General features: G+C 42.5%; 2 protein-coding genes across 3 annotated transcripts; one reads left to right on the top strand and one right to left on the bottom strand.

Annotated features, from left to right (window-relative positions):
• Positions 1-824: 824 nt before the first annotated feature.
• On the top strand, positions 825-36,604 carry PHYHIP (phytanoyl-CoA 2-hydroxylase interacting protein). Its single transcript, XM_063310906.1, has 5 exons — positions 825-937; positions 26,294-26,477; positions 31,938-32,112; positions 33,817-33,934; positions 35,052-36,604. The coding sequence occupies exons 2-5, from the start codon at positions 26,313-26,315 to the stop codon at positions 35,584-35,586; spliced, it is 993 nt and encodes a 330-aa protein (XP_063166976.1). The 5' UTR covers positions 825-937; positions 26,294-26,312; the 3' UTR covers positions 35,587-36,604.
• A 19,981-nt stretch (positions 36,605-56,585) lies between these two features.
• BMP1 (bone morphogenetic protein 1) lies at positions 56,586-204,590 on the bottom strand. Of its 2 annotated transcripts, XM_063311214.1 has the most exons (20): positions 204,305-204,555; positions 126,435-126,548; positions 119,849-120,010; positions 118,652-118,769; positions 109,177-109,355; positions 108,505-108,610; positions 93,167-93,291; positions 85,695-85,810; positions 83,760-83,862; positions 82,513-82,629; positions 80,530-80,675; positions 79,480-79,675; positions 77,436-77,561; positions 76,072-76,232; positions 74,958-75,138; positions 62,463-62,588; positions 60,853-60,980; positions 59,952-60,165; positions 59,045-59,295; positions 56,586-57,755 (listed from the first exon to the last, which is right to left on the bottom strand). In XM_063311214.1, the coding sequence occupies exons 1-20, from the start codon at positions 204,447-204,449 to the stop codon at positions 57,621-57,623; spliced, it is 2,949 nt and encodes a 982-aa protein (XP_063167284.1). In that variant the 5' UTR covers positions 204,450-204,555; the 3' UTR covers positions 56,586-57,620. The 2 variants fall into 2 exon arrangements, with proteins under 2 accessions (XP_063167284.1, XP_063167285.1); XM_063311215.1 differs by lacking the exons at positions 56,586-57,755; positions 59,045-59,295; positions 59,952-60,165; positions 60,853-60,980; positions 62,463-62,588 and adding an exon at positions 63,365-63,802 and having other exon boundaries at positions 204,305-204,590.
• Positions 204,591-216,000: the final 11,410 nt, after the last annotated feature.

Raw genomic sequence — 216,000 nt, 5'->3', positions numbered from 1 at the left:
ATGAGTCCCCGAAACACTCTTTTCTCTCCCGCGCCCGGCTGCTGAACCCTGAAGAAGAGTTCCGACGAGCCAGAAGGGCTGCCCTCCCGTAATAGCGCCCCCCACTCTTTTTTCATTAGGATCTGCGCCTTGCCGCGCAGCCCCGCAGCGCCTTGGCCGATCCCTCCGTGCTCCCGCAGAGGCCGCGATCTGCCCCCGGCGCCTCCCAGGGACTTGCTCGCTCGCTCGCTCGCTCCGCTCCTGCTGGGGGCCTGCAGCAGCAGCAGCAGCAGCAGCAGCAGGCGCGCTGCGGTTCGGCCCTCTCTGGCGCAGCAGGCGCGCTCCACGAGGGGCGGATCGTCTTCCGGGCCGCGCGATCCCCGCCACGGGGAGCAGCAGAGGCGCTGCGGCTGCACCCCGGCGCGCAAGGGGGCGGGCGCGGGGTGGGGCGGAGAGGAGGACGGGGTTGGCCCGTGGCTCCGCCCGACGCGCGCGATTGGCCGAGGGGAGCCGAGAGTCCCCTCCGCCCGCCCTCCCCTCCGCATGCCGCGCCGGAGGCTGAGTCCGGCTCTGCTCTCGGCACGGCGCAGCGCATCGCCTCCCGTCGCAGGTGCCGGCAGGTTGCGCGACGTTCCGGACCGGGTGCGGAGCAGCGCGGCAGCGGGCGGCCCAGGCAGAGCCGGCGCGCTCAGGCCCAGCCTTCCCCTCTCCTCCCTGCGGGCTTTGGCATGGGCAGCAGCAGCAGCGGCCGCCGTCGCAAGGTCTCGCCGGCGTCGTGACTGCTTTGGCGGCCGAGCGCCTCTCCTGGGAACGCCGCGCGCGTTTGGGCGAGTGCTGCTCTTCGTCCCACCGGGACGTGCCTGCCTGCCTGCCTGCCCCTTTCTGGCTCCGTCGCGCTCCCCCGCGCCGCCGCCACCACGTTAGCTTCCCAGCGGCCCGGCGTCTCCTGCGGAGCCAGGTAAGGCGGCGTAGCAGGTGGCGGAGTGGGGGCAAGGAGGAGCGAGCCAAGGCTCCGGCCCCCAGATGTGGTCTTTTGGTAGCTCAATCGCAGCGCGGTACGCACAGCAGTTAGAGCAGCCTTCCGCCCCGGTGTCTTCCTGACACCAACCTCCATCATCCTCCGCCAGGTAGTGGTCGCTAATAGCCCAGGATACCCGGAGGGCAGCTGGTTGGGCGACCGCCGCTCCTTCGGTGACCTTGGGCCGATGCCTTCAAGAGGAGATGGGGGACCTGTAATCCCACAGAGGATTTCAAGTTCGTCCCGTGGATGGTGGTGCTGCAGTCAGTGATCTATGAGGACCCTCGAGCTCCCCATCTATAGGTCAACCCCCAATCCATAGGTCAAGGTTACTGTGTGAGGTGGGAGAAGACAGGGGCGAGGGGAGAGGAAATAAGCTGTTCGGGTCTTTGAATTGTCTGGAAAAAAGCCAGGGTGTCAATGTAATAGATAGAAATAAACTACAAGACATGCATGTTGAAATGAACATTAAATGAACAACTTTCAATGCCGCAAGAAGGGACAGCCAAGGGTAAATGTCTTTCTCCTGGTGAACGGGGGCCAAGTCCCCCCCCCCATTCCTTCAACACCCCCTCCCCAACTTCTTTCTTTTGAGGAGGACCAAGGGGCCACATGGTATCCCGTGCAGGCAACCTGGCTGTTGTGCCTTTCTGGGCAGAAGATGAGCTTGGAGGGGACACATTTCCTGAGGGCAGTTGGCAAACAGGGGCTACTGTGGGGTGGAGGTTGCCGAAGGCGGGAACTGTTTGCTACACAGCACAGAAGCCCTCCTTCTTGCCTGCCAGGCAGAAGGAATTTGGTCTCAACAGATTTAGACCCAACTTGGGGGTCCTATTTACCCAGTGTTTTTCACGCTTGGCCTCTTGAAGATGGGTGGACTTCAACTCCCAGAATTCCCCAGCCAGCATGGCTGGCTGGGGAATTCTGGGAGTTGAAGTCCACCCACCTTCAAGTGGCCAAGCGTGAAAAACACTATTAGTGGATTCCTGCTCCATTCCTGCTCACTTTGCCAGCTGCTTAATGATGGCTATTAAACCTGTCAGGTTGAATTCCATGAGGCCCCAGGGCAGGGACTCCTCCTGGCTTCTAGCAGGAAGAAAAGCCTGAAGAACTGCATCAGGGCTTTGGCAAATGTATTTATTTATTTAATTCAATTTCGAATGCAGGCAGGAGTCCTAAAATCAAGCCCTTAACAGTTGTGTGTGTGCCCTTTTACAAACTTGGAAGTGCATACCTGTGCCCGTACACAATTTTTGGTATGTGCAGATGATGGGCACGTGAGCACATGTCTGTGGTATACGATGAGAGATTTGTGAGCAGGAGTGCACATCTTTGCACCCAGGCAAAGCATGTGTCATCACGAGAAGGTGAGATAAAATTATTCTGTGTGCAGTCAGATAACTATGCATGACAAATCGATGTAGCTGTTTTATAACTGCGTGTTTACTTGCGCAGTGGATTGACAAGTCAAGACATTGTGGTTAGGAGAAACATTTTGGAAGACCTGGTATCATATCCTGGCTTGGCCAAGAAGCTTTCTGAGTGACCTTTTTCTCATTCCTTACATTGAAGTAAGTTTTAGGAAGGTTTGTTTGGATTGTGGCTTAGCCCGTTACGTGAAATCATTCCATTGTAGTTTATTCAATAAACCTTGATGTAGAAGACATGGTTCTACCCAATGTGCCTCTTTTCAGCTAAGCTAAGTCCACTGGGGTGTTGAGCAAGGAAGTGGGAGAAGAGGCAGACTTGGTTTGCTACTCTTAGCAACTTGAGTAAAGGTAGGGTAATGTGATAATGGAATAAGAAGCTAGGGTTTGGACACAGTGAAGGGGCATTGCAGGCAATCTTTCAAAATGATGGAAAATAGTAAGAACTTGGACTATTCATTCAGTCACAAACCTCAAGCTGGTATAACTGAATTCCAGATGAAAGATTTCTCAAATCTATATACTATGTATTGATAAGTGATGCTATTGATCTAAGAAGATTGCTAGGTTGTATTTGGGTACTGGGTTATTTCTAATATATGTCCTGGGCTTCAGAAGTCTGTGTGAGTGATCCTAGGGAGTGCCTATTAATTTGTTTACCCATTTCTGAGACTTAGAGGCTACCCAACCTCAAAATGATTCTGGGTGGCTCACACCAGGTAAAAGCAGTAAAGAAAACAATGAAAAACAGCAAGAAAATCCTGTGTGTCTGGACAAACTCACTTTCTTTAATAACAAACACATCACCTACAGAGCTCTACGAACACTCCACCCCAAGGCCTGGGAGAACAGCTAGCTCTTAAAGGCCTTCCAGAACATCATCAGGGTTGGGGTGACACAGATCTCTGGGGGTATAATTCCAGAGGGCAGAGGCTATGACTCAGGAAGCACGCTTCCTAGCTCCTGATAGTTGGTATTGTTTGACTAAAGGGACACGCAGTGCACTGACTCCACCTGATCTTACTGGATGGGCAGAAACTATCAGAGATAGACAGAGGGTGGAATTCAAAATCACAGACTATTGAAGGTGTACAAGTTCAGCTAAGAGGAGAAGGGTCTAAATGTAGCTGTGAAGGTATGCATGCGTTATGTACATATATCCATATGCCCTTCCAAGTGGGTGATTACAAGCAGGTATGCTAATATGAGATGTCCAGAACTGGTAATCTGAAGATAGGTAAAGTCTCTTCTGAATTTAGCTGGACCCTACATCAATTCTATCTACTTCATCAGTAGATCTCTTTAGTTCTATTGGCAATGGAATGGAGGTGTTTTACTATTGCCTTCTTAAGATCTGAAAAAGTAGAGAGATGGTCCATAGAATTGCCAAGAATTGGACACAATTGAATGGCTAGCGTCATCTTCATCATCTTCCAGAATGATGGGGAGGGCGATTTGACCTATCAGGTCTATCCTACAGCTTTGGTGTTTTCTGGTGGTCTCCCATCCCAAATTCTAACTACAGTAGGCCCAACCCTGTTTAGGTAGTGGACATCAGCCACCACTGGCTAGGTGCTGCCATCTAGCTAAACACCGGTGAGGTGCAGATGTTTATTTAGGACTGCAGCGCATAAGCTAGCTCAGGAAGGCAGGGTGTATATTTCTTGGGCTGAAGGAGATTTGTCAACATACATTTTATTATGTAAAGATGAGGGCAGCAGTAAGACGTTTGAACAGCCTCACCTAGTGAAAAATGGTATGATGGGCAAATCAGCACTGGACACTTTCCCCCTTCTCTAATTGGGACTGTGGGCGAAGGATTATAGTCAATGTCCTTGTGCCGCAATCCCAGGCCAGCTCCTTTTCTTCCTGCACAGTTATTCAGAATAGTCACATTTTAACCATTTAATCAAGTCGTACACTACACTAACAATCAGTCGTGCAGGAGTGAATTAAGTGAAAAACCCAGATTGGCTGTGATGTTTGTATGATCTCAGGCAAAGAACCTATACGGGTGTGTATGTGTACGCGCATAGGTCCAACAGTGTCTAAATGTTCGCTTTTGAATGCATTTAAGATTTATTTATGGAGGGGTATTTCAAGAGCATCTGTTGGGCTCACTGTTGTATTTTTGAGCATACGTATGATAGCGTTGTGAAGACGGTGCCAGAAGAGATGATGATGAAGATAATTTAGTGCAGCCACTTGTGTGCGGCTTTGCTCCAGGGTGTATAATGCAAATTTGTTTAAGGAGAAAGGAGAGAGAGAAAGAGACAGGGCTAACCTACTCCTGTCCCAGCCTTTTGCATCTGGAACAGGAAATGCATCCACCCTCTTTCTTTGCATGCACTCATGCCTCCTCTTTAAAACATCATCACCACCTTTCTCTGTTTTTTCTTTCTTGCTCTATAATACATCATTACCCCTCCACCTCTTTTCTCCTTTCACACGTACACTCCACCAACAAATAAATACATGCTCCATCCATCCACTGCGGTACGCAAGCAGATATAATTGCTCATAATCACAGTATTGACGGGCTGGCCAAAACTAACACATTTTCAGAGCAAAAGCACACATTTGGGCAGAGGGGATCTCACTGCAAGCTCTCCCAAGCCCATAGGATTCCTGAAATATTTCCGGAATAGAGATCAGCAACCCAGATTCAAATCTTTACATTGGCCTTCTCCAACCAGCCAGCTTGGAGATGTGTTAGACTCAGTGCGTACACATTCCTGCCATAGCCATGTTGTCTGGGAATCCTAGAAGGGGAAGTCAAAATTGGGGAAGTCCTCATCTTCAGTCACTCTGGAGCTGCTTCTTTCCAAACCCCTATCTTTTTGCTGAAGTCTTTGAGGATGAGATCAGAATGTTCAAAGTGCACTATGCAGGTGGAAATGAGAAAGCAGATATTATGTAAACCATGTTCTCTCCAGAAAGGAACAGAGCAATCTGTCTTCTGCCGAACCAGCTCTGCCCAAATTGGCCGTTACTGTTCCGGGTTTGGGGAGAGGCCTTCTCAATCTACCTAGATCTGCTACAGATTGCTTCTGGGATCTTGTGCATGCTAAACGGGGCATTGCCTTTGAACCTGTTCCTCCATGTGCTGGTCTGCTTAGCTGGCATCCTGTTTTTCAGATACAATACAGTAAATGTCTTCTGGAGTGAATGGCATTTTGCTCCCAAATGATAAGGCCACCAGCAGGCTCCTGCTTCCCTTTTTGTCCTTTTAATAGGAAAAAGCGGGCAGAGTAGACGGAGTTGCCATCAGCAAGAACAGCAGCTTTTCCAGGTGGGACAGGCTGCCAATATGGCAGCAAAGGGTGGGGGGACAGGAAGAAGGAAGAGGGGTGGGTCATTTGGAGAGAGGTGTTGTGCTAGAACACTCTCTGAATTTTGATTATGGACCTTGGGGGAGGCATGTAGTTTTCTGTCCTGCAAGAAATTTCAGCGCTGCAGTAGTTCCCCTTCCCCACCCCCACGCTGCAGCTTCAGTCCTGTGTGTGCCTGTGGGACTCTTGCTCAACTCTGGAGGCAGTTAGTTTCAAGTGACAGTGACTCCAAAAGTGCAGTGGATCCCTTGGGGGGAAGAATCTGCTCAGAGAAAGAGACCATGCTGAAGTAGCACGGCTATGCAGGAATTAGAGCCCAGATCTCCGTGACCCAAGCATGCTTCCAGACAAGCTGTAATTTAATCATTCCCCTGGAAAGGTGCCTTGTCACCTTCCATTTGCAATCCTCCTGTGTTTCCCCACTATTTTGTAGCAGAAAAATGGAGGGGAGAAAGCTGAATGGAGGTGTTGAAGGTTCTGGTTTTTGTTTAACTAGCTGCCCTGGCTAGGAATGGTCATTCTAGGAACACACTCTCCATCTCCTCCCCTTTGAACAAATGAAGCCCCAAAAGCAGGCTTCCTCTAGTTGTGTGAGACTCCAGCTTCCATCATCCTCAGCTAGTAGGCTTTGTGAAGAGCTTGTCTCAGAAGGGCCTAGGGGTATTGATGTCCTGTCGGTGCACTCTGGTCTGGCACAGAGCACTGGCAAAGGGGACTTCCTAGAAGGCAGCATATGGGGGGACCCCCTTGGGGGCAGTTGGAGATCCAAATGCCTCTCTCTGCGTCTTGGAAAACCACCTTGAGGACATCTGGGTGAAGGTGCCCACGTGCCTGGGCACGCACGCCTGGTTTTGATATCCAAAGGGAGGCCTGCCTGCCGGGGGTGGGGGGAGCTGTGCATTTCCACGTGACAGTCAGGGATGTCGGTGTTTGGGGACACGTGAGCGAATGGCAAGCAGGCGGCTGCGTGGGTTTGCCAGTGGGCTGTGTGCTGCTGAGGATCTGAATCAGACTGTTTTTTTGGCACCGTCTCTTGGCAAGGACATTTCAGCCTGATTTTCCTGACCATCCAGGGAGGTGGTATGAATACAACAGCTTGCTGTGGCAGAAGCTTGCTTCTTTCGCTTCTCCCCCTCTACCTCTCTGGCTTGGCTCAGTGCCCTGACCTGCCCGGGCAAGGGAGCGGTTCCCCTGCTGTGCAGGCACGTTGGAGGGGAAGGGCTGGAATGTCACTTGGGAGGGGCTGTGGGCAGGACTCCAGTGACATGTGCAATCCCCCTTCCAAATGAAATGAAGAAGAAAAGTTGGTCCATCAGCAAGATGGCATCCGCTTTCTTATCTTCTCGCCTCAAGCTCCCTTCTTTGCAGTAGAGCATTTTTGATTTCCATTTCACAGCCTTCCCCGTGATGATCCTGCTGATCTGCACACTGGCCTGTTAATTTGGGTCACCACCCTAGAATCTGATGCTCCTCTGAGAACAGAGGGATGCCTCCGAGCTTGTTTGTCAAGCCACCAAACATGCACAGGAGGCCCCGGAAACTGGAGTAGCATTGCTTTGCAAAACTTCTGTTCTGGCCCAAGGTTTCCTTCACCTGTGTCGAAGCAGAAACTGCCATTGTTCCTAGGCAGCATGGGTTGGGACGAGGAGAGATGGAGTTTGAAACATCTGGAAGGCACCAAATTGGGAAGGTTTCCTGGTTGAGAAAGAGATGATGAAGAGTGGGGCGTGATAAGAGGTCGCAGCAAAATGTAAACAGCAGAGAGGATCAAAGGTATGAACCCTCCTCTCTGATAAAAATGAGTTTTGGAATTAGGAGGTTTGGGACCCTGAAAGGACTACATAAATATTTGATAGTATTTGCTGCTACAAGTTCTGTGTGGCATCGGAAAAAGTATCTTATACTGAAAAAGATACAAATTCTAATTTAAATCAATTTGGACTAACCATTAGGAAAGATTTTTCAAGTGCACACATCAGCTGTTTGATAGTGGGATGGTAAAGGTGTCTGGTGTAGCAGAAGTCAAAACATTCAGAACATCAGAACCCAGAAATATTCCAGCTGTGGAATGAGGTCAGCTGAGGTTCTTACCCCAGAGGTTCCCGATTTCCTACTCAAGTTCAGCTGATGTCCCTCAGGCTGGGTTACATTGCTGTCTATTGGGAAGCAAGAATCTACTCTGCAGACCACTCTTCTTAAGGTGCTTCGCCAAACAAATTGGAAGCCTCCACCTCTCCACCTTCTGATGCTCAGTTCAGAGATGGTTGTACTTTTGTGGCCGTGGCAGTCACATCTGTGTTTCAGGAGCTAACTCCAAAGGTGTCCGGCCAGGAGCAGCAGAAGACAACTCTGCCAAGATCTCAGAGCTGGTCCCTGGTGCCTCAGGATTGGCTTTGCTAGATCTTTAAAGTTCTCATTCAGCCTAATTACTGCTTCTGAGGAACAGTCATCGTCTTCTGAAGCAGAGTCTTTGAGGGCCCTCGCAAGCTGAAGACTGTAGCTCTGACGTTAAAAGAGGAATGGTAAGATCGTTGTTGCCACTTGTGTACATCCATTTTTCTCTTGTCCACTCTCCCCATCACATACTGAGTTACTTCAAGTGTTCGACATGAACTGGCCTGTCATAAACTGTGCCAAAGTCTAACATTGCATTCAGGTGCTGTCTATTACCCGGGGAGGAAGACATCTTGGTCACTATAATGGTGCCCAGAATGGAGAACTCTTGTCCCCCAAAGGCCCAATTAGCTTTTTCACTGTTGGCTTTCAGTCAGACTGTTAAGAACTTTTCATTCTTGTTGCACCAGAATAATCCATCTATTGTTTATGTCTCTGTGCTGTTTATTTATTTATTTACTGTATTAATTTACATTGTAGAGAGTTTTTCCATCTAGGCCAGCATTGGACTGGACAACTTTCTGTAATCTCCTGGGATGACAAGCGTTCATAGGACGCTGCCTTATACTGAATGAGAACCTTTGATTCATCTATATAGCTATTGTTAACCCAGGCTGGCAGTGATTTTCTAGGAATTCAGGCAGATGACACAAAATTAGATGGAGAATCAATACCCCAGAATACAGAATTACAATTCAAAGTGACCTTGAAAAGGTTGAAGAGAAGAGCTGAAACTAACTCAATGAAATTGTACAGAGACAAATTCAAAATTCTTCAGTTAGGTAGTGAAAAGAAAATGCATGGGTACAGGAGAGGAATACCCATCTTGGTTAGGGTTGTGTGAGAAAGAACTTGGAATAAATGTTTATTTATTTATTTATTCAATTTCTATTACCGCCCATCTCCCCCAAAAAGGGGAGATGATTTGATTTCAAAGTGAATATGAGCCAGCATATGTGATGCGGCTGCAAAAAACACAAGTACAATTTTGGGCTGCATGAACAGAAATCTAATTTTCAAACCACAGGAAGTAATGATGATTCATTCCTCTTTATTCTACTTTGTGAGATCCCAGCTCAAGTGGTGTTTCCAATTCTGGGCACCAAACTTTAAGGAAGATTCTGAGAACCTGGAGCAGGTTGGGAAAGAACAACAAAAATCCAAGGACTAGAAATTAAGTCCTGTGATTAAAGGAGCTGGGAATGCTTAACCTTGAGAAAAGACTGGGGTGATTTGATAGCTCTTTTTAAATCCTTGAGAGGTTCTCTATCATTTTTTTTAGCACAGGTCCAGAATAATGGATTTAAGTGACAGGAAGGCAGATTACAACTGAATGTTAGAAGAAACTTCCTAACATCAGAGCGGTTTAACAGTGGAATTAGTAGCCCAGAGAAGGGATGAAAACCCTTTCACTTGATGAGTTCAGGTGGAAGGTAGACAGCCATCTGTTTGAGATGTTATTTTTGGAAAATTTCCTGCAAATGAGCAGGTGGTTGGACTCAATGGCCTTGACCGCCACTTGCAATTCTAGGATTCAAAAATAATTCTGATCTCACCTGAAGAGGCCAGGCAATAATGTTGGAACCTTCTGGATGTAAAGCAGTTATTCTCTCGTAAGCCAGAACCTCAGATGTGGTCTATCATATTTAGGGGCATCAGGTTATGGAAGACTACATCCCATAAGGAGCAATGCTTCCATCCTCTCCTGGTATAATGCCATGAAGATGTGTTGGACTTCAATTCCCATAATTCTCCAGTCAGCATGGCCAACAACCGGAGATTATGGGAGTTCATCCCATTCATCTGGCGAAACCAGACCAGGGAAGAGGTACCTGAAAAATCCATCCCCAATACATTGTCCTCTGTGCATACATCCTTTCATCTAAGTGTGGGATTTGCAAGCACTTACTAACTTGTCACATGTCCATAGTCATTACCCGCTGAATTGTCAGCTGCCTATTCCCCAAGTCATGCTCATTAATGGGGCCTCAAGGTATCAGGATGACTTAGCCATTGCTGCTGGAAGAGAGCAGCTTATCCTCATTTTTAGGATCTTCTCAGCACCATTGAGTGAATGCCAGAAACTGCAGCAACATTCCCTCTGCAGCCAAGCTTCAGGACATTGCAAGCTGTTCTGTGGTATACTCCGCTTGAGGGATAGAAGACCTGAAGCCTGCCCGAGAAGGCAGTGGTGGAGTGTAAATGCTTTTGTGCTTTTGATATCAGGGATGTCCGGGTTCATGCTTGCCCAGAATTTCTTTGGGAGATTAGAAGCAGTTGAGTCAAGATTCCCATCACTGGGTCCTGCACCCTATGAACTATTACAAGACGGCTGCTTGCTTGGCATTGAGTTGGATGGATCCAGAGAATGTGATACCATGCACTGAAAATGCAGTATTGGGATAGATCTGTTTTTCCTCCAGCTGTACTTTGTGCTCCAACAGAGGTGAGAACTCTTTGGCTTCCTGAAGCATTTCTGACCGAAGTCTCTTCCTGGCTTAAAGGAGATTACATTATAGAACGTCCCTACAATGTGGCTTGGAAAAAAAGCCAGCTGATTGTTCTTGCCAGTGTTCACGCTTTGCTGAGCAGGTTTCCTCCATGTCAAGAATCCCTCCCAGGTTACTGAGCTCTGTCAGCCTTCAGCAATGGCACATTTAACACCCACATGCTCACCCAACCATGCACTTGCTTCGCTCCTTTGAGTCAGACTGGAATCTGAAACATCTCTTGTACGTGAGCACCAGCTACCTGCCTGCAACTGTCATTCTTGGAATGGGGAGTGCTGCAGGGCAAGAACTTGATCAGGGTGGAATTTGGGGAGGGAGGTCACCAAAATTCCTCACCTAGTCCTCTGGCCATTGCCTCAGAAAGCACTTCCTTTCTTCTCTTATTGAGATTGTGCTTGCAGCTCCCAGCAGCCTGGTAGCATTCCCTCCTAAGCATGGAAGAACTGGACAATTTTTGCAGCCTATGAAAATGTGCATTGATGTGCTGAGTTAATACATATTTTGAAATGCATTTTGTAGCATCATGCTTATTCATTATCCACAGGGGTATTACTGCTACACATATCAGATCTGAAAGAGATTCCTAGGTAATGCTTATGCATTTGAAACCAGCTGCTATGCAGTATTTAAATTCACTCAAAAACTGTGTGGTAGAAAAACAATTAAATGCCACCTCTACAACGAAGCAAAGTAGTGATCTGACTTCCATAAGGAAAGCATTCCACAGTTGCAGTGTTGCCGTAAGGAAGGTCCTATCCCAGATCTCCATCAGCTTAAGTTCTATGACTTACAAAAGGGTTTCTCAAGCAGCCCTGGTGTTCTGGGGAGGTTCATATGGAGAAGATAATCCTTTTAGGTATCCTAACTCCTAGAACAGAGGTGGAGAACCTGGTGCCCTCTGATGTTGATGAAGTGCAAACTCTCAGCAGCAGCTGCTGCCACCATCCTGGCCATGGGTGAGATGTGTCGGTAATCACTTGCCTATAGTTCAGGGCAGAATGCATAAGGACACATGCCTTGTATTGCAGCCTAGAAACAAATGAGAGTCCATACAATTGATGCAACACCAGCGAAATACAGTCGACAAAGGGGTTGCCTGAAATCGCTAATTCATTAGCTAGATCAAGATAAGCCCCAAAACAAGCCCAGCTGTGTGGCAGCATCTAGCTAACTTGGCTGATCTTGAAACGCTTCATGGAATTGGACCTGTTGGACTTAGAGTGGAGACCGCTAACAAATCCCAGGATGGTAGGCTAGACCAAGAAGTTGCAAAACATCCCAGAAGGTGCAGCAGTGGCAAATCGCTTCCATACTGCTGCTAAGAAGGCAAGGTGGATGTGGTGGGCTACCAACTTGGCTAGCTTCGAAAAGGGGAAGTCATGGCAGTGGGACTGTCTCTGAAGGCATCTGCTGGGAGACTTGTGGGCTCCCTGGTACGCTTGGTTGGTCACTGTGAGAACAGGCTGCTGGACTAGATGGGGCAGGGGTCTGCTCCAGCCTAAGAATATAACATAAACTTGACTCTAAGTCTGGAAATAATTATGTGGCAGAAGGGATAAGAAGCAGAGAGGTATAAAGTAAACTCATCCTCTACCAAAAAGGGATGTATTGTGGAGGGGAGAGAAGGTGTGGTTGTGAACATCTATTGCAGTGTTTCCCAACCTTGGCAACTTGAAGATGTGTGGACTTCAACTCCCAGAACTCCCCAGCCAGCAATTGCTGGCTGGGGAATTCTGGGAGTTTAAGTCCACACATCTTCAAGTTGCCAAGGTTGAGAAACACTGATCTATTGGCTTACCTTCCAAAGATCAATGGACAAAAAGCTTGGCAGGTTCAGGTAGGGGACCAAGATCCTTAAGTCCCAGTCTGCTTAAAGCTTTCAGGGCTGAGACAGCATGCCTTAAAGTTATCCAATGAGTCCATGGCAGAGGAAGAACAAGGTGGACAAACCACTTTTTGCTCACAAGGCTACAAGTCTTTTTAATAGTAGCCATTCAGTTCTGGAATATCCTTCTGGAACATGAAAGCTCTTTTCACACTTCCTTTCTTTTAATCCTCTGCACGTTACTGCCGCAGCACTGTGTACATAAGTCACTTAACCTCCGTAATATTTTTAGATCATCTTTACATCTGTTGCTTTATTATGTAGCATTTTTTTTTGAGTTAGATGAATTTTAGATAGTTTTTTTTTTTTAATTCTCTGGGCATTCATTAGCTACAGATTGTCTAACAAGGCTTAGAAATAATGAGTAAATGCCATTTTGCTAATAGATAAACAAGAAACCATATACCTTGTTGCTGCTTAAACAAGTCTAAGGGTTATGAGATGGCAAGCATTTTTCAACAAAACGTTGCAAGTAGCATGCTTGTGTTGGCATTCTGGCCGGCCAGCCATGTCCCTTTTCCAGATATTTGGTTCCTCCTGTTTTTCTGCTTCCCCCTCAACAGATACTCAGGATTCTGCAGCCAGGAACACTCAGTTTAATGAGAACACTGGGTTTTTCTTCTCTCTTACAATGACTTTTTCCCCCTAAAGGTATGAGATTTGTTTTGTCTGTTTTGGCAGAGGTACTTTTGCACACTTAGGATAACCTGCAAAGCTGCCAAAGTTCTTTGGACTTATGCAGTTCAGACCTTTTCCAAACTGTTCTGAGGTACTAGGAGGAAAAGAAGAGAAAAAAATGTGCAAGAGGGGAGGAGAGAGAAAAATTGGTGGACCCATCGCTTGTTTTGGCTCTGGCTCCATCCAGCGAAAGCAACGTGATCCCGGGTAGAAGACTCCCTTGAGTATTTTTCCCCCAGTGGACAAACCGCTGTCAATCTCTGATTTAGGCAGGACCCCTGGGCATGAAAGCCAACAATGGTGACAAATCCAGCATCAGCAGTCTCCTTGTGATGTCCTGTTTCATTTTGCTTAGCATTCAGCGTGAGGCATTTTGTCACGCGCAGTAATTGTATGGAATTTTGCTTTCTCCGACTGCCATTTCCTTCCCTCCTGCCATAGGCTATAAGCAATGAAATGGGTACATATGGAGGAGGAACATTCTCCTGCTAAGTTGCCCTTTTCATGCCACTCTATCAGCTAAGACAGAGGAGAACCCAGCTCTAAGCTTTTGCTGAACCTGCTTTGGTTTCTTAGGATATTGCCTTGGATAACTTGTCAACAAATGTTATGTAACTCACTCTGAGTGAAACATGCAGAGGTGGGCACTGAAGCTTGTAGTCAACAAAGCTTAAAGAATTAAAGCTGATTGTTACTTTAAAAAGAAAAATCTTTCCGATGATTACATGAACCCATGGTATTGTTTTCTTGGCAACAGTGCTGTATGGAGATAGCTTGCCATTGTCTTCTCCAGGATGTTCTCTCAACTTCCCAGCTCTAGTCTACAGCCTGGGATTTTGTGGTGGTCTCCCACTGAAATACTAACGTGGCCTAATTCAGATTTTTCAGTATCAGCCAATGTTGGCTAGGTTCTCCCACAACCAGCTATGCTATTGTTGCTTTCCTGAACAGAGAAATACCCTGAATTTTGAGGTTGTTTGCCAAAGGTGGATTGGCAGTTGTGGCAGTTCAGAAACTGTTGGACTACAAATTTCATCAATCCCAGCCAGCATGGTTGACCATAAGGGATGGGAGCCATAATCTATCCCTAGCGCACTATGCTTATGGTGGCAGTGTGGAGATTAGCCCATGAGAAGTGCTTCTAGAACGAAAGACTCAAATGGTGAAGTGGTGAAGGCACTAGGCTAGAAACTGGGAAACTGTGAGTTCTAGTCCTGCCTTAGGCATGATAGTCAGCCAGGTGACCTTGGGCCAGTCACTCTCTCTCAGCCCTAGGAAGGAGGCAATGGCAAACCACTTCTGAAAAACCTTGCGGGGACTTGTCCAGGCAGTCTCTCAGAATCAGACATGATTGAACGGATTAAAAAAAAAAGGAGGTGGTTAAATTATGCATGCCTTTTTGTGCATCAAAGCCTCAGAATGCACTACAATTGCAATACAAATGGTTACATTTAATTTGTTAACAAGGCAATCCTGGGCTTACTGAAATGAGCATTGGTAGCTGATAGCTGATAGCTATTGACCACAGCCTGTACACTTGGAGAAGATGTGTGGGATAAGACAAAACCATTGAGAAGATGGAATGTAAAAGATGCAGGACATAGAACCTGGTTTGAGAAGGGGTCTTGCAGGATGCAAGGACGTGATACTGCTTGGGAAGCTAATGGAGACCACCATGGTGAATCTAGATGTTCACTAAAGGTTAATATAAAATCTTCTACTGCTCAAGGAAGTGAGGAATGAAAAATTGAGCAAGACACGTTTTTCAGATTCTGCCAACTTGTGGCCAGGTGTGACAGCAACTGATTTGTAAAGGGCAACCACTACAAATACCAGCATGGATTGTACTTGAAAGAAGTAGCAGCCCCTGGTGACTTGAGACCCTGCTTAACTTGAGTGGGTGGCAATCATGCCAATATGCATACGTAGCTTTCCGGCCAACACCCAAAGTGAAATGTATGGCGTGGAGACAGCAGTTCATACACACAAATGGTTCTGCTGGGTTTTCTGCAGCTATGAATTATGCTTACTTCTAGAGCATTGTTTGATCATTGGACTTCTGCTTTCTCTGAGACAGAAGCAGTGAATAAGTGTCAGAAATGGGCCAGATGAGTGTAGGCTTCAAATCTCTGCTCGATGAAGAAGCCCATGTGGAGACCTTGCTGTATCTTCCTCAGTCTAGTCTTCAGATGTGTTGAGGTCCATCAAAGAAGTGCCTTTGTGTTGCATTTTTCTTCTAACTATAGAACCTTAAGTGACTTCCTTCAGGTTCTAGAGCAGAGTTTCTCAACCTTGGCAGCTTGAAGATGTGTAGACTTCAACTCCCGGAATTCCCCATCCAGCAAGTTGGCTGGGGAATTCTGGGAGTTGAAGTCCACACATCTTCAAGCTGCCAGGGTTGAGAAACACTGTTCTAGAGGATGGAAGGGGAGGGGTGTCCAGAATCACTTAGCATTAGCAAGGTCCTAAAACAACTTTATTTTTTAAAACTGGTTTTCAGATAAATAACCCTTCTGCATTTGCTTTTATATCCCTGATTTTGAATATGTGGATTTTTATCCTCCCTATGTTTCAGCAGCTTCAAGGCTTGTTACAGCTGGAAGGCTGTTATTATGGAAGTTGCTGACAGATTATTATTATTATTGTTTTGCTCCTCAAGCAATCAGTTTCTTGCTGAAGATCTGATACATCCAATTGTTCTTTTCATGAAACACACGGAGCTCTGGAATTTTTTTGTTTAAAGATGGGCCTGTGAGAGCACAGATAAGACTTTGTTTAGCTCTCTGCTAAGGCTGATGTTTTTCCTCTCGTGGCTTAGCTGCTACCCCAGAGAGATAAATCCTCTGATGGGTTTATTAGGCCAGCAGAGAGTTAAGTTCCAGTCAGCTGAATTCTGTCAGAAAAAAGCAAGCATGGGGCTGCCCAGTAAGATAACTATAAATACAGGGCCTTTCTTTTCTGAGCACAAAAGGGCCCATCACAAGAGGAAGCCATTTGACAGGAATAAGCTGTAATCCTGCTGCAGGAGCATCTATTCTTGAGAAGAAAGGAGAGGAGAGGAAAGGAGGAGAAAGTTGAAGGAGGAAAGATGAATCTTTAATGAAACAAGAGGCAATGGGTGACGTTTTGACTCAGGAACATGGGAGACAAACACAATGAAGTTACAGGATCATGGATGTAATTAGAGCCAAGGTAGTAGCAGAACAGGTATCCAGTGGGTAAGGTGATGGTGGCCCATATCACCTTTTGGGATAGTCCTGTCCGTGACTGGTTTTAGAAAGGTATGATGGGGTGTGATTTGGGGTTCAAGCAGGATCAGCTCTGGATTGGTGGACTTGGGTGATAATAGTCAGGAGCTGGAGGGGAATGTGGAGATGGTCTTGAAGGAGGAGTTCAACAGCCCTTAGGTAATCACCAGCTTAGGGAGAGTGAGAAAGAAACTCAAGACTGCCCTGCCTTGATTTTCTTTGGTATAAAAGGTGGGGAGGCAACCATGCAACAATAAAGATGATTTCCAGTGGTCCATGTGGAGTCTTTTTCCTGACCTGGGCTATCTTGAAGGACTTTCCAGGAGCAGAAGTAGTGTTGTAAGCAGTGCCCATGACTGCAGGAGGCCATCCTAATTTTCCCGTGAAAGTTCATTGCAGGCAATGTGGGGAATACAATAAAGCTGTGTCCATTGGTTTCAGAATTTCAGAATTGCTGTGGTCACACAAAACACTGGGTCACCAACTAGCCAGTGTTTTCCTAGCGTGTTGTACAAGCTCAGCTCATGAGGTCATGTTATGGCTCAGTGTATGGTACAAACCCAGGTAACTAGGCGAATTGAAAAATTGAACTTCAGCAAAACATGCCAGGTAAACAAAGCCAATATGCATTTCCTTGCTTCCAAAAGTGTGAAATCTTGCTATATGCTGTGTATGTGAAATGCCCCAGCAGGTATACTGTTATTAATTTCCATGGTCTAATCTCTTGTTCAAATGAAGCATCGCGCTGATCTTGTCACAACGTCCCCTATGCAAAAGCCAAGGATCAGTCTTTAATATGGCTGGAAACTTTTAAATGCTAGCCCAAAATGAAGACGACCATCTTTAACTGGTTTTATTGTGATTTCATCTCCCCAGGAAAACATGGGTATTGTAGTTGGGTGAGCAGGCTAGGACTCTTTAAACAACAGTGCTCAACATCTCCATCCAATTATAATTTCCAGGATTCCTTTAGTGATGCCAGACCAATTATACCCATAACAAATTCACAGGAATAATGAAAATACAATCAGTTATCAGGCTTCAGGTGCCTCATTGCAATTTTCCTCTCCCACTCTCATCAAGTAAATTGTTTGGGATGGAAAGATGCCAGGAATGTGGTCCAAGCTGTAATCTGTAACTGCACAGTTAAGCTAGAAAAGCAAAGCAAAGGAGAAGGAACTTCCCCCTGGGAAATTACTCATCCAAAGCCCTCTTCCCTAGAGGCAAGGGGTGGACAGGCTTATCTACTCCAAATAGAAGCCTCGCCCCATCAAATCAGTTCCTCTTGCTGAAATAATGTCATGTATAAAACCAGAGTGATCAAACGGCAATCTGCCTGTTGGGGGTGAATGGTGGCTGGATGCTTTCCCTTCATTGCTCTGATTTTAATTCTGAAGTCGCTTCCCTGAACCAGATTTTCATCTCTCTTTTCCCCAGCCCATGCCCTGGCCCACGGCCTTAGTCACATTCAGTTGGAATGGAAAGTGCCTGTCTCTGCATTAATTTTTGCTAAGAAACAGGGGCACAATATTGAGTTTAAGTTTCCATCTCATTAAGGTCTCTACTAAACAGAAGAAGCTGTTCTGGGTTTCATAAGACTGTTATTCATCTACTCCAGCATTGTCAGTTCTGACCAGCAGCCATTCTCCAGGTTCTTGGGTAGAAAGAAGCTTTTCCAATAATTGGCTATCTGGGCTTCTTAATTGGAAATGCAACCGACTGAACTAGGGACCCACTGGTGAAAAACCTGTGCTGTACCACCGAGCTGTGGTTCTCTTCCCGAGTTGAATGCTTGGCCAGGGAAGCCCATAAAGGTGTCAACAGGACTGGCCGTACATTAAAATAACGATCTTCTTGCAAAGACAGGTCAGTGTAATTAAATGTAAACTAATCCACATTGATATATAAATCCTAATTTTTCATATATACTCATTTGCTCTCAACTGGCAGTGGGTAGTTTAGTTTGCCCTAACTAGAAGAGACATCGTGAAGTCATGATGCTCAGTTGAAATGTCAACCCTGTATGAAAAAAGACTGACAGGGTTATTAGGCAAATTAATGGAGGAACTGCCACTGTCATGATAGCCATATGCAGTCTCCAGATTCCATGGTAGCATGCCATACAAGTAGTCCTCATTTAGTGATCACAGTTGGGACCGGCAACTTGGTCATTAATGAAGCCATCGCTAAGTGAAACTTAGGAGAGCAGCCAAGCTGATACAGGGACTTGAGGATGTGCTTTATGAGGACAAGCTAAAGGAACTTGGATGTCAGTCTGGAGAACCGACTAAAGGAAAACATGATAGCTGTGTTCAGAGACATAAAACTATGCCCTAGGGAAGATGACCAGGTATTATTTCCCATTGCCTCTGAAACTACGATCAGGAAAAATAACTTTAAGTCTGAGCTACCTAGATTTTTCTTAAACATAAGGAAGAACCTCCTGACAATAAGTTCTATACAACTGTGGAACAATCTGCCTATAGAGGCTTTGGGTTCTCCATCCTTTGAGAGTTTAAAGAAGCATCTGGACAGCTGCCTCCTATGGATGGTTTAATTGATATTCTCGCAGACACTTCTACTAGATAATCCTTGTGATCCCTCCCAACTCCATAATTCTACACTTTTCTGATTTATTCTGGTTAATTCTCAATAAATATAATTTCGTTTCTGCCTTTGCATAAAACAAGCCCTCTGGATCCTATAATCAAGATATTTCTGACATACCTCAAGAATGACAGTGTTGCTTAGCTCCCCAGTAAAAATCTTGACACAATTCCACCATCTTGGTAGTCTGTCAGTTAGACGTTTCCTATTCTATTTCCACTTCATTCTTAGACCCAGACAATGTATATGTGGGAAATGAAGCTGAATTAGCAACGTCAAAAGCCACCTATGAAGCTGAATTAGCAATGTCAACAGCCAGGGCCTAGAATATCTTTCCCCAACTTAAGTCATGGGCATTGAGATTTCTAAATGGTGGGCACCCAAGTTAGGAAAGTCTCTCCCAGAGGGACAGCTGAAGAAAAGAACCTTAATTATTGGATCTGACCCTACCACTATTTCCAATACAGATGTTTAAAGAAATCTGACTCAGCCAGAAAGTTGCAATGTGACTTTATCACTAGCCATGGAGCCCACTTTGTCTTCTACACTTGGGTGCGGAGTCCTGTTACAAAGCATTTACAGCACTGCTCTGTTTGGTTCTCCTGAGCTTAACTGCTTCATTCTACTTCAAACGGGAAAAGAGCTTCATTGCATTGGCCTTGTTCATTGCATTGGTACTCCTCGGCTCTTGTTTCTGAAGAGCAAATAGCAGGCTTCTTTTGTTTACTTCTCTTTGGGAGCTTTTCACCTTTTAAAGCCTTGCCTCCGGACTAATGAGATTACGTCATTTATCATCTACAGTATATAGTACTCTGCAAGCCAACAGGATTCCTGTGCCATTATCAACAGTCTGACAAGCAGAAATTAGCTACAGAAACCAATTAATCCTGGCATGAAAATTCAGTGACTGACAAAATGCTATTACTTTGTTGGTTCCTGTCTGTTTAGGGTCTGTTAAAGACACAAGTTTGCAAGAACATAACAGTGGCTTTATAAAAGTATTATTTATCCTTGCAACACCTGGAGAGGGAAGCCTTGATTATTCACATTATATAGCTCAACTTACTGTATTTGAGAGAAGGATATTTCCCTAAGGCTGCTCTGTGAACTTGTCTGAACCCCAAGTTCATACATACATACATACATAAATATAAAAAATGTCCAGAGCTCACAAGCATTGCTTTATGTTCCCCATAACTGGCTCTGCCATATCCATCCATCTGGCAGGAACCCCTTCTAAAAAGTTGCTGGTTTGCCACGTTGCAGCACAGAAATTGAGATCATAGCAAACAGCCTGTCAGAATGTCATCCAAGGCATAGAAAAATATTTCTAGGAACTCAGACCTATGCTCAAGAGCTAGCCCTGAAGCATCAAGGACAAAATGTGGATAGATAAGTTGCTGTTATTGCAAAGAAGTCTTTATGATGAAGTTCTGCTTACTGCAGGATCTAGGAATCAAGTCTGTTTATATCAGACACAGTATACAAGAAAATGTGGTGGTGGTGGTTAGGATAAATGAAATAAAACAGGGACTCAGGGACTTGAAAAAAAAAACCCTGTCAGCTCAGCCATAAATCATTTAGAGGACCAAGGCAAGTTGATAAAGCAGGCGAAGATACTAGGAGGTGAGCACAGGCTAGTTTTTATAACTCTGAATGCCAGGGTTGCATCCCCGTCCCTTTTAGGGTAGCCTTGCTGCCTCCGGTACTGAAAATAAACCATCTGTGCATCAACAAAATCGAGTGCCGGTCTCTGATTTTAAACAAACTCTTGGGGAAATCTGCAAGAGACGTAAGGTTCAAATTTTATATCGCTTACTTGATAACAGGCTGCTTGCCGATATTAGATATGTATTAAATGGCATTTTGATAATAGTCAGTATCTCATTTTGGTTTCTCTGCTTCTGGCCTCGCCAGGCTTCACACCACTGATTCAGGAGACTTTGCTTCTGCAGTCCTATCAGCCCTTCGAGACCAGACTTGGAAACCAAAGTTATGAATACTAAAACTCGTTTTATTATAGGGTTACAGTAACAGAATCTTGCAAGTCTGAAAGCCCCTAGCACCCCCACCCTGTGTTTATATACGGGAGAACTAGGGAGGGTCAAGTCTGAGTCGTTTTCTCCAATTACATTTCTGCTTTGGACTCTGATTTCTCTTATCTGACCATTGTCTTGGCTGTGGCTCTCCCTCCTGTTCCTCAAGGTTATCCTCACAACCCATTACAAGTCCTAAGACTTGTGTCTCTATTCCATCTCCCCCATCTGTTACAAAAAAACAATCAACCAGGCAAATCCAAAGTACGGGTATGTTTGTGGGAAAGAGTTACAGATGGCACCATTAAGAAGCAATTTGTTGTTTATTCGTTTAGTCGCTTCCGACTCTTCGTGACTTCATGGACCAGCCCACGCCAGAGCTTCCTGTCGGTCAACACCCCCAGCTCCCCCAGGGGCGAGTCCATCACCTCTAGAATATCATCCATCCACCTTGCCCTTGGTCGGCCCCTCTTCCTTTTGCCCTCCACTCTCCCTAGCATCAGCATCTTCTCCAGGGTGTCCTGTCTTCTCATTATGTGGCCAAAGTATTTCAGTTTTGCCTTTAATATCATTCCCTCAAGTGAGCAGTCTGGCTTGATTTCCTGGAGGATGGACTGGTCTGATCTTGCAGTCCAAGGCACTCCCAGAATTTTCCTCCAACACCACCGTTCAAAAGCATCTATCTTCCTTCTCTCAGCCTTCTTATGGTCCAGCTCTCGCAGCCATATGTTACTACGGGGAACACCATTGCTTTAACTATGCGGACCTTTGTTGTCAGTGTGATGTCTCTGCTCTTAACTATTTTATCGAGATTTGTCATTGCTCTTCTCCCAAGGATTAAGCATCTTCTGATATCCTGACTGCAGTCAGCATCTGCAGTAATCTTCACACCTAGAAATACAAAGTCTTTCACTGCTTCTACATTTTCTCCCTCTATTTGCCAGTTATCAATCAAGCTGGTTGCCATAATCTTGGCTTTTTTGAGGTTTAGCTGCAAGCCAGCTTTTGCACTTTCTTCTTTCATCTTCATCATAAGGCTCCTCAGTTCCTCTTCGCTTTCAGCCATCAATGTGGTATCATCTGCATATCTGAGATCGTTAATGTTTCTTCCAGCGATTTTAAATCCAGCCTTGGATTCCTCAAGCCCAGCTTGTCACATGATGTGTTCTGTGTACAAGTTGAATAGGTAGGGTGAGAGTATACAGCCCTGCCGTACTCCTTTCCCAATCTTAAACCAGTCCGTTGTTCCGTGGTCTGTTCTTACTGTTGTTACTATACAGATTCTTCAGGAGGTAGACAAGATGACTTGGTATCCCCGCACCACTAAGAACTTGCCACAATTTGTTATGGTCCACACAGTCAAAAGCTTTAGAATAGTCAATAAAACAGAAATAGATGTTTTTCTGAAACTCCCTGGCTTTTTCCATTATCCATCAGATATCGGGAATTTGGTCCTTAGTTCCTCTGCCTTTTCTAAACCCAGCTTGTACATCTGGCAATTCTCGCTCCATGAATTGCTGCAGTCTACCTTGCAGGATCTTGAGCATTACCTTACTGGCATGTGAAATGAGTGCCACTGTTCGATAGTTTGAACATTCTTTAGTGTTTCCCTTTTTTGGTATGGGGATATAAGTTGATTTTTAAGAAGCAATACTCTCTGCATTTTCCTGCCTGCTTGGCAGTTGTGACAGTCGATGTTACAGAATCAAATCTCCAGGTTAAAACCTAGTCTTTTGCTCCTTCCCCCACCCCGAAAACGGCCTTACTAAGGCTCCATTGCATTTGGCAATGCTGGGAATGTGGGTGGATACACACACAGTTAGATTCATACATGTTGCTAATCAAGTTCCACCCTTGGCAAGTTATTAAAACAAATTATAAGCAATCCATTTGTAAGCACATAGAAGACAATTGGATAATTACAAGCAGCCAACATAGATTACTTCAGGACAAATCATGTTGAACTTGATTTCCTTCTTTAAGAAGGCAACTGGTTTAGTTTGTAATTAAATTGCAGGAGTAGGGTACTACTTCTTTTTATTTAGAAGCATTTGTTACCTCTTTTTTTGTTATAAAATAATCACACAGCAGGGATTAAAAATAGAATATAAGCCATAAAGCCATGTGGAGTTACAGCTGTTTAAAACCGTAAGACAGAACACAGAAAACAAGTAGCAACAACAAAAGCAGAGATTCTGCTAAAGACCTGATATGGAAGTAGACCTCCTCTTGATGACAAAAATTTACAGGCCAAGTATAATTGTGCTTAGAGGGAATAATTCCAGAATGGGAATGCCTGTATGAAGAACGTCCTCTTTTAAATTGCTGCTTTGAGGATTTCTCTCAAACCCATCCTTGCCAAGAAGATATTCTTACCAAGTTCTCAAGATATCCAAGAGGGAGGAGGTCCTCAGCCAAAAACGATTCAAGAGGATCAATATATAGTAGCGGCCTGTGTGATACACAATTGGTATTAAACTAAGTATTTAATCTAACAGTTATAAATCACTGCAACAGCCAAACGTACAAAGAGGTAAAGGCTAGAACTCCTAACAACTGAAGAAGATATCTGTAGATGTAGTGATCATTCTGATACTCCCTTTTTTGTTGCCTTGGCTGAAAACAACCTTCTAGGTCAACCGAGGCTTAGATATTTCATTCTCAAGCTCTATGGGCTTCAGATATCAGGACAAACACTGGGAGGCACTACTCACTGTCACTCATGCCCTCCCATCTGGATTACTGCAACGTGCTCTACATGGGGCTGCCCTTGAAGAGCATTCGGAAGCTTCAGCTGGTGCAAAATGCAGCTGCCCGGGTAATAAGTGGAGTTGGATATTCGACACATCGCTGCTACAGGAGCTACACAGGTTGCCGGTGTGCTTCCGGGTGCAATTCAGGGTGCTGGTTGTCACCTTTAAAGCCCTTCATGGCTTGGGACCAGGTTACCTAAGGGACCGCCTTCTCCCAGTTGTCTCTACCCATCCAATTCGATCTGGTAGATTGGGCATGCTACGGATCCCATCAGCCAAAGAATGTCAGTTGGCGGGAACTAGAAGGTGTGCCTTTTCAGCCATAGCGCTTGCCCTCTGGAATATTCTCCCCTCAGAGATCAGGATGTCCCCAACCCTGTTGGCCTTTCGTAAGGCCACGAAGACCTGGTTATGTGCCCGGGCCTGGGGCCCCAAGTGTGGTAATGGTCCCGTTTCTTGGTTGTATTAACATCTTACATTGCTTCCTTGGCAGCCATAAATATTTATTTTGTGTTGTAACTGTTTTAATTGTAATTGTTTTACCATTTCATGGCTTTTATCGTTGTAAGCCGCCCAGAGTCACTTGCTGAGATGGGCGGCTATAGAAATTGAATAAATAAATAAATAACTCTTGGCTTGGCATTTCCCTGGCAGCCTATGTAGCTCCTGTAGTATGTTCTTGGCTGGCTATTCTAATAATGTAACTAAGGCATTTTGCACCAATGGCAAGTTCCATCCTTGGCTTGAACACTCCTAGTACACTGATCACCATTGTCAAGTTATCCCTGTCCAACCTCAGCTGGAATGGTTATCCAGACAGAGTTGGAAAGCATTTGAGACTGCACAGACCCCTTCTATCTGTGATGGATCTAGAAACATTTCCCTTTCCCACCATCTATGCATCTACTCACTTAGAGGGAGTGAAACTTTCTAGAGCTGACAACCCTTCCTATCAGCAGCAGCAGCAGCAGGAACAACAACAACAGGACTTCCTACCAATTGTGTTTTAGTTTTGCATTTTTCCATATTGCATTCGGACATAGGTCTAGAGCCTGGGTAGCTTCTCCTAATTCCGATGATAGAGACAAACTCAAATGATGATACGTTATCCTAAATGGCTTTTCCTGTTAAATAGCAGGGAGCCCCATGGATGAGTAGCTGTGGGTCTGCTGCAGACTATGCACTGTGACTCGATTTCAAATTAGTTAATTAAATATGGGTATGGGCCATACGAGAGCCAGTTTGGTGTAGTGGTTAAGGCATCAGGCTAGAAACCGGAAGTTCTTGTCCCACCTTAGGTACGAAGCCAGCTCGGTGACCTTGGGCCAGTCCCTCTCTCTCAGCCCTAGGGAGGAGGCAATTCCAAACTCGTCCAGGCAGTCACCGAGAATTGGATGCAATTGAATGGCAGAAAAAAAAAGGGCCATCCAGTACAATACTAAATGGATTTACTCAGAATGGTCTCAAGGTGATGACTGAATAGGATCTCTGGTGTGCAATCGGAGGAACCACCTGGTTTCAAGCAGCTATATAATTGTGAAGTTAGATGTGCTTAGGAGCTGAGGGAAATGACAAAATACTTTAAGTGAAAGTTGGTCCTTTATAGGTCAGCATGGTCAATACTACGTGGCAGGGGCTATCTAGGATTCTACCTTCTAACAGAGTTCTGGGAGTTGAAGACCACACATCTTCAAGCTGCCAAGGCTGAGAAACACTGCGCTAGCCACTAATTCTTCTAGGCTTCCAGTTGAAAGCACATAACCCCAAAAGAAAACAGATTGGGAAGGAGGAAGGAGAAAATTATGAATATGAGGGAGCTTTGTTTTGTTTACTTTAGAGGAGACATACATGATTCATACCTGGACCAGAACCACCACACATGGACTTTCCCTTTCCCAACCTTTTGATTTCAGAGTCTCCCCAAGAACGAAAAAGAAAAAGATTCTCCATTGGTGCCAGGAGCATTCTGTGTTCTTCACACACAAATGTGTGAGAAACTTTGGCATCCACTGTCCAAGGAGGGAAGGTTTAACCACTGCATGCATTAGCCCTTCCTATCCTGCAGAAGCTACCTGTGATGGAATGTGAGGGTGGCCTTGGAAGACAAGGGGAAGGTATGCTGCCTAGGGAGCGATCAGGTAAAAGTGGGGGGGAGCCCACAACAGAGTAAAGGTCAGAGGAAAAAACTTAGGAAGGTCCCACTCTAACTACTCAGATGGTAAATGGGGACGGCAAGAGGTTTGTACCTTGACTTGCAAGATTCTGTTAATGTAGCCTTACAATAAAGTAGAATTAGCTTATCTTGTTGTGTCGTGTCTAGTTTACCTGGGAGGGCTGACACCACCTAACCCAACAACTGTTGCTTTCCTGATCTGTCTTAAGTCCTGGTGGCTGCAAAGCTCTTCTCTTCACTCTCTCAACCGCAGGAGCCAAACTGGTTGGATCATGGAGCTGTTATCCACCCCACACAGCATTGAGATCAACAATATCACGTGTGACTCCTTCCGAATTTCGTGGTCAATGGAAGTTGGAGACTTGGATAGAGTGACCCACTATTTCATTGATTTGAACAAGAAGGAAAACAAAAGCTCCAACAAGTTCAAACACCGGGTGAGTCTCTAGAGTGGTAAATGGTGGTGTGGAGGGTGGGGCAGAATTTGTCAAGACATCTTTCCTCTCCTTGATAATTCCTTCACCTCATAACTATTTTTACTCCTGTTGGATCATGCTGCCATAAGTCCATCTTAGAAGCAGCCCTTGCCAGTTGGGAACCTTCCAACCTGGTCTATGTTGGACTGCAGCTCTGGTGGAAAAGGCTATTCTCATTCTTCCTAAAATGGTTGTTGCTGCATTTTCAGCTCCACAGGCATACAGCCTTCTACTGCACAGTCCCATGCAGATGTGTTGAATCATAAGTGTCATTATTCCTAACTAGCAGGGCCACTCTGGTTTGATAATGGCAAATGATAAAAGTTTATGTATTACTGAGATTTATATGCTCTTGGTTCCAAAAAGGCTCTGAATTGTAGCTCCAAATATCTGAATCAGTGTTTCTTAACCTTGGCTACTTTAAGATATGTGGACTTCAACTCCTAGAATTCCCCAGCCAGCATGGCTGGCTGGGGAATTCTGGGAGTTGAAGTCCACACATCTTAAAGTGGTGTTTCTCAACCTTGGCCAATCTAAATAATATTTGGATGAAGAATACACAATATAACCTAATTCTTCCTTGGAAGCCTCCATCGGCATTTCTGTACTACAGCCTTAACGTGGTTATCAGCGATTCTTCCAGGCCAGGGAACTATGGGAATTGTAGTTTTCTAAACCGAAGCCACAGATTTTTGAGATGGTATTCTTTCATCATCAGGGCTGATGGCAGCGGGAATTTCACGTTTGTATTGCAGAGCTGCTTTTCTCTTCTAGAGGAGAAATCCTTGAAAATAAATCTGGTAAAGAATCAGTAATAGTTCATGATGTTCTCCGTGGAAATTTACCAGCAACCATTAAAGGAAAAGGGGCGGGGGGGCAGTAGAGAGAAAAACAAGATCTGTTAAACTGACATATCAGATAAATTGTGCTTGAAATCTCCTTCTCATGGTCAAGGCCATTATCTAATTTCCAGTATGGTTAGTCCAGGAATGATAAGATTCAGTGCTTCAGCTCAACTGCACGTCCCAGGGCCCACGTTAGTAGGAATTACAGTTCAACACCATTTAGATATTCACAGATTTCTCACTCCTGATTGATCTCATGCATAAAAGAAATTAAAATTCCTGTCCCCAAATGGAGTTGGCTGATCCTGGACGGTAACTTTGGTCCCAAATGAACCCAAAGAGTGCCACAGTACGTGCTGGGAAAGGAGATCTGCACTTTCTCTAATCCTGAGCAAGGACAGGTAACTCTAAAAGCAGTTTCAGGATGTATCTGTCCTCAGCCGAAGGATCAGTAAAATAGCATCATTCTGAACAACTGCAGATAATTGCTCACGTCTTCTCCTTCTGAAACAGAGTCACTAACTTTGATGCTTTAGTTGCTATGGAGATGCAATTTCATGTTTAACTATTTTTTTCCTCCCTGCAGTTAGATGGGCACTTGGTTCTTCTGTGTTTGCTGTTGCCACAGAAACAATACTGCACTGCAGAGGAACATTGAAACCCGTTGGGGTGGCCATGTTCTCTCTTAAAAGCAGCACTTACTCAACTGTTCTTTCTCGTGTTGGATCAGTCCACCCACTTCAGAAAAGTTCTTTAAAAAAAAAAGAATTCACAGTGTAGGCTACTTTTTTTCTGAAGCAGTCAACCTGTACTTGGCATGTGCATAAATGCACACGTTACATGCGCACCGCCTTAAAAATAGTATGTTGAAAAGACCTCTAAGCTGAAGCTTTCCCTTTGATACTCTAGTTTTCTATTTGTAGGAATTAGTTTTATTTTTTATTTTGTATGGATGTGTATTTGAACGGCTGCACTCCAGGTGGAAGTTTACCTCCTCAACAGAAAGTATGTTATTCAGGATAGATCTTGGGAAGAGGTGAGGAATAATGCATTAGTGAGAATTTTGGGAGCTTTTGGGGACTAGTGATTTTAAACCCTGAATATACCACTCATCATATGATATCAAATGATCATGATATTTTCTAATATGATAGAATAAAAAATGAGTTTATGACTCATTTTTTTTTAACCTAATGCAAACTGGGGTCAGGCTGGCAAGTGGGGTGCAGAAAATACAAAGCCATTAAAGTATTTCCATTATTTTACAGGACCATGTGATTTTATTCATGAAAAATGACCGATAGCAATAAAAATGCAGTGATTTGCAGTAACAAAGGTCACTTAATGAGTGTGATAGCGCTCCATTCTTTTAATTTCCCTGGTGCTTTCAGTCTGTGAGCATGTCAAGCAAAAGTTCCTGCCAACGATTCTCAAACAAAAAATAAAAATGGACATGGGACTTAATAAACATTGTCCTGAAATTCTTCCCCTTTTGGGTGAGACAGGAAGAAAAACACCCTGTTTAGGATGGTCCTCCTGAAAACACTGTATTAGTACCGCATCCTTTCTTAATAGATGATTTTGACTGGTTAAGTGTCTTCACTGGTCTTCTCCAATCTGGCATCTACAGCCAATACAATTCCCAGTAAGCATAACATCTGGTCCAACATATCTGTTTACATCATGTGAGAGAGTCATTCTTCAGTACAATGAAGAAGTACAGTACAGAGGATCAAGCAGTGTTGTTCCAAAAGATTTTGGAAAAAGTTTTCTGTTAAATTTTTGCACCACCAAATAACTAGACATTTTTAATGCAATATCTAATTTAACTGGTTCCCTATCTTAATGAGGGGGGAAGTACTCAGGACCAATAAGGACTTTCTTGGAAGTGTCTGTATTGGCAAGATTTTTATCTTGCTTCTCTACCAGAAATGGCACCCAAGACCATTCGTAACAGATTATTTAGAAAGAACACAGACCATCCTCAGAGGAAGACATTTATTATTATTTATTATTAAACAAATGCCCTTAAAGATGGGCTGGTACAAATTCTCTAGCACTGAAATAAATATATAAGTAGGTACCTGATAAAGTCACAGAGGACATGAGCACTTGCTAAATATAGGAAAGTGTCTTATACCAGATCAAAGTCATTTATTTATTGTATTTGCTAGATGCATATCCTCCTTTTCCTTCAAGCACTCAAGTGATAGGCCTCCTTCCTATTTTTCTGTGACAACCTCATTGGGTAGGTTGGAGGAAGAGAGGGACTGGCCCAAAGTCACCCAGGAAGTTTCTGTAGCTAAGGACGGACCTGAACTGGGGCCTTCCTGGAGCCAGCCCAACACTTTAGCCACTACACCATATTGGCAGCATCTTGGACAGTAAATAAAAGTGCTGAGGGGCCACAAAGCCTAACTCTAACCTGAGAGCTTATTGTGATATATGCGCTTGATCATATCTGGTAAAGAACCCATAGAGATGCTCTCAAAATTCAGGTGTTCTTTTTTTTTAAATAGTAATTTTATTAAAAATTACAAATGCAACAATAAAACTAAACTAAAAGAAATAAAAAAGAAGATGCAGAATGGAAAAGAAAAAAATAATATAGTAAAGAAAAAAATATATAAAGAAATGACTTCCCCCTCCATCACAACAAGTTTAAAGGGTATTGTTGAACAATGGACCCAGAAGTTAATTTTAAGAGTGTCTGCCTCTATAGATGGACTGGATGTTATGGAAGAGGAACAAGTTTTACCAGGCAAGATTGAGACTGATTTGAAAGTGGGTTTAAAAATGGCAAGCTACAAGAATGACATGGCAAAAATGTTACACTGAGCATACAAAAGAAACTGGCTGATGTCTTAATAATTAAAAGAGATATACAAATAACAAACCAAGAGAGTGACCTGGATAATTTTCCTATATTGGATTTACAAAAGAGGCTTGTTAAAGCTTTGAAGAATTTTGTGAGAAGGAAAAAATGAAAAGAAATCAAGTTCTAGGATATTATTTGAAGGGACTAAAGACCAAGATTGTTAAAAATAAAAGGAAGGAATATAAAGTTGGTTTATTTGCTCAAGATTAAAATAGGTATGTTATCTTTGGTAATCCTTAATGAACTTTTGCTGACATCACGACTGAAATGATGAGACTTTAAGGATTTGTTTATAGATAAGAGATGGGATATGGGAAGAAGAGATTATTTGTTGTATTTTAAGAGAAGGTGATTAGTTATTAAAATTCAGGTGTTCTCATCCAGGAGCAGAATATCCTTTGACAAAGCTGCTACTGGACAATTTATGGCTTTAAAAATTAGCAGCGCTTTTGCACTGTATTCGGAATGAAAATGGAAGCCTATCTAGATTTTTCAACAGGGGTAAGAATCAATCAGTTCTACAAATCCTCCCAACAAATAACCTGTGCCTCACTGATTCAGGACCAGGATAAATTTCCAAATGCTCTTTAATTGATTGCATGGATATAAAGGTGGTTAAATCAATCACATGAATATGTGCAAGAGCCAAAGATTTATAACAGAGGCTGAGTTTCTCTGAATGATAAGACATTACTCATCTTCATCTAATGCACAGGCCCCAGGGACAAGAGATAGAGTGTGTAGGATAGTTTTTCTCAATTAGTCAAGCCTATCTCATCAGTTGTTTGGGGGGCACAAGGTAAGTCATAAAACTTTACATCTTTAGATTTTACAGTAAATTGTAATGATTCCCGAATGCCTATTAACAAATAAGTATCCTTTGAAGAAGTGGGCTTTTTGTTTCTACCACGGGATCCAGGTCACTTAACAAAGCGATAGATGGGATATAAACCATAAGAGGTTGAAAACTGCTGTTTTAAGTGACACTGTCAGTTCCCATGGCAGTCTTTCTCAACTTTGGCAACTTCAAGATGTGTGGCTGGGGAATTCTAGGCGTTCTAAGAAGCCCACACATCTTAAAAGTTGCCAAGGATAAGAAATACTGTCCTACAGAATGCCGAGGAGACCTATCAGGAATGCTCTAAAATGGCCAGTTGTTCAGTTGCATTGCACAGGGTTTTCTTGGGAGAGAACCAGATGTGGAGAGGATCAAATGTTAGGAAATGGAATGATTCCATTATGGACAATGTTGGACTGAGATCAATTAGTACAAGCTTCCTTTAGGTTCGCAGTCCCAAAGATTCAGCACAGCCTTTTTAAAGTTTGGGACAGGAGGATGACCCACTTCCGCTTTCAACCATTCCAGTGTTGGAGAGAGATGTCCTAATGTGCCCTGGTCCCACAGACATCTGCTTGGGGGGAAGAGGGAGCAACTGAATGTCAGAAGATCATTGTGCAAATGATACAAATTATATAATTCACATGATGCAAATTATTTCATTCTTGGTACTTGTGTGATGGTGTCATGACACTTGTGATGACATTGGGGCTTGTCATAGATGTCCATGGGTGGTTCCTCTAGAACCTCTTCCCCTTCTCTGTCAATGATCTGGTGATGTTCTAACAGTCTTGGTCTAGCCAAGTCCATGTCCCAAATAGTTGGGTTCCTTACAAGGCTTGGCTCTTTCCTTTGCACAGGATGTCCCCACCAAGCTGGTAGCTAAGGCAGTGGCCCTGCCAATGACCGTGAGGGGTCACTGGTTTCTGAGTCCCAGGACAGAGTACAGTGTGGCAGTGCAGACTGCAGTGAAGCAAAGCGATGGAGAATACCTTGTCTCTGGATGGAGCGAGACTGTCGAATTCTGCACAGGGGGTGAGTGTGCAACAGAAGACCTCCAGTGCCAACACGAAAGGAGATTTGCCTGCCTATCCTGGCAGTTTTTTCACATCATGTCAGGTGGTAACACCATTCTACCCAACCAAGATAATCCACCGTAAAATTTTCTGATAAAAACATCAGCAGTCCCATATAGCCATCACTGCCAGATAAGTTCCATAGCACGTCTCAAATTGTTGAGTTTTGTTTTTACTTATTTTTAAAAGTACAGGTAGTCTCACTTAACCGTTTATTTAGTGATGGTTTGGACTTACAGCAGTGCTGGAAAAATGACTTATAACCTGTCCTCATACTTACTACCACCACTGCATTTCAACCCCCGCCCGCCCAGTTACGTGATCATGATTTGGTGCTTGGCAACCAGTTCACATTTTTATTTTTATTTTCTATCCCGCCTTTATTATTTTTATAAATAACTCAAGGCGGCAAACATACCTAATACTCCTTCCTCCTATTTTCCCCACAACAACCACCCTGTGAGGTGAGTTGGGCTGAGAGAGGGGGACTGACCCAAGGTCACCCAGCCAGCTTTCATGCCTAAGGCGGGACTACAACTCAGAGTCTCCTGGTTTCTAGCCCATTGCCTTAACCACTAGACCAAACTGGCTCTCTGGGGTGGCTGGCTGGCTGGGGAATTCTTGGAGTTGAAATCCAGACATCTTAAAGTTCCCAAGGCTGAGAAACACTGCTCTATGGTTACAACATAACTCTCTTCTTTCTATATTCTCCTGTCTAATCATCAAAACCATAAATCATAAGTTCATTTTTTTCTGTTTTCTGCAAAAAGTCCCTAAGGGGTTTCCAGTCAGTAATAAAATAGATACTGTCTTTTCTCTGATCAAAGAAGTCAATTTAGCCATCTCAGCAAGTTCCATCATCTTCACCAGCCATTCCTCCATTGTGGGTAGCGCCAGATCTTTCCATCTGTGTGTGTACAATAAACTCATTGCCGTTACCATGTCCAAAAACAAAATTTCTTTGACTTTTTTCCAACTGTTTTGTTTGTCCATCAATCCCAAAAGAAAAACCTCTGGTCTCAATTGTATATCAGTCTTTAAAATTCTCTGAATCAGTGTGTGTATCTGAATCCAGAATTTTCTAGCTTTTTTACACGCCCACCAAACATGATCAAATGCCCTTTCTTGTTGTTCACATTTCCAACATGACTGGAAGTGCCTTTACCCCTCACTGTTCTCCCAGGGTTTTCATTCATTCCCTGGGACAGGGTGTGCATTTCCCCCCGCATATCTGCCAGCAGGTGCCTTGCCTGTAATTTCGTACGCAATCAACTTCGGAATGCCCTTGCTGCACACAAAAGCCAGTCATCTATGCAACTGTTGGACGTTTTCAAAGTCAAGGAATTGCGAAGAGAAAAACCACTTGTTTGGGCTGGCTGAAAGACAAGGCCCAAGCCGATGGGAACTGAAGCAGGCTGAGGGGTGCTGAAAAGTGGTAAATCCAGATTTCAGGATGCAGCCAGCATTGCTGCGTAGGAGGGAAAGGGTGTGCCATTCCAACACACCCAGAAGGGAGAAGTGATAGGGAGGGTGGAAAACCAGCTTGAGGCCCAAAGAGGCAATGAGAAGGGGACACGTGGAAGAAGGGGGAATAAATTTGCCATGGAAGAGTCGGATGAAAAACTGGCTTTAAAACATCTGAACCTCTTAATGTCCCATGCAGACTATGCTAAAGAACATTTGGCTCAGCTGCAAGAGAAAGCAGAGCTCATCTCAGGGCGGATGCTCCGGTTCTCTGTTTTCTATCGGAATCACACTAAAGAATATTTCCAGCATGTCAGGTGAGGAACTGCAAAGCACCAATAGCCATGAATGCGTGGGAGAACCAAGGTGTGTGTGTGGGGGGGATCAATTGCAATGGCATCTACCACCCATGTTACTATCCTGTTATCATAGTTGATAATGCTAATCCAAATTCCTCTCCTCCTGATAGTTACGATTAAAACATGTCTGGGAGGTGGAGACAGAGTAGTGACATCACTCTGAGAGCTAGACTTGGCCCAGAAGCTTTCAGTTGCCAATTCTGTATTCTTAGATCTAGCCCCCAGATTGTACCCTTCTGATCTGATGTTACGGCTTGGAGCAAGAAGAAATGCTCATAGAAAGCACTAAAAGATCCATTCATAGCATACAATTTCCCCTATTTTTATTTATATATTTATATTTATATATATATATGAAGTTTTTTTGCATTTACTGTATCTTATCTTTTACAGTTGAAGCTTGTTTCAAATTCTCCCTGAGAAATAATATAAAATGGCTTTCATATTCCTCATTATTCCCATACTTGTTCACAGACGTTAAAGATGATCCCATCCTTCCAATGAATTGAGAGTGTTCATCTCCTTTCACCTTCCCCGTGCTTTACAACAAATCACTGCAGATGTTGTTTTGAGGTTCAGAGTGGACTGGGTATCCACCCTTTCCTGTTCCTAGCCTAAAACTCACAACTACCACATAGCGTGACCTCTCATAATCCCTATACAACATGACCTTGGTTTATCTTTCCTCCAAGGCTTAAGATATGATACAAAGGGCATTCCCGTTTATCCTGGCAGCAAAGGTAGGCTATGACAAAGCTACATAGCTGAGATAGGATTTAGATCTTGATCTTCTAAATTTAAATTTTAATTCTTTAATTACCATACTGACTGGGACTTCTCCTCCGAGATTGGCAAACGGAGGATATCTGAGGCCATAAATCCATAATCTGCTCCTAGCCGCTGTTTGTTAATTCCTACTTTCTAGTATTCACATCCTGAAAATCCTGGGTGGAAGTATAGCTATGAAGGCCTACCATCCTACCATCATCCCTACCTGGTTCCCTCCCAAATTTAAGGCTGACCTGAATCCTAACCTCATCCTTTTCCTAACTATCTGTGTCTCCCTTCTGGCCAGAATGCACAGCGGAAATGTCATGAAGCCATATTTGAAGGACAACAGTGGCAGCCACGGCTCACCCACTAGTGGCATGCTGCATGGCATCTTTTTCAGCTGTAATACTGAGTTCAACACTGGCCAGCCTCCCCAGGACTCCCCTTATGGCCGCTATCGTTTCCAGGTGCCCGTGCAGCGCCTTTTTGGCCCCAATACCAACCTCTATTTTGCGGACTTCTACTGCATGTACACGGCCTACCATTACGTCATTCTGGTGCTGGCACCTAAAGGTTCTGCTGGAGACCACTTTTGTCGGGAGCGTCTGCCCCAGTTGGACATTTCCTGCAACAAGTTCCTCACCTGCTGCATGGAGGATGGCGAGCTCACCTACCGTCATGCCCAGGATGTCATCCTGGAGATCATTTATACAGAACCGGTTGACCTCAGCCTAGGAGTTCTGGGGGAGATCAGCGGCCATCAGCTCATGAGCCTCTCGACTGCTGATGCCAAGAAGGATCCTAGTTGCAAGACATGCAACATCAGCGTGGGGCGCTAGAGACAGGGAAGGGTGGGGAGGAAGATGGAACAAACAGGAATGTGAGAGATCTTGGAGAATCCCATGGCCCTTGAAAGTAGGGGTGGCTATCTGATAATTGGGTCCACCGGCTGGAGAAGTTCCCCTTCCCACTGTCCTTGCCCCCATTCTCTCTCTCTCTCTCTTGCATGTTTCCTTGCCATTGTAAATAAGATTTTGACTTGGGAAGAGAGAGAAAGAGTGTGCAATCAGAGCAACTTTGAAGGACCTGCATTTCCAGGTCTACTGACTACGAAAAGGGCAGCCCTCAATTTTCTGAGGTCTCTCTAGGAAAAAAGTCCACTTATCTTCTCTTCTGTGACCCAGCCCAACCTCAAATGGGCATTTCACATTGCACACACAGCAGGTAGTCTGGCCAGTCTGCTGAACAAGCAGCTTCCTAAACAAAATGTTCCAACTAGAATTTCTTCTCAATCTCCTGCCTTATTTCTTTTGGCCTCATTTCTCCCCACAATGTATCTTTTTCACAGGTTCTCTTCATCCATAGCATGATTCGCTTTTTTAAGTTGTATGTTGAAGGTTGGAAGGAGAAGTTTCCCCACCCCATTCTGGGAGGGTCCTGGGCTAAAGGCCCAGCTGGCCCAAAGACCACCTCAACTAGGTTTAGCAATGGGTAGAATGGGTTTGTGATCTGCTTAAATAAACCTGGGATGGGCATACAGGCTAGGGAAGGGAGGTGAAGGGATTACACAGAGATTCTTTTTTCGCTCATTTCCACAGGGTGTGACATCTTATTCTTTACGTCCTTTATTTCGATTGAGGAAGAACAAGGGAGAGGGAACAACAGGTTCCAACAGGTGTGCTGGCAGCTGGAATGTTGATGGGTGATGTTGCTGTGTAAACATACGCAGCCTGGTTCCCCTGTTTTCCATGATAACTGATTACAGATCTGGGCTGGCAAAACCCTCATCTGCATCCCATTCTGGGATTGTGCTCTGAAGATGGAGGAGAAAGAAGCTGGAGCCTCATCCATGGTGCAGAGAGGAGAATAAGACAGAAAGACAAATCACTTGCAGTTTTCCCTCTACTGTGGTGATTCAGTTTTTCTTTACCACAATGCAGAAGCACTCACAGGCTGCTAAGTTCCAGCTGCTCATGTCTAGGTTTACAACTCCCATCCAACTGGAATGTGATATGGGACTTCATGTGACGTGTGAACCTAGCTGTCGTGATTTGCAACCAATAATTTATGACCTAATATGGTTTATGGACCTAGGAACTAGGATTAACACCAACAATGGCTTAGTGCAGAACAGCTGGCTTAGCACAATGCCTTAAATAAGCCACGAACACAAGAGAGTTTCCTTCTATTACAGGCTTACTTAGCCCTATCTCTTTCCATTCAGTTTCCTCCTCCTTCCTATGATAAGGAGACCACAGACTGAAAGCTTCCCCCATCTTTGCTCCCAACTTCAGATTTTGATCGCGGCAGCCAGGAGGTGCTGCAAACGTTGGTTGGGACTCCCAAGTACAATGACATGACTGAAGCCAGCAGCACAGGTAGACCCCAAAGACCCCAAATTTAAGCCTTTCTGAATAGAGACCTCATGTGCCATTCAGTGGGCCAGTTTTAGACCGCGGCACAGCAGCTGTGGGCATCCAGCAGCAGAGAAACCAGAAGGGTCCAAGGGAGCTTCCCTTGGCCTGGAAGGAGAGAGATGCATTCGCAGCCACTCCCCAGCTCTGCACAGTCTCAGCGTTCCCAGGTCTTCAGTCCGTCACCCAGAACCTGCTCCCTGGGACAGGCCAGACCTGCTCTTGGCAGCTGCTTCTCACATCTGCCAGCCGCCCTCTTTAAGCTGAAGGTGTGGCCTTCTCTTCCTCCTCCATTATGGGTAGTTTTATTTCTATGGGTTTCCTTGAGCTGCATGAGCGAATGTTCCCTTTATCAGGGCAAAACTGCAGATTGTGCCTTTTCTTTCTGCAGGGAACTTTGAGAAGGCTGTAGAACCTGAACGGCAAGAAATTCTATGCCTCCCTTCTGTATCCCCACTGGGTACTTAAGATGTGGCTCGAGATCTTAAAGAAAATTCATTTTGCAGCAGGTTAGACACCTGAGGTTTGGAAGGGAGCAAGCAAGCACATTGAGAAGCCCTTTTCCATTCCAGAGGTGACTTAAAGGGAAAACACACATACACCACCACCACCACCACCCTTCAGAAGATACTCTTGTACCTTGTGAAGATTGGTGACTGAGCCCCCAAAGAGAAATAAAAAAGTTTCAGAGGCAATGAGTCAGAACATTTTTGCAGTTCTTTGGAATCTGCAACAAAACCAACCCCCAAGTATCAAGCCAAACACAGTCCAAGAGCATGCATACTAGTGCGCCAGATATGCAAAAACCCAACCATTCCTACTCTATTTTTGCAGTCTAGCAAGCAGCACACCAGGGGCTTTATCAAGCCTCATGTGAGCTGCCATACATGACTGGCAGGGACCATTCAACTCTGTGAGTTTAGCATTCCTAGATGCCAATCTGCAACGTGTGCGTCACAATTATGGCTGGTTTTCAGACTATATCCCTAGTAAGCTTGGGAGGTTTTGACTGTAAACTGATGGATCACAGTGGAAAAGCTTTCACTGATAGGCTGCTTGTCTGCAATTACCATATTTCCCTGCAATTCAGCTTTCTGCAGGAGAAACTCGGCTGCGTTGATGGGGAGCAGAGATGAGGACCAGGAGGACTGTAGACTACCAGCTTCAAAGCTTCTGCAGCATGAAGAGATGCTGGAGCAAAAAATGCAGCTGTGGTTCTGCAGGCAGATCAGGGTGGAATGGGATTCTGATAAAGTTCTTCTGAACCTCTCACAGAAGGAACAAGAATTCCGCTGACAAGCTCAGTAACAGAGCTTGGTGGTTGTATTATGAGGCTGGCTCCCTTGACCCTTTGTTAAATTACTGGCAGACTCCAAGGAACCAACCCCAGCCCCCAATTTTAAGTATATAAGAACCAATAAAGTCAGGTCTTAAGGTGAAGAAGCATCTCCATGGAGGTGGTGGGGATGCTTCAGGACCTTAGACGTGTCTTTATTCTTGACACAGCATTTTGAACTTCCCACGTGTCCAGCTGTTCAGTGAGGCCAAGTGCGTAGTGTTTGCTGTGTGCTGTAGCAGTACTGTGCCATGCATGCTGCTAGCATTAATAAGAACCTGCCTTTTTCTCTACTAGCTTTTTATTTTCCCCTTCCCCCCGTTGCACTGCATATTGCAACTTTTTGCCAATTAAGTGTCACTTGCTCCAGGAAATGCTGTCGGTATTTAGAGGCTGTCCTTGATGCCTCCCAGCTTTGTACGTGTATGCTAAGAAACCCCTAATGCCATTTGATGCTGGATTTGTGTCATGCGTTCTCCAGCTGAAATGCGAGCAAACAGCAAGAGGAAGAGCTGTGAGATTGTCATCGTCTTATTTCAGTGAGGAAGTTGTTTCTCCATTTCATTTCCAAAGTAAAAAGAGAGGGTTTGGCTACTAAAAAGCACAGACAATGTGACAAGCAGGTCGAAGTTACTACTGCCATAAAGATGCAAAAGCGTGGAAACACATTGCTTTTCCTGAACAGAGGCTGTGAAGTATACCCAAATCAAATGGCTCATAACATACTAAAGTATTAGATTGTGCTACATTGGATAATGGAAATCTTCCACCAGCCAGGCCTCACCCCATTCAGAAAGTCTGCTCATAGTGCAGTTTTGTAATACTTATTCAGAACTAAGACTTAGTTCAAGTGATTAGTCTCAGATCAAAGGATATCGGGCTGCGTCCCAACTTAAGAGAAAAGAACAATTCATTATTAACTGCCTAAAATTAATCTATTTAATTTTATACAGCAAAGCTAGAGAGAAGCAGAGAATTTTGTTTTAATTTTTTTTTTCAGTACTGGAAATGTAATACAGAGGTCTTGTATAATTGGGCCAAGGCGTTTCATTTGATGAGGCTATTCGGTTGATGGGTGAAAATTGGCCAACTTTTATGAAAAACGGGAGAAAAAACAACTCAGGGAGGTTTTCTAGCGTCTGGGGGCACATTCCAACAGAGAGACATGTTATGTCATCTCCTGTGACTGGCAGCTGTTCTCCAGAATTTCCAACAGCCATCTCAATTCAGATGGACCCTCCACACAGTCTCAGATAGGAGTAGAACAATTTTATTATGTGCTAAACTGCTAGAATAGCTTCTAAACTTCAGTGTAACTCGACCATTGTGAAAAATGATGAGTGGAGACATGTAATATTTCTTAAAAGGATAAAATTGGAAAATGTGTCCCAGCAAAGATCCAGAATACAAGCATATAGCTAGAATTGGCAACCAAACAGGGATGTTCTTTAGAATAAGTTAAGCTGGAGTGGAGATTGCCCATGGTCCCCTGAGGTACCAAAGGTCTCCAAATGTTAGCAAATTGTAATTTTTTAACGTGATGGTAGGGGAAACCAGTTAAGTCTTTGATGGGAAAGTAAACGTATTAACTATATTTAACTTACACTAAGTATACATGTGAGCCAGTTTGGTGTAGTTGTTAAGTCAACAGATTAGAAACCAGGAGACCATGAGTTCTAGTCCCACCTGAGGCACAAAGCCAGCTGGGTGACCTTGGGCCAGTCACTCTCTCTCAGCCCTAGGAAGGAGGCAATGACAAGCCACTTCTGAAAAACCTTGCCAAGAAAACTGCAGGGATTTGTCCAGGCAGTCTCCAAGAATTGAACGTGATTGAACAGATTAAAAAAAGTATACATGTAGATGAAGTTATATTGAGTATCCTAAGGTAAAGGTTTCCCTTGACATTAAGTCCAGTCATGTCCGACTCTAGGGGGTGGTGCTCATCTCTGTTTCAAAGTCAAAGAGACCATTTGTCCGTAGACACTTCCATGGTCATGTGGCCGGCATGACTACACGGAACGCCGTTACCTGCCCGCCGAAGCGGTACCTATTAATCTACTCACATTGGCATGTTTTTGAACTGCTAGGTTGGCAGGAGCTGGGACAAGCAATGGGAGCTCACCCCGTCACACGGATTTGAACCGCTGACCTTCCGATCTGCAAGCTCAGCAGCTCAGTGGTTTAACCCGCAGTGCCACCGTGTCCCTGGCTGAGTATCCTAAAAGCACATATTTAAGGGAAGATGACATTTGCAGTTGGTGAAGATCCTGGTTTGATTCTTGGCATCCCAGGGAGGGCTGCAAGAGATGCTGCTTTCATCTTAGAGAACCGCTGCTAAGCAGGGAAGACTGTTCTTATCTGGATGGAACAATAATCTGACTCAACACCAAGTTCCCCTACAGCGCTAACTCATACTGATTACAAATCCAGAACTATAGGATGGCCTTCACTAAGTGAAAGCTATTAAATAGGGATCTCAAAATTATAGCATTGATCTATCTCTTTCATGGTTTTCAAACTGAATGATCAGAGATCCCTCAAAGGGATCAGTCCTGGAAAGCAAGTCTTTCTGATGTACATCTGCCCTAGTACCATAGCTTTTCCTACCATGGAAAGAAGTGGAAGAACGAACCCATATGAAATAAAAAGTATGCCTTAAAACCACTCAAGTTTTCAAGGCATGTTTTGATTTCAGATGGGATCATCTGAAAACATGTGATCAGTTTCATATATGAGCTAAGTATGTGTCATAAAATATGCTCCAGAAAGTTTGCCAACATGCTGGAGGTTTTTTGGCCTCATAGCCTGAGACTCCCCTGTGTAGGAACTTTCCCCAAAGGTAAACATCTTGGAAACAACTTTTTTCCCCTCTGGTGTTAACAAATTGTTTCCTTCTTTCTAAAGCAATTTGGGGAGGTAGAATTTTAATTAAGACTGCAAAACAGCAAAAAGAGGTGAGCCCTTCTCCTCAAATACCAAGGCCCTACTCTAGTGTCCTTCAGACTAAAAATCTCTTGTTGGCTATGTTGGGTGAGGATGATGGGAGTAGAAGACCCAATCATCTACAAGGAATGGAGCATCTGCTCCTGTCCTAATGACTTCAGAAATGTATTCAGGCATTTCAGGAATTGTCTGAGTCTTCAGCAGAAGTCTTTGGTGGTTGTTTTTTTTGGTGGGACCTGTCTTAAGAATCAGGATCCTTCCTCTCTGGCAGTGTTCGAGTTAGAAAGCGTCAAGTCTTAGAATGAGGAAATGTTTACCTTGACTCCCCAGTTGCAGTATCCGCGAAGCAACCTAACAGGTTGGCCATTTGATGATCACAGCCTCTTCCCCATCACCCTCAAAACCCTTGCATGTGGCTGAGAAAATTTCAGCATGGCAGTCACGCAACAGCCCAAACAGCATCTCTGGTCTCAAGTGGTGCTTTTCCAGACTGTATGTATGATGCACGCTGTAAAACAATACCTGAAGCAAAAACTGTGCTGTGCTTACAGTGTGTATCAATAAACAAGAACTTGTGTCAAACTACCTCCTCTATGTTATTGTCCTTACTAGCCTTTAAAAAACCCAGAATACACAACTGCCTTCACAACTGGCAGATTCAGAGCTCAGCAGGAATGCGTAATTACACCAATCAGGAAGATGCACAGCAGTGAGCCTTTTTACTTTTTTCTACCCCCACTTGTGCCATTATTGAGAGAAAAGGCAGAATCAAACCTGGTTAACCCTTGTATGGGAGGCCTGCAAGGCTGTAGATGACAGTGGAAGTAAAAATAAATCCTGGAAGAAGAAAATAGCAAACCATTTCCATAAGGTTGCCAGTAAGAACATGTAGTTGGGTCAGTGAAGTCACAAGGCTGTAAAAATCGCATAAAGAAAAGATAAAGTCTCCTTTAGGAGGTCCAGCCCAGTTTGGGCAACCGGTCTTCTTTCATCTCATCACCTTTCATGGATCCAAAAACAGAACCTTGGGCAACTTTTCAAGTTCTCAAGTGCAGCTCTCTTGTCCCACCTGGCAGAATCCAGCATGCAGTTCCATTTCAGAAGTTAGTGGTTCATCTTTGCCTTAAACAGGAAACCCCCCACCACCTTAGCTTGCACTGAGGTCAAACTATATCCCTGCTATTACATGAACTCTGCCACGGGATAGTAAGCTTGCTATTTTCAAACAATCCCTTACCCTGAGACCAAACGCATGAAAGAAACCATAATTCTTTTAGCACTAACTACTGTGTGGATTATGTTAAGAAGCTGTCCCAGATGCCTTACAGTATTATTAATAATAGTTCTGGACTGTTACTGCAGGTCATGCATTCTTAAACTATACCCAGTTTGATTGACTCAAGCTCAAAAGATCCATCAAAAGCACTGGACCCTAGACAATTGGATTTTTATATCTATAAGGGTTGGGGAGATGTTTTATTCTGAAAAAATATCCAAGGTACGAAAGTGAAAAGTTCTATGTCTGTTGCCTTACACTATCCTCTATTACTATTGATAGTATACAACATTTTCTATACTATATTCTACTACTACTTCTGCTATATCATACTATTTCTATTACTAGTATACTACTGCTCTTATACTATTACTAGTCTACAACAGTGTTTTACTCTTACAGAACCTGGTCTGTCTTTAAATTCTCTCTCTGGGTTTTCTTCTATTGTTTTTCTTCTTTATTAATGGGCAGCTTGTAAGGTACTTGCACCTTCTCAACGTTGTGCTTGGCTTTGCTGTGCCTCTTTGTTTTTCCTCTGGATGCTCCAGTCTTGGGGAAGACAAAACTCCTTCTTTTATTCGGCTGCTTTCTGTCTGTTGCTGCTACGGAGCTTCAAAACACGTGCATCTCATCCGTTCTCCTCCCCCACCTGTTTCAGGGTTGCAGCTTTTATAAGCCACTCTGCCATGCTGCCGCTGGGGAGGAGGCTGAAATAGGAGGGGAAGGAGGCAGGACAGGTGCCTGCACTTGTACCTCGACAGCCTGCTCTTCCATGCTGCAGTAAAACTTAACTGAAAAACAGTCCCAGAAGAACTTTTGCTTCAGGGATGTCTAGTTACTAATCAGTTGCGCCAACTTTGAAATCTGGATGATAAGTTATCCATTTTCACCTAGCTGTACCGCCAATTTCTTCTTCTTCTTCCTGAAATTTCATGCAGAATATGTCTCTTCAGTGATGTTCTTTATTTAAAGGGTTGTCCTATCTAAATCCAGTTTCAAGAACCATAATGTAGATCAGGGTTCTTCAAGTTGTCCATTATCATTTTGCACCCTGACACCTAATCCGGGGAATGTATTCTGTTTAAAACACAAATTTCCATTTATGCAATTTATGCAAACACAATCTTCTTTTGTCCTTGATTCTTTGACTATGCATGTCCTCAATTGGGGGGATGCATAAGTAGCCACTAAAGGCAAAACTGAAATACTTTGGCCACATCATGAGAAGACAGGACACCCTGGAGAAGATGCTGATGCTAGGGAGAGTGGAAGGCAAAAGGAAGAGGGGCCGACCAAGGGCAAGGTGGACGGATGATATTCTAGAGGGGACGGACTCGTCCCTGGGGGAGCTGGGGGTGTTGACGACCGACAGGAAGCTCTGGCATGGGCTGGTCCATGAAGTCACGAAGAGTCGGAAGCGACTAAACGAATAAACAATAAGTAGCCACATATATATGCTGGAAAAAAAAGATTATGGTGGTAGATGTATAATGGATGTTTACACGCCAATCCCACAAATTCTGAAGACATCGGATAGGAAGAAAACAGCAAAACAGTATGCTAAGATACCCTCTTTCAAGAAAAATCAAGAAAGAGAAGTGTGCCAGCAAAATCAAGTCTACATACCTTGAGAAAGTAAAATAACATCAACTGATGTTATTATTACTATTATTTTATTACCTGCCTTTCTACGCCAGGGTATCCAATCTATAATAAAATATAAACAAAACCCAGTACAATAGCTAAAGTTATTATTAATTCAGAAACTTAAGACCTTCCCTAAAGTGGAAAAAAGTAGGAGTGAAACGTAACTCCCAAATTCATGCATTCCATAGTTTGGCAGGAACAGTCATAAAAGATGACACAGGGAACCACCTCTCTGGAGACACCATCTGCCCATTGGCATACCAACACTAGCCCTAACCCTATACTCACAAAAAGAAAATGTTGAGAATCAGGATCTAGAGATAATATACCCAGATGATTACCTTTGTTCTACACCATGAAATGTTTTAAAAGAATCAGCTGCTGCTTTTCAAATGCACTGGGAGAGCAATTCCAGTAGTCCCAAACAACTTGGTTCTACCACATCAGGAGGACACCAGGAGAGGTGAAGCGGAATGATCCTAGCAATTCCTTCCTTGGTCCTGAAAGCATGCATTCATTCGTTCATGAAAAAAAAGGAAAGGAAGCCTAGAGGAAATAGAAAACTCAAGAAACAGACTTGAATTAGAACTCGTCTTAAATATTCATGTCATGTTCTGGAATTACATTATTGGTATTACAGTAAAGGCAAGTTGTTTAACAATTGGAAAAAAACAGGGAACAGAATATATAAATATGCAGTCCAGACTGCTAAAGAGTCCTGCAGTTGGGACTTCTGGTGGTAAAAGGCTTATTCAGATAGAGAAAAAGTACTCTGTTTTTCAGCCCATAGTACAATTGACCTACTACTGTTTTTACTACCATAAAAGCATGAAATGCCCATTTCCACTGGTCACCTATTAATTTAGAAAAAAATGGCAGACAATTCTAAAGAACCTAAGATGGTAAAGTTAATTACAGTGGGGCACACATAGGAGAACATCCAAGTGAACTAGGATTTGAATTATCAAGAAAAGGAAGAACAGCTATTTTTTACACTCTTCATCAGATTTTGTAACATCCACACTTATCGTAGCAGAAGCTGAAGAACCGAAAAACTCACATGACAAACGAAAGGGTCTATTTAGTAGGCCCATATCTATTGGAACACAGGAGCAGATGAGGATTCTTTTGTTTCAAGGTGGTTGTTTTTTGGTAATCTCTGGCTTTTTCAAGCTGTTAGAATTTAAATGATCACGAAGCTAGCCATGAAACGAGAGAGACCTTTTTAAATTCACCATCTGAAATGCTACATTTCAGTGTTACCCAAAGAACAATTATCCCATCAAAGCTTGGCATCTGTTTGGACGTATCTCTGGTGAACTGTGTGAAAGGCTGGGCAAGGATGGGGGAGGATTGTTCCAAAGCTTCTGCAAAGTTGCAATTGGAAATGTGGGCAATTGAAATCTCTGGCCTTTTCCACCTCCAAGATATACATCAACCACCCACCCCCTCTATCCTTATTTGTCAGCGGTGGTTGCTATGTGCTACACACATGCACTTTACAAATCAGTTGGAACAAAATCCTGGCAAAACGGCAATGGGTTTGCAATTACCCCAAACGCTTTGTGCCAGTAATATCCCAATAGAAATATTAAGCATGACATATTTTTTAAAAAATAGGTGAAGAACTGGCTAGACTGCTTGTCCCCCCTCCCTTCTGGAGGGACTGGAGAACACGTCAGGTGGTGGCTGCCCACACGTTCTCTGGCTGCCGTTCTTAGGGGCAGAACATGTGCCACCAGTCAAAACATGAACCTTCTCCCAACACCCAAAAAAAGACAGGACAATTATATATTAACTGCTGTATGAACAACTTTGGACACATTGCACAAAGACCCAGCTCTCTGGAGAAGGCTCTAATGCTGGGAAAGGTGGAAAGAAAGAAGACTTGGATGACCAGCAGCAAGGTGGATGGACTCAGTTACAATGGCGATGAGTGCACAGTTGGAAGACTTGAAAGAAAAGGTTATGGACAGATCTTCCTGGAGAAAATCTGTGTGGTCTCTAAGAGTTGACAATGACTTGATGGCACACAATCAATCAAAATGAAGACCTAGCTCTCTTGAAAAGTGTATAATGCTGGGAAAGATGGAAGGAAAGAGAAGAGGACGATGATCAGCAGCAAGGTGGATGGACTCAGTTATAGTCCCTATTAGTACACCGGTGGAAGACCTGAAAGATCATGTTAGGGACAGATCGTCATGGAGAAAATCTGTCTGTGTGGTTTCTAGGAATCAACAGTGACTTGATCAGACATAACCAAATGAACAACTGTGCCATAATGATTGTACCTATTACACAAGAAACCACTGAGTAATTGCTTGAAACTCTTGCAAGAGTATCTGGGTAAGGATGGACCTATTCTTAAAGAGGACCATGTGGACGTACGGTCAGCCCAGCCTTAATTGTATGTACTGTGTGATACATTTACTCATGAATTTAACCACAGCTCCAACTGAATTAATTTCCTGGGTTTACATGACATACTGCACCAAAACCTACCCATGGAAGTTGGGTTCACACCATGCGCTAAGCTAAAACGTGGTATGCCAGCTCAGAGTGCGGTATGAACAGGAGCCAATCTTTAAGCCTGTTTTGTGATGGGGAAACGCTTTGCCATACTGACAAGAATTCTAACTCTGAAGTTATTCTAACTCCTTTAGTCTCTGTAATAGAATAACTCAGATATTCTAAAGAGAAATCAAGTTCTTTTAGCTACTACCAGGCAGACCTCAGTTTTTTCCACCAGTAGGAAACCTACTCAGAATCCTGGCTGGTTGGGAAAGTGCTAGGTACAGCTTGGCTTAATTTTGGACTTGCTAGTTCTAGGGACATGTCTGAAGATGTTTTGTGGTTTCTGAAGATTTTTTGTGGGTCAGGTTGCTTACAGGCTTCTCAGTGTGTATCGTCAGTTTGTTTATACCACCACCCTCTACCACCTTTTCGCAATCCTTCACCCTCTAGATGCAGTTGTCAAGATGGATTTCTTTGATTTGTGGTCCTCAAGCATCTGGAGAAGCCAGATTGACAAAGCCAGCCCTGCCACGCTGGGAGCATTTCTGGTTTTCAGTTTGCCTTTCAGGAAAGCACCGGCTTTCTCTAACTGAGCCTTCAGTGCCCCTAAGAATTTGCCTGGTAGCTAAGGACACAGAGCAACTCCCCACCCTCCCCAAATGTCAAAACCCGTAATTGCCCTTGACCTGTGAAACGGACCACCAGCTGCTTTTTAAAAACTAGGTTTTCCTAGACTGGTTTTCATTCAGCAAGCCTCAAAGCTGTAGCCTGGCTCAAGCTATGAATGGTACCCAGACTGGCCTAAGGAAAGGCAAACAGCCATCTGCTTCTCCAGAGGTGGTTTCAGGTGATTTTGGCCTGACAAGTATAAATTCAACTTGTGCGGCTACTTTACAATAACGTTTCAGACAATGTAATCATAGACTAGGTTCACACGTCACGCTAAACCAAAACCAAGTAACCACGTATTTATTGCATAGCATATTATAGTTTGAATACATTCCTTTGAAATGTCCCAATTTTTAATGATGCATCATCTGTTCACTCTAGTATCTCAAACCAAGCAACAGTAACCAATATAGGTAGCCAGTACTCAAATTAAAGCTAGTTTCCTTTCTGGTCAACACAGCCAAGAGCAAAACAAATACTCTAGCACTCAACATGTCCCCTCAGTGGAAACAGGCCATGTGCAGAAAAATCAGCAGCAAAGTCTTCTGTGAAACCACATTGCTGATGATCTGCAGGATGTTATAGATCAGTGTTCCTCAACCCTGACAATGTGAAGATGTGTGGAGTTCAACTCCCAGAATTCCCCAGCCAGCATGGGAGTTGAAGTCCACACATCAAGTTGCCACAGTTGAGAGACCCTATTATAGATGGATATAGTTCAATTCAATTCATTTATTGTTTTGACCACTGGTCATAACCAACAAGGTAAAACCTGCACAAAAGAGGCCCAACATCAATAGATTAAAATGTACAAAAATCAGTAAAAAGCAGTGTTATCACAGCAAATATTATTAGAAAACATGCAACCCACACAAAGCTTGCCAATTTCCATAAAGGTGTCTCCTTATCTAAATTCATTAGATATTCAATTTTATATGAATCAGGCCAAACATCTTAGACGAAATACCACCCTGCACAGATCCAACAGCTAACTCTACCCCGAGACACAAAATTACCGGCAGTCAAAGAATAAAAAAAAAAACACCTGCCTACGGGTTAAATCAAACGGATACTAATAATGCACAAGTTCTAAGTGAGGCATGTCCTTCCGGTTTTGTAAACAGCAAGAGGACTGAATGTAAAATATGACAACTCACTCAGGAATCTCTAAGTAGCTTATCCATCCTAGTGTGGAATATAGCAGGATGGAAGGCTCAGACTACTGACAAGGATATAGTTCTCGTCCCCACAAGCAGGTTTATCTCTTTTTTAAAAAAAAAGGACATTCAACTATGCTATCTTTCTCAAAACTGGTTAAGCACAATCCTCACACCCCTAACAACATTCTTTGCTCTCCCATTGCTCCCCCAATCTCAAGCAGCCTGATATAAGAAAATGGAAAGTTAATCTCACTAAATTTGAACACTGGAAGTGGTGTTCACACATAACATCTCTGCTGCTTCTTGTTCCAGTATGGATGGAACCCAACTAAGGAAAAGCACATGTCTCCAACCCTGGACCAAGCCAGTCACACAACTCTAGGTTACCAAATTGTCTCTCTCTGTTTGTGAACTCACACAAGGACTTCTGCGGATTCGGATTCAAGAGCTTGAATGACCTGAAGGGTCTCATAGCTATGCCCTTTTTATGCCATGGTACATGCAAAACAGGAGTGGTGCTTCAGTTGCACAGTTGAGGCCACCATCTTGACTTTTCGACCTCCTGGGCAGACACCCCTAAATGTGGTAACAACCCAGAACTAACAAACATGCTCTGCAGATTTTTTTATAAAGCTTCTAAGCAAAAAGCATTCCTTTTAAACCTGTGGTGCAGATCCTCAGGTTTTGGGTAACAATGGGGGCAAATGTCCTGGCATCCATCCAAAGTATGGTGGAGTACATAGATTTCACTGGACTAAAAATAACAGAAAAATTTCATTAACCCTGGAAATGGAGAACAAAATGCAATTTTCTTTAAAAGCATCCATTTGGATAACTAACCTCCTCTTACATGGTTTGCAGCTCAGGGCAGTTATAAAAATGAAGAATCTTAAGAAGAGAACAGTCAAGCTGCAGAGTATGAATCATCTGCTCACAGCCTTCCCTGGGAGCTGAGCAGCATTGTCTAAATTACAATAATTATTTTCAAATATGCACCCAGAAATACAAACAAGCCCTTGCAAATATTACACAATTCAGCAACCTCTCTCTCAGCCCTGGGAAGGAGGCCATGGCAAACCACTTCTGAAAAACCTTGCCAAGAAAACTGCAGGGACTTGTCCAGGCAGTCTCTGAGAACTGGACACAATTGAAGAAGAAGAAAAGAATCTTGGTGATGCATGTTCTCTTTTTTGGTGAAGACAAAGTGATGCCTAAATGACTCATGGTTTTATACAGGCTAAGTTCCTTTGAAAGGAACTATCTCTCCTTCTGCCAGCTAACTACAACGGCTATGCTGAAATACAGTAGGGTAATTTCTGGCTTAACTCTTTAAACACAGCATTAACATTCTTTAATGGTGATTTGCTGGATGAACAACCCACCTGCAGGTGTGGGGTCTTTGCTAAATACAGTTTTTGACATTCTACACAATTTTTTTCTGCTTTGTATTCAGATAGCTTTTTATCAAGGAGAGTTGCAAACCATACGTGGCAAGTACTATCTTTTTCAACTTTAATAATCTTTAACAAAAATGAAATTTAGGCACCATTTGTAACCACCCTATTAGCACTATACCAATGATGGAAAGCAATCAAAAGCATTATTAAAACACACCAGGTAGCCTACCTCTATAATGTTAAACACCAACCCCACATCTATTTTTCTGGAAGGGATCTCTGTGTTTCAGCCTCCTGCTGATCTTAAAAGCTCTCTCCTATTCCCAGTTGTTTTTGTTTAAGCTAATTGAACTTTCCCATACAGAAGGCAATCCTGCAAATACTATTTAGCAAACAATAACTTTCAGCAGGGCTTTAGAACAGATATAAATTTGACTACTGTTTATGTAATAAGTGTGACAATGCATGTAGGTATGACAGCCCAGAAGCTGAACATAAGAACAGGAGAATATGGTAACAATATAAAAGAAAGAAGAAGAATGGAAACTTTACCATTTAGTACATATGATATGGTTACAAAGCAAAGAATACAAAATTCTGGGCTGTAGAACAAATAATGTAGGAATATAGCCTTTGTAAAGAAAAAGGTGCATAAAATCCTGGCAACTTTGAATGATAGTACAGATTATATGCATCTAATTCATTTGGGAACATTTTGCTGTTTGCGGGTAATTTATTGATTTAAACCAAGTTAAAAGTCTCTGAAAGTCTTAATGAATTGAATGGTACTTGTAGGTTTCTCGTACTTGTTATTCAGGATAATACAGCCTGGGCTCCCCATGGTAAAACTTTCAGGATGAGAAAAGCCAAATGGGTGAACAACAACATCTATTTATGGGTTTCATTTTTCAGTTGCCAAGTTATCAAGCCCTGATGTACTTTAAGTGGGACCACTTTTGAAAAATGAGCATCTCTGCTGAAAATATAATGGGAGAACATCACAGTTCCATATAAAGCTGTGGGATACTGAATCTGAAGTCTTGCCACGCTTCCCATTGGCATGGGTTATGGAACTGGTATCAGCTTTCTCTCAGAGGACTTCTCCCAACGTTAGGTTCAACTGTGGATGCCGCAGATTGAACCTGAGACCTTTTGCATTCGAAGCATTTGCTCTACCACTAAAAAGTCTTTGCCAGCAATACTTAAACTTGCATACAAACCATTGACTACATCTCCAAATCTGGGGCTCCCATCTTCCCTCCCCATTTCTGCAAAATAAAATTATCTGTAAAAGGAGAGCTAACATCCCAGAACAATATTCTAAGGCAGCTAACATTTATTTATGATAGAGGACAGAAGAGACTCAAAAAAAATCATGGCTTCTTGGATCCTTTCCCACCATGAACTTTGGCACCTGTCTGTGGCTGGCATCTTCTCACAGTAATCATTCTTTTCTTCAGAACTGTTGTCCTCACAAGGGTTACATTCTTCCATCTCAACTTCTTCTTGATCTTCAGTTTCTTCTCCACATTGACCTGGTGGATGTTCTGGTCTTTGGCCTTGGTCACCTTTGGGACCACATTTGCCTCCATCATCTTGGGAAGACGCCTGAACAGCTATACTCTTGTTCTTCCATTTCTTGCACACCTGGACTTCCTTCCCTTCTATTTCTATCCCATCCTCATCATCCAGAAATATGTTTAATGGCACATCCAGATGGATACCTAAAGGAAACATTCTTTTCATTCGGCAAGGTTGCGTTGTACAGCAGCATTTAAGTGGCTCGTGCTTAGCCTTTGCTTTCTTGGTTTTCCTACACTTTTGTTTTTTCTGTCCTCTTGAGCATTTTGCAGTTTGGGAGGAAGTGGGTGTGCCAACCCTTGGCCTAGAGGAGCTGCTGCACGTTGAAGTTTTACTATGAGAGTGGTTCTCATTGCTTGCGTTACTGCTTGGAAAGGAGCAGGAGGAATTCTTGGATTTGTACACTTGCTTTGTTTCGGTCCAAGCACAGGCTGGAGAAGGATGTTCGTCATCACTCATCCCCTCCTTACATCTTTTTCTCTTTCTGCCACAAGAGGTTGGTGGAGTGGCAGAACCAGGTGCTCGTTTACATCCACTTCTGTTGCATGCACGCTGGTTCTTCTTAGGGCATTTCCACCCACATGGAGGTGAATGAATGCAAGCTAGGCATGGGCCTTGTATTTGAACAGGCTTGCGGTAGCTCTGGGTAATGAACTCAGCCATAGAATAAGTAACCCCAATCTTCTTGGAGAGCTGCCTTGGGGTCAGACCTAATTCCCGCCACCTGGTTTTGTCAATTTCCATTTTCCTACTCCTCACCAGCTACCCCATCTTCTTGTCCTCTTTTGCTCCCTTTGGCTTGCAATGATCTACAAGGGCCAGAGGTTTTGTGACATCAGTAGCTGCAGAGCTGATGTCATAAGCATTACTACATTTAAGCTAGCCTCCTACATATCACATATGTGGGTCACTTTTGTTGAAACCAGGTTCATGCTGGAAAAATAAGCCCTTTAACAGGGTAATCCCTGGATTCTTGTTCTAGGAGATCCATCCACAAGGCCCTCACATTTGCAAGAATGGGTACATCTAGCAGGTATATTCTAGCAGCCTCAGAAGGCCTTGCAATTGTAGCAACCCATTAAATCAAATGTAATTATTCTCCTAAATGTTGGAGATTGCAAAGAGAGTTCATTAGGAGGCCCTAAGGCCTGCCATCCCCCAGAAGAACATAAATAGCAAAGGGAAAGTTTTTCCGGCCCTGTCCATCAGTTAGAGGAGGGGCTTTCTTCTGCCTCTGAACTAATTGTTTGACTCCAGCCACCTCTTATTCCAGCCCTTCGGAACCAAGGGGAAGCTTAGTGTGACCCACTGGTTGGCTGAAGAGCTTATGGCAACTGGCATGAAGGAATTTGCACATGTGTGTGTTTGCATTAATCCAAGTCACATTGAAGAACTCTCAAAACTAACAAATATTTAATCTCCCAATTTTAAAACTCCCCCCCTTTGAACTTTTGTAATAACGTTTAGGTACTACCTTCTGACCACGCAGTAGTGGTGGCTATGTTGTACTGTAGTTTTAGTACAAGGCACAAAAAGGTCCGCATAGTTAAAGCAATGGTGTTCCCCGTAGTAACATATGGCTGCGAGAGCTGGACCATAAGGAAGGCTGAGAGAAGGAAGATCAATGCTTTTGAACGGTGGTGTTGGAGGAAAATTCTGAGAGTGCCTTGGACTGCAAGAAGATCCAACCAGTCCATCCTCCAGGAAATAAAGCCAGACTGCTCACTTGAGGGAATGATATTAAAGGCCAAACTGAAATACTTTGGCCACATAATGAGAAGACAGGACACCCTGGAGAAGATGCTGATGCTAGGGAGAGTGGAGGGCAAAAGGAAGAGGGGCCAACCAAGGGCAAGGTGGAAGGATGATATTCTAGAGGTGACGGACTCGTCCCTGGGGGAGCTGGGGGTGTTGACGACCGACAGGAAGCTCTGGCGTGGGCTGGTCCATGAAGTCACGAAGAGTCGGAAGCGACTGAATGAATAAACAACAACAACAAAACTGCTTTGGCTTTCAGGCTACGTAAGAACAACTACACTGGCATTTCTCTTCACTTAGAAGTGGGTTTTATTTACTTCATTTTACTCTGTCTTTTAAATAGAACAGCAATTTACTACCGTATGTTGCTTTGTATGCGTTGTGGTTCTTTCTTTTTATTGTACTATTATTTCTTAGCTATCTTGTTAGTTGGCCTGGAAACAAATTAATGCTAATGGTGCATCACATAAAAGCAGTTCAACAGCAGTTCAAAATGATACAATCCACTGTTCGGCAGATTGCAAAATATTCTGCTGATATCGATAAGATTTAAGGATGTCTTAACTATTTCCATTCACAGCATATAAAGGGACTAGTGTTCTAAATCAGAATGCATTTAGCAGTCTCAATCATTGTATGTTAAATGAATTTTACTGGATCGTGCCCATTACAATTAGCCTGTAAGAGTAGATTCCCAGACAGATAAAGGTTCTGGAGACCATTATGTAAACAGCTAACTGCAAGCTTCTCCATTATCAGTGAAAATGCCTCCTCCCCAGATCATAAGTTTTTAGGAAAAAACTCTTGAATATACACAAAGACAAATTGGTTCAAAATGGGAAACAGTTAAATTGTTGCATTCCTGCATCCTTATTCCATTCATCTGAATAAATCTTGCTATAGAGTATTAGAATTACACTCATCCTTGAAAAAGAATCAACTTTTGATGTTAGGCTAAAGAGTCTCGCCATGGTTATTGGCTGCAAACCACTGGACATTTTCTTGGGGAAGCCCATTAAAATTAACGGGAGCCATCCCAAAGCACACTGAAGTTCCTGTTCCTGAGACTTGAAGGAGGTAACATTCCAGCAGATTGTGCCATGCTGTGCCCTAGGAGTTGGCGATGCAACCTTCCACGTTCTGCATATTTGAGATATCAGTTTGATAGTAGTGATATGGAGGTTACAGGAAATATTTCCCAGCATAGTGATTTGAAATGAATGTTATTGTGCAGGTTTGATAGGTTCTTTCCATGAAGCAACATCCATTGGTGGTAATCTTATATGAAAACATTTCCATGTTTTTAGTCCTCTTTGAAATGGCCCTTTTATTGTCTCCACGGGATATTGGAAGCAACCTACATGATGCTTTGATGCACCCTTCTCATTTCACTCCATTGGCAATCCCCACATACATAACTTACGTTGTTTATAGAATGCAACCACTATAGTTTGGTTATATGTAAGCCTTCTGTCCAAATAAGCAGCCAAGGTTACAAGCAGGGGCAGTTAAAAAAGCCAAGATGTTGGTGGCTGTATCTGCATAGTTGACATCCAACACTTTTTAAACGTGTGCTGGGCATGTGTTACGTGTAAAAAAGCGAGGCTTCAATTATGCAGTCAGGGCCACCATGCAGGGATTATGCAGGGATTTTTTTGACCCTCACTTGCAGATAATCCTAGTTGTATGTAGCTCTATGAGCACTAGTAGAAAAGACGTGCAGTACAGTCTTAATTTGCAGCCCAAATCTGGGAGCCCTACTATAGCATTTCTTAAACTTCCTGCAACTGTGGATCATTAGAAGTTTGAGAAATGCTATAGTAGGCCTAGACAGTGGGCCTGGTACTGTCTCCTAAAGAATTTGCTAACTATCACCAATGAACTAACTGGAATCACACTAAGGCAGTGATTCTCATCATCTGACCACTCCTGGTTTGTAGAAGTCCACTAGTGTAATGGTATGTGGGAACGTGACCTTGAGAGATGGAGCGAAAAGATGCTGCCTAGGGAATGGTCAGATAAGAGAGGGCATAGCCCACAGCAGGAATGTGGATGGAGCAAGAGGCTCAGAAGGTACCCTCCCTAGCTTCTTGGATTGTAAAGGAGGCAGTGGGAGATTTGTACTTCAGACATGCAAAATTCTGTTAATGTAGCCTTACGATAAAGCAGAATTAGTTCATCTGGTCATGTTTCCTGTCTGGTCTTCCTGGGAAGGCTGACTACTAGATAATTTACCACAGCTTAAAATTAAATGGAACAGGATTGGTTATTCACTGAAAAACTATGAGTTCTTACGGCCTTAAAAATTGTAAGAAGGAGAGGCATTGTTTAATTGGGTGTCCCTTACATTTTCCAGTTAGTTCATTGGTGATAGTTAGCAAATTCTTTAGGAGACTGTACCAGGCCCCTTCTGCCTAGACAATGGTTCATGCATATTTCATGAAGCTCCCATCTCTTATTTTCTACACTTACTCAGAGCATAGCTTATCTCACGGGTTGGGCCAAGTCTAGTATGTCTGCGTTTAACCTGGAAAGGGCATGCAAATTGAGCATTTCCTCAGTCAGTCTCTGATCTGTTTGTGCAAAAGTTAGGACAGAAGTCATCCTGCTTATGCTGTCCCATGACTGGGCTGTCAAAACTCAACAGTGTAATGTTAAGCTGGTTGAGCATGTGTGCGAATTAAAAGCAAAGGGGGTTGCCTTCCAGAAACCATCTCTTATTTTCTCCCTAAACTTTCCCATTCTCCAAATGGACTGAAAAAATCCAGCCCAATCTCATACAGTAACTTCACAGGGATACTTCGTGCAGCCCTCCAGAAAATTGGGAGGGCACATTGTGGCTATCAACTGCCAAGCACCCTTGACCTATGCATAGAAAGTATGGCAATGCTGTAGGTGCTGTGAGCCTTTTTTGACCAACCTTCATTTCCCAGCAAACTCCCAGCCTGATTGCATATGTTGACTCAGCACTTGTTTCTCAGACACATCTAGGAAAAAGGGGCAAAACTCATGGTATCCATACATGTTGAAATTTAGATTAAAATTTCTGCTAGTCCCTGTATGTGATCTCTTTTGGTGGTCTCGAAAAGGATCCTTTCTTGGACTTCATAAGATGAACATAATATTTGATTCATAAAAATCTAGATCAAGAATTTATTTAGGTGGGGACAAGTTAAAAAGAATGGTTGTTGTTTTGTATATAAACCCACAATTACAACCAAAATTGATAATGACTGATGACCATGGCAGATATGTGGGGGTTGAAATGAAGTTGAATGAAACCAAGACCCTGGAATATATTAGGAATATATGCTGCAAATGAAATCAACACTATTGTTTTCCTATCATTTATTTGATCTTCCCCCTCCCTGAAGACCCATGAAGGATAAAATGTACTGATTGCTAGTCCTAAGAATGTGAAAGCACCCCAGAAAAGGAAGATTCTACCCACAGAAATAACAAGATTTGGATTCTCTGCCTGTGGCCCTTATTCTGTTTTTAGATTGGACTCTACAAGCGGGAAATGCACATTTTGCTTTTGTTTCAATTCAAATTTTAATTTAAAAAAAGTTAATGAAGGAGCAAGAACTTTTTCAAGTTACATTTTGTTTTCTTGGAGATGGAAGAATTAAAAAAATCACAAATGGTAAAGATTGAAAGAGGCTGATGGGCATCTCATTAGACGTACATGGAAGTGTGTTTATTACATCATTACAACAGACAGCTTCCGCACACACGGTAGCTGCTCCATTATGTTTGGTTCTGCGTTTTCAGACATCTCTGCTGGTAAACTTGCTTTATGGAGTCTGTAGAGGAAAATGCCTGCCTTTATTTTAAACCATAACCACAAGGATTGGGGGAGACAAAACTCAGAAGAAAGCTGCAAAGTGGTTAGTCCTGGAGATGTTTTGCTCAAGAAAGAAAAGAGGCACAGAAATGGACGTATTCTTTTTAAATGAAAGGATTCCCCCACTTCCCCAAATCTAGTCCACATGAGCAGCTGACAGCACCTTTATTTTTGTGTGAGTGTTTCACACTCTGAGGTGTACTGTGTATTTCTCCTTCCAGTTTATGTGAATTTTCTCCATAGATGTCTTTTTTTTCCCAAACAGTGGAAACCTGTCCCTCAAGTAATGGAAGGCTTGTTCTCACTTGAAGGGGTTTGGGTGGCTGGGATATCACTTCCGGGTGTGCAGCGTGTCCTGGAATTTGGTGCTGGTGTACCTTAGATGGAAACCCTTCTTGTTGATGGTGTCGTCTGAGTGAAATCTTACCATCATGGAGTCACCAGCAGAGTAGACCTCTTCTGGAGGCTAGCAGAAAGGGAAGATGGAGAGAAATGTTAAGGTGCGATAACTTGTGGTCCCAGGACTACACACAGTCTTTACAATCTTTTTTTTTTTTAGTGGCCTCCAGACTTCCTTCATTACATCTCCAACATTTGGTACCATAATTGCTCAAAACTGGCAGCGTTCTTTCCTTCATTTTGAGACCAGAAACACATGAAACCAGGAGGTAAAAATAAAAATGGGCTTAAGTAAAATAACCCCTGGACCACTAATCCCCAAGCAAGCAAAAAATCCCCACCACTGGCCACATGTGTGACATACAGCCCTGATAATTTTGCTTTATAGCCCCATTCCCTGTAATTTGTACCAAATGAGGTAACACCTAGAGCCTTAAATTAACACTGATCATCATAAAGAAAGCCAAGAAACAAAATGCTGTTGACATGGATATAAATCAGGTCACTCTTACAACAGGGTAAGTATTAAGTCTCCAGAACATCATGTTATAGGCTGATTTCATAGGTAAAAAAAAGAATTATACAGTCCATTGAAAGAATTTCCTCAAGAAGTACAAGACCAAATCTACATAGACAGACCTTACAAATTGCATCCAGGTATCTTCTGTCTCCTAGCCAAAAGACACATACTTTGATGCTCCATTTTTCCATAAAGAAATGGATTCCATAACAATGGAAGTATCTGAATATATTGCCTCTGTTTTCATACCACATGGTACCAATGCTCCTAGCTACCTATGAGATTCCAGATTTTTAAAAGAACACTGCAAACCATCAACAATTTTGCAGAAAACATAATTCTGATCACCAAGGGATACTGGTGTGTCACCAATTCATCACAGTGAATTATACCAAGGCCTGAGAGCCAGTTTGGTCTCATGGTTAAGGTGCCGGGCTAGAAACCAGGAGACTGTGAGTTCTAGTCCCACCTTAGGCATGAAAGCCGGCTGGGTGACCTTGGGCCAGTCCCTCCCTCTCAGCCCAACTCCCTGCAATGGAGACTAGCCTCCTCGTGGTGCACCCCGGACAACGTGACTTGTCATGGCTGAATAGTCTACGCAGCTGGCTGCTGGACCTCACAAGGATTTCCCAGCAAGAAAAAGCAGCATGAACACCGAACTGCTATGCCATACGATTAAAAACAAAATCCCAAGGCCTAAGATTTTCATATATTCTGCACCCATTTTTTCAAAGGCCAGGATGAACTCTGCCATCACATTTTTGTGCCATGTTTGTGCAGTAATGTTTTCCATGCAAAGTAATAGGGAGAGAAACATGCAATATAAAATATCTTACCCCAGAGCCACAGTAACGTCCCAGACGTGGAGCTGTTCCATCGTAGCCATCAAACAGTTCCATGTAGTCATAGCCACAGTCAGCCTCTTCCTCAATCTCAAATGTTTGAAAGATGAGCTCAACTCCATAGCCTTCCTCAGCCACAATCACCCATTCACAGTCTGAGCCCCCAGGATAGTTGTTGTCTCCAAACTGCGCATGGGAATAGAGGTCCTTGGTTTTCACTTCAGCTTGCATCTGGCCCCCACATTCTGGAAATAACAAAACAGACATACATACCTTACCAACCTTGGTACATCCAAAGTTGGGTTAGGGGGCAGGGACAGAAGCCTACAAGCTAAGAAAGAGGAAGGTCCCTTCCTGGTGGGCATGCAGTGCAACAGCTGAGCCTTGCTAGCTTCAGGAACACAAGTTCTAGGATTTTCTTAGTGGAGAAAAACTACTAGAAGTAATAGAACCTGGCTTATATTGGAGCAAGCTATTCTACAACTGTTTTCTGCTCTGACTGGCAGTGGAGGTGTCAGCAAGAAACCCTTCCCAACCTCTGCACCTTTGTTTTTAAAGCATTTTGTCAATTAACTATATTCTCATAGTATATGCTCAATATCCAGCTAGTCAAATTAATATATTTCATTATTCTTAACGTTATGAAGGGAAAGTGAAGAATGCAATGTCTTTAGCATCTACTTAAAATGTAATGTATAAAATACCACAAAGATGCTCCCCCAAACACATATGTATTTATTGTGGGGAACAATGAAGGGTGACGGTCCTGATCTACTAACAGCTTGAGCTGTGACGATGGGAACGTTAGAGGCATCTATCAGTTTTATTTATAAGGCCTTCCTCACTACTGTTCTGGTTTAGGTCTGCCAAAATTTAATACTGACCTAGCCTTGAGGGTTACCTGATGTATATGTTGCCTCAAAGCCTTTCTTTTGAATGGAGCTGTCTGAAAAGAATCTGAGGAACATCCTGTTGCTAGTAGAGTTGATAGGGTCCGGTTTTTTAGATCCACAGAATCGCCCCAGAACAGGAGATTTAGCATCTTTTCCATTGTAAACCTCTAGGTGATCATAGGTGCATTCTTGGTGGAGTTCAATATCCAGCTCCCTGAAGGTCTGAAAAAGAATTTCTGATTACAAAAAAACAAAACAAAAAAACCTCCACCAAAACCCAAAGGAAGACAGTGCATGTACAATACTTTTGTCAGCAACTAATTTTACTGGAGAATTACTTTGAGTTGGGGATAGAGCATTGCAGGACAGAACTTGTGAAATGAAATAGCTGGCCATCCTGTGGTTATAGTCATCATTCCCCAGAGATGCCAGATGTGACTAACAACACCAGTTGTGGAATCTCAGTACATTTCAGATGCTTTGGACTTCAGCTCCATAATGCCTACCTAGCTATGGTTCTATGTTGTTGTGGGAATTGAAATGTGACACTTCTGGTTGATATAATTTTGGGGAATGCTGTTGAACTGTACTAAAATGCTTGCAAATTTGGATGTCACTATCATATTTAAAATCACGTAATCCACAAAAGCCATGTGGGCAGAAGTTTTCTGTATTAATGAAGTGATGTAGGAGGACTATAGATAGTAACAAGTAGTCACATTGTTCAGATAATGCTTAAATTAGGACTTCGCTTCCCTAATAATTTTATTTTGTTCTTCTATAGTCAATAGAATGACTTTCTTTCCTTTGATGCACAGCATGGAATCATAGTCCATTATGGCAATAAGACTGGAATCTATTAATATCTGCATTTATTGTTATCTTACTATCTTCTTCCTGGTACTTTACCAGTTTGATATGGTGTCCTGGTGTAGTTGTTATTGCCCAGGTACATTCCTTCTTACTTGGGTATTTATTAGGCCAGTTTGGGCTGGTGATGGTTGCACTGATATATGTCATCTTGTGATCACAGCCAGCTATAAGAAAAATAAATTTGTAAGTAGACAAGTTTCAAAAGATTTCCTTTCTAAATCAATCCTGTTTGCATTTTTCCTTCAAATGCAGTGTCACTATATTGAGCTGTTACCAAATTTGACTTCAAAGAAAGATAGTGTCCTTGAACCAGGTTTAATTATACTTACTGAACCATATCTATCCACCTGAACCATATTTATTTACCTGAACCATATGTATCTATCAGGTCGGTATTGGCTTTATTTTATAGCATCTCAGCGAGAGATTTTCTCAAGACCTGCAACCTTGAAACTTTTAAACTGAAACTGGAATCTTCTGCATGGAAAGCATATCCTCTACCATTAATTGTCTGATATTTCCTGACAAGAAAATATCATGGGATGAATTGTCCAACAGACAGTATTTCCTTCAATATTCTGTAGAACTTTTAATGAAGACACTTTAGCATTTATGTTGTTCCCTCCTAGAACAATTTTTAAAATTTTACTTGCCCTCTATTAATTTTAAGATGAGCTCTAATAAGGTTAAGAACGTTGAATATTGGTTTTGTTTTGAAATTGTATCAGGCAGCCATTGTGATTTCTGCAGCACAGCATACTCCAGTGCTTTGTGGAATGCAAACTCCCAAATTTCCAGAATAGTCATCTGGTAAGAGAATTCTGGTCCCAGCACAACTGAAGGATGCCAGACTGGGGAAACCTCTGAGGCTTCAGGAGACGTAAATGATAAATATTACAAACAAATGCTTTCCAAAATAAGTGAAAACTCATACTATTTATTTCCACGGATAATCTACTCCAGTGTTTCTCAACCATAGCAATTTTAAGATGTGTGGACTTCAACTCCCAGAATTCCTCAGCCAGCCATGAAGTCCACACATCTTAAAACTGCTAAGGTTGAGAAACACTACCATAGAGTATAGAAACAAGAAAGATCATGATAATCCTCTGCCAAAATATATGGAAAAAAAACGGCACGGCCATATAGCTAACATTTAGTGGATGATGGAAAGAGCAAGCTAGTATCAAAAAGAACTCCGATTCTGTTTTACGCTGCTCCAAAGCTTTTGCTGTGTTGATCATTCAAGACCCTGGACGTCTTTCAAAGCAATGGGTATAGCCTGGCATCTGATTCTTCGGATAAGGAATCTGGACAATAACCAAGAAGCCACAGAATTTGGTAATACCAAGAGGTTTACTATTGGAAGAGGAGTCAGACAGGGCTGCGCTCTATCACTGTACCTGTCCAATCTACGAGGTCCATACGTCTTCATGACGCCATATTTGAAAAACACTGATCTAGATTGTAGGAGCGTCTCTTGCAAAGATACGTGATGCAAATGTATTGCCATGGATATGGAGAGTATCCATAGAGCAGACAGCTTGACCCAAATAGTTTTCTTTGCATATGGATTTTAGAAAAGGCAGCAGTCTTTGGAGACTCACAATGGGAGCCCTTTTCATTAAGAAAATAAGGTGAAATACCTTCTTTACAGTCATGCTTGTTGTCATGCAGCACAAAGCCACTGCGGCATTGGCACTCATAGCTGCCAAAAGTGTTGAGACATTCATGTTGGCATCCCCCATTATCCTTCGAACATTCATCTTTGTCTAGGAGAGAAGTGTCAATTGCTTAGCAGACTGCCCCATACTGACTGACATGATCACTGCAGGCAACTGGACTACATTCACATAAGCTCAGTTATTAAAAAAAAAAAGACAGTATCTTCCTGTATTTGAACTTCTTTCTTAAAATCTATGTCTTACCACATTCCTTGCAGCCTCTTCTTCAGTGGGAGAGTAAAACTCAGTGAAATGTGGAGCCAGTTTATTCAATAAGCAGAATAGAATAGTCACTTTTCTGTTTTATTAGTCCATAGACGTTACACACTCAAATTTCCCCACGCCTCTACAAATTATCTGCAGATAATAATGGAGTGTCAAGAGGACTTCAGCCTGACTTCCTCCCTGGCACTTGACTCTGATAATGCTATAAACTGGGCTTCTCCTACCACTGTTTGCCTCTTCATCTTATTCTTGGTCATACCCAAAATAAACGGTGGTTGCTGTTCTTAGGCCATGTCTCAATAACTGCTGCTACACTGCTCCAAGCTTTTCGTAGAATTTGCCTTTTCCACGTAAAAGCAAGCTATAAAGCCACAGGCTGCTCGTACGCTTAGCCACACCTAGCTGATCTAGAAATAAATCTATAACCAGCAAAATCAGCATTCAACCGAAAGGTGGCAAGTAAGAGAAAGCCAAACCATGCCCACAATTCTAGCCAACGAACAGCCGAAGTCACATTTACATCTAGAATGGGCATAACCATTACCTGCTTACTGAACAGATGACTGAGTTTAAAAACAGACACAGTGACAACAAGGAGATGCAGAAAAGAGAACAGGACAAAGCGTCCCTCTTTACTTATCAACAGTAAATGTCACAGACACAATAAAAATGCAATACAAAATCAGCTGGTCCATGACAAACCAGAGGAATTAAACATTTCAGGGCATTAATTATTATTATTATTATTATTATTTTTTAAAAAAACAGCTATCAGTTCAGTCAAGTAAGACTTTGGGGAGCATTGTCAGGGAATGAATGTGGCCATTCTCTTGATAGTAAACACTCCAAGCTTAACACAGAACCAAGGAAAGGAAGTTCTCCCTGTCCCTGGGGAAAGAGGAACATTGGCGATTTGGGTCCTTTGGAGTTCCTGAGAAACAAACAGAATGGCAGCCAAGTTCATTATTAGGCTTTTGTGCGCTTCTTCAGGCGATATTTCAAGCCAGGAGGACGCATTTTGGGTGGCTGAATCCTTCCTGAAATGAGACAGGGAAAAAAGATGAAAAAACTGTAAGAGAGAATGTCCACATGATAGTGTAAAGGGATGATGGATGGGGGAATAAAGTTGTTCTTAAATAATCAGTTGGAGGGGCATGCAGGAGAGAGGCCATACTTTTACAGTAGATACCAGAAACAGCCAAATTAAGAAGAAGCTAAGGCACAGGTTGGCATACAGTTATAGAAAAGAGACTGCACAACGGAGCAGCATTAAAATCTAGTAGAAGCCAGAAAGGAACTTAACAGCTGATTCAAGATAAACCACAGTTCTAACACTTCTGGATAATCTTCAAAAGTGATGGCTAGTTGAGGAAGGCAACTTCGGTATGGGTGATCCAACTGTTTAGAATAGAGAGAGTGTTGGGATCCAGGAAGAATGTGGTCCAAATGCCAAGAATTCTGGGAAGATGAAAAGACTACTCCATCTCATCAGACCAGCAGATTTATCTGTCCAGAAGCTTTGGGATGCAATGCAAGGGTTGACTCTGGGAGTGATCCCAAGGATACAGACTTGAGATTTCCAACTAAGGCCTCAGAGCAAGTCCTCCTAGCAAAACTCTAGATTCTAGGAAGCAGCAGCAGGAGACAACAAAGGGACAAGAACTACGTTGGAAGCCCTTTTTTAACTAAAAGTTGAATTACCATGGTGATCCAAACTGGCAGGCAGGACTAAGGCTATACCTGAGCCCAGGAGAGGCAGGCCTGTTCACCACATTAACATTTCAGCAGCTGTTTTGAAACTGGTCATGGTTAGAGTAGCAACTCAATTACTGGAGGTCCCAATGACCTGACCTGCCTTTCTATTTTGTCTGTAACTGCACAACTTTCACTAAAATTCTGGAACAGCAAGTCTTTTCTTGCCAGCTGACATTTTCAGAGTGAGTTTTCCCCCCTCCACTCCAGAAGACTCTGTGACTCTGCATCTGCTGGGCTGAATGTGGGCTTTTATTGCTGGAACATCAGGTGCAAATCAGACAAATAAAGTGCAATTGCCTTCCATACTCTATACAATTTCAAAGTAACCCTCAGGGGCTGCCAGACAAGGCTTTTATCATAAAATCGTCCTGGGTTTCTTCACAGCATTTTATACAAGCAATCTAGACATTACCGTTCATCATTTGTAATTCTCTTGGCCCTTCCCATCGCTCCCATCATTTTCTCCATCTTTAGTGGGAAAATTGTAATGGCTGCACAATGCCCATGGATTGGCACTCCCAGAGTTCTCCATCCCCATGGGTGAGCAGTCTGCATGCATCCCAATGCAGCTGATGGGTTATTCCCAAGTAAATCTGCGGTCAAGGCTCTTCTCACCCTGAACGTTGGAAGTTCCTCATTTAAAGAACTCACTTTTTCACAAATAAACCCAGAAGTGGCAATGTTCATTGAGGAAGTGGCTCACATTCTGCCAGCTTTTCTCTGCACATATCTCAGAAAAATAGCTTATGCAAACATGTGCTCTTCACTACTACTAATCAAGCATCATATCCCATTATGAGACACTTTGATCTTGAAATGACACTAACCAAGTACCATTTCAGCCTCTGATATAGTATCTTAATTACACACCCACAGCATAAGGGAAACACATATGGTACACACTTCCACTGCGTGTGCCGCTCAAAGCACAGAAACACACAAATGGAAGGAAACCTAAAGAGGGTACGTATCGGAATTGCAGACAGGGATAAACACTGGCAGGCAAATCAAATGAATTACAGGAAATATAAACATAACCAAAAGATAAACAAACAGGCAAATCCCATTTTAAGCAGTATTGTACAATGCTAACCTGGAACAATCTTTGATCCCCAAGTGTGTTGGGGAACCTGCTGATAAATACCATAGTTTTACAACTATCTAAATTGTATTCCAGAATGTAACAGTCACGTAAAGAGGGATCTTACCTGGAAGCTGAATTTGTGAGCCAGCATGTTGACAAGTTTTCCTGATGAATCATCAGAGAAGCACCAGGTTCCTGCAGCACTTTCAGTCTTATTTTTCATTTAGCAGAAATGATATAGAGTGACTTGCTTACCATCTCCTCCTATCTTTTGGTCGCTTCCTGCTTTGCTCAGTGGGATTTTCATATTACCCAATACTTCCACAAGTGGGCTTAGCTTCCCTTCATCACGCAACAACACCCTTCATATTATTTTGTTCCCATTGTGTTAAGAAAAATAACTTCTCTGCAAATATGTGCACAAATCTGTCCTCGCTGGGATAAAGCACTAACTTATTCTTCCTCCTTCTACTGTGGCTTTAAATGTACCTGGAGCCCAGAGAATCTGGGGATGGTTACAAGAGAGTCTAAGGGCACTTTCACATGGCACTGTTTCTATTCCCCAATTCCTCAAATGCAGTTTCAAGCTGCTGATTGTCCTCAAAACATGGAGCACGTGTTAAGAACCCAGTCAAACCACCAGTGCTCTGTGTCTCTCTAACTGAATAATCAAAGCCTGGGAAAAGGCCTCATGCTATCAGGGTCTTGCCAAGTGAATTTCACACAAAAAGGACATGAAATAAATTATTTTTAGTTCATGTGTTGTTGTGGTCACTTGCAAAACAAACAACAAACAACCCTAAGTGTTTGTCATGGGATTAAATGGCTGGGTTACTAAACTATCATTCCTCCTTTATTAAAAATTCCATCAAGCTATGAACGTGGCAGAATATTATGTCATTTACTTTGTAACCAAGCTATTCCTCAATACTTCTAACCATGGTTATAGGCTATAGTGGCAGCTGACGTGGGAAAGAGCAAGTGACAAGTTCTGAATACAGGTAGTCCCCGCTTAACGACCATTCATTTAGCAGCTGTTCGAAGTTACAATGATGCTGGAAAAGGTGACTTACGACCGATCCTCACACTTATGATAATCACAGCATCTCCACAGTTATGAGATTGCCATTTGCGACCTTCCCAGCCAGCTTCCAACAAGCAAACTCAATGGGGAACCCAGCGGAAGTCACAAATCACAGTCACATGATGTCACACTTAATGACCACGGGTCATTCGTTTAATGACTGCAACTAGGACTGCTGGAAGTGCCGTCACTAAGTGGGGTGGTCACGTTTTTTGCTTAACAACTGCTTTACTTAGTAACAGAGTTGCCAGTCCCAATTAGGGTTGTTAAGCGAGGATTACCTGTAAAGGTTGCTCTTTTAGTCTGCAAGAACTGGAACTCTTTGCAAAAATACTTCTCAATTGTTATATTTTCCTCTCAACTAGAGTAACAAAACCTGAAAATTCATGGAGGAACTATTTGAGTCGCTGAAGCTCAGAAGTTGGGAACAAAGTTGAGGCAACCCATCTGAGTGGAACATGAACCACCTGCAGAGCTGCAGAGTTGCAAAAACAAGGATAACGCTCCCCACTGCCTCCAATCTGGGCTACATTGCAGGTTAGCCAAAAATAAATTAAGCCAGTTTTCAAACTCAGCAACACTGTGAGATCACAGGGGTCTGGAGTTGCTTTTTTAAACTGGCTCAGAGCCCTTGTGTCAACGTGCATTTAGAATTACTTTTCAGTTACTGAGCTACTTAGTAAAAGAAATGAACTCTGAAACTGGAGTGACAAACATCTTTGGACAAGGAATCCAATTTTGGCTTCATCTTTTCAGTGGAGGTCAAAAATGTGATACCACAACTGGATGAAAAGAGACAAAAGGGAAGGAAATGGTTTGTGGGTTCATGTTTTCAATACCTGCCAACACAAATTAAATTTTACTGATTTACGTCATCCAATCTTCCTGAACCCAATACCCTCTAGATGTGTTGGACTACAATTCCCATTACCCTCAGCCGGCATTGTCCACCAGATGGGGAAAGCTGATATGATCCTGCATAGTCACCATGACAGACTACCACTGGCAGATACCGGCATAATGGTATACAGAGATATAAATAGTAATACAAAATATAACACACCCAGGGGCTTCTTATCAACCTCTCGTGCCTGACGGATATCCTATCTTTAGCAAAATTTAAGTCTGATGTGTGACAAAAGGATTTTGTTGTTTTTCTCCTCCTTTTAAAAATGAAAGAAAAAGGGGATGGGGCCACCAGCTCCATCCATTATGAGTCTGTTGGAGTTGACCACATTGGTGTTCTTCACAAAGGACGAGACAAACGACAGTCCCCTTTGCTAGTTCACAAGTAAATCGAGCTCCAGATGAAAGAGGCCACATGAGGAACCCCCATTGATCTGCCATTAGAAACAGTAGCAAATGATGGGGCAACTGTTCTCGTGGGCACGAAACAGACTCCCTTTTCCCCATTGCTACGGATAGGATGCAAGAAAAAAAAAAGTCCTGCTGCTCTTTCCTGTAGCACACTGAATTTTTTTTAGATGTAAGAATATGCAAGCTTTTGAGTTGCGGAGAACTGAAAGGTGGTGACTACATTACCAATACAAATAGTTATTTCCCCCTTTAAATAGGTAAAAGTACTTTTTTAATGGCATTTGTCGGAAATGGGCTTCTCATCCCATGGAAGGACCCACATCTACAAACACGGGGGTTAAAAACAACGCTACGTGGAAGTGGATCTGCACGTATTCCTACTGGAAATAATTTTCTGCCCTGCCATAGCTCTGACATCCACTTATCTTCCATTTTTGATGTGGATCGCTTGGGAGTCCCATCCACTGGATATACTGAGTAGTGAGCTGTTTGCAGGGATTGTAGGGCGGGAGAGGTGATCTGTGCAGATATATCTTAAAACATTTCACCCCGCAGGGACCCTAATTCCCAAATGTTTCTATAGATAGTCCTCACTTAATGACCATTCATTTAGAGATGGTTTGGACTTACAATGGTGCTGAAAAATCTGACTTGTGACAGGTCCTCACACTTATGACCATTGCAGCATCCCTGTGGTCACATGATCTCAATTTGGGCACTTGGCAACCAGTTCACGTTTACGACTGTCACAGAGTCTTGCAGTCATGTGATTGCCATTTTCAACCTTCCCAGCCAGCTTCTGGCAGGCAAAATCAGTGGGGAACTGCATGATTCGCTTAATGACTGTGTGGTTCACTTAATGAGTCCCTCCATTTGGAGGAGATGGGCAGTGACAAATTTGATAGATAAATAAATAATGATTGCTGCAAGGAGGTCGTAACTGGGTCAGATTCACTTAATGACTGCATTGCTTAGCAGCTGAAATTCCAGTCCCAATTGTGGTCATTAAGCGAGGACTATCAGTACCAATATTGGTATTCATGCCTCCTTTTAGGGCTAAAAGAGGGACAGTGAGAATATTTAAATAAGAGAATGGATAACAAATGCACAGCACTTAAGGTGGGAAAACCAAGTTCAGCTTCCTCCTTGAGTCACATCACTGAATGCTGCTTGTTGCTATAAAACTGAATTATGAGGTCCTTAAGTCAGGACGATCAGTTCATGCCCACCTACAGATAAACTGATGGAAGTTTGACAAGCCCGCATCCCTATGGCATAAAACGCCTGCTTTTGTATCAGTCTCTGCTGTCTTCTTTATGGCTACCATTTTGGCCTTACAATTCAGTGCTACCCAGAAGCTTGCGTGGTTCCTCGTCGTGTACTTTTGATTCCACCCCCACATCTACTTTATGATTTATCTACTAGGGATGAGGCAAGATGCCGACTAGAAAGGAACCTGGGTACTTAATGGCCTTATTTGCTCAAGGTGCTTAGATCATGGTGCAAGCCCTCTAACCCAGTTAAATAACCCCAGCACAAATCCGGAAGGTTAAACTAACTCTTGCTGGTCAAGCATACTGTGGGATCTGTTGACTGTGAGACAAAAGCTCCCATCTTACAGGGCTTCAGGAGGACCTCTACTTCTGGTTTTATTTTTGCCCTCCTTGGCAGCTATAGGAGGTGTGGGGCAGAAATGGGTAGGAGTGCATAAGCCCCTTTCCCAAACCAACCCAGGGATGCTGACCCCTTAAACTAGAACAAAGAAAAAGAGAACAAGGTACTCACCCTGCTGCCCCTGAGGTCCTCTTGGCTGAGTTTGATTCTAGGAATGTTCTGGCTTCTTGGTCGCTGGAGGAATCCTTGGAAGCTTTATGGGCCTTGTTTTTATTTTTTAAAAATCAAATCATATCCCAACTCCAACTAAATGGCTTTTGGTCTAGCTGAAACTTCCCCAGTTACCAGCATGGGAGAGTGCCATTCATCAACTATGTCTGTTAGAAGCTTGGTTTACTCAAGGTCTTTGGCAAGAACTTACAGGTAGTCCTTGTTTAGCAACCACAACAGTGACCGGCAAGTCGGTTGTTAAGCAAAGTGGTCGCTAAGTGAAATCGCTACAGTGCTTGTGATCTTACTTCAGCTTTCCTTTGCTTTACAGACCTGCAAAGGTCGTAAATGTGAGGATTGGTCGTAAGGTTACTTTCTCATCACCGCTTTAACTGCAGTCACTATACGAGGACTACCTGTACTAAGAACTCAGAGACATTTTCTGAGCTGGAAGGCAACAATGGTGCATCATGAAGTGGTTGTGGGAGAGGAGGAAAGGGATCAAGCAGATGGAAGATTGTATACATCTTAAACTCATCCCATACAGCACATAACTTAGAGCAGGCTAATCAATCCAACTGACTGCCATGTTATTTTACAGATGAGCACAGCTTTGAAAAAAATACTGCTCAGAATCCAAGCCTGAGCAGCCATTACTCAGTGCCTAAACACTGTCAACATGGCATGCAGCTCCATAAACAGGAACCATAATTTTTTAATTGGTATTTCAGCAATTTCTATGGCATGAATTCCTGCCACTTATGTATGTGAGCTGGACTGGTCTGTGTTGGAATCTGCTTAGACAAACGTTGTCCCAGACTGATGATGCCTTTGTTGCAGTGATACAAAAGTAACACAACATTGAAACACAAGACAACATAAGCAGGTAATGGTTTCCCAACATTGTCTCCTTTTTCTGAGATCCTAGCAAGCATTAAAATAGTCTGGCTACACATGGTTTACTCAAGCAAGGTGGGGAGGGGGGTGGAAATCTTGCTCCATCTTACATGCCACACAGAACACACACAATACACCGATCATTTCTGCAAGAATGCGAACAATCTTCAAAATCATTCCATCTAGAAGAAAATGGGTACTTCCTTATCAGCTAGCCTACATTGAGGTTTGTCAAGGCAAGCAGAAAGACGGGGAAGGTGCTGTTGAGCCCAGCAAAAGTCCTCTGACCTCTGCAAGAGTAAACAAGAGGCCTGCCATGGGACTGCCAGCTGTGGAGCACCTGTGTGGCAGGGTGGGGACAGTAAAGAAATGCATCACTAGACCAAGCCAAAGAGAGCACGCAGGGCACCTAGGACCATAACACAAGCAGAAGGAGCCATCCATCCGTGGAGTTTAAAGCCTTGGTGAGTGTGCTAGACAGACAGATTTAATCAACACAGGCTTAGAGGATGCAGTGACTTAAGAAGAGAGGTGTGGCTTGAAACAGGAAGTGCTGTGGGCTTTCAGTGCTTAAGGAGGGCACATCTGGTTCTGAACCTGCACTGGTACCAACAGTAGCTTTGAGATCCAGCTTTTCCAAGGTGTGGTTTATAATTGGAATGGGATGGGATAGAAGGAACGGACAGAACAGGTGTGATTATGGTCATAGACCAAAAATGGAAAGACCCATCATAGTAAAACATTGCATAACCATAACAGTTACAGCTCACAGGAAGGCAGAGTTTATACCCAGCTAACACAACTTACCAATGCTTAGGGAAACAGAATTGTCTAATGTAAACAAAGTAAGTCAGAATTCCCTGGGAATTTAAAGAGGAGCAGGGAAGTCAACTGCCAACAGACTCCCTATGGAACTGGCAGTATGACAAAATAAGGACTGCAGTTTCTATTGCACCCACATCACAGGGACACCATTCTTCAGCAAAGGGGTTTTTCCTGCACTTCCTTTCCAATGCTGCTGTGGGGAGAGGCTTAAAGCTCTCCTGAATTTAACAGGTCGATTTGTACTTTGGAAAACCATTGTTAACAAATATGTCAGGGCAAGCTGCATAATCCAATGGATCTTCTATGTCTAGAATTCTGTGTTTCAAAACTGAATTGCCTTGCTTTAGCTCCAAGGGCCAGAGCTAAGCTTTCAGGGAATTTGAGATGCACCAGCTGAGGAAGTTTTGAAAGGGAAAATGTAAGAACAGCAAAGTACTTCCTATTTGGTAGACACAGCATAAAGTAGCTCACTGTGTTACAAATCTACCTCCAATAAATGTATAGTTCACCACTTCCAATAGGGGATTCCCTCCCCCTGAAACATTCTTGTTTCAGAATAAGAATGTACCCGATCATAACAGTAGGAGAGCCTTTCCATATAATTTTCGTGGCAAGGTTTTTGCAAGGTAGGTTGCCAGATCTTACCTTAACCCTCCCCATTCATCAGGGCTTGGGAGCATATAAAACCAGACATATCGCTGGTGGGCAAAATCACAAAACTCTGCCTTACTTATTTTGGCTGTGTCGTGCGATCAAATTCACTGGAACAGGCAGTTATGCTTGGAATGGCCAGCGGTAAAAGGAAATGAGGCCGCCAAAAAACACGGTGGCTAGACGCTATCAAGGCTGACACCAGCCAGAGCATAAAACAACTAAAAGAAGCCATACAAGACTGGAAAAGGCGGAGAGAGCTGGTCCATGGAATCGCAAAGAATCAGGCACGATTGAACGGATAGCCTCAGCATCAGCATCATCGTCATAAACAGTAGGAGAGGAACATTACATTCCTTTCTACCACTTCCCTGCTCCTCCATCAAACAGCTGCTTCTACAACCCCGTGGAAGCAATTTGTATTTAAAACTTCCTGCATTATTAGTGGCTAAGTCATATTTAACATCTCATGTAGTTTGCCCCTATGATGGGCCCTTAAAACTATTTGCCATATTTACTTGCTGTTCAGAGACACACATGCTGACCCAAGCTCAGTGTTTTCAGCTAGGATGTTGCTTCTCTGCACTCAGGGGTATCTGCAGGGTGTGGCCAAAATGGTCAAGATGAAAGCCACCACAAAGTCACTTCTTTGTAATTTTAGAAGTTATTATATCATTCTAGTGTCTATTTTATAGTTTAAATATAGACTGAACCCTGGACCTCACTCATAGATGTTAGTTAGGTTGTTTTATAGATGTATTTTAACTTTGTCTTGAATTTTATTTCGTTTATTATCTATTAAGATAGATTTATATATATTCACTAAGCATGCTGCTTGTACTGGTCTGCAACTGTAATAAATAAATAAATAAATAAATAAATAGATTGATTAATTGAACACCGCAATTGAAATTCTGCTTATTTTTTATGTGCATCACTTAAAAAAACCAGGTGGGGCTTTGATTGCACTATTGTGGCCACCATCTTGACTTTTTTGACCACGTGCTGCAGACACCCCTGTGGTCTGTAAACCAAAGCACTGGCATAATATCTGTGATAATATTTTTAAAAAGCCAACAGGATTTGAAATGAGGACTGGGAATCTTGTCATTTTGGCAGCCAGGAAGTCTTATCATGGATGGTCTACCAGTTAGTAGAAGTATTTTGATTACTACCAGGAAAAGACATGCTTATCAACTGCTCTTTGATACTACTTAGTCATGCGCACATGTTGAAAGAAGAAAGGAAGTGGGGTGGCTTTGGTAGAGGTGAGTACTGTACCCACAGTATTTCTCATAGCCATTTCTTATAGGTCATTCTTAAGTCTGTGTATGGATAAGAGACAGACAGACACCCTGTTTGCATGATGTACTTCTCTGGGTCAAGAAGGGAAGGGGAAATGTGTTGTGTGAATACCCTAAACTGGGTACCAAAATCAGTCAGCTAACACCGAGGGGATGAGTTTTAGCCCTAGAGAACCCTGGAGATCATTGGGGCTGTGGGGAACATCTAGAACAGGGTTTCTCAACTGGGGTTCCATGGCACCTTCAGGTTCCGTGAGAGGTCACTAGGGGTTTATTTATTTATTTATATGTATATTTATTTATTGAATTTGTCACTGCCCATCTCCTCCCACCAGAGGGACTTTGGGCAGTTTACAATAAAAACAGTCAATTAAAACAATAGGCATAAAATATAAATACTGTACAATACATAAAATGGAATTACAATTAGCAATAAATATAAATATAAAAATAAGAATAAGAATAAGAATAAAATCCAAGTGGCAGAAGGTCTAATTCAGTCCATGTGTTCCCTGGGAGATCACGATTTATTTAAAAAATTATTTCAAATCTGGGCAACTTCACATTAAAGAGTTAAGTTTCATCCTTCATTTTTAGTTTAAGAACACTGTTAATGCACACACACAGACACACAAACACACAAACACACAAACACAGGCCTACCCATGAAACAAATATAATAATGTTGTAACTTCTGGCCTTTGAGCCTGAATGTGCAGGGGTCCCCCGAGGCCTGGAAAATATTTCAAGGGTTCCTCCAGGGTCAGAAGGTTGAGAAAGGCTGATCTAGAAGGCAGCCATGTACAGTACATGATTTACTGAGCAGTTCACTAATTATTTCGCTTTCCAAGGACTTCTCTAGGTAATTGTTGCTACTCTGTTAGTTTTCACATGTGCCAAAAAAGGGTATGGAGTGGGTATGCCCCCCGCCCCGACTCTGTGGTGATGCTGACTCTAATTGGAACCCTGGAAATTACAGATCAGAGCCTCCTGGCTCTACTGCCAGAGCCGGGAGGGGTATAAAATGGCTGCTGAATGACAGACCATGCCTTGCCAGCGCACAGTTGACTAGGGTGGGGGATGGCAGAGTCAACTGTGTTTGAGAACATGAGGGGAGAGAGAGAGAGAATGAGAGAGAGAAGCTTTTGAGCTGTATCTGCCATGGTGCAAACCTGCTAGGCCAAAGGAAGTTTGGGACAAGGTGGACCAGTCTTATTTTGCCAGTGATGTGTTTCCCAACGTGCAATGACAACTGCTTCCTCCTTCAGGGGTATGCCAATAAAACTAAGCCCAGAGTTCCTTTTCTAAAAATGTAGTATCTTCCACCTGGAGGAATCAGGCACTGCATCCTCTAAACATGGGTAAACTGTTTAAAAGGGGTGCATTAGTTGCTGGAGTGGGAAGAAGCAGAAGACAGACAGGCATGCTTTCAAAAGACCAAGTGGCTCTACCTGAGAAGAAGTGAGCTCGGAAGCCCTTCTTGGAAATGGTGTTGTCAGACTTGAACTCAATGCGCATGTTGTTGTGCTGGGAGGTGATCACGTCGGGCTTTTCTACTCCACAGAACTTCCCATGTAGATGGGTGTCAGAGTTGATGCCGCTGTGCACTTCTATGAAGTCATACTTGCATACCTAATGGGAAAGGCAGGCAGAAATAATTCCCTAGGTTTGGGGGAACAAGTAGGAAGGTGGACAGAACTGGCCCAAGCCAAGGTTTTGTTCTGCGTGGAAACACATCTTCCCTTTTGATACATAATACCATCCTCCCACAAATATTTGGGATCCTTTGACAGCACTCTTACTGATTGAATTCATTCGGGAATCGCTTTCTTATTTAGAACATGAAGAATGATTTCCTTTTTATTTTAATTACTGCCTCCAACAAAATAAGACAAGGTTTTTCTTAGTTAAAATGGAATAGCCATACAGGCTCGGACTGAAAGTCTGACTCAGTCCGCTTAAGAATCCATTTCCCAGTGTTGCCATCCCAACAGCTGTCAAATGACCAGATGAAACCATGATGCCTAACAACCCCAAATCAACCCTCTTCATTAATTTCTCTAAATCCCCTTCCAAACCAATTATTCCAGTAATTACCACTAGCAGTGAGTTCCATTGTGTAAATAAGCTTTTGACATGATTCTTGTGCCCATTAATTTCATTCACTTCAGATTATATGGTTACACACAGGGAGATGATAAATATATTTTCATCAGCTTTCACCACATAATATTATTCTTCTATTTATCATTTCCCTTCTCCTCCCACTCTCATTTCTTTACTCATCTTTCCAGTACTAGTCACCCAAGATGTAGAAACATATGAGATCTATGGCATAGAGTAAAGCCAGTTTGATGGCTGCCCTGCTGTTGCAGAACAACCTTCTTCAGAAATCTCCCTTCTGTCCTTCAGAAAGCAGTATAAAGCCCCAAGGCACTACATCCTCCATGTAATTTATTTAACTGACACCCCTATCCCCCATCAGTTAAATTCAACAGCATCTCAAGAGCTCCGGGTATCCATCTGTGTTAATATAGGATCTTCTTCGTAAAGGAAAACACTCACATCATTGCCTTCTGTCTGAAAGAAGTCAAATAGCAGGGATATGCGATACTGAGTGGGTGCCACCAGCTGCCAGATACAATGCTTGTTGGGTGGATATTCCTTCGGCCATCCAGGACTTGTGATGGTGCCATTGAGTTTGGCGAGGATCCCGCCACAGGCAGCTGCAAGATAGAAAACTGAACATGGAGGCTGCATACATCTTATACCTTGTAGGTTGACCATGGCTGTGGATCTCTATTCTAGGAGAAACTGAGGGTGATCAGATTTCTTTACTAGGCACCACAGAACTACCTTCTTCTATGTTCCTTTCCATATTCATCTTGCCTGTTATTGCCTGCTGCTCTGGCCACATGAGGTATGATAAGCTTTTATGAGGAGGAAGAGCTTTTAAATCAGGCTATGCAGGCCTTCAGGTCCTATTCTGAAAAAGTGCTTCGTAAGAAGGCCAGTGTAACATCTTTCTGGATCATGTCACGGTCTGCCTTTCTGGAGTGGAATCCCCATTAGTACAAAGCCCATTTTTAAAAACTGGCCTCAGTCTGTACAATTCTCTCCCTTAAAAAAGGGTTGTCAGGACTCAACCCAACACCAGGTTTCATTAACCTTCCCTTGCAGGACTGAATCTGTCTTTCTGGGGAGGGCATGGTTGAATCAACATCCCACGTTCTGCTGAGTTGTCCATTGTACCATACACGGTGCTCTGAATCAATATTACTCCTCTGTGCTATCACTCCAACTGTACTGGGAAAGACAACTTGTGCTTTTTATTAGCCAATGAATCCTCAGAAATCTTTTAAAAGGTGGCAAAGAATTGCTCAGTTATGATCACAGTTAAGGAAACTTTGGGTATAATCAAGTTTTGTCCCATATTAGAAGTTATTAGCTACCTTCTTTTCCAATACTTTAGTTCGCAGGTTGCTGTCCATTTTATATATAGGTATCAAAGTATTATACCTATAATATATATACTCCGGTTTCTCTTCAGATGGTACAATTCTTCAGATCATTTTGGTTTAGGACCACAAATAAATACTGTAAACTTTGAAATTAGAGAAATGCCCTAGGATTCTTCAGGTGGGTGGTTAAGGCCTTACTTTGGTAAGAACCTCCAGGCTGATATAATTCAACTTTTAAACTTTTCTATTATCAAATAACAGTTGTTACTGGTGTAGCCTGCATCAATAATATTCGATGCTAAGGCAAGATTGTATTTTATTCTCCAGTTATTTTTTAGATTCATAGTGGTTTATCTTGTATTCATTTGTGGCTTATGGTGTGCTATAAGCTGCTTTTGGTTGAATTGGATGCAGGAGATAGGTGTACACGTTCGTAAAACCGGACCACATGTGTCCTGAGATGCTCACCTTCACACTTGCGTTTGTCTGGGGCCAACTCATAGCCAGGTTCACAGGCACACTTGTAGCTGCCCAGAGTATTCACACAACGCTGCTCACACCCGCCGTTGTTTGGTCTTGAGCACTCATCCACTTCTAGAATGACAAGGGCAGTGAAGCCACAGTCTATTTCTTTTTCTTTCTCGCCTATGCCCCATCTTAGCGTCTGCCTTCAACCTCAGTAGGAATAATCTACTTTGTGTTCCATCCCCGTGAGTTAAAGAGGGGGCTATCTTGATGAAGAAAGAAAGAGAAAAGGGAGTAAAATAGGAGGAGGATCAAATCCCTATAGTCAGGGAAGAAAGAAGTACAGGTTGTCCTCACTTAACAACCACAATTGGGACTGGAATTTCAGTTGCTAAGTGAAGTGGTCATTAAGCAAATCTGACCCAATTTTATGACCTTTTGTCACGGTTGTTAAGCGAGCTACATGGTCATTAAGCAATTCATGTGGTTCCCCATTGATTTTGCTTGCCAGAAGCCGGCTGGGAAGATAGAAAATGGTGATCACGTGACTGTGGGACACTGCAATGGTTGTAAATGCGAACTGGTTGCCAAGCACATGAAGGGACATGACAGTCATAAACGTGAGGACTGGTCATAAGTCATTTTTTCCAGCACTGTTGTAAGTCTGAACTGTCATTAAATGAATGGTCGTTAAGTGAGGACTACCTGTACTGTGATCATATGGTCAGCCATGCAAAAAGGGAAGCCTATAGAAGCAGAAAAGTTGATTCTAGGAAGTAAAAGGGTGGTGTACTCAGCTGAGCAAAAAAACTACATGTTTTTTTTCCCTTGTTAAGCCTGCCCCCCAGTGGCCAAATACAAACAGTCCAGCAAATAGAAATATTTGCCTCTTTGCCTAAACCTGCATTTCTCAGAACTGCCTTGCTTTAAAACAGAGGTGGAACATAGCCCACAAATTGGACCCAAGAGCCCTCTGTGACTGCAGTGTTGAACTCTGGTTTCCTAGCATTTTTCAACCAGATGAATGTGAAAACTGTTTTGTAAGCCTAAAATAGCATTAATACTGCTTTTAAAAAAGAGACCTCTTCCAAGAAAACAAAAATAGGGGGAAAAAATAACCAGCCTGGCTGAAGGGTGGACCTCATGCACTGTGTCATCACCCCATTTGTTGTGGTCCTCAGGCCCTCCACAACGCTTGGCCATCAAAGCATTGCCCAACCTTACCTTAAAATTTGAATATTCTCTTTTGGTTCACTGGGCTGGTCAGCCTGATCTTCTGAATCCACCCCCGCCCCCCGAGAGCACTGCCATTTCTCATTGCTCTGTTTTGCTTCCAGGTAAGTACGGTATCTTATCCTACTAACAGTATGGAATCCACTCCATTACATTAAAAGCTGTTTTCCTTGAGGCCACATGTAGGGAACCTCAGGGCCCATGAATCCCTTCTGTATCTATATTCTTTTGGTCTCTGGAGGACCCTCCAACCACAACAGTCAAAAGATCAGCAGCATGATTCCCCACCATTTTGAATCAGGAAGCAAACAAAAGATGCTTCCTTAGCAGAACTTTGGAACCAAGAACATTAACGCCCCACATTCTCCCCTCCCCAGCCCAGGGGAAAAAATAAGAAACTCTGAACACCCCTTGCCTGTGACATGATCTACTCTGTATCACCCCTTTGTCTGATAACGTTAGTAAAGGTAAAGGTTTCCCTTGACGTAAAGTCCAGTCGTGTCCGACTCTAGGGGGCGGTGCTCATCTCCGTTTCAAAGCCTTGGAGCCGGCGTTGTCATAGACACTTCCGGGTCATGTGGCCAGCATGACTCACGGAACGCCGTTACCTTCCCGCCGAAGCGGTACCAATTAATCTACTCACATTTGCATGTTTTCGAACTGCTTGGTGTGCAGGAGCTGGGATGAGCAACGGGAGCTCACCCCGCCGCGCGGTTTCGAACCGCCGACCTTCCGATCGACAGCTATGAAGCGTGGGCCCTGGCCATCCAACAACTATCTACCTCTGCCTTAAGCGATTCAAGCTATACCATACCTTTGAAGTAGTTGACTGCAAAGCCAGCCTTGTTGATGGACCCATCGGAAACAAACCTCATCCACAACTTGTTGGAGGTGCTCTTAATATCATCGGGCCTGTCGTAGCCACAGTACCTTCCAATCACAGGGTCTGACTCTGTACTGCCATCCCGAATCTCCAGATAGTCATAGGCACAATTGTCGTGTCGCTCGATCTGTCGGGATATGGAGAAAAGGGGGGGGGGCATGGGAAGATTGGTAGACTGCTGACTTTTCTCTTTGCAAATGTCTCTTAGTGCTTTGTGGCGGCTTTTATGCGCTTAATCTGCATTAGATGGACAAAACAGAAATGGAAAGGAAGGTAGTTGGTCAAGAAGGACCACTAGCGATAAAATAAGAGAGATCCAGGAAGATTATCCTTTCATAGACAAAGAGTAAAATTAACTTTTGGGTATGGATAGTAGATCGTTTCTAAGAGGCCAGATAAATAACATTCTGGATTTCTACATCCCACTCTGTTGACTAGCTCATGCTGCTAGAAAATGGAGATGCCATTCCAGTGTCCCAATTCAAGCATCTATTTCAGTGGTGTAGGGACAATCCAGAAGGGACTGAGGGCCAGCCGCGATGTGATGCTAAATGCATCGTTGTCTTTAAATGTGAACAGCAGTTGTGGTTCTTAATTCAAACAGTAGCTTCAGAGAAACCATTCCTGTTCAGGTGAAGGTACCGGTGCCCTATCCTGCTACGAAGGATGATCCTATGCTTCTCTCCAGCTCTGCACCGTCCTTCCAGCTTTAAACAATGGGATGTAACTCTTCTTTTCTCTGTCTGCTGCAGCTCTAATTAAGTTTAGCTTTCCTCCCCAGTGACTGCTGTTTGCATTTTCAAAAACACGCTCGTTAATGCAAATACATATTTAACGCTCAGCTAGTCTGGCTGTGAGAATCCATGTGTTCTTGCCTGTTTTTATGCATGGGATAAACTCAAGCCCTTTTGATCGTATGGTGCAGTGGTGTTAGTGCTTATGCTAAAACGCTGTGACTGCTCACGGCAATTCCTCCGGTACCTCAAAGGACAGGAAAGTGAGGCCGACATGGTATTCTTCTGAAACAGTAATCTTCCAAGTGCACACTTTATTGGGTCGATAGTCATCAGGGTAGTTGGGAGACTGGATGTGCCCGTTGTCTTTCTTCATATCTCCTCCACAGATGGCTGGAAGAAGAATATTTACTGCACTGATATCTTGCTTTTTCTCTGGGAGCGGAAGGCAAACTACACAAAGGGGTCGGTCCTCATTTCCACTAACCCCGTCAGGTAGGTTGGGCTAAGAGAAACTTATTGGCCCGAAGTCATCTAGTGAGCATCACAATTAAGTGGAACTTGAATTTAAGTCTCCCTGGCCCATGTCCAACTCTTTAGCCACATACAGGTAGTCCTCACTTAACAACCATCTATTTAGTGACAGTTTGGACTAACGACGGTGATGAAAAAACCGACTTACAACTGGTACTCACACTTACAACTGTCGCAGCATCCCCACAGTCGCTTGGCAATTAGTTTGCATTTATGACCACTGCAGTGTCCTGTGGTCACGTGATCGCTATTTTCAACCTTCCTGGCCAGCTTCTGGCAAGCAAAATCAATGAGGAACCGCATGATTTGCTTAACAACCATGTGATTCGCTTAACCAGCGTGGTGATTTGCTTAACAACCGCCACAAAAAGGTTGTAAAATTGGGTCAGATTCACTTACTGACCACTTCGCTTAGCAACTGAAATTCTGGTCCCAATTGTGGTTGTTAAATGAGGACTACCTGAAGACTATATGAGCAATTATAGAATCATGAGAAATGCATCCAGAAATAAGCATAACCCTAAAGAGAAAAGACTTGCCATCAGCTACCCCAGGAGATGTCCATCTGGCTGCCTAAATGAAATCTCTGCTTGGAATGTCACACTAGACCCATCAGTTGAGTTGAGAGGCCCCTGTTTTTTAACAGAGGCCACATGGTTTGCAGAGGCAAAATCCATATAAATTATTGCTTTATCTTTTCAAAATAGACTAAATGAACCTCCCCAAAAAGTATAAAAGGATGGAATCTGAACAATTGCAAAAGAAATTGGCCACCCAAAGGAACAGTGGAAGACCAGCCTGTCCTACTTCCCTGTGGCTTTCTCAACAGAACATCTGCTGTGGAGCTGGAGGTCTCTTTCCTCTTGCCCCATTAAAGAGACTCAGAGTTAAAAGCTCAGATCTGGATTGGTGGACACCACAGAAGCCTGAACTGATGGCTAGTTTAAGGGAAGGGCCAATACTTGGGAGAACAGCAGGGAGAAATGGCTGAATGTGTAGCAATGTTTCTTTTAGGCAGAAGGGTCTTAAGAAGAGCAGTTAGAAGGCATTGTGCAGCCATTTGTTAATTCCCTTCTAAATGCCTTTTCTGTAATAATAACAAAGACAAGGACGATCTGGCTGAGAAAAGACTGTTGCCCACTAAAGATGTTGCCTGCCAATAAAAATCTAACCTGGAAATGCCCTTAGTGAGGGAAGACAACAGGTGTTTAATACAGCTTGTCTACTGTTACTTCTGGTACTGTAAACTCTTTAGAAATTAATCTATTAATATTTAATCAATCTTTATTGTTTAACTAGGAGGTGTTGCAACGTAAAAGAAAAGAAAAATAACAGCATGTGGCATTGCCATCACAAATCCACCTGCCCTTTGAAATCCACCAGTTTGTTACCTTTTCCCCTTTGGAAATGAATTGCTAAGGCAAAAGATCTACTCTCAGGTATAGTTAGCATATTATCCAGACGCATCTCTTTCTGAATTTTCAAGATAGGTAGCTTGTAAGCTAAAAAGCATACATATTCCTTGTCAGTGCTAGGAGAACCCTAGACATCCAGGTGCTTTGATAAGTAGAAACTTTCCAACACATTTATTTGAATGTACGGCAGACTAGCCCCTAAACATATTATTCTTTCATCTTTGATTCTGCCCTCTTTGCCCCAAATTACTTTGCCTGGACTAAAAACGAAAAATTTCTACCTTCATAGACTGCAAAGAACCCTTTGCCAATCCAGTTGCTGCTACTGCGGAATTCAATCCAAAGCCGGCTGTCGGTGGAGAGAATTGAGTCGGGGAGTTTATTTCCACAGAATCTGCCTAGAGAAAAAACACACACACTATAACTTGGGTTGCTTTATTATTCCACAGCAAAGCATTTGTTGAAGAATTGCACATATTTTTGTTCTGAAGAGCTATCTAACTTCTTCCTGCCCTTGTTTCATGCAAGTGGAATCTTGGAAGTAGAATCATCTCCCCACCCCAGCAAATGTAAAGGATATTTGCAAACGTTACATAATTTAATCTGCATAAAAATATTATCCATCCAGAATATGAAGCCCCCCAAAAAGCAACGAATAAAAAAAAGGACTTGGACCAATCAAAGAATGGAGATAGGAAGAAGGAACGTTCTTGATGAGGCATCATGAAAAGGTGGTTTGGTTGTCAAAGCTATGCCAACTGATAATGCAAATTAGATAATTTTATAACAATAGTTAAGGCTGAGCAGAAAACCCAGGTAAAGGAACGAACTCTAGATTAAATGCAGTTTTCAGATCAAGATGGAATTGCATTTGAATTTTTTAAAATTTTCTATCCTGCCTTTATTAATTTTATAAATAACTCAAGGCTGCGAACATACCTAATACCCCTTCCTCCTCCTATTTTCCGCACAACAACAACCCTGTGAGGTGAGTTGGGCTGAGAGAGTGTGACTGGCCCAACGTCACCTGGCTGGCTTTGTGCCTAAGGCAGGACTAGAACTCAGAGTCTCCTGGATTCTAGCCTGGTGCCTTAAGCACTAGACTGAGTGCAAATTGGCTCAGTCATATTAGTCATAGACCAGCTAGGACTTTCAGTCTGCTTATCATATCTAGTATCTTGGTCCAGATGATTGTAAAAGAAGCCAACTGAACTGTCAAAAGTTAAAATAATGAGCATTTACGTAATGACTGTAGTACAGAGGTGTGTACGTATTTTTTTTCAATCAGAGTAGATTTAACTATCTTTATTACTGTACTTCAAAAGAGGAGGAAGTACTTATGCCTCAAAGCTCCTAAAGACTTTGGTAAGCCATGAGATGAAGAGAACAGAAAACCAAATAAATCATGATTGGGTTCTGCAAAGGGGAAGGAAGTCAGTATGAGCTTGGGAGGTGTTTTGATTGTAAATATATTCCTCAGTGAAATTTGGCCATGTTTCATGACCTCCAATACATCCTTGTGGATTACCTCGCAGAGGAGCTTTCCTCCAGAACCCGTCTCTCACCTCCACGTAGTCATACCAACATAGCCGGCTGCGGTATATGTCCAGGGTTGTAAAGTTCAGCATGATCTGGAAAGCAAGCAGAAGTCACACCACTCTGAGTAGGAAGCAGGTCCTAAATATTACTTTGGCATACTCTACATATTTTCTACTTCTTTCACTAGCTACCATTTTGAGGGACATAAGCCACCTTTAACAGGCTGTCTTCCAATGCCTAAACAGTATTCTACTCTGCCAAAATGTAGTAAGTATAAAGGAAGATGCTACTTGGCCAATTTGCATGTATCTGGTTGTTCTTGAACAGGGCCGCAACTGGGGGGGGGGCAAGCGGGGCATGTGCCCCGGGCCCCATGCTGGGCAGGGTGCCAAAATGAGCACTGGGGGGGGGGCACCAAAATGGGCGCGGAATCCATGTTTGCCCCAGGTGATACAGACCCTAGTTGCGGCCCTGTTCTTGAAGCATATCAGCAGGTCAAATGTTGAAAAGCGAGAATTTGGTATCATTTGGAAATCAAAGATTGTATTAGCTGAGGAGTGAAAGCTGTCTGCACTTGGTACTTGCTTAAGTTTGTCCCAGCTTGACCCTTCAAGATGTCAACATTTAAGAGAGTCCTAGAAGAGTAGAGTGAAAAATCTAAAACCCAATCTGGCTCTGACTGATGAAAATATATACGTTCTTTCATATGTGTGGAAAACATGTTGACTGCAGACATTCCTGAGCGAGACAGTTAAGCTGTGCCAAACTAGCTGTATTTCAGACTCCTTAGTCTAGAAATGGTTCCAAATCTCTAGGCCAAGGCCTGATTCAGAATTTGCCTGAGATGCAGACTTGGATATTTCTCCAGGAAGAATACTCTCTTCCCCAAGCCACAGAAAACAGAGATAATCCTGTCGAACTACGTTACAGCTTTACAAGAGATAGTAAACATGGCAAAAGAAACTAACGGGAGATGTTTGTTACTGTCTGCAACCCTCATAAAGTACTAACAGAATACAATATAGTGTCCATTATTTCTTCTCATTGCTCAGATTTTGAAAGGACAATGGACACATCTTTGTAATGATGTAGAAAAACACACAGATACTAAATATACTTATGTGTATTTGAAATGGGGACCCTTCTTTCTATGGCAAGCAATGGACAACTTGGCTTTCGAATATTAGGATAGGTTTATATTCCAGGATTACAAACTATCTCCAGCTGTTTTCCTGGTTTCTTCTGTGTTTTCAAAATATGATGAGGAAACAGGATACCAGAAGCAATATTAAAAATGGATTAAGGAATGAAGGGATCAGGATTAGGGAACCTTATGTCCTCCATATGTTTTTGAACAACTCCCACCACTCCTTGCTATTTGCCATGCTGACTGGGGCTTATGGAAGTTGAAGTGCAAACATCAGCAGTACATTAGGATGCATTTTCCTGCAAGAGCTGCTGGGAAAGAAAAAGAGGACAGTAAAACCCTCAGTTGACACACCCAGTTTAAACTGTAGTTAGGCGATCTTAGGTCACTTTTACTCATCTTTTAAATGACTCTAAATTCAATGAATAAGACTCAGATCCCAATAATTAATCTTTAATGTTCTTTTTCAAAGTGGTTCCAAGCAATATTTCTGTTACGAGCCCACCTATCATTTCCCACTTCTTCTTCTATCTTTTGTCTTACTAGAAAAACAATCTGTTAAGGAGGAAAATGTGGAATAGGTGATATAATTTAGCTTTTATTTGGTATTGCTTGGAATAATCTGTCTGGAAGCATTTGTAGCTTCATTGGAGGCCATAACTCACATGAAAAAGATCCTCATGTGAATCATTCCCAGCAAAGAACAACAGGAAGGCCAGCATTTTATAAGATAGTTTGGACAATACAGCAAAAAAGGGTAACTGAACCAGCAGCTACCTTTTCCCCTGGAGTGACTGATATTCTCCAGATGCAATGCTGGTGGGAAGAATATGGATTGGGAAAATCAGGTGAGGAGAAATTCCCTTGACTGTCTTGCAGTGTTGCTCCGCAAGCTACAGGAGAGGAAAAGAAAAAAGAAAACACAAAAATAAATGATAAAGAAATAAAGATAGTAATAAAAACAGTTATGAAGTTGCCCAATTTAGGATCCTCCAGAAACATATTCCTCAGGAAGCCCAGGAGGTTCTAATTTCAGGAACTGAACAAGCTGTTTCCAGAGTTCAGGCATACTTAAATGGTTGGGGGGAAAAGAAACTTGTTCTTCCTTCGAGTATTTCCTGTCCATTTGGTTGTACAACTCAGTTCAGCTAGAAACCTAGCCATAAATTATGACCACAAGGACAACGCTCTATAATCAGGTTTGCACAAACTCCCTTTCCCCTGTTAAAATCCCTGCCAAGGTAGCACAATGGAGCCTTGCAAAAGGCATACATCATGTAAATGGTTCAGTTCTATACATATTTATTTTGCAAAAGGTTTTCTCCTTCTCATGGGAAAGAACAATGGATTATGACTAACTGTGCTGTTCATCCTTTCCTCTAGTTTCTGAGATGTTTCCAGGCACTGGTGACAGACTTCAATTTCCATCCTATCTTTGCCATCATGCATTGAAAAAGAAAAGTATGTATTTTCACAACACCGGTTCCTATATCATCCCATTTAAGGTACCTGCATGGAGGGATTACAGAATTACCCCATTCTTTCTCCAATGAGTTGTATTGTACAGAGATCCACTACTTATTTCTTATCTGTTTTGCTCCTGAAATTGGCTCATTTGAGATAAGCCCCCTTAATCCTCCCCCAAAGTATCTATAGCTTGTTCTGCAGCTGTGAAAGTAACTATGGAAACCATGTCTGATGCCATGTTGCCACAGTGACAGAAGTCGGGACTTGAACACAGACAGTGCAAACCTTACAAGACTTTTCATGTTCTCTTTTCCTCCTTTTACAGCAAAGCACCAGGGGATCCAGATTTTTCTTAGAAATAGTCCCTCCTTCTCTCTCCCTCCTCTTTCCAGCCATGCCAGAACTCCAGTCCCACCCAAGACTTTAAAGGCTCCACATAGCAGGGAATGCCATGGGGCACAATGGTAGCAACCAGCTTCCCATTCCCTGCTGTAATCCAGACACAGGAATCAACTCCCTCTGCCTCCCATCATCTCACGTATTATTAGGGACCATGGTAGTTTTTCTGCTAAGTACCATCTGGAAGGAATATGACTCTGCTGGACAAGGCTTGGTTAGAAGTTGATTGTGTGTGTGTGACTGCCTGGACATGTCCCTGTAGTTTTTTTGGCAAGGTTTTTTGGAAGTGGTTTGCCATTTCCTCCTACCCAGGGCTGAGAGAAAGTGACTGGCCCAAGGTCACCAGCCTGGCTTCGTGCCTAAGGCGGGACTTGAACTGATAGTTTCCCATTTTCTAGCCTGATGCCTTAATCACTACACCAAACTGGCTCTCTAGAGGTTGATACAGGGCAAATTATGTTTTTCTCCTTCTAAAAGTGCTCAGAACATGACTTGGTGGATCAAAAGCCAACATTTTTAAACTTCACTTTCATTAAATGTTGATTGTGCCTGAACAGGTCTCTTGCTGTTCCTCAATGGGGTATGCTTCTAACTCTACAACTTTTATATACAGAAAAGCATAAGTTTATGATTATTGATGGCAAAATTCTACATCCTAAGAATCTTTTAATTTTTTAAAAGAGCAAAGCACAGCTGTAAAATAAACATTGACAAGCGTAGGTAGCAAAACTCTCATGTTTTTTCTTAATTTATATGTTAAAGACAATTTAAGGTAGTAACTGCTGAAATCAGAGAGACCTGTTCCAGCTGGTCAGGAGAAAGGATCTCTCAGCCAAGTCCAACTTGTTTATTAAAAACGTTTCCTTAATGAGCTACCAAGGGGCTTAACAAAGTAAAATATCAAATCCAGCTTATTCAATCAGTATGCTTATAAAATACAACTTTTTCCTGGACTATACTGAGAAAGATGTGCATTCATTTCACCCAGAAAAAACTCTACAAACAGAACATCACTATCTCAGAAAGAAGCCCAGATGTAACCATCTTCCAAATGTAAGTTTTTCCCCCCCTGGGACAGACTGCATTCTAAGAACCCAGAAAATCTGAAATCCAATCTGGAAAAAGTTATTCTCCGAGAAAAGCTTGATGGGTTGATGGGTTCTTTATATTATGGATTTTAATTTTGTAAGCCGCCCAGAGTCACCGTGTGTAAGTTGAGTGGCCCTATAGATTTGTTTAAACAAAACCAACCAATCAAATAAATAAATAAAAGTTCCCTCTATTCTTGAAAAACATAACATACAACCTAGAGACAAAATTGGAACAATGTTTTGGGCCTACTTCATGATTGCTTAAAAAAAAGGTCCTTAGAGGAGGTTGAAATAAATAGTTTATCCTAATTAGAAAACTTGACTTTTAATCTTTAACCCAGTCTGAGACAAAGTACTTTTTAAAAAAATGCTGTTCTTTTAAAAACTATTTTGGATTATCATTTTTCATAGAAATACTGTAATGTTATATGGACTTGATTTCTTAGGAAAACATGTTTCAAATTATATCTTGTTCTAGCACTGACCTTTGGATGAGAGATTTTTTACTGCCTTTATAATATAAAGGCTCTGATGCCCAGGCCACAAGAGAATGTCTGGGAATTTGGGGGAGCTTCATGTAAGTTCTCACAAATTGGCTTGGGAGATGTCTAAGAGAAACAAGTGATTGACTAATGCCTCTGACCACATTTCCACGTCAAATGGCATATGGGGTGATTGTACATTCTTGGACTTTGAACTAACATGTGGAAGTATAAATCAATGAACTGTGAGTTACTCACATCTCACTCTGACATGTCAAAATTAATCTGCATTTTCTTGATCAAGGCCAAAGGGTGACTATCTCAGCAAAGATTCCCAAACATCAGATGGTCACCCAGAGCATAAAGAGCAGAAAGTGATAGATTGTGTAGTCAATAAAGTATTACAACATCTATGTTTCATATCCACAGAGGTGGGTCTATGCATCTCAAAGAGTAAAGAATTGCTTTAATTTGCAGAGAAATGGAATCTCTTTCAACCTCTGTCTTAGAATTACTCTTTAGAACCATATCTAAATAATACCAGATTATATCTGACAAGGCTGGACAAAATGTTCTGGCCACAGCAATTTTTTATGATACACTTGTGAACACTTCTTTGCTTATACATATGGCCATAATTTACATAAAGCTTACAGATTATGGAAATAAATTTCATCATTAAATTGTGGGATCTGCTGCTATCACATATGGTGATGGCCACCAATACTAATGCTTTTAAAAGAGGAGGGGACAAATTCATGGAGGTTATCACTGTTTACTGTAGTTGAGGCTGCAGTGTTAGGTACTTGTGGAATGACACATAATATATCTAAAGGAACAGCTACCTAGTAGAAGGGATATCCTTCCCCTCTCCGTGTTTGTGAGCTAACTAATCCTGCTAGATTAAATGGGTGGTTGGCTTGACCCAACAAGTTTTCTCTTAGCTTCTTATGACTGAAGCACAAGAAAGCTACTTTCATTGCACTTGATCTATAGGCATTTATAGCTTTTTGAAGGCACTGAGCATCCTTAAAGGGATAGGCAGCTTGACTCCTGAATGAGAAGGAGAGACGCACCCTCTTCTGTCTTTTGATCATTGCACTTGTCTTTCAGAGCATTTGGGAGAGGTGAGTTCTCCCTTAACTCTGAGGCACAATTCACTTGCAGATCCTTGTAATGAAAGTAGTTACTCTACAGGAAGTGGCAAATAAAGTTTACTTCATGCAGCAGGTAGAAGATCTGGGCTTCATCAATCCATCACTTGTGGCAGTTCCTGGAAATCAGATCGGATCCTGGACAGCTCATTAACTCAATGGGGGAAGGTGAGAAGCATTCTGATAGCTTGCCCGAGTCAAGCAAAGCCTCAAGTGTCTTGGGGCTTTGTATACTTTTTCTGCCAGGTGAAAGGCAGCTGAGAGTGAGCCCAACAGCTGTATCTTCAGTGCATTTCCCTCACCAAGATTCTCAAGTCTTCTTCCCTCTTGGAGGGCTGACTAGCTACCCCACTTTGAAAAGTGAGCCTCAGCTTATCCTTCTCAAGTTTGCTTAACATGCTGGGCTTTATAAAGCCCAGCAGAACATCTCCCCACAGGGAACTTCTGCCCTTCTCCCCTCTGCATCTTACTTTGAAAATGCCCAGAGAAGAAGCCCAAGTCATCAGAAGCCCTCCGTGGGCATTTCGCTGCAGACACCATTTGTCAGCATCCAATTTGTGGCAGCACTGGGGGGAAGAGGGAGAAGGCTGGGGAGGCCCTGGTTACTAAGGGAGAATCTCTGTGGTTATGTTATGTGGGCAGCAGTCCAGAGCTTTAGTCTTCTGCTGTTTCCTTGCCACTTTCTGCAACTATCACCAAAATGTAGAGAGATTTATTATAGACATCAGAAAAAAACAAAAGCCAAAGGATGGGAAGTTGGGGGCTTGGCAGTGGGGAAAGGAGAAGGGGAGAAAAAGGCACTAGTGCGTTGCACAAAGCCATCAGTGGCCTAATATCCCTAATTCAGAACTAGCTCTTTCCTTCATCTGCAATTCTGTTTCTCGCTAGTCATTTCCTTGCATACATCCCACCCCATCACTGTATTTCTTCCCTCTTCTTCCTACTGGCTCAATCACCCATTCAAAGAATTTCCTGCAGGAAACACCGCATTCCTTACTGAAAAAACAACTCAGTTCTGTTTGTAAATGTCTGTCCTCTCCACGGAAACAGACACTCAGTAGGGGATGGATGCTGGGAAACTCCAAGCCAGATCAAGTCTTGGGAATCAAACAGGAAGCAACAGTTTCACACACTTCTCTGTCTTTGGCTCCCGGTTCCTTGCCTTCTGTTCTGACATCTGTTCGATTTTGAGAGCCAAAACTGGCGTGGATTGGACAGTCTCCAAAGACTTGGTGAAGGTCAGAGCCATCCATCCAGCTCCAAACCCCTGCATTATGTCATGCTTGTATCCATTTGAAAAGCACTGGGAAGAGGTAAGATTGGAGCATTAAGTGAAACCTTGGGGGATTATAAAATACAACAGAAGGATGGAAACGTTCTGGGTTTAGCTACACAGGTGGATATCAGTGGTCTGAAAAAAACAAACCTTCTGCCACAGTAACTCTCCAAAGGGAAAACAGGAGATTGTGGTGCACAAGTCAGTTGTTTAGCTTAAAGAAGAGAGGACTAAGGGGAGACATGATAGCAGACTTCTAATACTTGAAGGGCTGTCGAAGGGAAGAGGGTGTGGATTTATTCTCCGCAGTGCACAAGGGTAGGACAAGAACCAATGGGTGGAAGCTTTACAGAGAGCTGCAAACTTAAAATAAGGAGGAACTTCCTGGCCTTGACTAGCTACCCCACTTTGGAAAAGTGAGCCTTAGCTTATCCTTCTCAAGTTTGCTTAACATGCTGGGCTTTATAAAGCCCAGCAGAACATCTCCCCACAGGGAACTTCTGCCCTTCTCCCCTCTGCATCTTACTTTGAAAATGCCCAGAGAAGAAGCCCAAGTCATCAGAAGCCCTCCGTGGGCATTTCGCTGCAGACACCATTTGTCAGCATCCAATTCGTGGCAGCACTGGGGGGAAGAGGGAGAAGGCTGGGGAGGCCCTGGTTACTAAGACAGCTGTTAAACAATGCAACAGGACAGCCTGCTTTCTTGAGACACGGGTACTCCGTCGCTGAAGGTTTTCAAACCAAGGTTGGTTAGCAATTTGTCTGGGATGGTCTGTGTAGTGCTGCCCTGGACATGGGGTTGCAACAGAAGACCTCCAAGGTCCCTTCCAACCCTATGATTTTATGATGAATGATTATATGTAGTTGGAGAAATATTTGAAGTGGACAAAAGTAAAACGTGAAATATATTAACAAAGATGAAATTTAATTATAAGATTTAGAGGTAGTACAGTTAAAAATTTAAAAATTACACTTCAGTCCATCTGACTAGCATGAGGATGATCGACTGAAGTTTTAGCACATATTAGTTCCCTTTCCCCAATTTCCCAGCTACTAAATTTTGACATGATTTGGGTGGATGGGAATTGGACTGTTTTGGAGGTTCAGGGCCTAACTAGATAGTCATATTCTATGGCTAGTGTCAGGAGTTTAAATCACCAGCAGAAAGGTTGAGAGATACAGAAGAAAGATGTGGGAAAGCTGTATGGAAGGAAGTGGTATTTGTGCCTTCAAGTCAGCCTTGGCTCCTGGTGACTGCCTGGACAAGTTTGTGCAGTTTTCTTGGCAACATCTTGGAAGTGGTTTGCCCTTGCTTTCCTCCTAGGGCTGAGAGGGATTGACTGGCCAAGGTCACCCAGCTGGCTTTGTGCCTAAGGGCATGTCTAGATTTAGAATCGCCTATCTCTAGTTCAACACCGTCAGCACTAGACCAAGCTGGCTATCATGGAAGGAAGCTACCTGAATGATACCTATATTACCAAGTCTTGTGGTGGTGGGGGAAACAGAAAAAGGAAACATGAGTGAGAGGTCTCTGTAAGATAGAATTGGTACAATAATATGAGTACTGGATCCACCATGCTCTGAAGTTACTCCTCACCCTGAGCATCTGACTCACAGAGGTGTGAAACACATTTGTAAAACAAATAAATCATGCAAGGAAGGGGACTTCTCCACTCTTTCTCCTGAGATAGTTCGTCTCCAGTACAAATTTCCTTTTTATAGCTAATGACTGGTATTATGGTCAGAATCCAGGAATGCCTGCCACCTGTGATACTACAGGGCATCATCTGGAATGTGTGGAAGCTTAAAGAAGCTTAAAGAAGCGAGGGCTGAGGGGAGACACGATAGCAGACTCTAATACTTGAAGCATTCCTTGAAGCAATCACTGCTCCAACTGGGAAAGGAAATATATTTTTTGAGCAATACCATTTCTCTGGAGAAAAATGAGAGCTCCCCAAAACAGTAGCATTTGCTGAAGGAGGATGTTTGGGTTTCTTATGATAAATATGCAAGATTTGTTGCTATAGATTTATTGTTTAGTAAAGTGACTTATAATCTTAGGGCGTGCTGTATCCATTCACAGATTCCATGAAGCATTTAACCTGGCCAATTCACAGCAATAAGCAAATATTCAGTGGTAGCAGCAATAACCTGGGGTGCTTGAGGATGGCTAGCTCCTAGGATTTCCAATCTAGGAATGGTTGTACAATTCCCTGTACAGCCATTCAATCTTCCCTTGCTACCTTATTTTCTAAGAAAAATAAAACACAGAAGAACCGGTAGGATCTCTTGCAATGGAACAGGGCAATTATACAATAGAAGCTCCATCTGGCAGCATTTCTAGACTCCTCTTTTTGAAGATGCAACCAGCAATACTTACCAGAGCATTTGTAGAGTTTGCGTGCCTGGGCAATATCTCCTTTGCTCAACCGGGTTCGCTGTCCAATGGAGGGCTGCATCCCATTCACATTGTATTTGGGAAGAATGGTGTCTAGGAAGATCCCCCTGAAAAGGAGTAAAGGAGAATATTCTCAGCTCCTAACTGCCTTGCACAGACACAACCAAAGGCCTTGGTTCATAAAACAATTGGTTACTGGAAGTCAGCCATCTGGAAACAACAGACTGGTTATTTTTCAAGGGAGAAAGTAACTGTGATGATGACTAACATATCCTTGGACTTATAATCATCCACTTTTCTTATTTTTCCCTCTTTCCAGTGAATAGATATCTTTTGAACTAATCTTTTTTTACACTGGAAGGCATTCATGCATGGCATTAGAGAAGTCCCACATTTCAATCATCGTGGTGGTCTTGATATCATACCTCTATAGGCATTAACAACGGTTAATGTTATCTAACTTGTGCTCACAGGGATTTCCTTTTTTGTTATAGAACTTTATTATTTTCAAAATATAGTTAAGATACAAAAAAAAGGAGAACATAGAATAGAGAACTAAAAAAAAAGAACAACTATAAAAGTAGCAATAGAAAGAAAACAGAAACGGAAAGTGACTTCTGACTTTCTCTGATACAGATATAGGTCAATTTACAAGTCTAATATTTTACAATTAGTTAACCTATCATAACATTATTTCTATTACTATGAACCATTTAATCTCTAAAACCCAAAGTCAAAACATTATTTTTTTCTATTACAAGCAAGCACTCCAAAAGTGGTTGCCAAGTTATTATAAATGTAGAAATAGAGTGTTCTCTTATTAAAGCTGTTAATTTAGCCATCTGAGCCAAGTCCATTAATTTAACAATCCAAGCTTCAATTGTAGGTATTTGTGGATCTTTCCATCATTGTGCATATAACAATCTTGCAGCCGTGATCATATATAACAGCAAAACTCCATGTTGTTTCTCTGATTCCTTTTCCATCAATCCCAAAAGAAAAAGTTCTGGTTTTCTTTGTATATTTACTTTAAGAATCTTTTGAATAGTAATACATATTTGATCCCAGAACTCTAGCCTTCTCACAAGTCCAACAAAGATGGTAAAAGGTTCCTTCACTGCTCACAGGGATTTCCAAAGGATTTTGAAATAAGAAAGATAAAGAATTACTGAAATGAAAAAAACTCTGTAGGCCATCATGTCCAATATCCTTCTAATGTCCTACTGTCTGCAGAAGATTCTGGTGGCATTCATTCATTCATTCTTATTGTCTCTCTAGGTGACAAGAGTAACACTAATTTGGTAATCGCAGAAATATTATTAGAGACTTAATTTGTAGATTGTCTGGGGTGCATGAGAGCACTGGGTTCTGCAATTATGTTATTAGCAGGGCATTAAATTTTTTAAGTCTATATTGCTGTGATTGCTACTTTTCTGTACAGAAATGGAGATGGGAGCCAAAATGAAAGCTAACGGGAAAGGGGTGGGGGAATCATCATTAGCTATTTCTGTAGTAGCTCAGTTCCAAGTTGGGTGCATCTAAAGCTTGTGGCCATGCCTGCCTCAGGCCTTGATTCCTGTTCTTGGCCACATCAGAACCTTCGCTCATTCATTTCTTCTCCCAGGGTTTCCATGTAATTTTTAAACTGGTTGCCCTTACAAAGAATTCCAAGGACTGGCTGCAAGAACATAGGACAAGTTACTAAAAACAGCCACGGATGCCCTTGTAATTAGAACGGCACAAGGGCGTAAATCCAGAAGCCCTGTAACCTCACCACAGGGAAGGAACTGCCCACCCAAAATCTTGCAAACCTGAACAGTTCTTGCAGCAGTTCTAAAACAGCTGCAGACCCATCTGACCTCACAGGACCAGGTGGTTTGGTCCAGGCGTTTCTGGTTATGCACAAGTTGACTTGAAATTGGAACAGTTTTTCTTTTCCTTTCAACCAATAGCTTATGGATGGGCTGTTTTCCCATTGGTGGAAATTCTTGCCTAATCTGCCTTTTGGACTCAAGGCAACTATTAATCTCCCACCCCCACAGCAATATACAGCGCTTAATGACCACAGTTGGGACCAGCAATTCAGTCATGAAGTGCTGCAGTCATTAAGTGAGACATCATGTGACCCTGATGGACTTATGACCAAAATAACTCAAATGTAAACTCAGAGATGCATCTTCACACACAGAGTCCCCCAGCAACCCTATAAGAGACAGAATGGGTTTTCCCTCATCTCCTCTAAATCAGAGGCTACATGCTCTGTCCTCTACAACTCAGATGACACAAGTTGCATAGCCTCCTCTTTTTACATACAAGTTCCTTGATTGGGCTTACTGTAGGCATGTGCTGTTGTATAAAACGAAGCCTTTTAAAACAATTAAAAGCGTTCTGGCAGGCCTGCAAAATGGCTGCTGTAAAAGGAGGGCATGGCAAGTTACAAAATGGCTACCACGGTGTACGTGTGGGGCATTATCATCTCATGTATTGTGTGTGTGTTCTTATACACCAAGACAGTGAAGAAAAGACACAAACAGAGAATAAAAGCCCCAACAGAAAATGCGCATTTGTAGGAAGAATAGAAAACAGAGGAGAAAAATAGAAAACACAGAGACAGAAACACATGCATATGTACATCCCACTTATGTAAATGAAGGAGCAAAAAAAGCTCCATTATGGAAAAACCGCTGGTCAGGTTTTGAAGCCCTCTTGTCCCTGACAGCAGGGGTTCCCATTCCCTCAAGCAGCCCTTTTTATTTATTTAAACACATCTCTCCTGCCCTTCCTACTTCATTTATTTGTGTAAATGGGGAAAAAGCGGGAGGGTATCCAATACATTTGGTCACGTGGCTTTGAATGGCAGTAACATCCTGTCATGTCACACACTGGGCTCTGAAGGCTTAGGGGACTGAAAATATGTTGGAAAAAATTGGTGAAACATCCCATCACAAGCACACATTCTCTAAGGGATGGAAGGCTAGAGCCTCCCATTTCATAAGCCAAAGTGAAATATATTTTGCTTCTCCTGCCTCCTGGCTGGACGTCTCTATTAAAATTATGCTTGACCCTTTTTGCTATCTGACTTAAAATGTTTGGCAAAAGTTGCCTAGATTCTTTTGTCGTGGTTCCTGGCTTGCAAACGTAAAGATCTGCAGCTGTTTTTCCCAACGTATTGCATGGAAGCAGGGTATGCTCTGCATACCCTGAATTACATTACAATGCTGAATTTACAGGTGAGATTTTTATTAACCGGAATCCATCTTCTTGGTCATTCTGACACCGACGGTCACTGTCTCTTTACAACATGTCAGACAGAACTGGGAGTCTCAGCAGTATCAGGCTGATGGGGTTCTTCTGAAAGGATCAAACTATTTAAGGAAGCTAGTGGATCATGAGAAATCCTGGATTTTGTAGTGTGTGAACCAATCCATTTGAAAGGTCTCACAGCTTTCTAACTAGAGCTGAGACAATACAAAAGTCATCTCAAGAAATGTACCTGAGTAAAGAATAATTCAAATCACAACAGAGGCCATTAGCAGTGGAAAAGCTAACACTGCTACTTGTATTAACCGTTGTTGTTATGATCTGTTAGGAACAGAAGGAAATCTATAATAATAGCAATAATTTCCTGCATGTGCCTTTACTGAAGCATTTAATATATGCCTGAACCTTTTCTGAAGGCTCTCCTATAGACATGCATGAAATATGACCCGAGGTGGAGCTGGGACTAGAGATTTGCAGATTCCTTCTCTAAGCTGCCAGAAAAAAATTGGGTCAGCTAGACTAGGCCAAATGAGCTAGGAGCCAAAGCTTAAAGATTTTGTTTGCAGAAATAGCAGCAGAAGGGTCAGGTTGGTTTTTCATGGAACTTTAAATTGTCTTGAAAAATAAAAACAGGGAAAAGCATAAAAACATCAACCTTCAACACAGAAGTAGTATTGCAAGTAGCAGTAATATATCCATAGAGAAACCAGGTAGGAGGAAAAGGATCATCGTCTGGCCGCCTTGCTTTGTGTAAGGTAGGGGATGACATGAGATGGGAGAGGGACAAGGGTTATTGTACCAAAGATGGATACCACATGTCAGGTTGATGAGAGGAGAGAAATTAGGGAGGAAAGGGAAGTTTAGAAGAGAAGACAATTACTTTTCTGAAAAAAGGTCTCCTGCATCTTGTGGGACTTCCTCATATAAACAGGACAGGTCTGGAGTAGATACTCTCAAGTGCTAGGAGTAGCTCTAAGGACTTTCTGGAAAGCCTTGAACATTGTGCAAAAGTCTCTTTTTTTAAGGCAAAACCTAAAGCTAATCATAAGATTGCACCCTGGAAATCTGAATTTTTCACCTTGAATGGATTTTGGTGGGATGATGGTGCCAGACTAAATGGTTTGCTCACAGAAGGACACACATTTAATTGCAGCTATTTCTAGCTAGAAGGATTGGGTAGCAGGTAACGTGGAAGATTTCTGCCCCAAACCATGGACAGCAGCCAACTTCAGAGTAGACTAGAGATCAGCCATCTTTTCCACCTCTGATGACCCCTTAATGACACTGTGGGGTTCCTAAATGCCCAGCACTCATGGGCAGTGTGCTACTAACCCCAGAAGTACACAATACTAAACTAGTTAAACACCCAGGGTCTCTTCACACTTGTGCAAGCGCAGGCTTGGCGCTGCATGTTAGTGTTTTCACAATGTCCTCCTCCTCAAGACCTCTGAGCCCATTTTCTTTAAGCTCAGCTGTGAGTAATTCAAATTGCAACACTTCTGTTTTCTCATTTCCAAGTTGGGGACAGGCAGTTTTCCCATTTGTGGGAATTCCTGCCTCACCCCCACCACCCACGCTTTAAAGTCTGACCTTTCTAATAGGTTTTGGAGGCAATTTCATCAGCAAACCCAATCTTAACCCTTCTCTTCAGTTTCACAATCCCAGTAAAAATCTTGCTGGCTTGATCTTCTCTGATTATGGAAGCAGTGAGCACTGGACTATTGCCTCATCACACCTCCATCCGCTGGGCTCAAGTGAGCTATTGCATTTCTTCCCCACACCTGGGAGCTTTTTGCTGTGACCTTCAACCATGCCATTACTTTGTACACTGTTGGCAAAAACACTTGGCTGCAAAGCTGTCATATTGTGCCATTATCCACACCATCCAAAGGGAATTGGAAGAGAAAATGATGGCTTGATGACCAAGCAACGCCCCCTTCATATCAGTGGCTCAGATTTTGTTTTCAAAACAGCCAAACACATTGGCTGAAAATGGGAGTCCAGTGGCTAGCAATTTATTTTTTATTTTTTTTTGTGTATGGAAAGGGGATGGGGATTTTTTTTTTTTTTTAACTGCAAGAGGTGTGGTTCAAAGTTGGGGCATTGAGTGAACCATTTCTCCACCAGGGCTGGGGTGAGCATTGACAGACTCACGATTTTCCCTGCTTGTTTTCAATATTTCCTGGTCAACTGGAATGAAGACGATTGCATGGCTGGCTTCAAAACACTGTAAAGGATTGGAATATGGAAATGGTGCTCTGTGGAAGTGTAAGGCAGCTTCCTATATTTCTAATTCACACAATTTATTTTGCTAATGGAGTCAGGGGATAGGATGGGAAAAACCGAAGGACGGAACTATTCATTGTTTTCCACTGCTCTCAATTTACAGTTGAATGAAGAAAAAAGATGGGCTATTTTCTCTGGTGATCTACAGTTTTCATCCTTCTGCCTTGAATGACTTTCAGGCATTTTTTCCTGGCCCGATATACTTATTGTTACACTTTCCTCAATTTGGCAAAGGATCTAAACTAGCAACTGAAACAGATCAACTGAAGCAATGAAATTCCATGGAGGAAGAAAGGGAAGTCTGATGCAGAGAAGCTATCATTAACATCACCAAAAAGTTGTGCGTCATCCTGGGTAAAACATATTCACTCTGCCAGTTCTTCTCCAAATAACTGTCTAGCAAACATAATGATATCATCTTAGAGATAATGTCATCAGCACATATAAACATGCATGAAGGTTTTCAAAAAATCTTGGAATCTGAGTTACAAAAGAGCTACGTGTTTGTTTGCCAAGCTGACAGCTGGGTTCTTCATTTCCTAAGCAGGTTTAAAAACTGCCAGGCTTGTTCTTGGAAGATGCTCACAAAGCTGGTGGGATTAAGTAAAGCTCTCCAGAGAAATGCTGGCAAACCTGGGAACGCAGAGACACAAGTTCTCCAAACACTGCAAGTTGCTGTTGACACAACTGACAAAAATGGGTCTGTGATGGTGGAGATGGGAAGAGAGGGAAGGAGAAAGATAGCAGATCACTCCATGTCATGACTGCCATGTTCATTCGGCTGAAGATATTTCAAAGCTGTGGATGTAGAGGGACATTTATTTAAAATTATTATGGATGTATAGACACATCATCCTATCTCCATATTTTAAATGTATTGCTGTTGTGTTGATCGTTTTAGTGTTAATATTTGTTTACTGGGTTCGGAACTAAGTCGCCAAAGTGATTTGTACTTATTGTCTTTTTATATGTTTTGTTTTCTATCACATCTTGGAAATAACAACAACAATAATATAAAATAAATCTATTTCTAAAAGATATTAGCAACCTACTACATTTACAGTGGCAAAGCCTGAAAGATGAGGACAATAAAAACAGGTTTGAAAAAGCAGTATCAGCTGGACAGCAAAATAATTGCAGAAGCCATGGAAGAATTAAAGCAAAGAGTGGTGGCAGGATCTAAAAAATGAAATGATATGAAATCAGGATCAAGAAATTTGGCAAAATAGGCCATTTCAGACAAATCAACATTTTTTTCCCCCAAAGTTCAGCTGAAAACACAAAACCAATGGAACCTCCTAAAAATCAGGATTTGGAAAAACATTTGGGATAGCAAATAAAACACTAAAAAATGGTCATATGTCTACCTAATATAAAAAAAGAAGAAAAAAACTTGAACAAATGGAAAATATTGTAGTAACAGCAGAAACTGTAAAAGAAAATAAAGGAGTACACCAGGAAAAGATGAGGTTCATGGATTTTGGCACAAACGTCTACCCATTTTACATTGGATCATCTTGTAAATAATTCCATCAACTGTTGCAGACAAAACCAAATAAACAACAACCAACAATTTTTGTCCAATCATTTGTCTACCCACAACATTAAAGCTGTTGACAAGAATAATTCCCATTAACATCCTCAAACACCTGATCTCAAATTCATTGTACCTATGGAACAAAAAGGGAATTTCAAAAATTCTAACGGTATAAAAAACCAACTTTTGATTGATGAAGCATTAAATATGCTAAACAAATGAAAAACAAACCTTTACATGGCTTGAATTGATTACAAAAAAAAAGCATTCAATCCTTTACCTAATCATTCAATTAAAAAAATATTTGGGAATTTCTGAAATTAATGAGAAAATTATAAAGCTGTTCAATAATGCAGTGAACAAATGGAAGACAACACCGATGGCAAAAGAACTTGCAGAAGAACTTGGCAAAGTCACAATCAGAAGAGGAACTTTGCGAGGAGACTGTCTCCACTGCTCTTTGATATGACTCTGATTCCAACAACAGTAATTCCGAATAAATGTTGTCAGGCAATGAATTTTCCAAGCATGTTTGATCTACATGGATGATTGGAAACTATATGGAAAATGAGCTAATGAAATGCAATCACTTTTCAATACAGCTTAAATCTTTAGTGATGACATCAAAATGTAATTTGGATTGGACAAGTGTGCAACTTTAGCAAAAAACAAAAAGAGAGAGAGAGAGAGAAATTGACTACTTAGATAGAATGGCAACAAAATCAAAGCATGCAAAAGAGGAAAGTTGTATTTGCTTCTTTTGAAGCAAGCAATATTTTGCCTGCCCAAGTGAGAGAGAAAAACAGGGTAGAAGTTCTAAAATCAAAGGTGAATGGTGATAATGCCAGCAAAGCCATATTATAGGTTTTGACTTGAATGTGAGTGGAGCTAATGTTTTAGATCACAGGACCTGAAAGCAATACGTCATGCTCTGCACCCAAAAAGTGACACAGAGTTTTTGTATTTACCAATGAAAATTGGTTGTTGTGGCTTGTTGCCAGTGAAACATTCAGAAGCTTCAGCTGGTGCAGAATGCAGTTGCCTGGGTTGTCAATAGTGTCGGCTACTCGGCACATGTAACACCACTGTTTCGGGAGCTGCATTGGTTGCTGGTGTGTTTCCGGGTGCAATTCAAGGTGCTGGTTGTCGCTTTTAAAACCCTTCATGGTTCAGGACCAGGTTACCTTAGGGACCGTCTTTCCCCAGTTGTCTCTACCCGTCCAATCTGGTCCGGCAGGCTGGGCATGCTCCGGATCCCGTCAGCCAAGGAACGTTGGCTGGCAGGGACCAGGAGATGTGCCTTTTCTGCTGTGGTGCCTGCCCTCTGGAACATCCTTCCTCCTGATATTAGGATGGCCTTGACCCTGTTGGCTTTCCAGAAGGCCTTGAAGACCTGGCTTTGTGCCTGGGCCTGGGGCCTGAATGTGCAAAGGGCCCCGCTTCATGGTTGTGCTAACAGCAATGGTTTTTAAGATCTCTTAGCTATATTCATATTCATATTTATTTTTTTGTATTGTTTTTATTGTCTGATTGTTTTTATTATTGTAAGTGCCCAGAGTCACTGGTCTGAGATGGGTGACTATATAAATTGAATAAACAAACAAACAGACAGTAGAGAATGAAATTTTACGTGATTATTGTTTGAATGTGATTATTGTATGAAGTTTACATGATTATTTTTTGAATGTGGTGGCACCAAAACCGAACATGGCAGTACAAAAGACAAATCTCTACATGGTCAATACCTGAAGAAACTGAATGCAAGGTGAATAATTGCAATGGCTTCAGACTGGATCCATCAAGAACGAAACAGAAAGCTTAATTTTTGTAGCACAAGAACAAGCACTAACAAGAAATGTCATAAAAATGAAAACTTAAAAAACTGGAAACAGCTAATGTAAATTATGCAACGAGGAAGACAAGGCTACTGACCACCTTAATCAATGGCTAGCAAAATTGCTCAGACAAGTTATAAGATGTTGCAATAGTAAATGACACTAAAGTAGCATAAAGGGAACTGGGAAAGACTGCATAACATCAGGATTTAACAAATGAAATACATTTGGCAAATGTTTTCCCTGCAATTATCGGAGCGCCAGGAGCCGTAACAATAGACTTCCCGAAACGGATGGCAGAATTATTTGATCTCACAGCATTTCAGCTCAACCACATTTATAGTATAGTTGTCCTGACTCCCAGGAAACACTCTGAGACAGGGAACTGGTCTCTAATGTTTTATTGCGAATACATAACAGTAATCCTAACAAACTGAACAAGCGTGGGAAAAACCCAGCCATATAAACCCCGCAGGTTAAGGCGGTCCCAATCTGTGCCTCTTGGAATGGCTCACCAATTCCTCAGTGCTACGCATGCGCTTAACAGTCTGGAAGGGAGCCCCCTGTTCGCTATCCTTACTCATGACAATAGTAGTATTTGCACAATTCTTAGGCTTTGGAATAAAGCTTGAATTAACCCTAAATTACCAGGGTTTGTTGAATATGCTTCAGAAGAGATTATACAGCAACAGCAATAATGGTTTGTGCCTGAAGGTGGCTGCAATAGTTAAATCCAGAGCTCAAATTGTGTCTCCCAACCCAGATTCCTGAAACCAATCGCTAAAACTAGAGTCAGAGAAGGATTTTGAATGGAAGGGCATAAAAAGGAAGATACGCCTCTGCCAACTGGACAACAGATTCCTAGGCCAGATTCATGTGACCCAGAAGATTCACACTGCCTACTAATCGAGAGGCTATCACTGCAACCTAGTGGTGAACATCAACCATCTTAGGTAGCTCACTGGGGTTCCTGGTTCATAGTCCGGAGTTTCTGGAAGCTGGTACATCAAACCGGGCAAAATTGTGTTATGAAACTGTATTATTAAACTGCATTTATGCAACAGTGATTGTAGGTAACCGTAAAGGTAAAGATGCTAAAGGCACAGATATTCCACCAGGAGAAGAGCAACAGGGTTGATAATAGAGCTCTTCATCATACAAGAGGAAGCCTTGGCACAATAAGTACCCATCTGTAACTCTGTTAATTTTGCAGAAGAGATCCCAGAGGCATGTCCTCAGTAGCCTGGATAATGCAGGCAACACCAGCCCAGACATGCCGAGATGCAGAAAACTGCTGAGCAAGAATGAACATTCGGTGGGCCACACCTCCCCAGCCTGTGGCCATTTGCAGAGCAGACAGTAACCCTCATATTTAATGTTGCTTGCCAATCCAGCCTCCTCACGGAAAAAGCCACAAAAAACAAAGGAGAATCCAGAGACGAGAGTCAGGAAACAACAGTGAAGCTTGACAACAGGCAAAGGCATGATGTGATAAGAGAAAAGTTGTGGTCTAACGTAGGCAAGACGTGATTGGGGAATCTACCCTCAACTCTGTTGGCTTTTTTTCCAGGAGTTGGTTTATTTGTAAGATCACCAGCCTGCCTTTCTTCCAAGATCCCTGTGAAGATTTCCCTTCATTTTATCCCATGACACCATGAACTTGGCGAGATAGGTTGGGCCCTCAAGAGAAAATCTGGCTCAAAATCATTCAGGGACTTCCATGGTGGAGCACAGACTGGAACCTGGCTTTCCCCATTCCTAGGCCAGCCACTCCACCACTAGACCAGACTAGTCTGGAGCTCAGAGACAGGGACTGGCCCAAAGTCACCCAGAAAGCTTCCATGGCTGAACATACTGGAACCTGGGTCTCCTAGGTCCTAGTCCAACACCTACTGTAAATCACTTCACCCCCTGGACTTCAGATGCAACCTTACAGTAATTAGTCAGTTACACCTACGAAGTCTCAACATTTCATGGGGCAGTAATGAAATATAAGACAAAACCCTTCTGTGGGCAGACATAGGAGATAACTCTGAACAAGCAAGAATGGACTCTGCATTCAGAATATCAGATGGTTATGCTTTGCAAAGAGTGGAAGGGTTTGATCACAGATGGGGGAAGGCAAGCCGGTGGAAAGCAACAGGCCTAAAGCAAAACTATAGTTTTTATTAGATTCTCAAGGAAAGGGTTAACCTTGCATGTATAAGATTACTGACATTCAAGCTCTGGAGATTATTTTCTAGAGAACAATCATCTATTGACTCTGGGGGGAAAGGGCTGCAACCAGCAGGAAATGCCAGATATGTTTATGATCCTTTCTTTCCGCTGGGATTCTAGTTATAATCTATCTGCTCATTCATCAAATTTCGTTCTGTGGGATTAGGCCATTTGGCCAAAAGCTGTGAACTTAATTTGGTTCCGAGTGGGATATAGTTGATGAGGGTCAGGGGAGGGATGATCCTTTCCATTCTGTCCTTTGCCTGTCAGCCCTTCCAGGTAAACCAGACAGGAAACACGACCAGATGAGCTAATTCTCCCTTACTGTAAGGCTATATTAACAGAATCTTGCAAGTCTGAAAGTACACATCTTCCACCCTATTTATTGCCTGAATGTTCAGGGCTGGTCTTTCCTAAGTTTCTTCTTTAGTTTCTTCATCACTCTCCCTCAGACTCCCTTTCCTTTCATCTGATCATTCCGTAGGCAGCATCTCTTCCCTCTGTCCTCCAAGGCCACCCTCACATTCCATCACAGCCTCTAATGTTATCAGCAGAAAAACAGGGAGAGGAATGAGGGAGAACATGGAACTTCTTAAAGCGTTGATAGAAAGCCATATTGGTGTTGGTACTTGCAATGCAGAAAGAGATGGTGAGCTTTTACTCTGCTTTCAGGCAGGAGAAGTCATGGAAGATGACTCTTCAGTTTATTATGAATAGGGTAATGGAGGCAGACAAGGGTGTTTTCCCCTAGTTTGGTAGACACTGATTTAAGTTCAGGGTCATCTCTTGGGGTCAATGCAGCAGAAAATATACAGCAGTGTGTGTAGTTTCTGCCTTCACATTTTAGCTCAAAATATGTGGGTTGAGAGGGGTTGGTTGGACTAAAGCAGTGTTTCTTAAACTTTTTTCTCCCAGGATCCCTTTCCACTTTTAAAAATTATGGAGGACCTCAAAAGAGCTTTTGTTTCTATGGGTTATATTTATCAGTATTAAAAATTAAAATTGATGCATTTGCTGCAGCCACTGCTTCTCACTATTGTTTGATGGGATTTTAATACTGTATTATTTTTCAACATAGGTTGCAAAATAATTTTGATTTCACAGACCCCTGAGAGGGTCAGGGGGACCCCCAGAGATCCTAGGACCACACTTTAAGAAACACTGGACTATAGTCACCCCAGTGAAGTTTATGGCTAAGTAGGAATGGAGCTGGGTCTTCCCTAATCCTTGTCCATCATGTTTACATCATGGAATGATCAAAATATCTTCTCAATCTTCCCAAGTGTAGATGAAGACTTTTCAGTAATGCACAAAAATCTCAGTTTTTATTACAACAGACAGTGGGATAAGGGGCCAGATATGGGGAGCAGGGGCGCTCAGACTGTACCAAGAGGAACAAAACTCCCACAGGGTCTTTACTTGCAGAAGCTAGTTTCAATTTTTGTTTCAGAACTGGATTTAAGCTGAATTGGGAAAATAAGAATCCAAAGTCATGCCACTCATCGGGTCCAATTCTACAAGTTCACACCACTGAAATCTGCTCAGTCTCAAGCAGCTGGCTTCTTGCTTTTGGCACGGGGTTGTTCTGAGGGAGAAACTACCTCTTTCACAAGGAAGCTTCCTACACTTTTGTGTCTGCTGAACAAGGACAGAAGCCACCAGCAAAACAGAACCATGTCGTTGAAGCCTGGTGTTTCCTCACTGCACAGCCCTCCTGTGCTTTCCAGGGGCAGACAATCACCCTTTCTCCTGGTTCCAGAAGCAAGCAGGGAGCCACTTGGTCATGGCCAAACCCTAAAGCTAAAACCTGCTGGGACTATTTCAAGGGGGTGTGTGGCCATCAGAAGTGTAACAATTTACTTCCTGAAGCAAAGTTGATCCCTTGCCTCTGTTCTGTGAGGACTGGAAATTACAGTTCTGGAAAAGACTGACGTTGACATAATATTGTAGCTTTATGGCAACTGGAAGACCTTGGAACCATCACACAACACATTTTTCTGTCCAAAAAAGTACATTCAGTTGCCATCACCAAATGACAGCCCACATCTCTAAACAGGATACAAAGCAAACTTCCTTGGGTCCTCTTTGTTGCCCCTGACAGCAGTTCCCTTACCCCCACCCTTCTCTTGTCCCCCAATTTCTCCTCATGCCTTCTGGCACCAATTCATTCCCTGCCACGTGAGTGAGGCAGCTGTTTCTTTCACTCCCAAGCCCCCAGCCCTTGCTCAGGCAAATGCAGAAGTCCACCCAACCATTCTTTCTGTGCCTGATTGGGCCAGGACTTCCAAAGGCCCACTATGGTGCCATTCAAAAGCCAGGCTAGGATAGAAGAGAACCTCAGGGTACCATGTGTGCTTGGCAGCTTGAGCATGGAAAAAGACAAAGCAGAAAAAAACCCCAATACGTCTCCCAGCGTTTATAGATAGCAGTGTGTGTCTGTGTGTGGGGAATAATTTCACCATAGACATTAGACTACAGAAGGTATCTCTGCCATGTCATCTCTTCTCCTTTTTCCAGTTCTTATAACTCACCTGCTAACTTGTCATGGAGGCTCACAATTTTATGTACTAGATGCAGAGAGAAGGCAGAAGATGATCTTGGCTCTGTCATAACCTTGCTCAGAATGTAACATTTTATGTGCCATGCTAATACGACACATCTTCCAGTTGCCACAAAGCTATGGCATTATGTCAACATCAGTCTTTTCCAGAACTGTAATTTCCAATCCTCACAGAAGAGAGGAAAGGGATCAACTTTGCTTCAGGAAGTGAATTGTTATACTTCTGATGGCCACATTAAATGGAAGTAGCCAAAAGAAGCATACAATCCTAACTGCAGGAGGTGAGGATACTTTTTCAAGTAGTTAACTAATTTTTTTAAAAAAAGAAGGTAGATGCTATGTAATAGTCTATCATCAAAACAGAAAGCCATTCTCAGCATTCTTTGATATCCCAACCGTATCCAGACTGAGGCCTACTCTGAACAAGGGGGTCAGACTTGTATCTTGACCGTACCATTACAGACAAAAGACATTTATTTATGTAATTTGTACAGCTGCCCCCTCATACAAGACTCTGGGCAGCTTACAAAGGTTAAAACTGGTAATAGAAACAGTTTAAACAATGACAAAGACAGCCATAAAGTTAAGTCAGTTCATAACAAACCATAATCTCAGTTGGAGGTTTGTGTAACATCCTGGCACAGAGGCTGCAGAAACAGCCAGGTTCTTTTGAAGAATAGCAGAATTCAAGGCTGTACAGATCGTGGAAGGAATGCTGTTCCAGAGGGCAGTGACAGAAGGTAACCTCCTGGGTCTCTCTAGATGGTACCTGAAGCAGGCCAACCCTATTGGATCTTACTGGATGGGTAGACACAATTGGAGGTAGGTGGTCCGGCAAATAACCAAGTCCCATGCCATGTCAGGCTTTATAGTGACAACCAGCACCTTGAAATGCGCCCAGAAGTAAAATGGTAACCAATGTACTCATGTAGCAAGGGTGTTACATGGGTGTATCAAAGTGTGCCCATCACTGTTTGTGTTGCTGCTGTAGCTCCCCTGTGGCCTTCAAAGGCAGTCCCACATAGAAAGCATTTTAGTATTCCATGCAGTTCCATGACTAAGGCATAATTTATGTGCTAATTTACTTGATATTGACCACAAACATCAGTGATGGGAAAGGCAAGTCACACAGCACGAACTGGCTATTTTCTGCACCTGGGGAAGGCGCAGCCATCTGAGTAGACAGGACCATACTACACTGACCCGACATTTTTATCTGTTCACAATATGCAGTATAAATGACCGCAAGACATAAATTCTCACCTATTCAAAGGTATTGACCAGAAAAGGCAAATTTCCAAGATATCTTCCCAGATCTATGAATAGCTGCTCGCGAGGATACTTAGGGAACAGATGGGAACATGGAAAACCAGGGCTGTGCTTGGTTCAGATATAGATTACTTGCAAGGGATGATCTAATCTGACTTGGGATGGTCAGTTGTCCTTGGACTTTCATGTCCCCCTAATTATTTTGGGTTCATTTAGTGGGGAATGAGATAGGTTTAAATAAAACTTGAAAACATTTTACGCAAGGTGTGGCATTCAGCTGAAGAAAAAAAGCTACGTGGGTAAATATGCATGGGCTAAGCAAACACGTAAAGCAAGATAAAATTGGGAGTCTCACTTGGAAAAGGTGTTCCTGGCATAGTGCATTATGCTGTCAAAATCGTATTTTTCGCCTAAGTAGTCCACCTCTTCACGTTCCATCTTCAGGAAGTTGTACTCCTGCCCTGCAGAAGGAGCAAGAGGTAGAAGCATGAAAAATGCAAGCTATCTTAGCAGGTATAGAGCAAATACTGTTCCCCAAGTGTTAGCACATCCAGTGTTTTCCCTTGTTCATCCTGCTTGCTAAGGGCAGCCTCTGATTTCTCCCCTCTGATCCCATGAAAACAGAGAGTGCATAAAGAAAAGTTGAGTCAGCTCTCGGTTCTTGTTGGTCAGTGTAACTAAACAAGCAAATTCAGCTCATACTTGGCCACTGTTAGGGTTCTTTCCAACTATGAAAGACTGCCTGAATTCTTCCAATAGATTGGGAAGAATGCAAGTCATCTTGGCAGGAGAATATGCAAGCCCTGGACACATTGATATGCATTTGGGGGGAAAAGCAGGGGAGTGGGAATAAATTAGCAAGAAGAAAGGGAAGTAAAGAGGTGTAGATGGAAATGGATGAAAATATGAGTGGATGTTGCAAAGGCAGGGGACAGGGAGCAGAACTCCCATGTTCTACAAGATAGGCAGCTCCTGTCTGGTCTTCATGCTTCATTCAAGGTGCAAACAAGAACAGAAGAGCTTCTACCTGGTTGGATATTTTCACGAATAATGGACACATGGGCATCCCGGTCTGGGCGAGTGTGCTCGTGCCAAAACCCAATGACGTGGCCAAGCTCATGTACCACAATGCCAAATTTGTCACAGTTTTTCCCAACAGATATGGCCTGGGGTCCTCCTCCTCTGCGCCCCACATAGGAACAGCACCTGTATGGGACACAAGCGACCATCAGATTGAATGCATTACTTGCAGGAAGACCTTGGAAGTCTCAGAAGAAAACAAGGAACAAACATCTTTTTTCTTTCTACCATAGAAAGTAAAAATCTTAGCAGAGGATAAAATGAAACTCTCTCCCATTTTCCCTTCCCCAGGAGAAGTGAGCCAAACCAGGAGGCTGTGAGTTCTAGTCCCGCCTTAGGCATGAAAGGTGGCTGGGTGACCTTGAGCTGCTCCCTCTTTCTCAGCCCAACTCACCTCACAAGGTGGTTGTTGTGGGGAAAATAGGAGGAGGAAGGTATGTTTGCTGCCTTGAGTTATTTATAAAAATAATAAAGGCGGGATAGAAAATAATAAATAAATAAATAAAAATGTCCATAGATAAGAAGCCAGGAACGCTGATGCAGAATTAAACTTCTAGACCTGCTCTAAAGATGTCGATTTTTAAAAAAGCTGACAAAGAACCATTACAACCAACCTCAATAGAGATACTAATACATCTCTTCAAAGACTCTGCTAAAAAGCTGCCATCCCAACTACACAGTTGAGAAACAAACTGATTTCTCAGGATTAGCAGTGAGAGAATGATCTTCTGATTGACAATTTACACCCATTATTTATGGTAAATAGCTCATAGATTAAAACAGGGTTTCTCAACCAGGGTTCTGTGACACCCTCAGGTTCCATGAGAGGTCACTAGGGGTTCCCTGGGAGATCACAATTTATTTAAAAAGTTCTTTCAAATCCAGGCAACTTCACATTAAAGAGGTAAGTTTCATTCTTTAGTTTGTTTAAGAACACTGTTAATGCATATATATAGGCTTACACATGAAGCGAATATAATAATGTTGTAACTTCTGGCCTATATTTGAGCCTGAATGTGCAGGGGTTCCCCGAGGCCTAAAAAATATTTCAAGGATTCCTCTAGGATCAAAAGGTTGAGAAAGACTGGATTAAAACAACAAATGAACAGGACAACATGCTGCAATCTACAGGACTTTTATGGATGGGCAGCTAGCAACTCTTTAAATGGTTAAGAAATTATCAAGGTAGGTAGATTCCCAAGTCTTTTTTCTTTGAAGAAATGTTTCTAATATCCACATTCAGATTTTTAGAAGTTTTTTTTTCAAGCAGAAGATTTAAGGATCCCCTAAATAAGAGATTAGATATATCTGCCACTTTAAAATTATTTTTAGGAGTGAGAAAACAAAATCCAGCATCTGCTACCATCTGCTGATTTCTTCTACAGAGGAAATCTGATTGGAACTGCACATCTGGATTAGAGAATAGCTCCCAATAAATAAAACTGGGTCACATTAGCCTACATCAGGCTTGTGCGACATGGCCATCTTTGGCCCTTGAAAGGTGTTCCATCAAAGAGTAGCTTCCCAAAAGTAAGGGAACAAGAACAAAAAATAAGGTTTTAAAAATTATTAATTAAACACCATTGACAATAATGATTTTTTACCTATTTAGCAATTCCCCTTCTATTAAAAATTACAATTTGTAGCATCCAAAAAGGGCACAGATTATGTACCTCTGGCTTAAAACATCAGTAAATGTACATGCTATTTAAATTGAACGAGCTGCTTATCAGTATGTCACATAATTGATCACACCAAATGATCCACTGGTATTCTTTCTTTCTTTTTAAGAAATCAGTTTAGAAGCTTCCAGACTCCTAACAACTCTGGGTTTATACATAAAAAAAGGAAGAACAATACCACAACAGTGAGGAAGTCAGGAGTGCTCCGAAGAAAGACATATGGACAAAGCCCCATCCTACAGGGGCTCAACCATTGCCCTGCCCCAAAGCCTGGAGAACAGCTAGCGCTTCAGTAACATCCTGAACATTATCAAGGTGTGACCATGCGATCTCTGGGGGGCTATTGTAAGCCAAGGGGGAAAAAATTATGCAACACTGCAACCCCTTAAAATGTAAATGAATTTGTGCAGCCTCTTCCATTGATAAAACAAATGGTTTTGTTTGGTTAGGGCTGGGCAAGAAATAAAAAATATAATTGACTTTGAATAATCACACTTTTATATATCCCATAAAACAGTTACTGTGAAACCCTACCACTGTCATTAAAAACCAGAATGCACAAAGTACACAATAACTTTATCAAAGCAAATTACAAAATATTACTGATTTTTTATAGGATAGGGATTCTAACAGATAAGGTTTGTAAATGATTTTGTTTGGTTAGGGCTGGGCAAGAAATAAAAAAATATAATTGACTTTGAATAATATATCTGTGTGTGTGTGTGTGTGTGAGTATAAAAAAGTGTACTCCAAAGTAAAAGTAATTTAAAGAATGTTATTGATGGCTCCTAGAGGCTTTGAACCTCTGCTAGGAGAAGGAAGCAAGTAGTTAACTGATTTGTAAACTTAGTGCTACCAAAAATCTAAGCTCAACTCTCATGCATGAGGCAACTTTTTTTTTAAAAATTGAAAATCCCCTCTAAATTCTTGTTGTGAGCCAGTTGTGCCTGCTCCTGGATCAGGAGGCTCTGCCCTGGTCACTTCCCAGGTTGACTACTATAATGTGCTCTACATGGGGCTGCCCTTGAAGAGTATCCAGAAGCTTCAGCTGGTATAGAATGCGGCAGTTTTGGCAGTTATGTGTCCACACATTATACCTCTGCTTCACAAGCAGCATTGGTTTGCTTCCAGGTCCAACTCAAGCCTTGGTTTTGAACTTTAAAGCTCTTCATGGCATGGGGACAGGTTGAGGGACTGCCTCTTCCCAATTACTTCTGCTCATCCCATCAGATCCGGCAGAAGAGGTATGTCGCGGGTCCTGTCTGTTAAGGAGTTACATCTGGCAGGACCCATGAGATGAACCTTTTCTGCCATGGCACCCACCCTATGGCACATCATCCCTGAGCTGAGGTCAGCCCCATGCTGACCTCCGGAAGACCCTTAAAAATTTGGTTGTGTCAACAGGCCTGGAGGTCACAAGGGAACAGAAATTTCATGAGATGGCTCTATTGTTCACAATCCAACACTCTCTCTTAGCCTTTTCATGAAAATATTAATTTTTGTACTTTTTGAATGTTTAAAATTTGTTTTTTAACGGTCTGCTTGTATGCCACCCAGAGATGGGTGGCCGTATAAATATGATAGACAGACAGACAGACAGTTTGAACTTCACTGTTATAATTAAATGTTATGCACCATTTATCATAGTCCCAGCTTCTTCTAGTGTTTGGAAAAAAGCATCTTTTCCTGGCTGAGTAAGAAAAAAAAATCTGGCAAAGCACTACTGTTGTACCTACTACTGGTAGAAGACAGTGAGGAAGAATTCTGAGTATCTGTCAGGTTCTGCCTGCGATCCAGTAAAGACACAGATGCTAGAGTAGACTTTAGGTTCTGGCTTTATTGAGGAATAGAGTGCATTCCCTTTAAAAAGCTGAGAGTGAGGGGAGCGTGCCGGAACAGGATTTAAATAGCCCGCGCCGGTCAGCGCTCCACCCCACCTTATTCCAGGTGCGTCCCACGAGTCCCACCGGTTCCGTCCCTGTCAGGTGAGAGGTCGTTAAGCCCCCCTGCGCCCCGGGCGTCACCTCGATCACCTTCCTGAACGGTAATGATTCATTGCCGGGCGATCAGGCTCTTAATCCTTTGACAGCTCTGGCGCGCCTCTCTTGTTTAGTCAATTGCTTGTTGGCAACTTTGTATCGCTGTCTTCCGCGCCGCCGGTCTCGGTTGTTACTTAGTTTCCTGCACCTGTTGCTTTCCTTTGTGTTTCATAGTTGCCTTTGCCTTAATCTGCCAGGGACCCATTTCCCTGTATTGTCATGCAAGCCGTTGCGATGTCACAAGCATCGCAACAGTGATCATGACATACTGCCCCGCTTTAGGAGATGGCCGAGGGTTTGGAGGGATAGGCGGTATGGAAGTTGCGGATCAGGTCGGGAGCCTGGATGTCGTGGGCAGCGACCCACTCCGGGTGTGGAAAGTGTTTCCATTTTACCAGGTATTGGAGGGAGCCCCGCAGCTTGCGGGAGTCAAGTACCTCCTTGACCTCGAAGTGTTGCTGTCCGTCTATCATCACTGGCGGGGGGGGGGGGGGCGTGCGTGGGTGCCACCGGGAGGGGCCACTTGCCGGCTTAAGTAAGCCGCAGTGGAACACCGGGTGCAGCCGCTTTAAATTATGGGGCAGGTCCAAGCGCACCGTGACTGGGTTCACGATTTGTGTCACCTGGAATGGCCCAATAAATTTGGGGGCCAGATGGTTGTGGTGATTTGATGAATCTGGTGGATAGGTAGACCAGGTCCCCTACCCGAAGCGTTGGTTGTTGACGCCGGTGTTTGTCCGCTTGCAGTTTGTATGCGGTTTGCGCCTCTTCAAGCATGTCCTTGATGACCGGCCAGGACTCTGCGAGTTTCACACCCCAATCACAGGCTGCCACTGCTGGGGATGGGGGCTGGGGTAGCTCAGGGATGGGGACGAACTCCCGACCCGACACCACCCCAAAGGGGGTTTGTCCCATGCTTTGATGTATCGCGTTGTTGTATGCGACCTCTGCAAACGGGAGTAGGTCCACCCAGTCACCTTGGTGGTAATTTATATAGGAGCGGAGAAATTGCTCCAGTGTGGCATTAAGGATCTCTGTAGATTCGTCCGTCTGGGGATGCCAGGAGGTTGACAGGGCTTGTCGGGTGCCTATCATTTTTAAAAAAGCCCGCCAAAACCTCAAGGTAAATTGTGTGCCCCTATCGGTCACCAAGTGGGAGGGGCACCCGTGGAGGCGGTACACGTGTACCAGGAAAAGTTTTGCCAGCTGTTGTGCTGACGGGATCGAGGCGCAGGGGATGATTGCTGTGGTCTGTCCAGACCTCAAACGGGCAAGTCGCCCCTTCCAAAAGGTGACGCCAAGCCTCCAGTGCTGCTTTAACTGCAAAGGCTTCCTTTTCCCACACGTGCCAGCGCCTCTCTGTCTCTGAAAATTTCCTAGAGAGATAGGCGCATGGCTTCAGGATTCCAGTGGAATCCTTTTGCAGTACGATGGCCCCAATTGAGAAGTCAGAGGCGTCCGCCTGCACCACAAAAGGCCGTTCAGGGTCCAGGTGGGACAGGATTGGCTCCGCTGTGAACAGCGCTTTTAGCCTGTCAAAAGCGGTTTGACAGTTGGGAGTCCAATTAAGCACGGCCCCTGGGTTTTTGACCTTGCGCGTCTCCCCGACGCCTTTGGTCTTTAGTAAATTGATTAAGGGCAGGGCAATTTCCGCGAACCTCCTCGCGAAGGACCTATAGAAGTTCGCGAACCCAAGGAAGCTTTGAAGCTGGCGCCCGGTGCATGGGCGTTCCCAGCTCAAAACTGCCTGAACCTTTGCGGGGTCCATCTCTATGCCCTTGTCAGAGATTCTGTACCCTAAGTAGTCCAAGTGCGACTTGTGGAATTCGCACTTGGACAGCTTAGCGTAGAGTTTGGCTTTCCGGAGCTTAGTGAGAACTTGTCTCACTAATCTCTCGTGTTCCCTCTGAGTCCTTGTGTAGATTAGGACATCGTCTAGGTAAACTAGTACACCCTTGAACAGATGTTCGTGCAGCACCTCGTTGATGAGTTGCATGAAGACCCCTGGGGCCCCCGCAAGACCGAAAGGCAGTACCTTGTACTGGAAGGAGCCCAAGGGACAGTTGAACGCCATTTTCCACTCATCCCCCTCCCTGATGCGAATTCTGTAGTACGCCTTGCGGAGGTCGAGTTTGGAAAACACCCTTCCCTTTGACAAGTGTGCCAGCATGTCTTTTATGAGGGGAAGTGGGTATTTGTTGGATAGGGAGGCGGAATTTAATCCGCGGTAATCTATGCATAGTCTCAGGGTGCCGTCCTTCTTTCCTCGGAATAGGATGGGCGCTCCAACCAGCGAGTTTGCCAGTTCAATGAAGCCCCTGGAGAGGTTTTTGTCCAAAAATTCTTGCATCGCCGCCAATTCCCTCTGGGTCATGGGGTAGATTTTGGGCTTGGGTAATGGGATGTCCGGGAGCAGTTCGATTGCACAGTTCGTCTTGCGATGGGGGGGTAATTGGTCTGCCTCCTCCTCCCCGAAGACGTCCGCGAAGTCCGAGTATTGCTCCGGCAGTCCTTCTGGGGTGGGGGCGTGGGTTTGATCGACGATCTCTGCCCTCCCCACAGTCAGGGTGGAGGATTTCTCCTCTGTTGGTGCTTGGTAGAACCCGTCCTCGAACGTTATGGAGCGGGTCCTCCAATTTATGCAGGGGTTGTGGTGTGCTAGCCAGGGGACCCCCAGCACCACTATGGGCTTCCCCACCAGGGTTACCACAAAGTCTATGGACTCCCTGTGGGTGCCCATTTTCAGGGTGACCTTTCTTGTACCCTGGGTGGCCGGTCCCCCCTGCCCCCGCTGTAGAGCAATCAAGTTGTTGGAACACCAGCGGTTTAGGGAGGGGGGAGCAGGGCAGTTTTAGTGCGGTGACAATGTCTGGGTGGATTAGGTTTCTGGAGCACCCAGAGTCCACCAGGGCTTTGACCGCGATGGCTCTAGAGCCGTAAGTCAGTTCGATTTTCCCTGCCAGGATGGAGCAATCTTCACTCACCCTGGGGTTGTCGCTCCCCTCCTTTACCACCTGCCCAGCGGCGCTGCTTAGGGCAGGTGGGAGACGTTTCCCGCCAGCTGCTCCTGGGCGTCAACCACGTCCCCTGCGAGGTAGGCGTCCGCTTCCTTGTCCGGGGTCACTAGCGCTCCTGTCAGCCATCTGGGAGGGTTGGGCGGCTTGTGCGGTGCCTTCGGTGTTGGTCTGGGTGGGCGATCCGTCGTCCTGTCCTTGAAGCATTCCGCTGCCCGGAGGCCCGTCTTCTCACACCTGGCACATTCCCCGCGGGCAAACCGCCACTGTCGCTCTGCGTCCCAGGTCAGGCCCAACTGTGGGACTGGTCCTCTCCCGCTGGGAGGGGTTCTGTCGTTCGTGGTTGCTAGCATGAAGGTGCGCTGGGCATGCTCAGCCTTTCCGGCCAGACAAATCCACCCATGTAGGGAGTCTGGGTCGTCCCTATAGAGTGCCCATTGTAGCACCTCACGGTTGAGGCCATCCTTGAACATGTCGATCGAGTTGGCCTCAGACCATTCTGGGATTTTACCCGCTAGGACCTTGAACTCGAGAGCATAGTCTGCCACCGCTTTTTTCCCTTGGCGAAGACCTTTAAGGGTACTCTTGGCCCTTTCCTTTGCCAGGGGGTCTTCAAAGTATTGTTTGAGCGCGGCTAGGAAGTTGTGAAAAGTGGCCAGGGCTGGGGCTCCGGACTCTGACATCTGGACGTACCAGTCCGCAGCCCTGCCTTTGAGTTTCGTGGCCACTGCCGAGATTTTGGACGCTTCCGTCTCGAAGCAATGTCCATACTGGGCCACGTAGTTCCTGGCGTTCGTCAGGAAGAATGACAGGTTCGTGGGGTCTCCGTCAAACTTCACGGGGAAGTCCTTGGTGAATCCCCCAACTTGCAAGACCCCCACCTGTGGGTGGTTAGGGATGACTCCCACCGGGCTGGGACCATGAAGCCCTGCAAAAGAGTCCCGTGCTTGGCCCCTTCCTCTCGTGGTTGTCGATGGGGTGGGTAGGGTGCCCTGATCCCCTCTTGCCCCCTGTGCAGCAGCAGTCTTTGTGAGTTCGCTCACCACCGATGCCATGGACTGGAGCATGTGTTCCAGGGCTCGTACCTTGGCTTCTAGGGTGCTGACCCTGTCCGGTATGACAGGGTCGTCCATCCTCGGTGCTGCCGGTTGCCGCCCGATCGGCAGTCCTGCGACTCCCCGCTCGGGCATTTGGGGGTAGTGGAGTCTCCAGGTGGTGTAGGATGTCCCCGTCTGGGGTCCTGCTCTGCCGTTCCATGTGAAGAGTTGTTGGCCCCCGACTTCGTCTTCCATCGGGGCTCTCCAGTCCGGGCTGGAGCTCCAGGTCTGGAACTGGGGTGCGGTGTGGGCATGGAGGGAGCCCGTGTCCCATCTTGGGTGCGCCGACTCTAGCAGCTGTCGGGTCATCTCCCCCTCTTGCGTTGCGTCCTTCGCACCTTCAGTGTGAAGCGCCGACTCCATGGCTGTCCCCGGTTCCGTCATCGCCGGTGTTTTCTTCCGCAGAAAAATTTTTCCCGGTGGAGACTGGCGAGGTTCATTTTTGAGACTCTCAGCTTTATGTCAGGCTCTGCCTGCGATCCAGTAAAGACACAGATGCTAGCGTAGGCTTAGGTTCTGGCTTTATTGAGGAATAGAGTGCATGCCCTTTAAAAAACTGAGAGTGAGGGGAGCGCGCCGGAACGGGATTTAAATAGCCCGCGCCGGTCAGCGCTCCACCCCACCTTATTCCAAGTGCGTCCCACGAGTCCCACCGGTTCCGTCCCTGTCAGGTGAGAGGTCGTTAAACCCCCCTGCGCCCCGGGCGTCGCCTCGATTGCCTTCCTGAATGGTAATGATTCATTGCCGGGCGATCAGGCTCTTAATCCTTTGACAGCTCAGGCGCGCCTCTCTTGTTGTTTAGTCAATTGCTTGTTGGCAACTTTGTATCGCTGTCTTCCGCGCCACCAGTCTCGGTTGTTACTTAGTTTCCTGCACCTGTTGCTTTCCTTTGTGTTTCATAGTTGCCTTTGCCTTAATCCGCCAGGGACCCATTTCCCTGTATTGTCATGCGAGCCGTTGCGATGTCACAAGCATCGCAACGGTGATCATCACAGTATCATAGGGGACTCTATGCTTGAAGGAGGGAGAAAGAAAGTGGACTGAAATCTGATGCTTGCTTGGAGTTTGCTTCTATTTCTAATAGAATACTTACAACTAAGTATACTATACTTAAGTATACTAAGTATACTAATACTTACAAGTAAGATGTTGTACTTACAACTAAGCACTTCCATATGGTGCCATGGAGAACTCAAAATGATCGTGTTTTTTAAAGCAAATATCGGCGTTAAGAGGGCAAGATTAACCAAGGAGAAGACCGTGGGACATTAATTTCAAGATACAAGTAGGTCAAGTTACCCATTCTGGGATTCCCCTCCTTGGTTTGAAATCATCCCAATCTCTGATTCAGTCTTTGGAAATGTTCTTCCAGAAATTCCGACGGCGTAAACATGCCTACACAACAGATGCTGGATGAGCAATCAACTGTCCTTGACCTTTGGTCTAATGAGTTAAGCAATTGGCAATACTCCATATTTCTTGGCAAGTCGTTGGGACTTGAGAGCGTCACGATTTCCTCTTCCCTACCAGAGGAGCACTTTAGGCAACCGAAGGTCTGTTACTGGACGACATATTCTGCCCATTGCTTACCCACATGGCCTGTTTGTAAACACAATGTAGCTATCCTCATTGCTTCGCTCCAAGAAAGTGACACAGGTAAACTTTTCCCAATGGCGCATGGCCTGCCGAAAGACAGCTCGCTGGATGCCTGAAAGAAACAGAAAGAGTCCAAAAGACGATTAGAGACAGAAAAAGGCTTCTATCCACTGTTTCGACCACGTGAGCAGTCTGCAGTGCTAAGGAACATTAAACAATTAGGTAGGTTTTTAGGAAGAAGAAATGGAGCTTTCTACTAAAGGGAATGAGACTCTGAATTACCCTTTAGCAGACAACCCACTCTCACTCGTAGCCTGGGGAGAAAGCCAGCTTTTCAGAAACTACTTAAGCTTGATCAGGGTGGGGGCCATATGGATCTCTAGGAAGATACTCTTTCCAGTGGGCAAGGTCTGTTTCCTGGGTCCTCTCAGGTGACATTGTATGACAGGTAGGACCCAGAGCATGCCAACTCAGCCCAATTGTACGGGACGGTCAGAAAGTATCAGAGATTGGCTGTTCCCGAGACAGCCCACCTAGATCTGCCTGTCTCAGGGATAGATAGTGCAATAGATACTGCACAGACTCACGAATAAGTGCCCCTCGAGCTTCAATTCCATCTAGAAAATTACAGGGGTACTCAAAAATTAAAGAGACTGCAGTGCAGATCCTGGCCAGAATAAGAGGAACTTAAGGAACATAAGATGATGTTCAGTTTGGGACAGCTGCATAAAGGGTCAGTGGCTTTCATTGCCTGCTTCCTCTTTTCAATAGCTCAGTTCAAGAGAGGATCAAATTGTGGTTCAAGGATTTCTAAATTGCCATGAGAAAGGAAACAAGAGAAAGGGAAACCAGGAAGGCCCAGCTGCAAACGCTGCATGCATAGATATATGAATATTAATTTTCAGGGAGTAACGACGCATCTGACAATTGCTACAGTCAAAAGGCAGCAGTAGAAAAACCCAGAAGAGTTACTAAGAGAAGATAACGATGCCTGCTGCCCAGTAACATTGTGCTGACAAAATTGGATTGCACAATTTAAAAGCCATCTCTGGAAACACGCCAAGAGTCTTAAAAGACCCAATCATACTCCCAAAATGTAGAGAAGCAATATAACAGAGTTGGGTCAAAATGGACAGGTTATCAACTCATCATGAACGAACATTTTAAACTCATCTTCAAATTCCAACTCACCACTGAAATTCCCACTGATCACATAAGGGATTACTCCATCTGGCCACACCCGGTCGGCACGGGAAGTGGCAGCCCGGCGACTCCGAGGCCGTCCCCAGCCCTCTTTCCATCGTCTCCTCTGCTGCCTTCCAGGTCTGATGGTGGTGCTGTTTGCATCTTTCCCTGTGAAGAGAGAACCATCTAAGTGTTTTGTGAGCACCGCTTCTTCCCCAGGGGCTTAACCAGTTGCATGAAGCAAGATCTACTGAAAGGAAGTTTGTGTTGATCTTGTCCAAGGTCATTTGATGACCAGCTTGTTTTGATGAGGTTTATAAAGCATGCCCTTCTTCCTAAGTCATGGCACTAGATCTCATAATTCTTCTACCATCTGCTGAGCCGAGCCACCCAAAAATTTCAAACAAAAAGCTTGCCCTCCGCTGCCAAATATTTGGCTCCTGATTTCAAATCAGTAGCTGAGGAACAGGCCTTCCTTTCTCCTGCAGCTCTTTATTTTCCCACCTTTCCTTTATCTTCCTAGACTCTTCATCTTCTTGTTCCTCACTTCTTTGGGGTGGGAAGGATTAAGTTAACATGATCTGGCTCTCCCCATAGATACGGGGCTGGTGAGGTGTGTGGCTCTGCTAAATTGCTTGCGTTCATTCCAAGCTGGATGCCAGCTTTGGTACAGGTCCAGGGGAGATGACTGCAGTACAGTCTTGCCTGGTTATCTGGGAACAGTTTGATCCTGTTGGGCCTGAGGAAGTGGACAGTGTCCTTATGACCATGAACTAGCCACCTGCTCCTTATATCCAAGCCCCTCCTGGCTAGTTAAGGCTGCCCGGGGGACATCATGTGGTTGGATCCTAGCAGTGGTTAGTTCTTCTTTGAGAGAGGGGGTTGTTCTACCCCTACCCCCCTCTTAAGGAAACATTGGTTTTCTCCCTCAAGAAGCCATTGCTGGATCCTACAAATTTTCATCCAGTATTGAACTCCATTTTTTAGAGAAGGCTGTGGAGAAGGTGGCTGCAGAGATGAAGTGGATTAGCTGGACCCCTTTCACTTTGGATTCAGCCCTGGACATGGGACGGAGACAGCATTAGTTGCACTTTTAGGTGATTTCTGGCAGGAGTGGGATAGGGGTAGTGCATCTGTCCTTGCTCTTCTTGACCTCTCGGCGGCCTTTGATACCATCAACTATGGTATCCTTCTGGATCGGCTCCATGGGCTGGGAGCGGGCAGCACAGTATTGCGCTGGTTCAGTTCCTTTCTGTGGAGTGAGAGGTCCCACCCCCAACCCTTACTATGTGGGGTTCTGCAGGGTTCAGTACTCTCTCCACTCCTATTTAATCACTGGGTGAGATCATCTCTCACCATGGGGTGAGGTATCATCAGTATGCTGATGATACTCAGTTATATATCTCTGCCGCTGAGGAACTAAGTGATGTGGTTGATGTCTTGTCCCAGTGCCTGGAGGCTGTACGGGTCTGGATGGAGAATAACAGGCTTCAGCTGAACCCTGACAAGACTGAGTGGCTCAGGGTTTTGGGGCCTTCTGGTTCTGGGACTTTATCATCTTTGGTATTGGATGGGGTGGCACTGCCCCAGACAGATGTGGTGTGCAACCTGGGGGTCCTTCTAGACTCATGACTCCTGCTTGAGGAGCAGATGGCAGTCGTGGCTAGGAGGTCCTTTGCACAGCTTTATGTTGTGCCCCTTCCTGGACCATGAGGCTTTACTCACAGTCATTCATGCCCTGGTCACTTCCAGGATGGATTACTGTAGCACACTCTACATGGGGCTGCTCTTGAAGAGCACCTGGAAGCTTCAGCTGGTGCAGAATGTGGCTGCATGGACAGTTATGTTTGCCACTAAGACAGCACATGCTACACCTCTGCTCTGCGAGCTGCATTGGTTGCCAGTTAGCTTCCAGGTGCAATTCAAGGTGCTGGTTTTGACCTTTAAAGCCTACATGGCATGGGACCAGGTTATTTGAGGGACTGCCTCTTCACGATTACATCTACCCATCTCACCAGGTCAGGCAGGAGGGATATGCTGCAGGTCTCATCTCCAAAGGAGTTCCATCTGGTGGGACTCAGGTGCCGTGCCTTATCTGCTGTGGCCCCCACCCTCTGGAACATCATTTCCCATGAGGTAAGGTTAGCCCCATCTCTGTTAGCCTTCTGGAAGGCCCTTAAAACATGGCTTCTTCACTAGCCTTGGGAATCCCAGGGAGAGTCTGCGAGGTTGCTGTATGAGATTAAGTGATGTTTATTCTCCTGGTTTCTTGGGTTTTATCTTTTATTTTATTCATTTTATTTATTCATTTTTTATTGTTTTTAGACTGCTATGGAGTCTTTAACTGTTGTTGTGCTGTATGCCGCCCAGAGTCATGTGTTTGTGAGATGGGCGGCCATACAAATATGCCAAATAAACAAAGTTTTGGTTGCTCTCAAGTGAAGAATGGGATGCTTTTTTTTTTCTTATTGTGCATCATTATTAAGATATAGTAAAACTTAGTTGCTTATTCATAAGCAATGCATACTTGCCTGCAGAAACACAGTTTTCACCCAAGTTTGGCATGGGTTTGTTAAAACAAGATCAGAAGGAGTGCAAGAGGGCATGCCAAGATCTTTCTCTCTTTGGAGTGTACTCTATCAGCCCAACGGCTGCCACAGCCAGTGAAAGCACTAGCTGGCAGAAGACCCTCCCCTAAATATCCAAGAATGAGGAATACAACACAGCAGCTTAAATCCAAGGCTGATGCTTCACAGCCCAGATATCTGGCAAAGAGAAGCTACGCTTGGCTCTTGCACGAACTTAGTATTAGGATCTGAATGTCTGCCTGGAACAGATTTTTTCCACTGCCCACCCTTGCTGTAGGCCAGCATTTCTCAACCTTGGCAACTTTAAGATGTGTGGACTTCAACTTCCAGAATTCCCCAGCCAGCTGTGCTGGCTGGGGAATTCTGGGAGCTGAAGTCCACACATCTTAAAGTTGCCAAGGTTGAGAAATGCTGCTGTAGGCAATAAGCCATAAAGTATACATATACAAGAAGGATTCTTGGTCCCATTGTGGTCATATCATTTCAACCAGAAGTCCAAAATGAAGTCAAACACCTTGCCACCACTCCTTCCCACAATCCAACCACTGTCTTCAGGATTGCCAAAGTTGACCAGCCCTTGGTTCAAAAGCACACAAAATTTGTGAGTTAAAACAAACAGGCCAGCCACTAACACTTGAATAGCATGTCTTTAATGGCCAAATTTTGAATGCTATGGATCCTATAGTCTTTCACCCCTTTTCTCTTGCGGGAGGGCCAGTTTGCGTAGCAGTAAAGGCACCAGGCTAGAAACCAGGAGACCATGATTTCTGCAGAAAGCCTGCTGGGTGACTTTGAGCCAGGGCTTCTCTCTCAGCCCTAGGAAGAAGAAAGCAAGGCAAGGAGGCACTTTTGAAAAATGTTGTCAAGAACACTGTAGGGACTTGTCCAGGCAGTCTCCAGGAGTCAACCCGAACTCAAAGGCACACATGCAAACACATTTTTCTTGTGGACATTAGTCCAGAGTTGAACAAACACCACTGGCAGGGAAAGTAATTAATACAGGGCAAAATCCTTCATGGTAAGTCCCCTAATTATCTTCTTTCTAACCAAAAAAAAAACACAGCTTGATCACATGGCTGTCCTCGAGAACAGTAGGCAACAGACCTCTGTGAGCCAGCTACTTTTGGCTTTTCCCTGATGAGCCAGGATCTTGCAATGTTATCAGTGGACTTATGCCAGGGTGGCTGAGCCCATTTTCAACTCTCTGCAGGAACAGCAGCTGAGCTAACAGCAGCATTGCAAATGTCTGATTTTCTTTAACAGGCACATGATGAACGCAACGCTGTTCTTTCATACTCTGTTTATCTTTCCTGCAATGACTTTTCTCATCCCTTTCATCATCTGTAGTTAAGACCGCAGGGAAGGACTTCTCTGCAGAAGTTCTCTACAGTGGAGGGTAAGAATGGTTTAGAAGTGGCTTGCCCAAATCTATTACATTTCTCCAGGAGTTTTGCATTCTTCTAGAAAAAGAGTTCAGCCAACTTCGTATCATCTGAAGACTGAGACAGTTAAGATTTTCCAGGACTTTACTAAAGAAAATCTGCCTGCTCACAGACAGCTAACAAGTCAAGAATTACCTAAAGGCAGAGAGCTAAGAGGGTGGGGAGGGGGGTATAATAAAGCATGTAAAAGAACAGTAAGAGGACGCTATCATAAAGCACGTAGGGGCAAGAAGTGGCAAGTTCAGAAGCAAACAGCCTGAGACCATGCTGGCCCATTATATTAACAATGCACAGAGGCCAACCATTTCTCCTACTGTGAAATTAATGGCTTTCAGTCCAATACAACATAAAGGTGGAAGAAAGAGACATGGTATTTGAATCTGGGGATATGACTCGAATCTTACATTTGCAATAGCTGGTTTTCTTCGTTATTAAGGGCAATAAAATTATCAGAGCTGTGTCCCTGATTCCCTGACTGTGAGCTTTCTAGCTCAAGGATTAGTCTAAGAGACATCTACCAGTGCAAATGATAAGCCTTACGTGTAATTTTAGCCAATTTCTTTTGAAATAAATGCAGTGGAATTCAGAACGTTTTATATATTAGGAAGAGCATACAATACATCATGAAACGTCACACACCACAGTCCAATCTAGTGTGGTATCTGAGGACCCTCCCAGATGCTGACATTGATCCACTTACAGGGTGGATTGAGCAAACACTGATCAGCCGATGCTGTCAGTGACTGCTCATCACTGGGCTTGGACCCCAAGTGTGGTGCGCTGCCCAGAGTTACTTTCTGCTGAGATGGGCGGCTATACAAATATGATCAATAAATAAAATAAATGTCCTCCTGTTGCAACTGCAAGCAACGATTGTTGCTGCTGAAGTCACAGCAATCCACAAAGATGTCTTTAATTGGGCAGCCTGGATGTGGCAGGGTGGCAGACAGAATGTTGGACCCAAACACAGAAACAGTGTCACCAAGGCCAGCAGGTGAGACCCTTGTGGTTGCTTATGTTTGCCATTTCTCGGGAAGGCAACAATTTTGTCTTTTTGGTGTTGCTGGCCAGTAACTGAGGCAGATGGGCTGAAACATCTCTGCTCAGTATTACAGGTAGTCCTCGCTTAACAATCATTCATTTAGTGATGGTTCAAACTTATGACGGTGCTGAAAAAAGCAACTTATGACTGGTTATGACCATCGCAGCATCCCCATGGTCACATGAGCACTTGGCGACCGGTTCGCATTTATGACCATTGCGGCGTCCTGTGCTCACGTGATCACCATTTTTGACCTTCCTGGCCAGCTTCTGGCAAGCAAAATCAATGGAGAACCATGTGATTCGCTTAACAACCATGCGGTTTGCTTAATGCCCACAGTGATTCACTTATCGACTGCCACAAAAAAGGTCATAAAATCAGGTCGGATTCGCTTAATGACCACTTCGCTTAGCAACCAAAATTCCGGTCCCAGTTGTGGCTGTTAAGTGAGGACTACTTGTAATCAGGAAGGGTGTATTCTCTGAAAGTGCTAGAGACGCCCAGGAAAATGGTGATACTTTAAAAAAACAGCTTGCTCCACCTCTTTTTGGTTTTGAATATGACATTAAGTTTTAGGAGATGGAAAAGCTGATTGTCTGGAATTACCCTAACCAAAGTCCAAGTACAACTGCAGTAGCATGGTCATATATAATTTAATTTGGAAGTAATTCTACAACACTCAGCAGGCATTTTGCATTGCGGGTTTAGGACTGCAGTCTTAATAATGCAGGTTGTGCTCAGCTGCAAAGAATAAATGTAGAAGTTAATCAATTCTCAGCCTAAACTAAAAGGATTTATGGATTGTGAGATAAGCAAATGTTAACATAACTTAATTCCTACTGGAAAAGCAGGCAGCCTGTAGATCTACTGTAAATAGACTTGATTTTTAAATTAATTGACACTATTAAGATAACCCTTTGTTATGAGATGTGCTTGTTCATTTAATAATGAAATCAAATCACCCTTCCACAACCATATATCATCATGCATCACTTCAACTCTGTAATTTTTTTCTTCCCTTTAGCAAATGGATGGGCACAGATGAAGATTATGTGAATTGGTTGCAAGGCTGGAGGTTTTCATGCTTGCCAGAAAGTGTGAAGAAGCTCGTGACCACCTTATTAAAAAGAATTGTGACTTCCAATGACTTCTGTGTGAGAAGGCATGTGATCCTTGGTTAGCGACTGCCTTGTTTGGAGACCATTCGCAGTTACAACGGTGATGAAAAAGTAACTTTATGACCAATCCTCGCATTTATGGCGTTCGCAGGTCTATAAAGCAAAGGAAAGCTGAAGTATGGTCATACTGCACGTCGCAGTTTCATTTTGTGATTGCTTTGTTTAACAACCTAATTGCTGGTCCCAATTGTGGCCACTAAACGAGGACTGCCTGTATCTATATTCTGCTGTTATTATTTCAAACTTTTGTGAGAAACTTGCCACCAGAAACATGAAAGTCACAAGTTTCTTTTCTCCCTGGAATATCTCCACCTCTACCATTATGAAGATTAGCAACCCTACCTGAAGTATTAGTAGCAGTCCTTTCAATTGTGTGCCGTGTGAGGTCCGCAACCCTGTCCACCTGGAAGAACTTGAGGTCCTCCTCATCCAAGGCAATATCTCCTATAAAGGCAGCTGGAAAAACAGAAGGAGAAAAAGGACTTACATTTTCACACTGAATGGATTTCAAAAACGTATTTTCTGAATGAATGGTAAATACAGCCACGTACATTCTTTTGTATATGGCTTTTGTGCCAGGATGACCAAAAAGGCAACAGTGCAGGATTAGAACGAACAAAGGAAGGCTTGCTAAAAACCATGATCAAAGCTCAAGGTGTTTTGGATAGCAGGGTTCCTACAATTCTTTCCAGCTCTCAGAACTGCAGTATTGGGAGCACATTTAATGTATGCCTTGCTATTCAGCAAAAGCTGCTGATTTACTGCACAGATAATGACACAAAGAAGGCAGTAAAGACCCTCATTCAGACTAGAAGTCCTCTTAAGTATCTCTAAATGCATGCTCAGGGTGTAAGGATTGTACACAGAAATGAAGCTGGAGAATTTTCTCTATGAATCTTGGTGTATGTTTGCGTATTTACTTTCTTTTTCATATTAAAGCAATTAAAAAGGTCTCTTCAAAGCAGACTGCCAATTTACACAGAAAAAGGAAGTCAACATTTTATGAACAAAAGATCTAAGAATTACTTTGCAACCAGAGAAGGCAATGAGACATCCATGGCCAAATCTGTTTTTTTTAATTGTTTTTAGATATAACATTATAGAGAGGCTGGATCAGGATGTTAATGATGATGATGATTCCCCCCCCCCTCCTATCCCTTTCTGATCCAGCACTTTAAGCACTATACCAAATTGGCGTTCTGTGTTGGGAGACAAGAGTTCAATCCTTGCCCCCAAGCTACTTTTCTGTTCAAAATTCATTCCCCAACAGTTATTTGCCCTTTAAGACAAAATGGTCATCATCAAGACACCACGGTCCTGCTCCCTCTTGCCTGGACCACAGGACAGCTACCATGTCATCTGAACATCTCAGCCCTGCCAATTTATGCAGTTATTTTAATTTCAGAGGGTTAAATTTAGTCTCAGACAGACCTGGCTTTCCACAGCCTTTATTTGCTTGCTTGTTCATTATTTGTCTGAAGCATCCTAACCTTCCCTTCTTCCTTTGCAATGTCTGTGACTCCTGTATTCCAAAACGTAGGCAAGTGCATTTATCATTCTTTAGTCCCATCACTAAAAACAACCATATCCATGAACTCTGTGCCCAATGTGAAGCTGGATCACACTGTATTTCAAAAATTTCATCAGTACGCACCTGCTTTTAGAAAGTTCATATGGATGTGGAAATATGAAAAATTTTCCAGAAATATGGAAAAAAGAAAAAAAATCCTAAAATCAACTACCATAGAATTTTATTACAGGTAGTCCTTGTTTAACAATGCTAATTGGGACTGGAAACTGCATCGTTAAGCGACATGGTCATAAGTCGCTTAGTGATAGCAGTCTCGGCAGTCCCTGTTGCCGTTGTTAAGCGAGGACCTCACATGACCGCGACTTTGAACTTCCTGCTGGCTTGTGGGAAGCCAGCAGGGAAGATTGCAAATTGCGATCACGTGACCGTGGGGGTACTGCACCAGTCATACGTACAAGGACTAGTTGTAACTACCACTCACTCAGCACTGTCGTAAGTTTGAATGGTCACTGAATGAGTGGTTGTTAAACAAGGACCACCTGTAGTTAGTTCTTTCCAACTTATCCAACCTGACTACATCATTGTAACATCCGTCCAATCAGTGGTTATCATATAAAAAGGCACACTTGATATCATGCATCTTGTTAAAAAACACATTGTTGAATATCTCCCTTACACAGTATTTCTTTAGTAGATGCAGGGCCGCAACTAGGGTCTGTGTCACCTGGGGCAAACATGGATTCCATGCCCATTTTGGCGCCCCCCCAGCACAGCACCTGGGGCATATGCCCCGCTTGCCCCCCCACCCAGTTGCGGCCCTGAGTACGTGACCTTGTTTCAGAGCTATAGTAGACACATGTATTGAGAGCAGAAGGGAGTTGAAGTCTGACCCTTCTGATGAATTCCAACCCCTTTTCTGGCTTCTAAACTTCTATGGTCTTTTTAATAGTGCCCTGTCTCCTAATCCCCATAATAAATGCATTTTTCAGATTGATAACTGTTGAAATAATGTAAACATACAGCCTAATAGGAGACTGCTCTTTCAAATTTATATTTCCAATGTCTCCTTCAACAATTCATCTTTGAGGTTTTCCTTCCCTCCTTATCACAAAATGTTTGGCTATCAAAGCCTGGTTCATCTAATAGCTACAAATCCTTAAATGCAGCACTTCCTTCTCCTTGGTCCTCTTTCTCTTCCAAGCCACTACAGCATCTTCTGATAAGATCCACCAAGTATGTTAAGACTGCATATTTGTTGGGAATTCTGAGAGCTGCAGTATCTAGATGGTACCATATTGCCTACAGCCCATATCATGTGAATCTGTTTAATATGCACTTACCTTACATATAAAAAATTCCACATTCCAAGTAAATTTGTTATACAGGTAGTCCTTGCTAAATGACCACAATTGGGACCAGAAGTTCAGTTGTTAAGCGAAGCAACTGGATTAAGTGAATCACCATGGGTGTTAAGTGAGCCACGTGATCGTTAAGTGAATCACACAGTTCCCAATTGATTTTTCTTTCCAGAAGCCGGCCAGGAAGGTTGAAAATGGTGATCACGTAACTGCAGGATGCTGCGACAGTCATAAATATTTTATATTTTTATGAAGAATTTTGCTTTTATCGTATTTTAATCTGTAGTTATTTTTATTGTAAACCACCCAGAGTCGCTCTTAGTGAGATGGGCAGTGGAGAAATATGGAATATAAATAAATAAATGAGAACCAGTTGCCAAGGACCCAAATCTTGATCTCGTCACCACAGGAATTCGGCAATGGTCATAAGTGTGAAGACTGGTCATAAGTCGGTTTTTTAAGCACCGTTTTAAGTCCAAACTGTCACTAAATGAATGGTCATTAAGCGAGGACTACCAGTATCCACTTTAAGCAAAGTCTGTACTCTCTGAGACTTCGAACATTCGCCATTAATCATAGTCATCAACACTAAACTGGAAGGACCAGATAATGGACTCAATGTAATATAAGCTTATACATGTAACAGGCTGTAGATTGTCTCTCATGCATTTGAGCTAGTAACGGAAAAGTATTTTATTAGATTTTATTGCCTTTCGGTCTCTTCTGAATCTACCATTTTGTGATTAATGAGAAACAGAACAAGGTACATTTCTCTTGAACTTCTTTGGGACACATTACCACTTGATGCTTTCCTTCATCACAGAATTAGTACATCCATAGAAAGTTATACAATGGAAACCCAAGGATCTGCTCAGTTGGTATCAGAAATACAACCTTCTTTCTATAGAAATTAGCTTCTGCTCATGAAGAAGCATTGGGCTGAAACTATCTGCACTGGCCCTCAATTCTAGAAAGGTTTTCCACTGACAATTAAAATAATGATTGGAAACAATCATAATTATACCGCATACCATGGCCTTCAAAGAACTACAGAGTAGCATGCATGACATTATTTCATTCTCCCTTAAAACAACCCTGTGAGTTTAGACCCTAACACTAACCCTAAGTCGCCGCTTGCACTTTATGCCTGAACATATTTTGAACATGCTTTTCTCCAGTCCAAATCCAACACTCTATCCAATATATAACACAAGCTCCCTGATAAACTAGACTTCTTATTTCCACTCTTTCCATACAAAGATGAATTTAATGTCATGGGTTGCTGGGATATATCTATGATATGATCCTTTTACTAGAAGAAATCCACAAGTAAATCCTAATTTTATTTATTTTGTATGGCATAGCAGAATACAGGCCAGACTGCTCACTTGAGGGAATGATATTAAAGGCAAAACTGAAATACTTTGGCCACATAATGAGAAGACAGGACACCCTGGAGAAGATGCTGATGCTAGGGAGAGTGGAGGGCAAAAGGAAGAGGGGCCGACCAAGGGCAAGGTGGATGGATGATATTCTAGAGGGGACGGACTCGTCCCTGGGGGAGCTGGGGGTGTTGACGACCGACAGGAAGCTCTGGCGTGGGCTGGTCCATGAAGTCACGAAGAGTCGGAAGCGACTAAACGAATCAACAACAACAAGCAGAATACAGCATTATTGCATAAAAGTAAATACTAATGATATTTGCACTGAAGGGTAGATGATACAATAGCTATGTCCTTTAATACATTTATTTTACTCTTCCTTCCAAGGAACTTCCCAGGATGGTAGAGAAGTGAAGACAAGTCATTCTAAAACTGGGTGTTATTCCAGGTGCGTCCCACGAGCCCCACCAGTTTCGTCCTTGATAGGTGAGGGGTCGTGCAGCCCCCTCCTGTGCTCCAGGCGTTGCCTCGATCGCCTTCCTGACTGGTGATGGTTCATTGCCGGGCGATCAGGCTCTTAATCTTTTTGACAGCTTGGGTGCACCTCTCCGTTTGTTTTGTCAATTACCTCTTTGCAACTTTGTATCCTTATCTTCTGTGCCACCGGCCTGGGTTGATACTTTGTTTCCAGCACCTGTTGCTCCCTTTTGTTTCGTGGTTGCCTTTTGCCTAAATCTGTCAGGGACCCATTACCCTGTATTGTCATGCGAGCTGTTGCGATGTCACAAGCATCTCAACGGTGATCATGACACTGGCCAAGTAGAGATTTAAGTTTGTACCCAGTAATTAGTGTTTGCTAGATGACTTTGGGCTACTCATCACCCCTATCTTCCCAAGATCGTTATGAGAATAAAACTGTTGTGAAGATTGAAGAATCCTATAAGAGACCCTGAGCTCCTTAGAGGAAGAACAGGATAAAAATATAAAGGATGTTGCTGATTCCTTTTTCAAAAAGATTTCTTGGTGGAAAGTATTTGAAAGGTCCAAGGAGAATCAAGAAGGTTGCCCTTTTTGTGGTCTTTCCTATGGTGAAAGTGCTGAAACCTCAGCTGAGAATTTTATTCACTCACAGCCTCAGGGTTCTGTTGTACACCATGGACTGATCACAGATCTGGAATTTTATGCTTACTCTTGTAATACTTTCCTCCCAGACAAAAAAATACCAAACACAAAGTCTTGGCCTTGAGCAGCATGAATTCAGTGAGCGGGGTTCACCTTGAAAACTGATGGATTGGTTTCACTGTCATAAAATAAACCACTGGTGTTGAAGTAACTAATCTAGAGGTAATATTTGTTCTCTTCTTTGGGGAGCTCAGCTTTTCCAAAATCTTTGGATGGTGAAGATGAGGAATACAACTTTCAGCACAGCGACACCTTTGAAAGGAGGCAATCCCTCTGTACGAAAACGTAATGCACAGAGGGAAGATGGCTACTGCAATGGATGGTGCCTGAGAACAGTCCCCCCCAACCTCCTTTCTTCCATCAGCTCACCAGCTCTGCTGGCAACTACTGTGTTTAAACATCTGGTCTCCATAAAGTCCATGGCATGTGTTAGAGATTTCTGAAAAATTATTATTACACAAATTGTTTTAACCTCAAGCTTCTTTGGGAAGCTCACTTTCTAGTAAACCCACCATTTCTCCCTCTGCACACAGATTTTGCCAATCCAAGCTCATATAATCCAAGGGATACTCAAATAACCTCCCATTCATCTGCCATGCAAAGAATCAAAACCATATGGTTTGGCTGAAAGTAACGGATAACAATGCTCAGCTCCTTGAGCAAGGACTGGATTCAGTTCTCTCCTACCATAGCAAATTCAAGATTGTGCTTCCCACTCTGGAATCGCAGTGCCAAAGGACCAAACATTCCTCTGCATGCATATAAAATTCCACATTTTACAGCCAAAACCCCTGAGTGCTATAATTAAAACCAAACCAATTTTCACTAAATGCTTATTCTTGCATTTCCCATAAGCGTGTTGCTGTATTTAAGACCACAACCAAATCTGTATGACTCCAGGCAGAAGGCAGTGAACCAATTCCTCAAAAAGACATTGGAATGGTTAGTCCAGTGACTGCTGGTGCTCACCGAGCCAAGTGACCATTTATGCATCGTAAAAAGTATAGCTCGTGTCTCTCTAGTGATGCCAATATTTGAATATCTACCACCAAAATAGAAATACTAGAAGTGCTGTAAAAAAAATCACCTCCACCTGACAAGGGGCTAATATTTGAGGGACAGTTTCATCAGTGAATATTCGCTCTGGCCTTTTCTTGTATTTTATTGTTAAACTAAATTGCTAGCTTAGCCGTTGACTCTTCGTTTGCTTTGCCATTGAAAACTGCTTCGAGGGGGAAAAACTCAGACAATGCCAAACCTTTGCGTGGCAAAGAACGTATGATGGAAAGAAGGGCAGTGTGGCAGAGCAGTTCTGGAATGCAACTCATGAAAACTGCTGGAACATGGGATGGAAACAGTTACAGGGAGTGAGCAAATGCAAGCAGAGCATGGCTTTTGGGTACCTAGCTTCCAAAAAGCAACTCGACATCCCGGTTAATAATCATCTCTTGGAACCAGTAGAGCTGCCACTCTCTTCCATTCCACTCCCTCCCCACTTCCTTTTTAACCAGCTACTAAAGCACAGACATTTATTTATTTATTCAGTTTGTATGGCTGCTCATCTCAGCAAGTGACTCTGGGTGGTGAATGTAATGGTATATGGGAAAGACCTTGGGAGACGGGCGAAAAGATGCTGCCCAGGGAACCGTCAGATAAGAGAGGGCATAGCCCACAGCTGGATAGTGGGTGGGGCAAGAGGTTCAGAAGGGACCCTCCCTAGTTTCTTGGGCTGTAAAGGAGACAGGAGAAGAATTGTACTTTCAGACCTGCAAGATTCTGTCCATGTAGCTTTATAATAAAGTAGAATTAGCTCATTTGGTTTTGGTTCCTATCTGGTTTATCCACTGAGGCCGACAGTGAGCAATTTTAAAATAAATTAAAAACAAATTCCCAGAAATAGTAATAGTTAACAGTAAATAATAATAAATAATAATAATGTTAATGAATAATAACAACATTTATTTATTTTATCAATTTATTCACTGCCCATCTCCCCCTCACGGGGGGACTCTGGGACTTTACAATAAAACAGGATTAAAATTCAAAACCACTCCAAATACGGTAATACAATAAAAATAAAAATAGAATAGAACCTCAATGGCTAAAATATTTTAATCAGTCCGTGAGTGCAACAGGCCCCTCAAAATCATTTTTGGGCGCTAGCCATCCCCAGGTATAACTGCTCCCCCTCCCGTTCCAAGCCTGCCTACGAAACCAGGTCTTCAATCTTTTTCGGAAGTCCAGGAGCGAGGGAGCTTGTCTCACCTCTGGGGGAAGGATGTTCCAAAGGGCGGGAGCTACAGCAGAGAAGGCCCGCTTCCGAGACCCCGCTAGATGGAATTCTCTTATAGATGGGGTCATAATACATAGTAACAGTAAATAGTCCTTTGGTAAGCAATACAGGGGCTGCCCTTGTATGAAGCAAATTACACGCTTGTCAACAAGATATCAGTTGGTTCATCCTTACTACCTCATAGCTGATGTTGCTCAGTAGGCCTCAGTCCGTTCTGTATTTCTGAGTCCTTAACATGAGTTCAAAATGCATCTACAAATCTTGACAGCTTCCAGGCTTCGTTTCCCCTTAAGATAGCAAGGCAGACGTCTTTTGTTGCTTTTCGCAATATCATGCAGAGTAAGGATAAACGATGGGTTACCTCCAAGTCCAGTGTGCTCCTAGATACATCTCTTGGTGTTCCTAGGGCTCCTGTCTGACCTTCTGTATTATTCTTTCAATGCACATGTTAAGTACAAAGTTAACACAAGCAAAACCTTCACCTCTAGTTTCCTGATTATTTGCAGCAATGCCTTGGGGGGCAGAGCATCTTGGGGGGCTGGTTCATTTTCTGATGGCATGTGGTGTCCACAGAAGCTGTTTTGGGAGTTACTCTGATGCAATCAGAGTTCCACATGTGCCCCCAGCTCAAAAAAGTTGCCTCCCCCTGACAAGGAGGCAACACCACTGTCTTGGAGTTAACTCACTGGACCAGCCTTTCTCAGCCTTTGGGCCCTCGAGGAACCCTTGAAATATTTTTCAGGCCTCAGGGAACCCCTGCACATTCAGGCTCAGATATAGGCCAGAAGTTACAAAATCATTATATTTGCTTCATGTGTAGGCCTGTAGAGATCCATTAACAGCGTTCTTAAACTAAAAATAAAGAATGAAACTTGCCTCTTTAAGGTGAAGTTGCCCGAATTTGAAATAATTTTTTAAATAAATCGTGATCTGCCAGGGAACCCCTAGTGTCCTCTCACGGAACCCTAGGGTGCCACGGAACCCTGGCTGAGAAACCCTGCATTGGACAATCCATCAGGAAGCATATAACAGCAATATAGGAAATGTATTTTGCTACACAAACTGGATGATTAGATTGTATAATACAGCTGGGTGCAATTTGGCTTAACCCATACACACACACGCACACATGCACACACACACACGCACACACACACACGCTATCATACTATTCCATTCTGGCATAAGCAAAGTTATGCAAAGCACAGAAAAGGAGTAAGAAATAGTGAGCGAAAGAAATTAAAGGCGTGAAAAGAAATATGGCTTAAAGCCAACTCTGGATACAGATTTATGGAACCCTTTCCAAGTAATTGTGTTTGTTTTATTGACTCTGTTGCCCTTCTTAGGATCTCTCAGATGAACTCACTTTTCTCCATGAGATTTTGTTTTCTCTGGTGGAATCTCTGGTGGAAAAATCTACTTATGGAGCTTAACCTAAGACTAGCAAGCTCATCCCAAGCAAAAGCCAAAGAAGTATGAAAAGGTACAGATTCTAATTTTCTTTTCATCTGAAAGTGTTCTTTAAAATGCAACTTCTCTTTCTGACTTTTACTGTGTGTTGCAAATGATTAATAAAAATCTGCAAGTGTGCCAAGCATTAAAAAAAAAACTGACCTGGGAAGTTAATCTAGAAAGCAAGCCAATAGTTGCCCAATCTGATTTTCTCCTTGGGCATAATTTTATTAAAAGGTACTTCATCAGCATCTGAAAAACCTTTACAATACATGCTTCTAAGTACCAAAAGCAGACTCCTTATCCCTTCCCTTTTGCTTTCTTTGGTATCATTTTTTTCATTCTTCATATCATGCTGTAGTGATATCTGATTAAATTTCCATTATTTGCTTAAAATAAAAAATGGTAAGAAATGTCACTAAAATAAAAACTGTGGTTATTACTTTTCTAATCAAATAGTTCACAGTCCTCAAGTAAGGCAGGCATGGTATGATACTACCATTAAATCATGTAACTTTGAGCATCATTTGGGGATACAATTGCATGGAGGTAAATATGTTGGGGCTGATATTTTTGCTCTCAAGTGATGTGCCCCCCAATCAAAATCAGATGTGAACCAAATATCATTCTAGCAGCTATCATGATTCCAAAAACAGCTGCCATTATCACAGCAAATGTATGTGATTTATCATACTTAAAGTTCTGATCCACGTGCTAATTCCAGGATAAGATAATGATAATGAGAGAAAAAGAACCATGGTGTCAGAGGTGCTAGACTTGAATAGAGAGAGGTTATCATTTGAAGTTTGACATAACCCACTGAGTTTTTGCTATTACAGATGTTTCTAAGTTCTTGTTAGGTTTAGAAAACAATAAATGTGTACAGCATCCATCTTGTGATTGGCAGCCAATATGAAGCCACTGGATTAGCCAAGACCAGTGATGTAAATATTGGTGCCTAACCTTCAGTTGTCGATCAACAGAGTGACATCATTTCCCATTTAAAGTTCATACCTTATATCAATAGTTCCAAACCATCTTTTCCTTTATGAAGCCTGTTACCTTGACAAGGTTTTTGAGGAATACCACATACCCCAGCAGTCAGCAACATAGCACCTGAATGCATTGTGGTCCATGTCACACACACTACTGTATGGCATCTACAGGACCTTTAGATTAAACTAGACAACCCATGACCTGTTGGGTCATCCTTTCAGAAATATTACCTTATCTAAACAGATAAACAGAATGACCATGGTCAGGCAAAAAGGCAGTGGGAGTGGGAGTGACTTCTGTCATCCTGCTGGCTTCCCCACTGACTTTCCTTGTGGAAGCTGGCAGGGAGTGTTGGAAATGATAATCACATGACCGTGGTTGATCACAGTGGCATGGCAGCGCTGAAGCGACCACAACTTTGCCAAATTTCAATCCCATGGCAGTAATGGGTCCTGGATTTTGGATGCATTCCATAAATTAGCCCATCTGAGTTACCTTGGCCCAAAAATTGTTGCCCTATGATGCACTGTTTCACCCAATTGAAGGTTACAAACAGACAGACGTAAGACTTTTAGTAGTATATAGATGATGATGATGATGATGATGATGATGATGATGATGATTTTAAATGAATTAGCTGAAATAAAGAACACCGAACTCTCACAATATGAGAGGACACCAAAATATTAGGAGGTTTTGTGTTATCATTAGATGTTGGCCATACACACACACACACTCCTAATTGTTGTGCCCTTGTGGAACCTCAGTGTTCCTCAGTCCAAAGATTGGGGATCACTGCTCTAGGTCAAGCTTTGCCATAGATTTAGCTTCTAGCTCCAACAGCCGAACTCAGAAAATCTAGTCTGAAGTGTAGTAAAGACACCCACAAGCTCAGTCTAGCTTTGATATTGAGCCTAGAAACATTTTCAAAGAGCAATTAGGCAGGGCTGCTGCATGTGTGAACTAGCCCCTTGTTTCAGAGACATCAAAGCTTTCACAGACACAGTAAAGAAATAAGTTAAATTAAAGGGATTTGCTTGTGAGAACTGCCTATTCCTGAACAGAAACAATATGAAAAAGCATAATTACAAAGCCATTCCTATGTGGAGAAAAAATGTGGAGGTTCACAGAAAGCTGTACAAGAAATGGACTCCTTAATCATCTGAGTTAATGCCAGCAACAGACTGAGCCTTCAAAGGCTGAGAAGAATGATTGAGTGCCTCTCATTTCATCTAAAGGATCTCAACCCAACTGGGATATTAAGACTGGGGATCTTGGGCTTTTTAAGATGGAAAAAATTGTAAGTTTAGATTGGGGCACCATTGGGTCTGACTCTAACAATAGATACTTTTCTTTGTTCCTGTGAAAGCAGTCTGCTGATTCTTCTGATGTTTGTTTATTATTTAATGATCATCACCCTCTTATATGGTGAGGAACATGTCAGAATCAGTCTCAAGTCTTTGCAACCTGTCATTGTTATTTCCTGTGGCCCCAGAGACATCCTTAAGCCATGAAGATGGTGGGTTGTCTGAAGTACAGAGATTCATTTTGAAGTACTCTTTCATTCTTTTGAAAAAGAGCACAGAAGGAACAGACCCCATTACCAGTTCCTTGCAATGGAAGATAGCAACAAGAAACCGGTGAAGGACTTGATGTGACATGATGGAGTGGAAGAAAGGCTTGGAGAGACCAAGATGGATGTGATGGCTATAGAAGGTGGGATGAAGAAGGCATGAGGTGTGTGGTTGAAACAGATAGAATGGGTTTGTTACTGAGTGGAGTGATCCTAAAAGAAAAAAAAATATAGAAAGGATAGAATGGATGGTATATACCGGGAATATGAGTGTGAATTTGGTGGCAGCATTGGCAAGTTATACAGTAACTATGAATAAGGAAGCAGCCATTTCAAAGGGACAGAGTAGTATTTTAGATTTCAGGCCCATCTTTGCTATAGTCAAAGAAATGAACAAGTTTCTGAATTGTGACCTCTGTGTTACCTCCAAGTTCTTGGGTCAGTTAATTGTTTTTCAGCCTCACCGTTGCCTTTCTGTGAAAAGACTGCTTGGAACTTTCCAGCCAGTCATGGCCGTCATTCTGTGCATGGTCCCTCTCTCTGGCAACCTTTTTGTTACTGCACACATGACTTTTTTTGTTCTGTTTTTCAAAATTCAGCCTGATCTGCTGACTTGACCCACACCTTCTATGATAACAAAACTGGTAGGGAAACTGAACATACTACTATTTAACAAATAAGCTATTCTTAATCTGTGTATACCTTACAATCACTATAAAAGTTTGTAGAATAATGAAAACACAAAAGGGAACTTCCTTAGAGAATTTTCAATCTCACCTTTGGCAACAGAGGGAGATGGCAAGTTCAGGAGAGGAAAAATGAGGATAATGATGGATTGCTATGCAGTAAGAGTGCAATTTTATATGTGCTGGGAAATAGTCTCTTTGAGCTGAATCCCAGCTAAGTGTGTATAGAAGGAATTTCAAGGGAGAACAAATGGCAACACACAAGTCATTGAGGACACTTCCAGACTAGCAATGGTTTTCATTCCCCAATCGTTAGAAACAGTTTAAAGCCAAATTAGCTTTGCCCTCACTGCAGCCAACCTCAAAATGATGTAAGTATCACCCATGAGCCAAACCAGCTGATTCACAAGCAAATGCCAAAATCTGCACCCAATCAAAACCGCCCCCCACTCTTTCCACCCACATTCAAGAAGCACAAATTTCATGCATGGTATTTCTAGCTTTTCAAAATATAAACCTAAGTGGTCACCAGGAGAAGCTGCTGCCAAACCAAGGCATGCTGTCCCACTATTCAATTTAAGGGCACTTCCAGCCGCATTAGTGAAATCATGAAGTTTCTCCACAGGGAGTGGGATGAAACCAGGATTCCCAGCTAGGGAAAAAGGGTGCCCCAAGCGATACTAAGTCTCCAGCCTTTCTAGTGAAAAACAAATTCAAAGTAGTCCCTTTTGCACTAGAGCTGAGCCAGAAATGAACTGGTTCAGATGGCCAACAGATGTCAGCCCTTCGAGGTGCTCCAGACAAGAAGCACAACGATGAGAAATAGCTCTATCTTTACTGTAAGGTTACATTAACAAAATCTGGCAAGTCTGAAAGCCCATCTCTCCCCCCTCACCTTTACTTTCCAGGGAACTAGGGAGGGTCCCTTCTAAAACACTTCCCATGGCCCCTCTCCTTCTGTGGGATGAGATACCTTTTCCATGACAGTTGCCTAGTCTGTGGCTCTCCCTCCTGCCTCGCAAGATCATTCCCACATCACATTACAACAGGGGTGGCAGTGTGGAATCACAGACAGTGCAGAGCGCCTTGATGGGGAATTCTAGGCATGATTAACAGTAACAGAGGCATTTATTTATGGCATCTTAAAGACTAATGGCTTTATTGTGGTTTAAACATTTATGAACAAAAGATCAGATAAACCAATTCCTATGCTTATTTGGCAACAAGGATTTGGAAGGGTGAAAGTGGGACTCCCAAGAGGCACAATATGCAAGTACACGTTGTGATTTCACTGCTGTTGTGAATGGCCACTGTGTTTACTCTGGGTACACAATGCAGACTTTGCTTGCTGTAAGGTTCTTTTTTGTGTATTTGCTGGAACAGACTAAACAGAATTATTTCCACAAAGCAGATAGGTAGTGTGAGGATAAGGGATTTGTGTTGCATGCATAATTTCAGTGCTCTGGAATAAATCTAGCCCTTCACTGAAATAACCTTGCATCACAGGGGAGGGACAACAGAGACGGTATCAGCAGAACAAAGTATGTTGAAATTGTTTCAGAGGGGCCAACACAATTACAAGCATATTGCCATTTGCAACATGGAAGGAAAACATCTGCAGTTATATCCCTATAACAGGCAGAGAAAGAAGCCTACAATTTTTCAGTAATTTCTTCTGTCCCATCTGATATAGAATTTTGATCCTCAAAACTGGCAGTCTAAAATAACTGTGTCTAATAATTATGGGTCATGGGTATGAAGACACATCTGAGAATCTAGAGCAGCGTTTCTCAACCCTGACCACTTTAAGATATGTGGACTTAAAGTGTATGCTGGCTGGTTCTTGGAGTTGAAGTCCATACTCCATTCTTGGAGTTGAAGTCCATACATCTTAAAGCGGCCAAGGTTGAGAAATACTAATCTAGAGGCTGTCTTCTCAAAAGATTGAAGAAAGAGTGCAACTTCTCGGTGTTTTGTTTTCTCCCCCAGTCATATCCAACCAAGTGTACTCTTCTTCTTCTTCCCTCAAATTTTAGAAACAACTTAGGTATGGAAAGAATAAATCTAGCTCATCAAAACGAGAAGGGTTTTGATCTTTTATCATTCCTTTTGGTTGCAGAATGGGCACATTTTATGAGGAACAGGAAGGCACTGAATAAGGAACAACTATAGTTCTTGATGGGTATGATCAAAAACAAAGATGGCAAGGACCTAACAGAAGAAGAAGAGATCAAGAAAAGGTGGCAAAAATATACAGAAGACCTGTATAGGAAGGATAACAATATCGGGGATAGCTTTGACGGTGTGGTCAGTGAGCTAGAGCCAGACATCCTAAAGAGTGAGGTTGAATGGGCCTTAAGAAGCATTGCTAATAACAAGGCAGCAGGAGACGACGGCATCCCAGTTGAACTGTTCAAAATCTTGCAAGATGATGCTGTCAAGGTAATGCATGCTATATGCCAGCAAATTTGGAAAACACAAGAATGGCCATCAGACTGGAAAAAATCAACTTATATCCCCATACCAAAAAAGGGAAACACTAAAGAATGTTCAAACTATCGAACAGTGGCACTCATTTCACATGCCAGTAGGGTAATGCTCAAGATCCTGCAAGGTAGACTTCAGCAGTTCATGGAGCGAGAATTGCCAGATGTACAAGCTGGGTTTAGAAAAGGCAGAGGAACTAGGAACCAAATTGCCAATATCCACTGGATAATGGAAAAAGCCAGGGAGTTTCAGAAAAACATCTATTTCTGTTTTATTGACTATTCTAAAGCCTTTGACTGTGTGGACCATAACAAATTGTGGCAAGTTCTTAGTGGTATGGGGATACCAAGTCATCTTGTATGCCTCCTGAAGAATCTGTATAACGACCAAGTAGCAACAGTAAGAACAGACCACGGAACAACGGACTGGTTTAAGATTGGGAAAGGAGTACGGCAGGGCTGTATACTCTCACCCTACCTATTCAACTTGTACACAGAACACATCATGCGACAAGCTGGGCTTGAGGAATCCAAGGCTGGAGTTAAAATTGCTGGAAGAAACATTAACAATCTCAGATATGCAGATGATACCACTTTAATGGCTGAAAGCGAAGAGGAACTGAGGAGCCTTATGATGAAGGTGAAAGAAGAAAGTGCAAAAGCCGGCTTGCAGCTAAACCTCAAAAAAACCAAGATTATGGCAACCAGCTTGATTGATAACTGGCAAATAGAGGGAGAAAATGTAGAAGCAGTGAAAGACTTTGTATTCCTAGGTGCAAAGATTACTGCAGATGCTGACTGCAGTCAGGAAATCAGAAGACGCTTAATCCTTGGAAGAAGAGCAATGACAAATCTCGATAAAATAGTTAAGAGCAGAGACATCACACTGACAACAAAGGCCCACATAGTTAAAGCAATGATGTTCCCCGTAGTAACATATGGCTGCGAGAGCTGGACCATAAGAAGGCTGAGAGAAGGAAGATCGATGCTTTTGAACTGTGGTGTTGGAGGAAAATTCTGGGAGTGCCTTGGACTGCAAGAAGATCAAACCAGTCCACACTCCAGGAAGTAAAGCCAGACTGCTCACTTGAGGGAATGATATTAAAGGCAAAACTGAAATACTTTGGCCACATAATGAGAAGATAGGACACCCTGGAGAACATGCTGATGCTAGGGAGAGTGGAGGGCAAAAGGAAGAGGGGCCGACCAAGGGCAAGATGGATAGATGATATTCTAGAGGTGACGGACACGTCCGTGGGGGAGCTGGGGGTGTTGACCGACAGGAAGCTCTGGCGTGGGCTGGTCCATGAAGTCACGAAGAGTCGGAAGCGACTAAATGAATAAACAACAATACTTCTTGATCTCCAGCAGCCCATAATGTTTACTTTTTCAGGGCAAGAGCATTGCTAACGAAGGTGGAGAGGAGAGGAGAGGAGAGAAAAGTCATCCACTGAAGTTCAGTGCTGCATTTATAGACATAATATAGAAAAGGGAAATGTGTGGAAAGCAGCAAGTTGGAGGGGCGATGGAGAAGTGGTCTATAATATGTGTAAAACATTTCAATGACCAAATTGGGAATAAGCCTTAGGAGAATATCTAGAACCTATGAAAGTGTAGGCCTTTTTCCACTGGAGGGGAATTTTGGTTCTTGAGCTTATGAAATTAGATGACTTGAGGACAACTGTGGAGTCCCGGGTGCTCTCTGAGCCTTGTTATTTTCTTGCAGATGTTTCATTGCCAGACTAGGCAACATCTTCAGTGCATGCAGGTCTCGCACTGAAGATGTGCCTAGTCTGGCAATGAAAGGTCTGCATGAAAACAACAAGGCTCAGAGAGCACCAGGGACTCCACAGTTCAACCCTGACCTACAGAGATGCTCTTCAATTGAGAACAACTCTACTAAATCAAAAGGATTGCTGGAGATTATTGGTAGGTGTCTGAAATGCTGGCAACACTTTATTCTAACTTTAGAGAACATTTTGGTCAGTTGTTTTGCAGTATTTCATGCCCCCTCAACATATACACGCAGAGAAAGTTAATTTTTAAAGTTATGTTCACCCTATTAAGCTACTGGAGTTCAAATTTACTTCTACCAATGCTAACTGGAGTTCATTCAGTAAATTCTCAAGAGAGGGTAGGAAAGATAACATTTTGTCTGCATAACAAATTCACCCATGGGGGGGGGGGTTATATCATTTATTATTATTATTTATTTGAATTGATCAGCCACCCAACTCCAATGGACTCTTCAAATAAAAAAAAAAAAACACTTTAACGTTTTCCTGTTCTGCTTAAAAAAGATTAATAGATTAATAGGTGTACAAAAAAAATCCATTAGAAAGTATTGGTGGGTCCACTAATCACTCCAGTAACATTTTTTCCCTACAGGGTTAATTCTGTTCGATATTGGCTTTATCTTGACACAGCATTTTACTCTCCTTGTGCAAATATAAAACACTGAAATCTTATCTGTAGTTTTTTGGTGGGAGGGAAGCTCTACTACAGACTATTGAGTTATACTGACCTTTTGCAGAATTTATTTTGGACAACTGTTTTCTCTCCTGTTTTTTTTCTCCTGGCCTTCCATGTACATAACGATGACTGCTGAGCTATGTGATTCATCTAACCTTGTTGGAGAAAATGAAAACAGAGATCTAACAGGATTTTATGGGTCCTATTTATCTATCTAGGCTTATATGCAGCTTCAGTCAACCAACGATGAGAGGCTTACAATCCTGTAATTCACAAACAAGATTAAAACAGCAAAAATAGCCAAACAATAAGCAATATTACAAAAAACATTCCCATGCCAAGGAATCATAAAGCCCATACAATTAGGAGGAATTCTGCATGGACATACTGTATGTGGACTGAGCTTTCCATCCCAACCACCAAGCATGGACAAGAACAATTATGTTACATAACCACTTCATAAAAGGCTCAGAGTAGCCCTGGGAGATGTTGCTTTAATGCACATCTTTAGGCCCAGCTAGGCTGCTTCCCTCCAGCTCTACTAGAGCTACAATCAGATCCAGTGAAAAGTCAAAGCTGCCATTGGCTTTTGTGGGATGTTCCTTCAAACAGCAACATGTGGGGGTTGCTAGCTTTGAGAGAAGGAAACAGAGATGCTTAGAATCACAGAATCATAGGATTGCAAGGAATCTTGGAAGTGTTCTAGTCCAACCTACTGCCCAAAGCAGGAATCCTCAGACCAAAGACTGTTGTTGTTTATTCGTTTAGTCGCTTCCGACTCTTCGTGACTTCATGGACCAGCCCACGCCAGAGCTTCCTGTCGGTCGTCAACACCCCCAGCTCCCCCAGGGACGAGTCCGTCACCTCTAGAATATCATCCATCCATCTTGCCCTTGGTCGGCCCCTCTTCCTTTTGCCTTCCACTCTCCCTAGCATCAGCATCTTCTCCAGGGTGTCCTGTCTTCTCATTATGTGGCCAAAGTATTTCAGTTTTGCCTTTAATATCATTCCCTCAAGTGAGCAGTCTGGCTTTATTTCCTGGAGGATGGACTGGTTGGATCTTCTTGCAGTCCAAGGCACTCTCAGAATTTTCCTCCAACACCACAGTTCAAAAGCATCGATCTTCCTTCGCTCAGCCTTCCTTATGGTCCAGCTCTCGCAGCCATATGTTACTACAGGGAACACCATTGCTTTAACTATGCGGGCCTTTGTTGTCAGTGTGATGTCTCTGCTCTTAACTATTTTATCGAGATTTGTCATTGCTCTTCTTCCAAGGATTAAGCGTCTTCTGATTTCCTGACTGCAGTCAGCATCTGCAGTAATCTTTGCACCTAGGAATACAAAGTCTTTCACTGCTTCTACATTTTCTCCCTCTATTTGCCAGTTATCAATCAAGCTGGTTGCCATAATCTTGGTTTTTTTGAGGTTTAGCTGCAAGCCGGCTTTTGCACTTTCTTCTTTCACCTTCATCATAAGGCTCCTCAGTTCCTCTTCACTTTCAGCCATCAAGGTGGTATCATCTGCATATCTGAGATTGTTAATGTTTCTTCCAGAGATTTTAACTCCAGCCTTGGATTCCTCAAGGCCAGCTTGTCGCATGATGTGTTCTGCATACAAGTTGAATAGGTAGGGTGAGAGTATACAGCCCTGCCGTACTCCTTTCCCAATCTTAAACCAGTCTGTTGTTCCGTGGTCTGTTCTTACTGTTGCTACTTGGTCGTTATACAGATTCTTCAGGAGGCATACAAGATGACTTGGTATCCCCATACCACTAAGAACTTGCCACAATTTGTTATGGTCCACACAGTCAAAGGCTTTAGAATAGTCAATAAAACAGAAATAGATGTTTTTCTGAAACTCCCTGGCTTTTTCCATTATCCAGCAGATATTGGCAATTTGGTCTCTAGTTCCTCTGCCTTTTCTAAACCCAGCTTGTACATCTGGCAATTCTCGCTCCATGAACTGCTGAAGTCTACCTTGCAGGATCTTGAGCATTACCTTACTGGCATGTGAAATGAGTGCCACTGTTCAATAGTTTGAACATTCTTTAGTGTTTCCCTTTTTTGGTATGGGGATATAAGTTGATTTTTTCCAGTCTGATGGCCATTCTTGTGTTTTCCAAATTTGCTGGCATATAGCATGCATTACCTTGACAGCATCATCTTGCAAGATTTTGAACAGTTCAGCTGGGATGCCGTCATCTCCTGTTGCCTTGTTATTAGCAATGCTTCTTAAGGCCCACTCAACCTCACTCTTCAGGATGTCTGGCTCTAGCTCACCGACCACACCGTCAAAGCTATCCCCGATATTGTTATCCTTCCTATACAGGTTTTCTGTATATTCTTGCCACCTTTTCTTGATCTCTTCTTCTTCTGTTAGGTCCTTGCCATCTTTGTTTTTGATCATACCCATTTTGGCCTGGAATTTACCTCCAATGTTTCTAATTTTCTGGAAGAGGTCTCTTGTCCTTCCTATTCTATTGTCTTCTTCCACTTCCGTGCATTGCTTGTTTAAAAATAATTCCTTATCTCTTCTGGCTAACCTCTGGAATTTTGCATTTAATTGGGCATATCTCCCCCTATCACTGTTGCCTTTTGCTTTCCTTCTTTCTTGGGCTACTTCTAGTGTCTCAGCAGACAGCCATTTTGCCTTCTTGGTTTTCTCTTTCTTTGGGATGTATTTTGTTGCCGCCTCCTGAACAATGCTGCCAACTTCTGTCCAGAGTTCTTCCGGGACCCTATCTACTAAGTCCAGTCCCTTAAATCTATTCTTCACCTCCACTGCATATTCCTTAGGAATATTAGTGAGCTCATATCTAGCTGATCTGTGGGTCTTCCCTAATCTCTTGAGTCTGATCCTAAATTGTGCAAGAAGAAGTTCGTGATCTGAACTACAGTCAGCTCCAGGCCTTGTTTTTACCGACTGTACAGATGTCCGCCACCTTTGGCTGCAAAGGATGTAATCAATCTGATTTCGGTGTTGTCCATCTGGTGAAGTCCATGTATAAAGCCGTCTCTTAGGTTGTTGGAAGAGAGTGTTTGTTATGCAGAGTGAATTGTCTTGGCAAAATTCTATCAGCCTGTGTCCTGCTTCGTTTTGTTCTCCCAGGCCATACTTACCTGTAATTCGAGGTGTCATTTGACTGCCCACCTTAGCATTCCAGTCTCCTGTGATGAAAATAACATCTCTTTTAGGCGTGTTGTCCAGTAGGTGCTGCAGATCCTCATAGAACTGCTCTACTTCAGCTTCTTCAGCATTTGTGGTTGGGGCGTATATTTGGATCACTGTGATGTTAGATGGCTTGCCCTGAATTCGAATTGAGATCATTCTGTCGTTTTTTGGGTTGTATCCAAGCACTGCTTTAGCCACTTTACTATTAATTATGAAGGCTACTCCATTTCTTCTGTGGTCCTCTTGTCCGCAGTAGTAGATCTGGTGGTCATTTGATGTGAAGTGGCCCATTCCAGTCCATTTCAGTTCACTGATGCCCAGAATATCTATCTTTAATCTTGACATCTCACCAATAACCACATCCAATTTGCCCTGGCTCATAGATCTTACATTCCAGGTTCCGATGGTGTGTTGATCCTTAGAACATCGGATTCGCCGTTCACCACCAGCACCGTCGGCTGCTAGCCGTCCTTTCGGCTTTGAGCTAGCTGCGTCATCACGTCTGGGGCTAGTTGAGCTCATCCTCTGTTCCTCCCCAGTAGCATTTTGACCATCTTCCGACCTGGGGGTCTCATCTTCCGATGGTATACCGACATATCTCTGGTTGTACTGATCCATTTAGTTTTCACGGCAAGAATACTGAGGTGGGTTGCCATTACCTTCCCCAGGGATCGCATTTAGTCTGACCTCTCTGTCATGACCTTCCCGTCTTGGGTGGCCCTTCACGGTTTAGCTCATGGCATCATTGAGGTGCTCAAGCTCCAGCACCACGACAAGGTAACGATCCTTTGCCCCAGAGGACCAAAGACTATCCAACCTTATTATTATTTTAAGGTTGGATTGCTTTCTGTAAAGCTTCCACCCATTGCTCAGGAATGGGCAACTCCATATCAAGTGTAAGATGGAATGTGGGGGCGTTGCTTCTTGCAAAAGGCTATATACAGGGGCATTGAGATATTCTAGGCAGGAACAGGAAATCAGGGAAAGGCATCACCGTGGTAAGCAGCTATCCCATGCATTCCACCTCTCCTCTTTCATTTCTGCTCACTCTGACTTCCCTCCCAGGCAGCTGGTGCTTATAGGTTCGCTACAGCCCAGGCACTCTGGCAAGCTACCCACTCAACTGTGCCAAGGGAAGTGTAGAACAATATACAGTGCCATGTAGATGGTGATGACTGCCAACAGTAGCAAGTATTCCCAGACAGCTTCTCTTGAACGAGTGGCATATTACCAGCTGTAACAGGGTGGGCCTGTGGTTTGTCCTCATAGTCTGGTAGTGTTTGGGTGCATATCAAATTTCTGAGCTGTAGCCTGCAATACCAGTACCAGTTCTGTCCTTCTCTGGAGTTTAAATTCCATGTTAACAAGTTAGTTTGCCTTCTGAGTAAAGTAAGTCTATAATTTTTGAATGTAGAATGAACTTTGAATTTGATCCCATTAACTTTAATATTTGCAGAATGTTGACTAATATTGACAAGTTAATTCATATTTTCTAGATCCGTGTGGTCTGCTTGGTTGGCATGATTAACAGCCAAATTGTTTCATCTCTTCCTTGCCAACGTGCTGGGTCCTGTGATGGATAATCATTTTTGCTGCTGCTGTATTTCCAACCTGGGCATTTGCTTGTGGCTACAGAAACAATTCACAATGGCATTCAATATAAAAGAAGTCTGTGACAATAGCTACGTGAAGTTGTGATGCAATGAGCAGGAAAGATCATACTGTTCATATCATTTAATATATTCTCTTCAAAAAATGTTATTCCCAAGTCCTTAAGACAGAGAAGGTTGGGATAAAAACCAAAAATATTTCAGGAAATGGATCATTGCATTAAGAAGGTATCTTATAAAATATATGAATTTCTTCCTCCCTCCCTTCAAATGCTGTATCAGAAGGGCAACAATCCTAATACTGTTGAGCAGTTGCTTTTATATCACAAAATGTGATGTAAACTATCAGCGTAATGCAGTGATTAGAACCTGAAGAAATTCAGGTACATTTCTACTAAAATATGACATGTACTGCTGGATCATCATCATCATCATCATCTCTCAGAAGAGTCTTGAGCAGTTTACAAGGGAACAGTGTACTAAAAACTGAAATAAAACCATCACACTTTATTACAGCCTTAATAAAAGCACTTGTAAATGAAACCACCACAATTAAAAAAAATTAAAATAAGGTTCTTCCAGCTGTCTAGGCGAATCAGCATGTCTTTGGTCAATGTGCAAAAGAAGACGGTGAGAAAGCCAGCTGTGCTTGCTGCAGGAACAATTCCATAACTGGGCCATTGCTTCTGAGAATGCCCAACATCTGAGTACAGCACTGAGAGCTGAACTCATCTATGGAACCATTGGCAGAGCTTCTATGGAAGATCTTAGTGCGTTGGTTGGATGGTGTTGGGGCAGGTGATCTTTTAAGTGCCTCGCTCCCAACTGGGGATGTGCTGCGCTTTGGATTCAAAGCTGAACAGATGCTCTGGAGGGGGAGGAGATGTGCCTATCGCACTGTCTTTGCCTCCTTAAAGAAGCTATGTCTTTTCCTGGACTCACACAGTAGTCACACAATCGCAGGAAAATATGCATTTGAGTTGAGGTGTCCATGTCTATTCCCAGACTCAGACTTTGACTTCTTTATTGCAGTCTTAGGCCACTACAAATAAGACAATACTAGCAATACAAGTAGTAAAAACACTAAAAACAGTGGACCCCATTTACCTACCAGGTCAGAGCTAAAATCTACTCAAAGTGCCAGGCCCCTCTGTCGAACCACATACTAAAATATAAGAAGCAATAGAAAACAGTCAGAACTGAGCGAGCTCTCTCAAAGTTAAAAGGGAATGAGGCTAAAATACAGTACAGTCCCACAAGGATGGGACAAACAAAAAAATCAATGTATTTAAATCTGAATAATAAATAAATAAATTTTAACTAGTGCCATGTTCAGTATGCACCCACCGAATTTTGCAAGCAGCTGCACAGACTCTTGTGGCACTAGCAATGATGCAGGGACTCATGTAGCCCAGGTGGTGAAATCAGGGGAGAAGCATTTCAAGGCATTCAGAGAGATTCCACCTTAATTCACCGCAGATGAATTAAATGTAAATGAGAAATTCCTACCACACCTTCAAGATTCTGTATTTACCCCAATCTAGCCTTAAAGACACCTTACTGAAGTCTGTCTAGTTCTTGTTTCCTTGATCTTGCCTAGTGACATGGAGCTTGACGCATTCCTAGTTTCAACTTTACGACAATAACTCTCTGACCAACAGACACATCTAGCAGGAAAGAGACTGTTATTTATCCAAGCTGACTCTAACTTGGCTGTCACCACTTTCTTCATTGGGGAGTGTAAAATATGACCACATTGCCCAAGGCCCTCGTAGGGCGGGAAGGTGGGTAGCCATTTGTGGGGGTGGCTCGCGCCTTAGAGCCCTTCCCACCATTAGATTAGAATTTTCTAGCCTCTTGGATTTTACATTTATTTATATTGTATTTTATATTTGTAAATTGTTTTATTTTTATAGGATTTTAATTGTTTATTATTATAGTTTTAACTTTATTGTAAACCGGCCAGAGTCCCTCTTTTGGGAGATGGGCGGTAGCAAAATTTGAATAATAAAGAAATAAAGAAAGAATGATATAGAGCCATACTGTAAAATATTTTTTGCTATAGGAAGACTTACTCTTGCTAGGCACATGGATTAACAGAAGAGCAGAGAAAGGATTAGAGAAGGAACAATGAATTTATGGTAAGGTATCTGAACAACAGTGGTATGAAAGTAATATGAAAGATCCATATTTGATAGGGAACATTATACAACCCCATCTTATCGATACTACAAGGTGTCCCTAACTATTTTTACCTGAATATGATGAAATTTGCCCTGACTTGAAAATTGAGGAAGCTCCCTGCCTACAGCCTCTGGAAGGAGGCAGTTTATAAACTTAACCAATACATACATAAATAAAACCATGTCACCTCAAGACAGACAAACTGAGACAAGTTTGGGCTTATGTGCTTATCTTGACATGTTTCAGAACGATTTACATTTTTCTTTACAGTGTTTCCATATGTAACACAGAGTGCAAATTCCTCTCCCTATTCTGCAATGACAGAAAAGTCTTAAATTTGGATTCCTCACCCAGCACTGATAGCTAGGTGGACTCCAGCAGCCTAGACCAGTGTTTCTCAATCTTGACAACTTTAAGATGTCTGGACTTCAACTCAGAATTCTGGGAATTGAAGTCCTGACATCTCAGAGTTGCCAAGGTTGAGAAACACTGGTCTAGATGGAAGCTATGGAGCATGCTGTTCTGACCAACCCAAGGGCTGAATTATATATATACATTCATTCTATTCTTTAATATACTATCATTACAGTATTCCTTGGTTTGGAAGGGTACTGATTATTTGCAGGCATTCCAACCCAATTTAGACTTGGTTTAAAGATTAATACAGCTATAGTTGCTCAGTGGATGATTTAACATCAGAAATCAATGCCAGATCAATTTGGCAACTTTGGGTCCCCGTGGCACGGTGGAACTTGTAGAGGTCTTCACTGACTTCTGCCTTGGCTGGTGAGGAAATGCCATGAAGATCAGTTTTGCAAGTTTTCCTTTTGAGCTATGGGGAGGTTATTTCCTAAGAATAGGGTTCCTGTTCCTCAGAGTTGCCCCTCCTTCTTAAAATCAAGAAGCCATCATGCCTCGCCATCATGCCGTCAATCCTTCATCCCTTTCAATTAATCTAAGGAACAGTTTGGTTATTCCCTGTTCGGTGGCCTGTTATTTTTTCTCACCATGAAAACAAACGGTGAGGAAATGACAAGAATCAGGGGGCGAACAGTAGTCAGAGAGAATTCATTTCTTGAATTCTCCATCTGCCAGGTGCAGAAATGCCGGTCTACTCAGTTGGCAGCAAGGTGAGGGCTGTGTAAGTGCGGTTCTATTTCATGGATTTATGGAATGCCCTTATTTTCAATGCACCATCCACAGAAAGAAAGAAACTTGAAAGAAAATGTTAGGAATAGAGCATCATGGAGATGATCTATCTAACCCTATCAGGGTTTCTCGACCAGGGTTCCATGGCACCCTAGGGTTCTGCGAGAGGTCACTAGGGGTTCCCTGGGAGATCATAATTTATTTAAAACATTATTTCAAATTCGGGCAACTTCACATTAAAGAGGTAAGTTTCATTCTTTATTTTTAGTTTAAGAACACTGTTAATGCATCTATACGGGCCTACCCATGAAATGAATATAATCATTTTGTAACTTCTGGCCTATATTTGAGCCTGAACGTGCAGGGGCTCCCTGAGGCCTGAAAAATATTTCAAGGGTTCCTCCAGGGTTAAAAGGTTGCGAAAGACTGATCTATGGTCACTAGAAATTGAAAATGACTTGATGGCATATAATGAATGAATAAAGCAATCAATCAATCTACAGAAAGTAGAAACACCAGAGTCCATAAAATAAGTAATATTTTATTCTTGTAAGCATTTTTGTTTATTTTTTTAAATTTTACTTTATTTAAAATACTTTTTGAAATTTTTTTCATGGTCAAGAGAAATATAGAAAGCCCACTGGAATAGATGAAATATTGATAGTTCTTGTGCTTCAAAAAAAGTGGGGGAAATGTAGTTAGCTGTTCTTAAGTTCGGTGACAAATCACACTGAATTTGCTGGACTTTTTTTCTTTGCAACTCTTCTGCTTGTTTTGTCAACTGAAATTAAATGCATAACTTTCAGAGTACAATAGACCCATCAAAACAACACCTTAGAACTTGCTTAATTAAAAAAAGAGATAAATAGTACTTGGTTAATCACTGTGCAGGCAAAACAGTAAGGACTGGCTGAGGAGAAAAATTCAGATTTTTTAAAAAGATGAACTTTCCCCAATTCAATATCCTGCAGATGTGCTACACTAATGTTGGTCATCCTGGCTAAACCTTTTGGAAGTTAGAGCCCTACCACATCTGGAGAATACAAGGCTGGAAAGGGCTACTCTGGATCTGCAGAGAGAGAGAAAAGCAAGTAATGCCAACAACTCAAAGTTATCACTGGACAGATTCTTAATGGAAAATGCAGGGAAAGATTTACAGCAGTGAAAGATACTAACCAAATTGGCTGCCAGACAGAACTATTAGAATCCAAACTAAGTGTCATTTTAAAATATGTGGTTGGTCTTGCCAAACACTAGTATAAATTAAATGCAACTGCTTGGCAGGGGATGCCCTACTCAGAAGCCAGGGAAAGGGAGGCAGGGAATAGCCAAAGCCACCTTTCCCAGTGTAACTTTGATGGGCACAAAGAAATGCCAGACAGCTGGATGCTAAAGCAGGATCAGGTTTTTACAGTGATAGATCCCACAGACGCACTGAATCAGTCATTATTTAATGCTGGGGAACTAGATCAGGGAACTCAGACTTACTCTAAACTTATATATAAAGAAAATAAGGATTTGACACAACCTGTCTCTTGGAAGAGATTCAGAACTATAGCTCACCAACAATGCAATAGTGGCTGGTAGTCCAACTATAATGAACATCCTCACCAAACAAATTTTTCGTATGGTGGAGACCCTGCCACACCTCCCAAGAGACTGGACCTCAGCTCTTAAGACACCTTCTCACAGGTGTCCCCACAAACAGCAGAAGGCGGCTACAAAACTAGTAACCTTCTGCGCAGGAAATTTTTTTACTACAATCGGAACTGCCGGAGCCACAAAAATACAGTGATTTTCCCTCTGTGCCAATTATTACCATGCAGAAGGGTGCAGTTAGAAATTCAGTCCACATTTTGGCTTCCGAATGCTAATTTTACAAAAGACTGGTAAACTCTTTTTATCAGCCCAGTATTCCAAGAAGGCTTGTCCAACCACATAATGAATTGGCCAGATACCAAATACATAAAAAAGGGTTTTCAGACAGTGTTTGCCAAATCTTAAGGACTGCCCGGGCATCAGAGGATATACTAGGTAGAGTTTGGGTAGGTAGCAAGAGAAGAATCAAGAATAGAAGGGGCCTCAAGGAAACTGAAGGTGGGAATTAAGAACTTCCACCAGGCATGTAACACTCCCCAAAGGGGTCACTCTTTCGGGATCTCCCAAAACAGGAGGGGAAAAGTGAATTTGGCAAGGAGCACTGGGAGATTGCAAGGCTATGCACAAATCACTCAAATTTTTCAGAACGCCCAGCCTGAAGTCTTAAAATCAGCATACACTGTTACTGACTCATCCCCTTGAAGAGACATCCAGTTTGATCAGTAACCAGAGCATCTGAATTTGCACTTAGCCACTGTAATTTGCTTTTCTGATTCTATGCCCTCTGGATTCCTCCCACAACATCCCTAAGGAGGAAAATGGGAAATCCTGAACCATCACACTATACCACATCATCAGGGAATGGAAACTATACATTTTCAAGGCAAGAATCTGTTGTCTTCCTGCTGGAGCAAGTCATGGCATCAACATCTGTATGCCTACCTTGTTCCCCAAAATTAAGCCCCCTTTTAAGGGCAGCATATCTCCATTCAAAACCCTATCAGAGGGAGTTTTTTCTGCCCCAATTTGTACATCAAATAGAGGGGAAGAGAGAGAGACCCCAGAGCCTGAGTCTCAACATGACAAGGATAGAGGATTTTGGTCAAACTTCTAAGATGTCTAATTTATCTCAAGAGCACCCACTGCAACTTCTACCTTGGAACATTGTAGGTGGGTTAGCTAAATCTACAAATCCAGACTTTTTTCATTTTGTTCAAGAGTTTGATATGCTGATGGTGCAGGAGATTTTGATGCTTGACAAATTTGACATTGATGATTTCAGTGCTTGTCTTAATACAACTTCGCTGAACTAAAGAGGGGTGAGGGCTAAAGGATGCCTGGATTTTTTTGTTTCAACCAAACTCCCAGCTAATGTAGTTCAACTCCAGTTTCATGATGAGTAGGTGATGTCTGTGCTTGTAAACTTTCACCAACATGCAATACTATGTATACGTCTGTAGTTACCCCCATCTCTTTTGCCTGTATAGATAGATTAGAAAACTTTGGAGTGAGGTGGATATATATGGCCTATTGCATAGATCAATACCCACAGGGACAGGTGGTAACATCATTAACCTGTAAAGCCATTTCCATCAATGGCCTAATGATCAAATAGTACTGCCCCCTCTGCTAATTTCCAGGATTTCCCTGGACTTTGTAATTTAGCAGGCCTGTGCTTGACCTAGATGCCCTATAAACAAGATCTCTATATTTTAAATGGTACTGTTCATGGACGCGGTGGCGCTGCGGGTTAAACCGCTGAGCTGCCGATCGGAAGGTCGGCGGTTCGAAACCGCGCGGCGGGGTGAGCTCCCGTTGCTCGTCCCAGCTCCTGCACACCAAGCAGTTCGAAAACATGCAAATGTGAGAAGATTAATTGGTATCACTTCGGCGGGAAGGTAACGGCGTTCCGTGAGTCATGCTGGCCACATGACCCGGAAGTGTCCTATGGACAACGCCGGCTCCAAGGCTTTGAAACGGAGATGAGCACCGCCCCCTAGAGTCGGACACGACTGGACTTTACGTCAAGGGAAACCTTTACCTTTACCTTTTACTGTTCATGGAGACCTCCCCAGACAAATGCAAAAGCTTAAGGGAAGCTATCTTGCAGGACACTATGGACTCCTATCATGGAGAAGCAGAGATCTTAAGAGCATATGCCACTTTAACCCAAGACTTCCAGATACTCTTAGTTAAGACTAATCCTAAGCCCTCCAGAACAATCTTCCATCTAAAAGGCGCTTTGACCGTGACTGTATTAGGGCTAGAGGGGCGTTGGTCAAGCTATTTATAAAACACAAGAAGAACCCATTATTTACTTCCAGCCGGACACTGATACAACCTAATAAGAAATAAAACCTTTAAAAAAAAGGGGGGGGGAATTAAGGAAGACATCTGGCACAGATTGATAGAGGTGGTGAAACTTAAGAATGCCTCTCTTAAGTTTCGGTGACCACCATCCAAATACAGATCCATCTACAATTCCATGCTATGTGTGGGAGAACTATTACCATGAGCTCTATGGCTTGACAGTTCCTTATTCTACTCCCTTAAATCTGGCCAATAATGCCATCCCCTCTTGGCCCCCAGTCATCCCTTCAAAAATTAAGCAACTAATTGAGCAACTGCAACAAAGGAAAGCCCCAGGAAATGGTCTTATTCCAGCTGAACTAATTAAGACCAACATGGATTGGTGGGTTCCAGTCCTTACATCTCTGTTTCCTTTATTTGATGCATCTGCATGCATTCCTGAGGGCTAGGGCGAAGCTATCATTGTGCCCATCTTTCAAAAAGTGATAGGGCATTCTCCCCAATTATAGAGTTTATGTATTCTAAATATAATCAGTAAATTGTACACGAAGCATCTATACAAGAAACTGTGCAATTGGTTAGAGCATGATAACATCCTGAAGGATGAAGAAGTAGGCTTTGGGGAAGGGAGATCAACTTTAGACCACTTCTCCTCCAATATCTAGCTGATACTGTAAGTACACCTGTACACACACACACACACACACAGAACTTGCAGCTGGGCCAAGGCTATACTGACTCAATAACAAAACAAAAAAACTGCAGCCAACAACCTAAACAGGGTTATCCTGTTCCCAGTATTGCTGGACCTTCAGAGCACTCTTCAAACTTTCCCTCTTCTATCATGGATGGTAGATACAATCAAGACACCCTTTTCACACAGAACATGCCCTGGTGCCTCTGATGAAATTGAAACCTAAGAACATGTTTTCCTGAGGTGTAGATTTTACAAGGAATTGGTCTCCCAGTTCATTCAACCCTTAATAGATAGACTGCTTGGCCATTGGACTGATTTCAGGGTTTTCCTACCCTGAACTCCCCTATACGATAGCTAAATTCTCTGCTCAAGCCATAAGGTTCTGTTATGTTCAAACCTGCCAACAACAGGGGATTTACTTAATTTATGAGATGTTATTGTATTCTCAAATTGAATCTGGTTGTTTTAACTTTTATGATCTGGTCTTGGACAGTAATAAAATGTTCGCTCATTCAAACTGTTATAATGCAAAGTAAGGGTCATTCTAAAAAACTGGTTTTAGTTAGAGGATTATATTCTATTGAAATGCTTATAATATTAAATATAAATATCTGGGAAATAATCTTAAACCCAAATTTTCATGAGGTACAATTTTACTGAAGATGTAGACTCAAAGATATCTAGCTGGGTCCAGGGACGAACTGTCCCACAATGACTTCCAGAAAATACCTTTCTCTTTTTCTTTTAATTCCATGTGCTATCATAGATAGAACATTGTTCTTCTTAGTTTAGGAATAATATAAAGCAATTTATCCAGACTCTGTCTGACAGCTTTCAGTCTGACTGGCACAAATGCAGAGAGGAAATAAGGTAAGTATGGTTTTTCTCCCAATGTTCTGTTCTCCCAGGGGTATGAACAGATTCTCAAACAGTGAATTTTTGATAGTAAACAGCAACTGGATTTGAGCTCATTGACATATAACCATGTTCTGGGAGGTTTTCCAAATGTTTCAAGCTTGCCAATTACCTGAGCAACATTGTGACTTTGAAACAACATACAGTAGAGCATTTCAATTGGCTCATTTCAATGCTTCCTGTTCCTTGCTACTGAAGGGGAGAATTTGCAATGTTCCCTTGGAAAACAACTTTTCTTATGGGAATCATGTCATCTTGCACGTTCGTTCTATCATGTACTCAATTCTTCTCCCATTGCTGCCCCCCCCGCCCAGTTAATAGGTGGTTGGGCCTGAATTGTAACACTTCCTTTTAGCAGGAACTTATCAAATATTCTCAATGTGGCAAAAAGTTTGTGTTAACCCTGGCAAATGTTGACCCAGAGGTCTGATCATTGGTTAATTCATATTTTTAAAGGAAATCTGATACTGGATATAGACCAATGGAGAGTTGGCTGTCTGATACTGTATTTCCACCCCAACTAGCCAGACTCGATTCTACTGTATAGTAGGAGGCACATTAATATGTACTGAATGTGATGGTTATTGGCTTATTGGTTTACATTCTTGCTTGTCTGGTCATGGATAATAATAAACATTCTCATAAATTAATACCTTCACTGTTCCAATTTCAGTACCTGTGGATTTGTTTACCAGTTATAATGTCTTAAACACGGAGGGCTTGTAATGGAAATGTTACATTTTTATGGATTACTCTTTGACACCTTAACCTCATTGCCTAAAATGCTGTGAGCAGTTTTGACAACTCCAGCCAAGAAATCATCAGAAATCTCATCAATCAATGCCAATCCTCTTTCTTCTCATCTACTACTACTACAGTGTGTGAGGAACTTAAAATACTTTTGTTCTCTTTAACTCCAAGTGTGATTGCTATAATATCAGCCCTCCATCCCCCCCAGAGAAGATCCTATTGAACCACAGCACACTAGCAGGCCTGAACTCAAACAAGTGAATCAGGGTATATGCCACAAACAATGATTAAGAAAATAAAATCCAACTTGCAATCATAATTTCCCTCCTATTCCTAGTGGAGTGTCATTGAACATGGAGGTCTCATTCTCACACCATCGGAGTAGCTGGATTGTTTGCCAAATAGACAAACAATAAAACATCTATTTCCTTAGGAAACCAGTTCATGCACCAGGTTATGAATGAGTGAGCAAAGGGGAGGATCAGAGAGAAAATTCCATGCAGGATGGTACATTTTTTCAGATCTATGAATGGACCAATTTCCAGGGATGGTGTTTGTGAATGCAGTTAGGATCATAGGAAGCTGGTTGCCCTAGAATTAGTTTTCCATGGTTTCTTTAAATTTAGCATTATCAGTATTAACAGGCAAGACCCTTATGGACTATTGGATATGCTAGGGACATTGAATAGAAGACTTTTGCATACCACATACATAATCTTTCCATGAGATTCAGCATTTCCAAATTAAAAGTATATAGCATCACTTTAATGAACATTAATGATGCTCTGGGATCTCAAAATCAACCATTTTACTTAAATAACACTTAAATAACATCCTGGGCTTCAGCCCTTCTAAGGACGTTTTGATAGGGATCCAAATGTTCTTGTGTACATCTATTTATTCATCTGAATATATATAAATCCAGATCAAATCACCACCAAACGGGCAAACAAAATACAACTATAAAACTACAAAGTCTTAGAGTGTAATTAAAAATGAGAACTTAAACTTTGAGAATACGCAGCAATGGCAAAACTAAGAGTTTAACCAAGCAAGAAATGGTTCTTTAAGCAATTTAATTTAAGCAAGAATGGTTTTCCCACACATTGATACTGATAGAATATATCTTTTTCTTTCCTTTATTTCTAATACTTTAAGTTATATAAACAATTTGAATTAATACTGTACCAATATCATGGCACTGAAACCATATAATGCAGTGTTTCTCAACCTTGGCAACTTTGAGATATGTGGACTTCGACTCCCAGAATTCCCCAGCCAGCACGACACCTGTGATGTGAGGAGGCACATGGCCAGTCTGTTTCCAACTGGCCAAACAATTGACAGCAAAGTGCGCTTGAGGGAAACAGGACTTGTGATGGTGGGAAAGATAATACGAGATGGGCGGGGAAGAAATATGGTAAATAAAATAAAGTAAAGTAAAGTAAATAAATAAACAATGTCTTAAGATTTACAACAATATAATTAAAATGGGGTGGGGGTGGGGGTAGAGAAGAAATGTGTAGGAAAAATGGCCTTAAGAATAGAAAAACCCACAATACGTTAGTCAAAATATAAAACAGTTCCAGAGTGAAAATAAGGGTACTGAACTAGGCGAATCTGATAATAGGAGGTAGGGTTCTTAATAGTATTTAAAAAAATAGTAATTCTATATAATAGGGGGCATGACGGAGAGTAGATAGCTCTGTCCCTAATAGGCATTAGTGGAACTGATTTTTAAAGAAAAGCAGACAAATAGAACCTCTGTTCTTGCTGAAAATCTATCCACCACGATCTTAACTGCAACGTATTTTTGACATGCTTGTCAGGACAATTCCTAATCAGTTCATCCTATGTTCACTTGTTGGTGAAGCTTCCCACCACAACTAGCCCTGTTTCCCTCAAGCGCACTTTTCCGCCAATTGTTTGGCCAGTTGGAAACAGACTGGCTATGTGCCTCCTCACATCACAGGTGTCGTTTTCTTACTGTACATTTCAAATTAGACACATGCAAAAGGGTGAGCTGTTCTTGCAGGCCATGTGTACTTGAAATGAAGTCTGGTCTTGCCAAATGTGGGATGTGCTGTACAGGTAGTCCTCGCTTAATGACCACAATGGGGACAGGAATTGCGGTTGCTAAGCAAAGTGGTCATTAAGTGAATCCGACCCAATTTTATGACTTTTGCAGCAGTCATTAAGCAAATCACTGCAGTTGTTAAGTGGACCACATGCTTGTTAAGCAAATCACGCAGTTCCCCATTGATTTTGCTTGACAGAAGCTGGCCAGGAAGGTCGAAAATGACAATCACATGATCACGGGATGCTGTGACAGTCATAAACGTGAACCAGTTGCCAAGTGCCCAAAACATGATCGTGTGACCACAGGGATGCTGCTATGGTCGTAAGTGTGAACACTGGTTGTAAGTCTGTTTTTACAGCACTGTTGCAAGCCTGAACTGTCACTAAATGAATGGGCATTAAGTGAGGACTACCTGTATCTTGTTTCCTCATGCGGACTCACATTCAGGTGTTAAAACAGGCAGCAGGAAGAGATGGGGAAAAGAATGTGCTTGGTGTGTCTATGTTCTGAAATAACAGAGGATGAAGTAGAGACTCCATTCTGAATTCTAGCAGAATTGGCCAAAGTAGGAAGCTAATCCTTAAACTGAACTCTTCTCGTATTCTGAATCCATGTGGTAAGATTGTGTTCTCTGGATTAACACCAGGTGAACTACCAAGGAGAAAACCACACCCCCACCAACACTGGCAGGGCAAGCTGCTGTATACAGTATAAACAGGGAGCAAGCCCCACACTCACTCGCATGATGATGCTACCTAGCCAGGGCATGAAACATCTGCAAGCCAACAGCCAAGCTCAGAGGGCACCGAGGACTCCGCAGTTCCACCCTGAGCTACAGAGATTCTCTTCTATTGGATTGTGTTCTCCGCTATAGCTGTAAGGCCCAGCAGCAAAAAAAGGTATTAAGGGTTCATTTAATCTTGTATGTGTACAGTGAAATAATAGTTATTGGAATCTACATGCCATTTTGGGGGAGAAACCTGTACATTCATCTCTGCTATTATTTTGGGTTTGCACGCTGGCTGGGGAATTCTGGGAGTTGAAGTCCACACTTCTTCAAGTTGCCAAGTTTGAAAAACACTGTCCTAGAGTACTGCATCCTACTTTCAGTGCTCTCTTTTTGGCAGTTTGGAGCCAATTTCTTCTTTCTGCGTGAACACATCTTTCTTTTATCGGCTAGATATCAAGTCTCATTAATCCTTACGACCTCAAAGAAAAACAGCAATCTAATAATTTAATACATGTCAGTGTGGTGCATATATGAATGTATTTGCCAAGGAATGAAGTTTAGGTCCAAAGGTGAGTATGAAAATAGGTTACAAATAATTTGAAGACACAGACCATCAAGTAACAGAAAAATGAGAAAATCGAGGTTTGCAGTCCAACACTGGGAGGTTGGACCCATAGAATCAGCCATGCCACAAGACACCAGTTTGTAAGATGGTCCCCACAGAGGGTAAACTCAGCCTGCTCTACTTCTGTCTCTCACACCAAAGGTGATTTGCAGACTCCTTTCAGGAGCTTGTTGGGAAGTAGGCAACAAAACCTTTCCAAAAGCTCAGGAGGTACCCAGTTACATCTGCATTCCTCCAAGCACAGAGTTGCATGGGAGAAAAAGGACTTATTTTCTGGTTAGTAGAGAGCAACCATAAGGCCCAGTTTGTTGTCCTCTCTGCACCAATTCTGACTGCCAAAGAAACCAGCCTTTGTTTATTTTGTAAAAGCAATTTGTCCTTTGCAACTGGGGGCTGTCTGATGCCGGAATGAAACAGTGGGTGGAACCCCAAGGGAATAAATGGTCTTTTCCCACCCTCTTTCCCTCTTGCATGTTGTTTTGAATCTTGGTCTATTACTTCAGTGAGCTCTTCCGCAAGGCAAGTTCTTGAGCTGTGCAATGTCATCCAAGTCTTGTGATCTCATAAACAAAATGAAGCATGGCCCGAGTGGGTTATGCCAATGATTTCAGTCATCAAAATGCTATGAAAATAGGCATACTTAGTTCTCTGTGAGAACTACAGCCAACACAACTGGCCAATTACTGGCCAAAAGATGAGCACAGAAATGGACCCAGACAATTAGTAGTCAACTCTTGGGCATTGACTTTATGCATTGCATTGCCTGCACAGTTTTTCCCACCTAATAAATCACTGCATCCCGCTCTAGCAAGTAAAATAAAATAACTTCCAAGCCTCACATGGCATTTCTCTATTTATGCAGCTGAGCTATCCTGTTGAAATGTTGGGGTAAAAGGAGCTAGGAGCTTGGCCGAGCCGAGCATTATTCCAATGGCTGCGCATACAACTCGGTCTACCATTGTTGCAATCCACTTCTCCAGTGACATTTACAGCTTCCTAAGGGAAGTTGCCCATTGGCATAAAACCTGGCAACTGTAATGTGGCAAAGCTGTGGGACCAACACAAGGATCAGTGTCCAGAGGATCAATGGATCACCAGAGTGCTCAGTCATGAGCAGGTATGAATCTACATCTTGTAACCCTGATTTTTTTAAATGGGAAACCAAAGAATATGAGGAAATCCAGCCCTTTCTAGATCTATTCCGGCATCTAGTCCTGATGATCAGTCTTGAGGATCCCAGCATCAGAAAACCATATTCTGCTATGCAACCAGAAAAAGCAGACAAGTGAACAAGCAAAACTGATAAATTTTAATCCTGAATAATATTAAAAGCCATAACAAATTGTTTGTGCCTGCATTTAAGGCCCTGGGTATCCAAAGCACTTAGTTTATAAGACTGGATTTACTTGGCACTTAATATTCAAATAGCTTTGGTTCAGAAATCCTGCTGGATCCTGTATTAGCACTTTTATTCTGATCATTAAAAACGCATAGGGCCAATGGCCCTAAAATGTGCTTCATCACACATTTCAACCCAAAAGGAATTCAAAGAGCTGGTCCTTGCAGCTTGGTTGGAAAATGATCCCTAATGCCAAAATATCTTCCCTGCCTGCCAGGCAGTTATTAATCAGAGCTGCTTTTGGCTCAGAAATTGGCAGCCCAGCGTAGAGAGTGACTGGAAGGGAGGGGGTTGGGCTCCCACGCAGGCAGAATGAGGGATTGAGGGCCAATGCCTAGACTGACAGCAGGCCAGATTACATCGACGGGTTTCTCTTTTTGATGAAATGAGATGCAAATTACAGATGTCCTGCAAATGTCATCAACACACCAGAAATTTAATTCCTTCCTCTGGAAGAATGAAGGGACCTTTTGGGACTGAGCACTGACCCATGTCTCCCGTCCAGCCTCACACTTTATCTGAACCAGCTTATTCTGAGCCCAAACACCAGCTTTTCTTATTAAAAACCAAGTGAAACAAAACAAAAAATAGACATTTAGCAAGGTTGCTTGGGAAGCTGGTGCAGGCTGACCTGATAAAACGAAAGGCCAGATCTCCTCATCATTCTGCTAATTGTGAGAAAGGAGAGGACATTTTGAACAGCAAGGTCAAAGGCAGAACAAGGCTATCTGGTGCTTAACATTCATTTTTGCTCTGCTCTTTATCTAAAGAGTGGGAAAGAAAGAATGGAACAGAAACGTATACATTTTGTGGCACTACTTCGATACTCAATTATTTTTAATCCCTATCAACACAGTAAAAACAAGCCAAATCATACAGCAGTTACTATAGTCAAGAAAAACTTATTCTTAGTTTTATCAGTGACAGGACCCATTAATTTGTGACATCTTGCAACTTTTTAAATCTGTAGTTGACAACTGACTGTAACATTTTTACGGCTAATATATTTTGACCATAAATGCATCACTAAGCCTGAATCATTGAAAGTAGAGAGATAGTGGTCTAGTGGCTAGGGTTCTGGGCTAGAAACCAGGTGTCTGTGAGTTCTAGTCCCGCCTTAGGCATGAAAGCTGGCTGGGTGACCTTGGGCCAGTCCCTTCCCCTCAGCCCAAGAGCCAATCAGGGGGTATGAGAGTTCTAGTCCCACCTTAGGCATGAAAGCTGGCTGGGCGACCTTGGGCCAGTCCCTCCCTCTCAGCCCAACTCTGTGCAATGGAGACTAGCCTCCTCGTGGTGCACCCTGGGCAACGTGACTTGCCACGGCTAAATAGTCTACACATCTGGCTGCTGGACCTCACAAGGATTTCCCAGCAAGAAAAAGCAGCATGAACACCTAACTGCTATGCCATACAATAAAAAAAAGAAAGAAAAGAAAGTAGAAGCAAAGGTGTGGCTACTCATATTTAATTATTGGCTCAAGTGCTATTTTTTCCGCAACAGGATTGATTCCTTCTTCCAGTTTTGACAGATCAGTTTCAGTGCTCCTGGTAGCTAGTGGCAGTGAAAAAGGTGCCTCTTTTGGCCTCCCTCTTGCCCAGTCATAGTTTAAGAATATAAAGAAACCTTTCAAATGATTAAGACTAGATTTCTTGATATTGAACAACGGAATGAATTTAGTTTAATTTTGCATCAGATCAAGGACTATTTAGCATATCCTAGATGGGAATCAAGGATATGTTGAAGCACACTTACAACCCCTGCTCAGTACTGAGCCTTTTTTTACAGCCAGATATGTTGTTTTACCTACAGCAGTTCTCAGTGGTAGATTAGCCAAATTTCTGTCTCCAGAACTTGTCTCTGCATGATAAAAACCACCCAACGTGCTTTGTGGGACTGCTCATATTAGCATGGTACCAGTCAATTTCTCATCTCTCTCTTGTGGGAGCAAATGCCAGGGCAATCAGATAAGTTTTATCTTGCCTTGCTCTAATGAGACAATAAGCCAAAAGGCACGTAGAATGTAGCTACATTTTGTGTGGCAGCTCTTAAAGCATGCAAACAAATTATCACTGAATTAGATCTGGGCTAATGAGGAATAAATACTATGCCCAGGGTGAGTCATGTGATGTGCTATGTCATTATAGTTTTACAGATGGGTTTAAATTGGTTTTTATTATGCTATACGTTGTAATATGTGGAGCATAGATGGTTACACTGTGCGTAGAATGCTGGTCAATTCTGCTGCAGTCTTATTTAAATTTGTATTTAATTGTTGCTTTAGATTTGATTTTAACTGTTTGTTTTATTTTATACCACCCAGAGTCATGATTGTGAGACGGGCAGCTATATAAATTTGAGAAATAACTAGATAAATAAGTAAAAATGTAATTTTGCTCTTCAACCCTTTCTGTTGTTCTAACTGTTGTTTGAATGTCTGTCTGACCACACAAGAATATCCCTAGAATTCAACTATAAAAAGAGTGCTTACATATTCTGTGCTGCAATTCTTTGGTGGTGGGCCATGCTACCAAGCATTAAACCAATAAAGCACAAACTGCTGGTCTATTTCTTATTCACCGTGTGTAAAGCAAGGATTCCTATTATTCTCTACAAAAGACTGAGTTCACATGCTGTGTTAAACTGTGGTTTGTTGAACAAGCCTTAGTAACCTGGTTCACATAGAAGATTAAGCCATAAATCATCTGGCATACGCATCACCATAGGCAAAGCAGCTTAGCATCATATACAACTCCTGTGGGTTTCTTAGTTTCCCAGCTAACTAACATACTGTACATTCTACAAGGTTCCTCAAGACAGGGGTCCAAGAGAGTTCCTGCAATATGAATATTTCTGCTAATGAGTCACCAAGAAGCTGCTGTGTCAGAATTACAGGGAATTCTCTCTGAGTTATAAGAAACTGAGGCTTGACCAACTTTTTCCAATGATAGGAAGAAAGCTTAATCCTTAGTTGACTCTTAACTCTTCCTTTTAAAATATTCTTCAAATGATGATGTAATCCCAGAACTTCAGTCAGTGCAAACAACACTTTTATTATGACATAGACCAGTCCCAAAAGCACTGATTCCCAAACGGGGAAAACGCAGTTGCACTCTTTAATAAACATCAAAGTCATCCCTTTTTTCTAATTGCTCTTTCAGATCCCTTTGTCTGTACAATTTCTTCTGCCTTTGAGATCATTTCTGTGGCTTAAGGACAGAAATGATCTCAAAGGAAGAAAAAATTGTACTTTTCTGATGAAGAAACTGTTTTCCTTTACACTGTAATTTCAAAAGCTGCTGCAATACCGCAAAGAGCTTCAGGAGGCCTAGGATGGGTTGACTGCAGATGGTCAGAGGCAGAAAAAATCAAGGAAGTCTAAGTTGGATTCAAGAAGTTTTGAATAAGTAAGGGTGGAATGCTCTATGATCCACCCATGTTAGGTCCTGGGGACGGCAAGAGAAAGTCCAGTGGATTAAGCAGGACCCCTCTGTGCTATGATCCAAGATCCATGATCCAACAGATTGTTGAGATGGCAAGATAAGGAACAAACAGAACAATCACATTTGAGGACACAACCAGAGACAGCTTGAAACTAGGGGGGTTTAATGGGTATCAGAGAATCGTAAACCTTCAACATTTCTGTTGAACTTAAAGAACCTACCATTCATACACAATGCACCAGATATCCTATCAGTGCCACTCAAAGAAGTGGAAGACAATAAGGACTGATACTATTTCATTATGCAGTAATAGGACTTACTAGGAAATGATGAAAGAAATGCAACTAGTTAAAGCAGTACCTGCCGTCAATTGTACTACACCCACAACATCCCTGAAAATCAGGGCAGCAACTTACTCCGTATTCAAAATATGAAACAACATTTGAGGAATCAGAAACATAACAACCCGTGTAACACGTACAAATGTGTGCATGTTTGCTTCTTTTGGGGAGAAGAAAGGAGCCCTATCTTTAGAAACCCTACTCAGTTCTCTCCACATTACATGCTCCATATTCTATCAAAGCTCTGGGGCAATTTTTTTTTCCTAAATCAGAGCTAAGATTGCCAGAATGCTGAATTCTGCACCCAACATTAAACAGTTTTGCATAGCAGACAAAGAATATACATAGGTCCACTGCACAGAAACTCACATCATCCAGGTTAGCTCCAAGTAGGCAATGAGACCAAGAACAAGGTATTTTATGACAGATGTGCCTGGCCAAACTAAAGGAACTGGATAAGAAAACGTGAAACGTTAGAGTCACAGGTGTCTGGCACTGTCGAGATTAAGATAAGATTTAGTCACCTGCATTTATGATTCAGATCAAGCAAAATTCCACAATTTCTTAATTTAATATGTCTTGAATACAGTTTTGCCCAACTAAATGCAGAGGGTTAAAAAAGCTTGAAAAGCCAAGCTTCACCGGCCCCCCAAATGACAAGGGATCTCCAAAAGTGCGAACAGATTCACACTTAAATAAATGGTGCAACGTTGAAGAAGCCAATACTGTTGCATCTCCACCTAACTGAATGTTCTGTTTTTAATTTTTAATTACATTATTAGGTCAGTTGCATATACAAAGGCTTCGAAGGGGGAAAAGAAATCTCCAAGGGACTCTAGCCAATGCCATCTTAGGAAACTACGTCTCATTGATATCTTCAAGCCAGGTATGAGGCTGTATTCAGTCTAATATCATGGTGTACAACAGGGGTGTCCGCCGGGTGTGGTCAATAAAGTCAATAGGGTAGCCACAACCGTACAATCACACATACAAAATGAGTGGACCTTTGACTGCCCTGTTGGTTTTTTGTTTTTTTTAATCACATCCGGCCAACCCCATTCATGGGGATGGCTTGCGCCTTAGAGCCCCTCCCACTGGAATGGCATCTCAGAGCCACTTGGATTTTATATTTATTTATATTGTATTTTATATTGGTTATTTGTTTATTTTTATTGGCTTTTAATGTTTATTGTTGTGGTATGAATTTTATTGTAAAATAAGTCCCTCTTGGGGGAGATGGGTGGTAACAAAATTTGAATTATAAACAAACAAACAAACAAACCCACCCCGTGTCCTGACAAGCAGGAACCACGCCGAGACGAGGAATAGGTCTCTAGTGTTTTATTACTGCTACAGTAGACAGAAAATCCTAACAAACTGAAGAAGCGTGGGAAAACCCAGACAGATAAACCCCAAAAGTCAAGGCGGGTCTGTTCTGTGTCTCTTTGAATGACAGCTCAAAGTCTAGCTCCTACGCATGCGTTTCCCCCCCTGGATAGGGGCCCCCTCCTGCTCACCATCAGTGCTCATGACACCCTGGCATGCAACCTTTTTGGAACCAAGGACACGTGTGACCTTGAGTGACATTTTAGGAGACATATCCCCACTGCCAAAGAAACACCAACAACCCCAAAACAAAGGTTGGGTCAGGACATCAGCTAAATTTGATTTAATGAAAATTTAGCTTAAGTGCAGTAATTGCTCCCTTGTAATTTTATTTTTTATTTTTATTTTATTCATTTCATTTCATTTTTAGCCTGATTCTCCTCCAGGAGTTCAAGATGGCTAGTGTGGTGATCTCAGTCTTATTATATTCTCATTGTTCTGTGAGGCAGGTAGGACCAACAGTGTGTGACTGGGGCAAAGCTGGACTTGAATCTGGATCTCCCCAGTCCTAGCCAAGCACCTTAACCACAATGCAACTCTTATTTATTAACTTCCCTCTTCTGTCCCATAAATGTTAAATCTGGCAACCACTTTGAGAGGAATTGTGGGAGTTGTACCCCAAAGACTTTAGGGCTAAAGACCATGCATTCCTAAAATAAGAAAGTATGAACCCTTGTCAACGCAAACATGATTCAAAAGTTATCTCCAAAGTTAGAATATTTGTTACAAAGATAGAAACACAAAAGTAAACGTAAAGTGTGTTATGTCTGTAGAAATTAAAGAAATGCCAAGTTTATTCTGAGTTTTTATGGTTTGTAGCTGGATTTTTACAGGAAGATTTCAGTGGCAATCACCGTAACTCCAGGTACTGACTTATATTTGTTTTCTGTCTGGGAAGATAGCATATGATTTACATCTAAATAAGTAAGTACCCTTTCAGACATCTGTTGGGTCACTTTTACAGCCAGACAAAAGCATCAAAGTGGTTCCTACAGGACAGAGACAGTCTTTACAATTCAGAAAGCGACAAACTTTAGCTAAAGAAGGAAGGAACGTTTTGTAAAATGTGAGCTTATTTTATTTTAAGAGAGTTGGCACCCTCAATTCTAAAGAGAAGTAGCTGTACTGCCACCAATTACATTAGAGGTAATTTACTTGTCAGCCCGGGAAACTGGTGTGACAACCCATTGCTGTAAAGCTCTCATTAGCCTTCGAGGAACTGAGTAACATCTTGCGAACACTGGAATCAGGCAGCAGGGACAGAATTTGGTTTCTGAAACAATAAAATCGGTAAGACCAACCCCTGCCTTTGGATTTCTGGCAATTTTAGATGAGTTATGCCTTCCTCCTTGATTAAGTGTCATCACAATAGTGTTGATGATTAGCAACCACCTGGTTAGATTCTCCGCAGAATGATCTGTCCAATTTGGCCTTATAAGGTTCTGAATGGTATATTCATTGCTGTCCAATGGAATCTGTCCACTTGCCACTGATGGTCTTCTTCCTTTTCTTCCTCCAAATGTTACAAGCGTTATGGACTTCTCAAGGCAACCAGGTCTCTGAATGATATGTCCAAAATATTATGTTTGAAGCCTGGTCAATAGTGCTTCAAGTGAGAATTACAGCTTGATTTATTCTATGGTCCATTTGTTTGTTTTCCAGACTGTCCATAGTATCTTCTCCAGTACCAAAGTACAAATATCTCAATACTCTTTTCTGTCCTGCTCTTCTAAATCCAACTTTTGTATCCACTGAGTGTCACAGGAAAAGCTACCAAATGAACAAATCTAATTTTTGAGGGTGTAGACAGATCACTACATAAAAATATGTTCTCCAAGGCTTTTGCTATAGCTCTACAAAATGCTAGTCTGTGGCATATTTGTAGACAAGGGTTTCTCAACTGTGGCAACCTTAGGATGTGTGGACTTCAACTCCCAGAATTCCCTAGCCAGCCATGCTGGCTGGGGAATTCTGGGAGTTGAAATCCACATATCTTAAAGTTGCCACAGTTGAGAAACATTGAACTAGACTGCTAGATGCTTTGCAGTTGATGATCAATCCTAAAAGGCAGATCTATCCTTCTTCTTGCAGCCTTCTAAAAATGTAGCTTATGCATAAAAAAGATGGTACTTTATTTGCCCCAATATCTTCCTTACAACTTTCCCAGCTGGCTATAGGGAGGGATAATGAGTTGGCCCTTATGGCACAGTGACCATACATCCTTTATTATAAAGGATAGTCTTTTATTTCAGAAAGATGCCCTTTAGATTTATTTTTCAAAAACTCACTTTTGTCCTTTATTTTGGTCATTTATCTTTTACCATACGAACAGCGCCACTTCATGCAGTCTTTCATACTCATGTGAAAAACAAGGAAATGGAATTGTCTTTTAAAAATAAATTTACATGCGCTGTTTGATTTTAGGTATTTTTTATCAGAATATGTGTTTTTGTAAAGTTTTTCTTGGTTCTGCTTTTGAATTTTCCTTTGTAAAGCAAAGTTATAAACATAAACAATTGTTATTTTTTTATCCTGATGAATCTCTTTCAGATTTGCCCTTTTTTCAGGTCTGTCCTTTATTTTTTTCCAAGAAAATAGGGTCATTGTACCTCATGGCAACCTGGTTGAATCGTGCTGCAAATTCGCCTCTTCTGTAAATAAGTTCTATATTTGGGTATTTTGTTTTGGGGATGCAGACTCTATCCTTGACATTGCATGGCCAAGAATCCAACCCAGGGAACTGGGGGATTGCATGCAGTATGAGGGGCCTTTGCGATAGACAGTTTTCACCCTCTGTTGTAATGGCAATCAGTTCACCAGGTCTGATATAGCTAGGATAGGAAATACATGCCTCCCCTGAAGATATTTTAAAGAGAAAAGCAATGAGCAACCCCCACGGAAGTGCTCTGCTCAATGGTAAGGACCCATCCACTTGTAAGGCATGGGCAGGAATGATAAATGGCAGCAATATTTTCCACTATACAGTCAGATAAGCACCTACACCTATAGTGCAAGAAAAAGCAACACTACAAAGGAAGAAAAGAAAGCCCTGAGTTGCATGCAACGATTCCGTGTGAGTAGATTTCACTGCCTACAATCGTAGCCTGGAATGATCTTTGTTTATGACATGTCAGGCTCCTGGCAGCAGCCTTTGCCAACATCTGTTTTAAGATATTTTTAATAGATTTGCCATAGACTGAGCTGGGACCTCCTGCATGCAACACACAGGGTCTACCGCTGCAATGCTGTCCTTCTGCAGGTACAAAACCATTGTCTACCATAGGAACTAAGCAAAACCACGGTCTCCTGTCTTGTGATACATATATTCCCAAGAGAAAAACACAGCCATAATTTGAGCGAAGAGGACACTGTAAAGTCACTATTTTCGGAACAGCACATAAACTCCCAAATTGCCCTGAGGTCAGGAGCAAACAGTTCTTATCATTTCTAGGAAAAGTCGGTTATGCAAAGCTGAGATTATTTTAATGGGCAGGCAATTAGGAAATCAGTTCCTTTCCAACCCCTCCATACGGATGAACAGAATGTTAGCTAACTAACTGGCCTTAATAGGCAACCCTAAAGCCGCTTTCCCATAACAGTGTTTTAAACAAAGAAAGAGTTGCTTTTTAAAAAGGTACTAAATCAGTGTCAAAATGAATAAGCATAGTAGTGTATTTTTAAAATAAAAAGTTGGCAACAACCATGGGGAGAAGCTGAAAGTCCACACTGAAGGTAGATATACGTATCCACAGAACAATAAGGGACAAGTGGAGCTCATCCTAAAATGCAGAATTATTTTTAAACTGTTTCATTCACACATTCAAGCAAATGATCCCTTGGCACAAGATGCTTGGGCAGGGTTGATAAGGAGGGAACTTGGAGCAGCCTATCCTGTCAGCTAAGCTGAGCTATCACATACACATATCAAGTAGCAAGGCAATCGTTTTCTGAAAAGGAAAACGTGCAGTAGCTTTTGGAAAGCCACTTGCAGTCAGCTCAGATGATTTTAACTCTGCCAGAGGGAGATACAAATAGCAAGATATAACCACTGACAGTCCTTGACACTCAAGTCTGGATAAGCAAATTAAGAGAGTCCTCTCAAAACCATCCCTTTTGGAAAAGGAAAAGGATGTTCAAAGTCCAGGAGTGCCTAAAACTTATTTATAGAGACTATAGCTGGTCATGTGTCTGAGCAGTTCAGTCCCAAGATCCCCTCTTTATCCTCTTCTGAAGCATAGTAGATCTGTTTAGTAAAATTATATTCCTGCCCACTTCTTAACTGGCAAAAAGTAATAGCCCAGACACAGAACCCACAAGTCGTCATCATCATCATCATCATCATCATCATCATCATCATCATCATCATCATATTTATTACAGCCCTAAGGCCAGACACAATAAAACTATACAACAGCAACAATCTTACAAGCCAGCAGATCTGGCTTGCTTCCTGCAGTAGCTAAATATGTTAGGAATGTTCCCTCCACATGGCTCATTGGCAGCCCAGCTGCCAATATATAACCTACCCGTGCTTCTAACTGTAAAGAATAAATAGAAATAAAGAGCAGAGGATTATCAAGACAAAAGAAGAGGGGGCTTACTTCAGTATAGGAGAGCCAGGGATCCAAGAGAAGCCAAATGGAGAAAAAGACTGAAAACTTAAACAGTAATAAACTTTTCTACAAGTATGGTGGAAGAAAAGGCTTACACCCCCGCTATTCCCAATTAGAAACATCAGAAGGAAGATAAGCTGGATGAGTCTTGCCTCAGAGACCCACCACATAAGGTGGGTCACACAGACTGAGAAACCATCTCAGTCCTTAGAAGTATTCTTGGCAGTGACATGTTGAAGGAGCTGCTCTGCAAAACAAGATGTTTGGGCCCTGCTGTAACTCTGCTTCAGAAGGAAAGCGCCCAGCTGTCCCACAACTTTGGTTTTGCAGTGGGAGGTGCTGACTTCCAACCTGTGGACTGCAGAGAGTAAATGAGGTACAGATCAGTGAATCCATTGGGAATGGCTCGTAAACCCAATGAGTTGAGACTGGGTGAACTCTGAGAAAATGTAGAGTCACTGCCAGGCACAGAGCAGTCTTGGACTAGATGGATAAAGGTATAAAACATTGTTTTTTGTTCTTCCTGTGGGTTCTGAGTGGCTTGCAAAACCCCAAACTGAGTTATCAAACTGTGGGTGTGGACTCCCCAGGCTGTCATGAGCCACTAAGGGTGGTGGGTCACAATGTTTCTTTTTAAAAAATGCATTAGGGTTACACAGGCAAAGAAGGAACACTGTTAACATTTGCTTTGGGTTTGCCTAAACAAGCGCACAGCAAAGGCCCGGAGTGACTTTCAGGAATAATCCTGCTTTGCTTCCAGATATTAATTAAAGTGGGTATTTTAGTAGGTGATAGTAAGAGGTTAAACAAGTGGAGTAACAGAATTGGCCACAGTGCCTCAAGTGATGCCTGACATTTGAGTCTATACAGACCTCTTGACCAATTAGCAGGATACTAATTGTACAATTGGCATATTGCCTTTAATTAATAGTTCTACTGTCACAGGATAAAGTATCATTGCTACTCTGCATAAGCCAGCAAGTGTATGATTAAATACAGCTGTGGGAATCATGATTTTAAAACAATGTTTTGAAAACAAGATGGAAGGAACTTAGCATTTCAACAAGAGTACAGTACAAATTTTCAATTTGGTTACTCCAAATCCTTTCCTTCATTAGTCCTGATTTCTGTATTGCACTCTTGCAAATGAGTTATTTATTAAAATACTTATTTATTTACTTATTACTTTATTTGTATAACTGCCCATCTCAACAAGTGACTCTGGGCAGTGAATACTATTTTCCCAGAAGAAATCACATGCCACATGCAATGTACATCATACACATTCTCCTCGTTATGAGTCCTTCCAACACAGAATCAGCAAGCTAAAATCACACACAAGACACTGGAACATTTGTATAATGAATCTGTGTTTGTCAAAGAAATTGATGGAAGTCAAAGAAACTACAAGCAATTGCTACAGTAGATGTAAGCTGACCTGCATGACTATATCATGGATGTAGACAAATGAGAATGCAGTCTCCTGACCAAAATTTATGCCAACACTGTTGAAGAAGCATTATCTATGAAGCCACTTGTCTGAAAGAAAAGAAAGAAAGAAGAGCTACCCATTTTCCATGCAACTTAAAATATTCAGAAATTATCTGAATTCATGACAGGATGGTAAATTCCCAGCATGTGGTGACCACTTCCTAAGGAATTTCTACAACCAGAGCAAATGTATCTCTCAAAAGCTTCAGACTAAAATAAAAAAATATGGAGAGGCATGAAGCAAGAAACCACATATTGACTGATTATGTGTCATCAAGCAAACTGTCATGAGTGCCGTTGAGCTGAAGTCATCAGCGCAATGGCACACATGACAATAGCAAGGAAATAGGTGAAGGGGTGCAAGATAAGTAGCCATCAACCCACAACGACTAACGGCCAACAAACAATAACTAAACGGATCACGGAGCACACCCAAGCCATCAGCGCCAATACAACGGAGATCGCCCAGCTGACAGCAATCAGCAGAGGAATAGAAAACCTGATGATGGGCGATCCCGGAACCCCTCACCCACCGGCAGGGCAACGTATTGGACAAAGGGGGGTGACGTGACCGCGAGTGAGGGGGCGCTGACCGGCGCGGGGTATTTAAACCCCGCACCGGCGCGCTCCTGTCACTCTCAGCTTTTTTCTTCCAACGCTGTAACTGCGCTGTGAATAAATCAGAGCCTGATCCACGAACCAGTGTCTGAGTATTATTCAGAGGCAGGCAGCGCATGACACAAACACATAGATAGGTCTTCTCCAGGATGATCAGTCCCCATTTTTCAGAGCCTTTCAGGTTTTCCAGCAGTACACCCACTGCAGCTGTAATTGAATCTTGCTGCTGGACATCCTCTTCTTCTCTTTCCACCTTTCCTGACATTATGGGCTTTTTAAGGGAGCTGGGTCTTCACATAATGTGTCAAAAATATGTTAATTTGAGCCTGGTCATTTATGTCCTGCGTGACAACTCTGACCTATGATTTGTTTGTTTCCTCAGTTCTCCATAGTATTTTCAGGGGTCTTCTCCACATCCAAAGTTTCAAAATGTCCTTACTCTTTCTATCCTTCTATCTCTCAAAGTCCAATTCTCATTTCCGGAGAGTGTTACAGGAAAAACATTGCCTGCATGATTCTGATCTCTGCCAGTATATACACATTGACTTCTAGTTGAAATGGCATTCTCAAAAGTTGAGATGCTTTGAGATACTTCATGTGGTGATTATTATTCTGGCCAGTTGGATGTCAGAAGGAAGCGATGAAAAGCTATTTCAGTAAAAAGAAAGTTAAGAGTTGATCTAACTTGACCTCAGAAGCAGCTTAGGCACATCACAACATCTGAATCTTTTTTCCAAGGCCTTTACTGCTAGACTACCAAGTGCTTTAGTCTGTGGTATCTTTCTTGATTGCTCGTTCCTTTACTGTTGATACCACCATCAATTCTAAAAGGCAGAAACTATCCATCACTTCAATGTACTGCTGATTTCTAATTCCTATTTTTCATTGTTCCCATTCATTTTCATTACTAGAACATCCAGATCATTTGCATTTTCTGCTATCAGAGTAATGTCACCAGCATAGAGCATGTTATTGATGTTTCTCTAGTTTTGAAACCATGCTCATCTTCTTCCAATCCAGCCTCTATCAATATATATTCAGCATACAGTCTGAATAAATGAGGAGAGTGTATTCAGCCTTGTCTCATTCCTTTGCCAGTGTGCAGCCAGTTTGTTTTGCCATGTTCCATCCAAACTGCCTTCGTTTTGAATGAAGACAATAAGATATTCTGGGATTCCCATTTTATTAAGGATGTTCCACGGTTTAACATGGTTGACACAATCAAAGGCCATCCACATATAAACAATGAAGGAATTTGAAGTGGCCGTTATCACCAGGGGAAAAATTCTTTCTTATGGTGAAAAAGATAAAAACTACTCTGAGAATTATTAGGTAATGATATATCCACACTCATTATAATGATTATGTATAATTCCAGTCGCTCCGGCACCACAAAAAAAAAAAGGGGAATGTCATGGCATTGAAAAACTACAGAAAAAACCCCTTAAATTTATTTATGCACTTATTTAATCGTTTTATATAAACACCCATCTCACATACATGACTCTAAGCAGCTTGCAATTAAAAAAATTAAAATACATACAATATAAAAAATAAAAACACATAGCCGAGCACCAAAACCACCACCAATGTAGCCACAGATGGGCTCTGTCCCACAGGATGGGGGATAATGAGGGGGATATGAGGAAGATAAGATACCTTATAGATCAGGAAATTTATTGCATTTATATTTTGCTTTCTTCAAAATAATTCAAGGCAATGAACATGTCTCTCCATGTAGTCTTCAAAATTTCCTAAAGCATGTTGGGATGAGAGATTGCTCCAAGATCACATGAGTTGCCGAGAAAAATGGAATTTTGAAGCAGAGTCTTCTCAATCTAAATCCCTGAACTCAAACCATGGGTGTGAAAACTGGGGGGTGGGGGAGAAGCCATAAAGAACACAGTTAGGGAGGTAATATTACTAGAAATGGTAGGGCCACTTTTTGACCTTTTGGTGGGATTTTAAGGAGCAAAATGGATATCTCAAGTTCATTTTGTCTCTTCTTTCAGCAAGGAGAGGAATTGTGCTGCTAAGTATTGGCATCTTTGCTGCCAAAGTTTAGTAGCTTGATCTGAGGGTGCTCTGAGGCTGCTGGGGACTTTATCTGGCTCATGGTTGTCCACCCATATCTCACCACTATACTACACAGCTTTTAGGAAGGTTTAAGGCTTTAGGGCTTTTCAGAAAAAGATATGGTAGACATCCACAACATTATGAATGGCCTCGATTGGATTGCTCATCATTCTCATAATATTTGAATTTGAAGTTGTCTTGGAAATTGAACAGCCACAGACAGGGGATATTTCATATAGCAAATAGGTAAGTAATGGAATTTACTGCTGGGAAGTGTGGGCATGACTCCTTTTCAGATATCTTTAAATATATCCAAAGTAACAAATATATGTCTGTCAAAGGATATTAACCATGATACTAATGGCCAGATACTGACAGGGGTCTAGTGCCTTCTTGCCCAATAGTTTCTACTGGAAATATTATGGGCACCCAAGTTTTAAGGCAGTTCAGTTGAAAGAATCTCTGTCTGCCACCTCTTCTACTCTGAATGGGCTACTTGCAAATCCCAGGATATACATCTTTTTAAAACAAAAATCAGCATCACTCAATACATCATGGAAGGCACTTGATGTCCATGCCACCATGAAGAATGCAGCTTTAATGCTGCTGCACAGAAATAGGACAAGCCATGAGAACCACGGTCAGCCAGAAGATCATAGCACTTCAACCCACCTTCCTTCGGCCCCATTATTACAGAGAAGATCCTCTGTGTAATACAAGGGTGAAGTTTTCCAAATTCATTTTAGGTCTGGAAGGGTGAAGGAGCAGGAGAAACAAAGCCTTCTATTAAAGGTCTCTTGGACAACAGCACAGTCAGAAATTCCAGGGCCCGCTGTGGCTGGTTACCTAGCAGCCACCTCCGTAGTTGGTCAAAGTTATTATTTTTTTTTTACTTCTCTGTGGGATGCCTGATCTCTCCAGTGTTTGCACAAGTAAGCTCCAGTTTTCTGTGTTTGCCTGGCAGCAGGCTTGGCTGTGTGAAGAGACAGAATAGCAACAAGGTCCAGACACTTAAAGCAAGATTCTGGAAAGATTCTCTTTCCTCTTGCTGCAAGATGGTGATTATGCATCTATGGGCTTCGCTCAGCAGGAGAACAAATATACTCAGGGAACAGGGACAGCGTGAGCCAAGAAGCCTGCGGTCCAAATTTCATCTCAGTCCCAGGTTCTCAGCCTCAGTTCCCCCATGTGTACATATTGACTTAATTTAGTTACGGAAACATTGATACACAACATTTCAGCTCTGCAAAGAGTCCCCGAGAAAGTCTGTCAAAGCAGAGTACGATTAAAGGGAGGGTTTTTAAAAGAAGCCAGAATAAAGTCAGATAAATAGATCTACTGCTCACAATGTTGAAGCAGACTAATGTCTTAACCTCAAAGCTACAAAATAATGGGCCCATCTAATTTTCCCCGGGAAGGAGTTCTACAAATTGGAGTTTCTTCCAGAATGCTCCTGTCCTAACTTCCGGTCAATCCTTCCTTGCTTCACAGAAGGACCACGCATGTGCCTCTTTGAATATGATTAGTATGAAGGTGTTATTAGAGAAGCTGAGGAATTTCATTCATTCCATATTTCAAAGCTTCCCAACCTAACTGTGCCTCCTGGATTCATACATGCAGTGAAAGGTATGTATTGCACCCTTTCTCACTTTTTAATAAGGCAGTTCTTCAATCAGATACGCATACAAAGTACTTTACAGAAAAATTGCACACAAAAATGTGTGTGCTATGAAAATGTAAATACAAATACATTTTCTAAGAAGAAATGCATATAGTTTAAATGTCAAATCCCCCATTATATTTTTGTAGTTGCAGAAAATGGGTGAAAATACATGTCAAACTGAAACAAATCAATCTGCCCATACATACACAAAGTGCACTGAGTGCTCTAAATATTAGCTGTTTAGTAATACTGTATTATGGATTGCTTGTGGTCCTTACAAACAGCAGCACTTCATGAGGGTGTTTGGTGCATAAAAAAATATTCTATCATGGAAGGTACTTCAAATTTTAGACAAAGATGGTTTAAAGAGGATTCTTATGTTTACTGTGCTAATCACAATGTTAAGTTGGGACAGCAGGATCTTTGCAGATGTACTTATATTATCACTTACTTGTACAATAGCAAAGCTCTGAGCTTCCCCAATAAGAGGCTTGTCCTTTGATCTGCTCTGATACCCAGATAAAATTAAGAAATTGAAAGCCAGACAGGCCAATGATTATCAGAATTTCCTCAGTTCTCACTACAGGTAGTCCTCGCTTAATGACCATTCATTTAATGATGGTTCAGACCTACGACGATGCTGGGAAAAAACCCAACTTTTGACCGGTCCTCACACTTATGACCATCACAGCATCCCCCCGGTCACATGATCACGAGTTGGGCACTTGGCAACCAGTTCACATTTATGACCATCACAGTGTCGTGTGATCGCTATTTTCAACCTTCCCGGCCGGATTCTGGCAAGCAAAATCAATGGGGAACCGTGTGATTTGCTTAATAACCACATGGTTCATTTAATGACTGTGGTGATTCGCTAATGGCTGCTGCAAAAAAGGTTGTGAAATTGGGTTGGATTCACTTAATGACCGCTTCCCTTAGCAACCGAAATTCTGGTCCCAATTGTGGTCATTAAGTGAGGACTACCTGTATTAGCGGGTCTGAGATAACTGCAGCATGTATGACCTTTCCATATACATATCAAGGCTGTATAAATGTGGTTTCAAATATGGGACAAAGGAAGAATCTCATAAACCAAACTAATTCTAGTGGGTCAAGGGTGACCTGCCATAATAAATGTCTTAAGATTTCAGTCTCTGAATTCTTAGCTTACAACCCAGTTTCTTCTCTTTTACATTTTATTACGTATGCCATTTATGTGGTTGATGGCCTGCTGTGCCGTTGACATGACTAATTCAGCTTCTGACATTTATTAACCCATTTTTAATGTTAATCTTGAATACATGTCAGTGACAAAGATACGGCTTTTTCCAAAACTGCCCCAGAAACATTCATTATACAGGAATTAGGGGACAAGTCATTAAACCAAAAAGAGGGTACAGACTTAGAAGTACACAATGCACTGTTCATAGCTTTGTTACAGGATGCTCTGAAGGCCAACAGGAGAACAGGAATCCAGAAATCATTAGACCGCTTTGCAGAAGATGGGCCCACAAGGCATTGGGTATTTTAGGCTTCAAGCAACCTTATGTTTAGATGATTCTCCAAGCTCTCTCAGAACGAAAAAGTGACCATTTGTAGAGATGAGAACGGTTGTTTGGAAAATAAAGAACTTTAATACAAGGAACATAATGACAGAGATAAGAACAGCCGTTTTTACAATTCTGCCCAGTTGGCTGAAAAGCTGACAGCTTTAAAACGAACTGACCAGATGGCAACTGCTGGATCATTTCTTAATTACTCACTGACTTCCTTTCAAGCATCCAGCATTGGCTGCTCTTAGAAACAGGAAATTGGGTCAGATGGGCTGACTGGATAAATCTGATACAGCAGGGACCGGGCATTTTCTTGCGTAGTAACTAGCTGAGAACAATACAACCTAATAGAATCATCTGCTATTATTCCCTGGAATTTGCATTTACTTGTGCCCTGAATGAGAAAATGGCCTTGATTATTACAAAGGAACAAACCTAACAAAGCAATTATACATTTATTTCTCAACCCATCAAGCTATAGGCTGGCGCCTGTCAAGGATGCCCCGTGTCTCCTTTAATTTGGCATTTGGTTCTTAAACCCTTATCTTCTTTCATTAGACACTCTCAAGACATTAAGAGTTTAGTGGCATTTGATACAGAATATAAATTATTCTTATAGGCTGATCATATCACGTATCACAATAATTATTATAGATAATTATCATAACTATTACAATATCGTGGCCATTTGGATAATTACTAAAGCTTTTTGAAGTTCTACAGCAATATGATTTATACTCTGGTTACACCATCAATTGGAAAAAGTCTAAGTTGCTGTCTTTGGGATCTACAGTATCTATAGACTAATGTAAGAAATTAGGATTTGTTTCTACACAGATTTCATAAAATACTTGGGGTTTTATTTTTCTTGAAACATACAATATATGAAACTAAACGTACAGATATAATTTCAGTAGATGTAATTCAATGGCACAAATCTCCATTAAGTCTCTGGGGTAAGATTAATGTGTTTAAAATGTGTGTTACATTAACATGCATTTAAAGAGGGATTCCAATGTTAATTCCTATCAGATACTTCAGACCAGTGTTTCTCAACCTTGGCAACTTTAAGATGTGTGGACTTCAACTCTTAGAATTCCCATGCTGGCTGGGGAATTCTGGGAGTTGAAGTCCACACATCGTTGCCAAGGTTGAGAAACAGTGCTTTAGACAGACAAAATAATGAGAAAAATTTTAGGCCCAAATCCTTCAAACATCTTTGGTCAGATTGATGTTACCCTTACGATGAGGGCAGCTTTAACTTACCAGAATTTTAACTGTACTATTAGACTTCCCTTTTACCATCTATATTTTTCTGGAATGGAAACTTCGTTGAATATTGTCCTCTTTGGGACTTCTTGACAGAACAAGTGTCTGACCCCTTTGAAATCTTAGCAAATCTTAGCAGATTTTAGGGTCCAAGTATATTAAACAGGGATCTTGTGTTTTCATTTGAAAGCTGTTAGACATATTTTCCCCTTAATAGATGAGTGGTTACATTTAGATCCAGATTCACATGAGAAATTGACATACTGTAACTTGAAGATAGTGGAGAAGATGTTTTGTTGGATAAATGCCTTAAATCAGCTGATTTAAAATTGCTGTTTTAAAGACTTGGAGAGCTTGCATTTTACCTATAACATTCCCGTGGCAATATATACAATTGAAACACGCACTGAACATTAGGGCCAGATGTTTCAGCAGGCTCAGAGGTACTTGTTGTGCTTAAGAGATGGAACATTGGAAGTGAAACCAACAATTCAGTGTTATAAGGAATTAAAACACAGAATGAAAATCAGCATCAGTTACATATCTGAACTATGAAACGCAGAAGTGGAATGACCCCTCTTGGAAAATCAGTGGGTTCATGCTTTAAGAAATGTAAAACATACCAATTATGACTTACAAATGAAATTAATTATCAGAAAATATTCCCTGAAAAAATATTGAAAAAAGGTAGGGCATTAGATTTTTTTTTTTTGGTTGGCATTATAAGATATTTGAGGGCTCTTTAACATATGATTTGGTCTTGTCCAGCATAGATATTTGAAATCATACCATCTATTACTACAGCTTTAGAAAGAACTATAATAATTAAGAATGTAAATGTGATGTCAAACAACAGTCATAAAATAAGGAATTCGTCATTTTATGAAGAGCTTCAGCTCCACTGAGCCTGGGGAATCAGTAACAAGAACAATGTTATGAAAAGGGAAAGCAACTTATCCTCATGACATCAAGGAATGAATTCAGGATATTATCTATTTTTGAAAAGACCTTATTGTCCTAACAGTCAGGAACCACGCTGAGACGAGGAGTAGGTCTCTAGTGTTTTATTACTGCTACATTAGACAGAAAATCCTAACAAACTGAAGAAGCGTGAGAAAACCCAGACAGATAAACCCCAAAGTCAAGGTGGGTCTGATCTGTGTCTCTTTGAATGGCTGCTTAATTCCTCAGTACTACGCATGCGTTTTCCCCCCTGGATAGAGGCCCCCTCCTGCTCGCCATCAGTACTCATGACACTTATGCTATAAAAATGAGAAGCTGAAGTAATATGCTTCCATATGATTCAGATTTAATGATAAGCTTAAGGACTGAATTAATTCTATATTAATACTACATGGATAGTCTTTTTTGTTGAGTTTAATCCCTATTAATATATGTAGATCCTTTATTCACTGTAGAACCAGTACTGTATTTTTTTCTGTTAGTATTGTAGTTGATTTTTATTAATTTAAAAAACCGGAATACAAACAATTATGCAAAACCTTTATTTGTTACTCCCACTTGAAAGTGGTTGACAGGATCTAGATGCAGTGCAGGGGAGTTTCAAAATCTGAATTATTTAGGTAGGAAAAATAGGTTCCCCCCTCCAGCTCTCTACCTGAGAATTAAATAATCACTTGAAAAGGGATTCTTGCTCACTCCACTCCTGGTCCAATACATTTAGCGTAGTGTTTTGGATTTGTAGTCCTAATGTACGCATCGCTCTGAGCTGTACCAGTGGGAAGAAGAGCAGAGCCATCATTAATTGTTGAGATGGGCGGTGGAAAAATGCGATAAACAAACAAACAAACAAACAAACATGTCTTTCCACCAAAGATCACCAAGCAGCCATTCTACCAAACTGGGGAAGGTCAAGACATTAGTATTTTCATGGCATCAAGCATAAGCACTTGTCTTTTTCTTTTTTCTCCCCATTTCTTTATTCTTTGGGTTCCTATCATGTTAGGTATTAAGCTTAAGAGTGAGTATGCCTCTTTTGCTCTTTGTAAGCTGCATTGTCAACCAAAATGTAGGATAGAAATCCTTTCAACACATACATCTATAAAATCTATCTCACCCATACACACACTACATTCCTATGAAGGGACGTGGTCTCAAACCGTCTTATGTAATATGACTATAACTGTCATATTTATAAAAATGTAGCACTTTGATCCTGAAGATTTGCCTCTCCTGACACACACACACACACACACACAAACAGAACTACAGATGGTATTTATTGGATTTGATCTGCAAGTTCAAGCCAACTACAGAAACAAACTTTCAGCCAGAAAACCAAGACAGATTGGGCACTTGTTCAAAGAGTTATAAAGGGGAGGGGGGAGAAAGATAATTATTTGGTAAGGATTTAGGAATCCTTTCACCCCTTTTTTAAAAAAAACGATAATTCAGATCTTTGGGCCAAGGTCATAGTCTGGGTGGAGGGAATAGTTTTGTTTCAGAAGGAGGAGGAGTTAAAGGTTTAGATATAAGGCCTATAGCTTGCCCAGTGAAACTGAGAAATATCTAACACTGTCAAAGCCATTATGCAGTTTGGAAATCAAGCTATGGGTGTTTGGCTACAGGTCTCCAATGAAACTGGGAATAAGAGCTTAATGCCAATAATTGCAAAGTTAAACTGGATTCAGCAGCTGGCCTCCTTTACTTAGGGAACCTAGCCTCAGACTCATAAGGAACTGCCAGTTGGTGACATCCTCATTCTCAGCTTTCCTGGCCATACTTCTCCTTCCCAGCAGAAGACAACTTTTTACACAGTTCAGCATGTGCTTCTTTGGGAGTATCTCCATGAAAACTGAAGACAACCCCAAAACAAAGAGAGGACAAAGTCCAAGATAACAATACACTCTACCATCATAATTGCCTCCAAGCCACTTGATCCTTCTGCTTTCTGCTTATTCCACCTGCTAATTATCTGTATGGATTAGAAGTATTTCCACCTATCTCAGTAAAAAACATCATTTGCTCATTCCTGGGTCAGAAACAAATCTGAAGCATTTCTATACAGCCTTTCCCCCTCTGCAACACGAGATTTTTTGGTGAGGAAAAGCAAAGGATGAAAACCCCCAGGGAACCCTAATGGACTGTTTTTGCTGTGGCTTAGACCACTGTTGTATAAATATGGTATTTTTTTATATTTGAAGAGCCAGCAAAAGGAGAGAGAGATCGGAAGGTCGGCGGTTCGAAACCGCGCGGCGGGGTGAGCTCCCGTTGTTAATCCCGGCTCCTGCTCACCTAGCAGTTCGAAAACATGCCAATGTGAGTAGATAAATAGGTACCGCTTCGGCGGGAAGGTAACGGCGTTCCGAGTCGTCATGCTGGCCACATGACCCGGAAGTGTCTATGACAACGCCGGCTCCAAGGCTTAGAAACGGAGATGAGCACCGCCCCCTAGAGTCGGACTCGACTGGACTTTACGTCAAGGGAAACCTTTACCTTTACCTTTACCTAAAAAGCTTCACATTCTGTTATTTGTACTTACAGAAACTATATATGAAAGACTAAGAGTTCCATCATATAAATATTTAAAATTGTGCATTATCTTGATTTCAGATTGGGCTATGACATTTCCCTCTTTCTCAAGTACCCAATTCTTCTAGTTACTGTTCTTCATGGTTTGTACATTGTACATTTAGCTTACAGTAGTATATTACTGGATACTAAATACCATAAGGAAGGCTGAGAGAAGGAAGATCGATGCTTTGGAACTGTGGCATTGGAGGAAAATTCTGGGAGTGCCTTGGACTGCAAGAAGATCAAACCAGTCCATCCTCCAGGAACTAAAGTCAGACTGCTCGCTTGAGGGAATGATATTAAAGGCAAAACTGAAATACTTCGGCCACATAATGAGAAGACAGGACACCCTGGAGAAGATGCTGATGCTAGGGAGAGCGGAGGGCAAAAGGAAGTGGGGCCGACCAAGGGCAAGGTGGATGGATGATATTCTAGATGTGACGGACTCGTCCCTGGGGGAGCTGGGGGTGTTGACGACCGACAGGAAGCTCTGGCGTGGGCTGGTCCATGAAGTCACGAAGAGTTGAACGAATAAACAACAAAAAACACCATTTAGTTACATAGGGATCTAAAATGAGCACCCAAAATGATTTAACCAGAACTAAGCTGGTCTCTGGGAAGGGTAAGAAAGGATCAATATGAAACTCTGAAGTTTACTAGGTACAGCTCAAACTTTCAAATATGGCCTCCTCCACACAGCTGCTTTGCAGAATCACGGCTACTCTCATGTTCTCCCACCACCATCACTCTTCTAAAGCTCATGCAATTAATTGCTCAACGATTAATACTGAGAAGATAGTTTCATACGTTAACACCAGAACTGCAGGATAGATACTTTACCACCAGCAGAAACTCTGATCCCTTCATCATTTCTCACTCCCAGCTGCAATCAACTGACCACAGTGACTTGCCACCTTTGGTTTCAGACAGACTGGGGCATCTTTGCTGCTCATCTGTGGTCAAGCTTTCTAAAATTGCTGGGAAAACAACTGCAGGAGGAAAAAAAAGAAGATAGTGTCTAGCTGGACTTCCAGTTTTTGAGCTTCCCTACTGATCACTTCAGTCTGGGGAACAGTCCTTCTGAAAATGGTGGCCACAAGAACAATTGTGGCTTGATGTGAGAGAGATTCTAACTGTTTGGAGAAAGTAGTGGCTGTGTGAAAGTGCTCTATAGTTTCACAAGCACAAGAGCTGGCTTTCTTTTGAAAACTGCAAGTTAGGTTTGTCAGGAAGCTTAATTCTGCCAAAAACAGGATCAGCAATATGGGCGTAACTGGAGGTTACAGCTGAATACAAGAGTTTATAATTTGCAAGCAGATCTTGAAGTTCAGCCCCAGCCTTTAAAAGGCATCAAATACCAGAGATTTGAGTAGAGGTCAGGGGGACTCTCTTGTGTATTTTGGACTACATCACCCACAATCCCTTGCCATTAGACATGCTGACTTGAGGCTGATGGGAATTGAAGGCCAAAGAATCAGGGAATGATCCAGTTTTAAAAGGCATGCTTTAAAAAGGCACTGCCAGAAGAGATCCTGTTAACTGGCATTTCACCCCAATATTGACAAAGTATATCCTTGTCTTTTCAGCTTGTGCAATAGCTGTGAGAGATTGTGGGGAAGTTGGGAAAGTAATGGAAGGGAGAGGAGATACAATCAATTAAAACAGGGAAGGTGAATCCATTGGTAGCTTATTTTATAAATGGCAACTCAACCCAGGTGTCAGGAAACCCAGGAGGAAGAATTCTGAATCATTCAGTGAGACTCCACCTTAATGAACTTACTATAAATCAGGACTGGAAATTTCTCTTGCAGTTTCCAAGATTCTTCTTTACCCCAAGACTAGCATTAAAGATACATACTGAAGTCTGTGTAATTCTGGCTTCCTTGATTGTGTCCAGCTGTGTGGGGCTTCACAACAGCATTTGCTCACATTTTCCTTTCCAACTCTTCTGTCTCTCCTTCTGTGCTTTGCTTCTGTCTTTAAGTCCAATGTAGGCAAGATTCTAAGATGAATTTGTATATGTTGCCTCTAAAATCCTAATAAACAATATGCCAAGAATTTATGGCAACTTGTGCCCCTCCAGATGTTGATCAACTACATCTTCCAATATCCCTCACCACCAGCCATGTGCCCTAGAGATGTTGAGAGCTGTAGTTTAGCAACAACACCCAGACTACAGATTGCCTATCCTTGCCATATATTTTAAAGCAAGGATGAATCTGGATCTACTGGTAGATTGATAAATGATTTGCAATCAAGCAGCGAGAGTTTTAAATAATTCAAATAACTGCAACAACAAAGTGACTTTCCCTTCCCAGACAAGTCAGGAGTAGACTTTTGTGCACTGTGATTATGAGCTCCATTGTGTTCTGACACTTCATACAAATTGGAGCTCAGAAACCTGCACTTAGAAATAAAATTATCTTGCCCCAGGTCCTGGACCTCAAGTTTATAATGCAAGCAGAAAGTAAGTTCTGTAGGTCTGAAATCTGTTCATTGCTGTGTGAGTGGTGCAATAAATTATATAAATAATGGCTGTAAAAGTAACACAGTTGTAGTTGCTCCAAGCATTCAGTGCTTCAAATGTTTCAGATGCTTCTACTAGTAATGCATCATCAGAGCCAAGCCAACCCTCTCTCATCTCCATTATCATAGAATACAACTTCTTCCTCTTCCCCAACTTGAAGATTTTTGTTTGTGCTGGGACCCCTGTATAATGAAGCTGGAGAGGAGTTAAGGAATCTCTGCCCAAATATTTCAGTGATGGAGACAGAAAATTAACACAGCACACCATCCACCAGGGAGTTTTCTTCCATGGCCCCCAATGAAATGAACAGAAGCCATACAAGAACATCTCAGCAGCCATACTGAGTTCCTGTTCCAACTCTACCGCTTAAGGTGGTCATCTCTATCTTGCTCCATTGGAAGGCTGCTCCAGATCTGTGCTTCTGCTAGCTCCTACTTCCATTTATTGGAGGAGGCCCAATGAATAGTTTGCAGCTGAGTAGCTGCTCAGGTTTTCACTTCATTACTGAGTTATTACTGGAAATATCTATGGAAAAGGCAGGTAATGTTTAGACCAGGCAAATATACTACAGTGTCCCTCTTTCCACCCAGGCTTAAATTCTGCCAACTCAGAATGTTTTGTTCTCGCCTTTGTTCCACAGACACATTTTTTCTCAACAGCCACAGAGAGGAGAACCTTCTACTGACCCCGGAAAGTTCTTTTCCCCTACTAGATTCTTTCCATCTATAATTTTTCCAGGCTCATTCTGTATTTTAATTATCCTCAGCTGGCTTGAGGATTTGACTGAGTAGAAATATGGGATAGGAATCAAATCAAATTCAAATCAATAATACCTAAAGAGTTGCAACCCAACCATGTCATTGTTAGATGGTTCTAGGCAAGACAAGGGGATGGGAGAGGTGTGATTATGTTACATTTAGGCAAGCCACAATTGGCTATGTTTTTTGCTTCCACAAGCTAGAGTTTGCTTTCGATCAGGGAGCAGATTCTTGTTTGGGTTTTGTTCATCATAGTGATGCTGCTATACAATAAAGTTTTAATTGAAACAGATGCAATTCAGAGGTCACTGCCACATGAACAAGACCACAGAAAAAGTGCCTTGTCATCTTTTGGATCAACCTGCCAAGGGAGGCCAGACGAGCTCTCTCTTTGTTATGCGGGCATGCGTGAAGCTTTTTATTCAGGCATGTTGTTGGCATGAAAACTTACCTCTCTGCTAAAGTGGGCTTTAACTTGTTGAGTCTTGTTGGTTTATTTTAATAGATTTGTAAGGTATTTTAAATACCATTCTGGATTGGTTGAAGGCTATTATGGCCAAATGCCTTGAGCATCATTTCTGAGAAACAAATGGGATTACAAACTCAATAAATGAATGAACATGCAAAACACGAGGGTTGGGCACTCATTCATGTAATGCTAAATCAAAATTGGGTGCTGTTCTCAAGCCAGCTTCATGCCTTTGCCACGTCAGCCCCATGGTCAGTCCACTCTCAACATGGATATAAATATAACTACTAGCCTACTATTACAGAGTTGTTTTTGTAAACATTGCTGAGATAATGTGGTACTTGACATCTAAAGCACTATATAAATGCTACGTTTCATCATTGCCATCACCACCACCATCATAATAGGAGCAATCCACCTCTTCTTCTGGCATTTAAATCACCTCTAGTTAGTTGTCTAGAATAGAGCACTTTGGCTTTCTAATAAACTGGAAGGAACTCTCTCATGCTCTGCTTTCAAAGTAAAGGCTTTATTCTCTAGAATAAGCTCAGTCAGTGGAAACTCCAAGCTGCAACTTCGAGCAGCACCATATTGAATTTAAACATCAATGTCACTTCCTCCTCTTACAAGCTAGACTAATCTCATCCATCCTCAATAACAGTTCTGCTGAGAATTATAATCCAACACATCTATAGGACTCTAGACTGGAGAAGCCTTGCATAGGAGAGGGAATATTCTTTTTGTGGAATGCCCAATGAACCAGTCCTCAAGGAACTCATTCCTCTCATTATCTCATTCATTTCCAACCCTTATCAAAATCAATACATTTGTGAATATAAGAGCAATAATTATTTCAAGGATTATCATATGGAGGATTCTGGGTCAAATCTGAAGTCATCCAAGAGTGCCACCCTCACTACTGTGTATACATTAGAATGATAGGACAGGAAAAACCCTGTATTAAAAAGTAAAAAAAGAGGGGGGGAAAGCGGGGGGAGACTACCTTCTCCAGGTAACGATTTCTTGATAGATAGTCCATTTCAGGGACTGAGAATTGGGTCCTCAGCGCATCAGCCTTCTCAAATGGTCCTCCAACAAAACTCACTTTGGCTGATCCAGCATCTATCCAAATATTATTTCCTGGCACAGATTTTGGAAGCTTTCTGAAATAAATGTATACCCATGTACAATGTTTCCTCAACAGTTTTTCCAGGAATGTGTACAATTTCATTTCTGTTGTTCACCAAAACGCATTGCTCTCCCATGGACAATACAAGTACAAATATTCTGGCAGCATATTTTTAGTCAGTACTGAGTAGCGTTTTGCACACTGGAAGTTTTGTACAAATACCGAATAAGTTTTCCTCCCAGCAGATAGAAGATAAGAGTTCCAGAATGCTCACAGAAACAGCCGAACCTCAGTTCTCAATCCTAGATCCAACAATACATTGAAGCCAATCAGGAGACAAAATCACTCACTTGAATATTCTATTTCAGAAAGCAGTATAACATCTAACATATAATTCAGGGTAGCTTAGGGAAAAATCAAGAAGCGCATTGGCTCAAACACTGATTCAGGGCTTTTACTGTCTACATATTGATTAGTAGGTAAAGGTAAAGGTTTCCCTTGACATTAAGTCCAGTCATGTCCGACTCTAGCAGGCGGTGCTCATCTCCGTTTCAAAGCCGAAGAGCCGGTGTTTGTCCGCAGACACTTCCGTGGTCATGTGGCCGGCATGACTAAATCGAACGCCGTTACCTGCCCGCCGAAGCAGTACCTATTAATCTACTCACATTTGCATGTTTTCGAACTGCTAGGTTGGCAGGAGCTGGGACTAGCAACTTTAGCTCACCCTGTCATGCGGATTCGAACCGCCGACCTTCCGATCGGCAAGCTCAGCAGCTCAGCGGTTTAACCCGCAGCGCCGTGTCCCTTCTATATTGATTAGTAGATTATGAGAAATAAGCAATATTTCAATAATAAATTGACTTATTATACAAATAAATGGACAAGCACCAAAGAAACCTGGTGGGATACTTCTCATGATGACAAGTACAACCAGTTCAAAAGGAACACAATTAACACAAAGGGAGAATGCGTGGCACTATATGTTTGAAAAACCAAAACTACATCTAGACAAAAATCCAGGGGAATGAACTTGGTGACAATGTCAAGAGTGAATGAAAGCACTATTGTTGTTGGTGTCGACTACTGACCACCCAGTCAAGGACAGCATGTGAATAATGCAATCCTTTCCAAAATCAAATTATAGGTCTTTCAAAGAGCGTAAAATAGTTATCATGGGGACTTAATTACCTCGACATCTGGTGGAAGAAAAACTCTGCAAAGCATGGCCCTACCAGGAAATTCCTGATCTGTTTTGCTAACAATTTTTTTTTCTTTTGAGAATGGAGGAAGGCACAAGATCAGCTTGATGGGGAAGAATGAGTAGACAATATAAGTGGGAATTCTTAAGGAGACACTGAAAGCACAGCAGCAAACAATGTGAATAAGGAAACAAATAGCCAAAATAGCAGAATTAGATAATGTGTTGCACAAAGAGTTGAATGAAGATTTGAAAACAAGAAAGTAGAAAGTGGGGTGGTCAGGCAGCTTGGATTTTTAGAGATGGTTCAGGAAAATTAAAGCTCAGAATAAGTTAAAATTAGTGATGGATGCTAGAAACAAAAACATGGTTTCAAATATGTTCAAAACAGAAGGAAAAGGAAAAGGAACAGTGTCCTAGTTTCCTAGTTGCTCAGTGAAAATGTCAAGGGTAAGAGGGAAGAAGAGGAAGAGGAAGCAGCAGCAGCAGCAGCAAGATCACTCAACATCTGTTTTGGCTTAGTCTTCTTTGAGAAGAGGACATGTGTTCCACTGGATAACTGTGAAGAGTGGATGCAAGAAAAAAGATTCCAATTCAAGCTTGACAGAGCTCAGGGTCAGAGAATTCCTTCCGACACTAAGCAAATTCAAATCTCCAGGGCCAAATGGATCGCATCCTAGGGCACTTAAGGAAGTTGCAGATGATCTGGCCAAAACACTATTATTTTGAGAAATCCTTGGGAACAGGTGAAGTGCCAGACAAATGGAAGAAGCAAGTGTTGTCTCTATCTTCAACAGGGGAGAAATTTAGGGGTCAGGGAACTACAATCAAATTGTACGAATCTTGAAAACAATATAATAATTACTAGAAGTTAGCGTGGACTTGCAATAGTAAGTTTTGTCAGACTAATGCTTTTTCATTTTTTGGTTAATTTCTTTAGCAGATTGTGGAAATGCTGTGGATGTAATATATCTTTACTTTACCAAAGGATTTGACAAAAGTATCCCATGACATTCTGACTTGCATACTAGCGTTCTTCCTGGGATTTTTGCAACCCGGACTGAGCTGTCGTTTATGAAATAAGCTACTAACAAATTCCTCTCCCATCTGTTGCTTCTTTATGTCTGGAGTTCCTCCTGCTTCTTTCTCAGCTGGCTCACAATATCTCACAACTGGTTTTGATTTTATGTTTCAGTCCAGATACATTAGCAGCATCTAAAACTTTTGAGTTGCCAGCAGCAAGGAAATGTGGCATAGAGTACAAAATCTATACTGAGTTTTTTTAAAAAAAAAACAAAGAATATCGTTAAGATGATTAATATTTATTTGCAAGAATTTTGGGATAAAAAATACTCCATTTTAAGAAATCAGGGTAAGGGATTTAAAAATATTAAGTATTTTTTTATGATTTGTTTTCATGTTTACTGAACATGAGAGAGAAGGTTTGAAAGGGTTGGCTGTAAAGGGTAAAATGATGGGGGGATGGATGGATGGATGGATATATAAATAAATAGATAGATAGATAGATAGCCCTACATGACATGGGTCCATATAAAAAGCCCTACATGACATGGGTCCAGATTACTGGAGTGACTGCCTCACCCCCATTACATTGATCTGTCCCACATGGTCAGGCAGAGAGAGCATGTTAAAGACCCTGTCCATGAGAGATCATCGACTGGCAGGGTCCAGGAACAGGGCCTTCTCTGCCATGGCCCCCGCCCTTTGGAATAACTTACCCCAGAGGTGAGGCAGGCCCCCACTCTCCTGGCCTTCTGAAAGGGAGTTAAGACTTGGCTATCCCATCTCGCTTGGGGCAAGAGGGGGGATAGTCAATCATGGGGTGGTTGGTACCTTAATGTGGCCCTGGAAAAATTTACTAAGACCATCTTGGACTTTATATTTTATATTTCTTGTATTTTTGTATATTTTTATTTTATAATGAATCTTTTGTTCTTTTTATTCACTTGTAAACTGCCCAGAATCATTGCTATACGAGATGGGCGTTGAAGAAATATGATTGATAAATAAATAAATGTTAAGGATTTGCCTCACTATTTCCCCATTTTGGGGGGGACGCTGCTTTCACGTTTTCTTGGCAGACTATAGCGAGGTGGTTTGCCATTGCCTTCCCCAGTCATCACCTTCCCCAGCAAGCTGGGTGCTCATTTCACCGACCTCGGGAGGATGGGAGGCTGAGTTGACCTGAGCTGGCTACCTGAAAGAGAATCCAGCTTCCGCTGGGACTGAACTCGGGTCGTGCGAAGAGTTTCAGTTGCAACATACTGCCCCCTACTGAAACTCTCCCCACGACCCAAGTTCGATCCCAGCGGAAGCTGGATTCTTTTTCAGGTAGCCAGCTCAGGTCAACTCAGCTTCCCATCCTCCCGAGGTCGGTAAAATGAGTACCCAGCTTGCTGGGGGTAATGACTGGGGAAGGCAATGGCAAACCACCCTGCTATAGTCTGCCAAGAAAATGTCGCAAAAACAGCATCCCCCCAAAGGGTCAGACATGACTCGGTGCTTGCACAGGGGACCTTTCACCTTTCACCAATGTGGCATTATTTAATTTATATCTTAAGCTGCTGTGAATCCTTTGTGGTTTGTCCTATAGCTTAGTTTGATCTATAAATCTAGCTTATTAAGGCTTATTCAACTGAAGATACTTAAACTATGGCTTAGTTAGATCTGAATCAGATCAGTGGGTGATTTTAGATCAATTATTCTGTGCACCCCACCTCCCAGAGTTGCTGTGAAGATGAGCAGATAGCGTCTTATACATTGCCTTTAATTTCCTAGAGGAGTGGCAGAAAATAAATGTAATAAATGAACAAAGTGTTCCTTATCAGAAGTAGAGTGGGACATACCTAGCTTCTTTTAAAAGTTAAAAGACAACAATTTCATTCAATTAGGTCTTTGAAGGAGGAGGTAACTTTTAAAAAGTTTGAAGAGCCTGTTTGCTCCATTGTCTGTATTCTACACACCAGGAAGCTGACTCTCTGCATCCTTGCCTGTATATAATGACACCATTATATTCTTGGTATATAGGCTGAAACCCACTGACCTACCCAAGAAAATCTTCACAAACTTAACATTTTTGAATATCCCAGAGATTTTCTCTGCATACAGACCTGAATCCTACAGTGTGAACAAGATAAAAGAAACACCTAAAAGCATTTAGGTATTGTAGGAGAGACAGATGGACTTCCAACTCCCCATCTCTGTGATCCTTGAAGTACAGAGAAAAGCATTAAGATCTGGACCACACATTATTGTTAGTTTTGATTTCTTCTGCAGATTCTAGCACTTCAAATCTACAACAGCAGTAATGGGCTCTTGGGGGCCCATCATGGCAGAGCTCAGGATCATATCCAAGGCAGACAAGTTTATTTTGACAGTAACACTGTTTTGCAGGCCTATGTCAACCTCAATTTTTTCCTTCTGTCCTAGCTTTCATGTAGCGAACAGGCATGGCCATGATTGTGAGATTTCTAACATCAAATACAATCTGCAATGTATTTCTGGGAGAAAATGCCTATTGCCACTCTAGCAACAGATATGCAGGTCCGAGAGAAGAGGAAGTGGCATTAGAGGGCATAAAAATCCTTGACCAAGACTGTGAGCAACTTATGTCCAAAGAACGGATTGGTGTTTGGGATTCACAGTAGCAACAGCAAAACCCATGTAAAGATGAAAAGACACCTTCTCTTCCATGGGAAAACATTTTTAGAAAGACAGAAATGGGTTTCCTTTTACCTTTTTGACTGGCTATTCTGTTCAAAAGAGAATGGTTCAACACCACTCAACAGACAGAGTAAAAAAGCTAAGAAGGAAACAAAAAGACCAGAACCCATCCTCTCCAGCCAACACCCAGATAAGCAGGGATTAACACCAGATGAACAATGAAGCAGAAAACAGTACCCCAGCCAAGGAACAACCAAGCAGACAATCAAGCAGACAACAATCAAACAGAACATGATACCCTAATCAAGGATCCAGGAGACAAACAATCAAGCGGAAAGCAACACTCTAATCAAGGAACTACCAAGGAAAAAACCACACCCCCACCAACACTGACAAGGGGATACTGCAACGGTCCTAAGTGTGAGCACCAGTTTTAAGTCTGTTTTTTCAGCACTGTCATAAGTCTGAACTGTCACTAAATGAATGGTCATTAAGTAAGGACTACCTGTGTCTTGTTTCCTCATGCAGATTCAGATTCAGGTGTTAAAACAGGCAGCAGGAAGAGATGGGGAAAATAATGTGCTTGGTGTGTCTGTGTTCTGAAATAACAGAGGATGAAGTAGAGACTCATTCTGAATTCTAGCAGAATTGGCCAAAGTAGGAAGCTAATTCTTAAACTGAACTCTTCTCGTATTCTGAATCCATGTGGTAAGATTGTGTTCTCTGGATTAACACCAGGTGAACTACCAAGGAGAAAACCACACCCCCACCAACACTGGCAGGGCAAGCTGCTGTATACAGTATAAACAGGGAGCAAGCCCCACACTCACTCGCATGATGATGCTACCTAGCTGGGTCATGAAACGTCTGCAAGCCAACAGCCAAGCTCAGAGGGCACCGAGGACTCCGCAGTTCCACCCTGAGCTACAGAGATTTTCTATTATTGTTATATGCAGACAGGGTATTTCTACCTTGTCCATGTTTGGCCAGAACTTTCACCAGCTTTCCTCCTGAGATTCATTTTCAGATCTGCTCTAGAATCTTCGGTTAAATACCAGCGGTGTGGATCCACCTTGGGATTAAACAGAGCTTGCTAGCCTTTTTGCAGGTCTCTCCTGTTTCCATGACTTCAGTCAGGTACTGAGAATCCCATGGATGATCAGAACAAGCATATATCCATTAATTGCCTTGGTCACTTCCTGTTTGGATTACTGCAATGCACTGTACGTGGGGCTGCCCTTGAAGACCACCCGGAAGTTACAAGTGGTCCAGGATGCGGTGGCACATGCGGTGATGGGTGCCCCTAGGTTTACCCATGCTACACCCTTGCTGTACAAGTTGCACTGGCTCCCAGTTTCCTTCTGGGTGCAATTCACAGTGCTGGTTATCACCTTTAAAGCCCTGTAGGGCATGGGACCAGGTTATCTGTGGGACTGCCTCTCCCTAAAGAGGCAGTCCCTTAAATGTTGCCATCTTATGGGACCTAGGAAGTGTGCCTTTTCCATGGAAGCCCCTGCCCTATGGAACGCCCTTCACCCTGAAGGTCAGCAGGCCCCCAGCCTTTTAACCTTCCAAAAAACACTGAAGACCTGAATTTTCCCCCAAGCACTGGGATCAGATGAGACTGATGAGAGGACTTTGTGGTGGACAGCATGTAAAAGTTTAACTAGGGTGCCAGGTTTTAATATTTTTTTATTGCACAGGAAGTCGACTTATGACCATTCCTTTAACAACTGTTTGAAGTTATGACAGCACTGAAGAAAGTGACTTGCAACCGGTCCTCGCATTTACAACCGTTGCAGTGTCCCTGCGGTCACATAATCAAAATCCAGGAGCTTGGCAACCAGCGTGTGTTTACGACGGTTGGTGTCCTGGGGTCACGTGATGGCCATTTGCGACCTTCCCAGGGGCTTCCAACAAGCAAAGTCAATGGGGGAAGCCTGATTTGTGTAACGACCAGTGATTCGCTTAACAACCATGGCAAAAAAGGTTGTAAAATCGGGTACAACTCACTTAATGACTGCATCGCTTAGCAACAGAAGTTCCAGTCCCAATTGTGGTCGTAAGTCAAGGACTACCTGTGCACAGATGTTATTTTAACTGTTTGTTGTGAACTGCCCAGAGCTCAGTACAAGATAGGCATGTTTAAAATAAATAAATAAATACTTTCATGCAACCTAGAATTTGATAAAAGGACATTCAAAAACCTTTGCACCTGATATCCCTGGAAGGAAGGGAAAAAACTCACACTAGCCTGACATAGTTAAAAGTCATTCTGAATGCCAGCAACTAAGATTTTTATCTGTTAACAAAACAGATATAATTTCTGTTCATTTATTATACATAAAATTTTCGCTTCAGTGCTTTAAACAGCCTCCAAAGACTTCCACAGCGTCTCTGGCTTGGCCCAGGGCAGAAATGTGCAAATGAGCAACATCAGCGTATTGGTGGTCTCTTGCCCCAAACTGATGGATGACCTCTCCCAGGGGCTTTATATGGGTGTTAAACAGCAGGGGAGATAGAATCAAACCCTGTGGGACCAAGTGAAGGTCCAGCAGGCTGCCCTCTCATCCCGTTGCCACCAATGGGTGCTGCCTGCTCACACAGGAGTGCAGCCACTCAAGCACAGTGCCTCAGACCCCCAATCCTTGCAGGCAGTCTATGGTATCCAAAGCTATTGAGAAGTCTAGAACTAGGAGGGATGCACTCCCCCATCCAAGTCCTTTGCACAACCAGCACCGTTTCCATCCTGGGTTGAATTGGATCAGAAGGCATGTAGGAGCTATGGAGGTTACCTTAGAGCAGGGTTTTTCAACCAGGGTTCCGCGAGAGGTCACTAGGGGTTCCCTGGGAGATCACAATTTATTTAAAAAATTATTTCAAATTCAGGCAACTTCACACTAAAGAGGTAAGTTTCATTCTGTATTTTTAGTTTAAGAACACTGTTAATGCATATATACAGGCCTACCCATGAAACTAATACAATAATTTTGTAACTTCTGGCCTATTTTTGAGCCTGAATGGGCAGGGGTTCCCCGAGGCCTGAAAAATATTTCAAGGGTTCCTTCAGGGTCAAAAAGTTGAGAAAGGCTGCCTTGGAGAAATGATTCAGAGATAACAAAAACATGCCTTGAGCCTGGGAAACCGGGGAAGTATTAGGAAGAAACTCAGACTGAGTTCTCTCGGACTCCCTAGGGCAATGTTTCTCAAGCTTGGCAGCGTGAAGATGTGTGGACTTCAACTCCCAGAATTCTCCAACCAGCCAAAGTCCACACATCTTCACGCTGCCAAGCTCGAGAAACACTGCCCTGGGGTATAAGAGGGGTGGGAGGGAAACTGTAGCCAGGCTTGCAATATTCTTTTACAATAGCCTGCTATCTCAATAGAGTTCTAGTCTACTTATGGAAACTCTTCTCTCATCTGGTCAGCCTTGAAGGGCTAACAAGGCACAGCAGTACCTTTCGGTGAACAGATCTTAAGTTGGCTGTGAAAGCTTAAAAGGCCAACCGTATCTAAAGAACAAGAGTTCTGAAAATGCCCTCTTTTGGACTGCCATCTAGCAAATTGCTGGTAGATGAGACAACCTTAACAGGGCCTCTTAGTTGGTGACTGGTAGGTAAGGGAATAATGTAGAGTTTTGTATGTAATTATGAGCACCTGGAACTCTACTCGAAAGCAAACTGGCAGCCAGAGCTGGGATAATAATGTTTAGGGTAACCACCTTTCTCCACAAACTAGCTATGGCATTTTGCACCAGCTGCAACTTTAGAGTCAACTCAAGGGTAAAACTTTATAACCCAATCCTATGAATTGCTGCTAGGACTGGGACTGTTACCAGAGTTGCAATTCAAGTCTGCCAGGCTCCCTTTGGAGAGACACAGAGGAGAAAAGCAGGTAAGATGAAGGACCTGCTGAAAGTTATTTAAACCCCTAATCATGTAAGTTCTGTTGAGAATGATGTCGTAACAGCAGAGTTTACCCTGCATCTCAGAAGAATTCCAGGAGACAGAACAGTACACAGCACACTTGCTCCTGGCTTTGGCTAAACCAGACACTGGTTTAGACTGCAGGTGGGCAGATAGGGAGTTAACCGGTGAACAGATGGCCCAAGTCTCAGGAAGAATCTCAACATAATATATAATATATAGGGAGACCCATTATTTACTGCTATAGGATGAATTGTCTCATTTTATAAATATGCATGGGGTATACTGCCACAGCCGTTTGTGGGAAGGGAATAGTGAAGTGTCTGCCCATAGCATGGAGTACTAAGAAGAAATATATTACGGGCAGATACACCCATTTGCTTTTCTGTGTTTTCCAGCATTGATACGCAGAGTCAGTGGGATGTAGGTACCAAGCTTTTCCCCCTAACAGTGCAGGTCTAAATTGGAAAAGGAGGGAGGGAGGGAGGGAGGGAAGGAATTGCTGCATGCTTCCAGCATTGCTTCCTGGAAACTAGTAAAACAGCAAAGAGTGGGCTGAGATACAGGTAAGGGGCAAGCAGTGTGAAAGTGGCATGAAGATGTCAAGTTCCTGTTTTACTGAGATGGCAAGTAAGGTTAAAATGTCTTTATGGGGCATACGGAGATAATCAGCAGACCCACGGTGACTGATTACTACCTCAATTATCTGTTGTCTCTTGACACCTCACGTTCCTTTGCTGACCAGGGAAAGGTCGTGGTGACATCCTACTTGTCCTCTCTCAGATCAGCAGTCACTGCAGGCTTGACTTCTTGCCCATAATTGCAATATAGAAAGCACCGTACAAGTCCCATCTCCTTCTTTCCCCGCTTATCATGTGCCAATCAAACAGGTAATCATCCGGCAGAGATGACTAAGCCTTGCTTCCAGGAAAACCTTCCTTCTTCTTTCTAGATTTAAACAGCTAGTAATTCTATAACTGAAATAAAAGGAATGCCTCCACAGTTCGCTGATCGCCTAATCTCATTTAGCTCCAAAGGTGAGGATCATCCCAATCACTCCTTCTGTGTCTTCTGGGAATTCAAAGAACTGGGCTGGGGAAGCCCAAAATGGTGAGTGAGGTAGACAGTGTGAAAAGGAAGCAAACTTGATCAGTACAAGATGCTGTGGGTAATCAATTTTTCAGGTTTTTTTCCACAAGGGTAAAGCTACACAGGAAGGTAAGATATGATGGTGGGATCGTGCCATCCAGCATTGAAAATGATGTGACGTACATCTTTAGAAACAGCAAGGCACCAATGGTGACATGCCAGTAGGATCAGGCTATAATAAACACCCAGTGCCCCTTATAGATAATCCCTCGAAGGATTTTAAATAAATAAATAAATAAATAAAGCATTGCCACAATGGAAATCTGAAACCTGTTGAAGAAGCAAGATGTGCCAGATAAGAATAAACTCTATTCTCCATACTGCCCTCAGGCGCCCGACTTTGTTTTTATGTACAACAACTACAGCAAGACTATTATATGCTCAAAAGTGGAAAGGTCTGGCACTAGCCACAATGGAAGAGTGAAGATGATGAAGCTTGCAGAGATGGCTAAGTTGACTTCCTTGATTAGAGAAAAGACAATATTTAAATTTATGGCTGCCTGGAAACCTCTGATAGACTTTTTGAAGGAAAGAATGCACTTATGGGTTGTGGTTTTGATGATTAGGAAGAAAATGGTGAGCTTTTTTTTTGTAATCACAGAGTAAGAGATAATCATGTAATCATATTTGCTGGAGAGAAAATCGGAAGCTGCTTCTTTCTATTTCTTTTTATTCTTTTTTGCTGCACTTTTGTTTTTTCTTTACCTTCTCCCTTTCTTTATTCTTTCTATTTTGTATTAGTTTGTGTTAGTTTTTACGTTCTCTTATATCTATCTATCTATCTATCTATCAATCTAAAGGGACGCGGTGGCGCTGCGGGTTAAACCGCTGAGCTGCTGAGCTTGCCAATCGGAAGGTCGGTGGTTCGAATCCGCGTGACGGGGTGAGCTCCTGTTGCTAGTCCCAGCTCCTGCCAACCTAGCAGTTCGAAAACATGCAAATGTGAGTAGATTAATAGGTACCGCTTTGGTGGGCAGGTAACGGCGTTCTGTTTAGTCATGCCGGCCACATGACCACGGAAGTGTCTGCGGACAAACACCGGCTCTTCGGCTTTGAAACGGAGATGAGCACCGCCTGCTAGAGTCGGACATGACTGGACTTAATGTCAAGGGAAACCTTTACCTTTATCTATTTACCTATCTATACACTGTACATACATACAAATATGTAGGATATACTGATTCAGGAAGCTTACCTGTCAGTTGTACTAATTAGAGTGGAACATTATTGACCACCTTTTAAAAAGGAGGTTCAGTATGTTTTATTGCACTTCATGACATATTTTAACATAGAATAAATATCCCAGCTCTGCTAATAATTTCTCACCAGATTGGAATCCAGACACTTCAGCAAATATGTGTTCAAGTACAAGGAAAATAATTCATTCCAATGCCCTGTGTCTATAAGAATGGGTCAAGCAACTTAAAGGGGAATAAAACCATCTTAAATGCTTTTGTATTTACATCATATAGAAAACTCAGGTCTGACTCTTCCCAGAACATCAAGGCAAAGGGAGATCACACTTCCCAAAGGAATGATTTGAATACTGTCAAATCTGCATATGTGAACTCATTTATATGTAAATGGACAATAACTCTGACTGACTAGCAGAGCCTTAAAATCAGGATATTAATGAGCTACATGAATGAGAATTTCTGGATGCTTTGATAAGATACTGCTTTTAACCACATTCCATTTAAACACTGCACATTTGTGATGGTTTTGTTCATTAGTGTTGTGTGCTCTCCCTCATTGGGTGCCTCTGTACAGGTTGCTGCAATTGCTTGAATATTTCAAAAATGTCCAATTCGTGTTATCACTTGATGTCTCTCAAATACATCAACTTATTTCCATAAAACCAGCTAATATTTCACTGGCTTCTGTTTAAAACACTAATGGGTACTGTTTTAAAAACCCTATACTGTTCTTTAATGTTAAAAACAATAACAGTGGCTCATCTGATTGAAATCAGATAGCATATCATACCCATAAGAATACATTTTGAAGCTTCATTCCTGCTCCTGAAAAAAGCAGCTTTATGTTTACACTGACTGGATGCTGTTTCCAGTGAGGATCATCCTAAGAAAGGCCATTGCCACATTGGCCCAGGTTACATAGGTCAAAATCATGACTCAGATCCTTAAAATCCCTCAGCCTGACTTCAAAAGAGCAGGAGTTGAAGTTCTACTCCATACAAAACTCTTAATGAGTTTCAGAGCTGGAAACAAACCATATCAATTTTATCTACCAGGGCTAGAAAGGTCATAGGAGATAAGCCCAGAGAGGTTGTTATTGAAGATTAAGTTCTAACTGAAGATTGCATGACACACAAAATTCTTCCAAAGTCTCAGACTGCAATCCTAAGCATGCATAATTGGGAATAACCACCAAACATGACTAGGAATTCTTGTGGCCTGCAGGCAATATCAGTGTTTCTCAGCCTTGGGAACTTTAAGATGTGTGGACTTCAACTCCCAGAATTCCCTAGCCAGCATGCCAGGAGTAGAAGTCCACGCATCTTAATGTTCCCAAGGCTGAGAAACACCGCGATATAGTATGTGCTCCAACATAGAGATGAAACATAGTAAAGCACTTTTCTTCCAAAGCATCTGTTCACATTACTTTAATGCCAACACTGAATATACTTATTGGGAAATAAATCACAACCATTTTAGTGCACTTCACTTTCAGGGAAAAAAACAAACAAGGTTAACAGCATTTTACCTGATGATTTATGTTTTGGAATCAGGACTGATCCTTAGTGATTTATTTGTAACCATTATTGCTTATACCAAAATCCCAGGACAGAACAGGGTCTAACCAGCATAAACTTTGTAAATCTAGTGACAGGAAGAGAATATATACCCTATGCATATGTAAATGCTTAAGACTCTGTGGGTTTCTTTTAATTTTTGTTATGGGAAAGTAAAAATATAATGAATGTGTTGGTGCCCTAAGCCTACATGGGAACCTGCACTCTCCTTGCTCCCAAGTCTGGATACAGAAGGAGCTTTCCACCAAGTAGGAGACAGTAGGCCACTCACATTGTAAGAGAAACAGAAATCAAGCAAGATTAGAACAAAATGTAGTACATTATGTAGTACATAAGCAGGCAGGTGCCTACAGCTCTCTTTTGGCTCATAAAGAATGGGATGCTTCTGGCTAGTACAAGAAACAACTTACATTTCTCCTATATGGCTTAGGGACATTTTAAAAAAAAGGCTTTCCAAGATGGCATGAGAACCCATTCATAAAAATCACTGCATTTTACTATTTTCCATCAGGAGCAGAACACTCAGATCATTGGCAGAGAACGGATGACCGGGGACCAGTAATTTTTATATTCGTTTGTCTATTTAACTCAAAAGCATCTTTGAAAACTGACCTCTCTCCCATATTCCACTGTAGGGCATTATTACTCAGTCACACCAGCTGATTTCAATACTTGGATTGCTTTTTAATTTTGAATGAAGAGACGGAGGGAACTTGAAAGCCTGTGAGCCTCTTCTTAGGACATCAGCTGCCAAGCTGGCCCTGTCAAAAGTTATTGAGCGCTCTGTCACTGATCGGCAGGATTAAACAGAGGTCAATTTCAACAGAGTTACTCCTCTTGAGATTAGTGAAGAAGATCTAGGCCCTTAATTCATGACAAGTTCAGAAGAGTCATAAATTATGGGATCAGATATACAGTTCCAGAAAGTCTGACATCTGCCACACACGATACAGGGTGTTGCAGTTGTGGGTCACAGATCTGACAAGCATTATTGCAGATATCTTTACAGCCAGCTTTCTGAGATTTATGTTATCGAGGGGTGACAGTATAAGTCATACTACAACATGGGGACAAAGAATAAGGAAAAACTGGCATTTCAATACATTTTACAAAGCGTGCACATGGCGATTAAGTATTTAAATGTGTCAGGGTTACTGTAGGTGAGCAATTCCAGATTATGTGGTCTCTAGAAATCCTTCTGAAACTAAGAAACTGACTTTTTTTTTTTTTTGACAGCTACCTCTCTGCCAACAGGCGTAAAGATTTTGGCTCCGAAAGAGAAAATAAATTGAGAATCAGGGCAATTCGAACTCACAAGCCTTTGCTTTCTAAGCACAGAGGATACACAACTGAGGGTGCATCCTGGCAACTTCCTCACGTCACACACATTCCTCTTACGGCACCGGTTGACTGTCCTTCAGCCATAAACATCCCCCTTAGGAGACCCACATACAAATACGCGAGGCCTCGGTCCGCTGCTGTCGCACAAAGAGCCTCAAACGCACAATTTTCTTTTTCCACGGGACGGTAGGAAAAGAGACAGCGACAATAGTGTGCAGACAGAATTGTGAGCGTAGCTTCGGGCGGCGGGGGAGGGAGGAGGAGGGAGAAGGGACCGATTCAGACAGCCAGTACTTCTAAGGCACCGGAGTCTCAGTCCCAACTTTAAAAGTCCATGAGTTCTTTTACAACCGGGAGTGGAGGAAGGGGGCGGGGGGAGACTTTCCTCCTTTCTTTTGTCTGCAGGCTACCCCGCCAACCAGGCAGTGTGCATGACCCAGGTTCAAGCAGACCCCTCTGCCCTTTCTGAGCCCCCAGGCAGCCTCCGGACACACAAAAGAGCACGGGTTCCCTTGGCCCACCCCCCATCATAAAAAAAAGCAGGCATTTGCAAAAGGAGGTGACCGCGGGAGAAGTAATCCCAGTGCCGGCAGAAGGGTGCGCTCCCTCCCCCCCCCCGCCCCCACTTTCCCTTCCGAGCTCACCAGCTTTGCAGGGATCCTTGTAGTCAATAGGATCCGTCTCTTCTTCCTCTTCCAGGACGTCGCTGTAATCCGTAAAATCCACGGCTTGTCCCAGGACAAGCGCCAGGAAAGAAAGGAATATTAGCACCCCCCTGAATGCAGACATGCTGGCAGGTCCCGGGAAATGCTCCACGGAACTGGAAGGGGGGGGAGGGAAACAAGAGTGGGAAAGGGGAGGGGGGGAAGAGAAATGGGAAGGGAAGAGACGGGAGGTTCCCCCCCTCCTCCTCCTCCTCCTCCTCCTCCCTTTCTTTCTCTCTCTCTCTTTCCCTCTCTCTCTCTCTTTCCTTCTCTCTCTCTCTTTTCTTTTAGGGAAATGAGATCTGGTGGAGGCGGGTTCAGGAGCCGGAGCTCAGCCCCCTCCAAGCTGGAGGGTTTGATCACAGTTCAACCCTGGGAACTGGGCCAGGCCAGCCGGGGGGTGGGGAGGAGGAGAGAGCGAGGCTTTAGAGCTTCGGGAAGATGCCGCCACTCACCCCTGAGCACATCCCTTTGGCCCGGCGCGGTCCGGCTTCGGGGCTTGCAAACACGAGCGTCCGCGGAGGGCAGGGTGGGGCGTGGAGAGAAGGAAGAAGGACTCGGCAGTCGGACCCCCTGCGAAGTTTTTCTGCCGATCCCAGGACGGAAATCTAGGAACGCAAACAAAGCTGATAACCACAGGCTGACCCCCCACCCGCTCCTCCCACGGCTTACCTAGGGGAACCTTCGCAAACTCTGGAGGAAATGCGGGAGGGTGCGTATGTGTTGTGTGTGTGTCGGAGAAAGGGCATCTTAGGACAGAGCTGGGTATTTTAGCGGAGCCTGGATCCTTTCCAAGAAAGAAAAAATGGGGGGGGGGGTATGGAAGGAGAGAGAAAAGCGTCGCTCCCCCTCCCCCCAAATAAAGAGTCTGCCGTTTGTAAGGAAAGCGGAGATTTTATCGCGGGGTGGAGTGGAGAACAGGCACAGATGTACTTCCTGGGGAGGTACAAATTGGCCGTTTCCTCTCCCGGCTCCGGCCGGTCTGGGTCGCGCTTCCCAAGCTGGAGTAGCCGGGAGTGCCCTCTTTGGAAGCGGGCTCGCGTGCCTTTTCCTTCGGAGGGTGCTGCCGGGGACCCTAAGTCCGAGGGCGCCTGGATCCGGGCGGCGGGGTTTGACCTGCCGGGGTCTTAGTAGAAGCCGCGGGCTCTAAGATACGGCCCGGGGGGGGGCGAGGCAGAAGCCCCCACCCCTTCCAGGGCAAGGGGGTTGAAAGAATCCCAGGCAATATTGAGATGCCCAGGGTTTTCCACGCACCCGCGAGGGCCAGGAGCATCCCGTGCGCCACCCCTGGGCCTTACCTTTCTGCCTGGTGCCTCTGGATCCTGGTGGGCCCCTGACTTCGTGGGAGAACAGTTGAGTCCCATCTGGCTCTGAGAGTCTGCCAGGCTTGCTTTGAAATATGAGAAAGATAATCGTTGCCTAATGTTGGAAGATAAATAAGAAAAGACCAGCCAAGGCTGCAAAACCATCACAGATTTATGGCATACAGCAGAATGCCAAAGTGGAGGAACGCTGGTTTAGAGCTTGGAACATGCAACATGGCTACTTTGAGCAGGCATATCCTGAAAGCAAAACCATCTTTCACAGCCTCCTTATACTGTTCAGTGGGACTACTATAAACATATGCAGTGGTGGAAGAGTTACTTACTGCTTGGTGAAAGCAGATAAAGGAATAACCCCTAAGGACAGAGCATGCATTTTGCCTACAGGAGGCTCCAGATTAATTAATCCAGTGGCATTTCCAAGGAAAACACAGGCACATGATGCTGTTTAAACTCAGGGCTGCCCCTGAGTATTTGAGGGGGGGGGGTTCACTTACCAGGATGTGTGAACCAGGCCACCATCACTTATTCATCAAATTATAGTTAAAGCAAATCATGGTTTACCACATTTCTGTTCCATCTTGGAGAAATGTTAACTAATAAAGTGGGGGGGCTCCTGAACGGAGTGAGCTTTGTCTGCCTGTCTGTAAGAAATTGTTGGAGGGGGTCAAAAGGAGAGAACGTTCCCATGAAAAGGGAATTCTATTTCATCTCTGCTGGGGGGGGGGGGCTTTTGTGGTTTCCAGGGCAGAGAAGCTGAGGAGCAGAAGTGGGGTGGCCCTGGGCCCTCTGGATTTGCCAATAATAGCTTATTCAATTTCTATGTTACCAACTCCCAGTGACTCAGATGGCAGAAAAGAGGTGGGAGAGCTAATATCCTAGCACAGTGTTTCTCAGTGGGGAATTCTGGGAGTTGAAGTCCACACAAAGTTGCCAAGGTTGAGAAATGCTGGCATAGAGGAGGGAATCACGTGCTTGGTAGTCCACTCTGAGGTGATGCATTCAACTAGTGCAACCTTATTGCTAAGAGGCCCTCAAGGGATGGATCTGTCTGGGAGTAGAAAAGAGTACAAGCTGTGGGGCAGCTCTAGATGCTGCTTGTAGGAGGAGAGCTGTGTTGGCCTGCCATAGCCCAAATTCAGGAGGAATCTGATGGCACCTTTTTCATTTTCTTGTTATCCATCTCAGAACCTGATGTGCTTTGCTTCCAGGTAGATGAACATTTTGGCCTAGTTTATAACCATATAGTTATGGTTTGACCCAGAAAAAATGGTTTCCATTCTGGCAAGCTTCTCTCATTAGCATTATCATCTTCATAGTAACCTTTAGTTGCAATCCGCTTATTCACACACTATACCACAGTCTAGATCACTCTATACCAAAGGTCCATATTTACACCTTTCTCTAGGAATTAGTCATCAGTATTTTAAGCAAGGTTAAATCATAGACTCACGTGTGCTAAGCTATGAGGTGGTTGGCTTGGTCCTAGCTTAGTGTGTTGGCTAAGGCCAGGATTTGTGGTTTATAAATCATTTAGTGTGAGGTATCAGCTGTAATAATTGTGATTTAGTCAACAATTGGTGCTTTAGAAAACATTGACTTCACTCACTGTACAGACCTAGTCAGTTTCTTATGCTCACCTTTCTCCTGAGAATCAAAATAATAGCACTCTAGTAATTAGCAGTCCCACCAGAAATAGCAAAATGTGATCAAATCTGCTTAGTCACAGCACCTGCTTCTTACTACAGATCAATCCCTAGGATCTTCAGTTTGGACTAGAAAACTCCTGCCTGAAATGCCGCAGGCAGTGCAAATTATACTGGACTAGATAGTTCCATAGTTTGGCAGAGGGAAGCATCTTGTCTGTGCTTAGAAGCTGAGCTGAGCCTGATGGAAGGGGACTGTGGCCTTGGACTGCAGGCTAAATTGATAAGTCTTCAAAACATCCTGGGAGATGGCAATGGCAAACCATTGCCATAAAGTTGGTGAGGAAGCTGGGCAGATATCCGGCAACTCAACGCATGTCTTGAGAGTGTCTTCAGCTCAATTGCTTGTAAAAGCTGCTGCCTGTGTCTTCAGATATAGTTCCAGTTATTTTGTCTTCTATCAGTCTCTTTTTCAAAGGCCTTCGTGTGTTTTCCAAGCATCCAGGTCCTCTCCAATGACTCTCACCTTCTCATTATGTCTCCAGAATATCTAAGCTTTAGCTATGAACAGCCTGGTTTTACTTTATGTGCTATTGAATGGTATGTTATTCTTGTGGCCGGGGTATTCTCATCCATTTTCTCTAGCACCACAACTTACGTTTTTTTCTACCAGACCTGTTCTGATGATCCAGCTTTCACAGCGGCATGTTACAACTGGTGGGGAAACCACATTACATTAACAAAGGTAGATACTGTCAAGGCTGTGGGGAAACCATGGCCTTGACAGTATCTACCTTTGTTAATGTAATGTCTCTGCACTTCAGTATTTTGTTTAGACTAGTCATTCTTCCCAGTAGAAGATATCTCTTTATTTTATGGCTTACAGGCACCAATGCTGTGAAGTTTTGAATCTAGAAGTTAATCTTTTACTTCAGGTAGATCCATTGTTTTGAACTGCTCAATATAGTTTTTCTATTTTTTTTTCCCCCAGATAAAGCATTCTCTACACATTCTACCATTTTGAGTGGCGTTGTCTTGTAGGAAATATTTTTCAGAAAGTATGTGAGGATTCTGGATTGCTCTTTAGAAAAAGATCCAAAATTGTTCTGCTTAATGGCATAACAATATGACAGTGGCAAATCATCTTGTTTCTATGACTGTTGAGTGAACGCTGCCCAGAGTCACAATTAATTGAGCTGGGAAGCCGTGTAAGTTTCTTAAACACATAGATAATAACTCTTCAGTTTGCTGCCATAGAAGTCATAAAAAGACTTTTTGTGGCACCTTCAAAACCCAGGAAATATTTATGAATCACCTCTACTCCATCAGAGTTGTTACTGTTGGCCACTATATTTACCTGAGAAAGCAAAGTATTCTTCACTCTCGAGAACAGACCTGAAATCCTGGAAATCCATATATTTGTTCCAATGAAACAAAATCCTGATCGTATTTACTTAAGAGACAAGTCCCCCACACCAAGCTTTATAAATATATACTTCTCCTCTTTGCATTGGTGCAATGGGATATACAAACCTTTACTGCGACCCTTAGGCCAGAAAAAAATTACACAGAAACACATACACTTAAAATTATACATATTAGAAAGTAGGCATAAAATGCAATAAAACAACACAACAATGATAATGAGAGCCCGTTTAGTGTAGTGCAGTGTTTCTCAATCTTGGCAGCTCAATCCTGGCAGGGGAATTCTGGGAGTTGAAGTCCTCATGTCTTCAAGTTGCCAAGGTTGAGACACACTGGCATAGAGGAAGGAAACACTGGTGAAGTGGTTAAGGCATCAGGCTAGAAACTGGGATGTCAGTGTCCTTGTTGGATAGAAGAATGACCAGCAAGCATTGTGCTCTCGGCTCGGGCATTGCTTTAAGATGGGATGGATGGATGTCATCTAAGATCCCCTGTAGAGAGCAACAGAGGTGTACATGGCCCAGGGTCTCTATGGAGCTGTTCCCCACATGGGCATATGCGCTGCTGAAGAGGGATGTTTCCACATGGAGAGTAGTGTGTCTAACCTGGCCAAGAGGAAATTTCAAAGTTAGAATGGAGGAGACATAAGATGATTGCACATGCCCATTTGAAAAAAAATCACGGGCTGTGAGGTTGGATGCCATGGGTGCCCTGAATTGCTGGGTGGGGTGGGAAATGTTTTCCCAACCATATAGTGCTGTACTGTTTTATGTAGAAATATTATTTTTTTACTAAATAATAAGATCTATTGCCTAGCATACTATACATACGATTTTTAATTTCCCATACTGATTTTGTCAACTTCCCACTTGCTTGCTTTCTGGCCATTCTTTCTTTTTCTTTATTCATGTTTTTGATGGGCATGCCTGAAAATGGCAATTTATAAAATTAGCTTTAAGTGGGAAAAATGAATGACAATTCCATTTGGGAAAAATAAGCTTTTGGAAGGCAGAATGCTTTTAAAATAATTGCTTGCTCAGGCAGTAATTTAAAATGATAGCAGTAGGCAAGACTCTATTGGACCAATTTATGATAATAAAAGCATTCTTTCCTCACTAACTTGGGTTGAACCAGAAAAAAAAAACCCTAGCAAACTAGTTTCACAGTAGAATACTATACAACTCAAAAGCTTGTGATCATCACAAAAAATGTTACTGGCAGTTGTTGTCCACTGTCCCTGAGAACTGATTGACTTAAACCCATACCTATTCCTATTGTCTAGATGCAAATAAGATGATATTTAGCAGAAGGCTTGCCTCTGTTCACTTGTTCGCTTTGAATGAGTTATCAGCCCTTATCTGAAGAAGGATTCCTGGATGTATTTAATAGCAGAGAAGGGAAAGTTTGCGACACAAACCTTCTGCGTCCAAACTCAGATGGTGTCCAGCAGTTCAAAGTAAAATACAGCCTCTGGAGCTAAGAGGCAGAAGTTCTACCAGCTTAACTTCTGCCTGCTTTAAAAATTCTAAAAGAAACAGAAGTCCCTGATCTGGCCAGAGGTAAGTAATGGATGGCACTAGTGGAATAAAAAAATGAAAGAGGTAGGGAGACCTAGTTCAGGTGCTAGATATTTGAATGGGCCATTGTTTGAATGTGAAGGCCATGTTGGAAGACCAAGTTGCCACATTAGATCTTGTGAATTACATATGTAACTTGAATGTGGGTGACACCTACAGGTCAAACTGTCACTTTGCCTGATGTAGGAAACAGAATCAGCGTGATGATTAAAAGATATTGTCAATAAATACACCCTCCTCTGGCTCTCTTTGACATGTTTTAAGAGGAGGAAATGATTGTTGCAGAATGAACGTTTTGGTAGGGTGAAAAGAATGAATGGGTGACTAAGGGTTGCCACATCACATTTTGTTAAAAACTGTCCCATGGCTTCTCCCAATATCTTGCAACAGCAGGTCTGTTGGTCTTGTCCCTGAATTCACAGCATCATATCCTTGTTTTAAAAATGAGAACGTGCTGCAACTTATCTTTTGTAAAACTGCCATGCTCACACAACAGTTATGTACTGGGGGGCTTCCTTCTTTTTTCGTTTTGGTGTATTATTCTCAGCTGGCCAGGAGAATGATATTCTGACCATGGCAGTAAAAAGGTCAGTTGATCAGCTGGAGAGTTGATTGTATCTTGAGAAGGAGAAAGGTGGAGGAGAGGAAAACCTGTAGAAAGAAAAGAATATCTGAATAGTCCTCGTCTCCCAAAGATGTAAGCCGAAGGAAAATCCTTCTGAGCTTCAGAGAACTGGGATCTAAGTTTAATCGGTTCCTGCTCATGGTCTCTCTGGATTGGCAGTGTGCTCTAAGCCATGGGTTTCTGAACTGACCATAATTGGCCAGATTCACACACGTTCAGTCAAAAACAATTCATATTTCAACTTTGGGCCTTGTTAGCACCAGGCCCAAATCTGGCTGCTTTTTATTATACATTTTGGCTTTTGATTGCTATTCCTTGTATGTTGCCGAGAATGATTCTGATTGATTGAGCTAATAAACTGATTGATAATGAATCTCACAGACATCATCAGCCTGAATAAGTGATTGGACTTTCTTTCCCCCCCAAAATTGTGCTCTCAGCGGAATAGCAACCACGTCATGCTTGCTTTCCCTTCAGAATTTTCCTCTCATGAGCCCATTCTTCCTGAGGTAACTGTTTTGAAGGCTCAGCAATACCTTTCATGCCAGCTTGCATTTCCCCCCTCACATGCTCCCCAAACATCAGTTGGTTCATATTAAATGAACCCCCTTTTAGGGGGAGATGGGCAATGGTAGAAATTGGAATAATAAATAAATAAATCCATCCATCCATCCATCCTTCAAGGGGGGGAAAAAAGCTTGCTGTTATCACCTCTTTCTTTTCAGTTTTCTTCAAGAAATGTATCTCTATTTTAGTATTTTTTCAGCATGGTTTCCACAACACACCTCAGTTTCTTGAGCAAGTGGCCATTTCTTGGGCTTCTGTTACACAGCAGTTTACAAGCCACAGTAGCAAAGCTAGGAAAACACAGGAACTGAAAAACAAACAAATGCACATGATATAAACCTAGTCAATATTAGTCCTTCCCAACTCTGTGCTTTTCAGTTATGCTGGATTACAACTTTCCAAATTCCTAATCAAGGCCAACTATTGCTGGTTGGGTATTCTGGGCACCAGGTTGGGGAATAGAGCTCCATATGATTCCACTAAATCACTGGGTATCTTTCAGGTTTATTAACTCCAGATCTTCTCACAACACCCCCCCCCCTTTTTGCTCTGTTTTAGTCTCACCTTTATTCACCATTCTCTACTGATTTCCTTGCCAAGATACCAAGTAGATCACCAAAACATCCCTCATTAATCTACCTCAGAATGTTGTTTCACAAACAGCTCCATTTTCTTTTGGAAACAAATCCAAGCTCTACCCCTTGATTAGTTCACAACCTGAGAAGAACTGCAGAAATCACGGCCAGGGTTATTTCTTTAATGAGTGAAGGAGCTGAGTGAAGTCTCCATCTTCTCCTCGTGATGGGACTTGTTCCATTGTTTCAAATCCCTGGAGCACTGGTCTCTCCCTTTGCATACAAATTCACCAATGAAACTGATCTGGCAGCTAACCACACAAAGGCTTTGCAACCCCTGCAGGCAATAATACATATTTTGACACTTTAGTTGCAGCACTTTAACAGGTGGCATTACTGCATACTTTGCACAATATTCTACAAAAGTGAACCTTTTTGTAGTTATCCCTTACACTCTTAAAATCCTGACACAATGAAGGAAATTATGGCATTTTATTCCCAGGAATTTTTCCCATTCATAACTTGCAATGTGCTTGACAAAAGCAGGGCTAGATATTAGATCAAGCGAGTTTTTTAAAGCTACTTTCAGAACTTCCTTCAAGCATGAAGTGATTGTGAAGAAAAATAAAATGGGACCACATTCTTAATTGGAACATTCAGAACAATTTATTGAAGTCAACCTCAAGCAAAGATTTAATCAGTGGAATGTCATTTTAAAAACCTTTCCAAATTAATGTTCACGGAAGCAAACACACATCTGAATTCCAAAGTATTTGTAAAATAAAAAAGGCAACATCTCAGTAAATATAATGTACAAAAATTATATGTTCCTACCATCACTCACATTCAGTAAGAAGCTAAAATATTACAGGCAATTCTAGATACACTATGACTAGTAAACAATGAACTATCTATATACAAGTTAACCAAGCTTTATAGATGTCACACTATGCAAGAGAACATAGGCTAAACAACAAAAACCTCCAAAATGTTGTTAAGTCTCAAAGTCTATGCAGCAACATCAAGTCATAATACAGTAATGTCCCCATGGATCATCCCCAGGGAAACTTAACACTACTTGTTAGTGTTGAAATCTTCTATCTGGGTTTGAGAAACTCCTAAGATATTGATTTTTAAGTGAATATCAATGATTCTGCTATTAAAGACTCTGGTGATTTTTGTTAAAATAACATTTCACAGAATCTACAAAGTTTGGTACATCGTAACAAGATCTACAGAAATAACGATTCTACAAAGTCATTGTTACAGATAAAGAGTACATAGGAATGGAGACAATCTGTTGGTGTTGGTGTCTGTTGTGCAATATCACATGTGTGGGTACAAATGGATTTTGTCTTTTTTTTTTTTAATCTTCTATAGCAAACTCAGAATAAGCACATACCCTTATAAACAATAAAGACACATTCTTGTTACTAGCCCATCATAATAGCTATTTCACCAACTTGGTTTTCAATGGCAACACAAGTCATTTGCTTCAGAAAATGGGGTGGTGAAGAAATGACATTGACCAAGTACAGATCAACATGAAGGAATCTAAAGCAGACATAAAGCTTTTATCCAGTTAGTTCTTACTGAGAAAGAATTCTCTGAGGATGCCTGGTGTTAGGAGTGTGGGCCAGGTGTTCAGGAGAAGATTGAATACCCTGATCTAACTTTCCAGCAAGAGAAAGAGAACCCAGTAGAAACTCCCCACTTACATTCCTGGGTGCAGGGACCATTAGTATCCCTAATGGGAAGAAGTGAACAAACGGCTTTGGCAAACTGGCAGTTAATGGTATAGAGCAGTGTTTCTCAACCCTAGCAACTTTAAGATGTGTGGACTTCAACTCCCAGACTTCCCCAGCCAGCCTTGCTTAGTTGCCAAGGTTGAGAAACACTTGTACAGACAGACTTAATGCTGGGCAGATGACAGTTCCTAGGTTTCTATATGACACAAGTTCAAAAAAAGCCTGCTTCATCCCCTCCCACCCTCTCCAGGACAGAGGGAGACGGCCACTCACCCAGAGCCCATCACATGGTAAAATGCAGCTGGATGCCGATTTGCTCAAGTCCACCTTCCAGAGTTATCTATAATAGATCTAGGAGTGATATGATAAGTGCTTTTTTTTTGGTCTGACGTTGGAAGGAGAAAGTAGAAGGGCTCATTTAATGTTAGAAATCAACATAACTGGAAAGTGTACTTTCCAGGAGTTAAGTGTACTTTCCAAGTATTTCCTATATGCCTTGATTTCATGTTGTGCAACAGAAGCGGAAATCTATTTCCGACGCCATGTTAACGTGGGAAGAGAGACGGTCATAATACGACAGAAAACGTATAAATAAAATACAAACTGCAAAATAAGCATGGAAATAGTTTCAAGTACTTTAAACCCTGAATTCAATGAGGCAGAAGATACAATGTTAAAGTGACTATATTCGTACCGGCGGCAGACCTTCCCCACCTCCCAACCCTACCCATCTCCATATATACAGTCAACTGGTTTTCAGGTCATTGGCAATGATACTGTAGTAAGTGGATCTTTTGAATGCCACCTATATATGCAGAAGGAACCCAAGCATAAAGCCAGCGATGCATTCAAGGCCCTTCCTCTTAATTACAAGTTCTACATAACTTTCTCCTGTGGCATTTTAAGCACACAGACATGCACTTAAGGGCTCCTAGAACACAATGTAAGGAGTTCATGCCCGTATTGTATGCCTTAGGGGAAGGAAAAAGCGCCATGGCCACATACAAACACTTCCATTTAGACAGACACTTGATATTGGGTGGAGGCTGCCCAAAGCTTTGAAATCAACCACAGCAACTGGGTCATGTACACGGTAAAGCCTGAAATCACACTGATGTCTGTTAAGAAATGAAAAAAGAAATGCCAAAAAATACTGTGCAGGTGGCTGCTCGCAAGAGAGGACCAGAATATTCCTTGTCTTGCTTCTGGCTTCATTCCTCAAAGCACAAACCAGCGTAAGTTACAAATTATACATACTGTGGAACTTCCGCCCACTGCAGGGTGGAACCCTTTCTCGGTTTTCCATTGCTTGTATGAACTGCAACCATTGGAGTGTTTGATGAAGCAGTTGTAGGTCTAAAAAATACGTCGAAATTGGTATCCCACCTGTGTGTCCACAGGTATACCCGGTATACCCAGAATTCACGAGACACCTGCCTGAAATCTAGGTGTCAAAACTATTTTCTTTAAACTGTTTACCTAGTCAGATGTTTTCACACTACCTTTTCATGTGCCTGCAGACAAAAGCATATTTCCTTGAGGCATATACAGTATGTAACCAAGGCTGCGATGCAAAAGCATTCCACAGTCTTTAGTCAGAGTTATGCCAATATAGCCAAAAGACTTCTGTATTCTACAGGTTGCGATCTCAAGTCAAATGCATCTCCACACTTGCAAGAACACAAAACTACGGTATACTAGTAGAGCAAGCCAACACCATTTTCCACTCCTGATTAAAGTGCATGCTCTATGGGATAAAGCAAAATGTAACCATTTCTCCATGGAACCCCTATCATGGCTTGTGCATACAAACAGCATTGCTATGTATGCCAACTCGGACATTACATTTCACTGAATTCACAGCACAATACTATGCATGTCCACTCAGAAAGAAGTATCACTGTGTTCAATGGGTTTGTCCCACAGAAGTGCGCAGAGCAAGACATCTCAGGGAAACTTAAATCTGTGGAGTCGGTGCTCTCCGAGCCTTGTCATTTTCTTGCAGACGTTTCCTCCACCAACACAAACTGGACAAACTACAGTTTATTTATTTATTTTCTATCCCGCCTTTTTATAAATAACTCAAGGCGGCGAACATACCAAATACTCCTTCCTCCTCCTATTTCCCCCACAACCACCACCCTGTGAGTT

Source organism: Candoia aspera, chromosome 9 (assembly GCF_035149785.1).
Source record: "Candoia aspera isolate rCanAsp1 chromosome 9, rCanAsp1.hap2, whole genome shotgun sequence".
Classification (NCBI taxonomy): domain Eukaryota; kingdom Metazoa; phylum Chordata; class Lepidosauria; order Squamata; family Boidae; genus Candoia; species Candoia aspera.
Note: the sequence above shows the minus strand (reverse complement) of the source record. Positions and strands in the feature narration are given on the sequence as shown.

Bases quoted from the DNA above. Each gene is read 5' to 3' on its own strand.
- PHYHIP (XM_063310906.1), top strand. From the start codon at position 26,313: ATGGAGCTGTTATCCACCCCACACAGCATTGAGATCAACAATATCACG. The intron at 26,478-31,937 runs GTGAGTCTCTAG...TCCTTTGCACAG, and splicing joins CCAACAAGTTCAAACACCGG to GATGTCCCCACCAAGCTGGT. The intron at 32,113-33,816 runs GTGAGTGTGCAA...TGTCCCATGCAG, and splicing joins TGTCGAATTCTGCACAGGGG to ACTATGCTAAAGAACATTTG.
- BMP1 (XM_063311214.1), bottom strand. From the start codon at position 204,449: ATGTCTGCATTCAGGGGGGTGCTAATATTCCTTTCTTTCCTGGCGCTT. The intron at 120,011-126,434 runs GTAGGGTTGCTA...CTCTCTTCACAG, and splicing joins GACTGCTACTAATACTTCAG to GGAAAGATGCAAACAGCACC. The intron at 109,356-118,651 runs GTAAGCAATGGG...TGTCCCATACAG, and splicing joins TTTACAAACAGGCCATGTGG to GTGCTGTTCCTATGTGGGGC.